This window comes from Bombus affinis, chromosome 14 (assembly GCF_024516045.1).
Source record: "Bombus affinis isolate iyBomAffi1 chromosome 14, iyBomAffi1.2, whole genome shotgun sequence".
Classification (NCBI taxonomy): Eukaryota; Metazoa; Arthropoda; class Insecta; order Hymenoptera; family Apidae; genus Bombus; species Bombus affinis.
In genome coordinates this window covers 315,600-545,618 of record NC_066357.1, presented here as the reverse complement: position 1 = coordinate 545,618, position 230,019 = coordinate 315,600, and the positions used below count along the sequence as shown (strand labels likewise).

The 230,019-nt window shown below is 36.6% G+C and overlaps 11 protein-coding genes and 4 long non-coding RNA genes across 36 annotated transcripts; 7 read left to right on the top strand and 8 right to left on the bottom strand.

The window, feature by feature from the left end:
- Positions 1-9,085: 9,085 nt before the first annotated feature.
- LOC126924128 (chromaffin granule amine transporter-like) lies at positions 9,086-12,627 on the bottom strand. The gene is made up of 7 exons (XM_050738284.1): positions 12,279-12,627; positions 11,575-11,784; positions 10,669-10,935; positions 10,440-10,480; positions 10,046-10,192; positions 9,473-9,794; positions 9,086-9,303 (listed from the first exon to the last, which is right to left on the bottom strand). The coding sequence occupies exons 1-7, from the start codon at positions 12,382-12,384 to the stop codon at positions 9,086-9,088; spliced, it is 1,311 nt and encodes a 436-aa protein (XP_050594241.1). The 5' UTR covers positions 12,385-12,627.
- Positions 12,628-14,345: 1,718 nt separating this feature from the next.
- On the bottom strand, positions 14,346-21,535 carry LOC126924115 (protein bride of sevenless). Of its 4 annotated transcripts, XM_050738244.1 has the most exons (10): positions 21,300-21,534; positions 21,019-21,128; positions 19,363-20,953; positions 19,134-19,262; positions 18,521-19,009; positions 17,740-18,249; positions 16,796-17,284; positions 16,003-16,343; positions 15,247-15,483; positions 14,346-14,603 (listed from the first exon to the last, which is right to left on the bottom strand). In XM_050738244.1, exons 3-10 carry the CDS (start codon positions 19,520-19,522, stop codon positions 14,346-14,348), a joined length of 2,613 nt encoding a protein of 870 aa, XP_050594201.1. In that variant the 5' UTR covers positions 19,523-20,953; positions 21,019-21,128; positions 21,300-21,534. The 4 variants fall into 4 exon arrangements, with proteins under 4 accessions (XP_050594201.1, XP_050594202.1, XP_050594203.1 ...); XM_050738245.1 differs by having other exon boundaries at positions 15,295-15,483; positions 19,363-21,535; XM_050738246.1 differs by having other exon boundaries at positions 14,406-14,598; positions 19,363-21,534.
- Positions 21,536-23,200: 1,665 nt separating this feature from the next.
- On the bottom strand, positions 23,201-31,597 carry LOC126924124 (lysyl oxidase homolog 3A-like). Of its 2 annotated transcripts, XM_050738274.1 has the most exons (8): positions 30,677-31,585; positions 28,863-29,009; positions 27,391-27,678; positions 26,813-27,019; positions 26,250-26,547; positions 24,839-24,967; positions 24,558-24,681; positions 23,201-23,710 (listed from the first exon to the last, which is right to left on the bottom strand). In XM_050738274.1, exons 1-8 carry the CDS (start codon positions 30,885-30,887, stop codon positions 23,573-23,575), a joined length of 1,542 nt encoding a protein of 513 aa, XP_050594231.1. In that variant the 5' UTR covers positions 30,888-31,585; the 3' UTR covers positions 23,201-23,572. The 2 variants fall into 2 exon arrangements, with proteins under 2 accessions (XP_050594231.1, XP_050594234.1); XM_050738277.1 differs by lacking the exon at positions 28,863-29,009 and having other exon boundaries at positions 30,677-31,597.
- Positions 31,598-35,863: 4,266 nt separating this feature from the next.
- On the top strand, positions 35,864-64,090 carry LOC126924118 (G protein-coupled receptor kinase 2). Of its 8 annotated transcripts, none has more exons than XR_007713421.1 (9): positions 35,865-36,305; positions 43,449-43,602; positions 43,672-44,940; positions 53,369-53,464; positions 56,184-56,541; positions 57,189-58,095; positions 58,494-58,631; positions 58,923-59,067; positions 59,458-64,090. XR_007713421.1 is itself a non-coding variant. In XM_050738260.1 (9 exons), exons 3-9 carry the CDS (start codon positions 44,889-44,891, stop codon positions 59,551-59,553), a joined length of 1,776 nt encoding a protein of 591 aa, XP_050594217.1. In that variant the 5' UTR covers positions 35,869-36,305; positions 43,449-43,602; positions 43,672-44,888; the 3' UTR covers positions 59,554-64,090. The 8 variants fall into 8 exon arrangements, 5 of the variants coding, with proteins under 5 accessions (XP_050594217.1, XP_050594221.1, XP_050594220.1 ...); XM_050738260.1 differs by having other exon boundaries at positions 35,869-36,305; positions 58,939-59,067; XM_050738263.1 differs by lacking the exon at positions 35,865-36,305 and adding an exon at positions 36,324-37,851 and having other exon boundaries at positions 58,939-59,067.
- Positions 64,091-65,268: 1,178 nt separating this feature from the next.
- On the bottom strand, positions 65,269-97,586 carry LOC126924126 (large neutral amino acids transporter small subunit 1). 4 transcript variants are annotated; one of them, XM_050738281.1, is made up of 12 exons: positions 93,547-93,601; positions 87,753-88,000; positions 86,662-86,908; positions 76,630-76,755; positions 74,553-74,691; positions 73,680-73,803; positions 72,942-73,142; positions 72,586-72,660; positions 71,458-71,617; positions 71,235-71,327; positions 70,976-71,031; positions 65,269-69,810 (listed from the first exon to the last, which is right to left on the bottom strand). In XM_050738281.1, exons 1-12 carry the CDS (start codon positions 93,584-93,586, stop codon positions 69,808-69,810), a joined length of 1,512 nt encoding a protein of 503 aa, XP_050594238.1. In that variant the 5' UTR covers positions 93,587-93,601; the 3' UTR covers positions 65,269-69,807. The 4 variants fall into 4 exon arrangements, with proteins under 4 accessions (XP_050594238.1, XP_050594239.1, XP_050594237.1 ...); XM_050738282.1 differs by lacking the exons at positions 70,976-71,031; positions 93,547-93,601 and adding an exon at positions 97,215-97,586; XM_050738280.1 differs by lacking the exon at positions 70,976-71,031.
- A 6,572-nt stretch (positions 97,587-104,158) lies between these two features.
- On the top strand, positions 104,159-104,877 carry LOC126924158 (uncharacterized). Its single transcript, XR_007713440.1, has 2 exons — positions 104,159-104,502; positions 104,574-104,877. It is a non-coding gene; the product is annotated as an uncharacterized LOC126924158 (long non-coding RNA).
- Positions 104,878-106,062: 1,185 nt separating this feature from the next.
- Positions 106,063-112,740, top strand: LOC126924107 (RRP12-like protein). Of its 2 annotated transcripts, none has more exons than XM_050738228.1 (23): positions 106,063-106,336; positions 106,424-106,601; positions 106,714-106,840; positions 107,562-107,744; positions 107,828-107,987; positions 108,073-108,245; positions 108,315-108,550; positions 108,634-108,801; positions 108,872-108,980; positions 109,050-109,214; positions 109,300-109,421; positions 109,505-109,619; positions 109,689-109,925; positions 109,991-110,217; positions 110,305-110,428; positions 110,517-110,814; positions 110,895-111,052; positions 111,145-111,407; positions 111,481-111,644; positions 111,714-111,899; positions 111,986-112,096; positions 112,172-112,328; positions 112,400-112,740. In XM_050738228.1, the coding sequence occupies exons 1-23, from the start codon at positions 106,201-106,203 to the stop codon at positions 112,488-112,490; spliced, it is 3,888 nt and encodes a 1,295-aa protein (XP_050594185.1). In that variant the 5' UTR covers positions 106,063-106,200; the 3' UTR covers positions 112,491-112,740. The 2 variants fall into 2 exon arrangements, with proteins under 2 accessions (XP_050594185.1, XP_050594184.1); XM_050738227.1 differs by having other exon boundaries at positions 112,169-112,328.
- Positions 112,741-112,805: 65 nt separating this feature from the next.
- On the bottom strand, positions 112,806-114,267 carry LOC126924143 (glutaredoxin-3). The gene is made up of 2 exons (XM_050738314.1): positions 113,999-114,267; positions 112,806-113,659 (listed from the first exon to the last, which is right to left on the bottom strand). Exons 1-2 carry the CDS (start codon positions 114,046-114,048, stop codon positions 113,035-113,037), a joined length of 675 nt encoding a protein of 224 aa, XP_050594271.1. The 5' UTR covers positions 114,049-114,267; the 3' UTR covers positions 112,806-113,034.
- Positions 114,268-115,491: 1,224 nt separating this feature from the next.
- On the top strand, positions 115,492-125,496 carry LOC126924119 (lymphocyte cytosolic protein 2-like). Of its 3 annotated transcripts, none has more exons than XM_050738265.1 (9): positions 115,506-115,775; positions 117,673-117,735; positions 118,566-118,624; positions 120,842-121,419; positions 121,725-122,068; positions 122,143-122,290; positions 124,302-124,475; positions 124,625-124,763; positions 125,292-125,496. In XM_050738265.1, exons 1-9 carry the CDS (start codon positions 115,692-115,694, stop codon positions 125,437-125,439), a joined length of 1,737 nt encoding a protein of 578 aa, XP_050594222.1. In that variant the 5' UTR covers positions 115,506-115,691; the 3' UTR covers positions 125,440-125,496. The 3 variants fall into 3 exon arrangements, with proteins under 3 accessions (XP_050594224.1, XP_050594222.1, XP_050594223.1); XM_050738266.1 differs by lacking the exon at positions 115,506-115,775 and adding an exon at positions 115,854-116,475; XM_050738267.1 differs by lacking the exon at positions 124,625-124,763 and having other exon boundaries at positions 115,492-115,775.
- Positions 116,716-127,664, bottom strand: LOC126924155 (uncharacterized). The gene is made up of 3 exons (XR_007713436.1): positions 127,380-127,664; positions 124,636-124,830; positions 116,716-118,877 (listed from the first exon to the last, which is right to left on the bottom strand). It is a non-coding gene; the product is annotated as an uncharacterized LOC126924155 (long non-coding RNA).
- LOC126924157 (uncharacterized) lies at positions 126,422-127,195 on the bottom strand. The gene is made up of 2 exons (XR_007713439.1): positions 126,652-127,195; positions 126,422-126,615 (listed from the first exon to the last, which is right to left on the bottom strand). It is a non-coding gene; the product is annotated as an uncharacterized LOC126924157 (long non-coding RNA).
- A 308-nt stretch (positions 127,665-127,972) lies between the features above and the next one.
- On the top strand, positions 127,973-133,303 carry LOC126924117 (nuclear hormone receptor HR96). Its single transcript, XM_050738258.1, has 5 exons — positions 127,973-128,467; positions 129,173-130,530; positions 130,608-130,824; positions 130,895-131,314; positions 131,393-133,303. Exons 1-5 carry the CDS (start codon positions 128,330-128,332, stop codon positions 131,588-131,590), a joined length of 2,331 nt encoding a protein of 776 aa, XP_050594215.1. The 5' UTR covers positions 127,973-128,329; the 3' UTR covers positions 131,591-133,303.
- On the bottom strand, positions 133,280-137,263 carry LOC126924135 (N-acetyl-D-glucosamine kinase). Of its 3 annotated transcripts, none has more exons than XM_050738298.1 (7): positions 137,002-137,263; positions 136,536-136,704; positions 135,565-135,649; positions 134,985-135,083; positions 134,570-134,822; positions 133,767-134,065; positions 133,280-133,656 (listed from the first exon to the last, which is right to left on the bottom strand). In XM_050738298.1, the coding sequence occupies exons 2-7, from the start codon at positions 136,592-136,594 to the stop codon at positions 133,354-133,356; spliced, it is 1,098 nt and encodes a 365-aa protein (XP_050594255.1). In that variant the 5' UTR covers positions 136,595-136,704; positions 137,002-137,263; the 3' UTR covers positions 133,280-133,353. The 3 variants fall into 3 exon arrangements, with proteins under 3 accessions (XP_050594255.1, XP_050594254.1, XP_050594253.1); XM_050738297.1 differs by having other exon boundaries at positions 137,075-137,259; XM_050738296.1 differs by lacking the exon at positions 137,002-137,263 and having other exon boundaries at positions 136,536-136,711.
- Positions 137,264-137,456: 193 nt separating this feature from the next.
- Positions 137,457-169,611, top strand: LOC126924108 (attractin-like protein 1). Of its 3 annotated transcripts, none has more exons than XM_050738231.1 (12): positions 137,457-138,101; positions 152,449-152,796; positions 153,783-153,964; positions 154,370-154,770; positions 155,507-156,099; positions 156,726-157,209; positions 157,530-157,941; positions 158,054-158,197; positions 158,277-158,426; positions 158,531-158,918; positions 159,140-159,356; positions 160,107-169,611. In XM_050738231.1, the coding sequence occupies exons 1-12, from the start codon at positions 137,797-137,799 to the stop codon at positions 160,350-160,352; spliced, it is 3,870 nt and encodes a 1,289-aa protein (XP_050594188.1). In that variant the 5' UTR covers positions 137,457-137,796; the 3' UTR covers positions 160,353-169,611. The 3 variants fall into 3 exon arrangements, with proteins under 3 accessions (XP_050594188.1, XP_050594186.1, XP_050594189.1); XM_050738229.1 differs by having other exon boundaries at positions 159,125-159,356; XM_050738232.1 differs by lacking the exon at positions 137,457-138,101 and adding an exon at positions 145,800-148,614 and having other exon boundaries at positions 159,125-159,356.
- A 12,653-nt stretch (positions 169,612-182,264) lies between these two features.
- On the top strand, positions 182,265-228,828 carry LOC126924154 (uncharacterized). The gene is made up of 3 exons (XR_007713435.1): positions 182,265-183,856; positions 185,533-185,811; positions 227,858-228,828. It is a non-coding gene; the product is annotated as an uncharacterized LOC126924154 (long non-coding RNA).
- The last annotated feature ends 1,191 nt before the right edge of the window (positions 228,829-230,019 follow it).

Sequence of the window (230,019 nt, the reverse complement as noted above, 5' to 3'; positions counted from 1 at the left end):
CGAGAGCTTGGTTACTTAATATTGTATTTAAAGAGTAAAAACACTGGTCTGGAATATGTTAAGATGACTAGATGACTGGATAATCGTAGTTTACCTGTCTTTTGACAATTAGCTAATAGTAATTCACGAATTTGTTCGATATATTTGATTTAGATTCCAAAATAAAGAAAAAATTAAATTATTTTGGGTAATATAAAAGGATTGGGTATGTCATGGTTAAAATGGTGTAATAAAAATAAATAAGTATATACGTACGATCGTGTTTTTATTTCAATAAAGTTAATATTAATTTTATCCCTAGGTATTTATAAATATCTTTTTTTTATTCCAACAAGACCGGACGAAGAATTCATACTTCATAATTAATATAAAATTCATGACACAAAAAATCGGAAAAAGTAAGAGAATTCAAGTAACAAGATCGAACGTAAGAACTTAACAAATTCTTCGAATCGGACCAACTACTATTTCAAACAGCTAAAAATTTGAATGATATTTCACGGTAGTTTATCCTTCTTTCAGTTATGTGAGATTACATAAATATTGGTAAGAATTTTTATTAGTTTCGTAAAATAAATATTTAAAAATTCTGAAATACTTAGGAACGTACATTACAACGTTGAGGAAGGTTACAATTTTTAGACTCGATATCGTCATATATTTTTCCATAAAAAGCAGGTTCACTCCCCTCGTAATCCTACACGGTCCCTAAATTTAACTTCCCCCTCGATTTTTCTGCTTTCAATTGATGCAATATTATCGTCAACATCAAAGCCTATGCTTGTTTCTTAATACAATAAAAACACATGAAAACCTTCTGTGATATATCCCCTAAAAATTTACCTTCCTCATCCACTTTCCAATCACCAATGATACCAGGAACATCGAAGAAACCAATATCAACGAAATCTAAGTCATCCGTGTTCGTTCCCAACTTCTAATCCCTTAACCCAAACACTCTAGTCAGTAGAGAATTCCCACCCAAACGAGCCAAACACAAATCACTCCGAGCATCGCCCCATAAGCGCATCCTCGTGTTTCCCATCCACGTGTATACGTCCACACGGTCACGGTCTGTCCCGCGTATACACATCCAAATTCACGTATAGCTGCTGGAATCGATATAGCGAAATCATAAAATTGATCCGATATTAAGCTTTTTACAATGTAGCTCGAGAGAGATTCAGGAAAGTGCGTAGTCAAATACTTACGTATGTAAATACGCGACTAATATTCAATTCTCAAGAAACAAATGACTTCCATAAGTAAATTTTATAAAGCGTTTGTAACATCATCATTTTTCTGTACATTTGAAATTATTCAATTGATTGATGTGTCCGAACAGTCCATATAATATTATGAATTTCACATCTTAATTATTATACTTAGTGCAGTTACCTATACTTATCTTTTATGAAAAGTAGAAAGGACATATTTCTTGTATTAATTGGTAATAGAGATGTAGGAAATCTCGAGGATGAAATGATAATTATCTTCTCAATCATTCGCTTATTATTTCATTACACTAACAGAGAAAGCTAACAATCTATTACAATAGATTGTTAATAAATTATAACATCAAGTTTAAGATATATCTAATATATATCTTCCACTTCATCCGTTCTAAATTCTTTCGTATGTTATTAGCTTCTCAAAAACCTTAATTCCTTGATATACAACTTCGCCATATTTCTTCTCCCAACTATACACACACATCTCCAAATTCAGAAAGCAATGTGGTCGTGCGAATTGCAATGGACCAGGTTAGGCGCGAACTTTCCACGGGGGTTATGCGTGCGCCCGTAGCCAAGGCACACAGACACATCCATCGTCTGTGTGCCCGCCTCGGGAATAGCTGGAAGATCGATAACGGAGTACGAGTCCCGGACGCAGCATCTCCCGTGTCTGCTCGCGCGATTTTCCACCGAAAATTTCTCAGAGGACCGCCGATAGCCGGCGTGCTCCATCGATTTGACGCCGTTCTCCGTCGGCTAACCGTCCTCGGACGTTTTGTTTAGACGCTTCTCCATCACGTTCGCGTTTCTTCGGTTCTTTTTACCATGATACTTAGTTATAGAGATTTGGTAGGTTGATTTTCATACTTTGAGCAAGGTTGTTGAGGCATGTCGTGGGCAGAGGTTGATTTAGAGGTTGGCGGGCTGTGGAGGATAGAAGTTCGTTTGGCGAAATTGTTGTAGTTCGCAGTTAGTAAATTGTATATGTTAACAAAAAATATTTACACGAAACATTGTTTTTAAGTTGCTTAATAGTTGCGAATATTTATCTGTGATTTTTTCCTTATTATACGATCAATGACAGAGTGGAGTAAATTAAAGAAATAGAGAGGGACGGGTTGCGTTATAACAGCATAGATTGGAAAGAAAGGAAAGCAAAGTGGAATAAGAAAGAAGAGGAGAAAAGGGAGGAAGGAATGGAGGTAGAATATAAAAAAAGGGAGAAAGGGTAGTAAAATAACAAAGGAAGGAAGGAAAGAAACTGGGATAACAAAATGGGTAAAGGGAAGGAAGCAGAGTAGCAAGGAAGCGAAGTAACGAAAAACGGGGCGGAAGAAAAGGAAAATGGAACGGGGGAAAGCTAAGAGGAGAGTTTCTCTTGGAAGGAAGGTAAGGAAGAGAGAGATGAAAAGATTGGAAGTGAATAGAAAAAAAAAAAAATAAAAATAAGAGGAAGGAAGGATAGAAGGAAGGGAAAGAATAAGAGACGAAGGTCTTATAAATTTTGTTTAAACCTTAATGAACGCTGAAAAGTTTGGCGACGCACGACAAACACACACACACAAAGATTGGTTGTTACGCGACGGTATAAGTTTTACATGAATGTTAACTGAATCTTCTTTTTCTTTGGTATTATATATTCTATTGTAGGTACGAAACACGTGATTAAGGTTCACTTCGTATGTATAACATGTTCTGGAAACGTGGTCGGTCAGAGTTTCGAAATTCAGCGTGCTTGGGTGCGCAAATGCGTCTAACTTTATTCTCCTTCTTTCTTATATATATCTAGCGAGAGATAAATTTTTATCAACGCGTAGTACCCATTTCAAAATTCTATAAAACTGCTTATCAATTTCTTTAACGAAACATACAAACGTCTTTATTAACCCTCTAAGAGGATTCTCCGTGTCTTCTTCAAAGCGAATAAATTCGAGGACCGTCAATATTTCTAATATTAAATAGTATAATTAAAAATTCTAATACAATTAAACAAAAATAAGGAAAATAAAGGAAAGAAGGAAAAAGAAGGAAAAATAGCGCAGGAGGTGGCGTGACGTATTGTTTTTCAATAAATTATTCGCCCGCATGCGTGTCTGGTTCATGCTGTGCCGTTTAAGCGCTCCGGGTGTTTCGTATCTCGCCCCATAAGGCGAGCTACAAATTATATCTCGAGGACACACAGGTAAGCTATCGATTCCGACCACACTACTTGCGCCATCGTTCTTTTTCTCCCGTTCGACGGCCGTTTGTCTTACCGCAAGTTTACGTTCTCTCAGCGTGCTCGTGAATTAAAAATCGATGTCACTGTTACAAAGGTTTGCGCCTCGTAAATCTCAATCATTTGACGCGTGTTTCCTAAAACCGTGCTTTCTTCTTTTTTTTATTTTTTATTCAAGTATTTTATTCAAACATTTGAAATACTATGCAAGTTTGGTAAGGGTTCGTAAGAAAAACAGATCTTTCCAAATTTTCAACTTTTTCTTAAAAAAAATTGAAAAGTGTCGAACAGAAATTAAAGATGCTAGATTATTTTCCTGTTTCTCTAGAAGAAGACAAACGTGGACAAGGCTTACTTTTATCGTAAGCCCTTCGTATTGGTATAAAAGAGTACATACTAAAATGGAGTACAATATTTGTGTAGACAAAGAGTATACATCTTCTGGATGGCTTTCCAAACTTTTAGATTGCAATTTATTAATAGCAGGTTATGACTTTTTCGTTTTAGATTCGAAAATTGATTAGGGGTTTCATTGGTTAAGTACGCGAAAGTTTGAACCACGAAATTACAGATAGAAAATTTCGAGGTTTGGAAATTGTTATTGCTTCGCCCGTTGTAGGGTGTAGCGAATATTGTAGTATAGGTATAGGGCCCGATGAGTTTGTTTCAACGTTGTAAATTGTTTTATCTTGGAGGATTGAAAATGGTGCGTACCATTTGTGGAGTTTAATAAGTTTTCTATAGGTTGAGGGTGGTTAGATAGCTTTCTTTGAGTTGGCCTTTTCAAGTATGCATAGAACCACCCTGACGCACTATTTAATTTTCAGTTGTTTTTTGACAGTTTTTTCGTTCTCTTCTATTTATAAGTAAACGATATCGATGAACAGTTCAAAGAAAGAAATACATATTATTCATCGACTGATATCATTGGCTCGTAGATGATCGCTATGTCGTGATTTACTTAATTTTATTTAATATCTTGTATTTTATACGACTAAGATATTATTGTTGATTTTTGTATTAAATATACAGATCCCAAGTAATCAAAGTTGAAGAAAGACAAATTGTTAAATCAAATTAGTCGACAAAGAGAAACGTGAGTATTGAGCTCGAACATTTCAATTGGTATAAGTGTTTCGTGTGCTCTTTTAAAAGTTGTCCGAATTAGTATCGTTTTAAAGAGCACCCAGCGCCGATGGATGCTGTGAATATTTAAAAACACGAACTGTATTAAGTGTACGTACAGTGGTCGAGGTATTAACATAAATAGGCGTTTCTGTCAATAGACGATTGGTTTATGTGAGAAGGTCAACTTCAATGAAAGTAGAATTAAAGTGGAATATTCAATGCAGAATCGATTTGTAAGCTGATATCTTGACTTTTGACCCCTATAGAACCTGAATTTAAGTAATCTTATGGTGCACGTGTTATAGAATTCTTGTTAGAGAATCTTCGTTGTTTAAAGCGTACTACAAGTATGCGATATAAGTAGAAATTTATTGAAAAGATATTATTGAAATATTTTTATGCAAATTCTTCGGCTGGATCGTATCGAAGCCATTTAGAAGTTATTTGACAATTAGGACAGAGAAAGACGCTTAAATTTATTTGTGATTACTTAGAGGTCATCAAAGGTTATTTTGTGATTTTTTAAGAATAGTTGAACGTCATTTGAGATTCATCCAAAACTATTTTTCTGGTCTCTTACATTCACGATTATTTCTTTCTATTCCTATTTCATCTACAAGGATAAAGGGCATGTTTTAAGAGGATGATCTCGATCGTTGGAGAAAGTAAAAGCGTAATGTGGCTCGTTAGCTACGAAGAAGGGAAAACGTAGAACCGTAAGAGAAAAGAGGACAAAGGACGGATATAAGTGCTGGCTCACCCGTCTTAAATTCTGATCGAAATCCTAAATGTCCGCTGATTTTATCTGACCTTTCCGATGTTTCCTTCGTTACTAACGTAGTTCGTGCTCAAATCTTTCCTACGTAATAATAAGAAAACTGGATAAACTTATCTTACTTATGAGTTCCGAGACTGTTCTTGGGTTATTTCAATTTTTCATCCGATTCTTACGATGATATTAATCAAGCAAAATACAACGTTAAACAGATAGCGAATGTTTATTCAAATTCATACGTTCATAATTTGTTTCGTCTTTAATTAATTTTAATTAAATAGCTATTATACATGTAGTATCTTAATGGGTCTTAGAGGAAAGGACAAGTAATGATGTTTTGATTTAATAATATTCGAAGCAACGAAATGATTATAATGTTGTCGTACGTCTTATTTTCATACGCGGCTTTCGACTTCCCGATTCACACTCTTCGGCTTCTACACTCGCTCGCTCTCGCTTCTCAATTCACACTCTGCACACCTTTTGCATCCGTCCTCTCCGGCTTTTCAACTAACACTGACTTTAACGTCTCTTTGTCTTTTCCCGCCGTTCGAGACACGTGTCCCGAAATGCCCGTGGCCAGGGTCACGCGGGCCCTTTCCACGAAACTATCCACTTAAAAAGAAGACCGACGACACATTGATGTACCCGACGATGCCGCGGCTCTCGCGACATTGTTTACGATTCGGCAGATATCTTAGACCTTTTGTCCACGATACTACATACATAATGTGTTTTACTTTAGATCATTTTACGTATTTTTGCATATTACGCGCATTCTGTACATTTTTGTACTTTTAAATTTCTTATAAATGTATAAATATCTGAATCTACTTATCTAATATTTAGTCTGCTAACAAATTAAAGAATCGATATCCTTTTCCAACATTTAATCACCACACGTAAAACTTACGTTTTACATTTCAATTTCTTAAATTTAATCTGAAAATTTGATATTCATTAATCTTATTCTCCTCGAAGCAATTGCCAAACTAAAATAAAATGGCTAATGAATTAAAGAAACAATCTCCTTTTTAATATGTGTCGCATTTTATTCCCTGTAATATCAAAATTCCAATTTTGTCAATTTTCGTTCAATTACCAGCGTCAAACAAAATTTCCATGTATTGTACATCAGTTAAGCAACCAAGTAACGAATAGCTGGACGATGTTATTTTTTCGAACGATTAAATGTATCTCAACAGGGGGTGCGAACGCGGAGGAAAACAAAGGGCGATGCAGAATTTCCCAGAGGCTTCTGGATTCCACGTGGAATGGTTCTAGCTGCAATACCGATTTCCAGCGTCTACTTAATTTGTGCCAGTATACGACGGCCATTTTCACACACATCCCTCGGCCCTCTGTCGGTTCATGACTCCTTTACCTGACCAACTCCTCGGCAATAGCCGTTCCGAACCAAACTCTCACCCTCTGTTCATGGTCTTTATTTCGAGCCGGATTGCAACCGTGCGAACATCGATTTTCTATTTATGGAATATAATTTAACCAACGTTATTGTAGGATTACGGCGACGTTAACGTCATCCCACCACCAACCCACCACCTTTAAGAGAGAATTTAATATTCTTTAGGTTATGAGGCGGGATGCTCGTTCTCTGTTTGCTACGATTCATGGAAGCATTTAATTGGTTGTATCGAGCGTGCATGCGAAACTATCGGTAGTTTACGCGACTTTAATTTCCTACATATACTGTATAATTCGAAGCAGATTTTCGTGTACTTTTTCTCTCAGGTGTAACATAAACAGTGTTTCATTTTGTTCCGTCATTCGGTACCAGTACAAGGATAAATTCGATGTTGTGACTTTTTTCGTGATAGTACAACATAAAAAACGTAAGCAACGTAAAAATGTAATAGCTCATAAAACCCTCCTTGAGGGTAGTAAAAGAGATCGAGATTCGGACATTGTGGAAACACGAAAAAGCAAGGAAATAAAAATAATTGGACGGACAGTTCGCTGAAAGTGTGTTAATAGAGTTCTCTTTAGTTCGGTATCTTCATTTTAGAGACCAAAACAAAGGATAGTGATATTAAATAGGATATCCTATTTATATATTTTTCATCCCGCAGGTTCAACGCAAAAGCGTTTTTCACTCGTTAAATATTTCAGCGTGGGTAGTTATTGTAAAATACATTGTCGTAGAAGTATATTTTAATCCACATTTGTTAAAGCGAACATTAAGAAACTTATGATTTTCAGATTGCTAATTTCTATTTGACGATGTACTAATATTAGCATATCCGACGCCAAAGAGTATTCCTATTTCTAAATAATAATTTCTCACGAAATTACCTTCTGACATTTAACATATCCTACTAATCGGAAACAATTATCTAGATACCTAATTAGTATTTAATCACAATGAAATATCGACGCATTTGTTATTTTTCTTGATAATTTCTTTGTTTCTTTTGATGATAAATACGAAAGGATCGTTATCAAATATCAATGTTTCGATGCTATTGTATTACCGGCACGTCGACCTAATTACGCTGCTAATTTACTTATGAGCAATTTGGCGAATAATTAGGAATTAGCAATTAGTCGTTCGACTAGCCGACCGAGCGTCGAGCAACGGTTCCGTTTATTGAGAGAACCGCGTATGAACCGCGTGCACTCAGTTTCTTGTTTGTGTGACACGACGTGGTTTCCGTTCCACGTGAAAACGACATTTGTAGCATTTTCGCCAGTGAAAACCAAAATACGACGTGCCAACGGTACAACAGGCAGGTGTGGTAATTTTTTAAATATTTTATTTCATTACATATTGCTCGGTGCTGATCAGTAAGTTTTGAACATCGGAGGAACTACAATTTACCAACAAATTTCTGGCATTCGTTGTACATTACCACCATTCTTCAGAAAAGAATCAAATTAAATATTCTATGTGTACATTTCATTACTCGTTCTCCAACGAAATAATTATTCAGTTATCACTGTTATTCAAATAATTTTAAATGCGTAGATAGAAAATGTGTATATATTATTTCGATAAGAACAGTCCAATTTCTTGAAATTTAAGAAACAATTGCGAACGTCGTCGCGTAATGTCCGCGGGACGTTACTTAGTAATTTCCAGATGCTAATTTAGTTCGTTATAACTTACGACGTTGAGCTACTCTCCGTAGTATAGTTGAGTTGGAATACAATGATGTTGCTAATGTTGTTTTCGAGCGTTTCTGAGACATAAATTCGTAACAGAGTGTCCATGAAAACTACTTTGTTAATAATAGTTAATATTGACCGATCAAACTTCTCTGTAACGTTAAATGAGATAATATTCAATTTTTATAAGCAAATAAGTGCAATTCCGTTTATAAGAATATGTTGACAAAATACAATAATTTATTTCTATTTTTAAATTAATTCAGTAACTTTTATACAAGATGCACGTAGCTAATTATAACTATTTCTTCGCTTCTCCAACGAATAAGAAAAAGATACTTGGATCGATCATCGGCACTGATAGGTACAGAATATTACAAGTATTATGTCGTAGGATGTGTACCTATTTAATGTTTAGTATTTTATTTATTCATTGGGAAAAATATTTAAGGATCGTTTAATGTTTTTACGTTTATTTTTTGTCACTTCTTAAATTGGATTAATTTAACAAAAACCAGATATTACGACTTATCCTTATAGAATTATAATACATGTATAAAAGAGAAGTTAATCTTGATAATTGGTAGAAGCCGTTAAATTATATCAGAGATCGTCGTCAGAGTCTCGAAAACGCTCGTACTTCGCCACTGATTTCTGAAAGGTCTCGTAATCCTTCTTTTCATCTTGCTGAGTTAATAATTTTCTTCTTTCTAAGGTGAGGTATATCAGCAAAGGACAGTAACCGACGTTCATTAAGCCGATAATTCGCATAACCCATTGGAAACCGATCGTTTTCACCATTTCTCCTCCCACGATGGGACCTTGAACGAATATTCGTTATATTATATATTATCTAAAAGTTCCTTTATTCACCACTGTATTTATGACAAATTGAATTTTCTGAATTGAATTTGTTTGCGAACAACTGCATCAACTATTAAAAATATTTTGATTGAAAATACTTTTATAGAGCAAAATAAAATAGCTTACCAAGAGAATAGGCCAGACTAACAGCCACTTGTTGAATCGAGTAAACCGGACCATAATTACCATTTTGGTCCACAAAGCTAGCTAACAATGGCACTAGAGCAGCGTCCGCTACTCCAATACCTAAACCCATTCCTAAATGTGGAACTGCCAGTTGCAACATTGTCTGCGAGGATGGTATCAAAATGACACTTATACCAACTAAGAGCATGGCTAGAACAGCAATTTTACTTCGTCCGTAGCGGTAAGCTATCATGCCGAAAAAGTTGGTCCCAATTAGATAGCCCACGCTATCTGGAATGAACACTGTTCCCAGTTGCCATTTCTAAAAGAAATTTTTCTATATTTCTGTATTTTTTATATTTTGTCGTAATTATATATACATTCTTAATATTAGAACTACCAACAACTAGAAATATTTATCGAAATAACAGATATAATAGGAAAAGAAAGACAGGCACGTATCGATTGATCTTTTTGGCCATTCTGATAATTATAGCGTTAATCGATCAAATTTGTGACTCGAAATCATTGGAAGATAAATATTATAAGAGTAAAGTTGATACTTTTGGTAACCTTAGGTTTTATGTGAGTTCGTAACCAGATTGGTAAGCAGGGCTCTAAGATAGCCATCGGTGATGTTGAACACCATATAGCTCCAAAAATTATTAGTACGTACGGATCGCATAGCAGATGTGTCCAAGACGTTTCTCGATCGCTCGACTAAAAATGTCGTTTATCGTGTTTGTAAATGAGATAAAAATCAGTAAAACTGAGTAAATAATAGAACTGAATAACATTCCGCTGTCCTACTGTATTTGTGCGTGACAAATTTTCAACGAAGAATTTCGTTGAACTAATCTTTTACCGTATTTTTTACTGTATTTGTCAAGTGTAGGAGGATCGTCGCAAGTTTAATTTGGAAGAAGAAATTCTATATTACAATGTATATATAGCACATATTATATACCTCGCTGTTCATTTTGACGTCCAATGTAAAAATCTGCAGACCTAAAAGGAAATTACCATTGAGATCGTTGAAATCAAACGTGTAAATGCTTTATCAAGGAATCATTTCTACCGCGAATCATGAACCTCTGCAATCTCTTATAAGATTTATAAATTCTAATCTTCAATTTTCTAAAAAGAATACTGAAATATTAAGTAGGTATTGAAATAAGAGTAAAAAAGGTTCGTACAAATAGTAACGACGATGAAACAAGACACCAATAGAAAAGGTGCCATTTTTCCTTCGAGATCGTAAAGGACAGAACCAATCGGATATCCAACAAGAACACCCAACGCTATGCTTCCAAGAACGAAGCCCATAATCTTGGACCTCTTGTCCTCTTCCGGGTACTGTGAAGCGACCAACGACATACCGGAAACGCCGATACACGCGGAGGAAATACCCTGGATGCTTCGAGCCAGAAACAGCACTTCGTAAGTTTGGCCAAACGCGAACACTGTAATAGTTGTCGCACTCAGAGGATGTCTTTGTTCTTACTTCGTCGAGCTTTTGGTAGTATTGTAAAATGCGAAAGACCAGGTTAAATATAAAGTGAAGCAGTGTTTTGGAGAAGAGAAAACTTGTTGCATTCAAGTGAAATAGTTTTGTGTTAAAGAATACTATGCAAAAATTTGAATGTTTCTTTCAAGGTTATTAATACATATCTTAAAGAATATCACCGATGAAATATAGTGATATTAATTTATTGATAATACATATTTCCTCAAATAAAATTATCCGTTATAGAAATTTTTGTGGCTACAATATTAAGTGTTTATTTCCCTTTTAGTAGTTAAATTACAATAGTTTTTAAGTTGTCGAGGAATTAAGAAAAAGATTTGGTCGCGGTTCTTATTAACTATTCTCGATGAAGATTTTGAAAGTAGTCTCGTCGAAAATTTAAGAAATTTAATTTTTAGCTTCGTTTGATCTTGTTTCGAGGAAGATTAATGAAGCGTTATTATCTGTGATATTTGTGATAGTTAAAAAATCGTTTCGCACGTTTCTGGGAAAATTGACGGCTTTTGATAGGCAAGGCAAATAGCATCGTATTGTACAACCGGTTTAAATAATTAGAAAAGTAGAATGAGCTTACGCATCGCTGCTAGTAGGAGACTTAGATTTCCAAGGAGCAATGGTTTGGTGTATCCAAAAGTAGCGGTAAAGATGCCCACAGCTGGATTTAGTATTAATTGCATTAACGCCTTTGAGCTTAATAATAATCCCACTCGACCATTCTCGTCGTCTTCATTGTTTATCGTCGAGTTTCCGTCCAAGGTGCAAAGATAGTCAGGAATAATCGGCACTGAAATATTTTTTATCGTTTCGACGATCCACGCAAATAAAGTCGATATTTGTGTAGAAAATCTTCAAAATCTCTTTAAAAAGAACAATTTCTAACGTTTTAACAATCATTAATGTTTTACCAACGGTTTCTAAAGTTTCTCTCTTATTTTATCTTATATTATCTAAAAAGAACAGTTACGAATATATTTGAACCAAATTAATAATACACCAAGGATCTCTAAAATTTTGTTCCACTTTTTATCTCTTTAACCCCTTAATCTACAACTACGGGCATAGCCCGTAGTACGATGATCCGGCCAAACGTAAATATTACGTGCATAAAGCGTAGTAGATGATCGGACCAAACGTAAATATTATGGGCATAGCCCGTAGTATGTACTACACAAGTCGTACGAACGGCTCGAAGGATGCGCGAGGTTGTTTACGTTTCGGCCCAAATCGTAGGTTAAGGGGTTAAGAAGACCAATTACTAATATTCGAACAACACTTTACCAACAACCGTGAGTAACACGTTGTCCAGAAATAGGCTGAGGTAGACGACAGCAACGACGATTGCCCTCGAATTTCTTCCTGTCTCCATCATTGTCTTCGCCCACATTGAACCGAATTCTCAACGAACCAAACCCTTGAAGCACTCGATTACGATCACTCGAAGCTTCCAAGGACATAGTCTCTTAGTAGAATCGATTCTACTCCATACCCTTCCCATCGATCGGCAAATTTTTTCTTCTCTTACGCGAGATCACACAAGTTGAGATCCAGTTAGCCGTCGACTTGGAGCAACTTCTCTCCGAATTCGCTTCCTTCGACACCAGAAACAGGGTTTTATACGTGACTGGAAAGCGAACCAGTCCCGATCATGCTTTTATAGGTATCCTGGCTGTGTCCTTGCGCAGAAGCTTTTTCAGAATACGCGAGTTGGAAAGCGAGTGTCGCGGGCCCCTATACACGACTTTCACGAACCGATGCACTTTTCGATTTATAGTTGTTACGGCCGCCTTATCGAACACCGCCAGCTACCCTGCTTTTCATTATTTTTCACCCGATCGTCACATAGCGTGGAGCTAAACCGTCAAGAAGATCGAACACTTTTACGAGATTTCGTTTGGCTTGAGAATTTAGTTGACTTCTTTTTGTTGTTTGCGAGGTTTTGTTCAGTTCAGTTCAGTTCAGTTCGGTTCGGTTCGGTTCGGTTCGGTTTGGTTCGGTTTAATATCAAAGGATCGTAAATTCGTACCATTAACTTTGCGGCTTAGGCATTTGATTTAAGAGCTTGACAGACTTTGGATTTAAAGATTGATCAGAGGGTGGACGAGTCATTTCTAAAGACAGTGGATTCGTATTTGATTAATTTTAAGAATTTTTTCCAATTTAAAGGAAAATTAAATAATCAGAGAAACAGTTTTATACGTTAGAAATTTTCCACTTTGGAGTAGTCTGTACACTTGCCGTGAGTTACAGCGGATGTCCGCGACGTGCCACTGGTTTCCGGTTACGGCACTGTCATCGATATTCCTTCGGCACGTACACCTGTGCCCCGATTGCGGAATTACGTTCGATCATAACGCAATTTCGGCAGGAAACACGCGAAATTGCTTCACTTGCACGCGCAACCCCTTTCTATGTGCAAAAGAGACTCCGTTCGTTCTCATCTCGTTTTCTACTTTAATTATAACGATAATGGCAGACGGAGTGGCTTTCGCTTCATTGTGAAAATCAATCGAACGCTTGCCAACAATGTTTAGTAAATTATATCGATTAAACTGTTATTTGAAAAGAAAAAGGAAAGGGAAGAAAGTATAAAAATAACGTAAATTATCTTTAATGAACGGGGATCTGCATAAAATATTCTTTAAAACGAATAATGATTATTAATTAATGATTAATATCGTTGGAGTGGACGCATAATTGATGTAGGATTGAATCACGGTATCCGTTGTTGTCATAAACGAAACACTGTTATGTATTCGTGCTATAGTCGCAGAGCGTCGTCGTTACAACTTTCTTATTCTTCTTTTTGTTTCTTGACGATTGACGAGCTATTCGGATGTACAACGTAAAGTTAATACATATAGCGACTAAAAACTATACAAAGTATTCTTTGCTAATTTACTACAAATAGTGACAATAATAAGTAATAATTAAGGTACATAACCCGTGATTAGATTATAATAAAGTAATTAACCACATAATTTATTATAAATTCTAAGCTACAGACACACGATGATGCACATCTCTATACATATATTGTAGTAGATCAACCCAAACTTATTTTATTATTTTTATATTTCCGTACGACGATAAAATGCATTCGTTGATCAAAAAATTTATCTTCTCGTTCAAGAAGTCTGCAGCTACAAAAATCGACCAATCGAATGGAAACAATTTAATTCACTGGAAATACGATCGTCTGTACGATATTTAACCCTTAATTGGAATTCTAAGATAGTCGAAAGGTCTAGCTTTATCGCTTTTTATCGCAAAACAAACGAACGAAACGACACTAAACGAAATTAAAGGTCGGTTGAGGATTAAATTATTTATAATGCGATTATTGTATTAAAATCGTGTGATTCTGGTTATTTCATCGTGTTCGTTTTCTTCACAAATGGTTGCTTCGGTTTGAGTTAACCTAGGGCTGCTGGGTCGCGCAGGATAGATCTCATCGTGGGATTTACGGCTGGCGGAAACGCTACCCTCGACGTACACGTCGGTCTCGATGCAGTCTTTGTCGTCCTTGGGCTTCCGCTTCCGCTGACATTTTGGCCGCGCGTATGTCGTATTCGCGTTGCTCCGATCCACGGGGCTCATCCTTGACTGTAAATGTAATTTCCTTAATTCTTAACGAATTATTTTGTTTATGATTCTATTGAAAAGCATCTCGTACAAGAAGACTACTAGAAATATTTTGATTTGATAATTCCGCTGTAACTATATAAATAAGTTACTGCATTATCCTACATCGAAAAAGTATTACATCGTTATTTCAAATAACTATTCTACTATAAGTAATAGAAATATCGTACGAGCCATTGACAAGCGAAACTAAATCTAATTTATTGGATCTATTTCTAGAAACGAAATTCAGAAGCTTCTTTCGGTCAATTTCTAGGTCTTAGTACGAGGATACGTAATTGGTTAGTTTTCGATTCTTCGAAAACTCTTTATTTCTTTTTTCGTATATGCTTATTATAAATACTACATCTGTATCTCTATACTCTATACCCTATCATTTTCGATAATCTAAATGGCATTTCATTCTGGTGTTTATATCATCATCTTAGTTGTAAATCTTTGCAAACTTTGTCTACGATACGATATTGCATAGCAAAACGTGTATCTCATATAAGATACATAATATCACGTTATAAGCGAAAGAAAAATTTTTGCATCGAGAGATTGGCTAGTCTAGACGAAAGATGCAACGAAAAACATCTACAGAAAATAGAAAAAATCTCACGTCCGCATCCTCGATGCAGACTTGGGGTACTGTGTAAGAATTATTCACTTCTCGCATTTCCGAATGGTAGCCATAATTGTTGTATCCAGGAATTCTTTGAGTATCGGGACTTCTACTCTGGCCTAGATACTTCTGATTTGGACTTGAATTTCCATAATAGTTTGGATACGCGGATGTCACCTGCAAATTCGTCATACTTCCTCCGCCAGAGTGCACGTAATCGTAAAATGGCCGACTCTGCGTGAATAAAATGTTTTTCATGTGGATTTTTTGCTGTATAAAAAGACTTTATTGTAAAAGGAAAATCAAAGAAAAAGGAACGACGATTGCAAACAACGAATTCTTTATTCGATACAGTATGTAAAAAGGTAAAAACGCCTATTTTTAGAGATATTTAACATTTTCAACTTTTTAACTCTTTAATAGCAGGAAACGATAGAAATTATCAGAGAAAATAGAACAACTGATTTACAAAGAATAACGTTTACCTTTAGAAACGCGTATTAAATGATTTTGATTAAGATTTATTTTAATTAAGGTTATGTTATTTTTAAAAAATTAAAACTAAAAATTTACAAAGAATATAATTTTTTCGAAACATCTGATACAAATTTTAGCTTTTTAATGCCTTAAAGATGTAAAAAATACGTAAAGTCTAATAGAAAATAAAAGTGATATTCAAACTACGCGAGTGTCGAACATAATACCGACAAGCAATCCATCATACATAATAACATCATGTTTCATTGTCCTGACCTGCTTGACGATCGTATTGATCCTGGGATCGGGTGCTAGATCGGTCGATCCAAATCTCTGTCCGAATTTCTTCCCTCTGGCCAAATGCGTGACCATGTAATAGGTCCTCGGTATCAGAACACCGATAATGATCAGGTACGCCGTTGAAATAATTCCAAATGTCACGACAGTGTCACGACATTCAGGTTCGACGAGGATGAAACAGGTGAGCCAGATGGCCCAGACGATCAAAAGCCCGATAGAAGTGCCGAAGAAACACTTTCCTTCGCGATAATTACGCGGCAGTTGGAAGATGAAGAAGCACACCATGAACAGGATGATCAGCAAAAATATATCGTAGCCTGGAATCGGTTTTTATTAGTTGGATTGTGTAATTACTCCTGGAGCGTTACAGGAGACACTCTAGGGACACTTTGTGGAAATTGCACGTTTCTGGAAGGATAGCTATAGATACACATACATGAATACGTGGTGTTGGTGTGGGTTTCATTGAGAACGCGAAGCGAAAGGTGGTCTCTTTCTTATTATTTACACATTATATTATTTATTTCACGATACTCGTTATAATATCTATTAATTGAAACAAAGTTGCATTTCAGATTCAATTTCTACTTGAAACAGAACATACAATACAAATTCTTCATTGCTGGAAACAAAATATAATCATACTCCCTTTCTGAAAACAATATCTACGGATCTTCTTTTCTAAAACTAAAAGAAAGCTGTTACTAAATAGCAAAAGAGCTAAAAGATAAAAACTAAAATGAAGGAAGGTAAAACGATGGTAATTTACCTAAAAGAGCGACGAAGAACAAACTTCTCATAACTACGGCCGGATCATCGGTGCTAAAAGCGAAGAACATAATGGATATCGCGAGTTGCACGCAGAACATAAAGAACACCATCAGTCCTTGAAGATATCCATTAATATGAGCGGTAAATACGCCACCCTTGGAAAAAAGTAAGAAAAATGCTCTGGTAAGCATAACGGAGAAATCCAATCCAAATGCGAGGCTGGTTACGAGGATTTTCCTAGAGTTAAGGTGCTCAGCGCCTAAATAATCGTCGTTGATGCAGAACAGAAGCACCGTTTGCAGCGTGAACACGTTAGCCAGTATTAGAACGATCGTTAATGCTGGATTGCCATCGAGAACGTCCTCGACGATGAAGCGGTAGATAATGAAGACGGCAATCACGCCGCAGGCGAACGTACCACACACAACCACCGTCAGGAAAATTGGTATCCAATTGCCTGCCTTTAATAAACCCCTGTCGAGTGTATCTGCGACAAACCAGTAACGTTAGCTGCACCATTGTGTTCCAGTGCTAGCGAAGTTTTATTAGAAGTTTTATACGTTAAGGGTGTTGGTTGAGCAACGGGAACGTTGGCGAATCGGAGTAATTTAATTCAAAATTTTTGCAAGGACATGATTGCGCTTCTGCAAATCTTCAATCAATTAGAAATCTTTAGAATCGATAGTTTTTAAACTATTTTTATACGTATCGCTCTGGTAGCCGCGATACATCGAAATATACATTAAATTTAATTGTTGCAAAATATTATATCGTATTCGTACACTCTTTATCTGGCAATGTTATATCCAACTCAATCACATTGTCGAACGTCTTTTGTTCGATGAAGTTCTTTCTCTTTTTAATCGTTTAAAAAGATTTCGTGGTTGATAATTAGCGTAAGAGTGAACGTGTTAACGGTATTGAAAATCCTGATCAACAAACCTTTGGCCACACCACGGGAGGCAAATTTCATCTTGAAATTTGCGCAACTCGCGCAATTCTTCGCGTACTTCTTCAAACAAAGCTTCGGCATCTTCGGCACCCTCGACTGTGGTGCGATTCTGAATTTCGAATTCGCTGGCTCTACCCTATAAGCAGCCATATCGACCATCTCTTGCTGGCTCTTCATTGCCACGATGTACTCGATTGAGTGCGATTTCGGCACTATGCGGAGAGCGTTGTACACATCCACGTTTCGCATTTCCTGTTTCGAATTCGGATTGAAACGTGGCATCGCGCACGACTCTATCCCTCGAGGACAATTTCGTTTCTGAAGATCTTGTAGTAATTGAGCCAGCTCGACAATAGCTTTGCCAATACCAAGCAAATGTGGCGAATGAATTACAGGATTGCTCGCTGCTTCGACAAATAAATCCGACGAAGAGATTTCCTGCAGTAAGTCCAGGTTAAAGGGTGAAGTTCGTAAGACGTACGAACCTGAAGGGATTAGGTCTGAAAAGCGTATTTGGTAAATTGTATTATTTCAAGTTCTGTGCTATTAGAAATTTGGAGAAGCGAGCCAGATTTTCGCGAAATAATAAGGGTAAATTACAATACGATAACGAGGATGGTTTGTAACAATAGCAGCAATAGGTGATAGTAGCAATATATTCTATTTCTTGATCTGTTTCTTTTGGATTCTTCGAACAAAGTGTCCCACAAATTACAAAACGGAAAATGATAAATTGGAATACTTTTCATAGATGATAAATAACATTCTCACCGTCGATGTTCGATCCATCAAGCGGCAACGCGATCCACGTTTTTCTGGATCCTTGCATCTTTTCTCCTCTTTCGATCCATTGTCGAATATCGTTTCTCTGCCCGATCACAGCGATCACAGCTTCTCTTTCACTTTCCTCCAATTCCAAAGTGTCCCCATAACTTTCCACGCAAATTCCAGCCTCCTTCGTTGTGTCGAGAAATAAATTTAACGCGAAATCGTGATTAGCGAGAAGCGCGTCGATCGTTTCGAATCTAGTGCTAAGGTAATGGACCATTAGATTGATCAAGGGCCTTGTCAAATTCTGCTCGTTGTACGTGCTGATGGGCAACACGCTGTAATTACGAAATGGTTCTAACGTCGTCGCGTATTCCGATGGTAATAGTATTCCCATTTCGTAATGGTTCGTGCACTCTGTATCCACGGTTGTTTGCAGCGCTTGTTTATATACTGTCGTTTCATCGTTGCAGGTGTCGAAGATTTTTAGACCTAGAATATGATAGAGAGGACTTCTGTAAAATTGAATTGACAAATTTTTATTTAAAACTGATCTAGAACAAGGCGAATAAAATTTTAATTTACAAATCGAATAAATTACTAATACCTTACTTACCTAAGGAAAGTCCAGGAATAGATTCGTATTTATTCAAAAGATGCACTACGTACGAAGCGGTGAAGACTTCCCGGAGACCGGTGCTACTCGTAGTGTTACAGTATGGTCCGTGATTAATATTCAAGAACACTGAACAAACCAGGAGAGACCAGTTTTCATCAATGAACTCAAACACGACACAACACAACTGTAACACAAATACAAAGCGCGCTGTACAAACTTCGCTTACCAGACAATACGGCATCGCCAGGAATCTCGAACAAACTTCTATTCTTCGGACATATATTTTGATCCTCAATCCCTAAAATCGTCTGCGCAATACTCAAAAAAATGATCAGAACATTGGACAACATCTTTCTTCTTAAAAATACCAAACTAGGTGAAGTCATTCGATCGCTCTTCCTTTTTTAAAAGAATATCGTGACATAAAGATTCCAAAGGGAACAGGTTTCCGTCATCGTAACCTGTTTAATCGATAGTACATTCAGAGGGGATGTTCCGTTCTCTTCGCTCGATTCTACCATGATAAATTAAATTATCGAATTACGCTTCTTTCTTCGAGAGAACTTTTCAGAACATTCGTAAAGTCGTTAATAGAATCGATATCCCTGCGAAAGGGAATATTCGAAAAATTTTCTAAAGGGAACAGTATTCCGTTATCGTAGTCTACTCGTCGCTCAAAGGATCAATCGAATTCTTTTCTCCCGATTCTAGCGACGACAAACTGAGTCACGTAATTACGCTTTTCTCTTTCAAAGAATTTTTTTAAACGGTCAAAAATTTGGTCAAGGGAGTTGGATTTCGGAGTCGAAAGAGAAGTCGAGTTCCTTTCAGTCGCTTCTACCAACAAGAAATACCATCGATGACTAAAATCGTTCGATCGCTTTGTAGTCTTTCCTTTTCTTCTGCCTTTTTCTTTTTTTTTTTTTCTTCTTTTTTACGATTATCGAGATGTTCCACTCATAATTTCGCTTGGATTCTCTGAGGAGTCTTCGAAAAGTATCCAACAGGGGGATCCCCGATGAAAATGGCGACGGGACACGCAGCACGTGTTACTTATCTCGATGAGGCCTTTCCATGATCGGATCCATCAAATCGCGTGATAAGCGCCACTCCGAGGATAACAATGGAACACGTTTCTTTACGATTATCGTCATCAGCATTTCGGAATAACTCGGCTTCGTACACCTTCTCGTCTCACATAAATTGATATTTTTTCCTATTTCGCGAGCCACTCAATGTTTCTTTTTCTATTTCAATGAGTCCAGCAGGTGAATCTCTTTTTGCTGTAGATGCTCCAGGCGATAAAACATTGTTGATAGAATATTTCTTGGGCGTTTCTTCCTGGTTTTTCAATTCTTATAGCTTGAAGTTGAAACTTGAAGATTTGTTGGTCCCTAAAGTTTGAAGAATTTAATGTCGATTAAAGTTCTTATCGGAATAAATTATGGATGTTCTTTTTTTCTCTTTGATCTTTAGAATTTAATGTAATTATAGTCTCCCTCGCTTCTTTTTGGTTTTCTCGAAATTCATATACACATTGGAAGGTTTATCGGTTTCTGCCATAAGGATGATATTTATCAGATCCATGAAAACTTCTATATGGATTTCCTACCTTTGATCTTGAAAATTTATGTTTACTTCTGTAATTATTTCCTTTGTAATTATAGCGCTTTTCGTTTTTTCATTATCCCTTGGAGTTCAAACTTGAGATTTTATTAATATGCGAAGTGAAAATAATGCTTTTTCTCGTGATAGGTCCGATAGCGATCTATCCTCTACCATCGGCTTATCGTTACTTGTAAGGTTATGCCATCGCTCTAAATTTAACAAAATCTTTGTTACGATCGCAAATTTCTCGTAAGATTTTTTACTTACTACTTACAACCAGAAAGATTCACTGGACTTTAATTGGAATACCTGTTTGTTGTCTTGAATTTACTCACAGTACTCTCAGTGACTCTTTTTTCCAGTATACGATCATAATAAACAAATCTAAACAATAAGCACAGACTTAGCCAAAGCACATTCAGTTTTCAAATCTTCTTGACATCAAGCTCATTTTTAATTTTTTAAAATCTTCCCATCGATTGTTCTTGCGCTTGGTGGGACCCTCCTCTTTCACTTGTCAAAAATCAACCTATCGAATCTTCCCAAGAAACTTACTCTCGACTCATCTCTCACCAAACTATCTCCACAACTGTTAATTCACGTATCCGCGACGAAAGGCAACCGCATATCCGTAGAAAGTTTTTAAGCGAAGTCGAAAAGGCTGACTGAGCCTCTTATTTTCGGTGGCTTTGGGAGTTTCGTGACCGGTGCGCTTTGGGGAGCAGCTGACGCACACTGCACACGACAGTGACCACCACGGAAGCCATACTTCGGGCCCTCCCCCTTCTAAACGTATTACACGTTCAGTCGCGTTGAGGTCTGCAGCCATTTAAGCGGCGCACGTATGGTTTAATTGACAGTCCGGGGTCTCTTGTTTCTCGACAAGAGAGAGATAGATAGATAGATAGATATATATATATATATATATAGAAAGAGAGAGAGAGAGAGAGAAAGAATGAGAGTGAGAGTGAAACAGAGACAAGGGGAGGTGTCCCTTTTCGTAGATGATCGAAGACGACAGCGAATGATTCTTTAGCCGGACGAAAAGGTAACCTAGTTCCGAGAATTCATGTCGACGTCCTCGTTGACGATTACGCGTTCTTGACTCATGCTTTCTTGTTCTCGATGTACAGATTGTTCTTATCGCGTGACCGCTTGGTGTATCCGATTGTAATCTGGTTTCGATGAATAATATTGTATTAAGCTGCTCTTTAGGGTACGAATTTTTGCTTTAGCTTTGGCGCAAAGAACAGCAATTTTTTTGCCTCAAGGATTCGATTAAGAAGAAAATGAGATTTGCAAGGAATACAATGTTTTTGAAGAGTGGAATTTCAGTATTCCAAAGAGTACGAATTTTTATTCTCATGTTTTGGACAGGGAATAGGATTCTTTGCGTTAAACGTGGATTCGATCTTACAATTATGAGAGACGAGATTCGGGAGAAAAGAAACGCAAAATTTGTTATATATAATATTCTTTTTACGTTCTATTTTATCATATCTCCTATGTTTGACTTTTTAGCAGTACAGATATATTGTAAATATTCGCAATATCTATTAACGTAATATCAGAATTGATCTAGATTTCTCTCAGAACTTTAGGAGAAATTCTATTTGGCACGAAGAAATAGAACAACGGGTCTATTTAAAATTAGTGAATAAACAAGTACCTTAATCGACAACCAAGGTCCCTGTTCTGTGCGAGAAAAAGTAGGTGAAACGACGTGGTCTAATCCGTTGCTAATTATCCGATTACGAGCAATCGTAATCGAAGGTGACGGGGTACAAGGTTCTTCACCTGAAAAAAGAACTACGACCTACTTTAAAAATCTTCGACTTCCTGTTTCTTTTGAAGCACTTTGTAACTAACTTGGTTTCCGTTTCTTTCTTTAAATCAAATCCTCCAGGCAATAATACAGGCTTTATTCTGTCGAACAGTATTTTCAATATTTCCAATTTTAATAAAATGTAAAATGATATTTGTATTTATATATTCATTATATATTTTTGACGAATTACTTCTTCGAGAATAGAAAATTTTTTTACTACCATTAGATCAGTATACAGTGTACATATTTAAATATAAGTCGCGTTTAAATAATAAGACAATAATCTCAAGGTTGATGTACTAAGCTTCGACATTCTCGTGAAAAACAATTGTTTCAAAAATTACTTTCGTATCAAATAGTTTCCATAATTTGTACAAATAATTCACGGTTAGGAATATCCATTCCCATATTAACTAGTTTACCCTTCGAGTGTGTCATATTTTCGCGTAAGCCTATTTCGAAATCCCAAGTACGTTTCTCTTTATAGAAATCCCTTTTGGCGAAAGAAGATGAAACAGTCGTCGTCGTGGAACTACAATATAGGACTTTGCTCGGTCCATTTCGCCAAATCCCATTTACCTGCGACACCATTCGTAATAAAGATAAACGAAAAGATTCGATTAAAGACTATTATCAGCAAAAGACTCTCTTTATTATTTAATAGCATCGTAATTAACACAACTGCCGTTGTAGCTTCAATTTCAACCATGTTCGTTCTATTTCATTGAATTCGAATATTTATGCAAATTCAGAATTTGACGAATACGATCTACAGTAATGAAGTCCAAGCGAAGATCAAAGTTTCAGCCATTAATTATAGTAAGAAGCGTTATAGTTTAGATATTTTGTTTAATTTCCTGCGGTTTTACACCTTTGAATTTCCTACGAGCACATAAACACGAGCGATCTAGCGATTATCGTAACCTTCTCTGCACGTATCGTGGAATCGTGATTCTCGCAAGTCTCGTAAGTCCTTTGCGCAGATGGTGGAATCGTGATTCTAAAGGTTCGTAGATGAAGGCCGACCCATGACGCAACTATGCACAGTGGCGAACGATTCCGTGTAGAGTAAACGACAAATTGCCGCGTTATTGTCGAAAGACATCTCACCCACTTTGAACTCCGGATTTACCGCCACCTGAAAACGTAAATATCGGTTCGATTACGTTCTCTCTCCTACGGTATCGCGATTGTCCGGCTTCTCCACTGGCCTTTATGGACCAGATTCTCTCTACAGGCTATTTGATTCGCGCAAGAAAAGGACAGACAGGGCGTTACACGCTTGATGTTAGGCTGGTTACTTCGGCAGTCACTCGTGGACATTTACGTTACGTAATCGATATTTCGATCCCTATTTTCGTAATATTATTTCAAGGATTATAAGTCATGGATTCTTCGTTGTATTTTTTTGGGATGTGGGACGTTATTTCTTTTCGATAGAATCATGTATGTTTTAGTACATTGATCGATTCGAATCGTCTTGGCATTCCCTGTAAAAGATCATCAAGCTGAAAGCTATTTATGTCGAGACCCCGTTAGATTATAGGAAATATTTGAACATTTATTTTGTAAAATGTTCGTTCAACAGTCTCGTTAAAAACGATAAAGTTGAAGTAAACCTTCGTATTTCTTCTACGGTTCTACCTATAAAAATAACCATTAACGTTAAATTATGCCCCCCTCGAGATCATTTAACTTTGGCTGGAAACATTTTCCGACGTTATGAATAGTTTTGGAAATATACGCAGAGATAGATTTAAATGGAACTGTACATAGAGATAGTAGCAGTGGTATTTCCATGCGACTACCTATTTCCGTAAAATAGATCGTACTTGTCAATTTTTAATATTCAATACCTATTTTACCTTCAATACCTATTCGGTACCTATTTCACGACAAACAACAACACAGAGACGAAAATTCTACGCGAATTAAATTAACCAAGCGGATTAAATTAAGCAAATCACGCTCCAAATTAGAATTACCTTGAAAATATACTCTCCGGTTGGAAGTTCCGTTATATCCACCCACTGGCAATCGATGTTGTGCTTGTAAATGTCGCTACAATTCACGGAAATACCTTGGTCACCGTAATTGGCGCATTTGTATCTGAAATCATGCAGGCGTCGCTGGTTAATTGGCTCGCCAATTAGACGTCGTCCATCGTCACCATCAACACGAAAAATAATTTTTCGTTCGTCGAGCAATTGCGTGGCCCTGTTAGGAACTGATCGTTTTCGCTAACGAGTCTGCTAATTGCGTTTACCTCGGCTCCACTCCAGGCAAGCATTGATTGTCCTCCAAGCAAAAGGATGCTTTGTGACCCTCTGCCAACCGTGTCCCGTTCAAGTCCAACACGTCGAACGTCGCGAACACCTCCATCGAGTGGTAATGCCTGTCGTTAACAACCGAATAACGCGGAATTAATGATAGAGCAACGAGCCACTTTGATCGGCCGTATCGAAATCACTGATCGCAGATAAGACGAGTGGCTGTTCTGTGAAAACGAGCTTCGGGCCACGTCCAGCGATTACGAATCGATTTTAGGAGAGTGAAACAGGTTTCTGTGATACAGGTTGTTAACGTTAGAGAGATGCATTTTCCAGCTTTTCGTGTGCACGTTGATGGCTTATGAGATTATATCGTATTCCTCGATGGAATTTCAGTCCATCGAAAGAGGTTCGATGGAAGGTTCTTCGGTAAAAGTTATACAAGTGTCTCGTGTCGATATCGGTCGATCGAAAGAAATTTATTCATCCAGAATGGATCGATGGTATAATCTAGTTTTTAATACGTCGTTCGAGTGCTTGAAACCAATTTCGATCAGACGAAATTTCTCTGGCATAAACGATTTGTAATGTATTACGAGCTCGTAATATATATATATATATACACAAAATATTATTCGAGTAATCGAGATCGATTTCAATCGACGAAAAGAGGTTTTGTTGGTGAAACACGGTTTGGATATTTCTCGATGAATCCAAAACGAACCGTAAGTTCTTATCGAACTTCTAATATATTATTTGTATAGTCGGAATCGTTTTCAATCGACTAAAATAGATCGATTTGTCCCTATAGGGGATTTGTCAAAAATATATGGTTTGGAGCTTTTGAACTTTCTGAAGATATGTATCTCGTATGTCGAATCATGTATCGTTGTTCAATTTGTTTGCTTTGTTTCTAAGTTGGAGCTTCAAAATTCCTTTCAGATTAAAAGTGTTTGTAGCGTTTACAATTTCATTGTATTAATATCATTAGTGAAATTTTATAGCCACTAAAAATTGACGTCTCATTCTTCGTTCCCCTTAAGTACGGCCGATTTAACGTATCATCGATAGTTTTCTGAATTCGTAATAGTTTTCGGTTTATTATTCCGACGTTTCGTGAAGGTTGCAGTTCATCTGTTCGGGGCTATCCTAAAACTGATTGTTTCAGGTTGTGTTAACTCTCTTTACGGTCAAAGCGATGCCTTTGACTGGCCAATGGGAACCCATCGTTCCGATTGATAATCCGAAGACCGACTATGATGAATTCACTTTAAATACAATTTATCGATTATAATAATTGATCTTAATTTTTACCAATTGTAATCAATTATTATAATCGAAAGATTTTACCTTTAACCAACTTTCGTTACTTTATCTTTCTAGAATTTTGTCGATCTAGTTACTCACATATGACACATATGCCATTCCCAAAGGTGTTTCGGTACTGATGGTCGAAAATCCGCGATTCCAGCGTTTAAAATCCTCGCAGTGAATCTTAAAAGTCTCCTCGTCTCTAGGTGCCAATTCTCCGATTCCTTTTGTACCTTATAAGCCTGAGAAGCAACACAATTTTCCTCCATAGCACATTGTAACCAATATAGTTGTCTATCCTCGAGATGCGCCGTTCGCATGAGTTCTATGTGATCGAATACCAGATCTGGCATCTCTCGAAGACATATTACGCTGGCCACGTTCTGTATCGAACCTGTAACGCATACGACGCAATTACGCAATTACGAAGTAGTTGACATCTCCGGAATCAAATATTTTTCATAATATTGAACGTTTGAAACGATTAAAGGGAAGTTTTTTAAAAAGCACGAGCATCTCGACGAAACAAGCGACTTAAAATACTAAGAAAAGCGAAAATCTCAACGTCTAGAATATTTATTGTTATAAATATTATTATTATTTCAACGAAACAAGGGGAACAAGGAAATCCAGGTTTGTTTCAGCAGCGTTTCTATTACCTGGACAATCGAGAAGTTTGTCGTGCAGACAGTCGATCAGATTGTTCTCGTCTCCGTGACACTGTACGCCACTGATGGTCATAGGTATCTTCTCGCCGCCGAAAAAATTGGTCTGGATGGCGTCGGAGGCGTAACCTAGGCCCAATTGCCGGCAAACCACCGCCGCTTCGAATAGGGACCAACTATCACCACAGACTACACCCCAATCTGAAATGAAATTGCTTCGGTAGTCTCCCTTTACCTTGTATCTTCTTCCTTTTCTGACAATCTTGAATCGTCTGTGTTTTTTTTATCTTTTCTTTGTTATCAGTATGTTATACATCGTTATTATCTCTTCCTTTTTCGATCGAACGATAAAGTAACGAAGATAAAAATGGAATTTTCTCGAATTTTCGTTTTTTTATTTCAATTTTTTCTCCAACTTTTCATTTCAATCACAGATTACGGGAGAAAAATAAGTCGACTTTTATCGTTCTTTCAACGTTAAAATTAAACCAAAAAGAAGATAAAAATACTCGAGTAAAACCAGTGACAGCTTTTAATGTAAAGGCCACGTTGCGCGGTGGATTTAACGATACCTGAATTTCCTAGTTTGATCTCCACTCTGCCTTCGTTATGGACACGGCCGCCGGCCAACCTTATCGCCACTCCCTGCTGATGGATATCCTTGATTCTCCGTTTCCCTGACTTCCTTTTCAGCTTTCCCTTCGCTATCCCTTCATCCTCCTCGTCCTGCTGCTCGCAGGCGCAAATTACACCGGCTGCTTCGCCGCCCTCGCAGTCGGAAGCACCCCATTCGTCGAAGCGGCATTTCGACAGTTCGTTCTCGCTCCCGTCGCAATACACGTTGTCCATCCAATATCTTCCTGGAATGTTTTTTTTCATCCTATACAGTTTTTTAAGCCTTCTATCGGTAATCCTCTGCAACCTTTTGCGGTCCCAAGCACGAGCTATTGGAAAAACTACGAGTTCCTCGGGATGCAAACTGGTTCTTTTTGCTCTGGTCTAGCGATGAATGCCCGAAACGAAACGTTACTTTCATCTGAGAGAAATCTATGGGGGAATAGCACGGTGTAAGGGATTTCTGGTAGAATCGATCGGAGGATACAGCGTGGTAAATGGCGGATACTGATGGTAGGTTGTTTTCTTTTATTTAGAAAGAAAAATCATATTGTATCAGCTTGATAGTAACTTTATTATTATGTGACTTTTTTTTAGCAGATAATTTAGCTTTTTTAATAGTTTTCAAGATATTCACTGAATCGAGAAATATGCGGGGAAAGAGTGGAAGTAGCGTTCGCCGTTGTAGTACCCTGATCACCAGGGTGGAACGGTTTTCGTGTAATCAGCAAGATGGGGTCGATTTGACCTCGACTAAAAGGAACAGGTGAGAGATACGCCTTATCTGGATGGATATATACGAGTGCACTACGTTAACACTTAATTGGCTTATCGACTAACACGTTATTTCGAGTGTTTTGCGTTTCGGTGCATCGTTTCATACGTAAACTATGCGAAAACACGAGCCACAAGCGAATCAACCTAGTGTCTTGTTAATTAATCGAACGTAAAGAGTACAAAAGAAGTACGAAAATACGACGAAAAGAGGAAAAAAGAATTGGTTAATTGTGTACGTACATGGGACCGCAAAAGATTAATCTCTTTCCATCGCAAACGCGAACGAGGATAATCCAACGAAGATCGACAACGACGTCCTTTCGATGCTTTATACAATTTCAAAATAATCCTACTTGATAAACTCGGTCCTTTCAACAAAGATCCTATTTACGAAATAGTAACGTACGAAATTCTCGTTTTCTTCGATTACCGTAAATATGCTTTCGCTTTTCACCAAAAATTCGCACGGCAAGAAATTAAAATTCCATATTACGAAAGATGCAAATAAAAATAGAATTTTCAATTTTGTTTCCCGAATATACAAAGAGACGGACGTTGCATACGTTACGATTCAAAATTTCGCGTTAGCGTGGATTCTGAGAGAGGAAGGAAAGAAGTATTGACTAGAAACGAAGAGACTATATTATCTCACTTCTGGCCTGACCAAAGTGACCGTTCGACGTCGGTTTAATTGCACCGTCGAAGCCTAATTGTCTGCAAACCACATTGGCCTCCAAGTAATCCCATTCGTCGTCGCATACGCTGCCCCATTTCCCATCGTGAAGTATTTCCACGTTTCCTGCGTAACCAATCGAATTATAGAGCTTGTACTTGCTGGTTTTCCGGTTCCACCGCGTGTCTGGCTAATGACAGAGTTTATGGGGTTGCCGCGATAATTGCTCGATTAAACGGTTCGTCTCTTCTCGAATGTCAATTGCTCGTTAGCTTCGTTCTGTTTTTTACTTTGAAATCATTCTGCACGGTATAAGTGTGCGCGAAGGGAAGATTCTTTTGCGCGTGACAGCTTGTTTTTAGATACGGTTTTCACGCAATTATACGTTGCAGGTTTTCTACTTTGCTACTGTAATTTTCCAATTTCTACAATTTGTTCGCGACATTTCATTAGCGAAAATGTAAGTTTCCTTCTTAACGTACACGCCCCCTTGTACGCTAATTTACCAATTAGTGATATTGGTAAATTAACAAATTACAAAGCCTAGGTTACAGGGTTCTCTCTTATACGATAGTTTTCTAATTTGTTATTAAATAAGACGTTCAAGTAACTTAAACTTTCGTTTGTTTTATCGACAAACTTGTTACTGTTTGTGTAAAAGGTTGTCCGTTGATATCGATAACTTGTAACTTGTAATTTGGAAAAATGTCATCGATAATGTTAGTTAAATCGTGCGAGAATAGTAAAGCGTAGGAACTTTTCGAAGATAATTTGCAAGATTCTTGCGAATTAGGAATTTCAGGAGTAGGAACCGCACGCTTGGAAGCCTCGATTTTTATAATATTTGCCAGTCAATTTACGATAGAAACAGTCTCTGTCGAAATTTGAAACTCCGAAAATTTTAATTTTTTGCTTGTTCCTTGTCAAACAGAGAATCCAAGATTCTTTACGAAATAAAAAATTTGCGATTCCTCGACACTCCGTCGTATTCATCATCGACATTTCTGGATTAAAATAGCAGCTTGCTAATCAGAAGGAGACAGATTGACACGAACGTTTGGTGCAAAAACGGATCTTACGTGAAACGTCGCGGTTTTATCAATCTTTTCGCGTGTAAGTTACGCAATGGCGATTAAAAAGGGGTCAACTCGAGGATGATTTATGTCAACGACTATGTGTCAGCGTGGTAAACGTCGCATAGGCACAGAATGGCGAGCTACAAGATAGGATAGCCATCATCAAATTGGACCATAAAACAGGATAGAATCCGTCCCAGACATTGGCGTGTCAATTTTTATTACCCTCCATTGGATATTACACTCCAACCTACTATATTACTTCATCTCTGTTACGTCGATTTTGCTCCCATGTCGAACGTTCTTTCTGTATTTTCCGTGGAAAACGGTTAATCTTTTCGTCGATATATACGTACTCGTATTTGGAACCGAATCGAATGTAACTACAAAATTCATTTTCCAGTTCGCGATCGTAGTTCTTTGAGATTTCTGCAGATTATTTCAATCGCTGCTATATTTACATCGAATTACTAAAAATTCGAGTCTAAATCTTTGTCATATATACTACACGTCGGTATTTTTTATTATATTTTAATACATTCAGATATCGACTTTTTCAAATTTATATCTCTTAATGTCTATTTCTCTTTTTTAAACGGAAAACCGCTTTTAATTCGAAAGTGTTCTATTACCCTCGAAAGAGTACCACTCTATTTCTAATTTACTCGCAAACAAGGGAATGCCAGACGAAACTTTGGAATTCGAAACACTCGTTACCTTCGTGTCCACCGTTCTTTCCACCCACTAACTTAACCGCTCCTTCTTGCTTTTTCAACTTCCGGATATCCTTCTTCAGTTTCTTCACTATGCGCGCTTTCTTCTCGCGAACTTTATCCCAGGTACCGTTGTTCCCTACACAGACGTCCACCAACGCTAACGTCATCAAAAATCCAACCACTAAAACCTTCCAATTCATTTTCGATCTCATTCTTCAACTTTTACTATTAATTTCTCTCTTTAACCATACTCAAATCATGTTAAACCTTTATTCGTACTATTACAACGAAACCACAAATTTATCGTTCTAGCAATAATTCATTCTTCTCATTTTTTCAAAATATGTAAATATTTTTTATACGAATTGAAATTAATTTAGGTTAATCTAGGTGAATTTAGAATTATCTAGGATCGTTTAGGATCATTAGAATTGTTTAGATTAATTTAAATAAGTTTCATTCAGGTTTACTTATTTAAGTGCCAAAGTAAATTTAAGAAGGAAATATAGCTATTTATGTAATATGGCATTCTTTTCTATCACAACCAAGAAAATGAACACAGATCTTTACAACTGAATCTTTCTGCGGGAATAACTATGTCCGCAGTAAAATCACCGTACGTGTATTTCGTGTACCGTACCACAGGCTACTGATACATGCCTTTGATCGCGCGATGTAATATATTTGCTCCAGTTGTAAGACAAGCGTCGCGATCTCTCGAGTGTTACGCAGTGAAACAGTGCTGCATATGGCAGATCGCTTTTTCTAGCCTCCCGCCTATTTCTTTTCGTTCCACGCTTCGTGAATCCATGATCCGACGGCTGGATCATCCGATAACTATGCAAGCTGTTAGCGATGAAATTATCAGATTTCCTCTGGTCAATGACGACCCTGTCAAGGATGTGTTCTTCGTGTTTCGGTTAACCTTCCGAAGCTTTTCTGAGGAATTCTTAACAAAATCTGTGTGATCACTAATAAAAGTCTCGGTACGTCGATTATTAATATATCTGATAGATATGATAAAACATAAAAAAACAAAAATATACATATATCTTCGTACGTATTTGCTGGTTTTAGATATTTATATGTATATAACGTCACGTATCGTTGCTCACTAGTCAGATGCCGTTTTTCTCTTTTTCAAATAGATCCGCGAGCAATTTAAAAAATTAGAAGCAGCGTGTTTCAAATAGTATTCAATCGATAGCCAGTATCATTCTTAATATTCAGATATTCGTCCTCCCCCTCTTATAAATATGTATATCTTTGAAAAACGCTACTTTGTCCTGTTGCTAGATCTTCGAGTTTCGAAATAAAATTACGGAATATTTAAAACCAAATTTAACTACGATTAGAGTTCCTTTCATCCAATGATCGTATCGAATCCCATCTCAGCTACAGTTACAGTTAAGAAAATGGAAAATGTTTCTTTCCAACTTTTTCCACAATTTCTATTAATTCGGGCAAGTATTCGGACTAGGATAGAATTAATTATCTAAAATACACAATTGAAAATTCATACTTATAATTCTTACAGAAGTTAAACGAGAAAGCGTCTCAAGTATACTAAATCAATTTATAAGCATAATTCTTGTAATGACGATATAGTGGCGGCATTTCGATCATTTTCGCAGGATTTTTCAAATTCCATCGATAGAACGTAACTCTGGGGATTTGTTATCAGTTTGAAAAATGGTTACAAGTATGCACGAGCCTTTTCCGAAGAATAAATGCGAAGAGAGCTCGTTTGTCGTCAGTCTCAGTCGCGAACCAGTGGCAATTCGATCCGAAGAGAAAAAGATCTTCAGCTTAGAAAGCCTCTGTGGCTAGCGAAACGTGGCTCTCGTTACTCGATACACCGGTCTTGTATCGTTACCAGTTGCACAATAATCTAAATCTGATCGTTTATATCCCACGACCGAAAAATCTCGGTAAAAATTGTACACGAGGCGACTTAACGATCGTTGCTTCGTAAGATGCTGCTTAATGGCAGATATCGGAGTTTCGATTTCATTGCGTATACGATACTGTGAAAAATGTTGTAATAAATATTGTAGATAGATGGTATAATAGAGCACAAAGAACCGAATAAGTAATATATTAAAAATTTTATTTATACGATTTTTATGTAAAAATCATCTTGAATACTTTGAATTTAATTGGACTAAGAAATGGATGAACGCAGGCAACCTCAAACGCCTCGAACAATACGAATCTTAATGAATTGTAAAAACAAATTCAGAAATTTTCATACACGACGAAGAAACGAGAAACGTTAACACAGAAACATCTCTGAACATCTCTATCACCGGAGTTTCTCGCTGTTCTCCACTTGATCGTGACCTGACTGCTGCTGATGCGAGGACTCAAGCAAAAAATGGCATAATTCGAATAACAGGCCGCTTTTGACACGGTTCATTTCATGGCGTAACCGTGGCAAACGCGGCTGAGCAATTATCGCGAGCTATTAGTGAAAACAGCCCATGGCTAAATTCTTGACATACTTCCGATATGAACTACCATCCGTTTTGGGGTGTGGAGACTGACGAAAATTCGACACACTCCGAAACTTTTTGCTTCGAGCTACGCGTCTCACGAGGAAATTTCCTACTTAGGAATTAACTTGTAATTAATCTTTAATTACAGCTAACTATGGTAATACATTGAAACTATCCGTTAATTATATTTTCATTCCAAAATTATTTCATCTTGAGATTTTCAATCAATGGATTAATATCGTCGTTCCTTTTCTATAATTACGAAATAAGCTTAAAGAAATCAAATCAACCTCGTCTAGTTCGATTTCGGTCCTTACAGATCTAAATACGATACGATTTATTCTTAACAGAAATGAAACGATACATACAGAAATCTTTAAACAAAAATCGATAATGATTAATAACGCTAACAGTCAATAACAGCTCGATAAATTGCAATCTATAACTTTACAAAATTAAGGATGTTACGTAGATTCATGCTTCAATTACGTAAGAGAATTCTAGGGACACTATTTTATCAACATTCAACCAAACATTTTCTTATCACTGTGATATAGTTTAAAATTACAGAAGAACGAAAACCAACGTATTCCATTGGTACAAAAATGGATCCGGCTTTTTGATTGTATAGACATCGCGACAATGGACATCGTAAATCGCGTTGCACAGCGTAATGCGCTGTGTCGCGGATACAGCGACCCAACTAAATTATAGTCCACGATGGCTTGTAACCGCAACCGCAACCATTAATGACACACGTGATTGATACTCTAGATACATTGTTGGAAGTGTAGTCCCAGCCAGGTTGCTCGTTTCGGTATTTTTTCTTTTTTCTCTGTTGGCCTGGCAAAGGAGTAATTTTCGAGGGTCTGAAAGAATTGAAATTAGAGTCGGCCCGTAAAGGCGTGAAAAATACAGTCGAACCTCTATAACTCGAAAACTATTCGTAAGACTCTGCAATTTTGTCCATACTTTTCGTTTCCCCGTAAAAGTCTCTATAAGTTGTAATATCCAAAAAAATAATACCAAAGAAATTGGGAACGTTTATGACGATTATTCGTAGTCAGGACATATAAAAAATTTTTAATCATTTAATTGTTTAGAAGATTTTTTCTTAAGATTCTGTGATTACCGTCTTCGACCTAAATAAAAATTAATTCTTTCTCAACGATTTTTTTCGTAAAAATTTTACAAATAACTTTGATTACCGCTGCCAAAAAAATCGTATCTTAACCCATTAAGAACCAAGCTATCATTTATCATAATGTTGTAAATACATCAATTTATTTAAATTTCATAAAATTGTAAAATCTAGGTATAAAAAGCGATGAAAATACGGAATTATTCCTTGAAATTTCTTTTTGTAGCCATAATTTAAGAAATAGAATATAAATTGATCACATAAATAAATCATTTCTGTAGATTGTATTTATCTTTACTCGAGTAGTTACAATTCTTTAAAAAAAAAATTTATTAAAAAACTTTTAAATCATTCGTTTATTAAACTTCCTTCACTTGACAAAATTTGATAAGTAAATTCCTTTAACATTCGAGTTACCAAGATTTGACTGTACCAGATATCTTCCGAACCCAGTACGCGCCTTGTCATCGCACGTTGGAGATTTCAACGGAAACCCAATGCATTACGCTGGCGTATTACCCTTTGATCATCCTTGTTATTTCTTTTTCGAATCATGTCTTGATCGTGATTGTTCTCTCGAGAAATCGCTTCTGAGGAGACTAGAATAGTGCTAGGAAATAGTAATGACTCGATACTTTCCACGCAAGATTGCTTTACCGTCCTCCATTCTACCATTCCAATTTTCCATTTTTATCCACTATAGAATAATATTCAATATAACAAATATATTGCTATAGGAATTATTAAAATAACGTTCTTTCCTCATTTTATACTTCTCTTTAAATTTTTACTGTGTCAGTTACGAAAGTTATTCGTTGATTATTTATACATTCTCATAGAGTTTGATGATATAGGTGCAATGTTACATCTTCTCTATTATCTTTGCTAATTTGCACGTATCGATAGCTTCCTTATATAGTCTTTATTACTGGATAGTGCATTCTATGTGATATAATATTCCCTTTATGAACTGTATTGATAATTTCGATGTTCATGTAATATCTCATGAAAGTATTTGAACTCTTACGATAGAATATCTTTATGCATATATTGTGTATTTTATATAAAATGTTTTAAAATTTCATTAACGTCGACATATTGGAAAAGTTTGAATCGGTGAAATTAAATGTGGAAAAAATTTGGAGGTATTGTATCTTTATAGAATTACCATCTTTTATGTCCATATGTATACACCGTATCTTCCGACAACTTTTTGTTATTTGTTGTGTGCTTTATAATCGCTTTAAATAAATTCTTGACGAATATCGAATAATTTTTATCCATTTCTCATCGAAAAATAGCACTTCCTACCGTCCACTTCCACATTCTTCTGTTTAAGAAATGTTTTCGATGTTTATTTAAAAGCAACATTTGTCAAGTAGTATTAATATTTTTTTTTTTTTTTTTTAATTATCCGATACATCCATAACTCAAATAGCGCGTTCATATATGGCGCGTGAACGGTCGATTAAAGAAGATCGCATCCTCGGTCGGTATCCGAAGACGAGTCTAGGGACTCTACCACGCCCAATCGGAGTCGTCCGCGCGTCTATCTGTGTCTCTGTCATACGTTGATCGGGTGGAGGCGTCGCGTCGTCCTCGGATCCCAACATGTCCCCTCCACCTAACCTCCTCATCCGTGGCGGTGCATCGCGGCTTGAGAAGAAGCATGTCAGTCAGTCGGTTTCTATCCAGCGGATGGGACGGTGCGTGACGGTCTGGTGCGAGTGGCAGCGGGTTCATACGATCGGACAGTACGAACCGTCCCTAGCTGCATTCGTTACACGGAATAAAAACATCCGGGACTCCTATTTAGCTGAAAGTCTCGGACAAAGGGTGTCGTGCGCGTGTGCCGATTCTCGAACGAGATAGAGCAAGTGTGTGAAATATCCTCGTGGCTAGGAAGGATCGAAGCAGTCAGTGGAGGTGCAGTGGTCGGCCATTGCGCTTTCTTCGTGTCGCCGTTACGACCGCGCGGTGCTCTGCTATCGGTGTGTTACATTATACTAGATGTACCGAACGCCATAACATGTCCTCCCTTCTCCAATTCGACCGGACTGTACCCCCATAGAAATCATCCTGAGATCGTTTACGCCCGTCTCGTGTTTCACAAAACGATGTCGACTGACTCGTGCCCATGACGTGCGAGACACGACACGCTCCGTCGGTAACGCGGCGTCTTTCTCCCCTTTTCATCTTTCGAATCCTTCACTTTCTCCCTTTTCCTTCCGAGTTTAGAATCATATACCTTAGATAAGCTACATTCACATTTTATGATATTCTTGTTATGAGTTTGGTGGTTATTTTAGTGCCGCGTATAATGGGTTGTGCGTGTTGCTTGTGTGACAGATTTCAAGAGCCGGCGCGGTGCGGCGTCTCGTGATCGGTTGTCACAAAGTCACGTTTCCATCACGAGAATATTTAGGCGGGCTTCTTTCGGGTGTCACCTCTAAGGATATTTCGTATTGTTTAAATGTTTCTATGTTCATGGAAGATAAATGTTTTTTATTTCCTCGGAGACTACTAAGTTATGGACGTTTGCGCGTGTGTGAAAATTAACGCGTTTCATGCCACGAGATAATTAAGATTAGCAACGAAGGTTCGATAGTTAAGGACTCTCTTAGAATATTTAACTATAGAAAAATAAAAATCCATCTAATTCATGACATTTTATTGAAATATCGGATTGAAACTTATCTTCCTTCGCCCCATGGAATGGAAATTCTTTCTTCCATTTTTATTGTCGATCTACCGCCACTTTCACTGCCTACGAAGCACAAAACGTATTAAAGATGCGAAATCGTACATAATGCTTATAACACATAAACGAAATATGAAAGATCCAAGTACTCATAATTGGCTTCAATTTCTCTAATTACATCAAAATAAAAATATGATTCAGTTCATTGATATTAACAATTTCTTACAGTTCTGTCATTGTTATTCTCACTGGTGCAATGACATAAAGAGAGGGGAGTAGAGAAGGAGGGGAATGGAGAATATAACAGCGGCAATACATACCGACAGTGTCAAATTAAGTTGTTCGCTCAAAATGCGGCGGCGAAAAGCGTTTCCAATCTACATTGATAGAAATGATAAAACAGTCCCCGCTGTTTCTCCCTATTTGATTCTTTAATTTGACACATGTGTACAAGAGGCATCTTGTACACCAGGGAAATACACGTCTGTCATTTCACAATGCGTCTCGATTCGCGGGCAAAAGTTTCTTCTCCCTTTCAATGAACTCGCCCGCGCTGCCATCGCATCGGCGTTCATTGTCTCTCATTCAATCGCCCCTTTCATTGGTGCGGTTTCCGCGTCTGCTCGCGTTGTTATATTCGGCTCGACGCAAAGTATCCATGTATTCTTGTATTATTATATTCCATTTTTATAAAATTATTATCATGTTATTTAACCAATTAGTATTAGTTATTTAACCAATGATATAACTTCTGCTAGTCTATATTATTTCCTTTCAACATTTGAAGAAGTCAAATTAGGAAGACCTTATCATCAAGATAACACTCTACGCTCTATGTGAGTAATGTAATTAAAAAAGAAACTATTTGATAGGTATTAATTGACAAACTATGAAACATAATATATTCAGATTGTCGTAATATTATTTTAATGGTGGGTGGGTGGGGGAATTCCAAAAATATGATATACATATAAAGAGGTTAGCAAATGTTCTCCAAGATTATTTTTCGCTCAAATCGTAAAAATTCTCATCATAAAAACTCGATTGAAAAGCTTGAAAAATGTTGAGAGAAACGGAGAAAGTAATAGAGAGTAATGGGAATTATATAATCGATCGAATAAGTAAGTTTCTATGAAAACAATATAGCGGAATATAATAAAATAAAAACGTACATTGCGTCGAGGATAGAGATGGAAATATATCAATGGCATATCGATTATTTTCGGTAACTTTTCTTAATTATTTATTTTCATTTTTCAAAAATTACAATTTTGCTTTAGGACCTTATTGTACTACAGAATAGTTTTTGGTATTCATCATACCAATTTCTTTATTCTTATTCGCTGTACTGTATTCGACATAATAACTCGTTCTGTACTTGAGAGACTGATAAGGCATAAAATAAGAAAATTATTACAAATGTCTGATATAATTCTTTACTAAATTTAAATATTGAATAAGTTTTAAATTTATGAAATGAATATCGTTTTTTAAAAACGAAATTCAGAGTTATAGTAGTACGACAACTTCATGGTGCAATGATCAGGTAACTAGAATAGAACTCTACAAGCTTTTACAATCTTTAATTAACAGTTTTATTGTGAATAAAAAAGTCCGTAATACTATCATACGATAAAATATCGGAAATAATCGATATTCGTCGATAGTTCGTTGTTATCTAACTTATCAATAATCGATATTTATGAGTATCACATCTAATCGGCAGGCCGCGTGCTTTTTCGCTGTGGTTTGTTTCCGGGGATACCGATTCCTATTTTCCTTTGCTCCTGGAGAAAACGTAGTCATAACTTATCGTCGTTTTACGCGCTTTCTTCGATGGCTAGGTATAAAATTCTTATCTTGGAAGGCAGCGCTGCATCAATGGTGTTACATTATTCGATATTTATTTCTACAAATTCTCTGACGTGCAAATTCACCCGGCAAATATACGTAAACAATTTACATCTTGATAATTCATGGTTGAAATTTTCCATCAATCTGAGCGTGAGAGGAGAAGATTAAAATAGTGTGAATCACTGTAAATGTTAATGCTAGTAGTAGTACGTATTCATAGCAATCCATATATAAGTACATAGTAGAATAAGCAGTGTTTATAACGTTTATCAGATTTATGATGGATCGTTAACGGATCTTTACGACAGCCAGGAATCAATTTCTTTTTTTAAATTATTTACATGATTAGAATTTTCGGCACTTCTTTCCGACTCTACGTTAAACAAACATACAAACTCGATATAGTATTTCTTTCGCTTTTAGTATATAAATGACATCAATTGTTTTGTATCAAAATTTAATTTAATAAAAGTATACCGAGGTAGAAGTAGTGTTATTGTAATTACATGCTAATCATGTTGCAATCTTTGAATTTAACCTATTAAGCATAGAAATGTTTAATTTACCTAATATAACTAAAACTGCATTTAAGCATTTACAACTGATCATATTCTATTGATGTATTAGTGTGAAAATATGAGTTTCTGTTTCGTGTCGAGTTTAGAATACAATCTTCTTGTTTAGCAAATAATCCGAATTAATTTATATTCTAATTTAGATACATGAATGTTTCTACAGCTATATATGTATTTGGGAGCAAATTGAAAATTACTTCCTATAATACAATACTATTTAACACGGACGTTCTGATTTTCTGATCAGCGTAACATTCATAGTATTTGCTGTTGTTCGACCACTTTTAGATATTCCGTAAGAGATGTATCCATGATAAAAGCTTAGATTTACATTTGAAAGGATCTTCGTTTTTGTATTACCGAGTTTCGTATTTCCTGCGCGCGTGCCGTCGGTACTTTTATTGTCGGTTCTTGTCGCGTTGTTGATAGCTTCTTCCTGTCCGACAGAGAGCTACTCACGTTGATACGGAAGAATTAATTTCTCTCGCTTTCTACATATCTCTTCTCTCTCTCTCTCTCTCTCTCTCTCTCTCTCTCTCTTTCTCTCAGTATATATATATATATATATATAATTCTTCTCAATAAATTTCTTGTTCACTATCCCTTAATATTTTATGATCTCTTGTCATCTACCCTTTCTTAATTTTCTATCTTTCTCTGTCTCTCTTTGCCCGTTACACCAGCCATATATGATATATGTACACTATCGTTTAACAGTCATTATCTACTTTGAAATTTATCCAAAAACAGATTGTGCAATTTTAAAATAAACAAACAATACGTAGACATATTCAACGTTACAAGAAAAATCTTATTTCTGTGTGTAATAATTCGTGTATAATAACTAAATCGGTTTTCGTTTACATTCACTATGACTTACAAATCATTGCTTCAATCAATCCTGACACTTACGTTATTTAACTTTCAGTTCCGAATTTCAATTGAGATTTTAAATATAAAAATTTTTCAGTTTTACATCTAATTCTTGTAACATTTTTCTAACAAATGAGGTCAGGTAATTATGTATGTATATATGTGTATAACGTATATGATTCTTAATTTACAATTTTTTGCGTACAAATGTTTGCGTCGTTGCCTTGTACGAATGCAACATTTAAACGAATCATCATATTTTGTGAAACTAACAAGTATTCTAATACTTCTGAACTAGAGTGTGTATACCGTTTATTATGTATGGAACACATTATCGGCTGATATATCGTAGATACTTTCAACGGATATCAATGTTTTCACGTATATAATATTATGTACATATATACGATGGATACCTGCAACGACCACCACCACGATTGATCGATTATTGGTTCTATTTCCGTTCATAATCCGCCGCGAGTCAGTCGATAGGAAGCAAATATTCCTCGGTAGCACTGTTTCCCGTATTGTATGTATATTCGAAATCGTTTTTCTAACCATACGTGACACTGATCATTTTATTTACTCTCAACACGATTGTTTTATTTGTTGGTAACGGAGAGAGGGGATTAAACGAGATAGAAAGAACTTATTTCACATTTGTACGATCTAGGAGCTACATTGATCAACTTCACAAATCAAGAAGCTCTTAAACACTTTGTTAAGTAACGCTTGTTTCCGTCCCAGCAATTCATGGAACCAATTTTTTGGAGCGAGAATTACATTAAGAAGCGATGTTCATTAATAACGAAGCAAAATCTTAACCGGTTAACCCGATACCAGTGTATCGATAACGTTTTCATTTTGTCTCGTTTAAACGAACAGAACGCAGCTATTCAGTCTGGCCGGTGATTAATATGATCGACGTTTTACTCTAGACACCTGCAGTGAAATGGTTGTGTAGTACAGAATCGCTTACGTGGAAAGGGATATTATATTACCTCTGGCCTAAGTAATCCAATTATCCATTCGACGCTTAAAAAACAAGGTGGATCGAAAACGATCGTGGTTATATCGAAGATATATTTCAAATATCAAATACGACACAGATGATTTTTTAAGAAACAATTTTAATCAGTCAGGGGAAAATGCCGGCTATCGTTATTTCCTTTGCGGTCGCGTTTTTATTGTCATTGGTTTTTTTCCTCTTCGTTATCATCGTTACTCACCGCTTCCTAATCCGGTTCCACGGTACTGAAATTGCGTCATCGAGAAAAAGCATTTAAAACCTTTAACGATCTTCGTCGTTCCTCTTCCGCCTGCTAACCTCCTGCCTAACCCCCCACTTCCTCCTTTTTTCGCCTGTTACTTAATTTAGAGCCCGTGTCGGGTTACCCATTCGTTAGCCGTCGCAGTTTAATAGGATTTACCGGTGTAATGCAGCAAGTCGTAAGAGCCACTTTGACGAGAATCCATCTAGTTTGAATCTAATTCCGCTGGAAGTCGATTCGACGGCTATGTTCATGATTGGGTCGTGATAGAGGTATGGGGATATAGAGGGTATGGTGATGAAATCTTGAGTATTTCAGCCGATTGGAATATCCATAAAAGAATTACAAAGACATTAAGTATATTAAACAAATTGCACCTCTTTAGCATACATCACAGAATAATTTGTAAATTTGGATTTCCACTCTTTAAACAAAAAGTATGCTATAATTACTAACTGTATCCAAAATTAGAAATAAATGTTTCGGAAATTTGATAATATTTTAAATCATCCGCCTAATTTTGTAATTAGAAACGCTCGGGAAATGGAATAGCATTGCACTATAGTTAAATACTCAACTATCCACGTTATCTATCTTGCAAGAAAAATGTAAATATATCATGTTCTCGATTTATATTCGCAGATAAAATTTTCGCATTCTATATCGCATAGAGTGATTCCCGCCACCACGTTGTACATGTAAAAGAAATACCTGAAGAGAGAGAGAGAGAGAAAGAGAGAGAGAGAGAGAGAGAGAGAGAGAATAAGAGAGACGATCGGTGGGAATCGAGTTCTAGAAAAAGTTATTAGATTACCACGTCGGATATTACGCCGACGGTGCGCTTAGTCGCGTCGTTATCTTTATCCCCGTAGCGCACCTGCTGCGTCCAGTGTTCACGCACATGTGCGCGGTTGTAGTTTCGCATGCAGAACGCGCGACGATAAGTGCGTGCGTCTGTTGCGCGCGGCAGATAAACCAGCACGGCGGAGGTGCGAGGAGCATGATGATTTTTAAAATTCACTCACGCCACACGGAGAAACGAACGACCGGCGCAGACGATCGAGATATCCTCTCGTTCCCGTCCCATACGTCCAGTGGCGTAGCGAACACTTTATATGGCAATGGTCCTTTGACTGTGTACTTGCATACTTACTGTCAGCCGTATGTATCCCTTTGAGACGCACGTACATACGCATACATTGTCGAACTGACGGTTCGGAAGCGAAATAGAGAGGAATTGTACACGGGAAAACAAGTAAAAAACGTAGAACAAAATGTTTTTATATGACACTCCGTTTTCGAAAAAATCAAGTTTGAAAATTTGCCAAGTATTCTCGAACTTGATTTATTCTAAACTAAACAATAGTAAATAATCAATAGCAAGTTGTTCTACGTTTGGAAATAAATAAAAAATGTAGAGATTTATCGGAGAAAATGAATTTAAAAATGTATCTCGTGCGTGTACCAGATCAACTCCTAACTAAACACAGTCTTTTAGAAAATGGGGTCTGAAACGGAAAAATTTTATTTCATTACTTATTTCATGATTTATTTTTTACTTATTTTCGCGTGTAAAGCAAGTAGATCGTTTACGTATACCTAGTTCGTAATTAGTTAAGTTTAAGTATACGTGACAAAGTTTGAAACTCAATTTTCTTGAAAGCAAAGCATTATGAAAAAATTACATTCGATATTTTTGACTTTGATATTCGTGCGATCAAAGTGATGAAAATTCTCCTTCACGATGTTCAACGAAGTGGTGTCGGTAGAGATTTCGAATGAAACGGTTGACTACGCCACTGTGGACGTTCGCGAATCCTTTCACACTAATAACACGAACAATCTGAAATCTTATTCCAGAACGTACATCAGAGATCGATGCAAAGAGGAATACATTAAACGCCCGACGAAGCGACATCCGCACGAAAGGAGATCGGAAATTTACAAATAGAAAGAATCTTCGTCGCATACAACAAAAGCGCTTATACACTGACGCGAAGTCTCGATTTCTTTGGTAGGCCGAAGATCAAATTCGTGTTTCCAGTACGCGAGTTTACAATGGTTCTCTAACTGCCTGTTGCAGCTCTAATATCGAGGGAAGGGAAGAAACGAATCTCTGTGGGTGTTGAGTTTCTCGACATTCACGAATCGACGATCGAAGCCCCGATCCGAAGTTGAAGAAGGATCTAGCATCTAGCACATGCGGAGGCATCTCTCGCACCGTCGTTAAAGTGAAAGGCACTGCTGCTACGTGCCTACGAATGTCGTGTCCGTACGCGAATCCGCGGAACACACGTGACATTTTTACGATGGCATGCTAACGCGCCACTAGGATTCGCTGTTGTAACGATTATTCGAGGGGATCGTTAGCGGTGTCTCTGCTGATATTTAAAGGAGACGCAAGCGACACGAACTATACCAAAGAGAGAAAGAGAGACAACGACGCATCGTCGCACGTGATTACACGACACTATAGTTTCTTTTGTAATGTGAACGCGCGCTGCGATCGAGCTTCGTCCTCAGTCACGGGGTGGAAGAGCGATAAAGAGGGGCTACGCAGCGTGTGGAAAAAGAATCCTGCGCATTCTGAATGCTTGATTCCGTGACAGCTTACTGATCGCGCCCCATCCCCATGAAGCTTCATCCGGCGTGTCTGTTTTTCGCAAATAGGAAAAGGTCACGATGTGGACACGCGTCACTGTAAATGCCTAAATCCACGATCGATACGGAAGAAGCTCGCTGGTACAAACGTTACGCAAGAAAGCCGCTCCTTGACCCTGGGATCGTACACCGTGAATCAAGGAAACCAACACGATACGGTGTGACAAGCGAAAAGTCCGGTTTCGTGTAACCCGTTTGATGTCGTGCATGCTTTGCTCGATATACGTATACGCATACTTTGTGGCGGGAAACGTCGGTTTTTGACCGGCAGAGGGGGCCAACGAACTCGAGTCGACTCGATAGGTGGTTGCCCAGCGGTGTCAGCAGCAGAAACGGCGGGACCTACACCGGACGACCTCGAACCTCGAATTCGACTTGACTCGACCAAGCCGTCCAACAGCTTGTCGACGTCCTTCCTGTTGTCCTTGGTCCTCGGTGAAGGGGGACTACTCGGCCCTGGTGGTGTCCTGGGGCCGCAGATGGGAGCTGGTCTGCTGGAGCCCGACAGGGTGACCAACCCCGGAAAACTATACCAGTCGACCGGACTTCCGCTCGAGGCCTACGCTCTTCCTCTCGTTTGTCGCCCACCAGGCTTCTCTTTATTGATTCGGGCGCGTAAACTCGATCAAGCTGGAATTGATGGAGTTGGAGAACATCGTAGCAAACACTGTGTACCTCAAAGCGAGAGAAGGTGAGTGACGAGTTATTATCTAAAGGCTTAAATAAAGTAAATGACCCAGAGAAGTAGGTTTTTAATTTCATATACATGATTCTTAGTTCTTACCTACTACTAGTAGGTATTGCTACTAGTACCTAGAAGTGTATCGATTCGAAGTTGTTTCTTGCAATTTGGAGCGGATATCTTTAACATAGAGAAATATTGGTTTTAAAGTTTGCATTTATAGCTTTCGCTTCTATCTTGAGATAGCTCCAAGACTTAAAATAAATTATTCTAATACTTACGTCCTTCTCCTTTTCTTAGCATGCGATTTATATTCTTCTTCGCTGGATCATCATCAACATCATTTTTTATTGTTTTTTTTTTCATGTATATAGTCCGCTATTTACATTGTTCAATTATCTACTGTGTAGACGGTTGTGTATCTGTAAAAATGTTATTCGTCTCTGTCTTTTGCCGTGTTTCTCTTTTCCCATGGAGCGAATACTAACCTACCTTTACGCTAAGTGGATGACACCTGTATCATTTGACCAACAGCTTTGTTGCCACCGGAACTACTACATATTTGCGTGCTATCTTTTCAGTCGAGATTCTTCCGTCGAGTTAGGCATATTTATTTACTCGTAGACGAGCTTATATTTATTTATAGCTGTCTGGCGTTTTCAGAAAGCGATTCATAAGAGGGTTCTATTATTCTCAATATCTAATCTTTAGTTCCTCTTAGAAGTTAGCTTTTGTGGATGCGAGACAATAAAAGCGAAGTCTCGTATGTTTCCGTTTTACTAGACATAAAGGCAGAAGTCATAATATTTGTTCCACTGAAACGTTGCTTATTATCGTATCAATTTTTATCGATTTATGGATCATAGATATCTAGGAAATTGCTAAATCCTAGACTGAGAATCTCTGCACAGCTAAAAAAGTAAAACAGTAAAAAAGAGGAAAAATGTTATGCCAAGTATCGAGAGTTTTATATATATATATATACATTATATATGTATGTAGATACGGTTTCATGATACGAAGCCCACGTTCCGTATCATCAGCACTGACATTAAATTTCCGGTTCTTGCTCCGTATGTAACTCGTTCCATACCATCTTATGTAATTGTTTTGTTACGTTGTTGCGATACAACGCTGTTCCCTCGTACACCACGTGTTCCTAGTTATACTAAACACCGTAATACGTCTTCTGTCCATTGTTGAGATAGCGAACAACTATCATATGTGAACACAAAGTAGATAGACAGTAGCTGTTCAAACAGAAATATTTTTTGAACGCAAACTATTAACGAAATATTGAAGAGCTTATGCGTATAACAGTGGACAGTTTTGAATATTTCTTCACTGGAGTCATATAAAGTCTTGTCAATGTAGAAATTGTAGAAATTCAATGGTAGACGGTACACTGTATTTACTGAAACGATATTTCGTTCCGATCGAAGTGAATACCATGAAACGTTTACTATTACACCGTTGAAACGCGCCGGTCCCATCCACCTGTAAATTCTACGCGAGGACGGCTCGCAAGTTTTCATAAAGCACGTTCTAAATTGTCTTTGCGGCAGAAATGTTTCTAGGATAATTAAATCGCTTCGTGGTATCCTGCCGATTTTCCGAACTGTTTTGCAAGTGACCGAGCGCGGCTAATCATGCGTTTCATTATCCAAATTCCAAAATTCCTGATGTTACATTGGTAATTGATTAGGAATATTCGACAATTTATATAAAATCCAGATTTAAATTGTGAATTAATTGTGAACTTATTCATATAAATTCATACATAATACATACATTCATACATAAAAATTTCAATAGAAATAGCGATCATTAAAATTACAAAATTCTCTTGTATCTATTTTTTTCGAAACATTTCTTATATTTAGGACCTTTTTATTTCAAATTTAACCGATAGAAGATTCAAAATTTAATACCGGATCAATCTCCAATCTTTCATAAAAGAAATTAATAAGAATATCAGTTAGTACACCTTCGTTTTCATAATGTTCATAAGATCTTCCAAAATTGTATATTTAAAAATTCTTTATTTCAAATTTGACTCGTCAAATAATTCGCTCAAATAATTCGTTGATAAAAAAATTTAATACAAATTACGAATCGTTCTACTTTCAGTCCAACTGCCGAAAGAATATTTTAAATCTCTCAAATCTCAGGTGTGGAAATATACAAGCGTAGGGAAACGAAGGAAAAATATAGTAAAACTTTGCACGATACTCGTTCTACTCGTGACCAACAGTCGGCTCGATATTCCCACGAATATTTATTCACCGTATACGAAATTACGTTGCCATTAGAGAGGCTGCAGTAACGGCCGCTGGTCCAGGCCACTCTGCACCAACGGTTTACATGCAAATGGCTTAATGGGAACCTGCGCCGGCACAGGATCCTAATTAAACTGCATACTTTACGTTACGTTCTTGCTCTTTGTATCGCGTGCAATAAAGTGCAGCGAGGATTGACACGCGCTCACAAGCGCGCTCGCGCCCGCGCACCGCCGGTAATTGCAGATTTCATACGAAGTCCAAAGGCGGCGTCGTTAAGGAAGCTAAACTTTGCTTTACCTAAAGCGTCCCGCTGTACCGCCGCGCCAAGCGGAATACTAATTAGACTAACTTCTAACACGGTCGTACGAACTGATTACAGAACTCTTCTCTCCCTCTCTCATATATATATATATATTTATATGCATGTTCTGTGAAACCGTCTCGAGTCGATTCTATGTCCGTGTTGAATCGGGGGAGGCTTTAAATAAGGATAGATGCGTTTCTGATGGTTGTCAATGAAACATGGCGACAAGAATGGTTCTGATTCGGTGGTGGTGAGCCTTTTTATATACGCGTGCTAGAAATTTATAATAAATAATATTTATCGAGTTGCTAACGTGCGTGCCGGGCAGTTTTTAATAGGCGAAGAAATAAATTATCGCAGAATTTTATTGAAGCAAGTTTAAAAGTTAATGTAGAACCTTATAAACATATACTTACATCTTGACATGTTTATTATATAAAAAAAGCGAATGATTTGTAAGCGTGTAAAACGATATCACTGGCTAGAAAACTAGTTATATCTTTCGTTTCGTATCTGCGTGATGGAATGGCCGGTGCAACAGTAGAATATTCAATTACACGCAGGAAACAATAAGATGATATCGTAATAATAACTTAATAATACGTAGAACTCCTCCATTCCCAATAAGTTTATTCTGTTTTATATACTCTTAATCTGATATTCTCGTATTGTGTCTGATACTTCGCAGGTACCTGTATAGAAATAAACATACTCTTCTGATTTTCTTAAATCGCCACCACAAACAGGTAAGAATAAAGAAAGTTCTGATAAACAGAAAGAAAGAAACGTTCCATAAAAGAAAGAATTCCTGAACAGAAAGGATTACATTCTCCAGATTCAACGAAACAACCTCTTCGGACCACGATCCCCGTAAAAGCCCCCGTCAGAATCTCCGATAAACTCGTGGAACCTCGATCCAATCTTATCGAAGCTCTTCTAGCGTGAAGGAATCTTCGCGAAGGGGAAGTGGTCCACCTTTCATCCGATTGAAATGCGATAAACCATAAGCAAGGAATAGCAAAGATTCCATCGATTCGTTCGCGAGGAATGGGCGTGTTGCGCGGCTGTTTGGCTCGAAGAAGTAGCGAATTTTAATTAGTGTAGTGGCAAGCCATTCTCTTCGTACCCTATGGCGAAAGCATCGACGAACAGAGAGATCGAAAGAAAGAAAAAGAGAGAGCGTGTTGCGTGGCAAAGGCAGAAGTAGGTAAATGGGCTCGCGTGATGCGCCAACGACGTCAATGAGTTTATAATCGCATCGTCCGCGTCTCGTTGAACTTTATAAATGTATATATACGGTAGAATCTTTATATTATCAGAACCGAAATCGATTACATAGTTGCTCGATTAATTATATCGAGTAATATCGATAAACGTAGAATTTGGGAATAATTGCTCGTGGAGGAATATTGGAAAACAAGAATAGAAACTGAAGCAGATTGTTACATTCGGCGAGCAATGATTTTTTAACAGGAGCATTATCTTAATCTTTGAGAAATGATTTCCAAAGATTTTATAAGTAGAAAATTTAACGAGTAGACAAAAATTAATTTGGTATTTGGTATATTTATAAAGGTATATTATTCTTTATAATATTTACTGGTTAGAACTGTTTCATTCCTAAATTACACCTCTTTCATTGTATTTATAAAGATACGAATGTGCATAAACATCCACGATCTATAAGATAATATTTTTATATATATCAAAATAAAATTATTCTCACAGCTGAAAAATAAATTTGCTAGAAGGTTTAACGAGTTTGTCGTTGCGGCTTCTTTATTCTACGATATTATTTAGCTTCGTTTCTTTTCTTTTTTTTTTTATTTTTTTTTACTGAAACCATCAGAAATGGATATAATAAATTTCTGTGTACCGGTAGTTGCAAACGTGATCTGGTTGCATTTGCAATTCCGGAAAGGGGCAGCGACTATTTTGAAACGTCACGTTACTCTTGACGCACATCGGGTCGTACAAGAAATATTAAATCGAAAAATCTACGTATACTGTTCGCTACTATTCGGTACCGTTGTGTCTTCTTTATCCATTTACAATATATTTCTAGCTACAATGCCGCTACGATACCGTACAATACTATTACAATTATTAATTTTATCAATTGTCGAATTCGAAATACAAAACTTGATATTCTGAAATTCATCGTAGCAGGAATATTATGCAATAGTAAAAATCCTAACGAAGAGGAAACTTATACGATAGAATGTTTTTCCTTTAATTACCATCGTTATACGTTTGGAACCTTCGATATTTGCATTCGCTGGTTTTTGTTACTGAAATTCGTTGTACAAAAATTTCTTAGAGACTTTAAAATCATTACGGTCGTTAATCGTAACGATGGTCTATAAAACGATTTCATCGAGCACTCGAGCCACAAATTCTTCGCTTTCTATTCGCACGTACACTCAGAATTTACCCCCGTTCCATTAATTTGCAAATTTATTCCGTTAGTATTGTACGTTATTAAGTGCAAATACTGTAATGCATTTTTGACAGTTGCGAGACGAACGAACCATTGCATCTTGCGTTATGTGCATTATTTTCTAAAATATGCTTTCCTTGCTTCGTAACTGGTTGCATCGTTCTTGTTAAGATTAGTTTAACTAATGATATTAATCTAAGAAACCTAGATGGTAGTGTAGTATAATTAACACGAGACGTCGATATCAGCGAATAAGAGAAGGAAGATATAATAATCGAAGTAAAGGAAATATAAAAGTAAAAAAGAGAAGACTGAAAATAACCGCAATAAAGAAAACATAGCGGTGAAGATAGAAATAAAAAATAATTGGGCGAATAAAAGCGCAAGAGTAAAAATTTGTTACAGGTATTGTTACGGGTATATTTTTTGGAAAATTTGTTTACTATTTATTTACATTCTAGGTTTCTTTATTTACGTTCTGGATTTGTCTGCTTACTTTCTGCAATTGCTTTTTTACATTTTTAGATCGTTCGCTTTCATTCTCGAATTAGTTTATTTTTTCCAGTTGCTCATTTGTGCCTTTCAATTGTTCGCTTTTATTTCTCTCTGTTTATTTTCATCGTATGTCGATGGTTTCGTTTTTAATGGTTTCGTGGATGGAATTTTTCGGTTTCTCTGCTGAATATATTTAACAATAGCGTGTTGATCGAAGCTCTTTGAGGCGTGCATAGAAGGAAGACTCGCTTATCGCTGTTTTATTTAAAGTCCATAACGGGGCAAATACAATAACAATTCTGTGGCAATGATAATACATATAGAGATAGTGACTGGAGCAAAACAAAGACGAAACCAGTTAATATTTCATATTGTCAGTTTGTTTGTTTGCTGACTAACGTGATAGAATATATTGTACATAATTACATTAACAACCATATATGCGTCTATAAATGAAATTAATTAATAAGAAATAAGATTAATCTGTCATAATTAAGAATAAGAATTATATTCTTATATTACTACACATATGTACATATTCTTGTGTTTTAAATAGGAACTAGTAATAAAAAAAATATGACAAAAGAATCTCGGAAACCGATCGAAGCTGTTCCACATATAAAAAAACCAGAAAATAGCGATAATACAATAATATATTACAGTAATGAATTAATTAATATAATTATTAGTATAGTTGTAATTGAAAATTCATATATCTAATACGTATATGTATTTGAAATTTATAATTCGAAATTTTTAGTCAATATATTTTAAATATAAATTCACTGTTCTCGGATCGTTATGTCATTAATTAAAAAATTCGAAAAACAAAGAATCTAAAAAGCCAAAAGTCAAACTGTCTGTAATCTTGATACTCGTTCAACGAAAACGATTAGAGGAAAAACAGACGTAAGCGAAAGAAAGAAGAGCAGGGAAGTCCTCCATCGAGTAGGTAATGGTCGTCGCTGATTTATCATGAGAACGTACCCCACGTACAACGTTCTCTGATCTAGCCACGCGATTTGACTCCTCTTTTCCGCCTCCGCAAGATTCGAGTGTACGGTCGCGGAAACGTGATCGGTTGTTCGCGCAAAATCTACCCTGGATGTCTATCGATCTATCTCATCGTCAGTTCCATCTCGTCTTTTCCACAACGATCGATGTCGTCCCGACTGAATTTCCACCATTGGCCTTTCTTCTCGTACTATACGTTCCTATCTGCACCGAAATAGGACAGATCCCTTTTGAAACTCGAAAGCCAATTGGAAGATACCACACTCGAATTGTAAGCCAAGAAAGGTTAATTTTTAGGTTTAATTTTCTACTCCTTTCTTTTATAAATCGCGTTTTGGAAATTCTTTCAGTTTATGAAATTTTTGATATTTCTTTGGTTTTGTTAATTGTTCTTTTGTTTTGTTAATGGTAAAATCGTTTTTCCTTCCTTTCTTCGATCGTTGTTTTATCGTAGAAACGGTTTAAATCAAGTTAAGCTATATTTTTGCCAGTGAAGGAAGAAAGTGGCTTGGATAATTTTCAATTCGCATTGTCAACAAAAATTAATTTATTAACTTTTTGGATCATCGTATATTCAACAACAATCGAGTTTCGTAATGTCAGAATTCTTTTGTCCTTCTTTCATTAAAGAATAATCTTCAACTTGCATTACTGTTGGTCTTATAGTTCTTACTCGATTATATTCGCCTGATCTTCACGATAAAATTATATTTTTCTCCCTCTTGTCCTCTTATTTCTTTTTTCTTTCCTTTGACAAGCGTTTTATTGCGCCGAATAATTTTTCTAGTTTCACTGTCAATTAATGGGATAATTTAGAATAACTTCAAACCTTCGAGATAAAAACGATTCTTTTAAACCGATAAGAAACCTGATAGTGATACTAATTCAATGTAGTAACGTGTAAGATCGATAATCGTTACTTGCAAGTTTCTCACTAAATAAATATATGCAGCCCGTTGATTCCAGAGAAAGCTGACGAGTCATCAATTTCGCATTAGTTTTATCATATAGTCAATTGAAAAGATACAAAGTGTACCGAATGATTCATTGGTCACCCGTATTAGCTTTTGTAGCGAAAAGATAAAATATCTTCGTCCTGTCGATACTTTGGAAACTATTAATTACCGACTGCCTCAACCGGAACCGCGCTTCTTCAATCGCGGTTTCCTGCAAGTCGAAAACTACCTTGAATTCTGTAGCTGCGCTCTCCCGTATTCACTATATATATGACAGCAAATTCAATCCGATGTTATAGTAGACACGTATAATCCAATATATCGGCGGAAAAAAAGAAACTGCTCGAAATAAGGTGGACGCGACAGAGAAAAAAGGTCGATGGGCTATGCAAATTATTACTTGCAATATTTTGCTAGGGGAGAATTTGAAAATATTTCATCGAATCCTTTTACGAACGTAACGAGTTATTTAAAAAAGGAAGAGAAACGAAACAGATTAATTTCCCATGTAAGAAGAAGAAGGAAATTATATGAAAAATAAATATTGCGTTTCCCACAATTTAGTCTTACTTTTAAATGTATCTGTATTTATTGTTTAAAGTATCATGATCTCGAATCAAATATGTTTTTACCTTACACAAATTATCAACTACCATACAATTTCAATTACGAACGTGCCGCTTTGCAACGTCGAAATCGCAGAAACGACTCCTCTATTGCAGTTTTAATTAGCGCGAGTCTTGCAAGACGAGAATTGTTGCGTAATCGAAACGCTTCGAGCCAGGGAAATCGCCGTTCTCTCGTCAATTTATTTTCCTTTATATAACGTTAGTATCGTTGATATATTAACAGACTACCAATTGTTCTATATTTATAAAACGTGTTTCGATGGTTTTTGTTTTAATTCCAATTCATTGATCTTAATCGTATTATCGTTATTTTGCAGGCGGTGGTGACAGCAACAAGGGTAAGAGTAAAAAATGGCGAAAGATACTCCAGTTTCCACACATTTCCCAATGCATCGGCCTAAAAGATAAGCTGGGTAAGTTTTCGCACACGCGTTGTGCAGCAGAATTGTATTTGCTCGAATTCTGCCCATTGAAATGAAATTTGATCCAGTAATAAATTCGTCTTCTACTCGTCGTTACTTAGATCACACATCTAAAACCCTATAAGCATCTTATAATTCACATCTCATATCCTATTATCACCTATACCACAACAAATTGTCTATTTTCCGTACTTCGTACATCAAAAGTCGCATATTTCACTTTACATTCTCTGTCCCACTTTTCACATTATTCACATATTTTATGTACATATATCCTATATCCAACATTTAATATCCACTATCCTATATCTATTCTGCCAAGCCCGTTGCACAGTTCACATTTCCACCCCACATTTCGTACTTCCTATACCTTATCTTATATCCTAAATCCCATAACTATCCCGTTATTCCATATCTTTCATCTCACTTCCCATAGTTCATCTTTCCATTCCACATGCCATATTTCATATTTCGTTCCTCATATTCTGTATCCCACATTCACATAACGCTTCGTGTTTCCTGTGTTCTTTCCTATATCTCCCGTATTCACTATCCCTAGACCGCCATATCCTCCGCTCTACGTAAATTGGCAATTTATCGAAATATATTGTATTATACCATTCGATCATTTCTATATTTACATCTCATGACACGGAAATCAACAATTTTCATAATCGGTAAATTGTGGTACACAATATCTGCTGTGACGGCTGTCTCGTGTAGTCGCGCTTTCCCCGTAAATCTCGCGGCTAATCAACGCGTCACCGTTCGACCACCTTGTGTCGGGTTATCAAACGTCGCGCAGCCACGAAAAAAACGTGAAAAGCTATATTAAGGTAAGAAGCTATTGGAGCTTCTTTGTCCCGGTTAATTAAGCCGTGATGAGAGCCCAAGGCTCGGAAAGTGTCTCCTTTCGCTAGGTTTTTAGACCACCTTCGGCTTCGAATTCTCCCGTTAGGGATCAAATGTTACGCCTGATCGATGAATCATGGTTGATTGATCGTCGAACAACCAATTTCGTGGGATGTTTTGTGATTGAAATTGGATGGATAGTCGCTGGAAGGGGGAGATATCTCAGGGAGAAAGATTCCTGTTCATCGAACCAGAGGATTTGTTGAATTCCATATAATCCTGTAGATAGTGGTTTAACTTAAAGCTTCAGTAATGTAGACATTTCTTCTTTTTACAATTTTACATGGGAAATTTTGTTTTTCAATTGCACGTTACAAGATATTGACGTTAATTAGTTGATCTTAATTAGTTAGAGGCGAGCATCTTTGGCTCGGTATTCACATGTCTTGTTGGTTTTCTGCTCGTTTCATTTCATCATTCGTTCGTTCTAGCATCCGTTATTTACCGATCCGAACGATTGAAAAGACCAATGTCTAAGTTACGAAGATCGCTCAATCGAGTGCAATTTAAAACAATTCAGCTTTTCCTCAAAAAGAATAACAACGATATTTGTTGGTCGATCGAATACGTAGTTCAATACGTACTCGTTGACTGAATCTTATTTTTATGATTAAATTTTGCGTTGCGGGTTCGAATGTTCTATTAATCGTTGTACGGAATGAAATATTTATTGAAACGTGAAACGCCGTGAAACTGAATAATAAAATGCAACGATGGAAAGGCGAATCGATACGTGGCGTCGCGTCGCCGAGTTTCGCGAAATTAATTCCTCGGTCGGCAGGTTGAATCCATTGGGAGCAACCGACTAGATTTCAGGGCTGCCGATAATCGTGAAATCACGTCGAAAATGGCCGCAAATTATCAGAGTTTCCCTAGCAAACACGAGCCAAGAATATTCCTCGTGCAACTCGATTAATCCCACGCGATTCTCGACGCGATGCGACGCGACGTTTCATAATAATTGAGAACCGATGGCAGCCCATCGATCGCTCGTAAAGAAATTAACACGACGTACAATTGACTGATTAATGTCTGAGAAACTGACTAGACTGTGTTAAAACGTATGCTTCCGATTTTATTATGCACAGCGTTTCACGATAGATGCTGGCGTAAATGAAAAATGCGAAAGATTTCAAGCGAGAACTTTAAATAGTTTTTATCTTATTTTTATTTTTTTAATAATACATGTAGAATATTCCGAATTTTATGTTACTAAATTGTTCGTAACGATGTGTTCTAGAGTTAAATAGAAATTTAAATACAGAGCTATAAAAAATTCTTTGCTCGAAAACTGCAGGGGGAATACGCGAATAAAGATACAATGTTGAAGAGAAGATTATCAAGTACATTTTGTATTAAACGTGTCAACAAACAGATAGAAAATGAGGTGGGTATATGTCGTTCGTGATGGTTGTAGTTGCCGGCTGTAGATGTCGCTGCTGGGATACTGCTAATTATTCTTCTATTTTGATGCGTGGAAGAAAAAAGGACTACGGGCGCCAGGAATCGAACCCGGATCCCGAACGTTCGAAACCTAAGGCGCTAACAACTGCGCTACCGTGTCCGTTTTCTAGTTAGTGTCGAGTAGCGGTATTTGTTGTCGAGTGCCGCCACAAAAAGAACGTTAAATATCATTAGCATTTCGTAATGGTAGAATTCGAACGCGAGAACGATGGTAGTTGAATGCCCGATAAACTTTTATGCAGCAAAAAATAAATATATTTTTTAATTACCATCGTTTATGTAGGAGAAGTCGTAACAACCATTTGTTATTCATTTGCCCGTTTGATTGGCGCAGACATCAGGTACAGCTATGTGGTGGATCAACAACCGATCGGTAGGCTGTTGTTCAGGCAATTTTGCCAGGACAAGAAGCCATCTTACCATCGGTACAATCTTTTCCTGGACGCCATCGAGAAGTACGAGATCGAGATGGATGAGAATCGGACCGAGCTGGCTAAGGACCTGTTCGAGCAATACCTGAAGAGGGAGGGCTCAGAGGTCGTCGACATCCTAAACGATTCTTTGATCGCCCAGTGTGAGGAGAGACTCGGCACTGGCGGCAAGGAGCTCTTTGTTGAAATCGCGCAGACCGTGAAAAATTTTCTGGCCGGCGAACCTTTTTCAGCTTTCCAAACCAGCTTTTATTTCTATAGGTAATTTATTTAAACTTCATTTTTTTCCACCTAGTCAATTCGACGTTGGGATCTTTTCCTCGGGGTGTTACATCTATTTATCTTTGCCACACTCTTGCAATCACGAATAAATTCCGGTAATTTCGAATTTAGTAAAATTTCAAACGATATTTCTGTTTGGAGATTAAATGATAAAGCAAAGGTATTTTTGATATTTGATGGATTTTACATGGCGGAGGATGACAGTACTCTATCACGTATTCTGATGGTTCCGAATTTAACAAAACGTAGTATAGCATACTTGTTTGAAAGCTACATACGTGGTACAGAAAATGTATTTTTCATATCTGATAAATCTTAGTGTAGGCAAAAATTATGGTGAAATATAATAGTTGATTATTAGTGAATAGCTGTAATTAGTTGCGAACGTTTTGGATTTAATAAGGTGTGAAATATTTACCACCGAAAATAACCGCTTCATCCTTTTCAATGAATTTCCAATGAATTTCCAACGAAACCTGTCAATCGTTCTTATCTGCATCTTCCCAACAAAGAGCTCGTCCCATTAAGAGCCCACTAATCGTCAAATATTTGTCTATGACAGCACCATCTAACCTCTTATCAGTACATATTTCATATCGATTCTAACAATCGCCCTCCTCTGCCAGGTATCTTCAATGGAAGTGGCTAGAGGCGCAGCCAGTCACGTACAAGACGTTTCGTATGTACAGGGTGCTAGGAAAGGGTGGATTTGGCGAAGTATGCGCTTGTCAGGTACGAGCAACAGGCAAAATGTACGCCTGCAAGAAACTGGAGAAGAAACGGATTAAAAAGCGCAAGGGTGAAGCCATGGTACTCATAGAGAAGAACATCTTGCAAAAAATCAACTCCAAATTCGTCGTATCCCTAGCCTATGCCTATGAAACCAAGGATGCATTGTGTCTAGTCCTGACGATTATGAATGGAGGAGATTTGAAATTTCATATTTACAACATGGGCGGAGAACCTGGTTTCGACATTAACCGTGCTAGGTTTTACGCAGCTGAAGTAGTCTGTGGCTTGGAGCACTTGCATTTGCAAGGAATCGTCTACAGAGATTGTAAGCCAGAAAACATTTTGTTAGACGATCATGGTCATGTAAGGATATCTGATCTTGGTCTGGCTGTGGAAATCACAGAAGGCGACATGGTCACAGGAAGAGTTGGAACGGTTGGATATATGGCGCCGGAGGTAATCGACAATGAGAAATATACCTTTTCACCGGACTGGTTCAGTTTTGGATGTCTTTTATACGAGATGATCGAAGGTCAAGCTCCCTTTCGTGCCAGGAAGGAGAAGGTGAAGAGAGAAGAGGTGGATAGGAGAGTGAAAGAAGATCAAGAAAGATATTCCACAAAGTTTACCGAAGAAGCAAAGAGTCTGTGTCAGCAATTATTGAAGAAGAGCCCGAAGAACAGGTTAGGCTGCAAGTGCGGCAGACACGGTGCTAAGGAAGTAAAGTTGCATAGCTTCTTTCAGTGCTTGAACTGGAAAAGGGTCGAGGTCGGTATGTGGGAACCGCCGTTTGTGCCGGATGTGAGTAGGTGTCGTTCAAACCGATTTTACTTTGTCGTCGTTGCCTTTTATGTATATAATCTTCCTTCGTTTGAGAAAACTGGTATTTCTTTTATAGCCCTGTGCTGAGAAAAATGCTCCAGATCCTTCAAAGCTTAGCTTGGCTAGAGTGAATTATTCTTCGTTATTTTCCTCTGTGCTAATTATTTACAAAAGTCTGTTAAACTCTTCTTTTATCATATACAGTCGTTAACACGAGTAGTTATAGATTAAATAAAATATCAAAATACTATATAATACTTTGTGTATGGTTGTGTTCAAAGATTTAGTATTCTACCGAGATTACTATATATATTAAAGATGACTATTATCGCGTGTTTTTTATGGAAATCCTTATCGTTGATCGATTCTGCTTACAGCCTCACGCGGTGTACGCTAAGGACGTGTTGGATATCGAACAGTTTTCCACGGTAAAAGGTGTGAACTTGGACGCGACCGACGACACCTTTTACAGTAAATTCAATACTGGTAGCGTGTCCATCCCGTGGCAGAACGAGGTAAGCCTTTTAACGTTCCTTCGGTGTTTATATCCAGCACTACAGAGAGATAGCGAGCGTCTTGACGCTGCGCTGTGAACAAGTAAAACGCGTACCGTTCCACCACTTACATCGAAAAATATGGCATTCCAAAAGCATTCCTTGGCACGTCATAGACAGTCTGCTATCGTCCCAACGAACCCATTTTAGCATTCAAAGCGATTTACATGCTGATCGACTGCAGTTTCGTTTATCATAAAGATTTATGCTCCGTTCGATCAAAGAGATTCTATTTTCTGCACAGTGAAACAGGCCCTCTTTATTCCAGATGATAGAGACTGAGTGTTTTAAGGAACTGAACGTGCTAGGTCCTAACAACACACCTACTCCTGATCTGTTGATCAACCATCCGCCACCGAATAACGAGAACAGAGGCTGTTTCCCATTCCGAAGACAGGTGGATCTTTTTCTTCTATTTCTACCCGTGTTTAAATTACATATGTTAAATATAGACTATAGAGAGAAATTATGGAAAAAAGATTCATTAATAACCGAGATAGTTCATTGTATAAAGCGATATTCGCGATTTGGAATTCTAGATATTCGATCAACTTAACGATACTGCTCCTTTCTATCGCTAATCTTAAGCACCATTTTTAAGATACATAGTAAAAATGGCGGAGTTAGTCTCCACTCAAACAGCTCTCAGGACCGAGTTTGCTTCCAAATGACATAAAATTGCTTCTTCGCTATTCTATTTTATTTTAGTTTATTCTGTTCTATTTAACAAGATCGTATAATACAGTTTGCAATTTTTATCATAACGATTTTCTCTTTTTAACTACAGAAGAAACAGAGTGCCCGCACAAGACAGATACCGTTATCAGAGTGCCATCTGCTGGAGCTATCGCAGAGCCAAAACTCGGAGATGCCAGCCAGCTGATCCAAAATGAACTCGAGTAGTGTGAATCAATCGACGTCGTCGTCCGTGCGCCGTCGTCGTTGTGGACGACGCCGACGGACGCTCAGGTGCTGCCCGAAGCTGCTTTAAAACAGAAAACAGAGCAAGAAAGAAACTGCTCCGTGATTTTAACGCCGATTTTTCGTTTGCAAATCCTGTAAGATTCGCCCTCGTCTGTAAGAGTGCTACGCCGAGAGGAGGCGCTGACTTTCAGCGCTAAAAGCACACTGACGTATGTTTTCTCAGGTTTCTCGGAATAGAGAGAGACGAACCGTTGATACTCGCGTATCCTAACCTTCAATATACAAGAGAAACTTTGCAAATGCTCTTGTTGCAAATGAAAAGAAGTGCAACCATTAAATGTAGTTATACATCGAAATATGCGATCCTCTGCATACGAAATTCAATATAAAACATAATCATTGTTACGTGTGCAGCGCCTCGTATTGCTTTTTCATCTAATGCAAAAAATATAATAGTAAATGTGTATCGAGAAAAGTTTGTTCGCATGTAGAATCCTCATTTTCTCTTATAACCATTATCGAACGCTGTTCCTTATTCGATTGGTGCGTCTCTGTGTTTAAATACACTTACACCATCAAGGCACGATTTTTTCAGCGTTCACGTGTTAGTATATATGCAATGCTCGTACGCGTAGATATATTTGTAAACGGTGCAATTTCACGTCGGTAATTGAGGTCGCGTGCACGTAATTTTGTATGTGTACTTAGAGCAGTCGACGGGCGCGTGCACACGCGATAATGAAAGTAGGAGCATTATTAAGTAAGGAAAATGTACGCGGAGAAATTCCGACATAACGAAGATTCGTTGGGAAAGAAACGTTGCTCTGATGGAATCGAGCATTTCTCTTTCGTTTCTTGCAGCAAATTTCAAAAGCATTCAAGTTTTTCAATCAGTCTTCTAACTCGAATTAATTCGATGCGCTCAAAATAATCACAGGGTTATTTATGTTTGTACAACCTGATTAATATTTTGAAAGATACTCCCAATAACTTTCATTCTTGATACTCGATTCGTTTGTTTTCCACGTATATAATCCTCTGGTTGTTTCGGGCAATGTGAAAAAATAAGGTGTAAGATCGAGTCGAAGTTTATTTGCAGTCAATGTGTTCTTTGTTTAGTGACAATCTTCCAATTTCGTTTTGGAATATATATCGCATTGCTCAAAGTGGTCGATGAATTTTAAACTCAAATTTACATCTCGAAAACTCCATGAAATAAATTATATAAATTATATGATTACGTTGAGGAACGCGGTCTCCTAATTATTTTGAGCAGTGTAATCATCGTCTGCCTAATTTGTTCAAGTTTCTTCTCAAATGGGACTCGAGCGGAATAGATGCATTTAGGAAGCGTTGAAAGTCTGTGTTTTGATAATACTTTTACTTTTTGACGAATGTTTGCGTGTATATATACATAATTCTTTCTTTTAAGTACGAATACGAAGAGAAACCCGTCCTGAGATACGCACAAATCGGTATACGATTCATTCTTTTCTCTACCGAATGATTCAGTTTGAATATAGTATATTTGATCGAACGTTTTCGCGAGGCTATTTTGAGAAGAAAAAGGAAAATAAAAAAGAACTCGATGAATCGTACAGGTGACGAAGCGTACAAGTATCATCAGGCATAAATACACACTGAAATTTATTTATACGATAACGTTGAGAGGAATTTTTTACGCTATCGAGAATCGATAAAGGATTGGTGACAGGTAGATGAGAATACGAGGCTGATAGCGAAACCGAAAGTAGTAATCTCTTTTTAATATCGATGAATCGTCGCCGTTACATGGCTCGTTTTATTAGTCTTTGATTCTCACCACTTTTTTCTCTTTTTATTCTTTCTCCAAGATTGTATTACGCGCCATGCCGAGGAAAATCGAATCGTACATTATAGAATGGGTTGGCAAGCGATTAATTTCAATTTCAATTTGATACGATTATTTTAAATAATTATAGATTATACACGATTTTTCCGAATAAATTGTCTTTATTCAAAGGCGTATTTGCTTGGCAGCCCATTCGGTAGTAATATTTATGTACTATCGCGTATTTAAAGTAAACGGACGTGTGTGTCTCAATAAGCGGTATCGATCTAGTAATTTAAAACGAAGGAAAACGTATTATTAATTAATCTACGAATAACGGTGCGACCTCCTATTGATCATATCTATCATTAAACTCGATTCAAACGATAAACGATCTTTTGGAAGAATTTCACGTTTCGAGAAACATTATTTCAAAGGTTTATCGATTGAATCTCGGGTTTTTAATCGCTCACGGTACAAGTCCTTGTCATTCGTACAAATTGCAGTAGAATTCTCATTGTTTAATCATCGACGACGATCTCGAGGAATTATTAATCTTAGAATATCAGTTTTGAAATTTATTCGATTGGTTGATCGAAAAATATCTTTAATGAATTCTCCAGTCGGTGGGAAAGTTGATATATCGTCTATTGTTCGTCCAAATTATTTAAGGAAAATATCGACGTCCAAGAATTAACGAAACTAACAAGATCCCCAGACTACGATTACGCATTTTTATATTTTTCTGAACGTAGATGAAAGAATGCTACCTTAAATATTATAATAAGTATTCTAGTTTAAATATTTTATACATTTTTTACATATTACACGCATTCTGTAATTTATTGGAATTCGAAATTTCCCAAGAATGCAGCAATTATAGCGATAAATTATTTTCGATTAATTCTCGAGTCGTTGAGACGGTTTTAAATCAGTGACGCAATTTTGTATTACTCCTAATATCATAAGTTAGCGTGTAAGCAAGTAATTACCAACGGGGGAGAAACGATATCATCGCGTAAGTGGAAATGCCGGTAGTTCGTTGTACGTTCGCGCGGCGTCACCGAGTCAGTGTAATCGTACAGATACTTGCGATTACGAAAGAAATCTCTCAGTGCTTTCAACTGTGATTTTGTCTGACGAGTTGCAGCTCCATTTATTTAATTTATTGATATTTTTCTGCGAGCTACCGAGCATGTTGGAGAAAAATATCGATCGAACGTAGCGGATCGTGTCCGACCCGGAAAGACGACGATGCTGATGCGTGTCTTTTGCTCAAAAGAGACAAAGAAATATGTATTCTCGTATATAAGTACCTCAAATTCTGGTGGACAAGTGTTCTGGAATCTCGTTCAGTAGCCTGTCAGTAGTGATGGACATTTGAATCTCAATTTCGGAGTGATTCGAAATCTTACGATAGCGTGAAAATTCGGATCACTTTGAATATGAATCGCTATTTAGGATCTTTTAATCTCTTCGAGACTCTTTGAAGCTTTAAAGATTCAATATCTATTAAGATTTAAGGTAGTCTCGTAGTAGAATTTATCGAATGTATCAAAACTTTTGAGTATCGAACCATAATCGAAACAGTTTGAGCTTTTCGTTAGATGTACATATTCGATGCGATTCGAAATGTTTCAGAGCTCATCACTACAGATCGCGTTTCATTACTTTTACTTTTCCTTTATACGAATCGTGTCTTCGTTCATTCGGTAGTTTATTTTCTTTTTTTACACCATGTATAAATTATGTAGGGCTTTAACGTTCTTCCTCTTTCTCTTTTTTTTTTTATCGAACATTTTTGTACAGTATGTCGTTTCATGTAGAACAAGGAACGAATGTCTTTTTTTTTACGACTCGAAGAGCGAGATGAATCGCCGTGGGCTGGCGCGAATACTAAATCATTCCACTTTTTCGTGCAAGTATTCGTGTGTAACCGTTTCACTTTCTGTTCGCGTTAATTTATGCGCAATGTCCAAGTTGGAAACGCCGAGGAGCGTTTGTGGTTACCAAATTGCATTGGAATAACTAATACTTCATCATTTTATAGCTCTCTATCTCTTCTGTTATCGTTATGTTTCCTTTTTCGTACAACGATTTACTTGTGTTGAAATTTCTTCCATCGATGAAAATATATCACTCGGTGTATTTCTTTCCAATATTAGACTAATAGTTTCTTACATTATTAAGAATAAAAATTACTAATATGCAAATTGTCGATTGTTATTCCTTTGCAACTAATTGGTATTTCTCCGAGGAGGAATCTCGATAATCGCGAGAAAACCATCGGCAGAGCAGAATCTCCATGCAAGCACGTGAAAGTTCTCCTTTGTACATAATATTTACGATGATAACGATGATATTAAACGATAGCTATATAATTCTATACGAACAGGAAGCGAATAAATGAATAAATTAAGCGTAGATATGCGTGTTTGTATAAGTGCAAGGAAGAATACAAGCGGTAGCAAAAAAAGAACTTTTTCGCGAGACGGCAGGAATACCCACGTGAGATTATCACTGTATTTATATCGTATACCTTCTTCCACGCTTCTTTTTACCCGCTACCACGTGCAACTGCGTAAAACAAAAGACTAAAATGCCATGGAACAATGCGTGTAAACGTAAGCACGTTTAACGAGCGATCAAATAGTATTTGAAATAAATGAATTTAAAATTGTCTTAATATTATTTTTACAGCAACGATTACGAATTATTTTTAAATATAATAATTTGTTTATTTACTAGATACGGAAAGAACCGTTATCGGAGAATGTGATTTGTTTAAAAGGATAATTTAACGAATTTATACTTTATTACAAATACTATTTATGCCGAGAATTACGCGAATCCTCGATGGATCGAGGCTAATTCTAAAAGGCAATTTAGCTCTACCATAGATCGTGCGGTAATCACCGATTGAATTTTCCGTACTTTTAGTCTGCGTCCCAGCCACGATATCCTCGGCCTAATTTCACGAATTTTTTTTTCGAACAAACCATATGTCGCTCAAAAATATCGTTTCTTTTACTATGAACCGTCTTTTACTATGAAGCCACTGAAATTATTTGAAAAAAGAAACAGATCGTGGTTTTATCAATTGGATGCGAGTTCGTAGAACTGTACGGATCTCCTTAGTCTCCAAGACTAAATTCGATGTTTGATGGCATTTATAACGAATAAAATATTAAAACGGCACTACTTAAAATAATGGCACTACCTTCTTGAAACTATCTTACGTTTTACATTATTGTAATTTTTCTACCGAGTTTATCAAAATTTTAGTCACAATTCTTTGCGTAAGTTTGCAACTTTTGCGTACTTTTACGCGACTAATTACGATAAAAGCGATACAAAGGAATCGCGAGTCTGTTTTAATAAACATATTACGCTAAAAGTATTAAACGAGATCGTCATGCAACGTTCACTTTTTATTCCGTCGATATTTTTCTCTTCTTGTCTCGTGATCTTCGATAAATATATTAGAGATGATCTATCGGAACAAGAAGAGACGAATCAGTTCCTGACGCGCTGACCAAGCCAAATGAAATTTTTTTCCTTTTGTAATCTCTGTATGTTTTACACGATACTGTGGACAATGTTTAAAAATTATAAATATATATTTTTTTCTGTATGTATAAGTTATAAATATGTGAGCGTTATGTATTTATAACTTGTACGTTTATACATATAAATATAGACGCGCGTATATCCAAGAATTTTTCCATTTAATTACTATTGCTCTTAAACACAACCTGTTAAAAGGAATATTTCAACAACATACACATCCGTGTACCTTCTCGTTTTATCATATAGATTCGAGCCGAAAGATCTTTTTCATATTTTCAAAAACAATGATCAATATTTCTTTCAATGCTTTTATATTATATTTGCATTTACCAATTGTTCGAACAATTCTTCCACGCTAATTGTATTATCAACGATATTTTCTTTTCTCCCTTTTCTTTCCACGAAAGCTGATATTCAGTCAGGCAAGGGGTTGCGTTACAGGCTGAAAGGGATTGGTGGAAGTAACATATATGTTATATAATACAATATATTGTCACAATTTGCTCGACCCCAATTTCCTTCTTTTCTTCGTGTAGATTCTAAGCTACTGCCTGCTTTCGCACCGTTTCCTCTTAATTATTATGCATTTCAACATGAATTCGTACATTTTATGTGCTTTTAAATGCTCGCAAACGTGGTTGCAGCACTTTTATCCTTTAACGTTGCCTTTTTCCATCTATTAACTCTGAAAATTTGTTTGAATACTCACGAATACAATTTCAATGACATTCACAAAAAATTTTTTTGTAAATTCTTTGATTCTTCATAACGATATTCGCCTAAAATTCTCAACTTCCGGTTCTTCCATTTTTTCACAACTCCGCATATATTTTACATTGTTATATTATTATTATATGTACAATATAAAAATAATACAACCTTCTCTTGCTACTTACGATTCATCGAAACTCCAGAAGATGAAGTAAAAATGATGCAACCACTATAGAGTAATGTGTTGAGACAAACGTTTCTTCTTTCCCTCGCAAGCCATTTCAAGTACACGCTGGTATTTCGTAACATAAAAAAATAATACAAAAATCGAATTCTGACAAACATTCCAACTGTTCATAGATTTTTCTTCTTTGTTATTTTTTATCTTACTTACACCTGACTAATTAATTAACAGATGTTTATTGTCACATGTGTCAGAGTGGCCATTGACACTTTCATTGTCAAAAATATGCAATTCCTCCTCGTCTTGCTATAATTTATTTATAGAATCGCTATCGCTAGCGTCGGTCCATTCGGCGTTGGTTTACTCTTTCTATCTTTTTCTAAATACTATAGAATTCGCATTATTCAATTAGTATCTGTGCGTGAAATTAGTATTTAAATTGCAGTAATTAAATTATGGAATTCATTTAAGGCTATGGGTACGTTTCATAAACTTTTATAAACGCTTGAAGCATAATTATCGGTCAATATTAATATCAATGACATTATCGATAATAAATCATGATTAATATTTCGAATCTTTTAGATGTATTTTTTCTTTTGAAAGAGATCAACCTGACGCTTGTATAATTATCTAGACGAAATACTGAATCGTCAATGATCGACTAGGCCGTGTATCGATGGACACTCTGTCAGGTCAGTTGTTTTCCATGGGAGTTGACGACGATCGTCGAAACGTATCCCTCAAAAACAGCTAAACCACGGAAAACTTAGATATTAATCGTAATTGCAAGTAATCGTCTTCCTTCCTTTCCTATTTAACACTTAATACTCTCCAATGGGAAAATTGTATATAAATTAGGAAAAAGATATTGTCTGATTCTATAAATCGCTAGTTGGAAAGAAATACATACACATTGAGCATCTAGCGACTTCTTAAATTCCTAATTTGTTTGGTCTTATTGTTTGGTTTCAATTTTTGATCGGTGATTGCAGTTAGCATCGATTAAAGTATCGACTAAAATGAAAGAAGTGCAAGTTACTATGAGGTGAGACTTCTTAGATTAAAAATAATATTAGAGAAAATTTGTGAAAAACCCCTGTTTGTAAAATTGTGTTTCAACTATTGAATGCGTAAAAGAAAATAGAGAGTTAAAAAATCTGCAAATTTCGAAACAAGTGGTTCTGAAGGAATTTCCAAAATACTTGATTAATATCTAACTGATTCATTTCAATTTTTTGATATAAAAAGAACGTTCCTAGATTCATTTCTCGACATATTAAAAAATTATATTACTATTTATTCTTATTTCAATTTTCTGACCACCAAACATATTTTGTTCCAAAACAAATTTGGATCATGCGAATCATCCAGGCTGACGAGTTTCGGTAAAAGTAATTCAATTACTTTGTGATCTTACGCGTAGACGCACCGGGACGTTTCTTTAATTAGACAAGACTTAGCACCGAGAGAACACTCTTTAGAAAAATCTTGGTCCTAGAATAATTTTGCTACAGATATGCTCGAATTTTCTAGTTTCTTTTCTATTCTCTTTGGTAGAATAACTTTTTCACCATCCTTTCTTACAGATAATTATTCAGATTAGAAATTTTGATAGTTTCTTGTTTGTTAACAAATCTCGAAATACGAATGCTTTCAGAAGTTTTTCGGTTTACCTAAATAATTTCAAATAAAATCACGTATTTTGTTTTTTCTTCGTTATACTTGAAGAAAAGATTGAAAATTGTGACGCAAAACATTTAAAAAATAAAAACATTGCTAAAAAATAAAGACTTGAAACTTTTTTCATTGTATCAAAAATTTGTATCAAAAACATGTGATACTTTTTAGATATGTTGAAACGTTCAAACAAGTCGCACGATCGCTATCAAAAAATGTTCATCGTCTTAAATCTCACAGTCTATCAATTATATCGCACCTGTGAGAAAAGGAAAATCTTTCAAAATTTCCGTCCAAAAAGGTCCGTGCGTCGACAATCGTTTGCAAAAATCGATATTTACAAAAAAAAATGCATCTCTAAGATAAAGTAAGAATCACAGTGTGTAAACTATGGTATCCGTGAGTGATAGGAGATGAGATAATGGGTTAAGTCTTAAGAGGTTCGCAGTATGTATTATAGTTCAACTAAATTAAATTCGTCAAATGAACAGGACAATCTTACGAGCTGCATCATATTTTTCTTCTTTCAGTTTCTTCTGATATTTCATCAAGAATAAAGGAAAGGCTCGCAATATTTGGATTCTGCGATTTTTCCCTTCGATTAACGATAAGCTTAAAGCAGAATTCACAATCGTCAACTGGTACACACAAAGGTTTCTTTAGTTTTTCATAACAATTTAATTTACTATTTCTTTTTTTGAAATTTTCTTGAAATTTAAACTCACGTCATGCTCGGTACAATTTTGCCACTAATCCTTCACATCTTCTATATTTACATTCACGCTGCATGCATTCACCATTCTTCACGAAAGAAAAAAAGGCCCAGAGAAGAAATGATTAAAAATGATACAAACGCTAAGAAATCGACTAAAATCGTTTTTAAGATCTTAGATTACGATTAAAAAGGTATAAAAACTATAAAAATTCGTACGCTCGTAAGTTTGCTCTGTGTTACACAGACGTGAAATTAAATTTTCCTGTAAAACGCGCGTTCAAAATCTAATAAAAAAAAAAGTAAAAAGAGAGGAACAAGATATATATTAATAGCCAGAGTTACTCGAGTGGCTGTCCGTCCTCTTACGAAGTTTTGCTCGCAATCTGGAGCTTCATGATTCTATGGTGTACTTATAGTTTACCTACATGGTGCACGCGCCAACAACAGTGGCAGTAAAACGCGATTGTTGTACATATTATGCGATCGGGTGTCAGCGCGTTATAATATTCTCACCCTTCGTTTCTTCACTTTTTATTCTTTTTTTTTTTCTTTTTATCTTAATAACTAATCGGAAAACTATACAATTAATCCTTTGTAATCCTATCTAGAATCGTTATTTTCACCTTATTTTATTTTACTTTTCCAATTTTAATATTTAAAACCATAGTTTTTAATTCTTAATATATATTGTATGAAGATTGTATTAATTTATAAATCGTATACTGCTCTTGAAAGCAACTACAATAAAAAATTGAGTAACAACCATTTGCAATTATTTGTTAAATATTACTTGGATCACGAAGGATTAATTTCGTTCGAAGATTATAAGAAGAAGGAATAATAAATTAATTACTATCAAAGAATCTACGAACTATCATTTCCATGCAAGATCTAGTAATGCAAAGTTTGAAACGAAGGGTCGAATTCGGGAATGGAAATGATACAATGTGCAATGAAACGGTATAATAACGATAGAATGTCTCTTTCAAGTCGTACCCACGTGTCCAATGGAGGGGCAAATCATCTTTCCTTTTGACAGTAGTTACATGTCGATGCTTCTTTATGTTAAAATACAGCAGTTCTTTGTAATCATTGGTTGTCTATGATGTTACACCTCCGTTGGAAGAAACATGTGAATGATAAATTACCGCAAAAATCTCGAAACTAGTTTAACACGGATGGCGACTAGACAAGAGAACCAGATTTTTATTGTTGTCTTCTGGTAGGCGTCCTGATTTGATATGGCTGCCTCTAATAAGGACGCCCTTTATGTTCAGAGAACGAATATTGTTCCAATTGAATTAGATTTTTAAATCCGATATTTTGAAGTTTGCACAGACTTTTCAAATTTGCCACATACATAAATATGAAATAAATTTTTTTAAAGAAAACGAAATTCCCCCTGAGCATTGTGAATAGTGTCTAGTTCTCTTGGAACCGGAAGTCATCGTTGTCGAAAGGATCCATTGTGACTGCGGTTAAACCTGAGCAGGTTTCGACTTTCCGACGACCAGCATTATCTTCTGCAGGAACTTCGTGACGCTTACTGCAAACAACGATTGAAGGGATTTAGTAACTTGAATTATTTTATATAGCGTGTTGGAGAGAGAGAGAAGGGGGAGGGATGGTGTTGGGCAGAAAAAGAGAGAGAGAGAGAGGGAGGGAGAGTGTTGGAGAGAGAGAGAGAGAGAGAGAGAGAGAGAGAGAGAGAGAGAGAGATGATTAGCTAGAGTTTCAACCTCGATGTAAAGTCGTCAAGCTCTAAAATAGAAATTATCTTCTTTTATAAAATGAAACAACACTTATAGTTTAATTATTTTACTATGTAAGATAGTTTTTCAAAAAGTAGCCCTAGATTTTAATCTTCGTTCCATCTCTATGTTTAATTTTTCGTCTACTTAATCCAATAATTGAATTATATTTAAAGTTGTATGTATATTTATAATTATTATAATATTTATATCTATAATTATAGTATCATTTATGACTATTTAATAATAATTTATATTTTTTTAAAATTGTATTATATTTTTATAAATTCTCAAATATTAGAAAAATTATAAGTAGCGTCTATTCGAGAGCATGATTTAATTAATTATTAACAGACGACACCACGATCAAGGAATAAAAATTAGAAAAATCAACAGTCGGACTTCAATTTCAGAATTACATATTAGTACATTAATCGTAATTTGTACTGGTGCACCATGTAAGAGCATGTACGAGTTAGTGTCAGCGTGGTGCTGATTATGTGAGTGCAACATGCAAACGTAAATTTGAATAATGTTTGAGCAAACTTAAAGACGAATCAACCAATACTTATGAAACTCTCTAAATTGATATAAAATTACATGACTAGTATATGTAGAAATAATATTACGAAACTTTATATCACGAAAAAATTAACCAAAATATATGGATGATAATATGTCAAAAATTGATAAAATATTTAAACGATTAAATTCTGACTAGTAATGTGAATATAAGAATTATAATACAGTAAAAACTACCCAAGGTGGCGAAATAGATAATCAAAAATATACAAATAATACAATGCTCGTGAAGATTCAGATTTGTCAAAATGATTAGCATGCACGATGATCGAAAAGCAATAAGCTTGGACGAATCAATAATAGAAATCAACAGATGCTAAACATGCGTGACATGAAGAGAGTAAGATTATATCAGAGTGTATCTTTTCTTCTTTGAACCTTAGTCTTTGGTCCGACGACTACCATCATCTTCTGCAATGTTTTGGTAACGGCGCCTGCGGGAACAGATTTAGGCAATTAAAGAGAAACGGAACAAAAAAATCCTATCTTCGTCAATAAAATAAGGATAACCGAGGGAGAATCATGAAAACTTAATTATTCTCTCAAACTCAAATAATCCCCCCAAATAACCAATTAAATATCTTTTCCCTGTTGATAGAACTGTTCTTCCTGAGAAATATCTGTGGGTTATACTTACTGACTCCTTTCTGGAACAACTTGGGCTTGCTTTTCCACGCGACAAACACAAAATATACGGGTATGGATGAGAAGATCATCAGGCAACCATATCCTGGAAAGATTGGATTTATTTTTTATTAAACTAGAAATTATCATTTATTAAAGATAGAGTGTAGGAGATTAACGATCTGTTAATTATATAAAAGAAGTTGTCTACTATACCAATCAACGAAGATATATACCTGTTTCCACAGGGCTGGCATACATGGGCACAATAGTTACAAAGAGGGTGGCAAGAATATAGATTATGGGGAAGAAGAGGTTCACTTTGATGGGCCTAAGCAGCTTTGGTTGTGTCCATCTGAGCCATGGTAGACAGAGGACAGAAACTCCTATGCTCAACTACAACAAAAGATAGAAAAATTTGTACACTCTTATAACTACATTTCTTGTAACGTTACAATTCGTCGAATCGACTATTTACTCTGTTACTTTTTTGTTACTAGTTTTCTCTTTCTACTTTGTTCTTTTTTACTGCTTCGAGCCTCGCTTATCCGTCCATTTTTCTGTATTTTATTCTTTAGTGTGGATAAAGAGACAACAGATATTAAAATAACCAAGTGTAAAAAAACGAAGAAGAAAAATATGCGTGTTTATGGTTGCAAACGAGAGTCAGGCGAAGATGGACACGTTTATGCCCGACTATAAAGTCGGACAATACCGTCAATTATACGAACCAGCATGAGCCACAATTAGAAAATTGTCACTCGTCCGATTGTGCTAATAATTCGTGGCGAGCCAGGTATAACCGCTAATGTTCTAAATGTGACGTGTGCGTACGTACAACGATGTTCAATGCGTCTCTTGGAACATAACGAGGGGCAATTACACGATTTCATTCGCATTGTGCCGAACTGTGCAAACGGCTCCGTATTGTTGTTCCAATGGCTGACCGAATAATCAACGTTATAAGTTTCTTGGAAATATTCTAACGATTTCCCCTTGATGCAATGGCGTTTCTCTTTTTTCCTCTACCGGCATGAAGTTAGATTCTGTGGTTAGTAGTGTACAAAGCGAGGGACAAAGAAGAATTTTAGATAAACATTTGGAAAATATTAATTCGTTCTTTGTTTTTATATTTATCGTATGAATGGAGAAACCGGAAAGAATATATGTATATTACGAGCAAATATTTCTAGTAGAATTTAGTAAAAAAAAAATTGTAGCTTTTACGATAAATTTGTTTCTAATTTTTAGTTTCTGTAATTTTTAGATAAAAATTAAAATAATAAATAAAACAGTAAAAAGATTTATTTCTCAGTGACTGTAATATGAATGTTTTTTAATTTCTTAAACTAACTGCTACGTACCCAAGTAGCAAAACCAACGTAATTGATGAGGGCGAAGATGTCGGAAGAGCAGAGATACAACATGGACAACATGGTCTGCAACAGATTAAACAAGTTTTCAATCATCTTGCACTATAGTCACTTTCTTCGATCTCCATCGATTATTCCGAACAACTTAACATTTCTAAGGAAACTTTGTTCCTCTCAGCAAATAAACGCGATTCAATCAGAAAGTTGGACAAATGATTTTTCAAGCAATGTAGAAGTCATTACTATTGACTTTTACCATCTCTAGAGGTATTAAAAAATTAGGAACGTTAAAAATTATACCCGATAATATTGTTTATACTTATAAAATGATGGAAATAGTAACGTACCATGCAAAGGACAGCTGGCGTAGGGGTGAGCCTCGAAATTTGGATCATCGTTAATATTTCAGGCATTTGACCCTCACAAGCGCCAGCGTAGAAGAGCCTGGAGGATGTCAGAAGAATTCCATTTACAGCGCCGAATGTGGAAAGGGCGACGAATACTGGTATCATCCAAGCGAACATACCGAACAAACGATTCGCAAACGTCTGAAAAAAGAAATAAAAAAAAATCAAACCATTATCTTCTTTGTAAAAAGAAATTTTAGTTTTCTACCCTTCGTTGGTTTGCAATAAAGAATATTTTTTGATGACAAGTTCTTTATCCGATAGAAAGTTAATTACTAACGTAAATGTATTAAATACAGTCTTTGTCAAAGCGATAACGAGTACAGTTATCGTTCTCTTTTCTAAATTTTTGTTTCAGCTTTAATTTGTAATACTTTTATATTAATATCTTACAAATACGATAGACGTGGAATAAACGACAACAAATTTCAAGTAAATGCAAAAAATCCTCAAATTATTCCTTAAAATAATTATTATATTATAAAGTAACAGAAGCTTTAAGAGGAAATACGTGTATTAAGTACGAATGCATAGGTGAAGTGTAAGATAAAGCTAATCTTTTTTCTTTTACAATGTAATAGAAGATAGTGAACTCGGATTTATAAAAAAAAAGCACAGAATTTTCAATACCAAAGAAACGTAGAAATCCGATTCTTTTAGTTATAAAAATTAACTTACGACTGCTACAGCCTCACTGCCGAGAACTTCCACTGGACTCAGCGTTGTATAAAATGCCATGTTTGCGAAAACGTAGACTGTTGTAACAAGGACGCACGAGATAGCAATAGCCTTTGGCAAATTCCTAAACAGAAAAGAGGGTGAAAAAGATGAAAAGGATCATATTTGATAGACATATACAGTTAAAAATGTAATTTTTACTACGATTAAAAGCAATTTAAGAAAAATATTTCCAAGGAGTAGGAGCGAATAAAAAGGATCGAAATGGTCTTCGATTAACATCTTGCAAGTCGAAAATATTCAACCTTGAATAGTATAGAATACGAAGTAAAAGCCCTCGCTTAACCTCATGCCCAAGTTGACGAAGGCGGGCTTTACGGCTCCCTGTTTTAATTAATAGATACACGAGACCGGCTGTTGCAATCGCTATTAATCGTTGCATGAGGCTACTGCGAGCCTCTTAAATGTTTTGCTCGGAACGATTGTTTCAACGACTTCACTCGTGCTCATTCATGCCCAAACAGCTTTGAATTGCCAAAGTAAACTGGGATTCAATTTGAAAATAAATGATTCGAAACGAAAAATGAAAAATATTTATGTCGACTGATCGCAGAGATCCAAGAAAAAGAGAGTAATGGCAATTTTGAAAATTTCCATACTAGTGCCTCCATTTTCCTTTCAAACTTTCTCTTACGAAATGTTTCTCTGTTCTCCAGCTTGGCAAGAGGCAATTAAGATATTTATAAAAACCATTTAAAAAGATAAATTTAATCGAATTAATCATTTTTTATACCTTTCCGATCTACATACAAATAAACCAACGTTAGTCGTTTTTTTTTCAAGTATTTAGCAAAATGACTTATCGTCGCTTACTTAACAGGGTCCTTCAGTTCCTCGATGATGAAATTCAAGTAGTTCCAGCCGTTGTAAGCGAACAATCCCGAATAAAAGCTGAGTGCTATCGACGTCACTTCTGTGTTTGTGTTGTCGAACGTGAAATACTGCGTGTGTCCTGTGAAATATAGATAACATTCATCGATCAGCTACGCGTAGCCTCCATATTAAGAACGATATATCCCTAGCTCTTTTCGCGTAGTCTTTCCTCTCTTACACAGAAGATTGATACAAGTATTAACGATAATAACGACAGATTTTTACGCTTTTTTATGCATCTCTGTTCCTCGTCGTTGAACGATAAACTTTTCCATTTGGTTGTTCGGCACGACTCGTTAAAATTGAGAAAGAAAAGTTCTCACGTCGATAACTCAATGCTACGGGGACCCATTTGAACGCAGTGAATAGATCAATTTAAGCGAATCCTTGTACGCACATACGTGCACCTCGAATCGTCCGCGTCTTTAACCCACCTTTTTGATTGGGCAAATTGTCTCGTCCGGTAAGTGAAAGGACGCCTAACAGTCTTATACACTGAGTCTGAAGGGAGGCGTGGGTGGTGTAACATTAACGCGAGCTTCCTCGTTCTTGCCTAAGAAATTGCCAGTGCGTTATTGAATTTAACACCGAGCAAACAATTGGATACACGATACAGAAATTGCCTTATAACTTCCTTTTTTCTAATATTTTTCATTTGTTATTCTACGTAAATTTCCTAGACTAAACATTTTTCACTCGGTTAAAAATTAAAGAAGACAGGAGGTCGTGGAATAAACAAATTTCGAGACATTCATAAGCTTTCTGTTTTCGAAATTTTCGAGATCGAGAGAACGCTTTAGATAGAATACGATGATATAACAACGAAGACTGCGATAGATTCAAATTTGAATGAAAAAAAGCGAAAAACGATCGAACGTAATTTTAAAATTGTAGATTTAATTCGAGGAAGCGTTAGAAAAATTATAACGATCCGAGAGAATCTTTCGAAAAGTTATTTTCACACTCGACCGTTTTATTGGTCCCCAAAGGGTCGAACATATTTTTCTTGATTCTGTTCCAACTTCTTTTCATTCGAACACTTTCCTACGATCGCGATGTTTATTGCTTCCTAATCGTACACACAAGACTCTCTATCCATCGATTTCTCCATAGAAAAAAATTGTTGCATAAAAATCCAGCAATTCCTTTTTACATTAACTAATCTCGGTAAAGTCGAACCGTGGAAAATTGTTTTGAAGAAAATCCTATCAATCATGTACGAAACCTCACGCTAATCCACTTTTTTTCCTAAATAACGTTCCGAACGCCGAGAGTCCGCGAAAAATCAAGTCTACTTTCGAACAGATCGCTCGTAGGAATGCTTTCTTGTCGGGATTATGAAGAATGACGGAACAAAAATCGAACATAGATTCCTACGATCGACAGACCACAAAAGAAACTTAATTTACGCGGAGAAAGTGGGGCAATGGCGTCGATTATTTCCTGCGCCGTCTATTCATACCCGAAACACCGGATTGGGCAACAACCACGTGTTGCAAAAAGAAGAACGACCTTCGATTTTCTTATAACCGCATAATGCCTTTAAAATACGAAAGTGGATTTCAAATTGTAGATAAAATCATGAAAAATGGTTTATTAATTATTTATGGCATTGTAGGGTTATTCGAGTCACCTATTGTAGTAGTTTCAACGTCTTGAATCGCGCAGAACAACCAAACTTGTTGTGTTATATGTATATTACGAAACACCATTAGTCTTTAATATAATAACGAAAGAACGTTCAACGAGATGGTCATCTGAATCAGCGAGATGTTATTATACAAGAATTAATAAAATAAATAACAAAATAACTTTTAAAAATAAATATACACATGCTGTTTAGTATGATAATTACAACTGAGAATATTAACATTCGACAAACTTCTTTCCTTTCGACGAGTACAATTTATTATGTACGTATTGTACATAAATCTTCGTAGAAAACTATGGTTGTCGTTCAACTCTGCTCAAATGAACCTGTCTCGTACTATAGAGATTCAGTTTATACGAAACTTACCAGTGAAGAGTTGATAAGCTCCTGCGAAGATGATGATGAAAAGAGCGAGTAATTTTGCGTATGTGAAAATGTCTTGCACCCTGGTCGCCCATTTTACGTCCCAGCAGTTAATGAACGCCAAGATGCCTGGAAAATGAACGATTCACGAAGGGTTAATATCGATATCATAGCATATACATACATACCTACGTAAGTATTGTATTTAGTTACACATAATTTAATAGGAGGACTAGCAATTTAATAGTTAGGACTAGCAATCGAATATCGAGAGCTGGAATTTTTTAATTTTAGCGAATAGGCAGATCGATGAACATTAAAGAAAATCACGTCGTAGCACGGTGACAACGCGAATCCGCGAATCCATCGGTTTCTGCTTGTACGTTGGTTAATTAGATTCATCGGTGGATGGAACTAACGGAAGAAGCCTGTCAACGCGATCGGATTCTTAGACACGAGAACACACGACGATGACACGTGTCTATCCAACTACCGCACCGGTGAAACTTTTCACATTCACCGTGATACGAGCGGGAAGGTGACCTAATGTTAATGAACGCGTGATTACGCGAGAAACGCGTGTAGTTGGTTCCGTTTCTCGGTGATCGAGGATATCGAGATCGTGATCGTGATCGTACTATCGCAATGGAATATTTATTACCTTAGCGTGCAAACGTTCGCAATAGCGTTAGTCCCGAGCATGTTACGAGGTATTTGGAGTACGGTAGTATAGCAGAACTCGGACCGATCAACTTTACTTCACTTTTGAAAATTTCCGAATGTTAGTATCAGTTTATACGCATATACGCACATGTTGATATTCAACTCCTTTTTCTTCAGAAAGAAAATGTTCAATCTTGATGGAATTGATCGGTAAAGCTTTTTTCGTCCAAGAACAACGTGCAAAAGCAGTACAACGCGATTTCTCGTGTAAAAATAAGAAAAAAGTATAGAGTAAACTTTTTGTATTCTAGAATCGGAAAGAAATCACGTAGTACCCGCTTTTATAGGTTATTGGGTCGGACCCTCTACGATCGTACTGCGTAGTAACATTTTTTTGCATGCAGCAACACTGGCTGTTCTCATACGATCCTAATTAAAATATTTTCGCCATAAAAAGAAATAACATTTTTACGAGTAAAATCTTGTCATTATGACAATTGCGTGTTCTATGTTACGAAGCCCGTAATGCCGCAATTCCATCTTTTTATCGCCTCTTTCCTCGGTATACCTTGTCCTGTAAATTCTCTCCTCGATATACCTATCCTTGTTCTTTAAATCATTCCTCGATAATTCAAAATAATTTTCCGTTCCTCAAGGAAAAGGAACAAATACGTCGATAATAACATAGCGCTGCTACTTATTCCAGCCTATCGAATAGAAAGGGTAGCGCAACTTTATGGTACTCAAGATTCGCAAACGACACTTCTTTCACATCTGTTCGATCATTGCCTCTGCCGCGTAATTACGCGGCTGGTGAATCGTTCGTTTGTTTAGTTGAAACTACATCAGGCCGATGAACAATAGGATAGAGAGGTATTTTATTTTATGGAACCGGTTGCGTACGTGAGCCTAACGCTGCAGACTAACTGGCACCAGTCCAACCGACCATGACGACGTCAGGGGTGGAATCGACCGTGGATGGTTATCGACCTACTCTCTAGATGAATAAGAAAAAGAGTTCACTTGATGTCAGTTCAACTGACCAGATACATTATCAGGATGTACCATTTCTCAAACCAGTTACGTTTCTATTAAAATTCATGTTTCTAGATTTTGAGCAAACTGCATCTTTTCGGAAGATAAATCTAAATTCTATTTCAGAAAATACATATCAAATTTACGAAAATGAAAAGATTCAGTCCTCTTGGAAAGTACATCTCCTTTATAACGTGGGAATTGGAAAATCGTGTTGTTCCGGGAAATCGATTCGTTTATTGTAATATACGATATATTATAAATTTATCCGACTTTAACTTGGCACAGCTTATCTCGATACGACCGACACTCGGAAGATTCAAAGATAGAAGATATACGATAATATGCAAGATAATACGATAATTGATGGAAATTGTTGTTGATTTAATAATAGAGATCAAGGGACACGATAATGCAACGATACGTATTGTTATGTAATAGTCGATGCATTTGCAATGTCATGGTCGAATTTCTGATGCAATCAATTGGAGATTTTGCATTTTCAACGTGTATAGTTATAATATATGTTATAATCTAATTACCTAATAGCAAATAATGTAACTTGGCAGATATGTGATTATAGATATTTTCCTTCTAACGACCGTTAAACGTCATCCTATTATTCTTTGAAGCTTCGCTATCCCAATTGCAAACTAGCAGTATTAAATTGCCAATGAGTAAAAGAAATGATCGAATGACTCTCCAGCGAGCGTTCAATTTCACCGATTTCGAACGAGAATTCTTTTTGTATAGGTACGATCAAGGTCATCTAGACTTTCGATTTCGAGCTGAGTCAGTGGACTAGGATACAGGTAGTATCACTGAAAATGGCGTAGGAAGGAGGTTCACCGATCGTAATGGGAACGCACGTGCAACGACGTGCATGTACGACCGTGAAAAAGATTCTACCTAGCGAACGTGCGACTGGTTCCCTCGTCCTTGGCGGATTCGTTAGCGAAGAAAAGTAAGAAATGTCGACTGATGCAACATCTCGAAGAATATCGCGAGACTTTCCGCCCTCTTTCCCTTCCCACCACTCTTCCTTCTTTCTAGCGTCTTCGCCAGTGCTGTCCTCCGTCATTTCAGACCCTCGTGTGATATTTATCACGAATTCCTCTCGATTTATTAAATATAACATAACGCTCGACTTATCAACAACCTAATTTGTCCAAAGAGCGTCGATCTTCTCCTACTTAGATTCTTAAACTATCGTATTTCGATCTTGATCTCGTCTTAGATATAGACATATCTTGGAATCTTATTCTCTGTAGACATCACTGGTTTCCACTTGTTATTTCGTCTGTCCCTCCTCTTCGTTTCTCGACCTAGAGGTTCTTCTTCGTTCCTCCCGGGAACCCCTTTCGGCGAATTACACTGTTGCGGCTGCCAGTTGACACGTTATTAGAAGATTACGTTTAGTCGCAACGAGACGTGATTGCTGGCGCAGCCTTTTCACTCGATATCGCCACCGTCTCGTCTTGAGGACGACGCCAGCTCGATCGAATCCACTGGCCGACATATCGATCCTTCTCGAGGCCGGTGTCAATGCCTCCGTTTCACGGCGCCGTTAACTTCTTCGCGTTGTATTTTCTATTTTGCCGAATATTACGCACGTCAGAGAAAATTGAGTTCCGAGAGCGAAAAGAGTTGAAAACGGAGAATGCTAATTTGTTGCAATTTTATACATCGCAGAAATAAACAACCAAGACAGACTTTAATGACAGCAGCCTTGGTAGAAATATCTTGTTCTCTCAAATAATTGTTTGCGTTAGTCGTAAAGAATTTTCTCGCTTTTATTTTCATTTTGTCTACTTTAAATCATCAAGTAGCGGAAGAGATGTACGTGTGAAGGAAAGAAGGAGATCTAGGGGTAAAGAGAAGTTACAAATGGAAAAAGTCAACGATTATTCATTGTGTTCCTTTTTTTTTTTTTTTTTTTTTACGATATAGACCTACCACTAGTCGTAAAAATTCTAATGATCATAATTTTGGAAGAAACGATTTTTTTTGCTAGGAGTGTGTAATTGTTTGTACGATAATTGTTCGATACGTTACAACTTTACTTTATCGTTTTCAACTTAACGTTTCTTTTAAACGCTTTAAACACTCGAGCGAATGTAAGATTAAGAGTTGCGGAATTTCATTCGTTCGAAGAGTGTCGGTGAAGCGCGCAACGTACGAGGAAATGTTCGTACGGGTAATTGTACGTCAGGCCAGTTAGATTTCCCTTGGACTTAATTATTGATCTTCATCACTGCCGGCTCGTTCTAGGAACTAATTTTTCCCTGCACTGGTACATACGCCACTGATAATTAACATACGATCTGGTGTAACCTCGATGAAACAGTAATGAAAACGAATCTGATTATCACAATAAAATATTTTAACCACTCGAACAAGCTTTCTTTATAAACATATATTTATAAAGGAAATTTACATTCTAATTAGAATCGCTTTGAAATATCGATTTAATGGTTAATAGTATACGTTATATTTATTATATATACATGTTATATATATATTAGGTCATCTTATAAGTTCGTGCCGACTTTTGTGTATACATTTCATGCGTCGATCTATAAAGGGCGATTGGGACCAATGCACTTGAGCTTAGCTGATCGAGAACAGGCTAGAGCAGATTTTCGTGGGTATAAGATCATAATATAGTGAACACAGTGACTTCCAACAGTAAAAAATCATGAGTGAAACGCGTATCCATTTTTGACATCTCATGTTATAAGAATTTCGGAAAGGAAGTTCTGTAACAATTGCCACGAAAAACATATGTGCTGTTTACGGAGAAAATGCGCTTTCATCTCGCACCTGTAGTAAGTGGTTCCAACGTTTTAGAGCTGGGAATTTCTGTTTAGAAGACGAGGAACGCTCCGGGCGTCCTCCTCAGACAGACATAAAATTCGGGATCTTGTTGAAAAATCACGAAGTTTGACAATTCAAGAGATGTAAAATGTTCTGAAAATATCTAAGACAACGATTCATAGGTGTTTAAAAAAAATTGGGATGGTGTCAAAGTTGAACGTTTGGGTGCCCCATGAACTTACGGAACGGAACCGTCTTGAACGAACGACAGCGTGCATGTCATTACTTGCGCGTAATAAACATGAGCCATTCCTTAAACGCCTGGTAACTGGTGATGAAAAGTGGATACTTTACGAAAACCCTGAACGGAAACGTAGCTGGTCCCAACGAAATCAGTCACCTCAACGCTGTGCAAAACCAGGGTTACATCCTCGTAAAGTTCTTTTGTGTGTATGGTAGGATTATAAAGGAATACTCTATTTTGAACTTTTATCTAGTGGTGATACCATTAATTCAGACAAATACTACACTCAGTTAGAAAAATTAAGGGAAGCACTAGCTGAAAAACGATCAGGTTTAGTGAATAGGAACAACGTTATCTTCCATCACGACAACGCTAGACCGCATGTCGCGAAAAGCGTTGCAAAAAAATTGTCTGAATTTAATTGGGAAATTTTACCACATCCCCCATATTCCCCAGACATTTCCACATCTGATTACCACCTGTTCAGATCATTACAACACTTTTTAGTAGGTAAAAAATTTGAAAATATTGACATTCTCAAAAATAGCTCAGAAAATTATTTTAAAGAAAAACAAGAGAACTTTTATCGAGACGGAATAATGGCCCTATCAGAAAAATGGGAAGAAGTTGTACAACGGGAGGAGGATTACATTTTTTCATGAAACTGAAAGGTATGTAAACAATCTTAACATAAATAACCGCTCGAAAAACGGCACGAACTTATGGGATGACCTAATATATAATATATATATATATATATATATTAATATATAATATTAATATATATATAATAATATACATTAATATATAATATATTATTATTAATTATATATATAATTATATATATAATATAATAATAATTATATATTATATATATATAATATATTATTATATATTATATATAAATCTATATATTTATGCTTTCTCGTTATCTAAATTTTAAATCCTTTCCTTACGGTTATACGAGCATCACATTCGGAAAATTGAAACGAAGAGAAAATCGACAGAAAGAAAGAACGAAAGTTTTTTTCATTATCGAGATAAAATTGCTATAATCGCACGATATGCGCTATAGAAACAGAAAAGAAAAGTAAAATGTACAAAGAAAGGATATGAAAAGGGTAAAAAACAACTTCGAAGGAAAAAAATCTTTAGAAAAGAACAGAACAAACGCTAAAGAACCATAAAGGTTGCGTTCCAGGCTCCGTCCATCGCGAACCTTGCATCAGAAACCGCCATTTTCGTTTTTATTCGGTTTTCGGAAATTGAACGGAACTCATTTCCTTCGCAAACGTACCTGAAGCTTTCTCGCGCTATCGGAAAATCCTATTCGCCGTTCCAGTTCTACGACATTTAACGGGTTATTACGTCCATCGTAGGACAGACGCGGTTCCGGCGTAAGCCGCTTGCGGTCGTCAGGAAATTATCGTTCGCTCTTGCATTTCTAATTAACGATACTTGTCGATCGCTCCGCAGGGTAAAGCGTAAGAAGATTGCGTTCCGAATAGGACTAAACTATTGTATCATCAACCAGCTGGTAGCTGGTGATCGTGTGATTTCATGTTGATCATTTCAAAGACACATATATAAAGCCATAAAGCTTTATTGTATCTAGAAATATCGGTGTCGACAAAAGAATTTCAAAGCTAGCGTAATTTCAGGTTAGTTAAATATGATGGTACAAAATACCATTTATGTGGTATGAATAGCGATATCAAACTGCAACGTGTATATTCTATACATACTGATGAGTAACTTTTTCTGAATAACACACTGAACACCCTATTCATTCCTTTAAAAATGTTCATTCGTCTCAATAGCGTTAAGTTAGATTTAGATTTAGTACTATACTGGACAAACTAACATGTATAAATATTTTATCATGTATTTTAATCTCATTTTGTAGTCAGCAGATAAAAAAATAATAAAATATATGTGTATATGTATATATAAATATTCTATATATAAATATTTATGTAGCAAAATACGATGAATATGTTCTGTAACGTACTACGATTATTAATATGAAAAATAACTCCATCTACGAAACGCGAAAACCAAGCGAAAAGCTTAAATACCAGAGTCGGAAACCTTCTGCAAAATCAAAGCTATTCTATCAATTAAAATTTCGCCATAATTAAACGAACTTCGCGAACGATCGTATTACACAGAACACAAAAACCCAACGACTACTTGTTCCAGAAGATAAGGAAACGTTACGAAACGTCAATAATCGAATCGGTCTCGATCCGCATGCCTTTCGCTCTGCGAGAAGTACAAAGCGCGTTACGCCAACAAAACTACGTATATTTTCTCCTTAACTGCAACTCGATGCAATTTTTTCGAATCTTGCTTTGTCCGCAGAAACGAAGAAAGAGAATAAAAGGTGAGAAAAAGAACAGGATATTTCTGCGGGTACGCGTTGCGTTCGCCGTTTCATAAAAAGATATACGCAATACGGTAGATGCAGAACGATACCAGCGACCACAGGAACTCGATATCTTCTCTGTGATACTGGTATTCCTGCGGGATTCGTCGAGGAGAAACGCTGTTTCTTTAGTTTATTCGTAGTACACAAAATGGATGAATGTTGATTGGTAGTTGGTTATTTTATTCTACGAAAGGAAAATGGTAAACGAACGATACAAATTTAATCAATTAATATCCTATAGATATTGTCTAATTATATTTAAGACTTTCCACATATAGATAGTATACAATTTCAAAATGTATTTTATCAATCACAAAATTTCTTTATCCGAAAAAGAAAAACACAAAATACATGTATATATATATATATATATATATATATATATATACATAAAAGCATGAGACACAATTTCGTTACATGATTCATAAAATTTGACTACACGAAGCATAAAATTATTTCCTATAACGGATCACCGGAAATCACGGAACGTTACGACATTGGATATTCCGTCTACCATGATTCTAGGAAGCGATCTGTTCTGAGGATCCCTCGAAATGATTCCTATGTGAACGTAATTCGAGAAAAACTAGGTGAGGTGTTTATGGAATGTTCTTGCACGGTCGTCGATATCGGCATGCAACGTTTTATTTCGTTATTACTCACGCTATGGTTACTCGTCATTACAAAGGAAATAACTCGAAGGCTGCGAATACGATCGTCGCGAATTTCTAGAACCGGCGAGGCGCAGAGCGGCGTCTTCTCACAACATTACCAATCGATCAAGAGGAGTCAACCCTCTCGCGATGAACGTTAGATTCATCCCAACTAATTTTAGCAACAGAATTTCATCGTGATTAAATTTACGAATTAATTTTTATTTCATTTTCTTAGTAAATGTTGCAGTTATTAAAGTCAACTGTCGTAGACATAGGTCTAGGTAATTTTTTGGATGATGTAGAATGGATTAGAGCAATAACGTAAATTATCTATCCTTTGGTAATGATAAGATAAAAATATAGCAGATTTCCAACAAAATGAAAGATCAATAGAAAAAATAAGAGATGGTGCATAAAAATTCATCATCTATTGACTTCTCCTTTTATGATTCTCTATTAGTACTTACATGTATTCGACCAAGTTAGTTACAGCTTCAATATTATGACGGATATTTGAGTGACAAGTAGTATATTTTGTACCGCGAGTGTAGATAACTTGATATTTTCATATTGAAACGATTTTGAAAAATTTCAATTTCGAAGAAAGAACGTTACAATTAAATTGCCAATCGAAGGAAACTTTTGCTCCAAGGAGAATCTATAAGAAAGGTTATAGCTTCAATTCGAAACAATCGGATTTGACTTTTCATCGGTTTGAGATCGAGGAACAAAGCCATGATTCCCCCCGAGTATTCGTTAAATCGGAGAACAGCGTTTACCAGGTCTCCAAGGAACATCCTCGATTATTTCAGACAAAAACATAGAGCCAGGCGACTCAAAGACTAAGATTATTGGAGGAATTACAAATTGTTCGCGTAATGAGAAGCAACATTAGCTTCGAAAGCTCCCTGAAGGACGCAAGGACAATGGAGAACGAGTCGTCCGCTTTTCTCTCGAGAAAAAAATGAGCAAGGACAAGCCGAGGATGTAATTCCACGGACCATTAGAACATCGCCGATCTTTCTAAATAAAAAGATTCTAAGAGGATCTCCGGAGAACGTCCCTGGGACAAGCAATTAGTTTGAAATATTTTTTAACGACCAAGCTTCTTGTCGTACTTGGTAAGTATTTTCTAGGGATTAAAATATTTTCGAAATATCTTTGATAGCGTTAGTATAATATAATAGTATTAGTATAATTACTGATAAGATAGGCGAGATTATAAGAATATTTCTTAAAGATAAATTCAGTGTATGATGTTTTGCGGCAAGTCAACAATCGAACCATTGAAATTAATATTTACGATCGTAACGACGATATAGTCCGGTAAAGAGGAGCCGGCATTAAAAGCCGCCTAGAAAGATGAATAACGATGAAGCGGAGAAAGTAATTCAATTAGTCGAGATTGGTACTAGTGAATGACGGTGGAACAAGCATCCAATTGCGAGGGGCAGTGCTACAGTGTTCTTGGAACGACCAGAAAATCCGGCGGTTCAATTAACAACCATGCCGAGGAGGGGTCCTCCGATAGAACAAATCACGTCGTCGCATCGATTAAACGACGCTCGTTCGAGAGCTTAATTTCCGTGAGAATAAACAAACCTAATTTCTTCCAACGAATTTAACTTCTTTCGCTTCTTCTAAGAGTGATATTTCAGTGATGACTCAGTGATGATGATGATACTGGCCCTTTTTATAGAGATTGGTAATGGAATTTCTTTTAAATTAACGATCATCGTTTTATATTTAAATTGCCGAAGGAAATTTATTAAACGATCAAGTCACTGCTTTGACATATGATTCAAGGAAGTGTTTAAGAAGTTGTAAACTTTTAATGGATGTTACGCCTCGAAATAAACATTACGTGGCATTGAAACAGCTCGTATATGTATATCTATCTATGTTGTTTCATATCGATGAAACAATCAAAAACTGGAGCTTTAAGTAAAAATCTGTCTTAACCCGTAAGTCACTTTCTTAATCTAACGATTAATAAAAATTAAACAAATCCTTTAATTCTAACGCTCGATCGTCTTTCATTGTGTTGTATAACCAGAGATTAATATATATAAAGGAAAATAAAAAGATAAGAAACAGAGAAGAAAATAATTATCATTAAAAATTGCTGGTTTTATGCGTTATTGTTTCCAGAAAGCAAACATAGTTGTATAAAAGGTCGATTAACTCACAGATGCAGCACGCTGCCAATATCCTCGTGGCATCGTCCGGCGGTGCACAATCCGGAAACACTGGTTTCAACACGTAAACGCTAAAAGTTAAGGCAACGATGGCCTGGCTGCAAGGCCGGACTATCATGCACTCAACCCAGAGCCTGATGAACGCCAGAAAGGGTCCGAAGGTCTCCATGATATACGCGTAATCGGCACCCGACTTTCTGATCATGCAACCTAGTTCCGCGTAACAGTACGCACCTACCTGTCGTTTAACAAAGCAACAAACCATTTAAAATACAGACCATTAATAATAATATCTTAGATATTTTAGCAGTTAATATATTTCTTGGAGTCTTAGATGGATCTGTTCAAAGAATGTTATCGTTAAAAGCGTGTAAAAACCAATTGCTTTTAGTTAGATTGATTTTAATTTGAATAAATTTAAGTATAAAATAAAATTAAGTGTAATGTATTGAAGTATATTCGACGATAGAAAATACTATGATCTTGTTTTTTAGTTAGTAACAAAAGGATTTAATCAAGTTTTTAACTTTCTCGCAGCTGTAACTGATTTTTTATTCAAGTTCGTTAAACGGATAAAATACATATTCACGTGAGACTGTACGTATAACATCCATGTAATTCAATGTTCGTAATTACGAGCAATCAACTTTCTCCTTTCGCTGTTTTATATATTTCTAATGGCGCTTTGAAAGAATTGCCATGCGTATACTGTACACGCATACTTTATCCACGCGACAGTGGTCGAACTCGTTAGCGTACCAGGCTAATTTCTTCGCAAATCACATAGATGAGAGAACGTAGTCAGCGATCCTAAGTGATCAATCGATCACGCGAGACACACTTCGGCATACCGTATAATGTCAGAAACTCTACAAAACAAATTCTACCAATATTCTCCCAATTCTACTTCACATTTCAAAATATCCAATTTCTCCAATAGATTAAAACTTTCTTATACGTGTATGTTGTTGTTAAGGAAATCTCAATTTTGCGAATACATACTCCGTTTATAGAATGAACGATTTTAAAGAACAGAGCTGCCTCTGTCTTTAAGAAGGGAAAAAAAATAATGGCGTACGCACCGTGGAGAAGATACCGGAAGCTGTCCATACCAGAAGACTCGCGTTCACGCTTCCTGTATACTTGAGAACGCCGGTCGGGCTAACGAATATGCCAGAACCAATAATGGAGCCAACGATCACGGTAATTCCATTCAATAGGGACATCTTCGCCTCTAGTTTGATCTCGTCGTTGGCTTTATCGGTGATTGGAACCGGGTCATACGGCCCCTTCTCGTCATCCTTGATGCTTCCCGACTTCGACATCCTCCCTGCAGCCGAACCAATAAAGGTGAATTTCTTTTATTTCTATAAAAATTGACGCATTCAGATTTACCACTTCGTTCATAAAATATGTATTCGACCCCTTTTATTCATATTTTTAATATTTGATATATTATTTCTAATGTTGCTCTACAATAAGCTGGATGTAAATATCTATTATGGTTACTAGGACACAGATTCTTTCGGATTTAACACATTCGATCTAAATCCTAAATAAGATAAATACGATCGGAATAAAAATTCTTCTCAATTCTTCTGAATACTTTTAAAGAAAAGCGGTAGCTTTTCCATTTTCCATAAAATATCTAGAAAGAAAAATAGAAAACACCATCTATTGACCGAGCTCGATCAAGAACGGCATGAAATAAGCGTAGTAAGGAACATCGAAACCACCGCGCAATTTCTTATCCTCGTACGTTCGATTCATTAGACAAAAAGCGCCATTCTGAAGAATACAGTCAGTAAATCAGCTTATCGCACCCAGTCTACTCCACTTTTACCAATGGAATTTCCATCGTTTCGTTTTTTGTCTCTGAATAATTCATCTCAGTAAGAAACGATACGGTGTAACTTTTACTTCGTAGCCAGAATGTGCCAATTCATCTCTCGACTTTTCACCTAAGAAGATACAAACTGGTTAGTGAGAAACGTATAAATGAGCCGAATGTTTTCTTTTTATCTCTGAGCAAATGAAATGCAGCTTTGAACCTTTAACCGCTTAAAATACTTTGTTTCAGAGAACTATTTTAATCGTTGATTTTTATGAGTTCGAAAACTACGATATCTTATACTATCTAAAATACCTGCGTGTTAATGGTTTTTTAATATAACAAAATTTCATCACTTTCATTGACAAACTGAGAAAGAATTTCTTAAGGAAATAAATAAATATCTTAACCTTAATCGATAAATTGAATAAGTCAAGTCCATGAAATTTTAGTAATTTTTACTTTTGTGATTATTTGAAAAACATCAAATGATCGTGTGTGTGTGCAATATGTATATACTATCGTCAAATTTTATGCCCTGCATGGCGAATTTAAATGATCCGCATTTGACATTCAGCTGATAATCAAATTAATGTAAAGTCATTCGCGCGATAAAGTTTTTTCTACGAAAGTGTCGTCGTCTTCTTTGTCTTGTCCCTGAAAATTATCGAATCAGTAAATAACTTTTCAGGTATTATAAATATTGAAATAAAGAATATAATCACCAAACATGTTTTTACTAGGAAAAAGAAACGATAATCCTTCGATTTGTTATATCTCCTCTATTGTTACACATACTGTAAAATTGGTGATCAATGCAAATTAACGTAAAAAGTGAAAACATATAAAAATTTCCATCTCAAAATACACATAGCAATCTCAAGTAAAATTTTCGAGTTTCGAGACAAACAGAATATCCATAAAAAATTATGCTTTTAGATAGGATATATTAAAATTGGCGTGTAGTTTGCATAGTAAATCGATTATTATCCGCCCAGCATCGAATGCCGTCAGACGAGATTGTTTTCTGCACGAGCAACATCTGAAACGTAATTTTTGCAAGCTAATCGCGTCATTGTGATTTTTTTCGAGTGGAAATATCCTCCTTCGCAACCGCGGAATTAACCAACACTGTACACAAACGTCGACACACACCTTTCTACCGCCTGGTCGGCCTTTATAATGTCGTTTATCTGCTGGATTCCAGAAATTTTCGAAATATGGTTGTAGAGTTTTGCCAATAGGTATTTTAGTGTATTTTATCGTTTAAAGTTATTTTACAAGCAACAGATAAGAATCTTTCTTCTGTAAAATGAGAGAATTGAAGAGATACTGCGTAAAACAAGGTGAAAATAAAAGCTAACGAATACTTAATCTTTCGTAAATAATTTTTGTTGAAAATGAACATCTTTTTAAACGTAATTTTTATTGTAAAGTAAAGCTTTTTATTATAATAATTTTTATCACAGATATAATCGAGGATAAGTATTCTAATTAAACTTTTCTAGAATTATAGCGAATATTACGTTTTATGAATTTATTTGTTCATTCTAATGATTCAGTAGCAATGAATCGATGATAAAGATAAATTTTTCTCTTTGATCTAATATTACTTTATTTACAAACATAATACAAGGACATACTTTATAATTTAGTTTCACAGTTTTAATTATAATCATTAATCGTAGGATTACCGTAGCATGCCTTCATAAAAATTTTCTTACACCCTTTGCTAAGGATATCAATCCCTTCCTCCACTGTATTTAAAACCCAAGGCAAACTCAGTCACGTACATCACTACAATGATTTTCATACCACTGAATCAAACCAAGTGCTACTGTCTGCGAAGCTACGAAATTACAACGTGATCTGCCCTAGCTGTAAAATAATTTATACCAGAGTACTATAAACTTATCAAACTATTATATTAACTTATTTCAGAGTCGAATGCACTATATTTGAACATCAATAATTTCCTCATTTCTCACAGAGGAAACTAAAATCCTCTCACTCAACGAACGCTTAAGATATTTACATTAAGCTTAACCTTGCACATTGTTTGCCGAACGATAACGAAATGAATTCACTTAAAAACACATTTTTCGGCCAACAGTTTTATTCAACCACATGTGTATCCAGACTAATCTGCAAAAACTGTCATCTCTTGTATCGATTTTATTCTTGAATCGGTACCGATCGACCAATCACATCCACGAACGACGATACACGCCTTTCTACCACCTGTACGGTGAATACATTCGAAGGTGCAAAACCAGTTCTTAATCCGTTCCGCCACGTTTTTAAAGTGGCAATTTAATCGTACCTCGAATTCCCTATTTGCTTCATAAATTCATAACCAATCGAGACTTAGAGCTACTGTGTCAGATGGAAAGCAACTGGCCTTTACTTAACCTTTACATCGCCTTTCCATTCTTCCATTATACCTACATACATACATATGTTTCACATAATGCATTTAACAATCGATTTGGACCGATTTTTCAGTGCGATTGATGTTAATTTTTCGCTGTAAGTGTATCAAATTGTAAAAAAAAAAAACTTTAAAAGAACCGTAAAAGAACCTTTCTCCGAAAAAATGTTATTCGTCAATGCCTACACGTCAAACTATGTCGCGGTGCTACAGATATATCTACTTACGTATGTAATGACTCATGAAAATATTTATTTATTATATTTGAACGCTTATAGAAACTTCTTTTCAATATATTGTGCGTGTTACACAGGAAACTTTATACGATATGATATACCATGATGTTCGATAGAAATATTAAAACATATCTGTATAGGAATTACAAGATATTTATTGCAAGCACACACTTCAGAAATAGAGGTATTCGAGCAATCTTTCCCCGACTTTCCCTTAGATACTCGAAATTTTACTTATTATATTAAAGACGTATGGTATATGTACGACAAATTTAATCTAAACCGATTTGATATATTTTAAAGCATGTTAAAACGAACACCAACTACTTGTGTACATAAAATTACTGTATACATTGTATACATTATACATAACGTTATGTATGTATATATATATATATACTTACATAACGTTATGTATGTATATATATATAATTAATGTTATGTACAATAATGTTATGTATATGTATTGTTATATATATATATATATATAATCTCTTGTTTGTATGAAAATCGCTAAAAAAGAAAAGGAATAAGGACGAAGGAGGAAAACCTCGAAAGCTAGTCGTTTTACATAAATAATCGTAATATCTGCACTCTAATGCAGGTTCAGCGGCGTATATTTCATGTTAATTCTTTGGTTGACAGCGCTGCAATTCGGTGCGTCGATCATAACAAAGTCATTCATCTTTCCACTATCAACGAGCAGCTATGGAAAATGGCACGCAAACTTTCAACCACTAACGTAGAAAGTAACCGATGGTAATATATTTTTATTAATTCTCTGGTGTACGTTTAATTCCCTTTCTTTTCTAGTACATATTAGAAAAGCCCAGAAAAATATCATCACTTTGCAATTTCTAATCCTAGATTTATTATAATTATGTATTTTTCTATACATTATAACGTAATTATTTTATCATTATTATCGTTTAATATTTTTACATAGCAATGTTTTTAAAATAACTATTCATAAATTTAAAGAAAAAAATAGCAACTAATGTACAATTTATTTGCATTACATTAAAGACTCCGTAAAGTAACCGACAATCTTTGTAAAATTAATAAAAATTTATTCCATAAACTAAACACACACACAGAAATTAGAAAGGTAAGCGAAGTTATGATACATAATCTAAAGTTCATTTACACCTCTGTGTATATATAAGTTTAAAATTTTGTAAACTCGACCGACAATATCGTTCTAGGATTATACTAACGACTATCCAAACATAACCTCTGATAGTCCATCTATTTTATTTGCCAAGTTTCTATATTACCAGTAAGAAACGAAAAGTATCGATAAACTTTATTCTTTCTCTACATACCAAAGGTTCCATACGTGTGTCGCATTTCGTTAAGCTACAAAATCCTTCCTTATTGGATATGTAGATCATCAAGCCGATAGAAGCCGTCCTTTGTGCTTAAACGTCGCGATGTGTCGATAAACAAGGGATATATGAAACGAGTAGGATCAACGTAAATCGTTGTTAGAACGCAAATTAAAAGAAACGAAGAATAAAACGACGACGTCCACGCGAAACCATCGTAGATACTATCGAAGGGAAAACGATAACGATCGATAGTCGATCTTGTCGTGCATTTGCACAGTTGATTGAAAAATAAGGTGTAATTGCATCCAACCGCAAGATGTAATTCGCTACTTGGCACAAAGTGTGAGTTTCCGTCGAATTTTCCTATATCGATTCATCGTAATATATTTATTAATCTTTTAGAAGAATCAAGATTCTTTAACTCGTCGCACGCTTCTGTCACTTAATTTTTTCATTGTCATTTTTTCAACCCAAAGCTGTCACATCGATATCGTTCATATCGAAGGTCAAACGTCTCTGCGCTTGTGTGTCGAACTGCTTGCGTAATCGATAAGTTTGAGGCGCCGTTTTGGAAATAATCAGGCTAATCGTCGATATTAAAGCGCGTACAAATTGCGTGTCAGAGATGAAAGCAATATATTCAGTGTAATCACCGCCATTTTGTCTAGTTTTAATCTTGAAGAAATGATGTGTTAGTAAAAAGATGAAAAGTATGAAAATTTGTTTGGATACTGGTCAGTGAACATGTGTTCATCCGTATACATCGATATATTTGTATAGTTAAGAATGGCTACAATACAGAGAGTGCTGGTAAACCTATGCTTTTTACATTTTTCCTAAATCCAAAGGAACTATCGAAAAAGAAAGACAAGAAGGACATAGTTTAAGTAGGTATGTGAGTACATACATCGTATTTACTACATTCATCGATCTTATTCTTTGTCCTGACATGTTCATTGCGTCTATAATGTGTTTAAACCGACTAGAGACTTTTACTACGATGATATTGCATTAGTAACAACTTGAACCAAATATTAAGTTACATACCATTAAACAAGTAAGCGAACGTGGCTTGTAAATTACACATAACTTGTATCCTGTACGATTAAATTTCGATTAGTAGCAGTCTGAAACCGTAATAATGGAGAACAATAACCTTGTTTATGTAGGCTATGTTGTCAAATAGTCAACTGTAATACGGTATACATAGGTATAAAAACCTGTTTTTATGATCGAGTCTACCGCTTTAAAAATATAGTACAATTCCATTTTTATGATTAATGTCACTTAGAGTGTTACACAAAATTTAGAAAAAACTCGAGAATACCATCAAACCCTGAACTTTCTCCCCGTATTTACTCCTCTCCTCCCTATTTTTACTGGCTTATCTGTTAACCCGTATACCGTAAATACTGACAGACAGTTTGTGCTGATAGCTACTTGTTAAATTGTAAAATTATAACGCAATCGATACTCCTTAGAATCTACACTCGAGAAACAAGTCGCTTCAACAAACAACGCCACGTGAAGCTTACAACTGGTGTTAATAATCGCACGGTGCCATATTTCATCTCGCGCGTCCTATAGTCGTGCATTATCGAATATCTTTGCATCTTGCGTTCAGAGATAGCATATTGTTTCAATTATCTGGTAATTGCTTTCATAATTGTAAATTTCCTCAGCGTATAGCGATAAGAAGTAAAACAAGGAAGAATGCTTATAAAATTGGGATTGAGAAAGAGAGAGTATTATCGCACGATGTTTCGAAAATCTCGAAATAATTATGTAATTGTATGTTACTTCGATCCTATAATCTTATCCTTTAAAGTAGAAGGTGATGATAATCAATCTAATTAAATATGAAAACGAAAGATCTTTTTCTTTTTCTTTTTGTCAGAAAACGTAATCCATCGTTTCTGCGTGCAATAAAGTATTGGTCGTAGAAAATTGCACCAAGAGAAGAATTTTATTAGCAATCTCCCAACAAGAAGAAACGTTTAACAAGCAACCCCCTTTAATGCGATCTGCTAATACGTCAAGTCTGGCAGTCGTACTGCTTCAAGCCTGCTCCTCGAACTACACGTACAGTATGCACACGTATCAAAAAACATATACAAATGCACTATTGTACTATTCCTTCCATCTAGTCATTTGTACAAGCTTTGTGCAAAACTTTGTTCTGAACTTGCATATAGTCGATCTAAGAACCCCTTTCTGGTCTATGGGTTTCATCTTTGCGGACATTTTCATCTTGGATGACACAATACAACAATGTATTTTCTACTTCGAATTATGTTGAGAGTAACAATTTCTGAAAGATTGCCATTGTGTAATATGCATCTTATCGCTACTTTCGTGTTTACCTTAAGATTGAATTTAAAGATTGGTAAAAAATATCGTATCTCTTCTATCCATGTAATTATTTGTGGATCAACATATATGTATATACCGAGAACTATGAAAGTAGTTTTTAAACTAAGGAATTAAAAATATGATGGTTAAATCTGGTTTTATACATATGCACTGAAAACTAAACAGGAATTCCGATGGGTTTGAAGGGTCCCGAAACTTTCGTGGAACATTACGTCAGTTTTCATTGATCTTGCGCCGCCAACGTCGGTTTGTTCGCCGTGTAACGGGAACGTAACCTGTACTTAAGACACCCGTAAAAGATAACCACGCGACATCGGTCCCTTCATGCGACACGGATTAACGGAAATTATTATTTAAAAAAATCTTGTCCCCTTCGTGTCGCTCGACGATCATGACCAACGTCAACTTGGAACTTCTAAACGTCGTAAAGAGTTCACAAAATGTCAAACTTCAAACGCTGATACGAATTACAAATCTCGCTAATTTATCAACTTTACAATTTATTATTTCTTTCAATAATTACACCAATTTCATATTTTCTTCTTTTTTTAGATAATTTTAATATCGATCAATTTATCGAATAATTCGACATATTCAGAAAATGTCCCCTTTCCTTTAATAACTAAATAACCTAAACTATAATATTGTTATTAAAAATGTTCAATGATTTATAATACTGCCATTTTATATTTCCTTTTGATTCCAAATTTTTTTAGACGATATTTCTAAATGCTTAAGAGATACTTGTCCGTAAGTATCACACGATATGTTTACCAGAGATGCGCTAGCGACCCTAAATACCTGTCAGAAATGGTAACTAAACGTGTTCAAATCATACTGGGAATATGTTATCGATCTGTTTGCAGTCGATTGTTGTGATAAGGGACGAAGTGTATTTTGTAATGCAGCACCACAGCGCGATCGCACAATAACAAATCCAATTGGAACATCTAATTTTCTATAATTCGTTAACAATATTAACAAGCGTTTATCGCAATAACATGTGCTATATCATCATTTAAGATTGTGAACAGAAAGCTCCGAATAAAAGGCCAATATATTTGGAACGATACTATTATGAAAATAAAATGGAGCTTACAAACCCCAATAATTTGTACTACTGACGGAGTGTAGTGACCAGTTATTACAATAATTACATACAATATCAATTACTATATTCCTATATACTATGTTAATATATTTTTATATGACTACTTGCTATGTCGTTCTACATAGTAGAAGTTTGAATACAAGATCGGAAGTACATGGCTAATATTAGGAGCCGAAGGGTGGCTAAATGTAAAGGAGTTGAAGTCACATCATTGTTAAAAGTTGCTTTAGTAAAGGGTCAATTTTACAGATACATCAAGAAGCAGAAGGATAGTTTCTTAATTAAATAAAAATGTCTAGTCGACACTTGTGTGCGTGGTGTGTGTACTTGTAAACACAATATCGAATAGTACGAAAAGAAACTCTCATCGAGTGTCAGAATTTCGTTACAAATTCGACTGAATCACGACTGAAGCACGTTTGAATCTCAACAGAGTTACAACTTTAATATCTAGCTCCTTTTACTAAGAACTAGACTACTACTTGGCACATCGAACGTTCCGTGTTCATAAAAGATTCGCATGTAATATTTCGGAGTGGAAAGGCAGATGTGCTTAACGCGATATTCACAGGGTGTGCTAACCCGCTTCGCTAACCGATGGAAGAAAAGGCTAGTTTCCACCAGCGTGAACGTAGCGGCATGGCGGGTAAAAAATCAATAGACCACGTGGGTCGCCGACCGGGTTTTCCGAACCTAGTTTTCGTCCTACGTTATCATGCCGGATAATCTGACGTCAGACAAAGAATTTCGTAATTCGGCGGAAAAAGGTAAAGATGATTGCCAAAGGAAGCTGGCGACATCTCTATGAAAAGGGTTGATTTCATTAACCACCGTATCCAAATATGCATCGTGGCTCTCGTATCTCAATCATAGGTGTCACAAAAATATTCAGTCAAAAAAATATCAATAGATATGATTCTTCGAATATTCGCTAATAATGTTTAAAGTCGATCAATTTCTCATTTCTAATTTCTCTAGTTCTCTTAGGAGAGTGATAATTTACTTAGCCCTCTCATACGACTGACGTCGTTATTCATAACGTAACTTGCATAATAACATTACCGATGCGATCTTACGAGATTACTTAATGTCCTATCCTTTAGCTATTTACAATAATTCGCACGAATATCCATCAAACTTTCATTCAATATTTCCCTCGCTTATACAACCCTCCACGTTCATCAAACACCAAACAAACACTAAAAAGACAGGTCCATTGAAAATTACTCACCGAATAATCAATATTCGGAGGAAACGCGATGCTCAACCTTTAGAGGTTCTATGTAGTTGTCTTGTCGAATATCACTGGTCACTGACGTGCGTATAGACAGAGGATAGCCTCTATCGACGATCGACGCGTCACAGAGAAAATTCACCGGGATACGATGTCCGGTATACACGCGACGTACTCAAAGCATCGTTCTTCCTCTCCGTATCCTTAGTTCCTGTTCCGGTTGGTTCGGGTGGTCCGATCGTCGACACCGGCAACTGCCGAGGGCGGATGTGATTCAGCACGACGTAGCACGAGGATTAGAGAAGCCACGAAACGTGCAGCACACTGGTCGAGCTCTGAATGACTGTCGTCGAACGTTCGTTCCGTTCGTGGACTTCGAGCATTATAACGTGCGGCAACGAGTGCCGGCGCATGTCGTCCCTCTCCTCTCCCTTTCTCTCTCCACATTTTCTATCTCTTTCTCTCTGTCTTTTCTCTGGCGGGCCTATGAAGCCTTTGTGCGCGCGTGCATCACGGTGCGTGTATATGGCCGCGGAGTACAAACCACGCTATGCCACCCTAGAGCTTTATCGACCGGTCTATCGGTCGTTCCTTTCTACCAATTATTATTATCTCGACCGTTCTCAGTAGCGATTTTGCATTAAGTTAGTTGTCTTCTTTTATGTTTTAAATGCATGATGTATGGACGTTGGAGTGTGATTGAACGCTGCCCCAAGCTGGAATTTAGGGGATCCTATGATCGCTGGTTGTGCGTTTGCAAATGGGATACTGCAGTCACTGGATCCTTTGCTGGAGGTGTAGAGCAAACGTTATGTAACTACGTAAAATTCAGTCAGTTGAGTTAGTATTTTCGAGTTAGTACGATTAAAGTTCCAGAAAAGGAAAATTGTGTCAGTTTCTTGGATTAGAGGTGTGTAGAAATAATTGTTGATTTCGTGAGAAACTATGAAAATTATTGAAATGTATTCTTGGCTCCAGTCTTAAAATATGGCTTATATCGAAAACTTCATGAGCATCGAAGAAGCGAAGCAGAGAAAAGATGAAATAACTTGTTGGCAACCATAGGCAAATAAATTAAAATAACAAGAAACAAAATTGTACAAGTTATCGAGTTAAAAATGTATAGAGAGACATATTATGTATGTTCTTCGTTTATTGGAAAACTACGAAGAATACCGAAATATACCTAAATCTTGATGGCAGTCTTGAGATTTATGGACACTTATATTAAGACAACACTTAAGTACTTATAAAACTAAATAAAAGAATACATAATAAAAGACTCGAATAAAAGAATCGAGCGTCTACATGCTCGGCTGCGCTAGTATCAAGCAGTTCATAAGTTATATACTTTCAGTAAACTTCAATATTAACAAATTAACATAACTTCTTTCCTGATAAGGATAATGATAAGAATTCATAGCAATTACGATTACGAGTTCAAGCTCCACTGCAATATGTATGCTACAAATTTCGTTTACATATGTAAATTAATATCCAGACGATATTGGTTATCATAATATACTGAAAGTCATTTTTAAATATTACTCATTTAAATTTCATTTACACAAGAATAATCTTTTGAAACGAACTTTCTTAAATTCTTGAATCTTATGGAATAGTAGTAATTGTAAATTTCCTATGAAACAGTGATGGTTCCAAATTAACGATTAACACTACAAAAGAATTTAACAATTCGATTTCGAGTTTTTCACCAATAATATACTTGGCTACTATCTGCATAAGAAAACGAGTAATAAGAAAAATCTATCTTCACGGAACAATTATAATAATATCGCGTGCCATCGATATGTACGTCCGTACATTGGTAAAATAAAAAAAACACTGAGAACACAGAATTACGAGCTACGCGAGTCTACCAGACGAAATTTAATGCTTCACGCGTCGATCGCGCGATATCCTATATAGAGTGGTGCACCTGCACGATCCATGTCAGTCAATCCATATCGACCGCTTTATCGACTATCAACCGCGGTGCACACTCGCATACTAGCAGGTAGCAAATTTACATTCTCAACCGCTCGTAAAGTATGCTTACATCATGATACGACTAGTACATGTAATAACTTAGAAGTAATAATCCAGCCTATCAATGCGCCTATTGTAATTAATTACCATTTTCATACGATGTTTCCCTTAATCCGACAACAATATCGCAAACTTCATTTCCGTTATATTAAATTCTGAATAGTAAACGCTCTTGAAACTTTTCAATTCTTGGTTAACACTGTTTGTCTTTTATTCTTGATTCCTTAGATTTCGTAGCAGTGCTAGATTGATACTGAATATATTGATAGCGAATAAATTATCGTTCTGATAATGTTTGAATTCTTATTTAATTCTTTCGTGTATGTTCTTCTCGGTTCTTTAGATTTTATAAGCAGTGGCGGATTAATTTGATAAATTTTTGTAAATTGAGCCTACTTCCGATATAGTAGATTTTGATATAAAGACTCTAACAATGTCCCATTTTATTCTCTTCGATTTGTCAAATCTTATAAGCAGTAATTGATTGATAACAGATTTTGAAAAATTGCGTTATTTCTGGGATGAAAAATCGAAGCTGGATCGCTCGATTTTGCTGGAAATTGCATCGATCAACGCCATCAATGTTCCGTCCAGCAACGAGTAATCGTATTACGCTTTGTCGTGGCCGAGCAATCCTGTTTTCGCTTGCCGTGTAATTAAACTGCGTCGCTGGACGCGTCACGTCGGTTTGATAAAATTTCGATAATCAACTTCCAACGTCCCTCATTAAGAACCGCATCTATGATCAGGATTTCATCGTGTTTTCATCATGATCTATAGTTTCTTGATCAAGATCCTGATCGAGCTACTCCTTGCACGCGTGTCATGAAATAACAAAAATGACGAAACAAGATCGTGCCACGACTTTTATGAATAGCTTTACGAGTACGCGATATTTTCAGAATCATGACGATTCATGACGTTGACTTCGTTTACCTAGAACGTAAGATGGAGAGAGGAGGCAGTTACCGAAGCGGTATTAACGCAATGGAAATATCTTTTTTGATCAAAATTTTCAAATTTGAGGATGTATAAAATTGAGAATTTGAAAACTCAAATGTCTGACAAAATTTTAAACTTTGATAATCTGGTTGTTTGAAAATTTCGAATATTTCGATATTTAAAGATTTGAAAATTCGAAAAAATGAAAATTTATTACTCGGTACTCAGGTAGCGAAGCACAGAGCTTACAGCTACGAGAAGTAATAGTAGTAGTAGAAACGGAATGAACGCAATCTAGGATAACGATAGCATGTAGTTTCTTGATAAAGAGAGGGGAATACCCGACGGGACGTCATTATGGAACGGTACGTGCTTTCCCAAGACTTTTCTTACGAACGCGGATTCCTTCTATTCCTGAATTTTCCTCCATTATTCCTGGGAATCTCGCTCGATTAACGTTAATCGCAGAAATTTCAGTATTATTAATTGCTAATTTTGAACTGAATCCACCGTACAAAATGACTTAGATATGAAAGAAATATCAAGATAGCTTATATCAAAATAGTTTTCCACGTTATATAATTTGAAGTATGATATTATATGTATAATCCATTATCGTGCAAATGATGTTTAATATACAAATTTCTAACAATGGGCTAACTACAATTTTTATCGATGTATATAATAACCCTTAATTATCCGTATATTTTATTGATATTTTAAACAACTTTTTCTTATGCACGTAAGAAACGCGCTTGCTTAGTTTACGAGATATTCGCGAAAAATTGCCGGTACGACACGGCGTATTTCACAGAGTATGCGTCAGTATTGGTTGCCGACCACCTGCTGCTTATCTTCTGTTTATAAACGGTAGTTTATAATTTTGGGAAATGGAAAGGAATAAACTTTGGGTTTATAACTTTATAACTATGAGAAAACTCGAAGCAGCCCGGACGCAACTGCATATACGAGGCTGCGAAAAGTATCTGTTATAACTCGATTAAGAGCGAATATCATCAATGTATTGGGTTTAGGTTTGGGTCAGATTTTTCAATCCAACCGTAGCAAGGTGACCCTGACAACGCTTGCACGAAATAACTATAATTTTATTTCATAAAATAACATTACTCATTCGTTTGTCCGTAATTTTTATAATTAAGTTGTTGTTATTTCACGCGGACGTTGACGGCTGCCTCGTGGCGATAAAATTGAAAAATCTGACCCAAAGCTGAACAAAGCAATAATAATATAAATTGTAAAGTCACAACAGATCGCATATGCATATGCACACTGTGCACGGGGCGTTTAAGCTCGCCCAATCCTCGTTTATAAACAGAAGATAAGCGGCCGGCAACCAATACTGACGCATACGCTGTCACGGACGCGCAACTATGGGCAAAAATACACTGTAGCGGTACTAGCCGTTTTTCGCGAATATCTCGCCAGCTAAGCGAATCCACCCATTACGGTATACACAGGAGAAGAAAGTTGTAGAAAATACCCATATATTTCTACAACATATGCAAAAAATCATAGAAATCGAAAGATAGGCGACGTTCCTACAGTCTCATCATTAAATGTCCTAAAATTACACATTTATATAATTCATTTAATATACATAAGGTATTTTATATCTTAAAATATATAAAAAATTGAAATATAAAAAAATTAGAAAATGATAGCGACGAAACCAGTATTCATTTAAAGGATGTCTGTCGATACATTCTCAAAACAGCTAGATAATGATTCAAGAGATTAAGACTGTACAAATAAGTAACGATCTTCTGGTGCAATGAGGGAAATACGATCGATGATCGTTCAGTCCTTATACGATGCAAAGGCATGATAAACTATTTGCAAGTTGCATAATCTTATTTCTCCAATTACTCTTGCTAACCCTCTCATGCTTGCCACTAATGAAATCGCATGTTTACCAAAGCAACGGTAATTGAGAACAGTGTCCAAAGCTTTCGTAGTAATTAATTATAATATATTATACCGCCATGTAGTTCGGGTCTTGCGTAACTATAGTTTCATAATATTTCAAGTATTCTTTTTCCAACAAACATAAATAACATAGTTGACACAACAAATTGTTGAACTTAGCTTGGGAGATAAACAGATCGAAAATTTCTGTAATTATGACAAAAATATGACTTTTGCAGGAATGATTTATAGCGAAATATAGTTAACTTTAAACATGCCATATACTTATTTATTTATTTAAGATGATTTCACTGTATTTTGTTATATTCGATTGAGTATTGTGTGTGATATGCGTGTGTGGAATCGGAGTATTGTAATTTCGTAAGGAAAACGATAGAAATATACAGTTAACCAATTTTTTCTAAATTTTTATAAATTTGAGATCTTTTTCGAAAGAGATAATTCAATTCTAAATAAAAATATAAAGCTCCCAAGATTTATGAACACAAACGTTAAACACAGATTTCATGATATTTATGACACAATAATTAATTAATTTATGCGTGCTAGTATATGAAATTTTCAATTTACGTTATGTTTCCTCCATAAAATCATAAACGCCTGTAAAAATGTTCACTAGCGTATCTTGCCTCTGTGCGGCAACGACGAACACTATTTGATTATAACTAAACATAAATTAGTAGGTATTAATTCTTGAAAAAAGAAAAAAAGATAAAAATTATTATTTCTGACAAGCGATGCAATCCAATGTACCAATTATACAATAGCGCATTTGAGAATCTAAATACTTCCATATAAAACTTTCAACTTCAATTCTTATAAAATTCCTATAAAAAGATTCGGAAATTTAAAAAAAATTAAATCTATGTCTAAAAAGACTAATCTTCGAAGAAGTCATCGTTAAGCCCAGTACTATAGGCAACGCCTCAAAACGCGCAAGTTTCAACGAAGCAATGAAAAAGACAAGAAAGGAAACGAAACCCGAGGTTGCACGTGTTCAGTTAGAACGCGAAAACTTGTCAAGGCATAAAAGATCCAGCAGCTGGATCTGTTCTAAGGACTTGAGAGACTAGACAAAGGGGTAGAACCTCGCTTAAAGGGGTGCAAGATCGTTTGGAATAGAAACTCCGTTCCAGGTCGGGCCAGGTGCATTTTTTGTAGTTTTGTCACCATGTCCCCTTGGTAAAACCGTGAATTAACTATACCGCGTGTCGGAACTTTCGTCGTGAAATATCGATCGACTAATTTTTCAAGTTCACTTCCGAATTTGGAAATTCCGCACCGCAGACGTGGGCTTAACGATGTAAAAATGTAATTGGCATTTATGGTATGTTAATTGTACGAATTGGTAGCAACATAAGAAACGGACCTTGTTTGACAAAATTCTCTGGCATTAAGAAGGATTTGCATCTCAAGGTGTAATAAACGATAACGCAATACTTCTACGATAGCCGCTCGGATCATTACAGCACATGATTGAAAAATCGACGCAAGATGCATTTTATCACTGTCCTCGATGTGATTATGTGAAACTTGTTTTTCGCTTGTTCGTTTGCGTTGCTAGGTAAAAACGTTGCCCGCTTGCTTAGAAAAAGGAAGATTCTTTTATTTATTATTAATTTATTATTATTTATGTATTATTAAACATCACGGATCTAAATTAAGAGTTATTTAAAAAATTTAATGTTCTTCGCTAAGGGGAATTTTGCAACACTATAAATTTGTAACACTAACTAAATTATGTTTTATGTATTCGTAACACTAAATAAATTTGTAACACTATACATTTTTCAATTATTCTATCAACTTGTATCGTTGTATTTTTATCACAACGATTTTCAAAGTATCCTGAATATTAGCATAGCCATCTTGGTATCTTAACTCTAGGAGATAATATAAACTTTCGAAAATCCACATCTCAAAAACAAGAGACACCAAAAAATAGCTGACCCTTCCACCAAATATTGATCGAAAATGTTCGAAAAAGACATTCCTTAATTATGAGTAATGTAAATTCCTGGATAAAGTTGGATAACCGGAAGCTAGCTAGGAACGAGGAATCTCATGAATTCGGCGGCACGCTTATTGCGTGGGACGTGTTTTCGTGACGTCACGGAATCAATACGCCATCCAGTCTCAGCCCACCACCTACGTCACCATCGCTTCTTGTCCGTGTTCAATTACTGGAAACGAGGGTACCATGTCGTCGTGGGTCGAACTTGTTCTTCTAATGCAATTTGCCAAGTGCACGGCGTCGTTTGCAACTGGCAAAACACATTCAATTACCACGGCAAGCAAGATCGTACCCTTCTTCCTTAATTTCACTCTATTCATTCGTGGATCTCTGGTGAGAAAGGTTTCTTAAATCGCAAACATAGTTTTCGGATCGTAGTTGAAAAGGAAATGTGATTCTTTCAGGAAATTCTTCTTTGGAAAAATTTCCCAGTTTGGAGCATTTGTCACTAGTAGATCGTTTGATCGATCACACTGTTTGGAAGATTGATGGTCTGGATGTTAGAAAAGAGATCGAGAGGATTTTTGATTACTCGACACGTGAAACCGAGATATAGCATAACAAGCAACAGGTCTACGTTATTTTTACGCTCTTTAAGAAAGTAGAGTTTTTTTGTATTTTACGTTGTATATTTTTCGCCTGTATTGTTTTAATAATGCCACAATTTAAGAAATATAAACTTTAAAGAAGTGTTTTAAAATTTATAAAGACATTTTCCTAAGCCATAGCCATACTATCGTATGTTATCGTATAGTTGTAAAACTAAGGCCAAATTGATAACGATATATGCAATAATTTTGCCCTCTGACGTGAAGCATTATAAATGCTGCTTTACATGATAAAACATGCTGGTAAAAAAATTCTGTAAACTTTGTATACAATAAAAGCAATAAATGCGAAAGTTTTTGATTTGCCCGCCATAAAAGCAAAGCAACTATGCGAAATCCAAAATATAGTAGATGAAGTCAAGAATATGAATTTGCATAAAAATCTGCAGTCTAATCAATCTAACACGTTCCAGGGTATAAATCGGTAGATACTAGTATTCACATTCTATTCTTCCATCATGTACAATATACTATATACAATATACAATAATTAAATATATTTAATGTAATTAATGACAATACAATAATACATACTATACCAAGCGTTTCTTGAAACGGACAATTCATCCACAATGGTCATGGCCTCATGCAAGGAGGATCTATTCTTTACTACCTGTTAATGATTCCATCTGACAAACGTTTTCTTCACGATCGAATAATATATGTATCTCCATCAAACGAAAACGTGACTGTTGATTCGTCTGGTCTCATAAATTTGAATACAATAAATTTGAAAATTTCCACATCGCCTCGAGGAAGAACAGTATTCGATTGGCTAGTTTGCAAATCGCCTAAACTATGACCGTCTGCCGTCTTAATTACCCGCTCAATCATCGATAGTTACAATAAAGATCATAACGTGAATAATCATTTCGAACAACGGACGTTTAGATTCTTGATCCTCGATTTGCTTTACAAGATCGAGTCTCCTTTAATTTGTAGATAAAGTTATTTTTATTATTGATAGATCTACAAACTTAACAAACTTAGATAGATAGATTTGAAACTTAACAAATTTCAGAACTTGAGAACTTGAAAATTTTCAATTTTGAGAAAATAAAACTTAAAACCTTACGGTCTCGGAAATTTGAAACTTGGATGTCTTTCTGCCTTGAAGGCTAATTTGGCTGGTCTATTATGACATCTGTCAAAAGTTCAAAAGTACATTCATAGAATATGATGGTTCCCACTTACATTTAAGCTACACGATGATGAATACATGCTGCCATCTTTCGATAGTCATTAGAATATCGTAGCAATTATTTTGCCATACAACGCCATCAATAGCGTTGCGACAATACTTGCAGCACATGCAGTATGAATTTAACCTCTTTCTATCGTTGTGAATACGAGAGAGAAATATCTGTCTTGATAAATTTCGTACCTTTCAAGTATATATTACTTAAAAATTAGACAGGAGAAGATGGGTAAGTTGGGACCGCGTTTAAGTAGCCGGAAAAAGGCGAAACGTTGGCCGAAGGGTCAGAGCTCCAGTTCTAATCCACAAACTAAAAAGCATCGGGAACAGGCATCCTGGATATTCTTTAAAGATTCAACAGGTATAAACTTACAAATATCAATGATTAGAATTTTTTATGATTTTGTTTATGTGTTTGATATTATATTAAATTTTGTAATTTTCTTAGCCTCTGCGAAGCCTGGTATAACAAAGGAAGATTTAAAAAAACACAATGCTATTCAAGGGATTGAACCACAGGTAGAAACACTTGATAGCGAAGATAACTCTTGGGAAACATGCACAGAAAATACTGCTGATACCTTTGCTACCAATTATAGTAATTGTTCAAATATATCATTTAGTAGGTTAGTACATGATCGTACTTAAATCAAACTTAGTTTTAAATATGTATTCGAAGATATTATTAAATGTTAAATTGAGCGATTAATTGAATATTATTCAATAATGGTTTTACAGGTTTTTAAATCATTTTCAATCGAAATCACTGTTGCATAAGGAAATGTTAGCTGTGTTGTCTGCTGTAACAGAGATTATAAAACAGCATGGTGGTAATGAATCTAGCACAGAATATTTTGCTGCATTGGTATGTATTATAGAACACTTTTTAACTCTTTGCGAACGGGGCTGCTCGACGAGCGGATGTCGCCTTGGACGAGAGATATTGGTGCACACAGTTGAGAAAATATACACGTTGAACGATTGCGTTATTCGTTGTTGAGGGTTTATATTTAGTTCATCATCGCCGTGACTATCACTAGAAATATTGAAATGTCTGATCTATCCTTATATAGAAATATCTGATCAACTATATCCTTATTGAACAGAGTTCATTTCCACTGTCTGAAGCACTGTTGTCGTCTTCTATCTTATCAGGTTCAAAATACTACTGTCACTATCGAACCTTTTCTGAATCTTTTATGCATTGTGTACATATAAGGTATTATAAAAAATATATAAAATTTATAAAAAGCTTGCTCATTCGTCTGGTAATGCCATTGAAATTCGTTCTCTCTCGGCTATCATCCTGCATCTCGAGTTTATGTTAAAGAAGATTTATGTTTATGTAGAAGATAAAATTTCTAAAGATCTATAATTTTCTCCCATCAAAAACATAACACTATTTAGTTTACTATACCCATGCGTAAGTACGTATAAGATTATTGCTCAGAAAAATAGACGTACATCAGATATCTCAAAATAAGTACCTGGAACTGTGAACAGACTCGAGCGGTTATATACCGATACTCGTTCGCAAAGGGTTAAGAAAGGTATGGACAAATTAATTATAAATATTAATATCTTAGATGAGTACTTTGGAAGCGATTGAATCGGATACATCAATCGCAGCTACACTCTCTTTATTAGGCATGGGCCTAAAAACTGTCCCAAAAAATGTTTTAAATATCCAATTTGGAGCTGCAAGTAGAATTTTCTTAAATATCCTAGTTAAATATGCATCGTCGGAAGAGTACCTAATACTTCGACATGTAAATCGTTTTTCATTCTATTTCTTTATATGATTTTAAATATTACACCAAGGCATACTATCTATATTTTTAATTTTTCACAGTGTATTCATTGTTTATCTGTGCTCCTTCGAGCACAAGAAGCAGCCACATGGTCTAGTTCATCTACAATGCAAGTGTTGGATGTTATTTTGTCATTTACTATACACTATAAACCAAAATTAAGAAAATCAGCACAACATGGAATATGTGCCATATTAAACGGTAGCACAAATCTGAATAAAGAAATTATTCGAATAAATTGGACAATTTTTAATAAACTTTAATATTACAATGTTAATAATTTTAGGAAGTGATATCATGAAAAGTGAAAACCCACCGCAATATCATCCAGCTACTCCATACATCGCAAAATTCTGTATTGGTCAACTTGATTCCAAGTCCGATGGTATTACAAATGTTCTCCATGTCCTTACACTACTAAAAGACATTTTCCATCATTTACCAAAGATTCATGTGAAGGTATTTGTTGACATTTGTTAAGGAAATACATATATTTATATTATACAATTACGAACTTTTGTTTTCCAGACTATCAGTGAATCTTTATTGAAGCTTATGACTATGAAAAATGTGTTAGTAACTTCATGTTGTCTACAAACCTTTCATGGTTTGTTCGTTTCTCGACCATCAGAAGCTATTCTACCAGTACAAAGAAATGGGCAAATCATTACTGCCTTATATGATTACCAACCTCCAGCAACTGATACACAACCAACTTTAGCGTGGCTAACTGTAATGCAAGAAGCATATTTGAATTTAGCCCAGTAAACAAACTTTTATATTTAAATTCCTTATATCCAATTTTATTGAAGAGATAGTAACTGCTGAATGTATTTTTCCTTTATAGCAATTCATTAAATTTATGTGCAGTTCTGTTACCAAGAATTTTAGACAGATGCATGCAATTGTGGCTTTCGGACAAATCAGAAGTTATATCTGGTTCTTCGCACACGATAAAAATTTTATTACAAGACTGTGTCGGTAAAATATGTGAAACCGAAGAATCAATGAAAACGTAAGATTAAATTTAATTATTATTATTCGTATCTATAATTTATATTTCATCATTTATATCATACTTTTAGATATAAGGACACTATCAATCAGATAACTTCTATGATCCATCAAGCATTAGGTTATCAGTATTTGGAAGCTTGGTATCATATTCTTCATTTAATAGCCCTACTGTTTCAGGTAATATTGATTTTCTGCTTCTTACCCTTTTGTCAATGTTGTACAATTCAACGTTCCCTTTTATTGCAGGTAACTGGTAAAGCGAGAAGTCCGCAATTAATAGAGATATTAAAAACTCTAGCTGAGTTACGTGATTCTTACAATTTTGCATCGAAAAATGACGCTGAGTACGCTATTGGAGCTGCCATAAGAGTACTAGGACCGGAGACAATATTAAATTTGATTCCATTGAAGGCAAGTAATTCTATATGAACCGGATTATGCTAAGAAAGGGAAACTTTATTTTATAACTACAGTAATATAAATCTCTATTCTATAGGTATCGGACAATGCGATTAATTTAAAAAGAACTTGGCTACTACCATTACTGAAAGATTGCGTGCTAGGTGGATCACTTACTTTCTTCATGGAAATATTACTACCTATCGTTGCATTGTGCGAGTAAGTATTTTAATCTATCTTTATTATAAGTGTATAAATTATCTTATATTGATATTTTTAATGATAATTATACTCAATTTTAGAAAAAAAGCAACCGAACCTGTAGGCGGGAAAACTTACGAATTTCTCGTTTGCCAAATCTGGGCTATTTTACCAAGTATATGCAACAACGCTACTGATGTGAAAGATAATTTCAAGGTATATATCAGAGATAAATATAAAAGATATAGTATCAAGTATCCATGAGATAACTTTTATCTTGTTTAGAATATAGCTAGACTGTTAGGAACAAATTTAAATGAGAGAAAGAATTTAAGGATGTCGATAATGTCTGCCTTACGAAGATTAATAACGAAAGCAGTCGAAGACGACAAAAAAGAAGATATACACGAACTAGCTAGATTTGCAAAGAATTATTTACCATTGTTTTTAAATCTATACACTACTAAGCCACTTGGAACTGACGAAGAAGGACAACGCTTTGCTACATATGATACAATAAGGGTGATTTGTGAATAGAAGGAGTAATTTTCTTTAAAGAGATTAACTAATATTTTGTACAATTACAGGTGTATCTTACAATTACGGATAAGGAATTGGTACACGAATTATTCGATCGTGCGTTATTTAAGTTGAAAGAACCTGATATCGACGATTTTTTCAAAGAAAGTATTCACGATATAATAAGATTATTTATTAATTATACTGACATTAACAGATTAAAGACGTTTTACGATATGAGTGTACCTCTTCTTAAAGAAATTTCTAAAACCAAGGAACAGAAGAAAGCATATAGGTAACTTTTTAATATATTTGGAATTACATATTTTAATTATCTTTTCTGCAAAAACAAAAATTATTTTTTGCTTGTATGTTCTTTCAGGTTTTTAGAAGAGATATGTGGCAGTGAGAAGGAAACATGTAAAGAGTTTGTAGTTCAATACAGACGGGAGATACAAAAATTATTAATATCCTCAGCTACTGAAGTCGCAAAACCAAGCAGAGGAGTAAGTGCTAACTTATAAACGTTGTTCCATAATATCAATTTCTTATGAAAAGTTTAACAAATAAGCCTTACTCATCTTTTTTAATTAGGCACGATTAAGATGCTTAATTCATCTGATCAAAATTCATCCACAACTTGAGAAAACTAAATTCTTAGAAGCCATTGTGCCCGAAGCGGTAATCTATTTAAAAGATTTAAATACGAAATGTCGAACTTCTGCATATCAACTTTTAAACACTATTGCCGAGAAATTTCTACAAAATCCTACAAATCTTAAAGAATATGTTAATATGCTCATGGTTGGTTTGAGTGGTGCGATAGAAAATATACAAAAGTATTGTACCGCATCCTTGCTGGCACTTTCCTCTATCACTTATCATTACAACGGTACAGTTTATTTCAAACTAAAGTTAAAATAAATATTTCGTATAAAAATAAGTAATAGCATATTAAAAATATTACAACAGGATCTTTAGGTATAGAGACAGTTAAAGAAATCTTGGGACAAGCTTGTATTTTTGTTACAAGTCCGACGAGAGAAATTGCAGAAGCCGCATTGGCATATATCAAAGTCTATATTACTGTGATACCATCTCATATTGCTGCTTCGAATTTAAAATTGTTGGTTAGTAACAAAGGTGTTTAATTAATAACAATAAAAGATTAGTAACAAAATCCCATATAGTTCAATAAAAAAGCGAATTAATGAATTTGCAGATAGACGGTTTATGTGCAATGAACGATGATTGCCATAGGCATTTCAGACAAAAAGTACGAGATATTCTAGTAAAGTTAATAAGAAAATATGGAATGGAAACAATTTCTGGCATGATTCCAGCTTCTAATGCGATGTTACATAAGAGATTGAAAAATATGAATAAGGCAGAAGAAGCGAAGAAAAAGAAAAATGAATTGAGGAAATTGAAAAAACAAGAAAATGACGAGGATACTGAATTCAGTGCAAAGAGAAAACCTAAAAGGTAACTTTGTATTTTACTTTAAACGAAATTTTTCTTAAACTGAAACAGCTCTATAATCTTTATTAAAATTCAGTATGGAAGAAATATTGGCGGATAGCGATGATGAGTTCGATGAAGATATGGACAATGAAGAGTCAAGGAAAAAGAAGAAAAGAACATCGCGAAAGGAAGCCTGGATTCATGAGAATGAAGAGATTGTTGATCTCGTTGATCCTGCGGCTGCTCGAAATATATCAAGTAAGTCTAGATATTTTTTAAAATTCGATTAGTCGAAGTTGGAATTAAATTTACAAAATAATTTTTTAGCAACGCAACCTACAGTCGCTATAAATTCAAAAATAGCAGCTATAAAACGGAAAGATCGTGAATTTAAGACTACATCTGATGGTCGTCTTATTATCACAGTAGATAATGAAAAAGATAATGAACCAGAACCCAAGAGAAAGAAGAAATCTGCACTTTTGTTGCACAGTGATTCAGAAGACGATTATGGTAAGAATACATAATTGTAGAAAGATGTAAAGTAATTCAAAGAAACGAATTAACGAAGTCAATGAATTTTTATGTTACATGATCAGAAGATGATGTTCAGTCTGTAGCTATGTCGCAAGCAATGGATAAAAAACGTAAATATAGCGATAGTTATGATAACATTAGCGTAAGGAGTGGATCCACATTGAAGTATCAAGGTATAATAGTAATATATAATCTATAGTAAATTTTGGTCTGTTGTTTAATAATCATAATTTTGGTATCCATAGCAGGAGGATCTGGAATACATCGACCATTGAAAAAATCAAGAACGGAATATATACCAGGAGCAGAATATAAAGCATCAAAGGCTGGAGGTGATGTTAAAAGGAAAGGAAAACCAGATCCATATGCTTATGTACCTCTGTCAAGAGCAGCATTAAACAAAAGGTAAATAATGATACCATGAATTTTGATTTAAATTAAAGATATGCATCGAATTGATTTATTTTTATCTTTAGAAAAAAGAAGAAGAATGCGAGTAAATTTCAAAACATTATTAAAGGAGCAAAGAAAGGTGCGAAAATTGGAATGAAGCAAAGGAAAAACTAAAGTATAATATAGCATAGAAATATTTTCAAAAACTATGCTTTTGTGGCATGAGTCTCTAATTACGATTAGGTTTCACTGGTTATAAATTTGTACATACATAAAATACATGATATAAAGATGTACAAGAAATGACACTGAATTAAAAATCTGTGATGATTTATAACATATGTGGATTAATATATTAACAGATAAACACTTGAGAAATTGATATATTGTTTGAAAATAAAGTGACTGTCACAGAGCAAGAGAATTCCTATATTACTATTTATTTGTCTTATGCAATCCGTTGACTAAAAATTAGCGCTTACAAAAAGATCCTTTTACACAGGTGGTTTAATTTATTGTATATTTCCGTAGAACAAATATTGAAATCCTTACAACTGATACAAAATAACTTACAAATAATTATATTAATATAGGGACTGGTCTTTTTTTTAAAAGAAATTAATTATATGATCCTTAATAAGTGCCTATAATTAAGCACTTCTATTAAGCTAAAAGTATTTAAATATTTATGTAAACAGAAACTCACGTTTCTTTTGCATTAGCTCTTCTTAGGCAACATGCTTTCCAGCTCTCCAGATTCGTTCATTTCTTTTACAATATCCAATCCTCCAATGAGCTCTCCATTCACATATAATTGAGGATACGTTGGCCAATCACTAAATTTTTTAAGTCCTTCTCTAACATCGTTATCTTGTAAAATATCAAACGTCTGGTAATCTGTCTTACAAGAATCTAAAATAGAGACTATTGTTCTAGAAAATCCACAACGTGGAGTGGTAGGAGATCCTTTCATAAAAAGCATACAGGGCGCTTGATTTATTAATTTCTTTAGTCTTTCTTCGAGTTTTTCTTTAGGTTTACATGTATCAAACGAAATAGAATCTTTATTGGTCAATAATTGGCGTTTAATTTTCTCTGCTATAGCTGCAGGATTAGCTCCATCAATTCTATCGACTATGGTGTCATTTCTTGTGAGAACAACTGTTGGTACTGCGCTAATACCAGCTTTCAAGGATACATCAGGTATTTTTTCAGCTTCAATCTTGGCGAACCTAACCCCCTGATACTCGGCCAGTTTGCTCATTTCCTCGATCACATCATTTATTTGCGAACACTGATCGGCCCAGGATGCGTAGAAATGAATGACAGAAAGATCTTGTGACCTGACACGACAAACGAACACGACCTTGAAAATCACCGACTTAGCAACTTCCCTAGTTTATCACAGAATTACATCGATAAAAAATTCTGACTTGTGAACTTTTTCACATCGAATGAAAATAATATAAAGTTGTAGTTATCTTTTGTTATATTACAATATTTAATCTATTTCATCATAAAAGTAAAAATAGAAAATATTTTCTTAATATTTTCTACTTTGAACAATATTTCGAGACAAATTGAATCTTTTATACAATAATATGTTAAACAATGAATGGTATTCATCGACTAGGTTATATTGTTTCTAGAAACTGAATTACTTATTATTTAGAATTACTCACTTGACGTAATTCTTGTATTCTTGTTCAGAATTAAGATTAGTGATAGACATCCTGTCACTTTTTGTGTAATTGATAAACACGCGATAATATTATCAGGAAATATTTTGCAAATTCGTTTATTCAGTACGACAGCTTCTGCGCAACTTTTAACACCGCTTTTATAAACGTTTTATATTCACAAATGCGAAACTACCGCGACTGTGCAGTACTTCGCCAATCCTCTACATTCTATAGTATAATAGTTCTACTACACATGGTATTCTACAACAAATTTCATTAAATTATTTTAATAATTTGTGAACAATACTAATTTATGGCTTAATTATTATCGAATTATCTCTGTTATTTGACGAATAAAATAAATTGAAATGTTGTTAAGGAAATTATATGTATGTATACTAATTTTTGTTTGGATCTTCAATAAAAAAACACATATTATTTAAATTTAAACAATTTAGAAAACATTTAATCCAATATAAAAGATATAACATTTTTTTTATGAAAATAGAACGAAGTGACAAATGTATTACACATTGTGAACTGACTTTAAGTCACTGATTCTCAACCGAAAGGTAATATAAACAAGAATTTATTCTATAATTTATTCCATGGTCATATAAGATCTTGACGTTCATATACCGAAACCTAGGGAAAATCTAGAAATTGAGTATTGACTAGTTATAAAAAATCAATGTGGAAAACAAAAAGTTCTGTGCATGCGTGACATGCTATGAATGCCTTAGATGGAGACAGAGACGCTCTACTTATCTCTGTCTGTCTCGCAAGAACACGGACTTTGTTGATCTTTCAATGTTGATTTTTCGCGGCTAGATACGACTCAGTTTTCGGGCAGTTTTCCCTAATGAGTGTGCAGATCTGTTTATATAATCATGGTTTATCCAATGGGACGAGTCGGAAGAGGTACATAAAATTACGTAATCAAAATCTAGGGGAAACAAAAATTCAATTCATAGTTTATAACACATATAAAATGAAAAACTATTTTACCAAACATTAATTCCCCAATAAATATATCTCTCTAAAATGTTAACTGTAATAACCTGCAAAAAAGCTATGCAACGATATTGAAGAACGTACTATGATAAATCGTAGTATAACTTGACTTTTACTTGGTCAAGCAGTACAGTAATGTTCCATTAATTGTTCAAGTGAATGGAATAATTATATGTGCAGTTATGGAAAAAAATACATTTCTAAGAAATCCCAAGTATTTCTCCCTTTATTTAGATAGTAAAAATTTGCCCACAAAAGGAATTTAAAAAACTAGTAAGTATAACAATGGTCACTTAAAGAAACAAGAAGCCAGTTAATTTGTCATTAAACATTACCGACTTTCGTTCAGTAACTCTCGAAATATCGTAAGGGAGAAATTCCGTAATCTGAGAACCACTGGTACCAGATCGTATCGGATAAAGCAGGTGCACCATAAGAAAGTGACCAATCGGAATGACGATGGCTAGCTCGTCATACGGATGTATGAGATAGTCGTCAATGGACGTTAGTAGAACGGGGTGGGGCAGGGGAGGAAATACGAAACAGCGAGGGTTGTCAAGAGTCAAGACTCAAGACTCAAGACACCTCGCCCACAAAAACCAGATGCCAGATGCAGATGCGACTGGACGGTGAACACGTGCGACGCTTTTTTGTCACGGTCGCGTGAACACGCGGTGCAATGTTCAAAAAGTTGTCGCGAAGTGACGCCCTTGAGGACATATCGAATTGGAGCACCAATGATGTGTTGTGCCTACTTCGAAAGGTAAGTAAACTCTGATTCAGTGAAAAGTCATCTTTAAAATGTCAGTGGCGAATTGATTGACACGAACTCGATACCGAAATCTCAGACGAATTCGTAGAATATAGTCATAAGAAGGATTGGAATAATTATAATATTTATAATTTAAAAACTTAAATATTTTCTATTAATAACGAGTTTCATTTCAGTATGTTTTATCCAATGTTTACAATAAATGATTCGATAAGACCCTGCGTATATAATTTGTCGTTACGTTTCGTAAACGATAAATATATAGCAAAAGCAAAGTGTTAATGTACGTTGAATTATTTGTGTAAATCGGTAGATAGGGAAACGATCAATAAACATGTGTTTTTTCCCCTTCGTGACGTCTCAGAACGGGTTAGTTCACCTTACACTGCCTGTCACACTGCATGACACATTAAGAATATCAAAGTTCGCATATGAAACACATGTGTACAAACAGTGGTTTACGTGCGTATTTTTAACTAATACGGAATGAGTATATGAGGTTCACGTTCAACGTTATAAGTACTTTCTTTTTATTGTCATAAAGTCATGCGACTAGAATACAAAAAGCCACTGAAACTCGTGTGAACATGATCGAGCAACGAAAGTATACCGACCGAGTATACCATTCAAAAGCAAACACTTCGATTCTAAACTAAAGTTACACGACCTACTGGATAAAATATCCAACATGGTAATGTAATCACAAAATAAGACGATAATGTAATTTTCAATGAGAACACATAGAGTATTCGCGTTATTAGTTATGTAATGTAACTTTCAATGAGGACACATAGAGTATTCACGTTATTAGTTGACAGCATTTTCATCGTAAATGTTAAATTTGTGATATTTTATTTTAGTATCTTTGAACTGTATTGTGTTGTAAGTCGTACTTGTTCTAATGTATAAGGAAATATAAGAAATATTATAATTGTCAATTTTAAAATATTTATGGTTTTTCTATTGCATGAAAATAATAGGATATTAAAAAATCTATTCGTCGTATCACGTACAAAAAGTAGTGAAACTTGCTTTCTCTAACTTTCTCAAAAATGTATCACTTACGAGGAAAACGAAGGAAATTAATAGAACGAACATCGCGTACACGTATCTATTATATTATATTTCATTGAACTTCGCGCGATAAATTCAAAAGCTGAAGCCAGACAACGTAGGACACGCGTTTATTTCAATAGAAGATTCAATAGATGCAACGCTAGAACTAACATGATCGAAGAATTTAAGCTGTCATATACACGTGTACAAGACTAAACTTGGTAAAATTCTGAGAAATATGTCGTATCGATTTTAGTCAATTCAAACAGTAGTACAATAACGCACAAACAATAAAGTAACGATAGTTTGCATATAGAGTGCATCCTCTAATTATAAGATTAAATATTTTTCAGCTATTTCTGTTCATTATTCTGTTCATATTCTGTTCATTTGTAAAGAAATGTTTTGAAGAAAAGATAGTCAGTTTCCGATCTGCCACACATTTGGTTATTAACAATTCTTCAAAAATTTTTGTTTCAATAAAAAATCAAGGTCAATCACCTTGACCCTTTTAAAATGGCATCATATATTTTAGATTTGATGAAAGGTGGCCTTGACTTTTTCTCGAAAAAAGAAATTTTGAAAATGTGTAACAGACGGAAAACTGACTAATTTTTGCAAACATTTTGTAAACATTTCCTTGATATATTATCGGAAATATGTGAAAAATGGTGGTTTAAGAAAATGAAAAAAGAGGATACGCTCTGTATATTTAACTGGTTTGCTTTATCGTCGCGATGTAAATATTTGCACAAGATACATGTGTGCTGCTTATCGCTTTATCAGCGATGCACGTTCTGTTTGATAGAACGAGTTATCCTTGTTTTTGCAGAATGGCCTGCAGGAGTGCTGTAAAGCCATCACAAAACGGCAGGTCGATGGCGACGAGCTGCTGGTAAGGAAGGTCTTCCTATACAGTTTCTTTTCTTTTCTTTTCATTCACGCCTCGTTGATTAACATCTGTGCCATCTATAGCTACGTTGATACAATGGTACATCGATAACTACTTATACGGATTGATGTATAAACGTTTATAAACATAATGAGTTCGTTTATCACGAACTTTTAAATCCTCAAATCAAATTAACTTTTAATCGATTAAGATTATCGCGTCTCAGTAAAATGCAAATAAAGAAGATATCACCAAAACTTTTTTTCATAGAGACGATTGTTGAAAAAAATAAGCGAAAGACATTTGTAGTGGTTGACTTGTAAAAATATTTTACGAATATATTGCACATGTACGTTTTTTAAACATTTTGAAACTTCATCATGTCTGTCATGATCATATTACCAAAGTTTGAAATAAATCTGGATGTACATGTATACATTTAGAAATTGCAAGATATTTAACACAGGTATATACATATTATATAGATACAGATACATATAGATATTTAAATTTCAAATTATTCGCTACATTAACAAGTCTCGATATCTCGATATCAAAAGATCATCTGTAATTAATTTTTTACCATATACTGTAGGTGTTTCGCGTTTCGCCAATTAATACTCCAATTAATAGAAACTCGAATATTAGTTTACACTTTTTTTTTAAATCGTACAATGCAAAGAAAAAGAAATATCTAGCCTGTTGAATAAAGAGAAAATGCGTGTACAATGCAGCGAGCGTCGAGCGGTTTCATTCATAATTCGTGTCGTTATTTCGTTTCCAACCGGCGCGTGCTCTCTTATACTCATCTTAATTAATTGTAATTATTCCAGCACTTGACGGAAGGGAAGCTGGCGTTGTGGAAGAGTGATCTCACGCGTCCATTGATATGGTAAGAGAACGAAATATCAGACGTGTCTTATTTCTTCGTGAAAAATGGTGGAACAGCGTGAACTTGTTCCCGTGACCAAGTAGAATCCCGAAGCTCCGTGTCACGGTCTAACGGTTCTTCTCTACGAATCATCTTCCCGAGACACACCTTCGAATCGTGATCCGATCCAGTCGTGATCCACGATTTATCAGAGGACTCTATTCTGGATAACTCGAAGATTTTCCGGACCAGTGATTTTATTGATTCGTGAAATCTATAAAATAAAATCACTCTGCTTACTTAAAATCATTTAGCTTACTTATTGCATGTAATCGAAATTGGAAATGCAAATACTTCCATTCTGGACTTTCTATATTTTTGAATACTTAGAAAATAGTAAAGTCAATGTTATATTTAACATTCATGAATATTAGTTTATTTACGATAGAACGTAATCAAATTAACGTATCTATTGTATTTCCATAATTTGAAATGCTCGAGTCTATTTTTTATTATCAAAAGTATAAGTGTAACGTGAAACGCAAACAAATACGATAGCGGATAGAATTCACGAATAACTGTACTCTCTCATCAATTATTTTGATTAGAATTTCTTATTCGAAAACTGCAATAAGTTGCAATTTTACTTGATACAGAAAAGCTCCTGTGACCATTCTGCTTCACCTTACAATTGGTTAAAACGCTTCGTCTAACATTTTACTTATTTCTCAAGATGTCTTAAAATATTTTGCGTTTTCTGCATTTCTTCTCTTTTTTTTCTTTGCTTTTATGTATAGATATATTGTACAGCTTGAAATAATGGCTAAATATTTTAAATTGAAGAAAAAAATACAAAAACTGTAGAAAAAAGTAATAAAAGTTTAAACTAAATACTTTAGTTTTCTTGAATGTTTCGATATGGTAGATAGAATATTTTAACTGCATAACGAGGGCAGCAATATTATGAGTCAGCATGTAGAAAAATTCACGTATTTCTGAATCAGCATTACGGATATAAGGGTTATTAGGTACCAAGCAATAATTTATAGAGAAAAACAATAGAATTTGACGACATAGGTCGATGAAAAAGGAAAAGAATTGAAAGTGAAATGTTAGTGCGTTAACGCAACGTTGATCGATGAATCGTTAATTCTGGTAAAAAGAAAATGTGAAACTTGAAATCGAAAGAATGATGCAGGTATTAAGACGTGCGTTCTACTTCCATTCTATTGTTGAATTTCGCATGAACAGAAGAGTTGTATCGTCATTAGATACTGTATTTAACAGGTTCTAACTATATATACGCTGAGGTTGAATTGTTTGCATTCTATCGATATTAGAATAGCTATTCGAATGAGCAATTCTAAGCATCGCGGTGGCTTGAGTCGGTGAAAAATTTGGCGAGCGACGATGCTATAGAAAGCGTCGCGGGACACAGTATGCATACTGAGCGGAAGGTTCAATGGCTCGGCGAAAATCGTAATACATATGGCACGGCTAGCACTTCCGAAGGCCATGCTAACAAGACAGTATGGCTCCGATTATACAAACCGGTGCCATAAGTGCGTAATTCTATCGTGTGGGACGCCCTCGATCATCCAATATCGTCACTGACGCCACAAAATTTATTATCTTCTTTTATTAAGGAAATTCCACTTGACAACAACACGACTGTTAACGCAGCGACATTACCATGCTACTTCTAATAATAATTAGAAGATAACGTTTCTAGAAAATTCGGATGGCGTAGAACATAGACATTAAAAGCTATGATATTTAATATCATTGCAACAGCATTTGATATCGTTCGTGCGAAAGAGTCTGGTCAGATATTTCTGGCTAATTTTAAATGCATTGATTTAGCCATTATTTCTACGTTTAATATAACACGTTTTCACGTGGTGTAATATATAATTTATGGATTGTTCGGAACAATTGAAAGATTCTTCTCCGTGTCATTTTAATTTTTATATCCATTATTTGTCTACGTATCTTTTTTCTAACAATTGCCTCAAAGTCAACCTTTATCGCATAATACGAATAAGATGTATTTATGTCCGATGTTAGTTAAAGTTTTTCTGCTCTCTGATCTCTCCTCTTAGACAAAAACTTGGAAAATTAAAGAAGGTCGTTGTATCTACTTGTCTATTAAAGACTTTAGTTATACGATCCTTCGATTACTCTAAACAGTATATAAATAACAAATTGTATCATTCGAAACATTTATTAATTGTTTAGGAGTCTCTTGACATTCGTGGAGGAAGTAAAGAAGACACCTGAAAAATTCGTAGAAGAAAAGATACTCGAGATTCAATCGAACGAGGACCCCTTAAGCGACACCGGATCCTGGGGGACCGACTTCGAAGACGAAGCAAACGAGGAAAATACCTTAGCAGAAACTCAAAAAGTTTCTCGATCAAATTATGGAGCCAAAAGTAACAACCATAAAGAAAATAACGTGGACCTTAAACAAGAAGATGTCCGAGCAAAGGAAGCAAGGTCTAGGCAAGAGGAAGAAGGAACTTACGCCAATTGTGGTCCCATGCAGAATGACGAGAGCACGTATGCAAATTGTCAGGAGACAAACACTGTGCCATTAAAGAATACGTCCAGATTGCATAGCCAAATGGAAAAGTCTCTGGCCGAGCAACTTAAAGAACAATTAGAATTTAGAAATACCAAAAAGCCGATGGCAGTACCGAAGTCTGAAGCATTGAAAGGAAAAAACGTGGAGGTCTCGGCTCTGAATGTTACTCAACCCCGGAAATCGTTTCTGCATAATGCGTCGAAAACCAGGACGAACAACTCTAATCAGAGTTAGTAAAGATTATATTAGTAAGAAAAGAAAAAGATCACGAAGCTTTCAATCTTCAATCGTATATTTAGCATCACTGGTTAGCGTTTTTTTAAACAGTGAAAAAGAAAAAAAAGATTATAGTCGTGAAATTCGTAAATTCGTGAAATGATTCTGGCGTTCTATCGTTCTTTAAAATTAATCAAAGGTTAAAAATCATTGAATCGTATCTCTCTATGATGTCCTTTTATCCAAGATGTGAGAGGTGATCTAAAAAAAAAGTCGAATAATTCAACAAATAATTTCTTTCTTAACCAATGGTTTCAGAAAGAATGACAGTTCCACCGCCACCACAGCCAAAAAAGAACAAAGACCAAACGATCGTTGAAAAATCGAGCAAAGATCAAACAAAGCCTCCTGCAACGCTTAGGAATCTCGATCTGGTTGCGAATTTGCCTGCAAGAACAGAAGAGAGCGAAGACGAGTATGAAGCGTTCGATGAACAAATAATCGAACAAAATCAAAAGAAGAACATGTTGAAGGTGGACAGTAAGCAATCGTTGAGCAGCGGTCATCAAAGTTCCGCGGAAAGTGTTTATCAACCACCAAGTATTACGAGCTACGAGGAAGAAGAAGAACATTACGAGATCTATGAATCGATTACGGAAACAGTAAGCATATAAATTCTATCTTCATTTTGTGATGATTAATTCGATGAAAAATTGAACGAAAGTTACTTTTCCAGTCAGATGATAATGGGTACTATTTAAATCCCATTCAGAGGCCGATAAATACAAAATCACCCCCACCATTACCAGCGAAACCTCCCCAGTCATCAACTACCCCCTCTCTAACTCCAACTCCAAGTCGAACAAACCTGGACAAACTAAAGGGTTTGTATAATATTTATAATTAGTTAATATATATATATACACATAATTTTTTAACACCTTATAGCAATATTGTTTAATTGTCCTGTATGTGTACAAAATGATACTGGTAAATATTAAGAAAGTTGTTTCCATGATACGATAAAATTACGTTTTATGTCAGTGTGAATACCAAAATAAAGAAAGTAATTAGACAGAAATTGTTGAAGATAGAAAATGCAACGTGTTACGAGGAACAAAGCAAAAAGTGCAGGCTGTATTAAATTAAAATAATAAAAAACTCTCGGTGTCTCAACTTCTCATAAACATGTGCGTGGCAAATGGCCGGCCCCCAATATCTCTGCAACCTGATGCGCATTGCAATTGCAACCAGTCATGGATGAACTATCGTCCCCATTATCTCGAGTCGTTCTCTGCCGATATATTTAGACATTTCAAATCAAATTCGACAATTCGAATTACCAAAAAATTCAAATTTTCAGTGGTAACAATTCGTCAAGATAAACAAGAACGCGTGTGAATTATTAAGTATACTGTATGCAAACCATATTGTAATACTAATAATATGAATAGCAACAGAGACAAGTGCGGTGTTTCAAAGCTGTTGTTTAAACAGAAGAGCAATGCTTCAAAGAGATTACAATTTCCTAAAAGCTAATTAAACAAAAGCTTAACATTCGAATCTTATCATTGTAAACGGAAGAGGAAACAGTGGGATGGAATGTGTTCCTGTTTTTATCTGAGATTGAGCAAACAGCTTTTGGGAGGTTTGGGCGCTCGTCTGGCGGATGAGGTTTCCGATATGATAGTGAGGATCAAACGGGGGCTTTCACGGTGTTGTTACTCCCAACCACCTGATCCACCAGGTACAACAACCTCTTTCGAAGCAAATTCTTCGCGTGCCACATTGTTTGCGCATTCTTTCGCATATTTGTATACACATTGACTATACATACTTGAAAGACAAGATCATCAAATTTCTCAGTAGAAACGCTCGACTTTTTCTTCCAAAATTGGAAATACTTCAAGACTTAGAGCAATCTGAAAATAAGTACGAAGTAAGCGATATATTTTTAAACTTTGAGAAGACGGGGTGCCCCATACTGAGAGACCAACGGATGGCCGAATTTTGTTGTTTATTCGGCCAAGCCTTGGATTAAACGTCAGTCCGTGTATTAATTTCGAAGAGTTCGGGTCGTTTGCAGTTCTTCTGTCGCGTAGCTTCTCTCTGCAGCAACTTTTAAATATCGCGAGAGATTTCTTCAATAGCTTTTTCCCAGCGATTGATTATTTATTGGTTTGTAGTAGAAGATTTCAATTTTGTACGGATGGACTAAAATTTCAAATCTATCGACTAACAGTGTTCGTTATAAATTGTTTAGAATTGTGTATTCGATATTACAATTTAGATACGTTGCATACAAAAGAATTCTAGCTGATACTTATTCCTGATTCTGTTTACGGTGTTTAGGATAATTTACAAGCGAAACCGACTAAGAGAACACTGTTTTCCTTCAGTTCTTGCTTCGAATTCAAGATTGGACGGCACTGAGCGTATTCAATAAACGTGAAATTTGTGTATAGTTATATCGCCAGGTAATGAATAGAATGAGATTCGACGATGATATATCGGTGCACATTCTTCTGATAAATGTGATTAAAATTTTTCCGATAAAATTGCAAATAGTTTGTTCACTCCCTGAGTGAACGTGAAGGTTTTACGAAAATGGCAGCCTTAATTGGAGATCCAAAACGAAACGTGTCCTTAAACACCGCGATTCGTCGTCAGGCGAGTCTCTCAGAATGTTTAACTCAGGCAGCCCTCACTCAAGCCCGCCTGAATTTATCAAGTTAGTGAAATATTGGCCTCAAACTATAGTAAATTTGACTGTATTTTCAAAATATATTCCATTAATAAATTGTATGAATCTCCCATTGAATATTTAATAGATCCAAAAAATTATTATGTTGCCTGAGATTTTAGTGTACCTAACGTGTTCTCTGTTGCTTTCAGAGAGATCTCCTGAGAAGAAATCGGCAACATTGCCTCATTCTCATAGCAATACTTCTTTGTCATCGGAAAGGGCTTCGAGACCACTACCTCCGCCGCCCGAGAGACAATCATACGTTGATAAGCCTTGGTTCCATAATGTCACCAGAGAACAAGCAACATGTCTTATCAAAGAACGTAAGTCCTTGTCGTAAGTCAAGTAAACCCAAAGCAAGAATAATAACTATCATTAACATTTTATAAAAATAATAAGTACTTTAACTTCACTTAGTTTGCGTTTTTTCATTAGATTATACGCTAATTATGAATGAATTTGCTATGTTTAGAAAGTACTTACAGTAATCCTCAAGACGGATACTTTCTCCTGAGACCGTCTACGACAAAAGTGAATAATCCTTTGGCTTTGGTGCTCTGGTACAAGGATAGGGTGTATAACGTTCCAGTCAGGAAGAGACCTGACAATAGGTAAGGGAGCTTTGCGCGCTAACATTCCTTGTCCGTATAAATATCTCTGCCGAGTACCGGACTTGTTCTAATAATAATAAATAAACAAATAATTAGAAAGAAATTATTAAATCTATAGTTATAACTAACAATTCAATAAGAAAATTGCTCCAAAAATGATAAAATATTATTAACTTAAAGGCTACCTTGGGTGAAAGTTCACTCTAGTATTTTGAAAAAGTTTTAAAAGTTAAGCAATTAAACAAAGGAATTTATCATTATTCAATATTAGACGAAGAATAGAAATGATATTGTTTGCAATAATTAGTTCAATAAAATTGCGATGATAATATTGATAATATTAAATGATACTATTAATATTGATAATATAATGATGATATTAAAATAAAGCTCATATAGGGTGAAACTTCACACATGACAGTGTATCTAAGAATTAAAAGAATTTTTATAATATTTGTTTTAGTAGAAAAGTAAGAAAAAGTTGATAAGGAATTGAATAAAACCGAATATCATATATCTGTCGAATAGGTACGCATTAGGATCAGCAAAAGTAAATGAGAAATCGTTTTCGAATGTTGAGGAAATCGTAATGTTTTACACGCGAGAGGAACTAGTGCTTCATAGCGGTGGCGTGGAAATGGGGAGCACGAAATTAACAGATACTCCGCCTAAATAAGCCTTTGAATGCTCTCACATACCAGCTTGTGCAATACAAACACTGCCCAAATAAGAATTTCAAAAGGAATTAAAGATCAGACACGATGGTTATGCGTATATAATATTTATTCAACAAGTGCCTTTTGTACTCGTCACTCGTCGAAAATCAACTTTGTATATTTTTGATAAGGTTCGAATGCATTTATATGAACTGTGACACGCATATGGAGAAACGTTTGATATTTACCAAGAAGAAAGAAAGGAAATAGATCTCTCGACGATATGAATTGCGTATATTTTTAATACGAACATTTACAAGCAGTACTTTAATGTTGAATTTGCATATTGGCAGATTTGAGGAGCATCGATGTATGGTAGTTGTTATCTTTGTAACAGAAAGAACAATCACTTTGTGCACATATCGATATTATAATTCTTGTATACTTGCTGCTGTAGGTTTGTTTTTATAAGATAATTCGAGAAAATGAAATTTCAGAAGTTAAGCAGTGATATATATATATGCTACAGATTTGTAAATAAGACTTTTCTTTTAAACAATAGTATTTTGAGATACTGCCGAGAAAGTTTCGTATCGTGTTTTGTTTGGTTTATTATAATTTTAACTTAAGGAAATATATCTAGATCGAACAAGAAGTAACCACTCTTTATTGTTATCGGTTGCGTAAAAAAAAACACGTTTGATTATAAAAACTGATTATGTACATAAAAATTACTTTAAGAATAATGTGATCTGTACCACAATTCACAAGGTAACTCGAGATAAATTGAGAATTGTAGATATATTTCAAGAGGTATGTTAAATTTATAAACGATGAAAGAAAAAATATCGTAATCAAGAAAGGTTAATAGAAAAGAACATCAAGGTCGTTTCAAGGCTACTTTTTTCATTAATTGCCATATGTGGAGGTCTAAAAATATCACAAACAAAGATCAAAAGCTACACAGGGTTAAAGACAAACTCAGTATTTAACAGTATTCAGTTTTATTATGATAACGAAACTTAATTAGAATTAATTGATACCAATTACTTACTAGACTGTTAAGTGCCATATTTAAATGAACACAAAAAGCGACCTTGAAACCTTTCTTCTTTTTATATCTAAATTTGTTGAACCCGACGTACATACTTCTCGATATTATATATCTATATATATATATATATATCTATATATATCTATATATATATATATATATATATATATAGATTAACGAATCAACCAATAGATTGTAATCTATGCATTTATATTTTGCCATGTCATTGTGAGAATAAAAGATAATTTTTCAAAAAAGACGAAAAAGTTTTCTATTGGAATTCTTTTCCTGATTTATTATAAATATTTAATAAAATCTTTATTCTGTAGACGTTTCTACATCAATTGAAAATTAAACGTGGTATCGTGAATCCGTGGAATCAATTAGCTGTTTTTATGCGATCTACGGTACTCATAAAAAGTATTATTATGTACTTTTTCAATGAAGCGTTTTTCTATTAAATTCTATATTTCATGTTGATAGTATTAAATTTTTGTAGTAACATGAAAGTATTATTAAATGAAACGAAATTTAATATACTGGGGCTTAATTAATTATTATGTGTTATGATGAAGTACAATGATATGCGAATGCCTTTTACGGATACCTATATTCTTTGTTTATTGATGCTAACACGATTGAAACTAATCAAAAATTAAATTCGAATTGATCAGCCGACAATTTATTACTCAGTCGTGTTTATCTCGAAACTACGTTCGGCGATTGATAACGATAACATCAATTAAGTAAACACTCATGTAATCAAGTTCCCAGCTTTCTAGTTGAGTTTTAGACGATTACACGAGATCACTTATTGCGTGAATTGGCTTTCAATTGTGGAGAAAACGAATCGATGTATTATGCATATGTACATAACGTAATTTGAAGTTACATTCTGAAATCAACCTTGGATGGACGGTGGTTCTGTGCAGTAAATGTGTGCGCGTGAACTTTGAACCAGTTACTTAACAACTGCAACACAATTAAGAAGAACACAATGCTAGACAACTCGTGTATCTGATATTCCTTGATAAGACATGCACTCGGCACAAGATATGAACCTCGATTCATACATACATGTTGCTCGTTCAACATCCTGTAATTATATAATTTGATAACACGCGTGAGAAGCAAATTGTGTATCATAAAACGTTTGATGCGTTATCTCTACATACTACGACGATAATAATTTTCTAACGAAAAATAAACTACGATTCACTTAAGCAATAATACGGTACGCTTCGTAATATTTTTAATGTACGAACCATTTAAATTCCACCCTGTATTTCTGAAACAGTGATAGATTGGGCTGAATCATTAAAGATCGGGAAAAGAACGCAATTTGAATGCATTTTGCGCGGGAATCTGTGGTCAGAAATCTCTTTTCATAGGCAAAGAATGATGTATTTGAAAAATTCCCTAGCCGCTGTAGGTCTGGTTACTTTTGTGACGTCACGTCGCTTGCGGACAATGACGTAGTGGGAGGGTGTATAATATAGTTATATTTATATAGTAGTGAGTAGTGAAACATATACGACAGGTTTGTGCGCACCACTCGGTTAACTACTTGTAACTGAATGTCAATTGAGCGGTCCATTTAGCTTGTCACTTAAAGCTTTTCAAGCGATATCTCTCACAGATCCGGGTCGTTGTATAAAAAATGCTAATCGTTTCGAAATCGTGAAAAATCACGGCTCGAGATCGTTTGATTTCGTTCCGTCAATTTTCGCGGACGATGCGATAAAAACAACACTGACATGAGTCAGTCATCGAAGAAGCGTAATTCCGAGCGGGAATACCGAATGGTGCGTTAAAGATAAGAGTGTCAATCGCTGGAGAAATCGGTCTGGGGAGCAATGGAAGATGAACAACCAGCGAGAGAGACGAATAAGATTTGCGGTGTGTGTGGCGATCGTGCGCTCGGTTACAATTTCAACGCGGTTTCGTGCGAAAGTTGCAAAGCTTTCTTCCGACGAAATGCTTTGAAAAATAAGGTGATTAATATGAAAGATTCTCGTGTATTTCTAACTAGAGATATAGAAAATATTTCTTCAAATAAAATTTAAGCCGCACGTAGTCCCTTCAAAATATGGTATACATATTTCATCAAAACAATTTCCATATGATTCAATGCACTTTTCCAATGACTTTTGTTATTTTAGATTTTTCTGAATGACCAGTTCTAGAATTCAAAATCTGTCAGAAATATTGTTTAGCTAGAGTAGATGATATCTTTAATCTTTCCCAAATGCTACATTCATGTCCTCATGTTTCATGGCATATTTGCCAACTATAAAGTCATAAAATAAAATTACATGAATATTCTTGTTGTTCGGTATGGATCAATGGTTAAATGAGTGATATTTTTGTTATGAATTTTCTTCTTAGTTAGTATTGCTCCATCAAGTTCAAACTTTGGGAAGATTACATATCGTATCTACTAATCTGATATTTCATCTTTCATGGTCATTGATCTAATTCAAAATTTCTATTTTGACAAATAATTTTCGTATTAGATATTTCATAAAGAAGGTGACATAATAGTAGATTCAAATGTAGTATAAGTAACTGTAATACAGTGATTAGAAAATAAAAGTGTAATCAATATTTATATTATAATGTTCTTGAACTACTCAATAGATAATAAAAGATACGTTTGCTTAATTTATTCATTTAGAATTATTGTTGTATTTTTGCAGGATTTCAGGTGCCCATTTACTGAAAATTGTAATATAACACCAGTCACTAGACGCTTCTGTCAAAAATGTCGCCTAGACAAGTGCTTCAGCATAGGCATGAGGAAGGAATATATTATGTCTGAGGAGGACAAAGTACTGAAGAGACAAAAAATAGAACAGAATCGTGCAAAGAAAAGACCAACCTTGGAGAGTGCAAAACCATCAAAGATAAAAAAAGGTTACTTGGATGAGTGTAACTTTGATGACACTTCTATGTCAGTTAATTCAGTTGCGTCAACTGCATCAGACACATACTTTTGGGAGTCTGATAGAAAATATACAGATTTAGATGCAAATAGACAGAATGTAACTGAAGGCTTAAGTCCTGTAACAGCTGCAAGTGTACCAAGCCCTTCTAGTCCGCCCGAAAATGGAGCCATAAGTGGGTCAAAAACACTAGATATGATGAAAGACTCTTCCCATAACTCAAACTCAAACTTTGAAAATTATGATCATACTTCTTCACCTTGCGGCGAAGAGAATGATGTTGATGCTGAAAGGTTGAGAATGGATCTTAACTCTCCTTCTCAAAATCAACAAAGGTTAGACAAAGTTAAATCTCCATCTCATAATTTAGAAAAGAGTAAGAAGTCAGTAATAGGTTCAAGAAAATCTGACCAAAATATATCAGACCTAAATTCTGAGTTTACTTCTACTAATAATGAATCTATGAAATATTCTTCTGAATTTGAAAATGCATCTTGCTACAACAAGTTTGATTGTAGCTCTGTACAGAATTCCCAATATATTGAGCACACATCACATTGTAGGAAAATGAGCATAGATATGAATTCAGGAATGCACACGAGTGTGCAAAATTCAGAAGAAGTAGTGCTTAGCCAAAAACAGAGTAAGGAAACGTGTTCAGAAGAAGACAATTTTATTAGTAATAAATTCTCACAGGACTCCACTCTGATCGCAAAACTTGTTAATAATTCAAATTTTATCACGAAAATATTTCAAAACGAAGAATTACTTATAAAAATTATGTCAGACCCTGTTGTTATTAGCAAATTAGAAGCAGATCCCCAGATTTCGCACTTTTTCAAAAAAACCGGTGTCGTCACAGATAAAGAAGCACTATCTGAGAAAGAAGCAAGTACTCAGTATAAAGATGATGTAAAACCAAGTAACAATAATTCCAGTCACACGTTTAAACCAATATTAAAAGTTAAACAGAAACAAGTAGAAAATCCTATTTTGACCGATTTAATTACGAATTCGAGTCATGAGGAATGTATAAAGCAACGGGATAATACTAGTGATTGGAACAGAAATCTATCGGACGTCACAAGAGACGTACTTCAAGATGTGCAAAGGTATAATCGAGATTCGCGTTTGCTTAATGTCTGAAAAATAATTGTACCACGTACTCTATCTATGAATTATATTTCAGAGTACCAATTGCTGTGAATTCCATTGAATCTATACTTTGTGAAGCGATTAAATTAGAATTTTCAACATATTCTGCTCTCGGCGGTATGGAGACCAGAAGGGTATTGAACGATGCTGAAAGAGCAAAGTTAAATGAATTAATAGTAGCCAACAAAGCGTTATTAGCTCCTTTAGATGAGGATATAACGAATTTAATCGGAGAAGACTGTAAATTTAAGGTAATAGTTACTATAGCTTAAGAAACAGACTTATACGTTGACATTTATTAAAATGTGTATTCGGTTTCAGAACAATTTCAGCCGATCTGACCCAGCACTATTAGACGTTATAAATCTTACTGCCATTGCTATTAGACGCTTAATAAAGATGGCGAAAAAGATAAACGCCTTCAAAAATATGTGTCAGGAGGACCAAATAGCTCTTTTGAAAGGTGGTTCCACGGAAATGATGATTTTAAGATCAGCACTCAATTACGATGTTGAGAAAGATATGTGGTGGATACCGCATAGTCAAGAAAGTATGTCCAATATAAAGGTGGATGTGTTAAAAGAAGCAAAAGGGAATCTCTATACAGAGCATTCAAGATTTATTAGAAGTTTCGATCCTAGGTGGAGAGATGAGAATATTATTTTGATTTTAAGCGCAATTGCTTTATTTACACCAGACAGACCGAAGGTAGTGCATAATGATGTAATTAAATTGGAACAAGTAAGTCTAACATGATTTTCTGTATTTGTGTGATTATAACTCGTTAAATGAATATTAATAATATAATTTTGTTTATAGAATTCTTATTACTATTTGTTGAGACGTTATCTAGAAAGTGTATATCCCGGATGCGAAGCCAAATCTATGTTTCTAAAATTAATTCAGAAAATTTCAGATCTTCATAGATTAAACAATGAAGTTGTCGGAGTATATCTTAATTTAAATCCGTCGAGCGTAGAACCACTTCTTATAGAGATATTCGACCTGAAACATTGATCGAACGTGTTCAACATAACGAATAGAGATTAATTGTGTAACATTTTCGATTACTATCCCTTCAAATAGTAGGAGTAACGTAAAATTGTTATGGGTTTGCATTAATAGTCGCATGTTCATATAAATAATATATAGCAATAATATTGAAGAGAGGAACATTATGAATTATCAGAATTTGAATCGATATATAGATATGTATGTGTGTACACACACAAACACACACACATGTTAATGTACATAAACTGTAATATTATTATGTAATATTATATGAATGATATTATGTAATATTATATGAATGATACTGTCGCCAAAAGTTTAATCGTATCAGAATTTATATCCATATTATATCATAGAGTATATTAAGATATCTATGTATGTATACCGGTATACAACAATGCCCCGTTAAAATGTTGGATCCACAAAATTGATATTAACAAATCCGCGGAAGGTTTTGATTCCTTTTGATTTCTTGTGTTCATCTCAACAAACCAAATGTCAGAGAACAAGATGCTTAAATCTGATGAATAATATAAGTCATTAATTCGGTCGACGAAAAGTGAAATTTAAAAAATTGTTTACCTTGTTTTGATGAAAAGGATTTAATCGAACTAGTTTGAACCAAATAAAATTTAAGGAATCATTATTAACGGGACATTATTTTAATTAATTCCTGTTGGATTATTGTAATTATATAAAGAAGCATTTTGCTTGTAAAATATCAATACCACTACTAACCATTGATACACTGAATTTTGTGACAAGCAGAGATTATAGTTCGAACAATTGTGAAAGTATCTCGTATCACATCATTCTGTCGGGAATAAATGTGTACAGGTAACGCGTTAGCATAATAATAATTCTTAAAAACGTTATGTATATTTCAACAAACGTACCTTAAATTGTTAAATTTAGAGAAGAAATTTGTTATACTAAAGCCAAGTTCTATACGTTCATGTTTAACGGATTGAAATATATAAACAGAAAAATATTTCTCTATGCGGAGATCAATTAAAAATCACATAATGATAAACATGAATTCAGTGCTTGGTGAAAAGATATGAAAAAGTCGATCCAAGCAAATGAACGATCTGCATAATGTTCATTCGCATTACGAATGCTAGTATGTACATATTAAATTGTGATATCGAGTCAAAATATATTTTTTAGATACTTGTTACATTTGACTTTAAAGATATCATTTCATTCCTTTTACTATTATATCATTAATTAGTTTTTTATTTTATAAATTATAAACAATTGAAAAATAAATACCTTTTTTTATCTCAGTCGTCATACTCAGATGGAAATCTATAACCAAGCATTTGCAGGATTATGATTATCAATAGGCAGGAAGAGGTAACAAAAAAAGTCAAGCTGACGAGGAAAAGAAACATGTATCCTATTGTCTTAAGAATGAACAGAAAGGTGCGGAATAACCAATCCCAAATTGTTTTCAGTATCATTGTTTGTAATACTTAAAAATTTATCAAAAACAAAAAAAGGAAGACTGGACGTGATCGAATACGATGTGCCATACGGGCGACGAAATCTTTATCGACAAATTTAACAAATGAAAATGTCAATTGTTATATAATTAACAATAGGTTTATTCTTTCTCATCTCTATGTATTTGTTGCTGTTGAAAATATTTTATATATTTTAAAGATGTGTAAATATAAAATCCGCGTATAAAATATAATCTTTTTGTTTTTATTTGTGTTTCTATCTGTGATTCCTGGTTACATTGAGCCAAGTCTCCCAACTTAGTCTCCTTTTGACTCACTCGAATCATTCGTTGCTCTCGGTTTTACATAATTCTTCCGCTTATATTGATGAAATACTTCGATGTTATCTTCGTAGGGTTTCGTAAAGAACCAATCGATTTCCTCCGCAGCAAGGTAACACGCACCCAATGCAGCTGTTGCTGTTAAGCGAATCATAGTTAATTCATCCAGTGCACGAGATTCATGGATTTCATCGATGAAAACGTCCTTCATAACATCCCATGATTTCCAAACCGATCCCACGCAGACAACCTTTAATCCACCCTTAGCTAACTTGAGATCCTAAAGAACCATATTTCTCGTACATAACACGATCGAACAGGATGCTTCTCAAAATTCTCCAAATTTTTCAAATTTTTATATGAATTTGCAAACCAGAATAAGCGACTCACATTATGGGCTTTTCTCGAAAGAGCTATAATATGCTTCGCGAGGTATCTGCCATTTTCCGAAATAATATATAAACAGAGTGGATCTTTTTTCTCACAACCTGTCACAATCTCCTTGGCAAACATAGCAAAAATGCTTTTATTGAAATCTTTATAAAAATGCGGCAATATCTCCGTCTTATCAGTTACGTTGAAATAATGCCTCATAGCTGGCCATACGTAGCTTATGGGTTTAGGAGCTGGAGCTAAGCCATCGATATCGTCGAATACGTATTTACAAGCTCTATGGGCGATCCAGAAAGCTGAAAATCCATCTTTTTCGTAATTACACCGCTGATGTTTATTATGCAAATTCATATTTTTGTGAACATAATTTTAAAAGTAGTATTTAAGCGTAGATTTGTTTCATCTAGTAAATGATCATAGAAAGAGAACGCGATAAACAATTTTAAGAATCACCAAATGACAAAATAAATATACTCTAATCACCAAATGGCAAAATAAAAAGTCAACAAAAATCAATCTTCCGTGTTTTTCTTATACGTTCTTGAAATATTATAACGAATACTACACTTTGGATAATTTATATATCTTTACACGTTATATGCATTTTGTGCACTTTTGCGTCATTAAACTTCTCAGAAAAAATATAAACACATGCATCTAGTAATAATTATACAAGAAAATAAGTGGATGATCAAAAATAAAGAATTCTCTATATTAGAACCTCAATGAAATATACAAACTGTTCAAAGTCATATCTCTCCATCCTTATGAGTTATACATAAACAATTCCCATCACGTACCACTGCCTTCGTCCCCCATGAAATGTCCCCATCCGCCGCACCTTATGATTGTTCCATCTAAATTCATCAGCAATGCGTTGCTACCGGTGCCAGCGATTAGAACTATCCCACCGTTTGGCAAACCAGTCCTGAGACTACCGATGGCATCTGAATTGACATAATAAGCTTTAGCGACATTTGGATACTTCTCTTTCATCATTGCTGTAAGTTGACGGTCGGTGCTTTCCTCTCCACATCCGCTTAGGGTAAGACCCTGATTGTTTAATTGATTAGAATTTCTTTAAATTAAACAATTCATTTAATTCATCAAACGATAAGAACGTTCGCTTATCATACGATTCTCTAGAGACTTATCTACGAACTAGTCATCGGTATACATAGTTCTCAGGAATCGTGATAATTATTTTATATTTACCAAACAATCTAAAGGAATCAATTCAGATATTCCTATACTCTGTTTCCCTCTTTCGACCATGGCGTTGATTCTTGCAGTTGCTTCCGCCATTCCGAGTAGCTGAGTAGAGAAATAAGTCAAATAGTAAAAAGCGAAATAAAATAATTATAAAAGAATTTTTAAGCTAATTATAAAACTTCTGTAACTTATTACTTTCTTACTTATTTATGTAATCTGCTTATTATATAAGGTTACTTAAGAAGGTTAAGCTAACTTAAGAACAATAGTATTTTATAATTATACATAAATTTTATATTTTATATATGGATGGTTGAGAATCATAGTGGCGTAAGTTAATTCGTCACTACCTTTTTTTTATGTGAATTAAAGGGGCGGTACTTATAAAAATTGAAATACACGATTACATACAGATTCTCAAAATCTTGATTTACTCGCTACAATGATTTTCAGCCCACCACATATGATTATAATTAAAAAATGAATAAATAAAATAATTAAAAAAAAATAATAACAATAAAAATGAGAAATTAGTAGAAACGGGATGAATAATAATTGTTAAAAAGTTGGGTTAATCAATTACCCAATGATTGGTGCTCGGCCCCTTGACTTCCGTCAATGGTGTCCCTTTGCCATCGATGATGACCAGCGTCGACTGCGTCCCGCCGCTGAGAATTATTAAATTCACGTCAATTCGTTAATCCGTTATTTTTTTGATAGTTGGTGAAGTCTCTGAACCGTTCTTGATCATATGGTTATTTGTAGTGATGATAGGATGAGAAGCTAGATAGAAGTTAAAAGCAGAAAGCATGTACGCCCTGTTAGAATCACTTAACGTAATCATGATCGAAATAAAAGGTGACTTGCTTTCATTTCATCTACGTTTGAGTTATACCGAGAAATGTGTAGAATAAAATTACATACGTCGTAATACTGAGTTTCTTAAGTTTGCAAAAAAAAATGTCTTCATGTTTTTACGTTAATTTTAATGAATAAAATAACGTGTAATTTGAATAGTTCTTTGAACTGATTTGATTTTATATTTTGAATAAAACGAGTTTGCGATTGCAGTATAAAGGTTTACTGGCAAATATACATTTGCCGATAATCATACAGAAAAATTGGAAAAATTTACTTCGAAATACTTCGTTCTCATGTTTACTATCATTTATATTATTAACAAACCTTTTCTTGTGGAAATTAATTCTTAACATGATTGCAAATACGAGATAATTAAATGTATTTCCTACAATATTATAAAACGACGATTTTATCTGAATGCGCCAGAATTAAAATCATGCGGTACATTTATATACGTAAGCACAGATACGATATGATAATATATTTTCGTAAACAAGGATGATGGATGAATTCTAATTGGATCTTATCGGTGAACATTAATGAGAAATACATTTATTAGCCGCAACTGCTACTCCACGATACCGTTATTTAGTTTTAGATAAGTAGCGCTAAAACTTCTTAGTATTTTCAGTATGTAACAAAAATTTCGAGAAAAGAACAAAAATAGGAAAAAGACAAAAAGAGATTACTCACCCATCGATGCCGCCAATTCTAATTTCTTCCGGATGTTCTGGTAGCTCTATCTTAGACATACTCTCTTTGTCGGATAATTCTGTTGGTCGTCTTTGTCTTCTCAACTCCCTACGAAGCTCAAACTCATCGATACGTTTCTGTTTTTCTTTCTTTCGTCCCCTTCTCTTTCCTACCATTTTTTTAATCAGACAATTTAAAATTTCTTTCGCTTGTGATTTCTTTCGTTGACAAAAGGATCCAGCAATTTGAGGGCGGGATTTAAACGAACATGCTTATCTGATAACGCACGAGTTAGGAAAAATAATTCAAACATTGCCAATTATTCTGTATTACAAATCAAATAGATCAACAGAAAACATACGGAAATATAATAACAACTCTATATAATCTAATATTGAAATACATATTTCTTGTCTTGTCACACAAATTTTAAATATTTAAATTTCACTTATAAAATGAGACGTACATTAATCGACTAGCGATATTGACATGTATACACGTATGCACAATATACGTTTAGCATTTTCGTGTCAACTTACTATGTATAAAGATTCAACAACTCTTGAGGTACGATTAAACGAGCATATGTCAGACAAATATTAGATTTGTGGAGTAGTAACAGTAGTTGTATCAAGTAGCAACAGAGGCGGAAGAGGTACGGCGTGTACCGTGACTGCCGCGATGACTGGTGCTCGCTGGATCAGTCTGCGAATCACTAGAGAATCGCTTTACTAAGTGAAGTTTGCTTTCGTTCGTTGCCGTTGCGTTTTTCATGTTACATGGCATTTAGATGTTGCATTCACTTCAACTAATTGTAAGTTCTGTGTTCTGTGAAATATCTGGGAAAGGGAGGGGATTTTCAACCTAATATCAACCTGAAAAGCTGACAGTTTGTCGACAACGTGTTCCTAACACTCTCCTAATTCCCGACATCGGTGAGGAGTCTTACGTACTATATACAGGTGTCACTACAGCGCGCAAATCACGAGCGCCATCTGATGGCAGCCGCCGAAATGATCACTTTCAGAAAAGTCACTAGACTATACCATCTACGTGAAAAATCCGGCAAGTGTCGTATTCCGTGGTTGCGACACCGTGAGAGCCGCGCGGTGGAGACCGCACACTTTCGACTCTCGACTTCGGCAGTCGCGCAGCGAATAAAGCGAGTTGCATCGAAAACGCGAGCGAGAAAGGTGCCCCATATGTATCTCGTCCGGTGCGTCGCCGTCGGCCATTGTCTCTGACATGGAAGCCTATCAAAATGGCAGAGGTCGTGCAGATGTTTTTGTTCCTATATAAATCGAAATACCGTCGGAAAGGGCAGTGCCGTGAGGTGGTACGGGATCAGTGCGGTGTAATTGCAGTGCCGTGGCCGATACTGTGGGCGGCGCTGATCTGTTGGGTGGTGCACGTAACTGCGGCCGCCTCCTCCTCCTCGTCGTCGCTGACGACGGAAACGACCTGCGACACGGACAGTTGCGTCAACGGGGACTGTGTCAATGGCACCTGCGTGTGCCACGAGGGTTGGCAGGGCTTGGCGTGCCAATTCTGCGGCGGAAAAGTCAGGTGAGTGATGAAAGAATGTGCGAGCATAGCTTACACGTCTCGTGCCCTATAGTATGCCAGCTTTCCAATACGAATACGATTATTGTATAGACTATCGTACATTTGATTTTCTACGAAGGAACTCATAGGGAAAGACTATGAAATCATATGTATATTTGAAGATACGATGGGAAAAATAAACAGGAAAGTAAGATCGAATGCGCGAGCATGTCCCTCTCGTTTCTCTCATTTGAGGCCCATCTCATTACTAATCTCGTTACAAATCTCGTTACTAATCTCGTTACTAATCTCGTTATTATATGAAATATTACACATAGGTGTTTCTGACAAATACATCGATAGAAGAAGTTTATACGAAATTATACGTGCCAAGATACGACTGGAGAAACAAACAGGCTAACTGTACATTCCGTGGTGTCCGTGCAACGGTATTGACGGGTTTCTAGGTCGACTTGGTCTCTTCAGAGGCTTTGATCGTCTTCCTATAAACCCTTTTACCGAGGAGATACGTAAATAAATAGTGCAAGAGAGCGCGGAACGTGCGTACGCGCGGCTTACCCGGATTTAATTGCAGTGCTGTGTGTGCGCGTCTCATGGTCCTTCGTTCAGAAGAGGGATAGAAGAGGGATGTTCGGTCATTGTCTGCGGCCGTGGTTGACAATAAGGAATTAGGGAGTAATCGGGACATCAGCGAATCTAACGGTGACGGTGACGGCGACGGTGACGATGACGGTGACGGTGACGGCGACGGTGACGATGACGGTGACGGTGACGGTGACGGTGACGGTGACGGTGACAGTGACGATGACAGTGACCGCGGAAATACACGACCCGTGGTATTTTAAGACTTAACTCGAGTCGGGGGATTAGATTTTGCGTGGATCGATCGCGACAGGTTTAAACTTGACAGGGAAACTACGGTTTCCGCCACTGTCAAGGCTGGTTCGCTTTTTACGCGCGCTTAACGTAATAATCCCATCGTAAACGAACACCGACGACGATCATATTGGATAGGATCGAGACTTGTGCTTCAGTGTACTTGTGCAATGTTTATTGTAAAATCGTACGTAGGCACTTGAGAATAGTCGACGTCTCTGCCATGCGTTGAGCAATTGCGGTGAAATCTGACGCGAACGTCGCTTGGGAACTACTCTCTCTTTGTCGCATTTTGTACTTTGCTTCGTTGTATCGGAATACAGAGAAGTTGATAACGGTCGCTCGAGTCCGAACACATTGGGGTATTTGCATTGAATGAAAAGCTACTAGACAATATTGTTTTTATATCTCAATTATCTCGTCAGAGTTTTCAATATGACCGATTCGTAATTTTTATAGATTCACGACGAAGCAGTTTCAGAGAGTTTAACGAATTGTTGTGTAATATGCGAATGAATGTTTGTTTTTCTCTTTATGTTATATAATTATCCGTATAGTATACGTTTCATTTGAATTCCACACGTTTTCTACTTTAGTCGCTGATAATCTCAGCGATCATCAAGATAATCTGTTATTTATATCGTTTAGACACACAGTAAGCAGATGGTGCAACTTTTTTATGTAAAAATAAAATTAAAAAAAAAATTGATTTTCGATCTAGTTTTCAACGTAAACACCCCACTATGAGCAGGTTACATTTTTATGAAACGTATCACGAATACGTACATACCGTTTTCTCTAAGTTCTATAAATATTGTCTGGACTCGACAAAGGAACAGTTTCGACAAAGAATTCCTAAAGATTTGCTTACGTGTGCCCGATCGTATTTCACCAATGAACACTATACATTATACATTGTACGTTACGCTCGCGTGCTTCGCGATAATACGTAGTATATATGTAGTATACTCCTGAAAAGTTCGTAGTCATATATCCGGCTCGTGAACGGAGTTTTGACACTTGGCTGACTGTAATTGGGTTATTTGATATTTGAATTTTCACTCTGAACAAAACCAAAGAATACATTTTTAATATTGTTTTCTACGCACGCGTATGTATGTGTGCCCGTTATGTGATTTATACATGTTAAATACACGTACATATAATACATATAACTAAGAATTTATTTTCACACTGGCATTATGCACGATTTTTGTTTGCGAGTATAATTCCTACCGTTTACGAAAGTGTTATAAAATGAAATTTTATATGCAGCAATTGTTACTTAAAATCGTACATCTAGCAATTTAAATAGGTCTGAAAATCCATTTAAACGATTAAAGTTCATACAAAGAGATATAGTTTAATACTTCCTTATTTGATATGTAATAAAAATCCTGATATGTAATTACCTGATATGTAATGAAAGTCCTGATAAAACGCTATTGTGTACTGTGGATAATAAGGCAAGTGGATCGTAAACGACCTAGTCATTATGGTTCGCGATCCGCGAATTTAACGACACCGATTGATCCGCGTAAAAATCTTGTAGTAGTGGACCTACTAGATTCACCTATATTCGAAACTCGATGTTATTCCAAAATTTCATCGTGCACTCGTGAGTAATTGGTGTTGGAAATAATCGCGCCTTCGGGGCGGCATAAACACAAACCTACGTTCAATTAGAACGCAAAAAGAAAGAAAACAGTGAGAAAGAAGAGAGCGTTTCTTAATCAGGAAAACAACCGTACACGCGTTTGACGCATCGTGTGCACCTATTATTCTATGCTTGTCACGGACTAATGAGAGGAAAATGCTTCGCGATATACCACATGGTGCTGAGTGCGGTGCGGTTTATTTATCGCTTTTATTTTCTTGTGTACGTGATCGCGACACGTGCCTCGAGGAATTCATCGAACGACGTATCTGTCGAATCATTGAACATTTATGCGTGCGTCTGACAAAGTATATACGCGCTGTGTGGAAAAAAATCGATGTTGTTTAAACGCACTTCGTATAATGTTGTTCATCTGAAATGTAAACAGAATCCAGTTGCCAGTGCGATGGTGAATGAGCGGTGACGCGACTACGATGGTTCGTTAATCAGTTCTACCTCTGCTCGCGTCTTCGCTACGACCCGCTCTAATTTGAAGTGCGCGCGCGTTAATTGTCGGGGACATGCGTGTTCTGTTTGGCCGCGTTTCGCACCTATGCAACTGGTCGACCGCATTATTTAAACGGTCTGTCAAACTGCTGCTCGTGGCTTACGTTAGCTTTGTTGACTGTCTCGAGTCACGGTATGTGGAAACTTGAAGGTTGATTTATATTATATTCATATGTTAATACATATTATTAATATATATTATTATTAATATATATTATTAATAATATACTAGTTCATGTCATATTAGCGTGAAATACAAGAACGGTATTTCACTATGTTATACAGTTTTACAAATTTATTTGTTACAAGGGTATCACTATTATAGTCGCAAATTTTAAGATAATCATAATATTAGTTGGCTAACTCTATGTAATACCTAGATCTGTTAATCAATCTAGTCGATCTAGTTAGTCAAAGGCTTTATGGTTTCTAGGTGAGCGCATTCGACTATTATGGCCGACGATTATCAAGCGTATCATAATCCTAGCTAGGAAACTGTACTCTGTTTATTAATTACCATCGACGGCATTTATCAGCGATGTACCTTATGACAAGGTTTCGTTTATACCGTCTCCCTGTTTCTCTGTAATTTAATATCATTTATTGGACCAACCGAATCGATAACCGATGAACGCATAAGACTGTACTACTCTCTGTCGCATACCTTATCGCGGGATTAATTATTGTCATTAAGTGTTGATTGCTGTTCGAAACGAATTCGATCTCTTTCGAATCCCAGATTAATTAACATTCGGTATAAGTTTGAAACGCTTACTCGTAGGGCTCCGATGAATTATTATTTAAGTTTACAGATGCGCCCAAAATAGTTTACGAACGGTTGTTTTATCCTCTTTCGAGGTTTTCGTTATTCGTTCGATATTTCGTTAATTTTATTATTCGTATTTCGTTATTTTGTTCGAACAAAGTTTCGGCGAATGAAATTATTTTTACGAATCTTGAGAGGACATTATTGTCGCGTAAGTGTGTAGCGTTATCTACAGTTACACGTGTACGTTCGCCATTGTTGAGAGACGACGGGGAACTTTGGTTCTCACCTCGGCCCTCCCAGCCTGCTCTTCCCGTTTTCGCTCGAAGAATTCGTCCCATGTTGGCCCGTTCGCCGGCGTTGTTTCGCGTTGTTGTAACACGTGTATTGCCGGCTACCTGAACTGGCTCTGCGTTCTATGACCGTTTCGTTCCACCATCTAAATGTTGCGAGATGATAGAACTTGCTTGTTTACGGTTATTTTGCACCATGTTCAGACTATTTAACCCGTTATTTTATAATAATGATCAAATTGGTAGCAGCGATTAGTATTAGAAAGTGCAGTTGAGTCAAATTTCGACTTGGTCAAAATAGTAAAAATAACATAAATCGCATATACATAAAATGCATATACATAATAGGTAAGATGTACAAAGTATAGTATTCGGTATAATATTTAATGGGTGAGATAAATTTTTGCTTAGGTACCATTCTGTAATTGTATATATTTATAGAAATATAAATTTGCATAAACATTTATAGTTTACTTATCGATGTTAACGATGCTACAATTCAATGTTAAATTAAAAACTGAAGCAACTTTCGAGATGAACACAAAGTCACATGACTTAAATATTAAATTCTGTATTTAAGTTAAGCTCGTGGTCTGAAAAATTCCGTAACAGATTATAGATTATAGAGATAAATGTCGTGTTAGACAATTAAATGTATTCTTGATCCTAATATTAATTCGAACATTGAGTCAAACGCTGAATCTCATACCGAGTCGATCGTTGTATATTCTCGACCAGATTTAAATGCATGCACAAATGGCGCAGTATTTAGAGGACGAAGGGGAGGAGTTTATGGACTGGGTGGCATTTAGAACGCTTTCCAATTTCCCTAGACTACTTAGCTTCTTGAACATATATGATACTGGATTCTTCCGAATCAAATTGGAAGAAATTTACGAGGATTCTGGAATCGCGAGAAAACTTTTCATATTCGAAATATCTTTCTATGTATTTCTCATATATGTTTTCCAAATATTTGCCTGATTAAGAAATTTGACTCCTTTGAAAAGTACAATGCCATCTACGTGCATCGTTTCATTTAATATGCGTACAAATAATAACTTTCGTATTTGCATGATACGTATACGTCTCTCTCTCTCTCTCTCTCTCTCTCTTTCTCTCTCTCTCTCTCTCTCTCTCTCTCTCTCTCTCTCACTGCACCGTTTCTCATTATATAAATCAAAGTTTTTGTATGAAAACGGATAGACAGACGCAACAACCTGATTGCGTGTTTACTTCGTTGCACGACACGTATTAATATACATATTCTAAATGAAAAATAATTACACACGCGAAACCAATAATCATCTTTGTTCATGATAATTTGACAATCATTCCAAAGATTCTAACGTCTAAAATTTTTAATCGTAAAGTGCATTTATAAAATCGATATTTCTCTATATCATACGGTGGAAATTTCTAATTTAAAGTTTAATCAACAGTTTGAAATTTAATCAACGATCGATTCAACACAGAATCGAGTGAAATATTAACTCAACGTATATACGATTTAACTTGAGCTTAGAACTTAACGTAGGATTCAGGACTTATTTGAATTGGTGTTTATTTAAATATACAACCATGAAATCTTCAAACCATCAACTGCAAATTTCGCTCGATGTTCTGTCTAACGAATATCCTTCATTTAAAATACCCAAGTGAGAAATAGCCAAAATTCATAAGTCACCTCAACATTTGAACAGCCAGCCTGCGACACCTGACTGAACGTTTCAACGAGCATTCGTTTTATGCGGAATCGCGACCCATCGAATGATATTTCAGCTTTCGCTACAGGGTCACTCGTTCGATGTTGTTGAAACGCCACGAAGCTACTGGGCGCGACGACGCGGCGCGTGGACAAAAACCGGCTCGGGAACCGGTAGAATTCGATCACGCTCGGTGTGTTTCGCGTGGATACGGCACGACACAAATCTAGAAAGTAACTTGCCAATGCCCTCCTGGTCGAAAATTGGCGAATTTCTATGTCTTCCTTTCGCGTCGACGTAGCTTACCAGCTATATGGCGGGAGTGCGATCAATGGCATCGTGTCGGTTTCCTCGGTGTGGTTTTATCCCTTCTATCTTATCATTGTATTACGAATCGACTAAAACTTTATATAATACTCATCCCGCTGGAATAACAGATATACCGAGAATCAAGAAACATCACGAATGTTCGATAAAACCGTGAAATTGTTCGTTTAAGTTAATCAGTGTGATTATTTGAAGTAAATTATTTAAGTCCTTTCAGATGAACTTTTCTTTCGATAATATATACAATAACGTAACTGTAAGGATTAGAAAGAAGCTTCTACGATCGATCGATCGGAAATACCGCGTACATGCGAAGAAACAATAGATACGTATTTATTTGGCGGTGAATTAACCAACTACCGCTACAATGACGACAATGGCGACAATGGTCCAAGAAAATGACGCTCGATTATTAACGAGTGCATCAATAAAACAGAATGGTAATTAAGCTCGGCACATTTTTGAATTCGATTGATGGCTACTTAAATAGACAATTATCTGGCTATCGAACCGTGTAGATAATAGATACACTCTGTGGCTCGTCCAAATGTAAACACATTGAAATCATAACCCCAATTGTTCCAAGTTAATTGACTTATTAATTTATGCTTGGTTATTTTACTTTCTCTGGTCGATACGGATATTTGTAATATTTGTATATGAGAACATATTAGTTACGATCGGTTACTTGGTCTTCAGTTATTTACTCTAATTCTATATTTTATCTGAAAAGTATATTCTGCCGTAGAAGTGGTTGGGGATTAAATTAAATGGTGTAATTAGAAGGTTAGTAAAATGAAAGAGTGAATTACAGAACTATCTTTCTACAAGTAGCATCATTTTTTAAATAAATAGAAAATCTGTAATTAGAAAATTAATAAAATTAGAAGAAGCTGAAACTTTATATGGCGGTTACCTATTTGGTTAGGTATTGTTAATTTGACACGTTGTGCTAGTAATCAAAATCAGTGGGCGTAAGAAAATAGATTAAATACTGTAATTGGAAAATTACATTGCAGTTTTCTAACAGTCACGTATATCAGGGTTTTTTATTTACTTCAATACCACAATCGTTCGCTCTATTTCACGAATCGAGGACAAGGATTATCTTGTCTGCAAGATACTAAAAATACTGCAGTTACGAAATTAATAAAAGAAGACGTATTTTACTTTATTATTACTGGCTATTCGAATATCGAAGAAACAGAAAGTTACGCTTACTTCGAACGTTTATATCTCAATTTTACTCTTTTTCCAACGAAATAATCAAATTTTTAATATTTTCATTATATATATATATATATATATATATATATATATATATATATATATATATATAAATCGATGACGACAGATTTAGTAAGATTGAATCGAAAAATCATCTATAAAGATATAGTATTTATTCGTGTATTTTCAAATTTACGAAACTTTTTCTAGCGATGGCAAAAACGTTATTAAATCGAGAAGGATTGAAAATAGGCGGCAAACGACGCAAGCAACGAGAAAGTACAAACTAATTTTTTTAATGGAATATAAGTTATAATACAATATATAGTGGAATATAAGTCAATTAAAAAAAAAAGGAATAGCTGAAAGAAATGGATAAAAAAAGAAGAAAAGGTAAGAAACATTCATCACGCGGATTACGTTTCTCCTTAGTACCATAGGTCTCATAAAAATCCAGTCAGTCAGCCAGCCAGAGTTCCAAAATCACGTTGTATTTTCTTGTAAATCTTGAGCACCCTTCAGCAGACGTTCTTCTTCCGAATGCTTCCCTTTATGGTTCACGCCGATGCTCCATCGTAAATATCCATCGTGTCCTCCTTCTTTGTTCTGGTTTATTCGCTTAATTCCCGTTGCGCGACTAGTTATCGTTCAAATCTTTTTTTCTATTAACAATATTTCTCTATTAATAATAGTTTTGTATCGCCGCAATTTTTATCATATGTTTTGCGAAGAAATTTTTAGACGTCGATTAGTTTGAATGTTCTATTTGAAACAACCGAGAGAATTACAAACACGTATCGTTATTATTTATAATTATTCCGCAACAGCCTATACCTATAATTATTTATTATTGATAATAATACGTACTGACTATTTAAACGCTTCGGACAGGGCATTTTAACGTAGGAAAGGCTCAAACTCGTATTTAATTTGTTAGTTCGTTAGTTACGAATTTTTTGACAATTTGTGGAAAATTGAGAAGAAAAGCTAACCTAAACGTTGTTCTGTGTTTACACGATTTTGTCCTGAAAACCTTGTCTTTTCTTAGATTCGTATAGATATTTTGAGACGATAGATATAATATTCCCTTGACGGTTCACTGCAGCGCTTTATTGCAAGTATCTATCTATCTATCTATCTATCTAACATTTCTTCTTTACACGTTTCTCCTCCTCTTTCTTCGCTTAATTCCCGTCGCGCTACGAGTTAACGTTAAGTTTGTTTCCACGCTGCTTTATGCGAAGAATCTTCGTTCGCGCGTGAACATGGTTCATTACGAATTCTTGCCGCGCTTCTTAGTCGTCTTGGCGTTTCTATAAATTGTGCCGGCCCTGAACGAGCCTGAAATTTCACGGAATATTCGTTAATTATTCACGAGAACGCAGGCAGACGAGCCCGCTTTTTAACGCGAGTTAGCATCTGGCTTTTGTTTCGCTCGGAGCTAATGCTACTTTCGTTTAAGTCTGATTGGTGATTAGTGCGAGAAAGGCTGTATTTGCGAGGCTTATTTGCGAGGCTTATTTGCGAATTTCTGGTTATTACGATAAACCGCTGTTATCGCAACTTTATTCGGACACGAGGTTTTTATTCGTCAAATCCCAGTGAAAATTTGTAAATATTATTAAAAAATATCACTAAGAAAGGAAAGAAAGATTTGGCAAATTGATACAGCAAACGCTCAACATATTATTATGTATTGTAACAACCTAATAAGTTAGCACTGACAAGATTGTATATCCAAGAACGCAATAAAACCGAAAAAGGAATCCGATAAAAGCGAGCATTTTTGTACTTTAAATGTACGTATCGAGACGATTAAGTGCAAGCGAAATAAAGCGACCGTTTGCCTCGTATTCCGTTGTAAACGATAATATCGTCAGGTGACTATTCGATTGCCGATGAAAGCGAAGGCAAGGTAGCGATAAATAACGCATCCAACGAAATAAGAGAGGTTCCTTCGTCCGTGGTACTATCTGACGATGAAATGGAAAGAGTTGGTACATCCAGCGCGTCGTTGCATCCCTCCTCGACATTCCCTTACTCCCATTTACCAGCGTTTCTTTTTATAGCCGCCGCCGCTGCCGCCGCCGCCGTCGTTGTCCTTTGCTTCCTCCGTCGGTTGGCTTCTCGCGTAAAGACTGTTAGTGCTGGGCTACGCCGCGCCGGGTCGGTCGTCGAACTCCTCGTGACTCATTCCGGCGTCTTCTCCTTATTGAATAAGAATATTATTTTGTGCTAATGAGAATCATAATACAGCAGCCACTCAACTAAACACGCACGGATATTGTCGACACCTGTGAATGAAATAGCGACGAATCTGAGCGTTTTTATGTTGTGACTGGTGGTGTCAATGGGTAATTTTAAGGAAAAGCCTTGACGCTTTATTTGGCTTACTTTCTAGTTTGATATATCAATTCTAGGAGAATTGTCAATTTGTGGAAAATTGAAACGCAAATCTAAGTTAAACGATGGTTTTGTTTTCCTGTGGATTTTTCGTGAAAACGTTGGTTTCTTCCATCGTGTAGAAATTTGATGACAGTTGGTACGTGTACGAATGGACTATCATCACTCTATAGTCTACTCGTGAAAACTCGTTGAAACCGAAATTTTCTTTTTACAAATACGTAGTTTTTTTTTAATTCTATAAAAAATATCGTGTTATGATCGTTAAGATCGTTTGTATAGATTACGATATTTTACTGCCTATTCCTAAAAAATCGAAGGCCAATTCAAATTTTATTCTGATTTCACGGAATATCGCTTGTTCTAAGTTGGATTAAGACGATTCATTTCTAATTTGTGACACACAGAAATCGAAATTAAAGTAAGCGTTATCGCGTTTGTTTCGATTCCTTATAACGACCTAGTTATTCTTTATTTCATAGAAAAGTCGTGGAACTCTTGTTGTCTAAATAGATGATGAATCGAAACCTGCAAAGTTTATCTTATCTTTGCAAGTTTCTCATACAAAGCTAATTTTTATTTTTCATTTTCCTATGTAAATTCTAGGACGATCGTCGGGTGTATAGATGGACAATCGTGTCTGTGAGAAATCGTTGCGCGATTAACATGAGACGAATTAATCGTTGGAGAAACGAACAATGCTTGCCTGAGATTACGCTACGAACAGATTGTTGAACACTCGTTCTTTAAGGTACTGCGATACGCTGTTATTACGTAGCCCGAGAGAATTATTAAGTGATTTGTACTCGTCATCGGTGGTATCAGGCAGATGTATTGCTCGAAATATGTAATTCTACCGTTTTCTTCTGTTTAAAAAATGAAGAGAACAAAGATTCATACGACGGAATGAGCAGCGATATAATCGTACGTTAAAGTAATTAATAAGATACAATTGCTAAAACGATATCTTGAAACGAATGCATCGTATTTCAAACCATTGACGCTACGACACTGTGACTTTCTTCTTGCCAATCTCGCGTTTGTTTTATCGATTGATCTTTCGCGGTTCTTTAAAAGTACTTGAGACGAAAAATCACGCGTCATATTTTCTTCGAATTTGAGAAATTTGTTGGGTATAAAAAATTAGGATCGAGTCAAAGATAATTAAGAGAACCGAAATGTTAATATATATCTGGGATTATTTTATCGTAATTAGTTGCGATATGGTTGATCATAATTCACGTTATTCGCCTGTATAGTATAAAATAGTAACTAACTTTTCACGAATTTCATGAACATTGTAATTCACTTGTTCCAGGGACAATTTTCCAATTTTTTCTCCTATTTTTTAAATCTATATATTTCTATAGATTTTACTCTTATTCCATTTATAGTATTTCTTTCGTGTCGTTATTTTTTACATTATATTAAGCATCTTCCGGCACTTTGCACATTTGATACGCAACAAACACCAACAACATCGACGATGATAATGATAATATTCTGTTGTATTCTGGTATAAGAGCCATTTTCGACAATACGAATCCCATTTCCGGCTTTGATCCGATTTCTCCGCTCGTTTTCCTGCTATTTTATGCAAAAATGTTTCGCGTTGAAATATTAATACTCGGCATCCTGGCCCGGGACACGAGTTACGCTCGTAAATCACCGATCAGAATTTATGCGGAGCCAAGTGCGCTCGCTACGTATCGGTTCTCACACACTCCATTTTTCCTCTCGTTCTGTTTCGCCCTCTGTCCCTCTGCCTTCTGATTTTCTCTTCTTTTCCGCACTATCCAAGCTAACATATTGTTATTCCTCGACGACAATGCACATCCGGGCTTTTTTGGCATCCGATGCATCCACTTTGGTGCTGCAATTTCTGCGTTCGCGTATTTTTCACTGCGATCGATAATCCTCACCTTTTTTCCGCCGTTTAAGCGATATCGCCGCCGTCATGCATAATCATAGGTGAGAAAATATGGCTTGGAGAACGAACGAGGTGTTTGCCTTTCATTTTGTTTTAATTTTTTTCTCTTCATTTTCATGGTTTCGTTGATTTGGCTAGCACTTGTATCACATTAGGTTTTATAGATTACAATTTTATTAAGACAAATTGATCGGAATAACGAAAGATTTGATATTTTTATATTTTTTGATTCAACGATCGACTTATTCTCTGAATATTACTTGTTACAATTGGCGATATTTATATTTTTCCTGGCTTTTTATTTTTCTATTTCGTTTCTATGATCAATTTGATAATTTATATTTGCTCGATTGTATTATTACGCATTTACATACACAATTTAAAACAGGGACCTCTATCTTTAATTCATATCGAGGACCTCGATGAATCGAACGACGCGATACGTTCACTAAGAGTCTATGACACAGGAAGCAGGAAGCAGGAAGTACAGTACATCGTCATAGCCACGGTTCTTTGTCCCTTGGAATTATTATTCCTCGAGCGTCGTAGACGAGGTAGATCTTTCTTTTTCCATGTTTCATCTACGGTGTTTGTACGCTGGTTCCTCTCCCGATCCGTGGTTTCCCGCGCTTTCAGTCTCTGCTGTCGTAATTATTGCTTACTCGTTTGAAAACCTGTTTGCTCAATCCTGTAATTTTTCATTAACGCTATGACGAGTGGCTAATTTCCAGCATAATTTTCATACTTCGAATTAAGAAAATACAAGTACGATTCTCGTTACATTTATTCAAGAATTTAACAACTATCGATATTTAAACAGTGACAAAGTAGAGGCAATATACATATTGCGCGTTATTAGTTGACATTGACACGGTGCTTGTGCCGCATCGCTAATCGAATTTTCGATAAGCCAAAAATATCTATATTCTTGAAATTAAGAGTTGATAAAGGCAAGCGAGTTTCGAAAGTTGCCGGCTTACATTTTTCCAGATATACATATCGTACATATCGTAAAATTGATCTTTAGCAAGGATTAAAATACACAGGATTCAAATAAATAAATTATCGCGTCAAAACATATCGATTAGTATGGTTGATAGTATCCGTTGGTAAAATTTTGTTCCAACAAGGATGAGATATGCACATAAACAGCGGGTAGAGTAATTTGTAAGATCATTAACGACCACTTGTACTTGTACGCTGATTCGAACGAATTAGCGTGGAAATGGAAACAATCGCGAATTGGTGTTTATCTAAACAACGCAAGGTTTACCTATTACAATTATCATGTACTTTATGTTATTTATCATATACATATAAGTATAATATATCTCGTGCGCGCTGTCTACTCCTCGTAGTTTCGTTTATCTTGATCACTTTCTCAATTACTTAACCGATACCCACATTCCTAATTAGGTATTAGGTATAGTTTAGTTCGTCCTTAATTCAAGTATGATTTCAAAAGATGTAAAGGCGTTTTGTCTGATCATTACATACATACTATCTATACGTTATCTTTCTTGCAAGAATAAGAAGCAAATGCGGCTACAAATAATTGGCAATTACGATAATTGTACTAAAACTGTAATAACAGATGTTGTCTAGTTTATACGTACACTGTACATTTTACTAATTCAATAAAAATTGTTAAACTAAAATTCAGTTTCAATATTTTCCTAATTATGCAACTTTCTGCCATATATGGATAACATTCTTGAAATGAAATAATCAATAAACGATAGAGGGCAATTTCAATCGATATAAAAACAGAAATAATAGGCGTTATTTACCCATTATATCGATCTAAGAATATGTACAATATAAAGAATGATATCGATATATAACGAAGCGTTTATTATTTTCTTTTAACCTTGAACAAAGAACAACTCTTATCTCGCCCCCGTCTCGATTCTTCTTCCAACATTCGAGATTAAAATCTTTCCAGTTTTCCACGACATTGCGCTCAATTCACGATTAATAATAAAAAGGCAGGTGGGATACGAGCAGCTATACTCGATTATCATATTATCCGGCTTAATCCTCCACCGACTAATCTTTTAATCGCGTACACATGTATAATAATTATCTGTGCACGGTCTCGTTCTTGTTTGTCGCTCTCGGCTTTACACGCCGCTCGCTTTGTTCCGTCTTCTTCGGGTTGTATCGTTGTCGCGTGCGTGGATTGTCCGCGTGGCCATCGTCCTTGACCACGACGACGCGTGACGCATGACGTATGACGCGACGCGACGCCTCGAAGAACGCAAAGATCGATAGTTCGGATGCTGCATTTTCCGCTAAACGCCCCTACTCACCGCTTTATCTCGACGATGATAATATTATCGTTTTATCGTATTACTATCGTGACGCGCGACTGCTCTATTTTTCGAAAATTGCCCACAGATAACGTGGTCAACCATTTATCGTCCAAGGCCGTGTAAAAAATGTTTCAACGGACTTTCCAAGCCGAAAGTCCCGTCTGCGTTATAAGTTATAATAGCATAACGCACGAATATATCGTAACAACAAAACGATATAACGTACAATTAACCAAAGGTGTGAATGTAGCGTAACGTTACGTCGATTATACATACTATCGATCGTGCTTTTATCTAGGATAGCGGCGGATTGATTCAAGGATTTGGTTATCGTTCGCAGACTGACGGAACCAACAGGAAACATTCACGACGGTATCGGCAACTACACGGCGGACGTAAAGTGTTCCTGGTTGATCGAGAGCAACCCAAACTCCACGATACGGATGCACGTGGAGCAATTCGCGACAGAATGCGGTTGGGACCACATGTACATCTACGACGGTGACAGCGTCGAGGCGCCGTTGGTTGCCGTCTTCTCCGGATTGATGCACAAAGATGGCTACCACATACGGCGCGTGCCGGAAGTAATCGCGCGCTCTGGAACCGCGCTGCTTCACTTCTACTCGGACGTCGCATACAACATGAGCGGCTTCAATATCAGTTACAAGATCAATGCCTGCCCTAGCAGGTGAATTATCTCCTTCTTCTTCTTCTTCTTCTTCTTCTTCTTCTTCACGAACAATTCCGTGTTCATTTTCCCTATCATCATTTCCCGATCCTTTCACACTTCAATCTCCGTTACATTATTTCTTTCCCCTTGTTTCCAACATTTTCTCCTCTAATCTTTCCACAATTTGGATTATTATGTTTTTAGGAATTTGTTCAACAACTTTGTATTTCTTTCTTCGTGCGAAATGTTACTGAAAAATGTTACGAGCAAATTTTCAGGCATTTTCGTAGGTCGTATTCCACGATCCCACGAACGAAATTTCTGAAAAAATCAATATTCATATAATAAAAAATTAATATCTAAATGTAATTATAATTTCGTAATTCATATTTTTTACTGCTTTTACGTATCTGTCTCTTTGTCTACATATAGCAAAATTTCTTTTATTTACGTATATTTACGTCGAACTTTGACATACGAGAGAATAATCATGCGAGAGTTCATTGATCCAAGTGTACAGTATCTTATTAGCGTTGCCCATTCATGAATTCATTCGACGAATAAAAAGATATAAGGCTCTCTTGTTATCGCTATTGTCTTTGGTCAAGAACCAGAACCGTATCTCAAATATTGCTACACACAAAGTACTGTTATTCAATTTGATTACTCGTAAAATCTGAAAATACATATTCTTTTTATTCAGTCTCATAAACGCATGAAATCTCTACGATAAAGAGACAATTATTCTCCAAATCGTTTATTCCAAATTATTTCTTTCATTCTTTAAATATTTAACATCTTGCCTCGAGTTCTTCTCATCATTGACCATTCTGTTTGCGATATTTGGCCAAGCCTGATCGGCCAAATGTTTGTTCTATCCTTGTGTATAAATACGATAAGAGCGCGTGTACCGTGCCTATTAGCATCGAGATACGCTAACTTGGCTTCTTAAAGATTTGCGCAACATACTTTCCTCATGTGTATATAATTTTCGGTGTTCGTAGGTATTCGCACACTGACTGTTCCGGCCATGGAGTCTGCATCGACGGTGTGTGTACGTGCGATGCCACGTGGACCGGTGAAGCTTGCGAGATTCAAGTTTGTCCAAACAATTGCTCCGATAATCACGGACAGGGCGAGTGTAACCGCGAGAGCCATCACTGTGACTGCGTGCACGGTTTCAAGGGTGACATATTTTCATCAAAAGCATTTACCGAACCATTATGAATATCTTGCTTCATCATGTCCTAATCTTTGTCTTCCATGCGCAATTTAATCTCTCAATATTACTCATATTTGAATTGGCAATACAATATTACAACAGCTATCGAAAAATCTTGTCTCTTTATATTTACAAAATAAATAAACATTTCATAATAATTCAACGTATATTATTCGATACTAATACTAATAAATTAGGTATGAGTATGCGTATTCAATGTGCATAATCGGTCGAATCTTTAAGATCGATAGAAATTCAACAACGATCAATTATTAACGAATCAAGCCTGTACTCAAACTCGGAAATTCGGAAACGATTAACCCATTAATTTTGCATAAAACCATTAAAATAGACTCTCTGTACGTTCAGGTTCCGATTGCAGCCAAAGAAGCGATCGTGGATTCTGGGAAAGCGTATCCTACAAAAATTTGTCACCGGAAGGTTCGGCTAGTCATTGCTCTATCGTTTGGAAGGATTCCTTATACATAGTCGGCGGTGAGAGCTTTCATCGCGCAAAAATGATCAACGTTTATGATTTCAATGGAAACGTCTGGGAGACCCCTCACGTCGAGGGTAAGGTTCCTCAGCCTCGGTACGCTCATTCGTGCATACTCTTTGGCGACAAGATATTCATGTACGGTGGTGTACTGCCTAATTCTACGGTGACCAATGAGATCTGGGCGTTCGATGTGTCGGCAAAAGTCTGGGAGAATGTAACGGTGCACGATAACTTCCATAACAACAAAACCATACGTGGTGGTCCTTTAAAGGTGGTACATCTTTCCTCACGTCATTTCTTTCATTTTTAAATATTTCACAACAGCGTCATTGTAGACAATTGGAATATTTAATATGCAGCAATACACAACTTAAATCGAAGCGGCGAATTTTTTTCCTTTTCGTACAACTTTATTAGTCGCTGTTCTCCTACCGATTCTTGATCTTGTACCTTTTTCGTTTCTTTAATTTCTCTTCGCAAACTAATATATTTCTAAATATTGCAACAATATTCGATCCTTTTATTCCTTAAACGTTATAATTTATGTTAAGTAAAGATTCTCTGTAATAGGATGTAAAATAGCAGTGTACCTTTCTTGTCAGAGTAACGCTCTGTCGCGCTGATTACTGCCACACAAAAACTGTACATAAAAAGCTAAACTTTGGGATTGGGAAACCATATTTTATAATTAACGAAAGGATGCGAACCCTCTCAGTATGAATTAGATATTACCTAAAATATTCCAATATTTCGATATTATTGTACACTGCCATTTTCGCTCATTTTCGCGATTAATAAAAGAGTGGTAGTACTCTTACTCGGTATAAATAATATCCGAAATCTTGAAGTATCTTAATTTTCAATCGATCGATCGAGAAACGAATTCGACAATGATTCGCAAACCTATTATCCCTATCTGAGATACGTATGTAGTTTGGCATCAAGGGGTTAAAAGTTCTTTCTCACTCAACTCGGAATACTTTTATTTAATGCCTTACTTCACACAGGTAGCCGGACACTCTGCAACCTTGGTACACGGAAAAAAAGAAAAGATGGTGGTGATATTTGGCTATTCGCCTCAGTATGGTTATCTGAATGAAGTTCAAGAATGTTATTTGGGTACTCGTGAGTGGCAAATTGTGGAGACTGCTGGATTCCCTGTGAAGGGTGGTTATGGTCATACATCTGCCTATGATCCGTTGACGAATCTCATCTACGTGTACGGAGGATATGTATCAGAGACACAAATCACACAGGTGTTAACCAGTCGACTATACTCCTATCATCCTATTAATCGTGAATGGAGGTTGCTCACGTCAGCGCCATCGGCTCGTTTCTTTCATACGGCTGTATTCGTTTCTGGTGGCTTGATGATCGTCTTTGGCGGTAACATGCACAACGATACGCAACATTCGGACGGAACGAGATGTTATTCAGCGGATACAATAGCGTACGACGTTACGTGCGACTCGTGGCATCAGTTTTCTATGCCTAAAGAGATGACCGATCTGCCTAGGTATGGACATATTGCAACTGTATTTGAGAAGTCTATGTACATTTATGGAGGATTCGATGGACAGATGTTATCTGACATGTCAAGGTACGATCAAGGAAGGTCATATTTCCTACTTTTATTCATTTTCTCGTATCTTTCGTACCTTTCTTACTCTCCTTCGCCTATTTTGCCATACCCTATATGTCACGTATATTACGTTTCTGATAGAAATTACGATTTACTTTCAACAAACGACAGGTTGTAGTTTTTTAACCAACTTTAATTTTAACCAACTTCAGCTTCGATTCTTCAGCAGGGATCGTTTTGTAGAAATTTAATAATTTGCCATCTTCAATAGATTTGAACGCAAAATATTTAGCGCGCCAATTGATTTTCTTACGTTATTTCGATCTAAAAAACCAGAAAAATTTCAACTCTTCCACTTTTTTTTATAATAATTAATATAGCTTATTGGAATAAATCAGTTCTATGAATATTTAGGAAACATGTGACTTGCACTTTGCTTTTACTTTCGCTTTCGATACGTCATACGATGTCTCAATATACGTATAACTAGCATACCAGACAGCTAACGTTCACAAGTAAATAGCTACTGTAGAAAATACTAGGCAAGAGGTTAACGTTCTTTCTATCTTTTCTCTGAGCACTTTACTTAACAGGATAGGCAAGAATCTTCATTTACTAATATACTATACGTATATGACCAACAGGTACACACCAGGGAACTGTGAGCACTTGATGAATCAGAATCAGTGTTTGAACGCAAGGACAGGCGTGAAGTGCGTGTGGGATAAGAGAGAGAATCGGTGTATACAGATCACCAAGATACCCCGACACGTGCTTCTTAACGACGACATGCACGACGGAATTTACATGAGGTGCTTAGACGATACGCCACCTCGTGGGATGACGTCCCACAAGGAATTATGCAAACTGCTCACAGACTGTGTGGCATGCGTACAGACTTCGTACAATTGCGTATGGTGCGGCAAGAGTTGTTCGTACGAGATTTGCCGAGACAACGCTAACGCACCTCCGACAAAGGCGATCACCGATCTGGCACAATGCGACCTTCATACTGGCATAGAGTGTTTACAATTGCACACGTGCCATGCGTGCTCCAGTAATCCACATTGCATCTGGTCTTGGTCGAATGGACCTGATCGGTGTAAACCGTACTCGAAGGCTCGAGACGTGAGTATACGAATAAAAGTTATTGTACACTAAACTTCTTACAGTCAAAATGAAATTCCAAAGGTTCAACTGTCTTACAATATCGTAGACAAAGTGCGACTCTTTGTTATTTATTTTGTAACCAGCATATGCGTATGTGTCTGTGTAATATTTTTTCGATACGTTGGAGGTTTTGCTCGTGTGACGACGAATAATACGATTAACCGGATACATTTGCTAGCGCTATAATAAATTCCCTGTATGCTCTATGGCACTCTACAACAATATACAACCAATATATTGTACAACAAGGCAGTAAATCAATTTACGAATTTTTGCAGCAAGTGACGATTTTAAACGGAACTATTCAAGCGCAAAGGCTGTCCATAGACTCTTGTCGCAGTCCTTGCGTAGACTACACTTCCTGTAAAAATTGCACAGAGTCTGATTGCATCTGGTGTCAGAACGAGAAGAAATGCGTGGACAAAAATGCGTACCCCGCAAGCTTCCCTTACGGGCAATGTCGCGAGTGGACTACGATCGATGCGAAATGTCGGCCGACGGAAACGGGGAAAGAATGGTGCACGTTTTATTCGTCTTGTACGACGTGCCGCTCCGATCCTGGATGTGGATGGTGCGACGATGGTTCAGGGACAGGAAAGGGACTCTGCTTGCCAGGTGGGGCTCGTGGTCCAAGTAGTAAAAGCTTGGACGCATGCCCGGCCGAACGATGGTACTTCACTAAATGCCCTGGTAAGTAAATTGTTAATGGTCACCGTGTATAGGATGTGCACAAATTATTAAACAACATTTATACATTGTATGTATATGTATACCGATGTTCTTCAAATTACATTAATTTTAGTTTGCCAATGCAACGGGCACAGCAAGTGTCTCTCGAATAGCAGTATATGTATCCAACCGTGTGGAAATTTAACATACGGACCTCACTGCGATAAATGCATTCCCGGCTATTACGGCAATCCACTGAATGGAGCGACTTGTCAACGTAAATTCATTCTACTCTGAGTAATATCGTTAACCCGTCAATATCGAGTAGTTCACTAAATTACATTTTCCCGTTGCAGCCTGTTTTTGTAATAATCAAGGCACGCAGTGTACCAGCGAGACGGGCAAATGTTTCTGTACAACGAAAGGCATTATCGGGGATCATTGTGAACGATGTGACGTATCTAGCCTTTACCACGGAGATCCTACCAATAAAGGATCGTGTTTTTGTAAGTTTTTTTTAAACGAATATTTCTTCTAGTAACATCAATTTCTTTTTTCACTAATAATAATTCAGCAAAGGTTTATATTGAAATTTAAAATTCTTTTACAGATGATCTGGCGATTGATTATCAATTTACATTCAATTTAAGTAAAAAAGAGGACCGTCAGTACCGAGCGATCAATTTTAAGAATTCTCCGCCAAAACCCGATATCGATGCTGAGTTTTCCATTACGTGTTCTGTATTGGCTAAAATGAACATCACCGTGAAGAGAGGCAACACGCCGGAAATACCGTTGATTCTTGGTGCGAATTGCACCACCAGCATGTACAAGCATCGATTTATCAAAGACGGTTACGGTTTCGGTAGCGAGAACAATAATACATTAACCACGTTTTACGTTTACGTGTACGACTTCCAGCCGCCTGTGTGGATTCAAATTTCCTTCTCGCAATATTCCAAACTCAACTTGCAACAGTTCTTCATAACATTTTGCACGTGAGTATTTGAAACTTCGTGTCACAGCTAGCCAAACCTGTAGACTGTCAACTGTGTGTATACGTGTTGCGTGTAGGAATTAATTACGACCAAGATCGAGAACATTGTGATTTTCTTTATTATTCTTTCTTTCTTTCTTTTTTTTTCAAAATTTCCCACGCTTTTGTGTTGTCCTAAGCCTCAGGCAGTATTTACTTGTAAACTAGAGATTACATGCCTAGGTGCTTCCTCGCTCTCCTGTTGGTGGCTGCTATCCTTTGGAAGATTAAACAAAAATATGATATGTACAGAAGAAGACAGAGATTGTTCGTAGAAATGGAGCAAATGGCCAGTAGAGCGTTTAGCCAGGTTTTGGTAGAAATCGAGAGGCGGGACATCGATAATTCTGACTCCGAGCGAAACGAGTCCGAGTTAATCAATTGCCGCAAGAAGAAAAAGGTTTATATCTCACTCAGTCATTTATATTCATAAATAAAGTAATTATATAATGCACAGGCTGCTTCGCATAAATTGAACATTTATAATAACTCTTACTATCAAAGATGATACAAAATGACGAAGAGGATAAAGAAAAATGTCGATAACTGGAATAAACTTTCTCTCTGCTCTTATCAATATCGTTAGACGCGTATCTTCCAGCTACATATATACACTTTTTCTTATCCTTAAAAATAGTGGAATTAATTCAAATGCCCAATTTAAGCGAGACATCCTGCACATAAATACATATAGTAATCATATAGAGGATATTGCCAAACAAGAAGGGGATATTTATAGGGTTAGTTCTAGATATCAAAGCTGGTAAAAAAAAGTTTATGCATAAAACTGTAATTTTTTACAATAGATAAATTCGTGAAAGTAGGACTTCATCGTTTATTTATATACGAATATATGAAATAAAACATTGATATCATTCTGTTTCCATCTTCGAATCTACCATTTTGTAAGACTTTCCAAGATTTTTCACATAACATAAAAAATAAACGAGAATAGCGTTGGCGTCAATGTACGATTCAAATAAAGACGTCACTAGCGCCGTGGATTTCGATACTTTCGATTCCATGACGTTGCTCGCGATTCTCGTTCCCCGGCTCAAATTTATTTACGATAACGCAAATTTTACCAATTATTACAGTAAAAGTATGTGCGACTCGATGTTATTTGGTTTTGTTGGTGTAATATTTACAGGATGCCCCTAGTCCGATCGCGTTGGAGCCCTGTTGCGGTAACAGAGCAGCGGTCCTGTCGTTGCTAGTCAGACTGCCTACTGGCGGTGAACCTTATACGCCAGCTGGTCAGAGCGCTGGTTTAGCCGTAGCATCTGCGTTAGTTACGCTGGGTAGTCCGCGGAGGCCTTCTCAGGAATTGACGACGAAGGAACCGACAAAAACACGAAAGTCTGCCAGTCAACACCCAGATTCCACATGCATTTAGCGATAAGGGCACGAAAGTAGAGACTTTTAAAGTGGGTGACTATATGAGCCTTAGACATGTTTCTGTGATCTTGCCTTAGCGAACGGGCAGGACTGTTCAAACTCTTCGAACTCTGATAGAGTGAAGTGTGTAATTATTCATTAATTATTGTTCTTAATTTTTTTTTTTCACTTTTTCCGTTCTTTTCATTTTTGTTCATTCCGCGACGAATCTTCGTTTCGATCCGTATTTTCCAAGGTGAAAATCGCGTCCGTCATGCTCAACGGGTCGGTCAGTTAAGTGGTTCTACTAGTGTATGGATTTTCGTTGTGAAACGGGGGCCGGCCGTGTTTCGTTCAGCCGATATTTGGTAAGTAAATTAAGTCCATGAATCGTAAATCCACGGCATAACGTGTGGGCATAACACGCTTGACGGATTCGAGATTCCTTTCATCGTCATTTTAGTTCTTTCGTTTTTGCCGTGACGATGTATAGTGTTGTATATAGAACTGTCCTGCGGTTTATTTTTCTTCATTTACACGTTGCGATCGAACGGAATCGAGTTTGTCCCGCGATCATCGACGTGTATTCGAAAAAGGGGATATAAGAATAGAGATCGAACGTTGTAATAAAGTTAATATTCAGCGCTGTCCTTTAGTTACAAGTTTTGGTGAATCCGCGGGAGTGGTGGGTGAAAAAATTAGCGACAGATATCGGCGAACGAAATAATGTACGTATTGAGAAATTTGATTTACCGGATATAGTACAGACGTGTAATTTTCGTTCTTCGTTTTTCTTGTATAGTTGTGTAAATACGTGTATGTTGTATATCCCAAGTGAAAGATCATGATCATGACACACGCGAATTGTACAGATATAAAATTGATTCGAAAGAAGAAGGAAAGAAGCGGAAAGCGAGTGACAAGGAATATATCATCTTTTGTGTATTTGTCTCTTTCTAGTAAGCGGTGAAGAATCAATTCTAAATTAACGGAAATGAATAGAGGCGTATCTTCGTATTTGGTATACCTATTTATCTATTGTGCCAAAGCATTTTTATATTGGTATCGTTATTAAAAAAAAAAAAAGAAAAAAAAAGAAAAAGGGAGAAAAAAAAGGTATTAGAACGTCATTGATGTAGATACGAATTTTCATTAACGAACTAATTTTAATCTCGAATGACTGTCATTAGCACAAGCATAAAAGTCCAATTTTTGGATTTTTATGACACGGCAGAATTCATTCCTTTCATTGATTTGTCTCTATTCGTTTCCATAGAGAAAGGATTCTTTATACGATCGAAAGATACGAATCAAGGAAGTTGTCCATTTTGCGTCGAGATTTCTTTCTTTCAAATACGACAGCGTAATTTCGATCGTATAACGTCCAACATAATTTTAACGTAATAACGAAGTGGGAGGGGGCGGGGCGGAGGTAGGAGAAGAAGGATGTGGACGTTGCAATAAACTGTAAGAATCGCGGTTATTCTTCGGTCGACGATAACGGTTTTTGTTTCGCTACAAGATGGCAGTGCTGGTTGTTTCACGTACCATGCTTAAAAAGCAGCGTTCAGACGCTCGATATTGTAATCAATATTCGTATGTGCCGACTATAATATCGATCGCGCGAACGCTCCTCCTTAACCTTAAATAGGTTTAAAACAGATAGAGAACGAAAAAAGACAAACAAACGTATATGTTACGTGGCTGTGGTTTATTTTTCATTTAACTATGTATTATCTTTCTTTCATTTATTTTACCGATATATACAAATTTCGTATATTTTTTACGTGGCCAATAAACGATAGCTGCTTCCGTTCTGAAATTTAGAATGATCTCACGTTCTTATTTTCTGTTCTGAATATGGAAGCAGCTCTTACTATCACGTGTTCCATAAAAAGGAAAGAAATTATTTTGTGCATTCTGCCGTGCAAAACAGTTTCTTATAACTAACCTATAACTTAAACCTTCAGCTCCAGCACTTGCATAGCATACACACAGAATATTTGCGTATACGCGTCGTCTATTTTAATCTCAGCTCCAATAATAGAGTTTTTAATGCGCGTGCAATTATTTTATCACACTGTTCGTAATAATTACGGGATCTCCTGCTTGTTGCACGGAATACGTACCAGAAAAGAGAAAAAAATACCGAATATAGGATTATCCGTTGTAGAACTTTTTTATCTAATTTTCTTTTTATTCGCATAGTCGAGATCAGCTTTCAATGTTCAAATTTACTACGGTTAAACAGAGGATCCTGTAATTATTTTGTGCATGGTATAAGACTCGAGTACACCAAGAGTGTCGATTTAGCATCTTTAAGTTTTGGTCGAACTTTCTTTCAGAGCACCAAACATTTTTAACCGATTTCTATATGTTTTGACAGTATATCACGAATACTGCGTAAAAGTATCAGTTACGAATCTAAGAAAACTAATATATTTTCTGTTTCTTTTATACACATCCCTACGGCTAATACCAGATCCGCCAGATATTTTGTTTTTAATGACTTCTTCTACATTATTCTTCCCGCATCAGTGGAATTTATCAAGTTTCCGAGATTTATTCAAATTATACCTCGACGCTATAATTTATTATTCCGTGAATGCATCCTTGTGCTTTGGGATCCAACGTAATTCTTAAAAATAAATTTCGTAACTCCAAAATTAGTACTTTTAATCATGATTTGTTGAGTTGAATAGCGTTAAAAAGTATAGACACCGGTGAAGAATCTTTGGTGTCCGAAAACGACGTTTACCCTCGAAGTTTTCACAAAGAATACGAGTGATGTAGGCGTTTCTTTCGTTTTTTTTTCTTTTTTTTTTTTTTTTTAATCGTTGTATAGCACAGGATCAAGTGCAATGCATTACGTTTTACCATGTAATACTCATCGAGTTTCTTTCATTCTCTCTACTATACTCGAAGCCTCTTATTGTGAGGGTGCAACCAGACACTAACCAATACGTTGTACATGATTTAAATTGTGACAAAGTTACCCCTACTATTCTCAAGAATCGTTATTACCTTATCAGAAAAAGAGAATAAGAAATATTTACTCTTATCTCTTGATCGTGCTCTGGTTGCACTCGTATAGAGAATAGTGTATATTTTATTACCGTAAAGATAATTTAATTTTTTATACGACTGTTTTATTTTTGTTTGTTCTCTTTCTTTTCTCTCTCTCTCTCTTTCTTTCTTTTTTCTTCTTTTTCCCTTTTTTTATTTTTTTTTAACAGAGTAATAAAAGCGGCGAACTTTCTTTGTTCTGCGTAAGAATTTAGTTGTACATAATACGAGTATAAATAACGTTACATTATATTTAATGAAAGTAGGAGTACATATATTGGATAAATTGCTCAACTTTTGAGTAGATCCATCTTTATTACTTTCGACGATAGTTTTCTCTTTTACCAATCCCTTTTCTTTTTATATTTAAAAGTTAAGTTTCTGTTCACTCGAGGGGAAAGTATTTAATACAATGCCAAGAAATATACAAGATGAGAGAAATATTCGTGAAAAATCATTAGAAGACGATGCTTTGATCGATGAATATTCTTCGCCCCCGTTCTCTTTTTTATTCATTGCATTTATCGAGTTGTCTTACTGCCAACCTTTGTCTATTCCTTACTTAACTTCTACGATCTATCCGTCTTCGAACGCAAAATGCCTACCATTCATTCATCCGTTTAATCGTTGGAACCTGTTGCTGCCAGGAATTTTTTTTCGGTGCGTGGTTATCAGGCAAATCTTTGTCTCGAAACTTTGTCCATGTATTAAAAATTGAAATTGAAAACAATATTTTTTTTCTTCTAAAGCCAATATCTTTGAAAAATAATGGAGAAATTACGGGTAATTATGGATTTTACTGTATCGTGGCCTCTATTGTACCAATTGAGAGTCAAAGACAATATAACGATAGCGAGAGAAGATCTACAAGTGTACGACTGACTTCAAACACGCTATAGCTTCGAAAGTCACAGATGACATTCTTGATACTTGAAGCAGCAGTGGGGCTAACCATGTAAACCCTAAACTAGGACAAAATCGCACACCGTTGTTGTTCATACACGTGATCTACTCTTCTTTAATTCGTCCAGAGATTTAGCCCTTTACTACTACTGTAAAATGAAGATATATTTCTTCTTCAGTGATTGACATTAAACGTTTAGTTTTTATAGAAAAGAAAATCAGACATAAACGAATGACACACGAATTTTCTGGAACGGTGTTGCTCAGTTTGGTTTTTAAGTGACTTGTCAGTTCATCGATATTATCGGTTGATCGATTACGTATTATGCAAAGAAGTTTGCACTCGATAGGAGAAGCCAAGGATTAGTCGTAGTATACTAAAGAGACAGAGACCATGGGAAAGAAAAAGAAAGAATTGAATAGCGACAATTTCGAAGAACGTTGTTCGGTTAATGCGTTCATATAATTCAGTCATAGCGTATGTAATAAACTAGACCAAATCTCTTAGATCGTTAATCCGTAAGGACGGGCGATTATAGCGTTGGACGTACGCAGTATAAATACGATGTTTCCCAAATGCCTTCGAGTTCTGTCGAAAGTAGAAAAAACAGAGACATCGTCATCGTCCAACGTCATCGTGCAATGTGTCTCGTATTGATCCTTGGACGAAGGAAACGCGCGGTTTAGTGTTCAACGTTTTTAAAGGAATATCGGATGGAGAAATGGAGTGGGGAAAAATGACGTAATAAAATTATATTGATGTCCGTCGTGGGATTTTAAAGGGATTGCGAAATTTTCAAGAGACAAGATCTGTATCTAGGGCCTAGGTTATGGCGGATCTGTACACGGTCTAGGATTCGTAGTAGCTCTTCGGGACTTTCGAGCCGAGGTCTCTAGAACGTTTAAGGCATCCAAGATACTTGGATCTACGGGAAAGCTAAACTTTGAGAGCTTTCAAAGTCTCTAGAATCTTTGTAATCTTCAGAATCGTTAGAATTTCTGGACTAGAATATCACTGAGATTGATAAGATGCTTCTAGGATAAATATTGCTTCCGTTCTACACAGAACGTCAAGGATTTCGACTATCTGTATAACTCGTGAGATTTCTATGATTTCTAGGACTTTTCTTTTTCTAATAATCGTTGTTAAGTAAGGATCTCCAGGATTTCTAAAACTTTTAGGATCTTTATCCCGATGCTAAAGCTCTTATTATCCTTGAAACGTCCTCTAGCAACTTGAAGACATCTCTGGGATTTCTTTCCAACATCTCTAGCTATATGTAAATATGCGCATTTAGACCTTTGAAAATTGAAAAAACGACGCGACATCGATATATTATAAACACGATTGTTCGTCCATTACAGGAACAGGATAAAGAAAAATTATTCATATTCATTTACCATATTCCATGTTTTCTTCCTTCCCCTTTTATTCCCCTTATTCTCTTTCGAAGATGATCGACGAGATTGATACAAGAATTTTTATTCGTAAGCTCGCGGTCCAGCCTCGAACCGAGTTTGGCGTTTAACGTTTAAGAATACTTAACTTAACGTGTAAGTACGATAGGTAGGTAGGTAGGTAGGTAGGTAGGTAGGTAGGTAGGTATATTACAATAACGAGTATAGCTTGCAACAACAATTTTTCTAGGACACAATTGAAAATATTTATTTTTATTCAATCGTAAGCGTAAGGGTACTGTTTGATAAAACGATAAAAAAAAATTAAACGAAATAAAATGAAATAAAAGAAAGAAAGAAATAAATGAAAGAAAAAACGGTGAACCATTATTAATTGTAAGAGGGGAAAGAGAGAATGCGGTAGAGAGTATACGTTAAAATAAAAGTATATACGTAATACTGTGCAAAAGTCCAGAAATCTAGAGACCATCCATTAAACGAAAATGTTTCAGCGATATTTTATTAGAAACTGTCAGAAATCCAAGACTTTTCGATTAAATCGTAAAAGAAGAAAAAATGTTGTCATTGTCGAGCAGATAATAATTTTCTGTGGCAATAGCTGTTTTCATAACAAATATCACAAAAATGTAATACATTTCTCTGTCTTGTTATTCTTCGATATGTAAATTAAAATAGATAGATAGCGTAGGACTTTTGCAGGGTATTTTATTTCTAGAACTTTTTGCGTGTACAGCTCCGTTTAAATCATCGTACACACATACATAAATTAACGAACGGAGAAACGAACACACCTACGACAACACATAGAGCATAAGAGAATCGTTACTCTTAAAACACGTGTGCTCGGCGTTCCTGTATATGTACGTGTATGTTGCGCGTATGATAATTGAGTCGGCGATACAGATTGTGTGCAGGATGTTATCATTGCCTTGTTGTCATAGTTCTCATTAACGTCATCTGTTAGGAAGAGAGGAAGCACTCCAATTGTCAGAGTTCAGGGTCTTACTGGCGTTGTAAGTGGAAATGACCCGTCACTAGTCCGACACTATCGTCCTCTCTCTCTGCATACGTTTCGAAGAATATACATACATACGTATATCGAATATTTTGAAATTATTTTATAGCATTTTCAAATACATACAACTGTCGTAAAATATACATATGTATTTACATACTGTTTTTTTATGTTAGATAAAATGGTAATAAATTTATTTATCGTATACCAGCATTTTGATATATTTTAATTCGTGGAAAATTGGTAAGACGAAGCGGAACAACCGCGAAGAATTTCCGTCTGTATTGTTAAATCGTATTGTTACATTTTATTTCAAAGTTTCAGTTTTCCAGACACGTATATTTTTATTCCAAAATTCAGATAAACTTTGTCTCAAAGTTCTAGGTAAGATACTTTCTCTTACTTTAAAATTCTATCCTAAAAAGGGAATATAAATAATTAACTTTTTCATCGATCGGGGATTCAAGTGCGGCTACACACGGATCGACTGGCGAGAAATTTTAGTCAAACCACATCTACGTTAGGCAGCCACGATTGAAACGATCAAGCCGTTTAACCAAAAATAGAAGAATGCGCTATTTTTAGTCGGCGGACTATGCAAGTTTTGAATAATTTTAAAGTTGCCTAATGTAAACGAGATTTAAGTCGTTCCATGCGATAGAAAAAATTTGGTCGATCAGTTGACTCAACCAATTGCGCAACCAACTGCCCGACCAATTTAGTTGACCCGTGCGTGTCCGCTCTAAGAATGCAACGATACGAGCCTCGATCAAAGTCAACAACAGTATCGTATCAAAGAGGTTAAGCGGTTAAAGTTAAGGAAATAAAATTACACCATTTCTATTCGCTGTATATTATCACACTTTATATTTCAAGTTATATATTTTCTTTTCCCAAAATTGTAATCTACCAAAAGTTATCGATTTTTCCCTCTACGGTGACGTTAAAGAGAGCAAATTGCAAATTTTGAACTCTCTATATTATTCGATTTTGTTTCAAATTTTTATTCGACGTATCTTTCAGAAAAATCTTCATTTACCGAAGATTCTCTCATCTTCCCTTCCAAAAAAAGAAGAAAGAAAGAAGAAGAAAAGTTTATCAATGATTCAGAAGAAATAATTAGTTTTCTTTTATTTGGCTGAAGGAATCGCTCCTTTGACATTTGGAGTCTTCTCAGAACTTTCTGTTAAAATCACACGAGCTTGATTGCGATTGTTCTCGTCTTATACGTACGTGTCTTGTCATTCGTATATACATACATATAGTAGTAATCGAAATCTATTTGCGGCGTTCAGTCGAGACGGCAAGAATGGCTTCCGTGTACTATATTTAGTCTACGATCAATTCCCTCTTTCTTTTTTATTCCCTCTTCGTCTAATTTACTAGTGCGCATATGCAAAAAAAAAGGGATCAATTCCTCTTCGTGAAAAATATAATATAAAGAACGAAAACGAAGCTTCGTATCGTATCAATCGTTTATCGGTTATGGGAGAATCGACGGCAGATTTCACGTTATTCGACGAATTTGTATACTCGTTTTATTTGCTGAAAAGAATATGTCGAATAAAACAATAATCTCTTGATGAACGACTCGATCGAAATTTCTTCGGCAAGGTATATTCTTCCCACTTGCGTTCTAATTTGTGTGTCGTCACGTTCTTGCCCTCTTTTTCATTGTTCAGCTAATTATTCTATCGCTCTAATCGCGTCACATGCCCTTTGCAACGTCAAGGAAAATGCAATAATCAAAGAAAATTGAAAATCGGTCGGTCGTTGGATCTAAAGAACAATGACGTATACATCGTATATACCGTACATCTATCTTTATATACATACCTATCTATGGGAAATTTAAAAGTGTAAAAACGATATACAGTACTTTCTATGATATTTAACCTTTTAAACCTTTTACTCTCGATTCGCTGTAACAAATTATTAGCTAACAAAATGATAAAGGTGCCATTTCTTAATTAAATTAATTAAAGGTCATTCATTTTTTACGAAACATGTTGTGATTTTAGCGCGTTATGTTTGCCTCGTAATCGCTTGAATAATAAGAATATCACAATAAACCTATTTTCACCTCGATTGAAAAAGGATTACGATCAAGCTTCTGTCTTATATGGGCACGGTTAACCGTCCGAGATGTGCACGCCTGTGTAAGAAACGGCTAGTAATAAATTCATACGTGTACATACTTTTACCGCTTATCGTTAAACTCATCGAGCTTCCCATTTCAAATATCATAAACACGAACACGAAATGATTTTTCACCTTTGCTTTTCGAGACATACATCAACGAGGTATCACACATGGCGAAACTGTAACGTCGCAGTTACGCTTTGTTTCGTTTTTGCAAACTTATCGTACACAACTAAAAATTCTAGATAAAAGAACGTTACTATTACGGAGTCAACGGATTAAGAGATGAAAGGAACAAATACCAGCTTAGCTCCGTTTCTTCGCTTATCTTTCAGAAATATACAAATGTACGTAAAAACGCGTGGCTTAACACGTTATACGTATGTCAATTTTTCCAAAACCTTGAAAGGAAAGATCAAAACGTTTCTTTTTCGGAGATCAACAGAAGAATTGCCAATGTGGTTCGATGACGATACTTTCTCAAACAGTGGCAAATGTCATTTTTTTCAATGGAACTCTATGAGAAAGAGAAAAAGCACGTATCACGCTCGTATTTTTGCGCTGAAAATTTCAACGAAGATAGGCGAAAGGGAAAGCGAAAGAGAAATTGTACTGTAGATTATTAACATGTACGAGTGTGAATGTAGGAGTGGAATAAAATGTATTGTATTATATTAAACGAGACAGATATTGTTTAAATAAAGGTGATATACATAAAGTTTCTTCATTAAAATTCGTTAATTTATTCGCTGTATTATCCTCTCTATGTGCGTATATGTACATGCGTATATGATGATTCTTCCATGCTTTAGCATGGTCGTATCTCTTTGGTCTCGTAAAATTCGTAGAAAAAGCTAGTTAAATCGAGAAGTTTAGCATGGTATCGCGAATTCCTCTTTTCCACCTCTATGCTCCTCTCTTTTACAAAAACAAGTAGCAGAAACGATTCGACGTTAACCAGGGCATCGAAACGAGCGAGAACAAAGGGTTTTAATAAAATGTCGACTTGAAACGCGTGTGTGGTATGGTAGTTGGAGGAACAGGATATTAAGCTATCCGCGACAGAACGGTGAGCGAAAAAGGGATGCAGTTGCTCGCCGAGATAGCTTATACTGGCTGTTCTATCTTCTTCCTTTCATCTTGCGACAGTTTTCATTCCACAAATGGACATGGCACGCGCGTCTTTTCAGACACGAGAATCAAAACCGCTACATGCCATCCAGATCAAACAGAATCGAATTAAAAGAAACCAGGGCCCGTTTCTCGATAGACCTTCCGTCATGAATATCGACGAGTACCGGATATAAAATAGGATTCTGTGGATTCTGTGGATTTTGAAACTCCGTGTTACGGGGAAAATCGATTTCTAACCAACTGACTAATTTAAAGTTTCGTTCCCGGTGTTTTGTGTCGGATTCGAATAAATATCTTTTGCGAGAGAAACGTCAAATATGATACGTCGGAGTGTTGTTTCAATCTATGCTAGAAAATTACCAAGTTTAGAAAATTCGGTATAATTACGCGTTCTATGGAAGCTTCTGTAGAAACCGAGAATTCGAAAAAAAAACGAGCTTAGTTATTACCTCACAAATTACCTTAACTAATTTTCTCGTGGTAAAGCACTATTGATCGCGATTGGAAACAGTATCTGTCGATAAAATAATTCTTTGCATAAATCTGATAAAATATTTAGGAAATTGTAATTTTATAGAAATCGAGGTTCCTTACGCGTTCATCGTTCAAATCAACCGATCAACCGCATCAGACAGAACTCGACAATTTTCCTTGGCGGTTTGCTTAGCCCGACGGTTTACTCGGCAAACCTGTTTGTCGACAACTATGATATATACTGAAACGAGAGGAAAAACGGGGCGAAAAGTAAAGAACAAAAATTTGGAATACAACGGCTCTGTTGTCCGAAGGATTACATGAAAAATTACCAACGAACGAGAGCCGAGAGTTCAGCGCGGTTCGTCGAACAGAAATTGAAAGGATTCGCGCCTGCTTGAACTCAAATATTTTCTCGGCCTTAAAAAAAGAGCAACCGCGAGACGCTGAACGAACGATATCCGGAAACTCGTTTTTTCGCGTCGTGCGTGGCCGGGCGGAGTCGAGCATAGAATCGACGATGTTCTTTTTTTCCAATTTATTTTATTCTTGGATTACTTTACTGCCAGTAACTGGTCTGCCTGTGTCGCGGCCACGGGAGGGTTTCTTTAAGAAAAGTTAGCCTCGTGGATGTTCGTCTTTTTCCAGCAATGCGGAACTATTGTTCCGGTATTCCGTGGCGCGCGCGTCTTTAGTTTCCGTTAAATGCGTTTCCAGTTTTTCTAATAAAATACTGATCGCCTTATAACATAAATATATTAGTACGAGTGTCGCTGGCGAGTAAATTGTCGATGGAGTAGGCGGTGAAAGCAGCTTGGTCGTGGTAGATGTTGCAAAGTCGAAGATTCCTCGGTAAGCCAACTCGAACAGAAGGTATCCGAGATGCAATCGTTTACCTAGCAAACAAACAGCCACAGTTTCTAGTTATCGAATGCCTCGTAAACTTCCGGATGATTTGCAGCGGTGCCAGCTAACTCGTGAAATTCTCGTAATTAGAATTTGCGAATCTCTGCACCCTGCCACCACGCACCGCACCGTTAGTAATTGGGGTAAACATCGAGTCTTTCCGAGCGAATCAAATAAGTTGCTCGAGTAGCGGTGGTCGATTTTCCAGGGCTGCAATCGCATGCAATCACATCGGGAATTGATTCGAGGATGCAGCAAGATTGGTTGAAAAGTTTCTTTTACAAATCAACGTCTTTGTTCTTTATTATTCGATTCAATGATATATCGATCGAATTACCTATTTTTCCTTAATTAAGCCGAAATGTATAAAGCCAACGTTATCGATACAACATCACGTTTATTAATTGGCCGTATTTTTTCTTTTATTTTCATCGTTGCGGAATGTCAGCTTATCGCCAAAACACTTTACGTTTAATTTCGTAATCGTCGAATTTCCAGCAAATTTCCATGCAATATTACTGGGTAAGTTTAAAGCGGCAGGTATTTAGAAATTATTCCTGTTATCGCGTATACTTGGTCCGATTGTTGCGACAGGAATAGAAAATTTCATCTACCCTATTACGAAATTTATTCAACTTCTATCCAAGCTCGGCCAACGACGGGCTATTAATTTAAAATTCGATTAAACTTACTTTCGGTGTAGGGTAAAATAAATATTAATTTATTCGAGTAGAATGTTAGAAAATTTCGCTGTGAAACCGCCTTACACGCTAACGAATAAATATGTCCATAAATATTCCATTTCTTTGTTCATACGTGTATGTAAATGGACTTCCAACAGGCCGAAAAATTTTCCTAGATAACGGTAGCTGTTGCGCTGTGTACATGATAACGTTACGTTCTAGTCACGTTCTATTCAACTAGTCACCTTTGTCGTTAACGCTAAATGGACATTGAGAAATAGGACGATGGTCGAGTACAAGATTACCGAATTAATCGGACGCAGCGCACAAAGAAATCCTATATGTATCCACGAAACAAATTCTCCAGATAAATCCTACCCTATTGTGGACACTATATTATACCATACCGCGTCATCCTATAATCCTACTATCCTCTTCCTCCAGTTTCATCCATTTCATCTTCGTCCGCGATGTATGGAATTGATTCTAATGCAAAATATTAAATTTCTACCAAATTCCGATTCGTTATACAATAACGACGATTATGATTTTAGTTACATCAAGTAATTAGTCGGGCAGGTCAATATTTTGCGCACGATAATTTCTTTGCCTTGGCAGAATCGGTAAAACGAAGAACCTTCGCTTTACAAAATAAAATATCGCACACGACTCGAATAACGCATTCTGTACGCGTATCGAGTGATATAATAACACGGTAGCATGTAACAAGCGAATAAATTTTTGTCGTTGCGTCTCGGATCGTGTTCGTTTTTGTTTCACACGGAGGTTATAATCGGTCTTTTTAACCCCGTTTGTTGGATCAACACGCGCCGACAGACCGAGACGAGCAAATATTTTCATTGTTTCCGGAATAATATCGAGGATGAAAATCAGCCGAGAATAATGAGATAGATCGTATACGGGTGAAAAAGGAAATTCCAGATAAGCGACGCGATCCTCGTATTTACAATCGAGATTATATCGCCTTTTTACAAAATATCAAACAATTTTCTAGCAAATTCTCAATTCCATTATTTTCTTTTTATTACGAACCTTATAGTACAGTTAAAACGCGTAATTGAAGAAATTCTATTACGGAAGCAAGCCCAGAATATTGGTAGGTTTTTGCTGTCTTGGTTAACCATCTGTAAAAGTATTCGCTTTGAGAACAATTCTAGTAGATAATTCCAGAAAATAACCGGGAATAATGTATACGATTTAATTATGCGGATACGAAATCTGTTTAGCGTGTTATCGATCTATGACGCGGCAAAATTCTAATTCCATCCGTTTATTCAATTTGACTAGCGATCTCATCGAATCGAAGCTACGATATTTTATACCAGGATTTACGCATATACATATACACTACGCTTTTACGCTATTAATTGTCAACTTTCGAAACCTCTAATTGTTGTATAATTAGAGGTTTCTGAATAACAGATTGAATCATCGTTGTTGATAATATAAATGTATGGCTCGTCGATCGTGTCTTTAAATTTAGCTGTTGTTATTAGCTACCTAAAACTTTTGCGGACACGATCGCTGTCAAAAAATATCGATATCGAGAGACGAATTACCGGAGGTTTAGCGAACAGCCGGCGCCGACAGCGAGACGAATTATTTTAATACGAAATCACCGTCGGTGAGCATCTGTTCGGTTCTCAGGATCGAACAAACGGATTCGCATAATTACCGCGCGAAAACTCCGTGGCATTGTAATTCCGTGGCATTCTTTTTTCTTACTTTTGTCGTTTATGGGCGAAACCATTAATTTCTCTATGCAATGATATAGACGTTATTATCTCTGCTTTGAAACACAGATTGCAGAGAAAAGAGAGATTCTATCTTATCCCTGAATAATCCTAAGCTATTTACCTAATCTCTGGAATCGTCGAGATATTACTAATTCCTTCGAAAGCCGGAACTTGCGCGGAACTTTCCAACGAATCGCGAACCCCGGCCACTCCTAATTCCAACGTTTGGCACGCCTGCCAGTCGCTAATTCCTGAAAACTGTCTTGCCCCTCGTTTTACCGTATCCGCCACTAACGTAATTCATTAAATACGTTAAATTAGGCTGTCTGACGGTCCATTCTCTGTTCGATTCCACCAAACATCTGGTCGAAGAAAACGCGTTTCGCTCCCGTTTCGTGTGATCCAGATATTACTTTATCGGGAAACTATAGTTTACTACTGTCTATACTCGGGAAATTATAGCAGTATAGAAACTAAGTATAATTTATTGCCACCTAGAAAAAGCGGCACGAAAAAGGGACGAGAAAGGGACGAGAAAGGGACGAAAAAGGGACGAAACGTATGCTTTTATAAAGTAATATTCTGTTTCGAGGTAATCAGGCAATATAGAAGAGGCAACGCGAAAAGTTTTCGACTTTTAAAAGCCCGTGTTCTGTCGTCCTTCTGATAATTATAATTATTCGATAATCTTAAGTGGTCTTTTAATTTCGTAGAAATTCTATTGCACGCAAAAGTTCAAAAATTAATCGTTCCGATAAACTCGTAATAACGTAATCTTGTCAAGGCGCTAAATTTTCTATTCGATATACTAATTTTCCGCATAAATTGCTAGATAATAAACAGGCTTATAAGCAAGCAACTATGTATGTATTTCAGTTCTTTCATCTTGGTGCTTCAAAGAGCAAGGGCAGACCTTCCCTCCATCTCCATCCTTTTGAATACTTGTAAAGAAAATTACCTTCGCCATGGTAGAAAGCGAGGAGTAGAAAAGCGTTGGCCAACCAAGCGGGTAATTCTATCATGGTTCGCCGTAAACGAGTACCGGAAGCTGTCCCCAAGACATTCCGTCACACCGCGTCGACGCGATGGTGCGCTGTCTGCCGAGTGGTGAGTTCCTTCTAGTTTACGTTAGACGAATCTCTATACAGGATATACTATTTCGCTTTATTTTCTATTTATATTCTTTGCTTGTAAAATTTGTTTGAAAATTGTAAGAGAAACAAACTTGTACTCGCACGTCTGAGTTAACACGTCCACCGCCGCGTCACCGAATACCAACTTTCGAACATAACGAACCTTCCGCCTCTCCGCTATGGCCTCTTTTTCATCGAATTTCCCCTATTTGCGAAACCGATATTTCCGTCGCTTTCCACAAAACTGACACAACGTTTCGTTCTCAACGAAACAAACGTTAATCGAGCTTTTGCAGGCTAAAGTAACATAACGTAGTAAGTATCATCGTATGCCTATCATCTTATTATCGATTGAAACTTTCAGATAAATGTTACGCGATGAATAATTTGAGATACATATATAATTAATCTTCTGTACTATGATTAGCCGTGAGGCGATGATAATTGATATCTGATATTACACACACGTACATACGCGTCAAATCTTTTCAGAAATATTTTATGAAAATTCGTCTTCACGTAATTCAGGAATCTTATAATTCTAGGTTTTGAAAATTTTACTTCACTTCAAAGCAATTGGGATGATAATCATCGGTGCGGTACACGAAAAACTTCCATAAATATTATATTTGGAATTTTTCATTCGTTGTTATAATTAGAATCGGTGAAACGAGTTGGAAGCTAACGTTCGAGTCACCCCTTGGCGAGGTTTAACGCACGCGTGGATGAGCGATACCCTGTGTAACCGTAACCGAACGAGGCTTCTTTCCTCGAGTGGCTCAGCTTTCGATCCGGGATGCTCGTTTCTTATCACGTTTCAACGGCTACGATAACTTTCTTGCTGAAACTCATTGCCAAAGTTTCGAGCAACCTTTCAAACGCATCTCCGTGTAAAATTAACCTGACGTGCGATCGCGGGGCTCGAACATTGGCAACAAAGTTACATTCCAATTCCCAACACCGTTCTACCGCGATGATAACGATATATGTTATAATATTACATTATATTATATTATATTATATAGTATTATAGGTAGGCATTGTAGATAGGTATAACAAATAAAAATCTGTAGCAAAAATTTGCTCGTGACATTTCTACTTTAATTTCTTATTCGACGATTATTAAAAAAATCTACTTTTATAAAATGTAAATTATGACAAGCAGAATTTTTGTCTCGGCTTTTGCGTCTCGATGAAAGAAATATACGGAATTTCCAAATTTCTAACCAAACGTTTATTACTCGATCGTTGGGAATTGTAATTAATTAGAAATGCTTAACAAGATGAATTTCATTTTTAACTGTTCCAGAACTTTTTCCAACATTTCTCTTACGATCCGTTGTTCTTCCATTTTAATTATTAACGAAAAGGCTGAAAGTTTTCAAATTGCAAATTACGATCAATTTCGAAAAACGTTAAAACTGATCTGTTGTATCTCCTTTTCCGTGAATTTCCTATTTCTTCGAATCGTGATTGGCGACCAAATTTCTCTCAAAAACACTAGTTTTTACTTCTGACAGAAAAATTTCGGATGCGTTAATATCGTTTCTAAATTGATTCAGAACAAAGTTATATAAACACTTTGAGATCTCGCCGAGAATTGGATGAAACGAAATGAAGATCGGAAAGAGACATTCTCGCGTTTAAAGTACATCGAGATCCCTGTCCAACGACAGGTTCAAAGAGAGCTTTTTCGTAAAACGTTCGGTAGGTTAAGCGGTAGCAGTGGCGGCACAGAGAAATAACAATTTCTGGCCGTATAAGTCTATCAGAGGGAAGAAAGGAAACGAGGGGCGAGATGCGTTGGTTGTTTCATCGGTGGAAGTGAAGGAGCACAGTTTGTTCCTCTCAGAAAGAGAGACACGTTTGGTTATTAAACGTCTAGAACCGTTGTTGCGTTTTCAAGCGTTTCCAAGCGTTTCCAAGCATTTCCAAACGTCGGCAACGACGAACAAAGCATCGTTTCAAGCATGCACACAGTCACTGCGATTTACATTTCGGAGTGATTCGGTTGTTTTTTTCGTTGCTTTTTTCGTGCTTCCGTTCTAAATATTCCGGATCGTCCTAGGAAATTGTAGCCGCCAAAACCGAAAGATCCTTTTACGTCTCTCTGTTATTAGGATTCCTTCGATTCCCGAATCGAACCATTGTACTTGGATTTTCACAGTGTATTTATTCCATTATGACGCAAGATGATTATAGATCGTAGATTATATAGTTTATATATATATATTATATTGATTATAGAGAACCTCATAGATTAGATTCGATAACTATTGGTACGAGTCAAACGTTTTCAATTTTAATTTTAATTTCGTAGGGATATTAGGCATTTTACTTTTCATTTCCTACGTTGCATCGCAATATAATGCAAGACAAACGACGAAATTTCGGAATTTCCGTTGATCCAAGAAAAGATTACAACGTATGTACGTTTAATAAATCTATTGGAAAAATGATACAGCTTTTCACGCTTTGTTTTAGTCCACGCGTAATATAATTTTCGATGCTGAACGCGCAATTCGATTTAGAGGGATCTCTCTGTTGACCGAAAATATTAATTACGTTTAATCCACTTTTATTCGTATCGTGGTAAGTGAAAACTGTTTTTGCTCATCTAGTTCATAAGTTGTGAAATTTTTCTTTAGCGAATTCTACGGAAACTCGAGTAACTTTAAACCAACCGTATTATCACCGAAACATGTACAAGTACTATTGGATTAGCAATCTAGCTTCGTGTACGTAAGTTATTGATACAAACGAATTGTGAACTGGTATATAAGGTTATCGGTGATCCGCATCAACTTCGATCAGGCTACTATATTTTACGAGCAGGTACTATGTATACCTTCGATATTTTATACATACCTGCGTCGTATGTATATTCTTTATATATTGTGTCGTTACCGCGTAAACATCTGCAGCGTAATAACGGATAAAAAGATTATTTCAACTTTTACAGGAATCGGACGATTCTCGCAATTTTTAAATTATCGCAAAGATGAGATTCGATCGATTAGAGAGAAGAATCTCATGGCAGACGGCTTGGAATATGAAAATCCGAGTAAGTTCGAAGAGAAGCGGTGGGCCACGTCGCAACGATGCTTACGGGACTTATTAATTAGGAGTTTTAATTAACCGGTACCTGGTAATTGAACGTAATTAGCTGCTGACATACAGCCAAGCTCGGCAGAAACGCTATTATAAATAGTTGTTGGTATTCCCTGTGAAATTCACTGCACGGAAGCGATAGCGGACCTCGTTCCGATAAATTGACAGTTTTTCCAAAAAATTCACCTATCACCGAATAACGAGGAAATAGGAAATACGTATCTAGAAGTTAGATATAGATAAATGAAACATTTCATCGTTCCGAAATATCCCAGATTACGATTTTTTAACTTTGGCCTATTAAAAATTAGAGTCTCGAATAGAAACAAAATTTTTTCCCTCGTAGCTTTTGTTGTATAATTTCGAAAACGGAGCTGAAAATATCGTATAAAAAAAGATTTCATACGCAACCACGAATGAAATCATAGTTGTATGATTGTTTTATGCTTTTTTTATAACACAACTCGGCAGAATTTTTTCAGTTGCATTTTGATTCGTCACCGGATAAAGTTATTCGCAGGTGGTCGCAGTCACGCCAACGATAAGCGTTTCACAGCAAAATATCCACGATTAATTGATTTTACTTTTCTTTTTCTCTCTCTTTATTGAACAATTTTGTTGAAAGTATCAGCGATCGACGAAACGAAGCTCTATGATGGCCCGGATTCCTAAGTAGTTTCTCTTTTTTCTCTCAGGTTAGAATACAAGACAATCGATAGCTATTTCATCAGTTCGCAATTTTTTCTTCGGCACAGCCATTGTTTCAGACGATGATCGAACCAGTCCGATCGCGAACTCTCGAAAGATTATGAGTCGACGGAAGATGATTTCGGTAATCAGAGAGAATTTCGCGGAGTATGCGCGATCGTGATGAGAACACGGCTGGACGGACTTGCTTGGAATTCAATCCCAACTTCCCCTGCGTCATATTCGAGCGTTATAATATTTTTTGCATTAAATTCGCTTTGATTAAAAACGGTCCAAGATTTGTTATTCGTTGTTTTAAAGCTTGTCTTATAGAGTCGATAAAGGAACATTTCGGATAGGAAAACAATCAAGGTGGATGGTTTGTGGCAGCACTCGACAACAAATACTGCCACTCGACACTAGTAACGGACACGGCAGCGCAGTTGTTAGTGCCTTAGGTTTCAAACGTTCGAACGTTCGGCGGGGCAGCCAGCTACGCTCGTTAAAGCCTAGAACTGAAGACGACACGTCGAGAGTTCTCGAATCCTCGGCATAAGGGATTAAAATTCAACTTTCACTTGAAAGTAATATACAACAGGCAAGCGGCCAGCCCCGCCCTTGCGTGTGTTGTGGGTGTACTTTCTAGGAGTGCGCCTTAGTAAAGGTGCTTGATGTTAAGCACCCGGGGCCCGAGGACAACTCGCACCGGTCTACCGTCCCGCCCGTGGAGGTTTTAGCCGATAAGAATCCGACACTACCTTCTGCTCACCACCTCACAAGGGCAGTAAGGTGTCTATGAAGATTTCCTTCACGTAAAAAAAAAAAAATTTCCTGAAGCTCAGGAGGCTGCACAGGACGGTGGCCATCAGGGTAGTGAGGGGTTTCCGCACCATTTCGGCGGCAGCAGCGGCGATGCTCGCCGGATTTCCCCCGTTTGAATTGCAGGCCCTGAGGTGTTGCGAGATTTATCTCCACACTCGGAGTCTGTCGGACGGGGTCGGCCAGGTGGACGCCGATGTTAGGGTTCGGGCTCGGCGAGCCTTGCTCGACAGATGGCGCGCCAGCCTCGACATAAGAGCGGGCGCGCCCGGGCTAAGGGTTCTCGAGGCCGTCCTTCCAAACTGAGACGTTTGGTTGAACGGGGGCAGGCCTTCCCTGACCTACAGGGTGACGCAGGTGCTCACCGGATACGGGTGCTTTGGTGAATACCTGCACCGAATCGGGAAAGAGGCGACCGCGCGTTGTCACCACTGCCATGCGAGCGTGGAGTACTGTCCGACGTGGACGCTACCGCGCCGCGTCCTCAGCATGGAAATCGGATGGGACCTCTCGCCGCCGGCTACCCTCGAGGCATTGTTGGTGAGCGAGAGAGGGAGGAGGGCCATGACCTCCTTCTGTGAGCAGGTTATGTTTCGGAAAGAGGCAACGGAGAGGGTGAGGGTGCGGAACTCTCACCCCGAGAGGATCGGTCGGCGAGGGCGCGGCAGAGGCCGTGGACGCGTTTCGACGAGGCGCTCTAGGTCCTCCGCGCTCCCCGGTGGGGGTGTCAAACTTAGGCGCTGGTAGATCCGCGTCGGGGCCGCCAAGCAGTCCGGTAGGGGAACCAGATTGCCTCGCACGGCGGCTCCGGCGACGAGGCGCGGTGTGACGTGGCCACATACCGTTCCATTAGGGGATGCATTTTGTGCGCGGGGGGGAGGGGCGGTGTGTCGCTCACACCGGTTCCCGGGCCTCTCTCGATCGCAGCCGAGACGGTCATCGTGGAGGTTTTAGTCGATTGGAGTCCGGCACTACCACGACGCTTCCCCCCAGAAGCAGTCTGGTGTCCGTGCGGATTTCCTTTACGTAAATAAAAAAAGAAAAAGGTTTCAATCATTTGGGACCCGGGTTTGATTCCTGGCGCCCGTGATCCGATTTTTTTTCCACGCATCAAAATAGAAGAATAATTAGCAGTACACCAACAGTGACATCTCCTGCCAGCATCTACAATTACCACCAGACGAGGACAATAATAATTCTATCACGGACAACATATACGACCTCAGGTTAAAGGCACGACATCGAAAAACACGAAATTACAAAATGTCAAATTGGCGCGTAACAACTAGTACGTATTTCGTAGTTACAGAATCGATCTTCGATTGTCAAGCTGACCCGTAACGAAACGTTAAAATATTTGCGAACGTAATTTTGACAGTTTCTCGCCGATGGGAAGATCAAGACGCGGCAACGACATTTCCATTGCGTCCTATTGAAATAAAAATTCACCTGCCAATCCATCTGCCAAGTTTCACATCAGAAAGAACGATCCAGATAGCTACGACAGGTGAATAACCCGAATATTGGCAGAGCTTGGCCCGGTGTCGTCTGTACCGCATTCCAAGATGGTGTACCACGGCTATTTAAGTCTCAACAGTCGCCTCGGTCCACTTCTCTCATCCCGTGTTCCTCGAATCGATAAATAATCGGGAGCCGAGAGAAGTCGCGAGGCGACACGACACACCACGCCACACCGCGGCTTCCAGCAGCCCATCTCCGTGGAGATCGGCCACGGAGAGTCTTCAAATAAGTCGCAAGGCTCGTTAGTACCACCAGTACGGATCGAATTATTCATTAACGAGACCGCTCGATTATTTTTTTTTTTCTTTTATTAATTAAAATCTTAGCGTTAGCGAATGACGTAGATGCCAAAAAATGTCACTTCTGTGACTCGCGTGATTCGCCATTTCGATTATTCGGAAATGTTATTTCCTTCTTATCAGCGACCAGATAAAACGAAACTCGAACCAACCCCACAAACAACCAAGAAGCAAACCATCGGCACGTGTCAATATAATAGAAAAATATAATAGAAATGTATTTTCAAACGCGACGCACAGGGAACATTTTAATTTCGGAACACCCGGGACAAAGCGTCGCTTGTAAATATTTGCGAACGAGAGAAAGACGGCTGAGCGTGTAAAACGGATTGCAAAGGGTCAGCCACTTATTCTAAGAGATCGTTTAGCCGGTATCTGTTCAGCCTCTTGCGTGTTTCATGAACAGACTTGCTAGCCGGGTTGCCGGAAGAGTTCCTTAACCCCTTAACCTACGATTTACATTCGAGAATTTTGGACCGAAAAAGTAAACAAGCTCGCGCAGCCTTCTAGCCATTCGCACGACTTGTGTATTACGTACTACGGGTTATGCCCGTAATATTTACGTTTGGTCCGATCATCGTACTACGGGCTATGCCCGTAGTTATAGATTAAGGGATTAAGGAGATAAAAAGTGAACAAAATTTTGGAGATTTTTGTATTATTAATTTGGTTCAAATATACTCGTAACTGTTCTTTTTAGATAATATAAGATAAAATAAGAGAGAAACTTTAGAAACCGTTGGTAAAACATTAATGATTGTTAAAACGTTAGAAATTGTTCTTTTTAAAGAGATTTTGGAGATTTTTTATACAAATATCGACTTTTATACAAATATCGACAAATATCGATCGTCGAAACGATAAAAAATATTTCAGTGCCGATTGTAGGTTAAGGGGTCAAGCGAGTAGAGGTTACCTTAGTCTCGCTGTTACTCTTCATATAATCACGTATTCGATTAACATGATATCGCTATACAGACGATAAAGGCAGTTACAATTAATGTCGCTTGCGAGTGACCAGGTTGTCGATACGATCTACCAGTTTCTTTAATTATTCGTTCGTCGTTTTTACCTCCTAGTTATAATCTTGGTCTTAGGTCTTAATTGTACCAAGTTGCGCCTCACAGTTGACAGACGGTACATTCATATCGCTTCGTCCCTTTTTTTCTTTTTTTATAGAGCTGCCCTTTCCATCGTAATATTCTGTCCAAGGCAAGTGCACGTATACGCCTAAGGCGTAAGTTATCAATTTTTTAGAATGGTATTTAGTCGATTTGCGATCTTTTCAAATTGCTACGCGTTCAATTACGATTTTGAAAATGTTGCGAGTGTTCAGTACGCTTTCTTTTTTCTTTTTTTTTACACCATAACGATACATTTGCGCGTAAATTTAGACCCTCCATCAACTTGCAATCCTGCCCCATGGAAGAACGTTATTTTAGCGCGACATTTGCCATTTCGTCGGCGAAGCATATCGGCCGATAGTGATAGTCGATGGCTCTTTCGGAACGTGTTACTTTCTAAAGCTTCTTGCTCGTTCGACGAAACACGATTGCTCGTATTGTGACGAGGCAAGGTCAGCCTTGCTGACTCAATGGAGGGCTACCCGCCATTGATAGTGTTCTTTGTCAGCGAACGAGTGAACACCCCATACTAGACGGAGATTTGTGCCAACGTTTGACGAAATGCTGCGCGAAATATACGTGCTTGACTAAGTTATTAACGGCATTTATGAGACTGAAAAATATCTTTGCAGAATACAAAAGAGAAACAATGGGAATTATACGTAGGGAACGGAACTACAAATAGCATTGGATTAAAAACGGTAAAACCAAAAATGATAAAACCATGCGCGAACTTATCGTATCGATTAAAAATTTCGATAAAAATTTGAGGCAACGTTCTTTCAAAATCTTCGGACGCGAAAAACACAAGTATTCTTTACCTCGACTAAAATATCCAAAATATACGGTGTTTCAACGTTTTCTATCCTTTTCTCCCTTTTTTCCTTCTTTTTTCTTTTTCCTTTCCTTTTCAGGCTGCTTTTAGAACTTTAACCTTGATCTAGAAGAGATGGTTGAATATCAAAGAGACAAATTTTCTTCGCGTCGTCCAGAGTACATACACGTATACGCGTGTACGTAAACGTACGCTACGTAAATGATGGAATAGGACACGTTTCGTTCGTTATCCCAGGTCGTGTTTATCCGCGGCGGCCGATCTGTCCCGCCGTCGATAAAACCCCTTAACAGTGGCGGCCGATGGCAGTCCGACGCCGGCCGTCGTTGCGAGCGGATATGCCGAGGCTCGTCACACTTCCGCTTCATCGGCACCGCATATACGATTCCAACAACCTCGAGGATCTTGTCGCGAATCGATCGGTCATCGCTCGACTATTTCCTCTTCTATTACGAACCGATGATTCTTGATTTAACGGTTAATGAAATCCCAAAGGTGAAAACAAGTTTGCGTCTCTTTTTCCTCTCTCCCGTGTTCCTTTCGATGCAAAGAATCGCGTCTATCGCTCGATATTTGAATATTCTTTGATTAAAGAGAATCTAAAGAGAACCTATTACGAATATTAGAAATTATCAAAGAATTTAAAGTGCCGGTTTAAATAGAAAACAGTGTCTATTAGAATGTCGTATAAAGTATGTATCAAGCGCAACGTTGAAAACGATTCTTCGCGGGTTTAAAGAGTGAATTTCTGTGAATTACTAGCAAGTTGTTTCCAGTGCAATTGTTTATCGATATATAAAATAATAAATTTTAAGGAAACGTTAATCCATATCTTCTTCGATAGGAAATAGAATCTATTAAATGTAACACTCCCAAGTCACCGAAAAGTTTTAACCAAAAGTTGCTACTAAATTTGGAAAGAATTTTATATGGTGAAAAATGATATATTGCGTACCTATACATCTTAATTAACGGGAAAAACATCGATGTTGGAACGATAAACGACATATGTACATGTGCGTACATGTGTGTGCGTGTATGTATGTATACACATACATACATACATATATATATATATATCGTGTATCGTTGAATTGTCGACAGGGTGAAAATAAAAACGGGATGTCGACGAATGTTGCGGTTTACATTTAGATGGAAACGAACGTCCGAATAAATGGAGCGAGTGTTTTTATTTTCGTTTTCGTTGTTGTCGCATCGTACCGTCGCGATTTTCCATCGTTGAAACTGGATCTGTCGAACGTTCGATAGATTCGGTCTATCGAATTTATCATGCCGGATGACGGAATCCGCTACACAGTGACATTTCCGTCCATGGAAATCGGTCGAGATAAACGTTGATCGCGTCGTTTATCTAATTACTGCGAGCAAGTTAATTGTATTTTCTTTGTGAAATGTATTTACGTTTCGTTTTCCGATAAAGTACGGGACGTATCTTATCTTTTCGTAACCAAGTATTAAGAAATGCAAACGTGGTCTCATTAATAATAACCGTGACAGTGTGTGTGCAAGCATTCAACGACAAGGAAGAGAACCGGAGAAGCGTAATTCATCTCCGACCGTTTTTGACGCATTGTATCGGAGTTCTCATGAAACTATCAACCAAGCGTGTGCCTTCGGAAAATAATATTTTAGTGACCGCGCTCTAGAATTTTGTTCACTGCTCTAGAACGAAAAGATTTTCCGAAAATTATAGAAAGTTATAATCAGATATGAGAAGATAGAAGCTTTACTGTTCAAAGATTCTCTTATCGAAATATTTTGAAATTCGCAGGGCTTTCGATTGTAAATCAAATTTAATTGAAATTAAATTTGAAAAATTACAAATATTTAAAAAGATATGCCAAAGGAAAATTCCACCGATCTTGCGTCCAGCGATAATCAAAATTCCCGATAGATCAAATCGAAAGAGATTCTACTAATTGTATCGAAATCTTTGCCGATTAGATCGAAATTGAACATATTTGAAAACAAAAATTGAAAAGAAAAGATTGCGAAGTGATTAAAAAAAAGAAAAAACAAGAAAAAAAATGGCTGAATTGTCCAATCTTGCAACCATAACTAATAAAATACACAGATGGAAGGAAAATTTCTGCAAATCTTGTTAACCAGAAAAATTCTTCCATAAACGTTAAAAATAATCCATCCGTTAGGACACTTGTGCGTGACCGGACGATGAGAAGCGTTTCACCTGTGATCATGATCCTCGAGGTTGTTTCATCGTCGAGTGGGATACTCGTGAATCGCGAAAGACAAACGGTATCAAGCGAGAATCAGGTACTTGAGCGATCGTTTTCACCGATAGAGAACAAGTGGTGAAGTTAGCCTGGCTGGATTCACCGGCTAATTAGCGGTGTAATTTTGATTTTTCGCCGAGTCGACGAGAATCGCCAGAGAAACTACGAGTCTCATCGAGGTTCTTGCAGCTTCCGGTGAGTTGGAATTTTTGTTGGGCCTTGCTAATGAGTTTTTAAGTACGCAAACCGAGTTGGTGGAATTTAATTCCTCTCCTTCCCTCCCTGTGCTCGTTCTTTTCGTCGAAAGCGCGTTAGCTCTTTTAGTCTTTAGAACAACATCGTCATATCCTGTTTTTCCGATCGGTGCGCCAATAATTCATTTCATTTCATTTCATTCTTCGTCGCCTCATACATGTACATATATTTGGCAATTAGAATATGAAAATACGATCCGGTTAAAAACGATTTAAAGACCAAACGAATTGATAATGGCAATAAAGGAACGAAACGAAACAGAAGAACGAACAAAATGTCGTTTAATGCACGAAGAAAAAGCGAGTGGGTCGTGTTAACTATCGTCGAGGTTCTTCGTCAAGTAAATTGGTAATAAATTGGGGCGATATCGTAATTCGTAAATAATTATTTAGCGTACGAATTCGTGCATTTCCACTCGTAACGACCCATCGAAAAAGAGATAATTAGAGAAAGAGAAATACGTACGCGTTGCCTGGAATTGAACTTTCAAAATCGATCGATCTTGGTCACCGCGACGTTTTCCTACTTTCTACGTTTAACATCGACATGTATCTCGTTAAAATCCACGTTGTAACGTAAACAAGGGGTCGTTTCCAACGGACATCGAATCCTTTATCGACGCTCTCTATTCTCTATTCTCTAAAACCTATAAAATAACACGCCTGCGTTCGATTCACTGTGATTCGCTTTGCTAGCCTCTAGGCAAAAAGTCGAAGAACAGGGAAAGCAATGTTTTAAAATCTCGCGTGATCAACAGTCTTAACCTTTTCGTGGCTCGTAAGTTGTGGTCTGTAGAGTGAGACACAGAGGGCTAGGCAAACGAGAATCATAGACGCGAGAGTTTTAAAGCTGAGAGTTACACAGACTCGTATCAAGTCAAGAATCATGGAATCGAGTGCTATAAGCTTGAGAGTTATACAGTACACCGTATGCGGAGTTAGAAATTTACAAAGTTATCGAGTCTTACGCTTGTTAAATTGGTACCTAATAAAAAATAGATAACTACAGCCATCACGTTGATCTATTAACAAGTATATAGTTGGTTTATCATCGTTGCTAGGTTTCATCCGATACGACGTAATCAAGGGTGTCGGAAGAAAAGTGAAAGCAATCGGCACAAATCCTCTAATTTGACAAAAGCGTGGTTGAGGTCGATCTTTGATAAAAAAAAATCTGTTTCACGGTATTCAAACTCGTTGATATATTTGTTTGATACTCGTCGAGCATACGCAATAAAATACTCGACGGTTCTCCGTTCTTATTTCATTTCCGAAGGAAATAAGGAAAAGGAAATAAAATCGTACCAGCGATTTTTCATCAAGAAAGAAAATGTACTAGCGCCAGTTTTACTTTCAGCGTCTCCGTCATCGATCCGACAGGAAAAGAAAGAAGAAAAAAATAAATAAATCTCGTTCGATTACAGTTTATTTTCTCAAAAGCAAACGAAAATACACTTGTAACTTGTAACGCGTTCCTGTTTTCCCCGGGGAGAGTTGCCAGGCTCTTTCCCCTCGAGGGCGACGAGCTTTAAAATTCCACCCGTTCAACAGAAAAGTATCGTTTCTACTAAATTTTCGCGCGGACCAGTCCCTAACAAACTTTTACAGCGCTACTAACGTTGCAAAATCTACATAAATACGTATTTTGATTGGAATTTCGAATACTTTTGCGAGCCAGTTTATACCGAGTAATATTTTTCTGGTAATAACTTGCGCCAATTATTTAGAAAGCGTCCGGCATCTTGCGTTTCGACGATTTTTTAACTTCTTGATTTTTTATTTTATTTTTATATTTTTATCTGTCGCAAGCGTAACCGATGCGTCCGCCGCTTGGAGATGCGTTTACATTTTCATGCAAGCGATGAAACAAACGACGACAAAGCGAAGGACGATACGTTATATTTCTACGAAACTCGCTGATGTTATGCGGTCTTTGCCCGGCGCTTTGTCCATTCTATAGGCTGGACACCAGAAAGATGTTACTCGCAGGCAGGTTTGTAGAGCCAGGGTCGTAACAAGTATCCAAGATAGTAACGACAAATACGAAGCATTATTTTCATATCGAATCTTCCACATAAAATTTCTGAGGTGCAACGTGGGCCGATTTTACGACACACACACACACACACACACACACACACACACCCGTATGTACTCTACGAATCTAAATAATCATTCGCAAGTACGTACGCGAGTCTGTGAGGAACGTCTTCGGACATGTTACTCAAACGAAGATCTGTCTGTTCGCGACTGTCGTGATTTTACGTTGGTTGGATTTAAAAGACTCGTCTAAACCTGACTCAGGCTATCGATGATAATCATTTTCTAAATACGCAGTATTTATCATATTACGCGCAAAATGATAAATGTAATGCGAAAAATCCGCGCAACACACCCAAGCTCGTCTCACAGCTTTCCTTTATACGCGTATATTAGGTACAGAGAAAAGATAAGAATCAGATGATGCGTAGATTTTTAAATTCGACTGCCATTCGCTGTATCGATACCGACAGTCTTTTGTCAATATCTCAAAAACTAAAATCGAGCGGCGGTTACGCGTATAAACAAAAAATTGTTCAGGATCGTGATTCTGATGACGTGATTCGCAAATCATCGAATTTTCTGTTCGCTGGTAGTATCGGAAAAAAGAAGGAACGGAAATGCAAAAGGTCGTCGAAACTGGATTCGCATTTTGGGTACGTATCAGTATTCTCTTGCTTCTTGTACTTGTCCCTTAACGAAGGTGGAAGACGATGGTGATCTCGTGGGATCGGTTAGGCCGCAGCACCGTGCTGCGTCGACAAGTTTGGAAAAGGCGAAAAGCCTGACCGTAGAACGTAGAGCCGTGGAACAAGAGCGGTGCCACCGGTGGTTATTTTTGCGGCGATAAAGCCGGCGAACGCGTCGTTAGACGGGAAATGCGCTCGTTAGAACGGCTTCCTCTTGACTCTGGCTGGCTAGCTGGCCGGTATCCCTGCTGCGAGCGACAGCCAGGAACGCCGATATTACGACGTGTATCAGACCCCGTCTAGTCTGCCAGATCCCCTTTCCGTACATTAACAAACAAACACACTGTCTTATATCGTACGGGATCGACTGTATTTGATCGAGCGATTCGCGTGGCAAAAATTTGCCTTTTCTCGCTTTCCAGGATCGTTCGAACATGATTCGAGGATGATTCGAGGAAGATCGCAGAGAATCTGGACAAATTATCCAATCAGACATTTTTTACGCGGATTTACTGCTTGCAGCTTTACACGTTATCAGAATAAAAAACGTACGAGTATGTAGCATGTAAAAATAGAAACGATGAAACCGTTGCTATAACAACGATATACTCGACGTAGATGCAAGATAATTGTCCGAGCTTTCACCGGCAAATCACGCGCTCCATCAAATAGACGAACACGTAGCAGCATTCGCAGTAGTGATTTCGTGATATTGCGATGCGTTGAAGACGGGTCGTTTATGTCGATTAGGATTAGCGAACTGTTCGCTTCCGTTTGCACGCTGGGAAACTGACCTCTGTATAACCCCCAAGCTAAATAATCGATCCATCTTTCTTTGAAACTCTCCAGTATCTCGTCCCAAATAGCATCTAATCTTCCTATCTGATTCAAGATGCTCGGATCCGTTTAATATCCGCATGAAATTTGCAGTTGCGCAAACATTGATTTTCGCAAAACTGTTTCAACGATAGGATCGAAGTGGCTTCAATTCCACGCAAACAGGTTTTACAGATACTTTAATCGGACGCGATTCCTAATATCGGAGTATCATTGTCGATGAAACATGGAATATATTCTGGTGCGTTCGCCAGTCTTTAATTGGTCGCAATCGATCGGGAACGTTCGAAATGTCGTTTCCGAGATCGTCGCTTCGAGACAGCTCGTTTCCAACTAATTTCGAAGCGAAGCAGTCTCGTCGATTCGGACGGCAAACAGGAACGTCCGTGGAACAGAGGACTGGATTTTCATGTTGAACATTTGAAGAGAGAAGAAAGAGGAGGAAAAAGGATATCGCGAATGCTATCGTTTCACCACGCCGTTCATAAAAATCAGTTTACACGCCATTTGGCTGCACTAAAATTCAATTCTCCAATCTTATCGACTCTTTCGCGAACCTTCGAGTTTAATACATTCTTCTCAAGTGTCTTTGTACGTATGTTGAAACTTGGAGAATCACCTGAAAAATACATTTAAGGTGCGCCGTAAAATCACAGCGACGCAACGATCATCGCGAACCGGTCAAGAACCACTGACCACTCGCTGCAGTCTGCTCGATCACGTTCGCTCCGAGAGGCAATTACCTCATTGAACACCGCTTTTGGTCCACCCAGTCGGCTCAACGACTACGAAACGACGCGAATGAAACGCTAAAAAACGATCTTCGACAGCTTCCTTCGGAAATTGGAAATTCTTTGAATTTTCAGTTCTACATTCGCGATTCAGATTTTTGAATAAGTAAGAGAAAAAGGCCATGGTAGATTTCGAAAAAGACCCCTCGGTTATACGCTTGGAAGAAAAATGAAAAGATCCCAGTAAAATGACGATATCTCTTTGTTCTCTGCATTTTTGCTCGATAATTTCCCGAATACTCGTATTCCCTAACTTCGCATCAAATCTCGCGTGTTACATAATTAAAGGGGGGGGGGCGGAGGCGAGGAAGAAAAGAAAGTACGATAAAAAATACTCTCGTCCGATTCAATGTTACACGATTCGCCAAATAAACGATCAAAGCCCCCGACGTGTATATACAGACGTGTATAATACAAGTAGTCACCGATTAACAAACGAGCCAGCCAATGGATCAACGTCTTGCCATCGTGGACTATCCATCGTTACCATTCTATTTAGCTTAGCTTGGCGCGGTTAATTTCGGCCTGGAGTATCATGTGCACGGTGCACACATAGCCGGTGCAATTTGACCATTATGGCTTTATCGCCATCAACGCGTGTCCCAACGGTTTCTTCGTTTCTCAAATTTCTTAGATTTTTCACAATCATGGAACTTCGACTCTCGCGATGGACCACAAACGGGTAATACAGACCTTTTTGCAGGATAATTTTCGATAGACCGCGAAAAGTCATCGACGAAACAACGATATAACCGATATTTTCCACTACGAATGGGGCGGAGAGTTCAGAGACGACAAGCAGATCGAGAAAGAGGGAAATAACGAAGAAGGAGAAACAGGGGGAACCAGACGACTATCGTCCATTGTTTCTGGCGACAATGGGATACGAAACGGGCAGAAGGAAGCTTCCGTTGCGCTTCCAGATCTCCATCGTTAAATTGGACGGCATTGTACGCCACAGAAATCAAACGACAATGAACTTTTACGTTGAACGTTTGCGGACCCATGTAATTTCTTTACATTCGCGGACCAGACGTTACACGGAACTCTACGCGAAATGTCTCGTCTTTATCTATCTTTCGATATTTGATCGATGGTCGTTTCGCGTAAAATACAAGTAACAATTACACGTTCAGTTTTTAAAGCGCGTTTGTACATCCTACGTTTGTAGCTCTATGTATATATTGTATATTATGTTATATACATTTAAATTTCGGTAATCTAAGATAAATCGTTATAGTCACCTGACTCATCGATTGCCTTGCGACCGCGTTTACGATACCGTCGATACCTCATCGGACGATGTTCAATAAGGTACGAGGTTGTCAAAGAAACTTTGCTCGGAGAGTTACAGAGGGAGATATAATCGCAAAGGATAATTTATCGTCGATCCTTTCACCAATTTGTTTCTTTCTGACAGCGAATCGGACAGTCTTTGTATCGGAAATACAACGTCGGGCGAGAATAGTAGGCTGGAACCGAGGCGGCGAAAACTTCCAATTCTCTTTGCACGAATTGATGACGATCAAGAAAATTGGAAATCGGACGAGGCGCTTTCTTTGATCCTCGAAGCCTGACATGCCAAGCAATTCCTTCTCACCGTTCCATTAGTTCCCCGATCCAAGCATGTTTTACGAGTTTGTTCATCTTTTTCGATCGAACGGCGACAATTTAAAGGCCACGACACTCGACAATACCCGGCTCGCGATGCTGCGTACGACGGATGCGTAGTAATTTTAAAATTGGATTTGACATTGAAACCGCGAGCAGACGTTAAGCGAAACGATTATAATCTTACGATTGTAATCTTAACTTGTACGTTCGTTTTCACGTGGATCGTTCTGTACGTGATCTCGCGGCACGTGACGCGGCAAATGGCAAATGAAAATCTCCATCTCGGGATCGATAACGTTCGTCCTTTGTTTCATACCGTATACTTCATCGCGATATTCTGATCGTTCGTGGGTTAACATTGGCCGAACAGCGGCGAATTTATCGCCACGAGCCTCATCGAACGAATCTGAATCGCCTTTGATAAAGGCTGGATTAACCTACTTTTTCCGATCATCCGTAGCTGAATTACGGTTATCGATTCTCCATAGTCGTTACTTCCTACCTGTCTTCCATGTCCTTCCGCAAATCGACCATGTTTATCCAATTCCTATGTAAATAACAATAACAATAACAACAACAATAACGATAACAACAACAATAACAACAACAACAACAATAATAAAATCGGACGATATCAGCACAATATTCTAATTTGAATCTTTAACATACATGTAGTATCTAAATGGGTCTTAGAGGAAAGGACAAGTAATGATGTTTTGATTTAATTAATAATATTCGAAGCAACGAAATAATTACAATGCTGTCGTACGTCTTATTTTCATACGCGGCTTTCGACTTCCCGATTCACACTCTCCGGCTTCTACACTCGCTCGCTCTCGCTTCTCAACTCACACTGCGCACACCTTTTGCATCCCTCCTCACCGGCTTCTCAACTAACTCTGCCTTTAACATCTCTTTGTCTTTTCCCGTCCTATCGCGCACGTGTCCCAAAAACGCCCGTGGCCAGGGTCACGCAGGCCTTTTCCACGAAACTATTCACTTGAAAAGACCGACGACACATTGATGTACCCGACGATGCCGCGGCTCTCGCGACATTGTTTATGGTTCGGCCGATATCTTAGGCCTTTTGTCCACGATACTACATACATATATAAAAGTAAAATACAGACTGACCTTTTATATCCCTGCGTACGTTTCCTTATGGATTTTAGTATTTTGCAAGATATTTGATTCGAGCAAGTCGTTAGGATCGCACCTTTTGCTCTTGCACAAAGTATTAACGCTTACCGTTTCACCTGAACCATCGACTACGAGTTAATAGTTCAATTTTCCGAGTTCGCCACTAGGCTAACTATTTATTACGTACACCTTGTCACACGGTAAATTTGTATCTTGACAATGTCGCTGCCGCTTGATCGATGACCGACACGAAATCAATTCGAGCACGAATATTATTTACAGTCGATTTAATGTATTTCTTCGCTTTCGTTACTGGAAACATGTACATTTTGTGACAAGCACGAGCGACGAAAACGCCATAGGTTGGTAGCTCTTTAAGGCTAGCTTCTGATGAAAGCCAGTCGCAAATCAAATGTAAATTTTCCGTTGTATTCCTTTTCTCGGTTTAAGAATCCTTCTCTAAGAAGAAAGTTTGTAAAGAAACGAATGGAACGAAATTTTTCTTGGAAAGAAAACGAAATTTTGACAACCTGCTGGTTTCTAAAATTTTGGAAACGCGGAAGAAACGACCAGCAAGTCGCAATAGAGATAGTAGATCACCGGTCCCCCGATACTTTTTCTTTCTTTCGAGTACCGCGTCCGTGGAATTATCCACGTCCGACGCCACATTAACGTGTTTAGACGCAACACCACGCCGACGTGGTGCAGCCTCCTCTTCAACAACACCGTGTAACCCAACACTGTAATGCAACACTGTAACGTAACGTAAGTAATGTAACGCTCTCCTTCTCTTTCTCTTTTGTTTCCGCTTCCGCTTTCCAAGCTCGCGCAAAGAGGCTCCCGAATCGCGTTAAACGACTTCCTTTCACGAGCTTTCTCCACGTTCCTTCCTCTCCCTCCAGAAAATGGAATTCTTCAGAAAGCATCCACGTCTTTCCATATTTTTGTCGCTCTGCGTTCGTTTAAGAAACTCTTTTTTTTTCGTCGAAGAGAGACTTTCAATAGAGATAACTTTCTATCGAGCAGTTGTTTCGCCTTTTTAATGCTATATACGTAGATTTTTTTTAATTATTAAAAGATATAAATAAGCGTTTTCTAAGCTTGACGTATAATCTTTTATATTGTACCTACTAACTGTTATTAATTTCCATTGCTGACCAATTTAATCATTTCTTTTCCATAGAAAATTATCAAATATATGAAAATAATCTCATAGAACGAAGAGATATTCTTTAAGATATTAACATATTATTTTTTATTGCTTATTATTTCGAGTCTCTTCTCATATGGATCAATCGCGTTCTTCTAACAGTTACCATTCCCACCGTTCGATACTTTATGTACAAAAGGATATGAAAAGTTAACGGAGGCCTTTTCTTCGAGTCCATCCGAGACGTTCGACAAAACACATAAATATATTCCAACGAAACTCCATCTTGAACGTCAAATTAAAAAGTCTATGTAGCACGCATTTACAACTTTGATCGTATCGAGCTACTCCACTCGGTTAACAAATTTATTCTACGAAGAAGAATATGCTTATTTGCTTTACTGGCCTGGCAACGAGAAATAGCTGTATAAATAAATACATTTTAAAACTTAATTAGAAAGTTTTGACAATTGTGGAAATGTTGTACGGAAATGAATCTTGTTAGTTTGCGACGTTCTTAATTCACAAATCGTTTCAAAAAAACGTAATAGAATACAGAGCAATAATTGGAAAATTATCATATTATAATAATATAGAGTTAAATATATAATATAAAGTTATAACAACGATCAATATTTAATAATTCCAAATTAATAACTGTTAGTGTGATATTAATAAATTCCAATCGTTGCTGTCATAAATGTAAATAAATGAAAGATTTTCATTTAACAAGATCTAGGAAACATTTTTCGTAACAGATCGTTTCACCATGATTTCTCAACGATTTCGAGGAAGAGGTGAAATAAATCGTGTAAGAAATCGAGGGTTGCCATAATTCAAAACATCTCAATGGCACGAAAGCCAGCTTTATACGTAACCAGCTACATACGAATCAGCCAAGTAGAAGGCTCAGATATAGCGTTTAGTACGTGTGCGCATGTGTGTGTGTCCACGTTTTTCTTCTTTCTTGTTTTTGTTTCAAGCTCTAGCGGCTCTATTGATTTACCTGGCCAGTCGTGTTAAAAGATAAGCTTGCACGCGCGTTCCGCACTCTCGACGATTCGTTTACGAACCATCTGTGGCGAATGGGCCTCGTCTACTACAACGTCAATTGCACCCTGCCAAAAATACCCCGATATTAAACGAAGATCGTTTCAATGCCAGCTCTAAATAGGAAATACGAGGAATTAAATAAAATGGAAAATATTCAATTCTAACGAATCTTCTCGAAAATATCTCTTACAACTTCCTTCTATTTCTCATCGTAGCCTGTTATTTTATTTCATTTTATTTTATTAATATTCCTCGTCAAATTAAACGCATCTAGTTTTCAAGACAGTATCTCGTTTCTCGTTTCCTTTAATTATAATTATATACCGCGTACATGATTATACCGGTCGCAATGATTAAGAGATTTCTACCGTACAAAGATTAAACCGAACAGAGATATTTAGAGAATTACTCGATGCTTGATCGTGGCAGAAAATTTCTATTGTGCGATCGGTAACGCGGTCATTCGTCGAGAGAGAATGCTAGTTAAAATTAAATCATACCTGTTAATCATCCCGTAATTACTCCCCCAATTATTCCCGTAATCATTCCCGTTAGTTGATCATTTTATGCATATTTCTTACTCCGTCTAAATTCCAATTACGATACTTAATAACGCGTTGTTCAAAATAATTAAAGAGTCGACTAACTATTATCCCACATATAACGAATTATAGAGGATCGAAATATTAGCGAAGAATTATGAAAACAGTATAGTACAGGTACACGCACATCACGAATATTTGAAATAAGCCAACGATCCCATAATCCTTTACGCTCGAATAATCTAATAGAATTTTCGCAGAATAATGTTTGGTAAATGTTAACAAGTACGATATTTCATTTATCGTATACGCATATATATGTACACATATACATATATCCTTTTATATTAGATACAACACGATATAAACCTGAGAGAATATTCGGTAAAAGTGGTCTCATATTGATAGAATCGTCTGTTGAAAGAAAAACAGTACGACTAATTTTTCGGTTGAATCTATTCGGTTAAAACTTTACTCAAGAATGGAGTTCGTTTTCTCGTAATAAAATCCGAATATAGAGGTCGAACTGTCATTGTTGGTTGGAGCAGAAAGGCGGTAATTTCAAGTTTGAAAGTTGCGTCTCTTCAATGGCAACCTGTTCCACTCTCCTTCTCTCCAGTAATTTCGTGTACCTTTTACGGCGATGTAAAGGGCAAAGTTTCTCCTCTTTTTATTGTTCATACAGTCCACGGTATACCCATAGCTTGCCTTGAAAAGCGTACGCGAATTCGACGTCTGCTTTCGCCCTATCGGCGTTAGTAAGAAACCGTGTTTTAGCAACGAGGAAAAAGTCATAAATCGAAAGTTGAATCGAACAACGAAGAAATCGATTCAAAAGTTAAATCGTGCAAACGTCGGATTCGTAAATTTCTTTTCGTTTTAATCGAAATTCGTTGCTCCGCGTCGCTCATTTTTCTCCGACGGATAGAATTTTGTCTCGTTTCGTCATCGTTACTGAGACGAGAGAGAGAGAGAGAGAGAGAGAGAGAGAGACCAGCTTTTCATCCGAGTCTAGCTTGGTAATATCGAAGATGCATATTTTTCTTTCATTCTCTATCCGATTCCTTAGGACACGTTCGAAACACCGAACGTCCTTTCTTCGTTTTCCTATTTCCGTTCCAGGTATGAAAACAGGATGGAAGCTACAAGTGGAGAGACAGAGACAGAGAAAATGAAAGGAAGAGAAACGATCCGTTGACAGCTGTGCCAGATATTCTCTGTACTTACTCTTACTTCCTCTCCGTTGTTTCGGAGAATTAAATATTTTAGCCTAGTGATTCGCGAGAATCAAAGATTTTGTAATATATGATTTAGAAGAAATTGAACAACTATTACAGATATTACATTACATACATTACATTTCTGTTTGTTTCTTAGAAAAGCTAGATGCACATCGAGCGTAATCCTTTCGATATCTACGAAGACAAGTAAAAAATAAGAAAAAAAGATGTTACACGTACATTCCTACATTTTTTACAATACCGTCAACCGAAACAAATATCGCTTTTACCTAAAAGGAAGAAGAGCCGGACAGCTAAGGCTAGATTTCACAAAGGAGAATCAAACTATACACTCTCTTGAGTTTGCTGAACAAAATTCTCTAAAATCGATTCGATAGGAATTACGACAGTCTGTATCGGATAATCTGTATCGGAGGAAAACAAGCTTCTTTGTTCGAGAATAGCTTCGAAAGCTTCGTAGAAATCCAGTAGGAACAGAATAAAGATAAAATCCTTTATGACACGACTTAAAAAGCTGCGAGATCGTGTTGTGCCACGCGGTCTCTCTCATATAGGGATGGAAAGACATCGTTGTCGTATCGATTATTATCGATAGCTTTCTACGATGAAAATTCCATAACATCTTTTACCAACTGGGAAATTAGTTATTGTCCATGCTTCGTTCGTAAATGCAACAAAATTTTATAACATTTTGATTCGTATTACTTACTTCGTTATACTCACCAACCATCCGATAATGTCGTACTTTTATCACTTTATCTTTATCCGTAATAATTATATCGTCGCCAGAGTTGTCTAACTTTCTCTCTTGTTTTTAGATTATACGTATAGGACATAGGAGATAAGTTCGGCGAGGAGATCGAATCATTGCGTTAGCGTTGGCTCTGTTCCCGCCAGGCGAAATTTTTACTTTGTCCACAGGGATTATGATCGATTTAATGAAATTCTTAAAAGTCTATGAACTGGCAGGAATTACACGTAGGATATCAGCCGGATATTTCATGGTTCCATGAATAATTCATTCGCAATTTGTCACGCGATTCAATTTACCTTGGACTAACGTCCTTTTCGATTTTTACAGTAATGCCGCTTCACCTTATAAATTAAGGGCTATCCATTTTCTCCATCTTTATATAAAAAAAGCACTAATCCTTAAAAAAAAGGGAGGAAAGAAAAGACTAAAAAGAAACAGAGGCTAAATATAAATCGATTATTTTCATTCTTTTATCCTACAGAATTCCTTCTTTTATCTCGAACCAACCAAATTTTTTCCTCTTAAATGGAGCTGTCTTAACAATATGATCCGGCTTCTTAAAAAAATAATATGCCTTTCAAGTTTCTCCGCCGTTTCGATCATCGGTATATCCTATTTAAATAGAAGAAACCTTCTTCATCCACAAACGGACAGGGCTAAATGCAACTCTTACTATATATTTTTAAAGAATTCACCATTACTATCGTTTGTTACTCTACGAAGAGGAACTAATATTTTCTGTTCTTATATATAAATAATGAAATAGTTTGATGAAAAGAAAAAAGAACCTTGACCAATACGGGAGATAAATGCGAATCGATCGAAGAAATCCTTGTCTTGTTTCAAAAATGGACTCTAGAAAGAAAAGCCGAAAAGAAAAGCGAATGAAATTCTTTGAACGTTCGACAAGATTGGTGAGCGGAAGAAAGATATTTTTGCCACGGAAACATTTCGAACGGGGTGATTATGTATTCCGATCGCGAGCCCCCTGTACATTTTCTTTCGCTTGTATCCCATAAAATTTCCGCTCGTGATTTAAGTCACATTCCCCGTTCTTCGTCGCTTCTTGTATCGCTTAAGACTTGTTCCGCTTGAGATTCAAATCAGCTTGCGCTCCATTCCGGAAGCGAAGTAGATGCTCCGCCAGTCACCAGCAGCAAAAAGGAAGACAATAGGCATGTAATAGTTGAACAGACTGAATCGAACGGAACAAGGATCAACCATTCAACCAGCTCCTCCTCCTTCTTCCTTTGCCTTTATAGTTGATCTTTACCGTTAAATCGCAGAAAAGTTTTTAATCTCTATTAAAATTAGCTTCGTTCGTCTACTTTTATTACGGGAAAGTTAATATTTGCCGAACTATACAGATACTTTTCATCGATATTATTTGTTTTAGTTCGATATTTTCCTTATCCACTACTTTCTATAACTTTTAGTTAAAAATAGGAGGGAGGGAGAGAGAGAGAGAGAGAGAGAGAGAGACGTCAAAGCCACGAATCAATACGTTTAATTAATCAAATATGCCACGAGAGACTAGAATAACGTTGGGCTTTGCCTTTACGTTAGCGTTACATAAAAAACAATCGATAAACTTCATCTCATAAATTCGTTCGGAATACAAATCAAAATCAAATATCTAGAAATTAATTTAACGAAATCGAACGTAACCGAGACTGTATTGCGATCACCAATGTCCCAATGATATCGGCTCAACGTTACTAACGTAACGACTTCCTTAATTATTTCTATCCCAACAGCGGCAGCAAGCTAAAGAATTTAGAAATTGAAGAAAATCCTGGAATTATATTGTCAGTTGAGCGCTAATAATTTACAACATCGTTAATTATCTACGCAACTATCTTTTACGCGATCCCCGAGTTAAAATAATCGACGCTCGAGTTGCCAGCTTCTTTTACCCTGCGCTAAATCTACTTATGATGCAATCTCTGTGCTAACATCGCGAAAGAAAACAGAGTGAGAGATGGAAGAAAAAGGAGATTCATTGTTTTCCGGAAAAACAGCGCACGAACGGAAAGAAAATCAGTTGCCGGCATCGTTCGACGATTAGTCTCGACTCGACTCGACATCGACTTGAGATCGACTCTCGAGCAGTTCACCTCCTTAAGAACTGGAAATCTACGGATCGCGTGACGTCGCCGCATGTGTAGGTAACGCGCCGGACGAAGCAGACAAAAGCAGCGGAGATAAAGGCAAAACCGTGAACCGGGTCGTTCTCGCGAAGGCGAGAAAAATATCGACCTCTTCCGTAAAGGCTATTTCGCCGAGATAAGTACGGCAAAGTTTACCAGTTGGCTCAGGCTGGCTTCCATCAGCCAATACCTCTACTTCAAAACGTCTTTTCACTTTCCCGGAAGTCTCTTTGTCGTCGGCAGGAAAATTATTTTCTTTCGAGTTAGTTCAAAACGGTTTCACCGCTGATGCAGTGCTTTAGAAGATTCTATGCGGATCAGTTTTTACTTTCTTTCCTTTTCGGTGAAACGGATCTACCGGAGTGAGCTTTTAGGTTGTAAATCGAGTTGTTTGATCAGTCGGATCGGTGAGATCTTTGATGAATGATTTTTATGAGAACGTTGGTCCTACGAGAGGATATATTCAAATCGTGTATAATCAGCGGAAAATGTTGATAGTCGTGTTATTTGTTCTGTTAGTCGAAGAATATTAATTACGTGCCGCTGTTTCTTGATCGTTATATTTCAAAATCCAGCAACATCGATGACTGCAATTTTTATGCAATTAAAATTGCCCATAGATGATCTTACCAATCTTTCAACGATAATATATCTCCTTTGGTCAAAAATCTACTAAAATTCTTCGTTAAACTCTTTTCTTTCTGTCTAACGATCGTTCGCTTCCGTCGTAATACGAGTTCATTAAAATTATACTCCGTCGCAAGAGTAATTTGAACGAAGGCTAAGAATGAAATATTTTATTTTCTATCTTTTGAGGTGGATGAGGGTGATAAGTTATTCTTATCAATCATGTTTGACGCGAGTCAGAACAGTATCAAGTCACGAGCACTGGGTAGTTTCGCGAGGAAAACTTCGTGTTTCTATTTTGTTCCCGATGACTATCGGCCAGCGAGGTTTCAGCGTCGGTGAATTTTTAAGATACAAGCCACGATCTCGCTATATCCTTCACGTAATCGATAATAACAATAAGAACGCGCGTTTAAATCTTTAAACGAGCGCTTTAATGGTAACCTGATTTTCTTCCAGCTTTTATTTTTCCTTCCTGAAGACTTTCTCTTTCCTTTTTTATTTCTAATTTATTTACTTAATAATTATTCATTCTTTTATTTTTTTTAAATATTATTACACATTAGAAAGCAAAATATTTCGGCCTGAATTTCGATTCTGTGTAAATATTGTCCTCTCTTGTATTTTATTTATTTCTATTTATCTTGATTCTATGGTTTATCGTTACATGTTTGTTTCATTGTATTTTATGTTCAACTTTTTGGAAATTATGAAAAAGAGAGAGAAACGGGTTTAACTGTTGCATCACTAAATTATTTTGCAAACACTTACTTGTCTCTCTTTCCTATCTGTTATGCGACGATTAAGGATTTAGAGAGATTGTAAGGATCGTTTACAAGTAGCATAAAATTAATCTAACATTTACTTAGTATTTTTCAATGTATAGCCAAGACTACTCATCCAACAGACTCTTCTTTTTCATAAACCGATTCTTCGTTCCTTAAGTCTCAAATTTGTTACGATTATCATTCTTGTTTCAATATTTTCGAATTGTTACACAACCAACTCTTTCTTTCTTTCACTTTAAAATTCCTCTCAAACAGCTTTGAAATTTTCCAAACTAAGTTTTAAAAATTCATTTTTGGTTCTCATTGCCGGTCTCGAATAAAACCAATCGCCCTTCTCCCTCGAAAGGAGTACGTAATTCCGATACGTTAAACTTGACAGCGCTCACAGACAAGCGACAAGCAAAAAAAGAAGAAAAAAGAGAAAAAGAAAAAGAAGAAGGGAGTAAAATCGTTTAACGAGCTGCGCGAAGACCGACTAATATCGCAAAAGGTGCTTAGTTCCATTAAAGAGGGAAGTGCATATTGCGCCCGCGTCTCGTCGCACTTAAGAAAAAAGCGTATTACAGACGGTTGAAATAAAAAAAGGAAAAGAAAAAAAAGAGAAAAAGTGAAAAAAAACGTAAAACGATCGGAAAAGAGAAAAATAACCATCACCGAGACATTCAACTGTTTTCCTTTGCCACTTTTCGCCTCAATGTTCGTTGAGAAAAGAGCTACAGTCTGTCCCAGTTTCCAGAATTACCCCTTTTGCTTTTCCGAATCTTAATTGGCGACTTTCTGCCATGTTTCCTCCTCCTTTCCTTCGAACGTCTACCTCGCTTCTTCCTTCGCTGGTTTCCAACCCGGTATTCTTGCTCTCTCGCGTATCCGGTTAATAGCTTCCTCTTGTTTCGCTTTTCTCCTCTAGAAACCGGCATTTGCTGGTTTTTTTCATTCTTCTTTTACCTTTCGCTTGTTTCTTGCCTTTCATGGGTAAAGTATCTTCTGCCGTATGCTCGATTCGCTTAATATTCCTCGATGAACTTACAGAGGTAATGCACGGGCAAAAAGAGGTCTTCTCTTCGAACGACAGGTAGCGTGCCTCGAGCTTTTTCCGACTTGACGAATTTCCACTAATAGATTATACATTCCTTTTTTATAATTTTACAATTTCACACCAAATAAAATTTAACTTGGTTTATATAAGAGAATGCCGATTTTACGTCAAAGCATTTACCTCTATTGAATAACTTGTTACTTATAATCGCTAAAATTTCGCTAGTAGCATGAATTCAGCTGCGCGAGAAGATGCTGCAATCCGTATTATCCGCATAAATCTTCGAAAGCGGAATATCGTCGGATCAACGCCGTCTTGGAAATCCTTAAAAACGCGTCAGAGCGAATACGGGGCGATTGATTAAAGAGAGCTCGATGTGTATGCAAAGGGTGAGAGATTTCGAGAAACTCGCCCTCGTAGGCGCTCAACGAATCGGCGAACGCCCACGGTACAACTGTGCTACAGCACCATCCGGTCCGTGCTTTCAAGCTAGCTGCTTAACTCGAAGAATACAAATGGAACTGGCTACCTACGCGTGATATTTCGAAAGGGCGAAAAGCGGGTATCGGGACATGGGCGGATAGGTTGAAAGAAGGAGAAAGATGGCCGGAAGAAAATTCCCTAACTGCGAAACATGGAACGGTGAAACAGACAGCAATCGAAGCTAATGAAACGAACGCGGTCGTGACGCGAATGGAACGAAATCCCCTTCCGAACAAATGCATCGAGTTTGATTTGAAATGAAAAGGAGCTTTGGGGGATTTACCCTGTTATACGAACGTGTGTATATGTATACATAGTTATTAGAACATTTTTAGGTCCATTAATTTTTCTTGCTCGTAGATCGAAACTAGTGATTTGTAGTTACGTTACTTATATGGAATCGTAGAATCAGCTAGGACTGTAATCCTCCTTACCAGTAGGATTTTCTTGCCTTGTGATAATAAAACCAGGGTGAAAAGCACATTTTGCACCATTATAGTATTCATTATGCCTACATGTACGTACACGAGGAAAGAGAAAAGATAAAGAAAGAAGAGAAAGGAAGGCGTCTTTTCTGTAGTAGTAAAGAGTGAGAAACTGGTTTCGTTTCTTTCTTTCTTTTCTTTTTTCCTTCAATATTTTAGCACAATGTTGAAAGGCTTAATCGATTGAATCATTCGCGACCAAGCAGTTTTATCGCAAGATTGCCCTTAGCTTTTAGCTATCCCTTTTATTCGATCTTTCCGCAAAAATACATCCAGTTTGTGATTGAACAATAATAAGATCGGTGTTTCTATCGGATAACCCGAAGGGAAACGTGGACTAACATTTCGAAGAATAACGTCCAACGAGAGATGCTGTCACATTAAAGTCCGAGATTACCGAGAGATCATGTCAAAATTCGACGATTGTCAAAATTCGACGATTGTCAAAATTCGACGATTGTCAAAATTCGACGATTGTCAAAATTTGCAAACACGAATAAGAATAGAATCGTGAATTAAGAATTTGCAATAAAAAAGAATGGAGTGTAACTAAATTTGTAATTCAGAATCCTGCGATTTGAAATTCTAGGTAAGTTTGAGTCTTAAGCGTTTTATCGTAATAGATTATAAAGCGATCAGTTTAGTAACACTGTAATAGGCAAATATAGCAATAATTCTTCCAACATTGTACTCTTCGAATATTAATGAGAGTGGCCGCGCTCTGATCAGTTAGAATTAAAAACATCGTCGAATTTATGAAATTTCCCGAGACTTGACAATCGTATAGGGAAACCTTTGTGAAAAGGACCTACGAATTACGCGTAGAAAATTGCGATAAAAATTACACGTAGTTGGTTTTACAAAACAGACTTGGTGTATTACACACGTTACACAACCTCCTGCCTCCGTTTATGAATACCGATCCGAAATAATTTCAAACTGTAGCCGGATCACTCATTTTCTCTACAAGATTCCGAGTGGAATTTGCCAAGCTTATCGCATTTGTAAAGAGTGATTGAAATGTTATTTTTCCGACTACTTTAAAACTCTCTCTCCCATGCTTTTAACTTTCATATCTCTTAAAAGTATTTTGTCTCGATAGAAATAATCTTCCGATGTTTTATCCTATAGACTATTAACTGTTACGTGCAAACATAATAACTAACTAACTAATTAATGTCGTTACGCGTCTTATTTAAACACACGCATATTCGACAGTAATTTGTCAAAATGTTGATCGTTTCTTAACAATTCGTCGAGCTTACTTCGATTTTCCTGATATAATGCTTCTAGAGGTGACATATCCGGCGGGTTGCGGCAGGTCAGGCACGTAGCTAACCAATATTCAGCATGTTCCGTTGGCATACCAAGGACTTTCCATCCTCGTACCACGAATCCCAAAAACGCTTTCTCCTGGCGGGAACGAGCTTAAAGCTCGATCTACTCAGCTTGCGACCGAGTGTTCTCGCTTCGACCAACCTTCAACGATCTTTCTTCGTCCCTAAATCTGTTTCATCATCGTCACCGCACCATACCAACCACAATACCGTCTCAAAGTGTTCCAACCATTTTAACCCGATACGCACGCGGATTAATTAACGGACGGTTGCGTGGCGACCGCGTGGAAATTAGCGAACTCTAGTTAAGCAGACAATTTGTCTTTCATCCAACTCGTGTTTCATGTTCCTTCCCCTTTTTGTTCTCAAGGGAATGAACTTTCAAACTACACCATGCCGCTGTCGCTTTAATCCTAAGCTACGTAGTACTGCATCGATAACTTTCAGTCAATCGGAAAAATTGAAGGAAACGCGAAATTTTCCATATTAGTATATGTTACGACGCTCCTTGACAATTTTTCGGAATAGAATAGGACGTTGAACGATCGATATGCGAGGATAGATGCGTACACATCGGCATCGTAACTAACCTTATTTCTACATACTTGTAACAGAAATATTATATTATTATATTATATTATATATTTTATTATATTATATTATTATATTATTTACGGAAAATCTATTTATCTCAAGATGAATGATGGAAATCAGTGAGGCGGAGTAATAACTAATTGCTCTCCTTCACAGACAATTTCTATATTTATAACATTAAGAAGAAGAAAGAAAAGAAAGAAAGAAAGAAAGAAAAGACAGAATAACACGAAATGAAAAAGAAAACAGAGTCGGTGTAATGTTTTTCCTTTTTTTTCGAAACGTTAACATGGAACCAAGAGGTCGTTATCGAAGCAATCGACTTTTCAATGGAACGCAACGAACGACGGATGAGTCGTTTCTTTCCTTCGTTGCGAGAATCTGATACTAATTTCGTTGAACTAATGCTAGAGATTAAAGTAAAATCAAAGTAAATTAAAAATGAATTCCCTACGTCCCATTGTGTCTGGAAATAAATTCACGTCTGATTCTCATTCCGAACGAAACTTTCGCTGTGAAAACTAAACGATAATAAACGTCAGAAATTCACCATGTAATTCGATCGTTATATTTCTGTTTCTATTCTTTATCGAATTGAACATCGGTTGCTACTAGCCCTTTTCTTTTTTCTTTTTTGTCATAACATAATTTGAAGACAGTATTCAACGTAAATTCGAGTGATTGTATATATAATACTTGTATCACGAAACGGTACTCGTGACATTTTCAACCAGTCGCCATTGACTTGTACAATCACCGGGCTTACATTTGCAGGCATCTGAAGGAACTCGACGAAATCAATCATGTTCTTCGGCGTTCAAGTGCAACAGTCAACAAAAATGCAAGTCATTTCCGGTCACATCGTTCCACTAGGTGACAAATTACTAGGTGACGATCTTGTCGTCCGTCATACGTCATTTTCCCTTTTTCCTATCAGCATATCTATCTAGCTGCGTCGAATTCGACACTATCGAAAGTTTTCTACGATCGATAGGTACGTTCAACAGGGGAATTGTTCTTCCACGAAGAAATTCCACCGATTATTAAGAATCGTAACAATTGGAGGAAATATCAAGGAATAAGAAAATCATGTAATTGTACGCGCACCGCATCAATTTCGCTAAAGTTTCTCTAGTTTAATTTAGTTTTCATCGTACGGTATAGTTTCAGAAGAATTCCAAGCAAACACGCGATCACTGCGACTCGATCTCCACTTCTAGCGTATTATTAGTTCAGACTCGATCGAATATTTAAGACCGAGATACATACAAACTTGCTCTCTTTGATTATTGATTCGATGATTAATTCAGACTGTAAGTTTAGACGATAGTTGCGATATTTGCTGGTTCGTTCTATATATAGTTCCAGTCGAAACCCAATGTTTGATGAAAAGAGACAGGAACTTGTCCATAATTGCAAATGAAAACGAACAGATTTTTTAGCTCGAACAGGTAGACTTGTGTATCGTTACGTAGCCTGGGTAATTTTTACGTTATGCGACTGTTAATCAGGCAAATCCAGTGTTGTTACTCGACGTTGACTCGAATTTCCGACGAATTATACGCGTAAGTCAAGAAAAATATATACGTAATTCCGTAATTAAAGTATGCCTAACGAAAGAGGTCGTAACAAACGCACCGTTTGACTATTCGGTATATCTGGAACTGCAGAAGTACACCGTTGTTAGAACGTCAGAATCGAACAAAACGTTATATAGAAAAGAACAAAACAACGTGATACGTTCTATGGTACTCTGTTATATTCTAATACGCGCCGTACGATTGTTCAGCATAATAGTCGCGGTATTTACGTGTACGCTCCAAGTCACAAAATAAGTAATTTCTAGAGAATGTTGAATCGAGTTAATTAAGTTTCGATTCCGATGAAGCAAGATTCTAATCGTTCTCGGTTTTCACGCAACGAGTCTACCACCGATTCAGAGTGCAAGTCGAATAAACGAAATGGAATTTCTTTAGAAAATTTGTTTAGAAAAAATGGGAATTTTCGTCCATTTGCTCGGCGCAGTATCGCGCATAACAGGTTGTTCGAAAATTCCGTAGCGGGAGTTTAAACAAATTTCAAGAGAATGCGTTTTCGTCGAATTAGAATTTTGTTGAATAATTTATTTCACTGACAAATTTTGAACAAATTTTCTTCAATTTCTTTTATTATCCATCTACGGACAGTATTTCTTTCAACGTTTCGTTATTTGGTACAAGTTTATAGTAAAAATGCCACGAACATTCGGTAACGGTAGACTTGAAAGGATCGACGTTATGGAACGTTCAGGGTAGAATGATCTGACTTCTTGGTTATCTTGATACATCAGTTCCACGTTTGTGGAATCAGTGGAATTCACATTTTTCTGCGATTTTACGAGAGTAATAAATCCTTGGATTTATATGCTCTGCTAGGACGTACATGCGGTGTGAAAGATAGCGCGTGTCTTCCTCCTTGAATTATATAGGTGAAAAATAATCGCGTTTAAGGCTCGTGGCGAGTAGTGCGAGATTTCAACATAGTTTGCAAAATGTAATCAACGTGTTTAACGCGTGTCGAAGTTAGAACGGATTACACTCGCGTGGATATGTATCTGTTAATTGTTAGACACTCGTTTATGAAACGAGATACCAATAAGCGGTTAAACTTGCAAATTACTTGTTTCTTGATTCACTTTTCCGTTTTTCCCTCCCTCCCTCTCTCTCTCTCTCTCTCACTCTCTCTCTCTCTCTCTCTCTCTCTCTCTCTATTTCTCTATTTTCCGCTTTCATAGTCCAGCTGGCCTTTTGAATCTATTTGTTTCACAGTTCGCATCTACGACGTAGCCAGTCGACCTTTTCGGATCGATATGCTCCGCTCAAAGACTCTCGAAATCGTTTTGGTTCCGTATTACGATGTGTATAATATTTACTCGACACACGATCGCCTTTGATCGTTTGTAAACCGACCGCGATCATCGTCAACGAAAATGTCGATTCGCTTTGAGAAGAGTTCGCAATAATCGACCCTTGTAACACGATGCCATCATCATCATCTCTACGATTTATCTTACCTAAATAAGATCTTTGGTATCCGGTGAGCATTTTCCTTCCAAAATTTGATTTTACCACGATTTTACCACGAAGGTAAGTAATCTCTGTCGGAGATTTGTCAGGATAGGATGGCTCTGGCCGCATTGTTCTCAGAATTTTCTTGTTATCGTTTTGGCGTCGATGGTCGAGTAAAAATTATTTTCGTTAATGCCTTGCGAATTAATTTACATTAGATTATTTTTGCTACAAGTTTACAGTAATCGATAGCTGAGTTAGAATTATTACATGTTCGGACGATTCATAATTTTCATTTCATAATTGTCGTACATGGGGGTTTATTCTGCTACACAAGTGGTTAATTCTGCTTTAGATTGGCTTATTTCTAAAGCTTCCTACGAAGTGGAAATAAGCAAAACATCAAGTTACAACTATTTAAGCCGAGTCGTTGTTTGAATAATTCGAGCTTAATACCGAAGAATATACATCTGAAGATTGGAAATTCAAATATTAAAATTCTACTTCTTCTCTTTGTAAGGAGGAATAAAAGAAAGCACACCAGTGAGAAAAGCCATAGTATTGCCACTCGTCAAGCATCTTCTCGCATCGCATTGGAAACGTTTCAAAGGTTCCGAAGGAGAGCGCGTTTTCTGGAAAAGATCTTACCAAAAAGTCTCGCAGAAGAGAAAGATGTCCTCGACGTTCGCGTTTCTCCTCAACTCTCAACGTTCCGATTTTTTGGGTCGCGAATCCCTTTCTCCACGCGTTTCGCTCACCTTGTCTTCCCCGTTCAAAGGCGCTTTGCTTGGCTTCGCGCAGCATCGATGCGACGCGCGAAGCGACGTCCTCCTACATACCACCGAGTGTCGACATCCTCGTCGACGCCTTTATATGGACAGAATATCGCGACGACGCGTACGTGCCTCGTTCTCGACCGGTGGATTCCTTCTTTTGGCCGACTCTCGAGCACGCCTCGTTTCCCTGGTTTCCGTTCTACCTGTTCCTCCGCGTGGTTCCATTTTCGAATTCCATGCTATTCGCGAAGAGGGAATCGAAAGGAGTCGAAAGCAGTCGAAAGGCGAGAAGGGTGCAAAAAACCTTGGAACATTTATATATAATAAGAGGTAGGAAATGTTCGATTCCATGCTTTTCTTATTTTCCTCTATCTTTTTTTTTGGTTTGTTTGTAAAAGATAAAAAATAGGATAAATGGGAATGTTAAAGACGATTATGCAGAATTGGATTTCACTGGAAATCTCTTTTATCGCAATGGAAGAACCGAGAAGGGGCAATGGTATATGTGAATGTGAAAGTTAGGGATAATCCTGCAGAATTCTCGTGTTGCAAGAACAAACGAGGTTTACTTGTGTGCCCCTTTTTTTAATTTTTTGTTGTAACGGGAAAAGTTGATAAGCGATAAAGTCGAAGAAAATCGTGCAGCATTATCCCATTAAAAATGACAAGTCTCGTTTTATGTATATGTCAAAGGTTTGCACGGTGAGTTACGAGCTGTGCAATGTAGGTCGAGGTATCGATGCTTTTACGGAACAGGTGTGGATGGTGGTCTAAAGGGGGCAGAGAATCAGAAGGTAATTTGCGACGGAACGATATTTAACGCGGCTTGAAATATTTACAGATAGAGTAACGTCGTTCGTTGAATTTTTTGAGAATCGAGCATCAGTCGTTTGCTTGTATCGAGATGGCTTTATATGGCAGCAGACTACATAGGAATATCGCGAATGTATATCAGGATGTTGTCATTTACCATAATGGAGTTGCTTGGAATTAAGATACTCGTGGATGAAACGATGTCGTCCATTGAATTTCTTGCAAATTGAGCATTTGCCAAACGTCGAATTAGCACTCGTTAAATTGAAATAACGTGATTTCTAATACCGTAATAGCTATTTAATTATTATTTTGTACTCTCGACAACATATTGAAAAATCGGCGAGGTTCGTACGATTCCAAACAATTACCAAATAATTCTCAATTATTATATCTTCTGTAACGATACAATCTTCTTCAAACTTTGCTCCATCGACTACCACAACTGCAATTTCCAACGATATGGTTGAACATTTCGAAACGCTCGTTTTTTCAAACTATAAAAACGTACATATGCGATGAGTAAAAACATTACTCAGGAAGCAAGGATCGATCGTGGCGGTATGGCGGGCAATCGTCGGAAATCTTTCGAATCATGTAAATGCCCGGACACAAATTTCCTGATCTCGTCCGATGCTGACGTCACAATTCTAGAAAAGTGGTTCGCCGATACCGCTAGATACGGATCGTGTTCAGAGAATTGGACAGCCGCGAAACAGGCATCGATAAAATGGGGTAGCGTTATGCGTTACACCCGAGGATATATTTTGATCCGTGAAAGAGGTGATTTCCTTCGCGAGCATGTGGAAATATCGCTTTATAAAAATATGTATAATATAGCCATAATATAGTCGGATACACGACCGACTTCGTCCCGAAACTCATGGCCCTTCAACCAAGTACCAGGTGTTTGAGTAAAATTGTTCGTATAACCGTAATCCGTCGTTTATATTGGATCCAGAAACTATAGCAAAATGAAGAGAACAACGGTAATATTAGTGGTTGAATGGGGAAAGTTTTAAATTATGGTTGTCGCGTGAATCTTTATTTAATTAACGGCGAGAGTATTTAGGAGAAAAGGAGAACGTTTTGCTACGATAAGATTAAGCGAGTTTATACATACAGTATACAGTATACAGTTTCGTTCATTGGTAGAATTAAAGTAGTAAGATATATAATATTCGTGGGTGAACAAGGGAAAATTTAAAGAAAATTTCAAATTCAAATAAAGAAAATTTCAATTACGATCGCTCTGCGAAGGTCTGTACACTTGCTAGCAGGAGTATGTAGAAGGAAAAATAAATGTTTAATTACGATGAGATTAAGCTGGTTTAGGAATAAGCTAGCGTACTAGTTGACTTTATTTGAACGTTTTATATGTATAACACACACGCACACATCGAATGTTTTCTTGGGCAAGTGTCGAAAAATCTTTTCGCGAGCTACTCTAAATCACCTGAAAATCACGTCACTAAGCTTCACCAAATCCCCGATTGTCAACATTGATCATCATCGCCAAGAGAAGAGCACTAAAATAAATGCGAGAGTGATGTATCCCGTGTGCGAAACGACGCGTCGTCTATGGTGTTCGTTGGCGAAGCGGTAAAAAGATAGAAAGGGATTTGTCTTTCTCTCTTATTATTATATCTCGAATTTTTGTTTGCCCAAACCATTCTTTTCTCAGGATTTTCGTTGCTCGGGATTTTCTAGCTGGAAAAGTCGTTCTTTCTCGAGAATTCCTTAATTGAGAGAAAGGCACAGACGGAGAATTCGAAAACTCGAGAATTACAAGCACAGCATTTCTCAAACATACATATGTATATGACAAAGGATTTTCCGCCGGCTTTATCATCGTATCGTTCGAGCCTCTCGCCAACGTTTCTCTCTCGCCTTCTTCTCCTTCTGCTCCTTCTCCTGCTTTTTCTTCGCTCTCTCGTTGGAATTTCATTCTCGCGAACGGAATGACGCCAAGGATTAACTTGTAGAATAGCGTGGCTTTCTTATTCTTCGTGTTGACACACGACAAATTAATTATACATGTGTAAGTGAGGCGAATGAAATTCTATGACCTAAAGTAAGAATAACGAAATTGCGTTGGAAACTTCGTTTCTGAGAAAATCAGGTTTGCAAGATCCAGCAAATAGATCTACCGATAAATCCTATATATAGAGCAATATATATAGTAACCTTTTCGTTTAAGGTTTCGTTTTAGAGAATCGAATTTGGAAATTTGAGTACACGAGTCAAGCATGCAAGCATTTGGCTAGTTTCGGGTCGAACAAGCATGAATAAGTGGAACACGTTGAATAAGACTGTTTCGCTTTTTTTTTTCAGAAAATAGAGGTATATTTGATTGGCAGTCGATCGACGTTACTAAATTGGGGTTAGGTTATCCTCATAAAAGCATACACATTTACAATTATTAATAACATAACCTTCAATTCGTCTAAACGTTTGTTCTCTAATATGCGGAAACTTTACATAGTATGTGGGATATTTTATATATTTTAAACGCGTTCCGGTGAAATTGTTTTACTGTTGAAAGATTAAACAAATCGTTCATCGTGCGATTACAATTTGAATCTCTACGCTGGGCCATCGAAAGCTGCCTTTATAGGCTGGTAGTTTCGAATCAATTGTTCATTCGTCACGGCCCATTTGAATGTAAACGAATCTCTTGGAGCCGATTTTCCCAGTCTTTTTTTTTTATCTTCCTCGTCTCTTTTTTATCTCGCTTTTTTCGACACGGGTCGATGAATCGAGAGGATAGCGAGATACGCATCGCGTCATTCCGCATTTGCATGGGATCACGTGGAATTAATAATATTTTACCGAATACATCGATGAAGCATCGTTTGGAAATGTTGTCCATGCATTATGCATGTTTCCTCCCGAAACACTTGTGCGCAACAGTATCTCTGCTAAATTCATTTCGCGAAATACATATTTATTCAAGCAATATACTCGTAGTAACACGATAACACGATTAAACGAATATTTTTAATTCGAAAATTTGAATTTTTTTATTAATAAATCGAGTGAGCATCCCTTTTCCTTTGTTTTTATTGTATCGTATTTTATCTGTGACGATACGCATAAAAGTGTTCATATACGCTTCAAGAACACTTGGCATTTTCGATCATCTGCTCTCGTGATGTTTTCGACAAATCGATTTCGCGGGGCTAATTCGATATAACGTTTTGCAACCTCGACATACGCTCCAACGGATTTAAAACGTCCAATATGTAAGTCGTGTAAAAGTCTTATCGATCAACTTTATAAATTGGAAGCCGGAGAAAATCGATTTTAGACATTGTATTTTTTAAATTTACATGTATTCTGGAATTTGTAATTACTCTCTTATGCTCTTTTCTTACGATAAATAAACTTATAAAATATTAATTTCTAATTTTATTATTTTATATTTATATAGTATACAATATCAATTCCGTATTTAGGAAATAAAATTCAGAAATTTAGAATAGACGATACCGACAAGTTTAATTTCAAAGAAATTCGCTTACGCTTTCGAGAATTAATTTATCCTTTCCGTGTTCGTTAAATATTTTCGAATAGCTGTGTTTTCGATTTAAATCTCATAGAGACGTTTCATGAACTTTTCAACGAACGAGAAGACATCCGAAAGATAGAACTACTTCGCGAGAAAATTCATTTGGCCACGCGACGCGACGCGTTCGACCAAGTCTTTGGCTTTTCTTTTTTTCAATCTTATCTCCGACAGTTCGTGAATTTTTCCTATGTTATTTCAAACTTTCCTCCGTTCTTTCTGTGCAAATAAACGACCGTTGAAATATTCACGGGCAAAAATTCGGAGGAATTAAAGAAGCGGAATGCACCATAAAGGCGATAGAAATCTGTTACGGAATTAAATGTACTACTAGGAGAAAACAGTTACGTAAAAGAATATGATAGATATACATATATCCGTAATCATTATCGAGTACGAAAAGATAAAAGAAGCAATTTCATCTTGTTCTAGCGATGTACCAAATAGTATCTCAAATTGGTAGGTTCGAACGGGCAGCATTGAAAATTTAAGTCAGATACGCTTTTATTATTACAGCTTTCAAATATTTACGCGTTAACCTCTGTTAAGAGATGAAAAGATTTCTAACGTTTCGAGAGAGATTTTAGTATAATATCGAAACACAAACAATCACAGAATTTAACGATGTTCCTTTTATTTTTGCCTCAAAGGCAAAACGTCCTCTGGCTTGTTAAAGTATTTTCTATAAATTAACAACAAATGTTTTTATTTCGCCAAACGTAAACGTTTTGTCTACGTTTGTACAACATTGGCGAATTATTTCACCGGTCGATTCTTAATGCTTTTTATCAACTCGAATAAACAGATTTACGCGAGTTTAATCGGTCGGTAGGACACATATACGAATACAGGCAACGTTCTAATGTATCTTTGTACGTCGGTAAATGCGGGCCAAATCCCATGTTGCCCGGGGACGACCCGTGCAAATTACAAGAACCCTGATTGTGCAATGGAAAAAAAGAAAGGAGGAGAAAGAAGGGGAAGGGGGAGGAGAAAGGGGGTCGTAGCATAGTGATCTTTCGCGAGCTAGTCGTTCGCGTTTCGTAGCGAGTGTTAAATAGGCTACTTTGTATTGCACTCGCTTGCTTTCTCCGAGACAAATGGCTCCCCCCCCCCCCGTTGTTTTCATTAGTATTTTTCTTTTTATATTTCTCTTTTTTTCATCTTTCTTTCCTCTTTCCTCTTCACAGTGAAATCCACGGTTGGAAGGAATCGAAGAGAACGCTCGGACGGTCTCGTAATTATTTTCCCATCCACCTCGGCGACTTGTTTGGTAAATGCACCCGGTTTCGAGCGTTGCTTCGCAAAACTTCCTAGGCAAGATCAAAACGGCGAACCTTTGGCGAGAGCTCATGAATTTTATATGCTTTAAACGAGCCTCCATATCGAGCATCTGTTTCGGCTATATAATCAAATTGGATAGATATAATCGCTGTATCATGTATCGATCTGATTTTGTAGCTTGAAACGTCTGATGATAACGTCTAGGCGTGGCCGTTAAAAGAAAAAAAGGAAAGGGAAAACTGTGAACGATGAAACGAAGAACAACAGAATAATTTACGCATTTTTGGTTTGGTACACACTGTGTATTCGACCAACCTCTTAATTGCCGTCCAAATTATCCTCCATTAGCAAAATCAGGAGTATTACATGCACGCAGCGCACCTACGCGGCTCATCCATTATCGAAATCAAATCTACCCAGCCTATGCTACTCTCCATTAATAGATGATTCCAGCTGGGGATAGATTGAAACGAGTGCTCCTCCTTCCCATCGATAAGGAATCGATCGATCGACTAATTGGAATTCGACGAAGGATCGCGGTTACGTCGTCGCGTCGTCGATGGACTAAGACTAAACGTTGTCGATGTTGAGTGCTCTCCGATGGCCAACTGGCCTTTGTTTCGCCACTCCGTGAAATATCAATTAATGCGTTCTATGTCCGTGTTCTATCGCCAAATGCATACACATATTTCTTTCGTTCTTTTTCCTCGATCGCGTATCCAACATTTACAATAGTTTATCACGATCTAACAGAGTGGAGATAGTCTTTTTCAAACACTGGTTAAAGCACTGCTTGCAGCGAAATATATTATGTACTTACTTACATCGACAGATCGTCAGCCACAGTGTCCTACGGGAATATACGTATGTAACTTGTAGATAGCAACAGGAAAGAAGTTTATCCAGTATTAATATTTTCAGTCGTAATTATAATGCGTATATTACTTTATTCCTAAAAATTGTTTTGCTATGAATTTTATTAGACCTTACTACTACTCGACATCCTCTTGTTGACTCAAATCATTCTACTATAGGCTTATTTCATTCGTTTTCACCGTTTTTGATATTTTTTCGTTTTTTCGTTGTTACAAACAATGTTAAAGCTCGGCTAACTCGAATAACTAGCTTACTTTATCGCAATTAACTTTTCTTTGACGAAAGAATTCAAGAAACGAATCCACGTGAAAAGAGAACGAAAGGAATTCGAAAATGCGAGACAAGCATGAAAAAGCTGAAAAAGCTGCGAACACGATGATAGAAATGGAGAAACCATCGTCGGAGAGGGCAGGGGAGAAGGTCTGGCAAATATCTTTTATTCTGCCTTTTTAATACTTCCGCTTTTTCGTATTCACCCCCCCCCCCGCCATTCCTCTTCATTCTTTGAATCGTTCATTAAATCGTTATTTATTAAATTTTTAATCAACGGCACTAACGTTCGCGCGAAACAAGTATACACGCGTGTTTTCTCGCGGAATCGAAGGCACAGTTACAATTCTAGTTGTTAGGAATGATTTTATCAACATTTGTTTTTTATTACCGTTATCAACTATTATTTTATGTTTGTATTATATGTCGGAGATGGAAGGACACCGCAGCCTTTCCTTTGGAACTTTGGGAAAAACTCCTAATACTGTAATTTAGATTCTACCATAGCCATAATTAAGCAATTGTCGTCATTCAATCCGACTGTAATTGTTTGAGATTTATGATAGTGAGCTTGGGCTTGAGGTGACAACCAGTCGCCGAACGTAGCCGCGGTCAAGGGATGAACGTTTTATCTAACAAAGTTATGGAGAAATTCTACAGCCCTCCATAAAAAGAAATAGTTGTAGCGGCACTCGACAGTAAACATTCTAACGGTTTTTATCCCGTGGCCCGTCATACGCAGACCCTATTCTTCGGGTAGGTTGATTGTCGGATGTCGAGACATATCCGCAGTATATGTTCAGCTAGCCTGGAGACCCGTTATAAACCTTAAGTTCTAATTAACGAAAAGCTCAGAGACAAACAGTTTTGTCCGCGAACGACGCTTCCCGCTAGCAACTTTCCCTCAAGGGCGGCTAGCATCCTTCTCTAACCACCACCATGGAGATTGACTAATTAACAGTAACGTCAATTTCCCTCATCCTCCGAACGAAGACTTTCCTCCACGAATCTGAAGACTTGGTGCCCTTAGACACACCCATCATAGTTTTCCTTGACAGCGTCACCGTGACGGAGAGTGAGTCTCTCGTACGATCTCATCAACGATTGAAGTATCGTTCTTACAGACCGTGTTTACTCCACGTTCTAACAGTGAATACAACTTAGACGTTGCCGAAGAGTAAAGAGTAAAGAGTCCCGTTGACCGCGGATTCGTTATCGAACCTAAGACCATTGTCATTAGTGTTACGAGTGCCTAACCGCCGCAGTTAATTGTCAAATATATTGTATCCATACTTGTGTCAATAAACTCTGTATCGTACCACAACAATGGCTAATACCAGTGAAGATTCATTAAACGCCCACAACTCCAATCCTACCGTCAACCCGACATATATAAATAAAAGCTTTATAACAATGTACATCTATACTAGAAATTTGCAATTCCTCAACTTTCAGTAATTGGAGTAAATCAACAAAGATCAGCCAACACTCAAGTATTTTTACAATCATGCTATAAACTCCTAGTCGATTAATATCCGCGGTGCTCTCCCTTTCTTTAGATTCTGAAAATATTATAAAACGGTATTCCGTGATTCGTTTAGCCGGAGGTACGAGCTTATCGCAGGTCAAAGTGATTTCCAGTTGCTTGCCGGTCCATCTGTGTAACTTGGCGATGCTGTTCGCCTTACTGAATCTAGTTCCCTTATCTCGAAGATAAACAGATTTAGATGCCCATTGGATACTTGAAAATTTGGTAATGGTAACCGGTAGCTATACAAACGATAATATAATGATTGCTACCTGTATGTTTCGATGGATCAATCTATTCAACGAACTTGAGAAACTCCGATCTCTCTGTTGTTCATATCTAATAACCGTTTCAGGATCGATTAATCGCTTGTTTCTAAATACGGATCGTATCGATAAACTCTATCGAGTATTTAGCGATAATTCGGGCATTTGAGAACTTTGGGAAATTAAAACACTTTGATTATTCTCTAGTCTGTTTTTCAATCTAATCACTATATCGCAATTGTTTTGAATTTCGGCAACAATTTTAATGTTTCTCCGCGACGTTACAGTTTGATCGCATCCACTTGTAACAGTAACTACCAATCGATCTAATCGTCGTACAGGACATCGCAGAGGGAAGATGAACGAGATTAGATTCGATTAAGCTCTGGCGTTTGTCAAACAAAGGTATCGTCGGCAACTAATGAAAGAGTATGTCGCTTCTGTAATTACGTCAAATTCTAAGGCAATATCATGCTTCGATATACACATACACACACTGCCTCGGTTAGTTTTGCGAAAGTTTTAGGCAAGATTACAATTCATCGAGTTGTACGGAACGGAGAAAACATCGATAGAGTGTAAAGATATCGCATCTTTCTCAAAACGAGTTCATTAGAAAAATCGCATTGCGTATGTTCGCTTTATCACTTTTCCTGATAAATTCTATGGGTATCGAACCCGTAAAGGGTAAAAACAGCACTTTGGTTAAAAGGTGCATTAACATTTTTTGTAATTTTAATAGCCTAAGGGATATAAGTAGCTATATTCTGTTTCCAACTTTTTTTATATATAAAGATACGATGATTTATCGTTTGCTACCGGAGATCGATGGTTAGCGAGGATAGGCGAAGACTGTCCTCGCCGTCGAAAAAAAAGGTTCTCCGCGAGGATGTAGTTGGGGGAGAACTCCTCGAAAATTTAAAATGCACACGATGCTGAAGGTAACAGGACCTTCCAGGGATGGACCAAATTTCGCTTGATCATTGTGTTTGAAACAAAGATGGACATTAATAACCGTTGTTGACTCAGCCCTAACCCATCATTTACACTTTAGGCTCTTTAGACGACAAGAATGGAACTAATCTATTGGGTCTAAATATTCGTAGTATCGAAGGTATCGGTTTCAACTTCCACATGTTGCGTTGCGTTGCGTATCGTATCGTATCGTATCGTATCGTTCGACGTTCGACTGAAATTTGTGTAACGCGACGGAAATTACCAGTGGTCGGTTCATCGGTCGCTCAAGTAGTCGCCATTACGCGGCTTCCAGGACTATCGCATTTCGATTATTCGATAAAGTCTACCGAGCGACACCGATAGCCGTCAACGTTCAACGTAACAAAGACAAACGTCAATATTAGCCGGCAAACAATCGAGATGCATGATAATTCACGATCGATCGAGCTATTGTTTCATTCGGGATGATGATACAGTCGATCCACACAAAGTTTCGGTTTGGTTAGTATAGTATACAAACTCTGAATTATAGGATAATTTCACGTCAAACACGTAAAAGTGAGACATTTTTTTGAAAAAAGTAATTGCTTTCGTTTGAGATATAATTCATAATAAAAAACTGGTCGTTCGATCCGTTAGAGAATTGGTGAAAAAGATACTTTCTCTTCGATTTCGATGATTATGAAATATGTTACGAAGCTCGACATTTTAAACAACTTGGACTTATACGTATAACCAGCGATCGGCCTTAGTTTTCGAGATATTCGCAAAAAGCTGTCTTTTGCGATTTAAGAATTCAAGCGTTTAGGAATCTAGACGTCTAAACGTGTAAAACCCGAAAACAAACAACTAGAAACATTTAGATATTTAGGAAGCTTAAAAATTTCAGATTGAAGAATTTCAAGGAATTCGGAAGGAGAAAATTCAACGGACGTGAAAAATAAGTTTCACGGGGGTGTATGAACGATTGCGGTAGACGTTGAGGAGTGGTGTGTGCAAATGGACATTTTTATTCCGAATCACGTTCCCGTTAGCAGGAGGAACAGTGACAGGATCGTTTGTGATCACGTTTCTCTTACAATGCGAAGCAATTGCGATATCGTTGAATAATCCTGTCACGTGGCCAACCGGAACCTCTGGAAACCTTCATGCCACGCATTAGTATTTCTTACTTCGAGTAAGCTGCCTATACTCTCACGTTATTTTCAAGCTAAAAGCTTCACGATAGAAATCATTTCGTTGATATCAGTTTTTCACTTCTCCGATTCGCTTCAAAAATTCTTCTTTCCCATTCCTCTACCGTTTCTTTAAAGTTTTTTAATTTTAGAATAATTTTAGAATAATCTCAAAAATTGTAGCGAAAATCGATAGGCGTTATCGATTGCTACAATTTGGAAAAATCAAATTCCTTGCCTCTTCTCGAACAAATTACGTTTCGCTCCAACTATATAAATTTATCGTCTTTGTCTAGTAACTCGGTGCAACTTGCAGTCACTCGATCGCGTGTGAATCGTTTAATTCTGCTGTCTCGGTTTTCCTCAAACTGCCCCATCTCCTTAGATCCACCAAAAAAGGGGAAGATTAGAACCTAAAACGAACGATACTACATCGGTAGATGATACATTTAACAGAACAGACGCAGAATTATTACGCTGTATTCATTCTCATGATTCGAATACTGCATATTCTATTTTTAAAATTCATTCTATTACGCTATTTGAATTAATTCTATCGCTTTGCTATACTATTTTCAAATCGACATTTATTTTGCTATACGTTTTCTCGTAACCTGTCGTATACTATTACAAGAACATTCTCTTAAGGGGGTATTCTAGTCTAGAGGCATGAATTTCGGGCGGTTTTTAAAGCTCTGTACAAACGAAACAAAAAATATTTTTACTATCCATTTTTTATCATTTGTTTATTGATATTTTAAGATTACATAAAAAATTAACCGAAAAAACTAAAAATTCATAAAGTTATGAGCTGGCAAAGTGGGGGATCCAAAAAAAGGGTGTCCTGGCGTGCATGATTTCAATCCTTCTGGTCATCCGAAGCAAAAAAGCCGAACGGATTCTTAATTAATATAGATACGGCTATAGCATGAACCTTGGAGAAGTCAGAAAAATATTTTTTCACAAAATGGCGTCCGTTTGAAAAAAAATTTTGGCATGTTTTTTGGCAATTCCGAATTTTTTAAAAATAATAAAGTTAAAAATTTTAATCTAAGCGTGGTCGAGGCGATAGAAAAATGTATAAAGAATATTCACACCAAATTTCAAATAAATCAGTTCATTAGAACTTGAGACATCGTGCACGCCAACTCGAAAAAAGTAGTTTCGAGAAAAACGCGTTTAAAGTTTTGAGACAAGTTTACTCGGGCAGCGTTAACCGTCTACTGTTCATTTGTTCCGGTCGGACCGAAGCAGATGCCGGGTCACAAAAATGGCTGTAACTCATAAAATAATTGAAATTTTGAAAAATCCTTTTAAGGGCATATTCTTGAACGTCTAAACTTTGTAGACTACTTGTAAACTTGTAGACTAGAATACCCTCTTAATTTTTGCTATTGAGGAAAAAGATATTTAAATTTTATCTCGTTCATGCTCCCTTCATTTATAATATCCAACTAATTCTCCACTTTCTCCTTACTAAATTACTAAATTACCAAATTTAACCAAACCAAGACCATCTTCCTCCCATCTGAAATTAGCCATCCTTCGCAAGATTATAAACCACTACGACATTCAGTATCTCTTACAAAGTACCTGAAATCCTTCTCCAAACGTCCCCTAAACCCTTCGGTCTCCCCTCGACCAATCCCCAGGGCAATACGTATCGCGACGTCGCGTCGCGATCCCATTCGACTTTTCACGTCGATTTAACGGCTATTCTCTCGAAAGAAGTCGTTTCGTCGTTATCAACCCTCGTCCTCCTGGTTATCGTCGCTATTCCAGTCAGCTTTCTCAATCGGTTCTTTCTTGTCTCTACAAGTTGATAGCACGTCTGGTACCACGTTTCTAATCGTACGAAACGAATGAGAGGGGGATACTAGAATAGAATGGGATTGGAAACAACTTGGCTAAGTTTTACATGGATACTGTTTCTATGGAGCGTTTATTCATTTTTTATCTTTGCTGTTCATTATGTTTCCTTGCCTCGTGGCAATCATTTTTTAACGGATTCTAAAAGATTCTAAAAGATTTTTTCACAGAAAGTCGCGGAGATGCCACGGGGATGGTTAAGATGGTAACATCCCTGTGTGAAAAAGCCTTGTTCCCGTAAAAGAGAACGTTTACGGTTACGTAAGATTGAATGAATTCTGTCTCGTTCGAGATCGGATGCCGAGGGTGGTGCGTTCATGCAATCGTTGGACTAAAAATAGTACACGGTTTTATTGCTTCGATCGTGTCCGTATTCCTCTGCTTCCTCTTTTTTCCCGTATTTAGCTTTATATGTATAGGTTTAAATGTTCAATTAGAGCTTCTTTTATCTCATGTATTATTTTACAGATACAATTAGATATTGTTCGTGGAAGCGTTTATCCTTTCACCTGTCTTTTTCCTTCAAGAGTTATTTTATAATCTTTAACTGCTTACTTATAGCTAAAAATTTGTCATAAAGAAATAAAATTTCTGATATATGGCGAACTGAATATCAGCGGTAGAGATGAAGATTTTGAGAATCTAAGTTCAGTCAAGCATTTCAACTTACGAATGATCGTTTCTCTAGTTTCGCAATTAATAAAGTTCATTGTTTGTTGCCACATGTATTCACGACGTTAAAAAATATAATCATCTTTTTATAATAATAACAACAACAAGTGGCATAAATTACAGGAAAATATATAGAAATATAGGAACGAATGTTATCATGGAGAAGGGGCAATGGCGGGGTAAAGAGTAGTCGTGGGCAAGTAGTATGAAACCGTGTGCAGTCTGACACGCAATGCGTCTCGTGCGTTTTTCTGTAATGTTTGTGATATGCAGTATTACTTTGAAAACTTTTTATTATCATTTGTAATTGAAACAGGATTTAACGTAGTTTAATAATCGATAACGCGTAGCTACAACATCGTACTTGGCTGTAATCTGACAAGTTATTAAATCAAATAACAAATATATTTTTCTTCCTATGTATTTTTCTTTTTGTTATTTCTTTCTTACAAAGAACATAAGCAAAATATATGTTTCTATTAATAATTGACAATCAAAAGACTTTGCACGGTTAAAAAAAGATTCGATTCTGGAATGTAAATATAAAATGGAACATAACATGAAAAATGGTATAACACAGAAAAGAATGAATGTACGAGTGAAAAGAACGAATAGAATAAAATGCTAGATGGAGCACCGTGTAACGCAGAAATGAATTTGGATAGTTCAATACACAATCGATTATGATTCAAATAAAACATAATACAAAATCCATTATAATATGGACCATCCATTGTAACATTGCGAAATATAGCGTAGGAAACGCGGTATTGTACTCGTATACTGTAAACACAAACACAGCCTGTTTGACGCGACCAATTACCAGCTATTAAATTATAAAGCCACCATCGCGGATATTGAAATGAAAAAATATCTAACGCGAGAAGAAAGACAAACTTTTATCCGTATATTACAAAGAATCGTTCAATATCTGAAAATGCACCACCACTTCAAATCTATACAATTTTTATGAAAAATTGCCAATTGGTCATTTCAACCTCTCTGGTATTTCTTGCGATAAAACTACAGGAAAATTTACGAGCCCCATTATTCAAGCTTTCGAAAACACGACTGCCTGGGTTATTCTCGTTTCTTCGAGTTTATTGTACCGCCTATTTCGATAGAACGGTTTCGTGGTATGTGGGGAGAGAAATTTGGTCAGGACACGATGGCAAGCCATGAATTCTCAATAAGCAGAATTGGTGCTGTCGAGAGTGGAAACAAAGCAACGCATCCGGAAGATGAATGTGGCAGCGGTAAAGCACAATCATCGGCGAGTTATGGTGTCACCTTGCCTTTACTCTTCGTGTTTCTTCGTCGAAGAAACATCGATCGTTCTCCGTTTAGAAATATCTTACATAAATAACATAAAGAAGACATAATTTCTTGAAGAAACGGAAAAATAAACGCAAGTCGCGAAATTTTCTGAAGATGAAATGAATGAAAGAAAAACTGAAAGTTTCAAAACGCTATTAAAAATTAGATATATGGAGAGAATGACGAATGACGAAAGGAACCAAGAAAGGTAAAAGCGAGAGATAAAAGAAATTAGAGTAACAACGAACTAGGAACCCACGAAAAGAAGAAACACCAACGACAAACAGTGCATAAAAGGGAGAAGGAAAATAACTGTAAATAAGGTAACCGTCAAACAAGTGAAAAGTGAAAACTGAAAAGAACTGAAAAAGGAAAGGGCGAACAGAAAAGCGTAGAGAAAGACGACAAGAAAGACAATAAACGTATGTATAATCTAGACGATTAGATCCAAAGAAATCAAAAGACAACGAGAAAGAAAGAAGGAAGCACAGATGCAAATAAAAAGCTGGCAGCTGGCATCTATTCGAAAGAGCGTTGAATCAACGTGAACCATGACATTTCGGGGCAAAACGGGAGCTCACTTGAAGAACATGCGGTAGGAAACACATCCGCGGGTAATTTCATGTCGGTCAAGCTGTTTCCGTTGTATACGAATAAACTCTAATGTCTCCCCGTGTGTATTGTAAGGACGCTGCTACGCGGGCTGAAGCCACGGGAATTACGTGAATTCAAAATTACGAAAAACGACGCCTGCCACGCACCATACCGTGCGTCATAGGACTTCTTTCTGATCTTACACAAGTGGAAATATACATAGCGGCTTTTGTGTGGCTTATATGCTGGCTTGGATCATTCTTTCCTAGGCGCTAAGAGGAATCTTAGATCGGATTTTTAAAAAGTAAATTAATTTTGAAGTTTGAGTAAGAATTATACGATACAGGAAGTTTGCTCCTCTTGAAATTATTATCTAAAAAATATCCTGTGGGTGATAGATTTATTAGGGAGAGATTTTCACAATCTTTTGTAAATCCTTTTTATTTCGTACCTTGAATAATTTTCCGATAGATGCTAAAGGGAATTATAAAACAACTTCAACGACGAAATGAATTTTTAAGATTTAAGGATTATGTGATATTCATGAATTATTGTTCATTTTTATCATTTAATAGTTTTATTATAATTTTTTGGCGGATAACGATAGAAATTTTTAATCGATTCTAGAACCTAAACCAATCTTTAAAGTTGGAATAAAAAATACGTAATTTATAATTATCGAAAAATATCCTTTGGATAAATACGTTAATTAAGCTGATTAATTGGAAGTTGGAGAATATTTATGCAATTTATGCAGCTTGAGCAGATGTAAGTAGTACTAGTTAGTTGGTAGTTACAAATATTCATAAATTTGATCCCTCGTAGAAAATACTCCATTTTTCGAGGAAAAGAATCAAATGCAAACTTGTATTTGTAGTTCGTCTTATTTATTATTAATAAGTACCCACGCTACAATGAACTAATAATAAGATAATTACTAACAGTAAGTTACGTGGTATTCAATTACCCGATAGGTATATTAGAACTGCTATTGAAATTACCTACGCATCTATTAATAACCATAACCAAACAGTTATTAACATCCTCCGCTACCTTACACTACACAAACTACACGTCCTACATACAAATATTCATAACATCGATTTAAAATTCTAGAATCATGATCCAACGTAACCTAAAATTATTAAATTATAATGCAACGTTACCTAAAATTAAACTTAAAACCAATAAAACATTCTGGAAAATTCAATAATACTTAATAATACTCGCAGATAGTCAAATTTCTATTTTATTATTTCTGTCATCGAGTATACATATATGGCGTGATTAGAGATACGTATCAGTTTATAGGAATCTTCATATCGTCATCTTGAATAATTCTTTTCATTAACTTATACTTATGTATTATGTTACATATAGAAACTTGTGTTGCTTTGCTTTAACAATTATCTATTAAACGTATTTGAACGAATCATTGTTACAAGTATCTCGATGTCAATTCACTAGCAATTTGATTTCAATTACCTGGATAATTTATCAAATAGCTATGAATAATAAATGCGGTATAGTTTTACGTTTTGACAAGATTTTTACTTGTATTAATCGTTTGGTAAATGTGTTTCGATTAATCTAATTCCTACATTATATGCTTAAATTCCTACAAATTTCCATTTGAATATTCTCAGTGATTAATTGTTTATGAAAAATTCTATTACACTCGCTTACTACACACCAGTAATTTCAATTACCAGTAAGATAATTACCGTTTCATAAACAATCTCTCCGAAAACGATACTTTTGTATGGAAGCATTGGCAGCTGCCGATAGACTGAAATTAATTCGTCCCTCGGGGTCGTTCCAAGAAATCTTTTCCTCCTTTGGTATACGGAATGGCGAACGAAGCTTTCCGAGTAATTTGAGAAGAAAATCGATCGACCAGTTTTATTGTAATTTCATCATCAATCGCGATCTAAGCGAAACGAAGATGCGTTGAAAGATTTTTCAACGACCAAGTTGCCTAGAAATTTAGTGTGGAAAGTGCGCCGTCACATGGGGCAGTGTCGCTTCTAAAGGTTCGAGCTTTCAAGCGTCTTTAACACGAAAAGTCTGTCGGAGTGTATCGTGCGAACGACAGTGCGAGTTGAAGCGAGTTGAGGATCGAGGGTGCTTAGCACGCGACTTTGCAAGGCCGCGTGGCGTCGCGTCGCGTCGTGGGAGGCCATTTTATAACCAATTAGTTACCCTCTTTAAGAAACTGCCTACGGAAGTAGCACTCCAACGTCCTTCGACTTGGTGGAAGTGGTTGGCCAGAATAGAAAATCATTGTCCCGTGATGACTTGACGGCAGGACAGTCACGAAGCAACTCGAGGTTGTACAATGGCAGACGATTTATCGCGTCTGATCATCAAAGACTATCGATCGAGAGTTGCCAGATTTAATTAACGTCGTTTGACTTCGTTCCACGGTTATTCTTTCGTATCTCTTTTATTCTTTTGCTTCATCTTCGGAGCAAATTAACAATTGCCACGTAACTTTAACTATTTGTTCATTTGTTCGTGAGAATTACCCTCTAATTGTTACGGCGAAATTGAAATATTTATAATAATAATTATTTAACAAACACGCTACTAATAATATAATATTAATAACGTAACAACAACAACAACAATATAGTAAAATATATTATATAAAAATATAATAATTTTCTCTTTGAAACTAAAAAGCTTTTCAAAAGCTTTTGAAATTCGACAATTTGGATTTGATATGACTTAAAGAACAAGGAAGAAGAATGTGGTAACAGCAAGTACAATTAGTAAAATAGAAGTAAATTAGAAACAATTTATAAACAATTTTAATAGAATTCTGAATTTAGATTCGTATTCTAAAGCTGCAATATTGTAGTATCGGGGAAATATTAGGTATAAATTCTTCCTGATACTATTTATAATTTGTTATTTATTTACAATAAGTTAGTTATACAGATATTAATGAGACAGAAAACGATGATTGTTTAATATGGAATTAAATGTAACAATCTAACTCTAATTTGACCACTCAGGACCGCGTCCTCTCGATCGCCACCAGATCCCCCGTCTTATATATCGTCGCCTTCCGGCGTCTCTTGTTGAATATCCTTCGCCGACAAGAGGTTGGATTGATAGCTCGTCTTCGCAATACCTTAAATTCTCTTGCAGCCGCCTCATTTTCGCTTTTGGTTCGCTTCTTAGAACTCACGACAGAATTTGTTTGTGCAACTCTACAATTCGCACGATGCTCGGTGCATCCTACAAAAAACTTCATCGCAACCGTCCGTGTCGTTTCCACCCGACGTTACTGCGGTTATGTTCGCCGCAACCGATTCATCTAACGAAATTTTGTTCATTATGATGGTGTCCTTGAGACAAGCACTCGTGGGAACTACAACTGCCTGCTTATGTTGCACGTTTTCGACATGAGGTAAATCCTTTCTCCTCGCGATACTACAATATAATTTACATTTCAATTAGACGAATTATGAACTAGAATCTGTAAAACGAAGGATTAGAAGACGAATTTAATAGAATAATTGTTCGAACGAATTGTTTTATTTCGATAAAATATTACGTAGAAATTCCGGTGTAGAATTGAATTCGATTTAATCAGATCTCTTAACCTTCTTCCAGATGCCTGATCGTAGGAAAAAATCAAACACCGGCAGTTCCGCCCGATCGCCGCGCCACGGGATTATCCTGTCACGTTTCAGGGATTCGATTCTAATGAAAGCCTTCTTCGATAAGTCCCTTTACGATTCACAGATTTGCTGTTTCCCGTTTCTCGTTTAGATGGTCATGGCTGAGCAAGAATCGGGAATCGAAAATTTACATACTGTTCAAAGATAATAATTCGCGTTTCTAATTTTTGATAAAAAGAAGAAATTGGTGAAAAGTATATGATCGAGTAAACAATGATTACAATTTCACGAAATACTTGTAAAATATACCTGTTAGAGGTGTATGAGAGTAATATTGGATATGTAGTTAGAGAGTATTGCTTGAGTAACAGTATATAGACCAGCTTCCATTTTCATGGGAATTTTCAAAATATTCACAGGAACGTGATTGTATTCAACTTCTCGAGAAATGAAATCATTCACTCGCTTATTTATCACAAGAGATCGTACAAACCAATCACGCTTCAACGTAAATTTGTAAAACTACTGCTTTTCAAATACTTCCTCCTATTTCTCTAGTAATTTATCGATATATTTGTAATTTATTCCGAGTGACTTATATAGAAAAGGAAACAAGATTTTTGCCCTCCTACTCGCAACTCAACCACACCAAACTATGCCAAACTACTTTTCTCGCATTCTATCCATAATCTTCCACACGAACGTTCGCATTTCATTAAAAACACGCTTCGAAATGAAAAATGCCCTGAAAAAGAATTCTGCAAAAAGAAAGAGAGAAAAAAAGAAGCAAAATTACATGAGTTTTTATTCAAGGTTCTACGTACGTACGTTAATTCAACACGCGTAAGGATCGAAAGAGCAATTTGCAAACGAGTTAGAAGAAAATTCTACTGACCCTGGAGACTAAAAAAAAAGGAGAATCTGCCACATTTCTTGCACGTGTTATCAACAACGTGCAATTCCCCTTCTACAGAAAGAAATCGTCGATTACAGTTGCGTGAGTTTCTGCAACGGGGAATGCATTTTCCCATTCAGCATTCACAGAGTGCTTCCGTTTGTTCCCAACTCTTCTCTCTTCTCTGTCCTCTGTCCTCTCTCCTCTCTCCGTGCATTCTGTAATGCGATTACGGTCTCATCGGAAATGATTGGCCGTCGCGTCTGATCAATGCCCGGTTCGTATCACTTAATCCCGCTAGAATGACCACTAGAACGTTCTGCGTATTACGTAAAACGGGGGTAATTTATTAATTCATTCGCCATCACGACATTCATCGTCTGTGCTTAGGTTCAATCGTTTGTCGTTGCTGGATAGCGATAGGGGGTTAACTAACAGAGTTTAAACAGAAATTTTCTTCTACATATTTTGTTTGTCGAGTGAAACGAAACAATCTATACGCGTTGAGGCGAATCCAGATCAGATACCGATAGGTTCAGAGATCAAAGGTAGATGGTGGAGCAGTCGTAGAGAGGATGGAGCTGTGAGCGTAATGGAAATCTCCGGGAAAACTGGAGAATTCGGACAAGGAAGTTAATTCGAGTAAAGGGCTAGTGCCTGTGGAAAAAAGTGGAACTAGCGGAATTCGGTCTGGAAAGACATGACAGGCGAAGTACAACCGCGTGTGATGTTATGACGGTGAGGAAGCCATATTGGAATGAGTGACAACAGTGCTGCCGCACGAGCTACCCGGAAAACTACATCCATATTGGCACGCGTGCCGAAAGCGCGTCGCGCGGGCCATTTGAAAGTGGTAGTGACTGGTGGTAGTGACAAGTGTGGATACAAGAGGTCATTTTGCGCGCCCAATGGGGAAAAAGGACACAACTGTGGGGGAGGATAAAGAGGCGGACGAAAGCATGAGAGGAGGGGGTGAAGCGGAGTTGACTATTGAGCCTACACACGTCAGCACCAGAAATATGAGATACCATCAGAAAGGATGGTCCCCGCCCCTGGCGCCTTCGCGATAATGGAAGGACGCATAGCGGCATTAGAGGCTGAGAACGAAGTGCTCCGAAAGCGCTGGCTTCGCGCTCCACGGCAGAGAAGAGCAGCGAGACAGCGCGTCTCGCCGTGATCGAACGCAAGATGGAACGCAAGAAGGAGCTAAGCCCCTCGCTGATCCAGCTGATGGAGGAACGCCTCCAAAATATCGAAAG

Coding starts and splice junctions, on each gene's coding strand:
- LOC126924128 (XM_050738284.1), bottom strand. CDS start 12,384: ATGTGGGCGAAGACAATGATGGAGACAGGAAGAAATTCGAGGGCAATC. Junction 11,785..12,278: donor CGTGTTACTCACGGTTGTTG/GTAAAGTGTTGT, acceptor AAAATATTTCAG/TGCCGATTATTCCTGACTAT. Junction 10,936..11,574: donor TCTCCTACTAGCAGCGATGC/GTAAGCTCATTC, acceptor CAACTATTACAG/TGTTCGCGTTTGGCCAAACT.
- LOC126924118 (XM_050738260.1), top strand. CDS start 44,889: ATGGAGTTGGAGAACATCGTAGCAAACACTGTGTACCTCAAAGCGAGA. Junction 44,941..53,368: donor GTACCTCAAAGCGAGAGAAG/GTGAGTGACGAG, acceptor GTTATTTTGCAG/GCGGTGGTGACAGCAACAAG. Junction 56,542..57,188: donor ACCAGCTTTTATTTCTATAG/GTAATTTATTTA, acceptor CTCCTCTGCCAG/GTATCTTCAATGGAAGTGGC.
- LOC126924119 (XM_050738265.1), top strand. CDS start 115,692: ATGTTCAAAAAGTTGTCGCGAAGTGACGCCCTTGAGGACATATCGAAT. Junction 117,736..118,565: donor TCGATGGCGACGAGCTGCTG/GTAAGGAAGGTC, acceptor TAATTATTCCAG/CACTTGACGGAAGGGAAGCT. Junction 121,420..121,724: donor GACGAACAACTCTAATCAGA/GTTAGTAAAGAT, acceptor CAATGGTTTCAG/AAAGAATGACAGTTCCACCG.
- LOC126924117 (XM_050738258.1), top strand. CDS start 128,330: ATGGAAGATGAACAACCAGCGAGAGAGACGAATAAGATTTGCGGTGTG. Junction 128,468..129,172: donor GAAATGCTTTGAAAAATAAG/GTGATTAATATG, acceptor GTATTTTTGCAG/GATTTCAGGTGCCCATTTAC. Junction 130,531..130,607: donor GTACTTCAAGATGTGCAAAG/GTATAATCGAGA, acceptor ATTATATTTCAG/AGTACCAATTGCTGTGAATT.
- LOC126924107 (XM_050738227.1), top strand. CDS start 106,201: ATGGGTAAGTTGGGACCGCGTTTAAGTAGCCGGAAAAAGGCGAAACGT. Junction 109,926..109,990: donor CTACATATGATACAATAAGG/GTGATTTGTGAA, acceptor GTACAATTACAG/GTGTATCTTACAATTACGGA. Junction 112,097..112,168: donor ATCCACATTGAAGTATCAAG/GTATAATAGTAA, acceptor TGGTATCCATAG/CAGGAGGATCTGGAATACAT.
- LOC126924126 (XM_050738280.1), bottom strand. CDS start 93,586: ATGTGTAATTTACAAGCCACGTTCGCTTACTTGTTTAATG. Junction 74,692..76,629: donor AGCTTATCAACTCTTCACTG/GTAAGTTTCGTA, acceptor TATATTTCACAG/GACACACGCAGTATTTCACG. Junction 72,661..72,941: donor CGCCAGCTGTCCTTTGCATG/GTACGTTACTAT, acceptor AATCTGTTGCAG/ACCATGTTGTCCATGTTGTA.
- LOC126924108 (XM_050738229.1), top strand. CDS start 137,797: ATGGCAGAGGTCGTGCAGATGTTTTTGTTCCTATATAAATCGAAATAC. Junction 152,797..153,782: donor ATCAATGCCTGCCCTAGCAG/GTGAATTATCTC, acceptor CGGTGTTCGTAG/GTATTCGCACACTGACTGTT. Junction 156,100..156,725: donor ATGTTATCTGACATGTCAAG/GTACGATCAAGG, acceptor TATGACCAACAG/GTACACACCAGGGAACTGTG.
- LOC126924135 (XM_050738296.1), bottom strand. CDS start 136,711: ATGGTAGGAAAGAGAAGGGGACGAAAGAAAGAAAAACAGAAACGTATC. Junction 135,084..135,564: donor GGCCGAGCACCAATCATTGG/GTAATTGATTAA, acceptor TTCTCTACTCAG/CTACTCGGAATGGCGGAAGC. Junction 134,823..134,984: donor TGATTCCTTTAGATTGTTTG/GTAAATATAAAA, acceptor TTAAACAATCAG/GGTCTTACCCTAAGCGGATG.
- LOC126924115 (XM_050738244.1), bottom strand. CDS start 19,522: ATGACTTCACCTAGTTTGGTATTTTTAAGAAGAAAGATGTTGTCCAAT. Junction 17,285..17,739: donor CTCCCGTGGTGTGGCCAAAG/GTTTGTTGATCA, acceptor GGTTTGTCGCAG/ATACACTCGACAGGGGTTTA. Junction 14,604..15,246: donor TCTGCATCGAGGATGCGGAC/GTGAGATTTTTT, acceptor TTACATTTACAG/TCAAGGATGAGCCCCGTGGA.
- LOC126924124 (XM_050738274.1), bottom strand. CDS start 30,887: ATGAGATCGAAAATGAATTGGAAGGTTTTAGTGGTTGGATTTTTGATG. Junction 24,682..24,838: donor TTGCCTGGAGTGGAGCCGAG/GTAAACGCAATT, acceptor GCATGATTTCAG/ATACAAATGCGCCAATTACG. Junction 23,711..24,557: donor CCGGAGAGTATATTTTCAAG/GTAATTCTAATT, acceptor TTACGTTTTCAG/GTGGCGGTAAATCCGGAGTT.
- LOC126924143 (XM_050738314.1), bottom strand. CDS start 114,048: ATGTCTATCACTAATCTTAATTCTGAACAAGAATACAAGAATTACGTC. Junction 113,660..113,998: donor GAATACAAGAATTACGTCAA/GTGAGTAATTCT, acceptor TTGTCGTGTCAG/GTCACAAGATCTTTCTGTCA.